This window comes from Perna viridis, chromosome 3, assembly GCF_037379345.1.
Source record: "Perna viridis isolate PV_CMFRI_1.1 ecotype Kerala chromosome 3, ASM3737934v1, whole genome shotgun sequence".
Lineage (NCBI taxonomy): Eukaryota > Metazoa > Mollusca > Bivalvia > Mytilida > Mytilidae > Perna > Perna viridis.
This window is the reverse complement of record NC_142447.1, coordinates 4742842-4989114: the sequence shown is the minus strand read 5'-3', so window position 1 is coordinate 4989114 and position 246273 is coordinate 4742842. Positions and strand designations below refer to the sequence as shown.

The 246273-nt window shown below is 32.6% G+C and overlaps 15 protein-coding genes and 1 pseudogene across 26 annotated transcripts; 5 read left to right on the top strand and 11 right to left on the bottom strand.

Moving 5' to 3' along the window:
- Window positions 1–8451: 8451 nt before the first annotated feature.
- LOC148620752 (uncharacterized) lies at window positions 8452–9940 on the bottom strand. Its single transcript, XM_088574518.1, has one exon. It carries the CDS (start codon window positions 9310–9312, stop codon window positions 8707–8709), a length of 606 nt encoding a protein of 201 aa, XP_088430644.1. The 5' UTR covers window positions 9313–9940; the 3' UTR covers window positions 8452–8706.
- A 35-nt stretch (window positions 9941–9975) lies between these two features.
- Window positions 9976–34131, top strand: LOC148620749 (uncharacterized). Of its 2 annotated transcripts, none has more exons than XM_088574516.1 (11): window positions 9976–10160; window positions 14968–15184; window positions 25945–26008; window positions 28220–29615; window positions 30054–30242; window positions 30652–30831; window positions 31256–31420; window positions 31763–32115; window positions 32629–32722; window positions 33048–33130; window positions 33756–34131. In XM_088574516.1, exons 6-11 carry the CDS (start codon window positions 30663–30665, stop codon window positions 33843–33845), a joined length of 954 nt encoding a protein of 317 aa, XP_088430642.1. In that variant the 5' UTR covers window positions 9976–10160; window positions 14968–15184; window positions 25945–26008; window positions 28220–29615; window positions 30054–30242; window positions 30652–30662; the 3' UTR covers window positions 33846–34131. The 2 variants fall into 2 exon arrangements, with proteins under 2 accessions (XP_088430642.1, XP_088430641.1); XM_088574515.1 differs by having other exon boundaries at window positions 14968–15193.
- On the bottom strand, window positions 10921–12925 carry LOC148620751 (uncharacterized). The gene is made up of 3 exons (XM_088573925.1): window positions 12405–12925; window positions 11754–11917; window positions 10921–11377 (listed from the first exon to the last, which is right to left on the bottom strand). Exons 1-3 carry the CDS (start codon window positions 12727–12729, stop codon window positions 11039–11041), a joined length of 828 nt encoding a protein of 275 aa, XP_088430051.1. The 5' UTR covers window positions 12730–12925; the 3' UTR covers window positions 10921–11038.
- Window positions 16308–20371, bottom strand: LOC148620750 (stromelysin-3-like). Its single transcript, XM_088574517.1, has 6 exons — window positions 20302–20371; window positions 19747–19872; window positions 18867–19046; window positions 17488–17630; window positions 16889–17040; window positions 16308–16404 (listed from the first exon to the last, which is right to left on the bottom strand). The coding sequence occupies exons 1-6, from the start codon at window positions 20369–20371 to the stop codon at window positions 16308–16310; spliced, it is 768 nt and encodes a 255-aa protein (XP_088430643.1).
- Window positions 34132–35175: 1044 nt separating the features above from the next.
- Window positions 35176–55210, bottom strand: LOC148620748 (ionotropic receptor coreceptor Ir25a-like). The gene is made up of 15 exons (XM_088574514.1): window positions 55079–55210; window positions 53277–53396; window positions 50062–50325; window positions 48355–48527; window positions 46895–46948; window positions 43316–43474; window positions 42740–42904; window positions 42024–42134; window positions 41473–41574; window positions 40194–40400; window positions 39315–39657; window positions 38873–39122; window positions 38264–38448; window positions 37402–37534; window positions 35176–36936 (listed from the first exon to the last, which is right to left on the bottom strand). Exons 1-15 carry the CDS (start codon window positions 55161–55163, stop codon window positions 36540–36542), a joined length of 2748 nt encoding a protein of 915 aa, XP_088430640.1. The 5' UTR covers window positions 55164–55210; the 3' UTR covers window positions 35176–36539.
- A 1123-nt stretch (window positions 55211–56333) lies between these two features.
- LOC148620747 (sphingolipid delta(4)-desaturase DES1 pseudogene) lies at window positions 56334–60253 on the top strand (annotated as a pseudogene). Its single transcript, XR_015920949.1, has 2 exons — window positions 56334–56478; window positions 58498–60253. The product of XR_015920949.1 is annotated as a sphingolipid delta(4)-desaturase DES1 pseudogene (transcript).
- A 1776-nt stretch (window positions 60254–62029) lies between these two features.
- On the bottom strand, window positions 62030–90719 carry LOC148620746 (nitric oxide-associated protein 1-like). The gene is made up of 8 exons (XM_088574499.1): window positions 89670–90719; window positions 87998–88126; window positions 85296–85475; window positions 84626–84840; window positions 83318–83449; window positions 82882–82998; window positions 75396–75516; window positions 62030–65050 (listed from the first exon to the last, which is right to left on the bottom strand). Exons 1-8 carry the CDS (start codon window positions 90631–90633, stop codon window positions 64875–64877), a joined length of 2034 nt encoding a protein of 677 aa, XP_088430625.1. The 5' UTR covers window positions 90634–90719; the 3' UTR covers window positions 62030–64874.
- On the top strand, window positions 90710–101715 carry LOC148620745 (N-acetyl-D-glucosamine kinase-like). Its single transcript, XM_088574511.1, has 10 exons — window positions 90710–90836; window positions 91727–91811; window positions 92450–92548; window positions 93553–93694; window positions 94687–94797; window positions 95185–95297; window positions 96257–96344; window positions 97491–97591; window positions 97882–97960; window positions 99589–101715. Exons 1-10 carry the CDS (start codon window positions 90802–90804, stop codon window positions 99759–99761), a joined length of 1026 nt encoding a protein of 341 aa, XP_088430637.1. The 5' UTR covers window positions 90710–90801; the 3' UTR covers window positions 99762–101715.
- A 1364-nt stretch (window positions 101716–103079) lies between these two features.
- On the bottom strand, window positions 103080–129118 carry LOC148620744 (FHF complex subunit HOOK interacting protein 2A-like). Of its 2 annotated transcripts, XM_088574497.1 has the most exons (18): window positions 128987–129118; window positions 127425–127647; window positions 126129–126207; window positions 124762–124931; window positions 123930–124034; window positions 123134–123256; window positions 122522–122608; window positions 121853–122049; window positions 121332–121603; window positions 120865–120974; window positions 119326–119497; window positions 118943–119051; window positions 116416–116506; window positions 115160–115300; window positions 113259–113399; window positions 111527–111630; window positions 110088–110117; window positions 103080–108472 (listed from the first exon to the last, which is right to left on the bottom strand). In XM_088574497.1, the coding sequence occupies exons 2-18, from the start codon at window positions 127479–127481 to the stop codon at window positions 108364–108366; spliced, it is 2097 nt and encodes a 698-aa protein (XP_088430623.1). In that variant the 5' UTR covers window positions 127482–127647; window positions 128987–129118; the 3' UTR covers window positions 103080–108363. The 2 variants fall into 2 exon arrangements, with proteins under 2 accessions (XP_088430623.1, XP_088430624.1); XM_088574498.1 differs by lacking the exon at window positions 110088–110117.
- LOC148620743 (alpha-(1,3)-fucosyltransferase 7-like) lies at window positions 128895–139828 on the bottom strand. 3 transcript variants are annotated; one of them, XM_088574509.1, is made up of 3 exons: window positions 139691–139828; window positions 129852–131004; window positions 128895–129340 (listed from the first exon to the last, which is right to left on the bottom strand). In XM_088574509.1, exons 2-3 carry the CDS (start codon window positions 130962–130964, stop codon window positions 129281–129283), a joined length of 1173 nt encoding a protein of 390 aa, XP_088430635.1. In that variant the 5' UTR covers window positions 130965–131004; window positions 139691–139828; the 3' UTR covers window positions 128895–129280. The 3 variants fall into 3 exon arrangements, with proteins under 3 accessions (XP_088430635.1, XP_088430636.1, XP_088430634.1); XM_088574510.1 differs by having other exon boundaries at window positions 139671–139800; XM_088574508.1 differs by lacking the exon at window positions 139691–139828 and adding an exon at window positions 136406–137549.
- Window positions 139656–146485, bottom strand: LOC148620742 (alpha-(1,3)-fucosyltransferase 7-like). 5 transcript variants are annotated; one of them, XM_088574504.1, is made up of 4 exons: window positions 146099–146470; window positions 143522–143653; window positions 140646–141795; window positions 139656–139886 (listed from the first exon to the last, which is right to left on the bottom strand). In XM_088574504.1, exons 3-4 carry the CDS (start codon window positions 141756–141758, stop codon window positions 139827–139829), a joined length of 1173 nt encoding a protein of 390 aa, XP_088430630.1. In that variant the 5' UTR covers window positions 141759–141795; window positions 143522–143653; window positions 146099–146470; the 3' UTR covers window positions 139656–139826. The 5 variants fall into 5 exon arrangements, with proteins under 5 accessions (XP_088430630.1, XP_088430631.1, XP_088430633.1 ...); XM_088574505.1 differs by having other exon boundaries at window positions 143531–143653; XM_088574507.1 differs by lacking the exon at window positions 143522–143653 and having other exon boundaries at window positions 140756–141795; window positions 146099–146485.
- A 2440-nt stretch (window positions 146486–148925) lies between these two features.
- On the bottom strand, window positions 148926–166891 carry LOC148620741 (tetratricopeptide repeat protein 38-like). 2 transcript variants are annotated; one of them, XM_088574501.1, is made up of 14 exons: window positions 166683–166891; window positions 163484–163561; window positions 162358–162439; window positions 161825–161996; window positions 160399–160572; window positions 158899–158974; window positions 157870–157989; window positions 157370–157429; window positions 156985–157023; window positions 156300–156381; window positions 151592–151757; window positions 150452–150614; window positions 149864–149937; window positions 148926–149153 (listed from the first exon to the last, which is right to left on the bottom strand). In XM_088574501.1, the coding sequence occupies exons 1-14, from the start codon at window positions 166710–166712 to the stop codon at window positions 149063–149065; spliced, it is 1407 nt and encodes a 468-aa protein (XP_088430627.1). In that variant the 5' UTR covers window positions 166713–166891; the 3' UTR covers window positions 148926–149062. The 2 variants fall into 2 exon arrangements, with proteins under 2 accessions (XP_088430627.1, XP_088430628.1); XM_088574502.1 differs by lacking the exon at window positions 166683–166891 and adding an exon at window positions 166506–166524.
- Window positions 166892–167185: 294 nt separating this feature from the next.
- Window positions 167186–174541, top strand: LOC148620740 (E3 ubiquitin-protein ligase DTX3L-like). The gene is made up of 4 exons (XM_088574512.1): window positions 167186–167338; window positions 170002–170371; window positions 171424–171641; window positions 172794–174541. The coding sequence occupies exons 2-4, from the start codon at window positions 170018–170020 to the stop codon at window positions 172912–172914; spliced, it is 693 nt and encodes a 230-aa protein (XP_088430638.1). The 5' UTR covers window positions 167186–167338; window positions 170002–170017; the 3' UTR covers window positions 172915–174541.
- A 2802-nt stretch (window positions 174542–177343) lies between these two features.
- On the bottom strand, window positions 177344–184350 carry LOC148620739 (uncharacterized). Its single transcript, XM_088574496.1, has 4 exons — window positions 184212–184350; window positions 180575–180629; window positions 178231–178332; window positions 177344–177527 (listed from the first exon to the last, which is right to left on the bottom strand). The coding sequence occupies exons 1-4, from the start codon at window positions 184344–184346 to the stop codon at window positions 177436–177438; spliced, it is 384 nt and encodes a 127-aa protein (XP_088430622.1). The 5' UTR covers window positions 184347–184350; the 3' UTR covers window positions 177344–177435.
- On the top strand, window positions 184330–208102 carry LOC148620738 (glycerol-3-phosphate acyltransferase 3-like). The gene is made up of 15 exons (XM_088574495.1): window positions 184330–184505; window positions 185623–185716; window positions 187359–187501; window positions 188030–188072; window positions 189315–189369; window positions 194459–194524; window positions 195162–195236; window positions 195847–195936; window positions 196811–196901; window positions 197727–197842; window positions 198635–198690; window positions 199492–199577; window positions 200794–200922; window positions 201265–201344; window positions 206611–208102. Exons 1-15 carry the CDS (start codon window positions 184362–184364, stop codon window positions 206696–206698), a joined length of 1356 nt encoding a protein of 451 aa, XP_088430621.1. The 5' UTR covers window positions 184330–184361; the 3' UTR covers window positions 206699–208102.
- Window positions 208103–223718: 15616 nt separating this feature from the next.
- Window positions 223719–235161, bottom strand: LOC148620737 (uncharacterized). 2 transcript variants are annotated; one of them, XM_088574494.1, is made up of 3 exons: window positions 234899–235161; window positions 228991–230941; window positions 223719–225769 (listed from the first exon to the last, which is right to left on the bottom strand). In XM_088574494.1, exons 2-3 carry the CDS (start codon window positions 230930–230932, stop codon window positions 225561–225563), a joined length of 2151 nt encoding a protein of 716 aa, XP_088430620.1. In that variant the 5' UTR covers window positions 230933–230941; window positions 234899–235161; the 3' UTR covers window positions 223719–225560. The 2 variants fall into 2 exon arrangements, with proteins under 2 accessions (XP_088430620.1, XP_088430619.1); XM_088574493.1 differs by lacking the exon at window positions 234899–235161 and adding an exon at window positions 234428–234744.
- Window positions 235162–246273: the final 11112 nt, after the last annotated feature.

The following is a 246273-nucleotide window of genomic DNA, read 5'->3' as shown; positions in this document are numbered from 1 at the left end:
TGTCCGCGTGTTTTAATGATAGAGCTGTAGGTGCTTCAAGGCCTTAAAAGTGCATGACGAGTGTTTCCTGGCCAGACATAATTGTTGAAATTTGGTGTTTATGTTAATGTACGTGTCTCTGGAACTAGGTGCCCAGAAACTAAGCGCTTTTACACGACACATGTGTGTCTGTGCGATAACTTGTAGGACTTGAGCTATCTAGCTAATCAACTGAGAAAAATGTAGCTAGTTGAGAGGGACGTGTATCTAAGGGCATGGTCTATTTTCAATGATTGTGACTTAAGTTTGATTTATTTTACAGACAGTTTCGACATGAGGATCTTTAAATTGAATTTCGAATTAAATATTTCGAAACTGGTGAAGGCCAACTAGTAGTTTGTAGTTCAATCATGCAGTATGTTGGATGTTTTGTATTAATTCATCTAGGTATTCCATGTAAACTGTCATCGAACCTGAATATTTCGGAAACTAGTAAACTGCATTCTACGATGCATCGCGAATTTTGTTGTGAGTATATTAAATGTCCTTCGTAATCAGAATGGGGAATTTAAAGATAAATCAAAGAGTTCAATATTAACCATTTACAACAATAAAGATACGTTTGAATTCGATTCCTGTACTTTCCTTTTATCCCTGATTTTATCCCATATTTTTGCAATTTTACGATTATTCGAGGAGTAAAAACTCAGCAATCGATATAAATTGATTCAGTATATGAGTACTTTAATTTTTTGTTAATTTGCCCAGCCACTGTCGGGTCTTCCAAAGTCGTCTTTTTAATCGCTCTTGATATACATGTGCACGTGTTTGTGTTTGTGTAGGGATTTAAAATAATCATTGGTAGTCAAAAGAAAACGACAACGATGTGCTCTCCAGGAATCTTCTTTGAAAATGTATTTTTCCTCAGAGAAGTTAAAGGTGAATCTGCACAATATATGCTATCATAGAAGTTTAAATCAGAACTATAATGCAAATTATAAAGGTTGACTGTACACAAAATCCCAGACGATAAGGGCGAATCGAGAGTAACAAGTCAAGTCGGCACCTGTCATTAAGGTTAACCCTGCAGGTACGAGGACACAATTAATTCCGTAGTGCATTTCAACAGACCCATCTTGACATATAAAAAAAATTCCACCGCTTCAAACTCATTCAAACTTCACCAACATGGAAACATGTATAAAAGCAGATTTCTATAAGAGTGCCAGAAAAATTCACCGTCATTTTTTTTATTTTTAGCAACTTTGCTTCGGAGACCCCGTAGACATGGAAAGTGACCACTGCCAAATGTCCTAAATTTTGACCTTCTTTCATAGGATCAAATCACAACGTCCACATAAAATTACAGAATGAAAAAAAAATCCCTTGTAAATTTCATCCTTGCTCTACATTTTTGCAGTTAATACTAAGCAATAAAGTTTACGACAGCAAAGAAAAAAATCAGGAAGAAACACACTAAAAGAAAAAAGGAACTATACAACGAAAAGTCAAGGGGAATTAATTGTGATCTCGTACCTGCACCTAAAAATAATAAAAACGGGGCCTGGTCAAATCGGCAACTTTAGACCTAGGACATTTTCACACAGATTGGACTAAGTCGGTGTAATGGTCACTGATACTTACATGTACTTACAAGAGTTAGAATGTATTATAGAATTGAAAGTAAGCGAGATTGTATACTGAACAAAAAAGTGAATCAACGAATTCGATAAACTCATATCAATCATGAAAAGCCTTGCAGTCATTCATAGCAGGGACTTAAACAGTGGCGGTTCCAGAGGGGTGCAGGGAGTTGACACACCCTTTTTTATTGGAAAATTTGTCATTTCATGTGAAAAATTTACAAAAAAAAGGCAAATAATGTCTTAGCACCCCCTTTTCTGCGGAAAATCACCTGCTATTCTTTTCAAAGTGTCTGAATTCGACCCTGCTGAAATACACTCCCGACATGTCCATGATGTAATTTCATGACTGAAAAAAACTTGCATGTTTAACCCTTTTAACAGCTACATGTATATAAAGCACTGGAAGTCAATGCAAATGACAAATAGTAAGAAAAAAGCAAGACTGAAAATTTTTTACGCTATTTTTTTTTCAGAAAAATTGCAAAATTTAATGCGATTTAATGATATTGAAGGAAGTTTCGCTAAAGGGCTTGTGTATTGTATGTCATCTATTCCAAATAAAGTTTGAATGTGATTATTGCCGAACAGTAGATGCTCTTAAACGAGTATAATACCATGAGAATATTCCAAAACCCTTGGCTATAATGATCTTTTTGATTCTGAAGATTTCATTATTTACTTGAAAGTAAATCATAGCATGCATTACAATAGACATTGGTCTTTTAACGTGTTCTGTAGTTTCGTCACCCTTTTTTACTTCTGTAACTCTGAAAGTTAAAAAACAAACGACCTTCGTTTCCGACGTTTTATTCAATCTGTTTCTTTCTCTTTTCGCGGGAAAGGCGGGTTTTGTTCCATTTGTCTCCCGAACTGCATGTATCAGGAATTCGGAAATGGCCGAGTTGTTCCAATTGAAAATCACGCAAAAGCTGTATTGAATATTGTTCAAGAAAAAAAGACTGCTAAGGAACTTCTTAGGTATTACCCCTTCCTATCAATTAAGTGGCAAAATGATAAATAGATAATTAAAATTATTTTTTTTTCAATTCCTTCCGCTTGTAAATAAAAAAGAAACTTTAAAATTCTATAATCCATTTCCTCGTCAATCTCATAGCTGTACAGAGGATAAAACAAAATAATAACTCGCCCCGTGTTTCCAGATATCTATCAGGACCACCTGATTTTAGCACCCTGTCTTGGTTCCGTATTTCAGATCGATGGACCAAGTTTTGACGGACGCCCCGCCCATCCGGCGCACTTGTATCTGTTTTTTTTTGTTTTTTTTTTTCTATTACTCTCAACACCCGATTATTCGCTCTAAAAATTAATTTTCTATATATGTGATATGATGAAATACTAAGAATAAGTCTTTGTGCCACAACCGGAAAAATCAGAAACACACACATTAAAAAACAACCGATCAGAAAAGATACTTTCACTCAAGGAATGCTTCTCTAATGGAAATAAATCATATTTAATCTCTCAATCACAGGATATGTTAGGAATTTTTGCAGTTTTTGGTAAATCCAATATTAACTTCCAATACCAAAACAATCATAGCGTTGTTGACATGAAAGAGCTAATCAAGGGAACCAAGATTCTAGTCGGGAATCAAAAGAATGTAATCCAGGGACAAAGACTAGACGTGGAAAACAGACAAACACAATAAAGAACATTAAGTAACTAAAATAATACATACAAAGTAAAATATACACAAAATATTATATCACATGACTGTCAATTATTAAAGGAACGACTTGTTTGGGAGTAACCTTAACGAAAGAATTCCATAGTTACTTCCAACCGATTATACTCAAGTCAAAGTGCTGAAGGACTGAGGCAACGTGAACCTACGATTAACGGAAATAATCGAAGTTAAGTGCTATATGGATCATTTGAAACATTCACTTATATATAAGAAATAAAGATTTTGTTAATGCTCAATAAAGTATGTATGTTTTATGTTTTGTTTGCCCTTCCTCAATTGTCTCTCATGTTTCCGGCCGCTACGTTCCATTTTTATCGACGAATTTCTTCAGATTTGATATATATTTGGTTTTCTTTTATCCCTCTAATTTAGCTTACAAAGTTGACTAGGTAGCACAGACAATTAAGACCAGAGGTAGATTAAAGTGACTGGCAGATATTTAAAGTAGTTCAGAACTGGAAAATTTGAGCGATTAAAATTTCCATAGTGAATGTTCGAACAATGAAACGCTTAACGCTTAATTTTTATAAGCTTGTAGGGACGAATCAAAGATTTCAAGTCAGAGATACATAAAAAAGAAATAATTCTCGAGTGTAGTTGAGCGTTATAAAATAAATGAACCTAGCAACCTTAATATTACTGTAGGATTTTTTTTTCAATTTTGACAAGATTCAAAGATCCGTGTTTTTCTACCCCAATAAACCTTCGTATAGGTACTATTGTTTCGTTTTTTGTTTTGCTGTTTGTTTTGTTAGGTTGTTTTTTTTGGTTTTTTTTGTTGTTTTTTGGGGTTTTTTTTTGTTTTGTTTTTGTGTTGTTTGGTTTTTTTTTCTATTATGTGGACGTCTTTTTTTGCGATTTCTTGTTTTTGAGGTTTTTTTGTTTGTTTTTTGTTTGTCTTTTTTGTTACTTGATGTATCAAACTTTTGAAATCAAACCCCGATGGATGTTAAACAAATCATAGCTTATATTCATTTTTCTATTTAACCATTCATAGACTACTCGTAAAATCGAAGATCAATCACAATAAAGGTATGCGTTTACATTCATTCATGATGGAAATGTCTGTCAATGAGATTACGTAACAATTTTATATTGACAGTAATGTGTCTATTTATCTATTGTGTTTACGGGAAAACAGGTGCTAAAATATTTGGTGCAGGAAGTTGAGAGGTTTTTTTTTAAGTGATGAGCGACTGCACAATTTTCGTGGCTGTACTTCAACCAATCGGATCAACAGTGCCCACAATTATGGCTTAAACCGAACTACTCCATACGTTGTCGGCATTGTGGTGGTTTGGCAAGAAAATTTATTTGTCTTTAAGAGTTTTGTGTCATTTTTATGTCTTGTGATCTCTTTATTGATGATTAAATGCATGTTACGTCTGCCCAACACTACCGGCAATCTTAGGATCTCCCTGAACTATTTCAACTTAGCATGCCATTTTAAAGTTCGCTTCCTTATGCACATACATGTATGGATACAAAATTTCATTATAATGTGAGCTCACACATGTTGACACGACATTGATCGTTTTCTCATTTCCTCCCCAAACCCATGAAAAAGCAAAGGCGTGTACATGTACCAAGTTCAATGATTTTTTTCCATTATTTCCAACTTCTATCCAAACCTAGACCGCTTGCTGTGTTGTGTTGAATGGACGGACGCATAATCCCAAGTCAGGGTATAGAGTTGACTCAAAAACCCTGACTTGGGAGGAAGGGACGGGCGATCAAACCGGTAATCCATTTTTGTAAAACGACTCAATAAATGTTCCTCCCCAAATCATTACATTTTATTCTCTAAACAACTTGTTGAATGGATTCGCGTTATCAATGGTGATAACAGAGGTACAGTTTGCAGGCGCGCGCATAGTTTTAAACGCGTTGGCGAGAAAAGGGAAAAAGATTTAAATAAATCAACAGAGTTTTTAAATGGGATGTTTGACAGTTGCAAGATATTCGAAATTACAACATAAATTCGCGTTTACTTCACTTTTACATAGTAATCTTTGACCGTATAACCCGATTTGTACGACTATTATATGTAGGGGGTCTTTAACTATCACTCTAGTAGATTGAAATTTACACAAATCATCGACTTTTATCAACCAAATATTTACATAAACATATAAATCCAGCAATAATGGCTTGAAATCCTATTTATTTAAACTAGCAGCGTGTCGATTCATAATGTATCCTTTTCAATTTTGCGTGTACTTTTAAAGGTAGCTTGCTTTCATGCACTTTCCACAAGGGCAGCTCGATTGTCGTTGTCCATGGTGTACTTTTAAATGTAGTTTGTTTTCATGCACTTTCCACAAGGGCAGCTCGATTGTCGTTGTCCATGGTGTACTTTTAAATGTAGTTTGCTCTCTTGCAAACTATACGCTATGACAGCAATGATCATCAGTGGTGGGTCAAAGAGAGGATGTCGTGTGTTAGAGTTTCATGTATATTATAAAACATTTAAACTAGCATTCCACTATTTTAAAAGGAACAATGTCGACTTCTCAGTAGTATATGGCAGTGGAAAAGTTTTCTTAGCAGATTTTGTGTTTCTGAAAACTTTACAGAGAATTAAAATTATTTCATTCTAAATATTTGTTGTCCAAAAAATTTCATGTTATGTGTAGCAAATTGTATGTCTTTCAAATTATTAAGAGGTTTCCATGTAAATATAAGGCAAACCGTAGCATATGGGTTTTCCTACTGAATTTTTTGTTCCAATGAAATGTTTATTATCAAATGTATGAACCAAAGTATAAAGTTGTTTAAATCGACAATGGATGGTTCAGAAAATGATCTTTAAAAAAGTTCCCTTAAAAGCAACCAAATTTTGCGCAAAATAAAGAGTTATCTCCTTTTTTTTTCAAAAAATGTCAATGCTTTCTATATATCGACAAAAAATACCAAAGCGCCAGCAGTAGGATGATTAAAATACATATACGTCAAAATCCAAAAACAGAGACGAACTACTTAAACTATATAGAAAACCAAATAAAAAAATACTACCCATAAAAAACTGAAGATAAAGGAAACAAGAAGTCACACAAAAAAACTAAAGCGCTATCAACATGAACTCCTACAAAATCATTGTAATTTAATTTCTCTGTAATCATTGCAGTTAATCAAAAAACAACACTTAACTTTCAGAAAAGATGCATTTGTGATATGAAATGGATGAAAATATTTTTAAAACTAAATTTGTCATATGCCACCCACTGCCTGGTTTTTGCATGGACACCCTCTTAATACGAATTTCAAGACATCTCTGATGTTTTTGCCAGAGGCACTTGTGCGCTACATTTTTTTAAACGAAAAAAATCTTCTCCTTGTGAATTGAAAGTAATCGGGTCAAACAGCCCGTTGAAATAAATATTTAAAATAATAATCAGCATCTCGAAAGACCAACGAAGAAAATACATGCAAATAGAGGTAGGCACAATAAACAAAGCGATGCAATCAAATACAAAGTCGGAGTAAACTGAAATTAAATGATAAGGTTGCACTCCACCAATAAGCTTGGGGCATAGATTGGGTTAAAGGAAAAAATATGTCTATTTGAGGGTACCATACCTACTCTGTGTTTGTTTGTTTGTTTTTTGGTTTTGTTTGGCTTTTTTTGGGGGGGTGGGGGTGTTTCCCTATTCATGACCATTTAGTTGGTATTTTTATGAAATGCCGCTAAGCTATCATTGATGAGATTAGCACTATTTAATTCGAAAAATCCTCCCATAAGTGTCCATATAAAAATATAAAAGTGATTTTACCCACCTACCTACCATATTTTTTTATGCAATGTAACCTTAAACAGACATGTATATTTTTTGTTGGCATAAAACATTTTAACACAGGATCATCCTTCTTTTCTAAAATCACCCGTCGAGATTTTGTGACAGAATAGTAATTTTACACAACTTATCTTTATTTATGGAATGCCATGACTGCCTTACGTTGAGATTTTGTTTATCATGTTATATTTTCTTCCTTTTTGTGTTGAAATGTATGCAGTTCACTGTTGTGAACCAAACTATAACCCGGTATCTTTTACACCGTTTTAGTTTTCCTTTACCAAAAAGAGGAGTATAAGACTTCAATGAAATGGGATGTTACCCATCTCTCAACCCCAATCCTGTCAGGGATCTGTGAACATTACAATTTTGGTATCCATGTGGTGTTTGTTGTCACAATGATATGTTACTGTTGACATATATATAGTGGGCGTATTTCTACCTTACAAAATGTTATGGGGTGCATATTTCGTAGTACATGAGTCAAAAACAGTACGTGTAGTTTTGTTTAATAAGGCTTTAACACACAATAAGATGATTGTGAAGCTAGAACACTTTGAGTTTTAAATCCATTATGAATATATGATAATGTGTTTGTTTGTTCGTTTGTTTGTTTTGATATGTTTTGTTTTCGATTCATTGTTTGTTGTGTGTCCTATTATTTTATTGTGTTGTTATGTCGCTCCGTTTCTAAATATCTGTTTTCCAAAATCGTTACACTAAAACTAGGCAATATTGTTAAAAAAATACATACAAAAACAACAATATCAGCAATTACAGCGATAAAAGATTTAAAAAAAAAAGACATTCAAATCAGGGGATAAAAACAGACAACAAATGTCTAAAAAAATAAAAAATAGAGCTTGGTTTAACGTTAAAAAGCGCGATTTTCAGGTTGTGAGTCCCAACTACTTGTCTTCTTTTCCTTGATACTGCTTCATCTCACTAACTTTTATTTCATTAGCTGAAAATTTCGTACAGTTATACTTCCAAATATTTAACAATTTAACGACCCACGCAAGGTTTTCATGACATATTTTCAATAGCTTTATTTTTAGTACCTTTGAGTTTTCGTGTCGCCATCTATTGCACAGTCGAAGCAATTATCCCTACTAATGCATTCAATCCATTAAAATTATCTAATGTTAGAATCAATTCGATTGAATTTTAAATATTGACATGAACTTTTAATTGCAGTGATACTGGTATTATCCATTTAATTAAAACTAAAGTCTCAGCGCAGCTCAGTGGTGTTTGACGTCTTTTTTCTAGTATCACGTGTTTGGCGTAATTAGGTAAACAATGGCAACAAAAATAATAATAATAAAAGAATCACGAGTTTATTTGTAAATGCATTTGAAACGCTTACCAAGTCACGTTGGCAAAAGAAATGAAAAACTACAAAATGTCAATATATATGTACAAAATAGCACCAGTTATCGTCTAAAACTGAAACGTACCGAGTCCTTTTATCACAGTAAAAAATCCACTTTCTGTTTCCAGAATGTACCCCGCAATATGGGATAAACTCAAGCTAAGTTACCATAAACTCAAAAATAAAGTGTTTGCATAGAATCACTTATAACACTCTATTACGGAACTTTTTCGGAGCAGGGCGTAAATACCGACAGTCCTTCAGTTCATCCCATTCATCATCTGTAATGGGACCTGCGGGAGGTCGATATACTGGATCTGGTTTTCCGAGAGGATATGTCTTCGTACTATATATGGATGGCAGGATTATTGGCGGGAGTTTTAACGGTCGTCTGAACTTCTCCGGCTCAGGACTGTACAATCCGAAAGAATTGTTTTCACTTTGACCAAAGTTTATGCCATCTTGTGATATTGCGGGGAAGAATGTCTTGCTTGTAAGAAGCGGTGAAGACTCAACAATATCACTTCTCGAACTCTGTCTTGAAACTTGTTTCTTCGGTTTCTCCAACGAAATAATTGTTCCAATATCTCCATTTGGCAGAACAATTGAGGCTTGAAGTCCATTTTCGCTTTGTGTCCTTTTTAAAACTGAAGATGTCTTTAAATCACTTTTCGACTCCATTGATACTAACCGTTTCAGTAGCCGCATCTTAAATTTCGAAGGAGGTAAATACACAATGTTCTCTTTGTTTTCTGTGTGGTTTTCATTCCCCAAAACCGCAACCGGAGAAAGCACTGGGTTAGAGGTCATGTTGAAGCACTTAAATAAGTTACGTATTATCGTCTCTTCTAAAATCAAGTGCTTTTTCAAGCTTAAGTGCTTTTGTATATCAATTGAACACAGATATTGCTAAAACAATCCACTGGTTAAAAATTTACTTCCTCGAAGCGCGTCGATATATATGCTCTATCTTTCTAGGTCGAATTGTTCTAGACGAAATTTATTGTTGCAATTTCCACGTCCTTGCAAAAATGTGTTTATAATCAAACCTTTATCAATGTGTAAAATCCAGATTTTATATGTAATCCATTCACCTTATTTATCGTAAATTAATGTTACAGCAACTCTAGATGGTGCTCCATTGTTGGTGGAACAAACGGGTACAATTATCAATTGTGAAAGTATTATAGCTTAATTTTCCAGCCTAGCCTTGTAACAATCCTTTTACCTATGTCAATATATTGTATTGTTAGGAGTTTATATATAACTATCCCAAGGACCGTCAGTGATTTTATCAATAAACCCAACGGTCTCTCACACTGAGTCCTTGTTTTAGAAACACAGGTGTCCGAATTAATTTTTCGTGTTCGAACTGGCTATACGCGATGTGATAATATCGGCCAATTTAACTTTATGACAATTTCATCAATTTAAACTTCATATAATTTTACGACTGTGCTTTTAAAATCTATATTTGATACACATTAAATCTATGAAGATATTGACAATTTCATTTAAAATTAAACCGCAAATTAATGTTCATGATTTCAAGCAAAAAATAGGATGTAAATGAACGTATTTATTTGTGATGATATATAGTCCTCTTACGCCCACAAGGACTCACTATCCCTCAGAAAATGGCCAATGACCATTTAAAGGTAAGTTGCGACGGTCTTTAGCATTTTATCGTTGTTTCTAAACCCTTTGCATGGTGTGGTTATTCGGAGTTCAATAGGATTTTTTTTCAGGTTATTTTCTCGGTGAGCAGCACAGTCTTTGAATTCGGCCCGTTATTTCACGGTCTGTCCCAAGAGTTGAGTGATAACTAGTTCTTTGACATTCGGTTTATAGTCCGTGTAATGGTTTTATGCCAGTTTAAATTTGGTCGTTGATCTTTTTTATTATGCCTTGTGTTTGTTGTTTCACATCTTTAGTTTTCTCATGGGCTATATTTCTATTTGTTTTCTGTTGCATATTTTATAGCATTTAAGACCAATGAGCATTATCAGGAGTAATAACGAGAATTGCACTAACATTATACCTGCAAGGTTTCTCTTGATATAAATACCCAAATGTGATGTCGAATAGTGTGTTTACGGTCTTAGCTTTTTTATATGTAGATACACATGTTCTACAGCTATAATTTAAACTATGCTTTTTCTTTATAAGGTGTCGGGTTCAATAAAATATGTTATTTGTGACATTGATCATCCAATGCGAATAAACAAAGATCTCTATAGACTCTTTTTGTCCAATGAACATTTGTTTACGTATTTTGTTTTGTTTTTGCCTTTTTTGTTTTGTTTGTTTGTTTGAGTTTTTTGTTACGACGTGAACCAGTATACAAAAGGCTGGTGTTTTGGGAATTTTATTGTAAAGTTACTCGTCGGGATCATCAAAACAATAAAGGATGGCACATTCTTAAAACAATTTTTCAAATTTTATTATACATTATTGAACATCAACAGCATGTCATTATACAAATTTGGCACATTAACAAAACATTGAGCACTAATGAAATCCTCTCACATATAACTTAAAATGAATGTCCCGACATCGAAGAACTTTTCTCCATGGATGACCCGAATGGTGATCCGAATGGTGACCCGTAGAATGCTAACGGTGAAGGGATTTGGCGCGTTGACAGGGGTGACATCTGCTGAGGTGTTGACGTCATCTTCTTTGGATCAAAGTATCCAGGCATTGTGAATAAATTAGCACCGCCAATGTTGTGTGGAGGAGGACAGGGCATTCCCATAGCAACCAGTTGTGCGATTTCTACACCACCTGTCGGTAACAGGAATGTTCTAGAATGATCCTCATCTCTCTGTTGTCTCTTTTCTTTCATTCTTCTATTCTGGAACCAAGTCTTGACCTGGAAATATTTCGTAAAAAGTTATTTAAGAAGTGACGTTTTCATTCTGCCCAAAATTAACAATACACTTTGGAACGTTTTTCCACTGCAAAACATTTCTATTCTGGTGAAATTTTTTGATTACTTTAAACTTATGTAATACATTTTAGTGATTGGTTCTCTGCTTTAGGTCATTTCAGGACATTACTAATTTCGTCTGTGCATTTGTTGCATTTCGCCATACCAGATCTTTTCTATTCAACGGAATAAAGGTCTCCCAAGTACGGAAGCCCATTAGGATCACTGTTTAATTTTTTTTTTTGTTTATGTTTTAAGTCACTGTTTCTGTTTTAATTATGGGAATTTTGAATTTCTGAATTATATGCATTGTACATACCTGCTGATCAGAGAGTTTTAACTTCTCAGCGAGGTGGCTGCGTTCGTTGGCTGGTAGGTATTTCTGTGTCAAGTATCGCTTCTCCAAAGCGCAAATCTGTTCATTAGTAAACGCTGTTCTGGCTTTCTTTCTTCTTCCAGCACTGTCTGACCCATCTTCTGAATCTAAAAGAAATTAAGTTACAATGTTACTAGTATATCAAAATACTTTGTCAACAGTATTATTTAGTGTTGAACTGAATGACTAAAATACTTAAGTCAGTTGCTGCCTGTTAAATCATATCTAATACTTCAAATTATACCATGCATTTGAAAGATTTTGCATTGGTTCTGCTTCGGTTTATATACAGAATATGATCATTGTTGCAAGTTAAGACAAGCTGTATTGGATCTATGAAATTTAAAGTTTGATCCAGATATACAAGTTGCGTACTTATGCTGCTGATGAGAGATTTCTCCCAATTGAAACAGGTGTATAGCACATCGAAATGTGCAATATTATTATGATTATAATTATGATTTGTATTTTCGTATTTATACCAATGCTTTATTTATAAGCTAAGATATTCTCTCCATTACATGTTCCTGATTCATTCTTTTGTTGTTTTTGTTGTTTTTTTTTTACAACGTATTTGAACAGCTAACTACGTACCTGACAAACAATTGCCAATCGATTCCGAACTTTCTTCACTGAACTTTGACCTGCTTGAACTGGTACTTTCGGTATCAGATACTTCAGAATGGTTCCTCTTACGTTTGGTCTGTGTTTTTGGAGTGCTCATCACTGGAGCAACAGTTGCTTGAAGTTTCACAGGTGTAAAATTATCCAGTATTTGTATTCTAGGTGCAAGACCGATTGGTGGCAAATTTGGAAAAGTGATCGATGTCTCAGAAAAACCGTCATCTCTACTACTTTTCGCTAAGTTTTCGATGGTGAATGCCATTTTCTTCGGCTTATTGCTTTCCAAAACCAACATTTTGACTTAGTGAATGAGTTCGCTATTGTAATCCGAGAATGCCACTGTTTGGTGAACTACCGATTTGTAGAATGAGTGAATTATGTCAAATCTGGTATATATACCCCCGCTAATTAATCTGATCAGTTTCGTAAACACCGTTTAGGTGAACTTGACACATTCTGGATTTCTATTCGTCCTTAATGAGAGGGGTGTTAATCTTTCCATTGTTACCCCCGGGAGGACATTCGGGTAGACTTATCTACTAAAGATATGTTGTTTTAACTAAATACCTAACTATAGATTAATTATCAGAACTGCATAACAATTATTTACAATTATAAGAATGTTTTCACAGTCTGGATTATCGTGACTGATAAGCCCACTCTATCACCTGTCGCCCCAAGCCCTCAGACAATAGTCCAATTAGCAATATTATCGTCACTTTTCTGTATCACATGTAAAATTTAATCAGTATTCTAATTTTTATTAGATTAACTTAATTTTATCTTTACAACAGTTTTGTTTGATGTTTTTGTAACGTTTGATTTTAATCATATTTTATACATTTTACCACAAAGGGCACTAATTTGATTTTGTTAGATTATGAAAATTTGCTAAAAGAGCAATAATGTTCCCATTTACGAAATAATTAACTTTAAAGCAAGAAAAAAAAATTACGATGCTTATCATCACAGAACAGTCATCTTCTTTAAAATTGTTCGTTTTTTTTCTGTCTCTTTGTTTTTCGCTTCCCTGTCATTTTTAAGAACTGCGACAAAAGACAAACTTTTTTTGTTTTTTTTTAAAGACTGCGACAGTAATCTGCTAAGGAAAAGATTTACATACATATAGCTCTTACATTCTAATATTGAAAAACAAATTCGTTCCCTGTTTAGGAAAACAATGGTCTTTATATTTATTGAATATAAAGGTCCTACAAGTTTATGTTCATATTCAGCTCACATTTACATCTGCAGGTTTTCAATAATTAAGAAAATGGTAAGTAAAAATCATGTAATAATTCACGTTTTATCAGAAAACAATATATCAAGTACAGATTTAAAAAATATCAAATTAGTATGTCGAGATTTTTAATTATTAATTATTTATGAGACAAGTTCCATAATTTTGCAATAGTGAAATGATGCCCTTAGTACTCAGACAGCTAATTGCAATCGCAGACATCTTGCGAGAGGTCCAATTGTTAATTTTAATTAACCCATGACACCTAATTAATGAATTAACTTGGCTTTAGATAACAATACAAAAACATAAATGTGCACTCTATGACTCGTTACTGATTTGCGTCAAAATCGTGACTTGGAATATCGGTTAAAAATGTTCATTAGATTGACGCGTAAATTGACATTTATGAACAGTTAGTGACAAATTAATTTTGTTTCCGGATAAGATTTTGTTATTGTAATCATTATGGGATAACAATTAAGTTTTTTTTATTCAAGATTAAAATGCAGAATTGCGAATGATGTTTATGCAGTTTTATACGAATTAAATTTGGGACTGTAAACTTCCGTATCTGCAATATATAGCCAGCAAACGAAACATTCTGACAAAAAAATACTTCAATAAAATTAAAACAAAATCACCCAAAACACCAAGTGCAATGAGTATTGTTTTGCCAATGTTACATTGATATAAGGTTTCCAAAGAAAAAATAAACGAAAATTCAGGTCTAATATACAATTCTAAGCAATCAAGCTACCATAAGCATCAACCAAAGTGTGGAACAGTTGACACTTGAAGAGGCCAAAATCAAGGATATTTTGACATATCAAAGAGTCTCATTATTGCCTTCAAATACTCGAGAAATCATCTTCATTGTGTTTCACACCTGAGTGATACCTACATAACCAGAGATTCGCATTCTGTTGGGGAGGGGAGGGGTGTTGAAGGACAACTCGTTCATATAATATAACAGAGATGATTTACACATCAAATGTTATAAGGATTTGATTGCCCGTTTAATGTCGCTTTCCATCTTTTTTTGTAGTTTTTATTTTCTTGGTTATTTTATGAGTGTTGGTTTTGCATAATTTTAGTAACTTTCGAAGTGGATCGGATTTAATGGTAAAAGGTGGTATCTTTTTCTGTTGCATTGTGTTCATGTTAATTTTTGTTGTCTTTACTTATATTGTTTTGCCATTTCGTCTGTATATTATTTTGTATTGCCCTTGTAGCACCCTTATGTGCCGGAGTTAGCAACTAAACTTGTCTAATCTATTTTTTATTATCTAGTCCTGTAACCAAGCTCAAACTAGTGAACAATAAGCCAGCGAACAATAAGCTAGATTCTGTATAACTGAGGAATAGCTAGCTTCCTCTAAGGCATCAACATTCAAGAGACCACTCAAAGTAACGTATCGATGGCGAAGACCCATAAGTGGCATTTGGCATGAAAATTGAATTTGTTCAAGTCACATGACCTCAACCATAGGATAAGTCTAGGAGCAGGGTAAGAAAAGTACGTGCTCAGAAGAACTGAAAATATGGAGGGTGGGTAGTATTTTCTAGTCTACACAAGAATGAGGATTAGATTAAACTATTTAATCCCATCAGTCAGGTATTAGCATCAAACAAGATTAACGATAGGACATTATTTAGCAGATTAATTAATCACGATTACTTTTAAAATTTATTTTGTTATTTCAGTTAGTCAAACAAGTTTAACATTAAGAACGAGGTGTGAATAGGCTATTCGAGTAGTCCTTACCTATTCTAACAAGGTTTATCAGGTCATTTCGCACAAAGTGGCGCTGAGTAAAGAATATTTTGTAAAGGTGACAAGTAGCTCTATCAGTAAGATAGCGCCTTTATCACAATCGTGTTTTGTAAACATTTTTAATTCGAATTTAGATATTTATCTTTAAGTTACGTAATAAAATTACATTAGAAAAAAATTCTAGTTTATTTAAGTATCAAACAAAAACACTTCTGACCAGTCGAAATAATACAGAGTTTATTTGCCATTATTTCACAAATATTCGGCTAATGAAAATAATCTTATCAGATACGGATTGTGAAATGTTTTCTTTTTAGCCTTTCCAAATTCTGCTGAACTACTAATCACCGGCTTTCTCCTCAGAACTTATGTTTTGTTTATAATTTGGTGTTTTTATTTTATTTTTTTAAAAAGGACCAGAGTACCAGATTGACCCGGGAGTAAGGTGGAGTGGGAGTGAGAGGGTCGAAAAGCAAGGTGGGAGAGAAACTGGGTGAAAGTTTGTGTGTGTGTGTTTTTTTTTCAACAAGTAAAAGGGGGTTGAACATAGGAGAGGAAAAGAGGACTTACTACCCTCTGTCCATCCCCGCTGTATAATCCAATACTTCATCTGTCTAGGCCATAATTTTTTTTTATTTTCCTATAGTAGAAATTTTGATTAATCGAATATTTTATTGGATTGATTGTGACGTCACAGTTTCTGAGAAAAGGAACAACACACGGTTAAAATAAGTATTTATTCTGTTTTATAAGTAAAACTACAGGAAGAAACATTCATAACGACGAAAGGAATTTACATTTTGCATTCAGGTTCATAGTTAAGAAATAAACCGGTATCAACAACAACCATTTTGGTTCAAGTCGTTGAACATACATCGTGCATCCAAGAAACCGGCATTGGTTTTGGATATCCCGGTAAAGCTTTCCGTCTTCTAGGATTAACTTTTGTGTATCTGAAATTTTACACAAATGAGCAAAATCTGCATGTTCATCTTTCAAATATATGGGGCTTTGTGTGGTGATAGGGAGGTTGATTCGTCTCATGTTCCAGGGCTTACACTATCAATACGTAGCTATAGCTATCAAGTGGTACTAGAAGGCTGCATATTACTACTGTGAACAAGTCCATGCATGTATCTCGGGTCTGCTGATGATTATATACGCGTCTGTCAAAAACTATGTCTTTAAAAATCTGCAGATTTAGGCATACTAGAAGATTATTTCCAAAACACACGGTACTAACATAGTAACCTAGTCAAAATCAAGGTATTTCAAAGTTTCTAAAAGTTTTCGAACTACAATCGTATGCATGCTTATTACATTTGGTTCACAATACGAATGGACCAGTTCATGATATTTATATACCCACCAGTATTCATGTAAGCGCACGTGATTGTATATGTTTCATTTGTTCAAACGGATCATGATTATACTTACTGAGAGTCTTTAAAGAAATAAATATAACCATCTTTCCAATAAGTAATGGCGTCTGGTGCATCCGGAACCCCTCTCCAGTATCTTTGTATGCGTAGTCTACTGCTCCTGACGACGTCATTCCGACCAAAGTTCCATTCCCAATAATAGTAATCCTGCATTAGACATTTTGATGAATATTTGATTCTGTGTGTTTGTGTGTGTGAGAGTTTTTTTTGTTGTGACTTACCTATGAAGCGGTAGTCTGCAAACGACTTGTTCACGATAGATGTACGAAAACTGATTTCCTAATTTTTGCGAAGTTAATACTGCTTTCACTTTTCGTTCAGTGGAGGTTATCATAGCTTAATGGTAGAGTAAGCAAGGAAGCAGAAGCCTGGGTTTTTGTCATTTCGTAAATCAACATTTCACAGTAGTTCATACAAAAATAATAGAATGTTGCATAAATATGATCTGTTGTTTCTCTGGTATAGTCATTGGTTGATTTTTCATATGGTCCCAACTTGACCACTTCTTGTTCAAAATCTCTCTACCGTTTATAATGAATCTTTTGACTTCATAAAAATTCCATATTTGAGATAAATAATTTCAATTATTCTTACATCGAATAAGTATAGCCTTTTCTGTCTGCCCCAGTTAGGCACAATTACGGCAGCTCTGGGGCGCCACGGCATGGAAGAGTCTGATGAAGTGACATCGGAAACAGAACGAAAATTGTCGAACTGACACTGCCATACTGTATTGCCTGAAAAAATACACCACGGTGTTAAATGTTTGTAACCCGTGTGGGTAAAACAACTTATTTCTGTGATCATCAATCTTCTTAGTAGATTTTTACTTTCAGTTAGCTACTTTTCCACGAACTTGATATGATATTTCCTTTTCTATCATGTCAACAAGAGAATAGAACCAGATAATTTCCTGAACAATAAATACTTTGAATAATAACAAGTTAAATACAATTCATACTAAAATGAAACTCTTCTTCACAGTGCAGTGCATTTTTCTTTTTCAAAATTTCTTACCCGATCGCAACTTGAAGACGGTATCATACTAAATCCTGCCAATATTGATACTACTTTACCCACAATTACAATATAATTGGAGAAGGGCGTTAATTTCTTCAAAAGGCCGCTACAAAAACCAGTGCATGTGATTTTCCACGAAATGAAAAAAAAAAACAAGTCTTGTTTCTAATCCCATGTAAGTTACAAAGCGGATGTTCCAAGGAATGCAGAGAACACTTACTTTTATCAGAGTAACTTGTCTGTTTTCATTTTCAATGCAATCTTACTGCGGTTTTTCTTAATTTCAACTATTTACCAAACTATACGACTGTGGACAACTACGACGACTTTTTATTCCGTATTGTCGACTTTTCTTTCATCTGTGGCATCTGCGTTCACAACTCATACGTTATGCCTTATGCCAAAGATTGCCGTTACTACGCAGACTTTTTGTTCTGCGCTAGACTTCTTACAATTAGGCTTCTGGAACAGGGTTATGTTGCTACAAGGTTAAAGTCATCACTACAGATGTTTTATGGTCGTCATCAGGAACTCATGGATCGTTATGGTATATCCATCTGCATCATGAGAACTGATTTTTTTTAACATGTCATAGTTGTCCTTTCACCTTCCGTCTATCATGGACTGGACTTTTTATGAGTAACTCGGCGGGTGTTTCTAGAAAAGCAGAGGACACCTACCCTACCGGTACACCTAGTTCTTGCTCCCAGTTTTTAGTGGAGTCCAAGTTGCTCATTTACTTTTGTTACTTTGTATGTATTATTTTGGTTATTTTATGTTCTTTGTTGTGTGTGTCTGTTTTCCATGTCTGGTCTTTACCCCTGGATTACATTCCTTTGAGTTCCGCTAGAATCTTGCAATTGGTTCCCTTGATAAATCTTTCGATTTCCCTTTTGAATAGCAAAACATTTGGTGATATTATGTTTGCTTATATTAATATAATGAAAAAATACCTCTGAAGAAATAGAGTTTCTTTAGGAATGACACATACTCTGCGGCATCAACTTCAGGAGGCACTCCAGGACAAATAGTAGACAGTGAATATGTCTTCAATGCGTTAGGTTTGCTGAATTCCGGTTGGTCTAGCGGTATAAATTGATTACTGCTTAAGATGTAACCATTCCATCTGATATCTGCAAACAGTTGAAACATGCGTGATATTTCTAAATATGGATGATATCACGATGCTAGTCTAAGACGGTAGCAAAGTTGCTGTCTTGATGGCATGACTACAGACCATATAATCGGATGCCCAGAAAGGGGTAAAATAAGTGTGTAAAGTTTTTTTTTCGAACACCATATGGGCAAATATCGGCATTTTTTCAGGAATAAACGTGTTTTTATACAGCATTTGTGGTTCCGTTCTGATACTAAATTTTGATCCTCTACTGTTTTCATTAAAATTTTGTATTCAAAAACATGAGTATTAGCATTTTAACTAATCATATGGCCTTATTTGACCAGATTTTTTTATGCATGTTGTGATTTTTTCTTTTATTTGCGATTCAGAGAAAAGACCTGACTGAACTATAAATAATTCCAATGACGGAGAAACGCGGGTTGTAAATTTTGCAAGTATTTTTCAATACTTATATTTATTTTTTGACATGATTGCCGATGTAAGCTATTTCGTTCAAATCTTTTATGACATCAAACATACCACTTTAAATAACTTAAGTCGTAAAATTTATAACATATTTATGTGGGAAATACACGAAGTATATGAATTTAATAGATTAATGTATATATGCTATTTATCAAGTCAAGATAGTTTCTGTCAATTTCAATGATGACACGACATAAAATAAATACAGTTATATTCAAAAACATTACCTACAACTACATCTCGAATGTTTTTACACAGTTCGGTAGATTTTAAAACATGATCTGGTTTGGGTTTTCCTCTCATCAACTTTCTAACATATGCTACGAAGTCATTCTGGTAACTTCCTCTACCACCTTAATGAGAAAATGATTTGATACAGTGTATATTGCATTTAATGAAGCATGGTCGACATGCTTTTAAAGACATGAATACCATTGAAATATTTTTTCTACCAAACCTTATGTAACATAGTAAGTGAGGGTTGCTCATTTACTTTTTTATATGTGCGCATTATTTTGATTTGATTCATTTTTTGTTGAGTTGTCTATTTTTCTTGTTTATAGTCATTATCCATGGACTATATTCAGTATTTTATTAACGTTCCCACCATTTCCCTTTCAAAACTTGACGGTTGCGCAGTTTCGAGATTTTTCTTACCGTATACCGGTATGGTAATTAAAATCTTGAAATAAGTCCATGTGCTTTCATGAATGAAGTGAGAAAACCGAAAGCGAGTCTCACATGTTGTACGCATTTTTTGTTTTTAATGTTAAATAACTTACCATATATTGCACTCGCATGCCGAATATCATTTGTTGTAAGCTCAACCCTAGAGTGAAAGAACGGGCTCATAACGTCTCCACGTCCATACGTGTGTCCTAGACCAATAGCATGGCCAATCTCGTGTATAGCGACCGGAAGAAGTGGAACGCCATCGACTCTTGTCCTGCTCCAAGGTTCTGCTTCGTCGAAATGAGTGTCTCCAGTCGTTGGGCTAAAGGCATGGGCCAAAGTATGACCTCAACCAAATATAAACATAGAGAAACATTTGTTTTTCAAACATTAAATTATTTTTTATGTTCATCATGACACAGAACTGAAACAATTAGAAAAAAGTGACACCCTCTTTGACCCGTAATAAGATAAATATATAACTATATGAAAAATGATGGTCACTATGATTTCAGGGGATCATTTAAAATAACCACGTGCCAATGAATTGATGTTTGTTTTTTACGTGCACGTTTCAGAATTTAAAAATTTTGCCTGACCCTTACAAAGACTGATAGTTAAGTTTCTTGCTGCCAAATGTTGTTAAAGGTGTACCTTTGCCATCGAAGGGATTGTTATCTCCATGGTCACCGTAAACAAACTGTATTTTTATCTGCGGATTCTTTGTGACGAAGCGGAACCTGAGGGAAATCTCGGCGGACCATGCTCCGAATGCTCTCTGAAATATTTTTCTGGAATTGAATGGTAAATGTTCAGCTTTACTTAAATTGAGTTCGAAAAAAAATTCTGCCATCAACGTCTACTTAAAAGTAATAAACGGTATAAATGTGCTATTTTCCAAAGCAACAAACTCAATTATTGTGCCAACTGAACAAAGTTATTTTTTTTTAATTTTAGAACACTGAAGAAGTTTTTTTTTTAATACTAGTAAACTTACATGTGTGAGAGTGCTACATGATTTTAATATTGTTTTTCTATGCTTAATTCGAAATTGGATAGTGCTAGATCAGTAGACAAATAACTGTCAATCATAGGAGTCATGCGAGGGTAATTAATGGGTCTGCTGATTATATTTTTAGTATGTTGTTAATAATGCTTCAGAGTATCAAACTTTACTTGAATGCTTCTTGCAACCTTTCTTCTATTGGCACAGAAATTCAATGGAAAGCATAAATAATGCATTCTTTTAAAGGGAGGTAAATCTGATTTTGCCTTCATATTTCATCAATCGGAACTACTCGGCCATTTCCGCTATACTAAAAAATAACCTCGGATGCAGAAAAGAGAATTTCTTCTTGAAAAAAATTGGTTAGATATCGCTAGAAATAAAGAACAATAACTCTGTCACGAATTTTGGCGCGAAGCGAGGAGCAATGGTAAAAATTCAATCAGAACACTTCAGCCTTTTTAGTTACAGGCACGAGACCACAATTAATTTCCAAGTGTATTTCAATATACACATTTGAGCAGATTAAAAAAAATTCCACCGGCGCAAACTGAATAAAACTTCTCTAGCCTAAAGATATGTACAAACTGGATTTTATACATAAATTGTAGAATATTTTACCATCATTTTCTGAAATTAATACATATAACCCGGAGATGGGGTAAACATGACGAATGAACCGAGTTATAAGTCCTAAATTTTAACCTTCTTCCACTGAACCTAATCACAACTTTTATTCATTATCGAGTAATGAAAAAAAATCCCAAGTAATTTTAACCTATTTTCTACCAATTAGAGGCAAAACTTCCACAAATAAGTTTCCAGTAAAAAATATGACAAAATGTGGAAGGTACCTACTACCAAAGTTGGAACTATATTCGTAATACAACGAAAACCAAGGGGAATCAATTGTGTTCTCGTACCTACACACAAGAAAAACCTCGGAGGATCTGTCGGGAATTAGACCGATCTATAATTTTAATATCGGATCGGTCAAATTCCGGACAGATTCTTTCGCCTTGTGCCTCCGATGTTTTTCATATGTGTAACTAGAAAGGTTGAGGAGTTCCCATTGCTCATTTCACATCAAATTATATACTTAACTAGATGACGGCGTCCTTTCTAAAAAAAATATCCCCCCTTTTCTATTAATTCATACATTTCCTTTAGGCGGTCAACAACAACATACAATTAAATGTTAAAAAGCAAAATTATGTGGGTGGTGCTTTTTTGTCTGTTTTATTTATTTTTTTAGTTTCTGTTCTAGTTTAACAGCTTTCAGAGGAATAAGAATATCAGATGACAAGAATATAATGTCAAGCTTACATTTGATGGTATTTGGATAGCTTTCTCGACCCTTTAAGTATACCCCATGTGACAACACGATCTTTCCATCCTGAAAGACATTAAGATTCTTCGGCAGTTGATTGAAAAATAATTTATGATGATTCGATGAACCTTGATGCCTGAAAATTCGACCTACGCAGTTCTTAAAGCGAAATCCTTTATAAGATGGGGGTTCTGAAATAACGAATGGACCAAGATCGAATAATTTGTCAGAAATGACGTTCGTAATTTGGATGTGATTTTTTTTAACTAACATGTATCTACACTAGCGTAGAGCAGGTGCTAAAAAAATCTCGCATATTCCACGGTAGTGCATTATCAACGGGATCGTTATTCAATAATAATTTAAATTCTCATCTGGGCCGGATATGCTATTTCCCTTCCACTAACTTGGTACTGTTGACTTTAATCGATTAGAAATTAAATTAAAAGGATTGTTTTCACGACCAAGTTAATCCTTGCATAACCTGGTCAATAAATAAAAACAAGCCCCAGTTGTCTTGAGTACAAATAGTCTCTCAAATATAAGCAAAGCTCAAAGTCACATTTTAAAGTTCTGTTTCAGATCTCATGTCATTTTTGTCGTATAAAATCTGCAATTTGTGAGGTCGAATTATGAAAAAACAAACATTTTAGATAAAATCTCACAAATCTTGTAAAACGACTGGAAATGAATTTACAGAAACTTAATTGACGCATTAGACGCGTTAAGTTCAATAGTCATCACAATTCTCGTTGGTAGGGGGGTGTATTTCGTTTGTTTCTTGGTCATTGCCTTTCTTACTGATTAATTTTGCATTAGTTGTAACTTTGAAAATTAAACTTGTTTTATATAACCCTTAAGTAAAATCATACGGCCAGACACCTTTATGGCTGAGCGGAAGCTTGCAAAAATAGCCATGCGGTTGCGGGAGGGGAAGTCCGGGGATTGTCTCCCATAATTTGTTGGATAATTGTATTAATTTTGTGCAAAACTTGGGCAAAATGAGCAGTTAGCCTGGAACTCCCTCGTTTACAAATCCCACCCTTTTATTAATTTCTGGTACAGCCCCTGCTTTAGTCTAGTGCTCAGTTTTCAATTAATTTTGATGAGTGTTGTTTCTGGGTAAATCATCAGCATAATGCGCGTAAACTCTTTAGACTTCAAATGAATTAATTCAACATTCATTATATTTCCTAAAACACTCAAAATTTTTATGACCATAAAAGTAAGATTGTTTTAAGAATTGCTATGTTTTGCTAAGTCCTAGATTTAAAAAAAATGCCTGATATGTCGGACTAGTCTGGACTAGCTCAGACCTTTTAAGAGTCTCCTATTAAGCGCCATTCCAGTTTCAGCACCACTGCGTCTCAAATCCTAGGACCAGAAACAAAGCCAACCAGCGTAACATTATAAATCACTCATTACGTATGTCAGGGCTGGATTTAGACACTTTGAAAAAGTGGAAGGGGGTACCAGCCATGATTTCTCAAAATAGGGGTGCCAGGACATCATTTGCTAGTTTTTGTAAATTTTACACATAAAGATGACAAATTTTAAAATAAAAAGGGGAGCACCACCCTGTTAACCCACTCTACGTCCGCCACTGTATGTTGCAGTGATTGTGTTTCATGGTCAGTAAGCACAATATTCTGCTTGAATGAGACGTTAAAAATCGCAGTGTTCTTTAACTTTCAGTTGAAAATCGAAATGAAATTGAAATGTGATGCACGCTGAACATAAGTCAGTACATGGGTTATTAAGTGTGCATCACATTTTTTTTTAAATTCTTTGTCTTCATTTATTGCTGAATATTGAACCTTCAAACGAAATAAAAGTATTAAATTGTACTCAATATTTAATCAGTACGTGACCTAAGTGCATTCATGGAGCCTAGTTTTGTCCTAGTCTCAAATATATATAAAAACATTTTTAAAAGCCACAAGTCTTTCGGTCAATTACACTAAGCCGGGGTCATCTGTTCTTGAACAACAACTATGGAATTCTCATATAAACGAAGCCTGTCGGGAGAAGTCAGTTTTGAAATATTCAGTATGGTAAAATGGCCTGTAGATACATACATGTAGTTATCGAATTACATGCACAGTAAATCTCCAATAAACTTACAGGCATACCCGGAAATGCTTCCACTTATGCAAGCGAATGTTTTTAAATAAAATAATAATACAGGCAAAATTGGCTGAAATAGAACTGAAATGAACTTAGTTTAAGAACACATATGCTAAGACTCGGTTATTTAGTAAACGGTTGGGGTCATTTTCTAATGCAGTCTGTGTGTGGTGAAATGAATACCTTTAGTAGACCTCCTTTTCCTGCCCTCCCTTGTATCCGGTAAACCACATCTCGGTTTCTTCATAAGTCGAATGGTCCTTTTGTTCAATTTGCCTGTGGTAGGGATATCATAGTGTTCCTGGAAGACCCTACAAATGATTTATTTAAATTATTACTGAATTTCTGAAATTATTTTAATACACTTAAAAAGGAAAAAAACATTTACTTATACAAAATAAAAGAAATGTATTATTTAAGTGTCAGTCCCTGTAAGAATCAGGCAGTGAGTGAAACATGGTATGAAAAAAAAAACATCATTTTGATAGTGTAATTTGACTAATTGCACCATCAGAGTCAAGGAAAACAGATAAGATTTTCCATATCATGCTGGACCTTTGATTTACAATTCGAAATGCACTGATAATGAACGTTTCAAGGGTTGATAACTGTCAAAAACCTCATTTTCTTACATTCTATTGAACAATTTCTGAGCAAAGCCAGTGATGCAGAGATCACATAAAGGTCTTTTCAAATATAGAAAACATCATTGAGTGAACGTATGTTGTCAGATTGGTGGGTTTTTGACATGCATGTTCCTGCTTTTTCTCATTTTGCCTCATTCTTACAAATACTTACACTTTATGTATCTAAATCATATTAATTATTTTGAATATTTAATCCATTCAAAAAAGAAGTAAATCTGCCTGTAAATCTCACTGGAATAGTCAACCATTTTTCTGCAATTTTGATATGGTAGTATAGACATGATATAGCTACATAACAGAAATTCACCCGGTCATTCACAGCTTGACCCTATTACTGGACATGTCATAAACGGCTGTGGTGTTTCCAAAGGCAAATGATGACACAAACTTTTTGGTTAAAAGGATTATTTTCATATAATTCGGTTTTTCGAGTTTTTCATTTATGTTTAGTTTCCTATGACAGTATATTTGATTGTGGTTGCTAAATTTTATTTGTAGTTTTGATGTTTACTTTCTTGGTTGTCTGCGTGTAATATTGGAATTTTAAAACTTCATTTCTTCTTTGCTTCCGTCATTGTTATATCGTTGTGACTGCATGATTCTGTATATATTTATAACCAAACGCCATATCCGTTTTTTACAGAACTAGACAATAAATTACTTAATGGCGGATCGCACTTCCCTTCTCGTTGGGACGGTTGACCGAGGTAGGTACCCGTATGCCTGTAGAAATACCTGTTAATTGCAGAAAAGTAAGAGTTTAAATAACATTCTGTGTAAGAATCAGGCAATGGGTAGCACATCATAATTCCCAGTGGAGAAGTATTTATTGTTTGACTCGGTGTAGAATTACGATTTTCCAGAAGTTACCCACTGATATATTCTAGGGCGCTGGACTTAGTGTCGGCGGTGTTGCCATAGATGTCACAGCGGTACGAGTTCGAGTCCCGCGGAGGGAACGACCAAAAGATGCAAATTTGACAGTTCTAACATCGTTGATAACGAAATTTCACTGTTTTTTTTTAACAAGGCGTAATTATGTTTCGTAAATTTGATTTTTTGATTCATTACTTTGAAGAGGGACGAAAGAGAAGTTTATTTTTGTAACAAAAACTTTAAGTTAAAATTTTCTTTTAATTATCAATATACTTTCGTCACAATAAAATATGATGATAATTCAAAATACATAGTTCTGTAATTAAAATTTTAACTAATCAAAGGACATTCATTCAATTTAGTAATGATCATGATTATGATGCTATAGCTTGCTTCGACAAAAAGCAATCTAATCTTTATATTGATTACATCATAAACGAATTCAGGGTTTATTCAGAGGGCAACGTTGTCATGATATCCGCACCTGCTACCCCCAAAAAATCGAATGTTATATAGTAATCGTTGTTGATGTGTCAGGGGCCGATCCAGAAGCAGAGGATTGTACAAATTTTTGCACAATATTAACACAATATCCGAAAAAGGGAACTCCTGGGACCCTCCCTTTGGATTCACCGTTATATTAATAAAACACTTACAGTTGCTCTTGAAAACTTAGAGGTGTTGACACTCTCAATATATATAGTTCCAAACAAAGCAAGAATCAGTAAACAAAGTAGTACAGATCTGAATAATAACATATCAATCTCAATATATTATATATTAAAGTCTTTCTTTCGGTCAAGAAGGGCAACGATGTTTGGCGGTTCAAATGCCAATAACACACAGCATGTTGAATTAAACCCTATTAAGTTGCATTATGAGTTCTGCAAATAAGAAGAATTGACAATATTTTGTTAAGGAATTTTCATTAAAATTTATATTGAGTTTATTCAATCAGTCTGAATACCAAAGGCGGTAGAGGGTGAACTTTTGGTTGCATACCAAATAATTTCTTTTGAAGATGTTAATTTATTTGCGAAATTATAAAGAATTAAGGTCAGAGTACTGCGATTTCTACGTGAAAATGTGTATTTCAAAGGTTTGACAATTGTCGGATCATCACTCTTGTGTGAAGCTTTTTTTCTGGAACAGGTGTTTTAAAAATGGACCGTTCAAAAAGATATATATTTCTTCAATTGAAATGTCTTACATTTCATTAAGTTTTCGGGTCAGATTTACATAAAAACTATAATGTTTTATGTCCAACTTGGATTTAAGCCAGAGAATTGTTCCACAGTATATCCAAGGCCGCTCGATGTTGACGTTTCTGCAGTTTGATTGTATATAGTGCATGTCCTGAATATTTTCGTCGTGGCTTTCTTTTTCTTTCGTATCGTTTCGGTGAAAAAGACCTTATACACAAATAGGTATGACGGTTAAATGAAAATTGAACTCGACCATTGTCTAACCCATAACCTTCCAGGATTTTGTAAACTTCGATTTCATTCATTTTCTACACGAAGAAGACAAAACAGTTTCGTAACTTTGAAAATGACCAATGATTATTGTTGGTGGCTATGAACCTTTTAAAAATCAGTTAAATAAATTTCAATGAGATAACAGTATGATAACAGAACCTTCAAAATCAAGAGTGGGTCCATGTGAGGGCGTATTTCAAAGAAAAAGTAACGTAGTCGGCTAAATATTGTATGGAATATGGCAATTTATCATATTCATTCATTAAACATCTCATTATCTGATTTCCTTTTGTACTGATTCTCTTCATCATGGACCCGCCTATGAAACTGTATTTTTTTCTTAAGTTCTTCTTCAATCTGTACAATTCATGTCTCAGATACAGCTTTAATGGCCATGACTTTGATTTTTCTCTTATAATAAAGTTACATGTTGTTGCTTTTAGTTGACATAAATCTGCTCTTTGTTGATCCCATCTGTATTTTTGTTGAAATTTTTAGATTTGAATATCTAGGAAAACTGTATATAAATGTCGATAAGATTGTTCAACCTGTTTTACTTTATAGGAACATGGAATCATTTTGTTATTGAGAGAGACCATTCGAAAATGTTGCCAACTTTTGATGAAGATGATGGGGGGGGGCGACATCAGATTTCGTGGTGTATGATGAACTGGAAAGAAATACATGTAGCATGTGCTAAACTTAGTAGGATTATCAAATACGTGACACTAATTCAATTTCAGGAAAAAAACAAACTTTCTGATTGGATAAAATGTTTTGTCCACTATATCATAGACCAAATATCGTAATATGACTTTGACGTCATCAACCTTTTTTATGATTTTATACTAACATTAAGTTATAAGGAATGACTGTTATATTTTTTTTCATTTGAAATAAGCCCAATGCCCGTGTTGCCTGCCTGAAAATAACTTGCCGTGCGGGGTTATTTTGTGTGTACCACGTGATTTAGTCTTTTTCTTCGTAGACCAAAAAATGTAACAATCATTCCTAAAATAATAATTACTAGAAAAGAATGGAAATTACCCTTTTATTTTATACATGTCAATTGAAGTTGCGAGAGTTGCTTACTGTAAGAAATAAAATTATCATCTGGCTTAAATAAGTGGAATCGATCCTTGACGAATGAGATAAACTCTTTGTACAGAACTGATCAAATGTTTCCAAGTATATCATGGTTGTTTAATCTGAAAAAAATATTGGAACTTCTAATTTTTCATTCATACTCATATTTATTTATATGTGTTTATGATCTTTTCAGATATTTTTAAAGCACATAAATTTAAATAATGTGTATATCTTTGGTATATCAAGCAAATAATCTATTGTGCCTTTTTAATGCAATATTCATCCGATTGCGTACAATACTTTGAAGATGACCTTTTGTTACGTGATTAAATAAACCAAACTCGGTAAGCGGTAAATTGACAGAAACATAACCAATTTTCATAAAATAAGTTTTTCACCATCGCAAGGTTAATTTTTCATTATGTAAGCAGCATACTTTGAAAAATGAGTGAAATTAATTAGTAATTTAAATTGTCAGATAATGAACAAAACACTTTGACCTGCAGCTACATGTACATGTATTATATCTTGTACAATATTATGTATATACAAATCAATAATAAACGCGAATAAACCATTCTGATGTTTTTAATGATAATATTGAAAAAAAAAACATTTTTTGAAGATTCTGACGTTGTGCCGAAAAAAATCCTTTAATGAAGGTATCAAGTTGCATAATGTCCATCTATGTACGTAATTATCGTAATGTTCATTTGTAATACACCATCGGAGAGTGGACAACCTTGTATACTGCCGCAATAAATATTAAAGTACAACTATTTACCGTGTCCCTTTTGACAATCGGTTATAGCGGTGAAATGAAGTTGCAACAGACAAAGGCGCAAGGACAAAAGCTAGCCGGACACATTAGGTAATTAAAATGGACCATATAGCATATAATTACATTATTACCTTTAATTATTGTTTATTCATTTGGTCCCTGGGAACTGGCAAGATAACATGAATTTTCCAAGCTTTATATTTTTACTTGGAATACTTTTTAAGAAATGTCGTTCGGATGATTATTATGAATTGAAAGGATATGGTATGTAACTTAATTTACATTTTTATATCAAAATGATATTATATGCACACACACACACATATATATATATATATATATATATATATAGTTTTAATTACAATAAAAATGAAATTGTACGTTGTGGATTTAAAAATCAAATCCATGAAAGTGATATGCATTTATTCATGATCACTTTTAGAGTAAAAATTGAATAAAATATGTTATTCTAACTTTGTTTGATTAATAGTTTATGTTATGAAATATCGTTTCTTATTTTTTTAAAAGATGACAATAAAGGAAAATGCAACAGAAGAGCTACCTTTGGAGGATTCAGTTATCTGCCATCTCCAGGAAAGTGCAATCAATTTTATCAGTGTGACGAAGATGGAGTAGCTCATTTACAAAGTTGTGCTGCTGGAACATTTTACAACGGAGAAGAATGTTCTCATGCTGACGATGTAGACTGTCCTTATGGTGAGTAGCAATAATTTCGATTCCATGAATTGAAAATGCACTGATTTGTGGTCACTGCACCATTATGCTTTGTATGTATATTCTCATTGTTCATGAATTTCCTGGTCTGTTCTGCGTACGCGTAGAAACCATGAAATCAAAACTCCCGATCGAAGTCATCTATTTAAAACCAGTTTATAGATGTTTGTAGTCAGAAATACATATGTTCTACAGAAACGCGCTTGGACTCGATAGGGACATTAAAAAAATATCAAAAATATTTTCATTTTCAATGACATTATTTCATGTTTAAAATATACTTAACTTTACCATTTTCTTTTAAGGTATGTAATTATTCACTTAAAATGTATCGTTTAGTGTGGGAAAATATAATAAGGCGAAAAGATTTGAAACATCTTTAAAATTGCAGATCCATGTCGAATGAAACCAGATGGATATCGGTATTCTGATGGTCAGAGTTGTTATGGTTATTTCATTTGTGTACATGGACGTTCAAAGTATCAAACATGCCCAAATGCATTCTTCTACAACGGTTTCAAGAAGACATGTCAACATGACCCAACCTGCTACAAGGACAACTTGATTCATCGTAAGTCACTTCTCTCAAAATTTGAATATAGGACAGGCCACTGCTTTTACCCTGACATACCGATTATCCGACCCTGCCATTTATCAGTTTGATTTCTAAACATGATGAATCATTCCCCAACATAATTTTTAATGTCAGCAAAAGTGTTCGATTTAGTTCGAACATCATGCAGACATCATAAAGGCCAATACACACCATTTAAGGTTAACGGAAGGGTCTTTCAACAATCTAGTATAATATAGCATTGATTATGAAAACACTTTTTTGCTGTTGAGACGTCAGTCTTTTATCCACTGCACACCAGATGTAGTATTGTTCGAAATTTTCAGTTCTTTGTTCACGTTTTCTTTTTAATGTAATGAATTTTTTTCACGATGAAGTCAAAACCAAAATCTGTATATTTTTCTTTAAATTGTACTTGTAGCATGCTCATTTGGAACAACATTCCCAAATCCAGGGAAACCCGATAGTTTTTACCTGTACGACGGTCATTATAAAATGACGTCAATGAAATGTCCACGTGGCCTATGGTATCGTCCCGATTTATGCACATGTGATTGGATAATTCCTGGAAAAATACTAGGTCACAGTAAGTATTTTACTCTTGATTACAAAAATGTTTTGCCTTGCCAATTTTTTTCCATTCATACTTTCTCTCAGTTTGGGGTTTCAGTTTATTAATAGGCTGTAAATATTTTTTATTTGTCTGTTTTCCTGGCGTTGTCTTCTTTATATTACATATATTTTATTTCTGTTCTTGTTATGGGTTTTTATCAATTAATTTAGATACAAGAAAAGAATACTCGTGCAAGCGATAACACTCTGGAATGTTCAATTGAATTCGTCTAATTCGTGAAGAAATACTGATTGCATTGGCATAAGTATATATTATTGAGTTATAGATATTGAATTAAATAAAAATCTTTTTCAGAGTGTTCACCAATGTTCCATTTTTCCTACAATGGTAATTTTCTGGAGAAAAACAATCGTGTACAGCAAGTCCCGAACACTAATGTCGGAATCTTCCGGAAAGCAGCCCTCTTCAATAAAGGCGGGAAAATCATAATATGGTCGATGAACAATGTTGACTTCGAAAGCGATTTTGAGCTAAGCTTTGAATTCATGGTAAAAACATTCAAGGGTGAAGTGGCCCTGGTGTCTAATGATGGTGGAAATGGCTACGGAGCAACATACAAAATAACCTACGTACCCTCTCTTGGAATTGTGAAAGGTTACATCATACAGAAAGATAAACGCATGCTTAAAATGCAAGTTTTCGACGTGGTAAGTTATTCACTATATATTGTGAAAGTACTGTTGTTCGTGGGGTGCCGATTTTCGTGGATTTCGCGGGTAAAGTAAACCACGACATTGATTCTAAACGAAAATGATTATTAACTTTAAAACGTATGACGGGATCAACAAAACCATGAATTCAAGGATCCATAAACTTGTGCTTTTCCCCAAAAGCATAAAAATTGATACCTACGATCAATAGTATTTTCACAGTAGGCGACATCCGTGGTGTTGGTAATTAATTTTCTGCTCTGTCACAATTTTTATGAAACACCAAAAAAAAATACAAACTGAAAACAAGTTTTATTACAAGAATTTTAGATATGGGGTGAAGACATCATATTTAAACTAACACTAACCGCTGATCGTTGGGGAAAACACAGCTTATAAAAAATATAACTCGTTTGCTGGTTATTATAACTTTGTTTGAGAATTCAATAAACTTATAAACGTTTTTTTGTCCAGCATATCAGATAATAATATAATCCTTATTTTCTCTAGAATCCACAAAAAGTGAATAAAGTAAGCTTTTCAAGACAGGATGAAAAATTGCTGCTCAAAGTGAACAAGATGCCACCAGCTGTTGTTCTCTCAGGTCAGTGCCACACGAAACATGTTGTCTCAGGGCAGATCTAGGTGGAGGATAAGTTGGAACCCCACTTTTTTACAAACGTGTTAACTTTGAATTATTTGAACAAAAATGAATCAACAATAACCTAGATTCCACTGTTTCACCTTGAACCTCCGTTCCAAAATCTTTGGCTTGTCTGGCTCGCTTTTTTTAGTTTATTTGCTAAGTAATCTGCTTAATTACTGTGTGTATTCACCATCATCATAAACGAATGATAAGTTCTCGACGATATCCAAATCCTTTTCTTTCTCATTAATCAAATTGCTTATGTTTTCTTTTTTTTTTTCAGATGATGGCATAGCCAAAAATGGAAATCCTTTAGTAATAGGAAAGGCAGGTGGCTGTCGTGATTTTAAAGGATTCATTGATGAGGTATGAAGTGATATTTTTAATGCCTTGAAAAAAATGTATGTTCAATAAATTCAGCATGTGTCGTGGTGATAACTAAGAAAGAGTAATCAAGGGAACCAAGGTTATAGTGGTAATCAAAAGAATGTAATCCAGGGACAAAGACCAGACATGGAAAACAGACGTACACAACAAAGAACATAAATAAAACCATACATACAAAGTAACAAAAACAAATGCGCAACTCGGACTCCACTAAGAAAGATATATTGACCTCTTTGCATTTGTTATTACTGATCAGAGAATTTTCCTAAGGAAAAGAAGACATTAACAAATATGATAACAATATTACCAAAGTCGTGAATTCATTGTATGAGGAAATTTTGCCACAAAAAACGAATAACACTGGGTGGTTTCTTTAGATAGCACGAGGGACTTTTAAAAAGCATGATAGAAGGAAACTACATAACGACAGATTATGAGTGAACAAAACAGATATTTTTTTACAGAAAAAAAAACTTTCAACTGCTTTTAAAAAATATATGATTTGATAAAGTCAATTGATCAGAAGCAATTATTAGTCCATATAATTACTAATAAAAGCTTTTAAATTTTGGTTAGTATTTAAACAACAAATTGTACATTTTAGGTCAAATTTTATCCCTGCATCCGAAAACGTAAAGAGTATGACTTGTTTGAATACAGCAGCAAGACGGATGACGACTACTATGATTCCTAGAGAAACGTTATGATAAGTGACGCTATTGACGGCTACTGTGATTTTTAAAGCGAGGAACGCTATGATGAGTGACACTATGATGACATATATGGCTTAGAGGGCACTCAATGACGATTTGAAGATTATAATGAGTCAAAGAGGAACGAACATACATAAGCACTTATACAGTAAAGTTTGAATGGTCGGAATGTGGTTGTTCTTCATGTTTTTCTCTTTCATTAGTATATATTTAAATTTGTTATTGTGTTGATATACGTTTTTGTATAAAATATAAACATTTTTTTTACTTTATTCATTACATAATCCATCTTGAGTTGTAAATCCCAGCGAGCTCCTGGTAGCAACAACTTATGGGAACATACAAGTATTTAACAGAAGCTAGAGAGAAAACACTATAGGTTTTATATATATATAAGCGTTAGTGTTAACATTTAGTACACAAGATTACAGAGTAACACCCCTGGCATAGTTAAACATTGGCATTCAGTTAATTAAGTTGGAGAGTTATCAAAGTTTAGGCCGTAGTATTTTTTTTTATTTTTAGTCTTACGACACTTCCTACCCTAATTTTTGGCAAATTAGAAAAATAAATTAAAATGTTTTTTTTTTTTGCTCCTCCGACCCAGTGTGTTTCTTGCAGAAAAATATGGTTTTAGTCGATTACAGCATTAAAAAATCTGAATTTATGCTATTTGTGACATAGTAAGTTATTGCACATTACTTTTCTAATTAAACCCTTGTCAAATTAAAAAAAAATTGTTTATAAAATCGTCATATTCTTAGTGAAGGTGAAATAAAAAAATATATATTTTCGATCTTCCCCAGGTTGGTTTTGGGGAAAAAAATCATCTGAAGTAGAATTTTTTCGTCCTCCTACCCAAGTGTTTCATCAAAACGTTTCGTAAAACCAAATATGTTTTAAATATGTCTTAATGCCTTTACCTACTCATTTCCATATCGTACTCGATTTAATTACGGGATCTATCTGAGCATATATAAATACTGACACTCTCGTGCAAAGAAAGTTAACCACGATTGAAAGTGAGCGTTAACACAAAAACCACTATTTCACATTTTTATATTTTCAAGGGTTTCACTGTATTTATTTTTCCAGTGAACTCCCGGTTATGAAGGGAAAAAAGGGAAATACCAGTACACCTGTGACCATTTGTTTCAAAAAGTTTAAGAGAAAACACTTTCAGTTTTATGGTTTAACATTTAGTACAAATATTAGTAGAGTGACACACCACGGCAAAGTTAAACATTGATACTTTTTCATGCAAATAAAGTTAACTAAAACTGAAAGTGAAAGTGATCAATAACATAAAACCACTATTTAATAGTATTTTATTGGTAAATTAAAAAGAATTTCATAAATAATAAAAAAAGTAACAATGATAAACAATTTAATGTATAAAAAAACATTCATTAAAAGATAACATACAAAACTAAAGGCTGATAATAGGAAAACCTAAATGCAGATAAAGGCTTAAAATACATAAACATATATATATGTAAGTGCTAAGTCTATCTAAAATAGAAAATTGCCTATGTTAGAGGTGATTTATGGTGTAGAAAAACCAATCGGACCAACGATGCTATTTCAATCAATGTCGGCTATGTTTACGAAACTTGGTCCTTTCAGCATAACATATCAAACAAAATCAAGAACCATACCTCTGGCAAAATGCCAATTTCATACACAATCTAGACAAGTTATACAAGTGCAAAAATCGAATGACAAACTAAGACTGATTAAATGTAACTGTTTCCGAATGAAAAATAAAAATGAACTGGGTGGGTTTTTGACATGCAAGAATTACATCCTCTATAACTTTCATAAAGTCTCTTCTTAAGTAGATAACAAAGAATAAACTCAATTAAATCGTACAAGTATCAAAATTATCGTGCTTTAAATTTAAGACTGATATGTGTACTACAATGAAATACCACCGGTATACAAGTAACAGTTACTAATTTATTTAAAATAATCCTGCTGTCTGTACAATGTACATCCACATGCAGTACTTTTTTGTATATAAGAAACAAAGATTTTTTTTACAATATCAACTTACTGATGAATTTTTGGTAGTTCGAATATATTTTCGAACGTATTTTGCTTAACATTTTGGATCGAGCAACATGGTGATGTTTTATCACTATTTGGACACCGGATGTAAAATTATACACAAAACCACGTGTAAGGATGACCTGAACTGGCGATTAAGCAAACAATAATTATAACTCCGGCAGTGCTAGAGGTTAGCTGACAGCTATTTTCTGACTTAATGCCACACTTACTCGAACTTCTTACGGTGTATGAGTACCGATAGTCACAAGACACGGACGGAATGACGTTAACAACGATAACAATGAAATTCATGGATTTGAATATAAAACTGACACTCTAATATCCCACATTTTATACGAATACTTTCTTGGTACTAAGTAAGACTAAGCATTGTCACATTAGCTATACCGATTATGTGACAAATGGTTGCCGATCATGTTCACAATAGAATTGATAAAAAACCAGCAAAGAACCATAATCTCATATGTATGTACATAAAGAGGCAAACGTTTCACCAGGAGTTGCAAATGCATTTTTACCTCAGTGCAGACTATAGTTAAGTCATTATAAAAATATGTTCAAAAAGTTCAACCAATATTTTGTTAAATTTGAAACTCAATGAACTACCCGCTTAACTCAAAGTGTACTCCATTGGATTTTATTTCATCTTCTGGCACAAAGTCAGGCGTGCTTGACCATATCGAAGACCCATTTCCATTAGACAAGTTTGTGGTTGCAGTCGGGCTGTTTTGTAACGTAACTTTTGATTGGTTCTTCTTCACTTTATACTTCATGCTCTCCTTCTGTGGTCGGTACTTGTACCAGTAGAACTCAAACGCCAAACAAATTAAAGAAAGCGCGGTACCGACAGCGATCACCAAGAAAACGCCACCGATGTTTTCTATGCTGATGCCGTCACTTTCATTTTCTAGGTCAGGACATTGTTTCTTTTTTATGTTGTTTGTCCACCATTTGTGCTTTAGTGTTTCAAGTTGACGTTGGTTCAACAGTTTAAGTATGCTGCAAATGTGTTAAAACATGATGCTGAATATTGAATATTTTGTGTAAAACTTGACCGATATGCAGTACATAAGTACCATTATTTTAGTTTCGTCTAATTTTTTATTATCTCAGTGGAATAGGTTATATATTATTCTACAAAAAATTTGTAATTTATTTCGTATTTTGAGTTACAGTTTATATCTTGATAAAAAGGGGGATCTTTTGGTGAATACACACTTTGAGTTTACAAATTTCTATTCACGTAAATGGTCGGATTAAACTAAATTTATTTGTGGAAGAGGATTTGAAGTTTTGTATTATGTTCAGAAGCATCTTCATAAACATTGCAATTAAGAGAGAATCGAAATGCAAAAATACAATGATTTGAAACCTTCGTTCACAAGACTAATGGTTTGAGTTGGAGTAATTTGAAAAAAGAACATAACGGAGTAACTTTTCAAACATGAACATATCAAGACTTACGCATTAGAGAGAACATTTCTCAAAGGTGAACCTTCTTGTACTGCGAAAGCGAATGGTTTTCTACTGAACTCCTCTCCAACTTCCCACAGCTGGCACTGTGTTAGGGTTTGGAACTTGTTTTCAGCCGCATCACCTACAATCAAGTTTGAAGATCATTAGAGTACTTGTTAGTCTCTTAAGATAACAAGGGTGACAATTGATCTGTCTGAACACTCATACTTAAGCCTAGAACAGATATTCACTTTAAACATTTACTAAAGTATATCTCTCATTTTTTAAATAGCACTCTTTCAATTTTAACAAAGTTTATGATAACTGACACGAATTTTCAAACACACAGAAATATAAAAAAGAAATAGCAAGTTAAAACCCCCATTCCCCTAAAAATACAACTTTATTTTATTCAATCTTTGAGTAAATTTGAGATCAAGTGAAGGTCGTTATGTGAGTGATCACTCAGATACAATTATCAAAGTTCTTAGAGAAAAAAGTTATAGAAATGACAAGATTTTTATGTGATGAAGACTTGGGGAACTTCAAGCAATGAAACCATATCGAAAAACAAAGAAAAAAAAACAATACATTTAAGGAACGGCTGTTGTATTTTTCGGTCTATGAAGAAATAACTTCAATCACATGGTGCACACTAAATAACATGCCTGCACCACGGGCATTGGTGTTATTTCAAATAGACCAAAAAATATAACAGTCATTCCTTATACTTTAATTTTAGTATCAAAATTTAACGAGTAAACCGTTGATGACATCGCAGGCATATGCAAAATGTGGTATATGAGATAATGCACAATTTTTTTTATCCAATCAGAAAGCGTGTTACTGATATTATTTATTTAGTACTTACCGATGTAGGCGAAATCTCCTGATATAACCCTGCCGATTGCTTCATCAAGTGAATTAGGGAAAGTTGTTTCATACATTGTATCCCAGAGCTTGGTGTATTTATTACTCACTGGGTAGTCCCATACTGCAAGCTTGGCCCTCTGTACAGCGTCCAGACTGTCATTCAAACTCATCTGCTTCCAAATACTTAGAAAATTTAAGTAAAAGGTATATTATTTCAACATTGGATTATAACGGAAAATCCATAATAACATTTTTATATGATAGATTACAGCGTGGATTATTTAATTTTGATTTGAGTATGGCATCAGTGTTTATCAAAATTAGTAGACGTCAGTAGGAATATCACACTAAAGACCGACATATGTTAGAAGGCTATCAAAACTTCAAAGTAAAATGAGAAAGAAATTCCTGAAATTATAGAACATATTCATTTTAATGAGAAACTGGATTTAATAACAAGCTTAATAGTTTATGTTCGGTTTTGGAAATGCCGTGAAACACCAAATACACATTAACTTTGCATCATTGAACAGAAAAGGTTAAATTCACCAATTAAAGATGAGTTTAAACATTTTTAAAATGTAATGAAAAAAATCAAGATATTTACGTGTAGAATTTCTTTTCTATTTCGGCCATTCGTTTGAAATAGACCAGTCCCGTACTGCCGTTCATTGGTGCATACTGGATCTTGTATTGTGACGACAGGTCGTCCAGTGATTTGATTGGTTCATCCATTCGAGACACTGTTAGGAATGCAGCCAAGTTGGCAGTGTATGTTGCAATGACGATGAACCCAAACAACCACCAAGTTGCTGCTATAAGTCTACCTGATAAAGCCCTTGGTGCTTCGCCTCCACCTGTTAGAACAATTTTCATAAGGTTGAATATCTCAAACATTTGTAAGTTTTGAACAATTATAATAAAACTTGCGTTGACACGCGATTTTCTGAATTGTACCATCAAAAAGAAAATTATTACATGATTTCTAAAATGATTTACTTTATCATACGCTCTTTGTAATGCTAAATATGATAAAAGATAAAAGGTACCTTGTGGTGTCAGTGACATCATACAGAACCATATCCCTTCCTTAAAAGTAAAAACACGTGGTTCTGGTCCCTGGCCGTCCCATAATGCCTTGTCGTTTTGGTAACTGTACGGACTAAACTTATCAAACGCCCACAGTAACCCACTGAACAGGAAAAACGCGGCAATAATGCAAAGCCAAACATAGTTATCAAGAACATCAATGAACTTGGAGAGACTATACTCAAATTTCGGTTTCTTCATCAGAATCGTCAGTCCAACGAGGTCATAGTAAGGAACTGTAAAATCCACAACGTTTTCACGCTCTGCCATAACGGATATTGGTCCCACTGCAATGTCTGCTTTCTGGAAAGGTTACAAATGCCAAAATTGATGACAACTGAATATGATATTAGTTGTATTTTTAAGAAGCAAAAGGGTACCTGATAGCTGCTAAATAGATCATTAGGTTAAAATTGGTGATAACGTTTTGTCTTAATCAAGATACATTGCGGCAGTGTGATATAAACATTAAACAAGAAAATTCCAAGTAATAGCGGCAGTTCTAAAACCAGGATAGCATTAAAACAATCTACATCTGCCATGTAATTATCTTTGATTATTATTGACAGTTATAACTATTTTTTAAAAGTAAATTGTTGATAGTTTAGTTTGATAAAATTTTAGAATTACAGCATTTTGGCTGTAGCCGACATAATAGAGTTCAAGATAAAGGGTATGTAGTTGAAGAAAGAAGCTACAATCATTTTTCTAGATAACCTTTAAGCTCTAAGGAAATCAAAATATATCAGCAAGGTATGGAAACACAAAATCACGCCGAGAATGCTCCAGACACCTCTATATATACAACCCTACAAACCTCGTCAAAATGTTAATTATACCTTGTCCATCAGGTGTTTAATAACACCATCCCAAGTCCCGTCATCTGACATAGCGCCAACAAGTCCGTCTGGAGATTCTTCAATATCATACTCAAAATCAGCTGTTTTCGCAATCAGGTCAAGTAAATCTAAACAGTAGCCGCTATAATCCTCACGACTCACGTTTTTCTTAGAATTATTGGTGAGTTTGATTACGAATGGTTCGTACTGTAAAAAATAAATGAATTGGTAGGTATATTTGGTAACAAATGGAAATGCTTTCAGTTAATGTTATTACGTTATAAAATGTTAGGAAGAAATATTTAATTTCAGAAAAGAATAAGCTATTATAATGTCTTGGGGGATAACCATGCTTCAGATTTTACAATGACCATCATCAGTTACTGCATGGTGAAGCAGGACAAATTTACCCTCCGGAGCTCCTGACGTCATTCCTGTTTTTTTTTGTGGGAGTTCATATCGCAAGTGCCTACGTTTTTTTGTGTGTGCTGTCATGTTTGCCTTATTTTTAATTTTTATATATGATTGTATTTTAAACTGTTGCCTATATTGCGTGTATAAGTCGTCTTTGTTTCATGTTTTCATATTTTTGGATATGTTCGATGTCTCTATATTGTCCTTTATTTTTATGCTTTTATATAAATATCGATATTCAGGCAAAAGCACTATCCCATGGTTAGTCAATTTACTGTATATAAGCAATTGTTGTATATGTTTCCTATCCTCGTTTGTCTACCCCGGACTTGACTTTTTATTAGCAACTCGGCGGGTGTTTCTAGAAAAGCAGAGGACGCTTACCCTACCGGTGCACCTGGTCCATGCTCCCAGATTTTAGTGGAGTCCGAGTTGCTCATTTACTTTTGTTACTTTGTATGTATGATTTTAGTTACTTTATGTTCTTTGTTGTGTATGTTTGTTTTCCATGTCTGTTCTTTGTCCCTGGATTACATTCTTTTGATTACCCTATAACCTTGGTTCCCTTGATTACTCTTTCAGTTATCGTATCGCAGGGGCTTGCTCTCACAATAAAATATATAGCCATTGTGATCCACATGCGCTTGTCTGACCTGTTTTCAGCTGGTTTTTTCCTCTATCTCTAATATTAATATAACTATATGGTAAAACAAGCTAAAACAGGTTGACCAGACATGCGTATCATGGCCAAATATGAGGCACATAAGGGAACACTATAAAAATAAGCGGGATTCGACGAAAAATACAGAGAAATCACAAATTGTCCCCAAGCGCCTGTGCTGTGATCATATTGATAAATTCATACCTTAGGAACGATTACTACTCTGTATTTCTTTGTGCCAATGTCTTTAGTTAGTTTTTTGCCTGGATGGACATTAATGCCCCCTATTTCATTCCAAGATCCAAGCTAAAAAAAATGATTCAAGGAAACCTAGATACGGTATGTATATACATCCACTCCTTCAAATTAAGTTGGAAAGCTTTTTTCTCACAATTAGTTACAAGATTTCGTGTCTATATTACATTTTGTATGGAGGATAGACACACTGTGTAGTGGGAATTAATTCAAACGAAATACAGATCTTATTAAAACAAATAAAATTAGATGTTTAATAAATTGATAAAATGAAAAAAAAAAAATTATTGCAGTAAAATTTAGCATATATGTTTCCATTCTAAACTTTATTAAAGTCTGAGAAAGTTTGCTTGTCCAAGTTCAATAATATTGACATAAATGAGCATGTTTTGTGCGTCAACGTACCGTTTGGTTATGCGCCACTACCTTAACAAAATCTCTATTTTGCGTTGTACATGCAGTACAAAACATTAAGGGGCACAATTAATGTGTAAACATACCTGCTCCCTATTCGAGTTGTCCAGTACAATACTATTTATAGTGAGTTGAACATTTTGCCTTAGCATGCCGTTTCTGTAGTCAATTTTACCATATACACCATTCCTATGGACCTTTTGGTGGAATGAAATGTGTAAACAATAATACAAAAAAAACACCCATTCAGAATACAAAATACCAATTAGCAATGTACGGCGTCTTTGCCAAATGAACACACAATAAATTTATCCCGGACGTGACATTTTATGAGCAACTCGGCTGTTCTATTTAAAGAAGCAGAGGACGCTTATCTAACCGGTACACCTGGTCCATGCGCCATCTTTTTTCAGTGGAGCCCGGGTTGCCAAATTATTTACCTTTGTATTTAGTGATGTTATTTTGGTTGCTTCATGTTCTTTGTAGGGTTTCTATTTTCCGTGTCTAGTCTTTGTGCTTGGAATACAAGTATATACGTTTAGTTTTTGCTCGAATTTAGGTTTCCTTTAAACTTCTTTCACATTTCCTCTTCTCATGCCTTCATTCTTTAAACAATCAAGAATTATTATTCCATATTTTCTCAACCCAAAGAGATATGAGTGCGGGTTTCTTGTATAACAAAACACGATCTTGTAGTTTCTTTTTGAATGCAAGTACATTAGTAGTTATGGCCGTTATGGGATAACAATAAAGAATTGATAATTCATAAAAATATATTAATGAGAAAATTATTGGCACTTACATATTTAAAAGCGTCAATAAGTTTCTTTGACTCTTCCACTCGTGAACCGTTTCTCTCTAGAGAGACGTTTTGACAATCTGGTACCACTACAGGAGTAACGTTCACTGATGTGGTCACGACGTCTTCAAGTATCATTCTAAAGTCGTACAGGAACGCCTCATCAACCTGAATAATTGGAAATACATTTCAGTACAGGATAGTAAAATTAACAAGTAGAGGACCAACGTTGTGTCTACGCGTCTTACATTAATTAGTAAGATACTAGCACGTGACTTTATAGTATAAAAATGACCGTATTTGGAGATATGAGAAAAATTCTGCAAATCACAGAAAGTATGAACCAACATGATTTAATCCCATCAGTACAAAAACTTACGATTTAGATTTAAAATATTAGTATAACGAACGAATTAGAAGGCTCCCACCGGATACACCGCTTTCATCCGGAGTCGGTTTAGAAGCGCTTAAAATTCCGTTTTTATTCAGTTGATTGTTTTTCATAGAAGTTCAAAAGCCTTTCAGAAGCGACACTTTGAAAAAGATCACCGGGCAGTAGACAGACGTCATAATACTTACATTAAAATCCTCTATCGCAAAATAATTTTCCTTGATTTTTTCGTTGACGAACTCGATGTACTTGACCTTGGTGGTGTGATTGTAGGAAGCGTTGCCAATGATATGTATGACCTTTGCTGTGTTGCCATGTTTACATTTTGAACAGGATAAATTTGGTACCTAAAACGAAGATAAGAATTTGACATTTTTGGTATTAGTTAAATGGTTAAAGCAAGGACTTTAACTCATTTAAAAACTCAGTGATTTAGCTGTGGTAAACTATTTCTTTCGGGTGCATTTGGATAGGTTAGGTCAAACGGCTGGTTTAAAATTCATCGGTAAGTTACCTCTCTTTATGCATGTATTATTATAAATTAAAATATATATACTGACACACTGACAAATTTCAATTTGCAGTGAAAAGTAAAGTGTAAAAAGAGTCGGTTTCGGGAGGTGATATGATTAAAATTTTGTTGACTTTGTTTTGTTTTGTTTTTTCCGTTAAAAACAGGCCCAGTTTCTCTCCGGGTAAATTTTGGCTTCATAAAATAAGTTTTTCCGACGCAGTCGGTATAGTTTCGCTTTTTACCCTTTCAGCTTCAAGACGCTCTTCCATGGAAACGCAAGTCACCTGATCGCAATTCTGTTTCCCCGATTGGCCAAATACTGATAACTTAAAGGCGTTCGAAAAAAAACTGTATCGAAAACTGAACTGAAATTGCGTGCCATGTATTATTTTCTGAATGAAATGTAGAAAATTGTAAGTAAAAAGAGCAAATTTTAACTGCGTCGGTTAGCTTTTTTTAAAGATAGTACTTGTATTTCATTACTGGCCTAGATATATTCCACTTTCCTCAAACGAGAACAAGGAGACATTGATTCTCTGTCAGAGTGGTTAAAGGCAATGAGGTCAAAGATTTAAGTAGGTCAATGAATGCCAAGGCTACATCGGTTTTCAAAGACCCAGATGTAGCAAAAACATTGTCTACTATACTTGGCAAGTATGTTGTCGTACCAGCAGACAAAGCCCAAAACAACATTGTGTTTGTCTACAAAACGTTTTACATCCAATGTTTATTATCAGAGGTAGACATAGAAAATAATAGCAGTGATAAGACCTATGCTGCTACCACATTCTCCAAAGAAGAGATTGTGGAAAAATCTATAAATCTGTGTTATCCTCTTTTGGTCTCTCTACCAATGACGATGATTGTGATTTACCGTCTATGTACAGGATTCCTAAACTCCATGAGAATCCATACAGACAACGTTTCATAGCTGGATCTGCAAAATGTACCACCAAACCTCTTTCAATACTTTTAACTTCTATACTCACAACTGTCAAAGAGGGTCTGCAGTCCTATCACAACACTTGTTACTCCCGTAGTGGTATTAATTCAATGTGGATTCTGAAAAATTCGAAAGATCTTTTGGAGACAATTAGTTCAAGACTATTATCTGAATATAATAGCATTAAAACCTATGATTTTTCAACACTGTATACTTCTATTCCCCATACTCAGTTAAAATCCCGACTTAAAAACATTATACATCGTTGTTTTTCCAAAAAAGATGGTACACCTAGATACAAATATATAGTTCTTGGTAGAGATTCTTCATACTTTGTCAGAAATAATTCCAAATCATCTTCCAAATATACGGAGGAAGATGTTTACAAAATGCTGGAATTTTTAATCGACAACATACTTGTCCAGTGTGGTGGATGTGTTTTTCAACAAACGGCCGGTATTCCAATAGGAACAAATTGTGCTCCTTTACTTGTTGACCTATTCCTTCACTCTTATGCGGCTGACTTCATAGCTGATCTGATCCGAAAGAAAGAATATCGTTTGGCTAGATCCTTTGATCTCAGTTTCCGCTATATAGATGACGTATTATCTTTAAACAATCCTAATTTCGGGGATTTGATACATCGCATCTACCCCAAAGAATTTGAGATAAAGGATACTACAGACACTGTGAAGTCAGCCTCGTATCTTGACCTACACTTAGAAATCGATGGTAAAGGAAAACTATTGACCAAACTTTACGACAAACGTGATGACTTTCCATTCAAAGTTGTCAACTTTCCTTTCATCTGTGGCAACATCCCTTCAGCACCTGCGTATTGAGTGTTCATATCACAACTCATACGTTATGCCAGAGCTTGCCGAAACTACGCAGACTTTTTGTATAGCGCCAGAACTCTAACAGATAGACTTCTGGAACAGGGTTATGTTGCTACAAGATCGAAGTCATCACTACAGAAGTTTTATGGTCGTCATCATGAACTCGTAGATCGTTATGGTGTATCCATCTGCACCATGAAAACTGATTTATTCAACGATCATAGTTTTCCTTTCCTCGTTTGTCTACCCCGGACTTGACTTTTTATTACCAACGGGTGTTTCTAGAAAAGCAGATGACGCTTAAGCTACCGGTGCACCTGGTCCATGCTCCCAGTTTTTAGTGGAGTCCGAGTCGCTCATTTGCTTTTGTTACTTTGTATTGTATGATTTTAGTTACTTTATGTTCTTTGTTGTGTATGTCTGTTTTCTATGTCTGGTCTTTGTCCCTGGATTGCATCCTTTTGATTACCGCTATAATCTTGGTTCCCTTGATTACTCTTCCATTGACCTCCAAATCATATCAAGTTACTAGTATTATAAACTTTTTATGATACGTTTCGTTTGAATGCTGCTTTAGATCATTCAAATACCCTATGTTAAAGCCGTTCATGCGAAAAAATAAACACGGGTGGCTGACATCTCCATTTGTCTTTACGCATATATGTCATACACATTCATTTCTTTCAAAAGTTATTTGAACGGTCACTGAAAAACCCGACAGTTTAATCCGTCACACGCTTTTTTCGAATTTTTTAATTGTGGGAAGATGTAATGATTGCTTTTATTGAAAAAAGGAACAAAACTAATTTTTTTAAGGAAACAATAAATATCTTTAAAGAAGGTATTCCCACGATGAAATGTTTGTAGAGCCCACGCTTCGAATGTAGAAGGTAGTAGATTCCGACTATTCTGATAGTCATAGGCTTAGATGTATTGTATCTTCTCTAAGAAAAATTTAACAGTACACGTACCCTTGCATATTTTAAATAATAACCGTGGTCATGCCTAGTGAAAGATAGAAGAACCACATGTATAACCCTATCTCCTCCGCAGACCTATAACTGCTTCCTGATTTATTAAATACAGGATGTGAACAAAAAAATCACAAGGCATGAGCGCTACTCATTACAAATCCGCAAAGCTGTTTCCGTTGTACCCGTGATAGTTTTACTTTGCATAAAGGGTTGGGTTTGACTAAGGTGTGCTCTGTAATAACGAATATACCCTCAGCGCTGGAGATTGGCAATAAATTAGCGAATGATACATCGTTTTTTAATAGTCCGGGAGTGGTAATACGATCTATGAGCCATCATCTGGTTCCCCGAAATACCAACACCTGTGTTTTATTGTTTTTCATAACACAGTATTACAAAATCTTTTTTTTTCCTAAAAGAGTACGTTGCGAAAAGTATAAACCACAGTTTAACGTGTAATATTTTATGATAATCTATCTTTCTGTTTTATTCTTTACCTTCGTAATAACAAACCAGTTAAAGTTTTCATCCATCAATTCCTGATTGCTTCCCTATAAAAAAAGATATACGACGAAGAATTATTAAAATAGATAAGGACCTATGTTCAAACAGATTTGTAATTTTATTTTAAATATAGTTAATGAAATCGGAACTCCTCAGCCTTCCTAGTCACAACCAAATGTTATTTTTTTTAGTGTAGCGGAAATGGCCGAGAAGTTCCGATTAATAGTTAAAGATCTCGAACAGGTTTGTTTCCGTCAAAACAAATGAAGAAAAATGTTTTCGCCTGCCTTTTAACTATTGGAGTCATGGTTAAAACAAATCAAAATAAACTAAAGTAATCATTTTTATTCAAATGTAACAGTTATGAAACAGCATGAATCTTTCTTAAATTACAGTGTATCTCTTTTTCATTCAGCTTAGAAGTGCATTAATGCCGATGGTAATTAGTACAGTAAAATTGAATAATAATTGTGTTGTATCAATGCATTGTTTATACATGCTTTTTAATATGATCATTATTATTGTGAATTCTTTACTGTTACTCTGGTTGAAAAAAAAATTGCATGTTTTATTTTATTTTAGTACTACTTGCAATTGGCTACTCGTTGAGACAGCTTACAGATATTAGCAACATTTAAGTTGGATTTGTATAGTCGTAATTTGAAGACATATGGTCGATAGAACATATATGGTGCGGTATCCGGGTCAAAAGTAAGCATGTAAGCATAGTTATGCTAAAATCAAATTTCCCATATGCTTAATTATTTGTGTATACATACGCTTAATTCGAGTTTGCCTATGCCAAAATATTTATGCATATGCATTATTTGAATTTTGCCTAAGCTTAATTATTTATGCACAGGTATGATTAGAATTTTGCATATGCTTGATTATTTATGCGTATGCAAAATTTGAATTTTCCCTATGCTACCTTATTTATGCATGGGCATAATTCGAATTATCCATTTCGCCAAAATAATTCATTAAAGCATATGCTATATTCGAATTAAGGATATGATTTAATACTTTACCATATGCAAAATTCTAAATATACCTATGGTTAAATATTTATGCATAGACATAAATCGAATTTTGTATATGCTAAAATATTAAAGCATATCCTTAATTCGAATAAATCATATGCTTAAATAATTAAGCATATACAGAATTCATTTTTTTGCAGATGCATAAATCCAATTTAGCATATGCGTAAATTGGCACTAGTATATAACCACTAATTAGTGGGACTGCATATAATAGTGGGAACAAGCCCCTGTGACCGAACCCTGTAAAATTCGAAACCATGTCTAAACCATATACTTTTTAATGTCATAGTATATCAGTTCAACTGTGTTATGAAACTTGAAAAATAGAGGATATACCTAAACGGAACCAATTTTAAAGCCAAAAAGGACCTCTGTTAGCCAGGTTTCACTGTATTTATTTTACATACCTCTTCCAGGACACTATCCGCATTGTTCTTATTACAGACTAGGATAAAGATCTTCGTACCAATTTCCTTCAGTTTATTCATCTGTTGAATCAATTTTTCACCTTCTGCGATCTCCTGGTAAAGGTGTTGTGCCGGTATGCCAGTTAGGATCCGTTTCGCAATGGCATGTAAGTCTGAAAAGAAATAATGTGGAACATCAAAATGGAGATTTAGCGAAGAAAAATGCTGAGCTTGGTCACCTTTGATGATCTGCTTATTAACGGGGTGTGGGGGACATTAAAGTGATTTGGAAAAAAAAACACTGGAGGGAATTCTTAAAGTTTTGGCTCGCGATTGAAACAATATTTGAAACTAAATTCAGAATTTAGATGTGAACGTAACACTTAAAGAAATTGTTTGATAGCAAATGTATTAACTGAATATGTGGTCTTTTGTATTACACACTGACCATAACTAAAAACAACTACCAAATGAGAGAATATTGATAAAATTTTCCTGAACATGTTTTATATAAGATCACATACATGTAATATGTCATGCTAAGATCCCATAATGTGTCTCCCAAAAGCCATTTTTTTAGGCGAATCCAGTGTTCAAATGGATTGAAATTTCAGATTATATCATTTACTCATTTCCAAACTTCCCAATACAAATGGAGGGGTCCCAAACCCGAAACACTGGTACCGCAACTGGTTTTAGTCAGACTTTATACGTTACAAAACTAAAAAAAAAAATGCGCTATACAGTTAGGGGACGCAAAAAAACCTTTCAGAGATATATCGTCTCAACATATAAAAAATCAGATTAAAGGTATTTAGACATGAACACTTCTAGTTGTCTTCTATCTTAGCGTGTATTGGAAAATTATGAGTGACATTCAGTGATAAAAATATTGAAACATAAAACTTTCATTTATTATAATTGCACTCGAATCGACGACAAAGTCTGTAATACCGTATAATTTGAATGGTCGTTATGGAGCCTATATGTTATTGCAAATTGATAATGAACATTGCAAAATGAGTAATTTAATTTTATCGAAGGGTTCGTTGTTCATAATATCAAACTTTTTTTTTTAAATTCCATTTGTTCTAATTTATCACCTATGTTTTAATAATGTTATGGAAGCAGCTGATACATGTACTTAATTCCATACTCTTTCTCGGAATCAGTGAGTTATAAATATGAATTATAACAAATCAAACATATTCACTTGATTTTGACTAAACGTTAATATTGCATATTTTCACATGGTAACTAAAAGACTGTCCATGTAGAAACCAGACAGTTCCTTTAATATGGATGGCACTTAAAAAAAATTATTCCACGGAAATTTTAGTTGCAATATATTGTTTATATCATATGTGTGTCAAATAGTAAACAGATTTTTTTTTTTAAAAAATCGACAATTGATGACTCAGAAAATGACTTTAAAATTTCCCTAAGAAAGCAACCAAATTTTATACAAAATGAAAATCTCCCTTTTTCAGTGAATTTCAATGCTTTCTATTTAACTTATTTCTCTTTAACATTGCAGTTAATGAAAAACCAACATTCAACTTTGAGAAAGGATTCATTTGCGATATGACATGCGTAGTAAACGCCAAACACACCAACGACCGAAACACAGATGAGCGGAAGACACCAACGAGAGGAACCGGTTCTAGCAAAAAGTCACATTTAAAAACTAAATTGTCAAATACTTACCGAACGAGTGATCATACAAAATGGCAATTTTTGTGAGATTTTCAAACCGAACAATATCGGGAATAATCTGAAACATCGTAGATCCGGGTGGTTCTACTGCCAAGTGTAAGTCCGGGTCAAAGTCCACTGGTTCAAGCGTTGAAGGGTCAACGACTGTAATGTACGGTAGACCAACCGTCCTAGCAAATGATCTGATCAGCGGCCCGACATTCTTGGCAGATATATCTATCAACCCATTGACGCCTATCTTCATTTGTTCACACACTGAAAAATATACATAAAAAAGGGTTATCATATGATTTTTATGAGAAGTAAAACATTCGCTTTGGTTTGAAGCGTAAAAAGCCATTTTTATGAAATAAAGCGGAAGGAATATGTGCCATGTTTAGACAAAACAAAATTTAAAGCGTCCAGAAGCTTCCAACAACCGTCCTTTTCTCCTTTAAGAAAGTTCCCACTTCTTTAATTTGGCATTAATATGTTGACTCTATCCATAAATTAGATAACTGCAAACGCGGATCGGAACATCTCGTATGATGCCCTGAGCCCTTGGAACATGATGAGTTCATGTTCAGATTTCAATAGGTCATGATTGTGTACTGTTGCTTAAACTTCATTTCATCGCTATATTGGCAGAAACAAATGAATGATATTTAAGCATTGACAGGGTAACCTTTGCACCTGGTCCATGCTCCCAGTATAGTGGAGTCCGAGTTGCTCATTTACTTTCGTTTCTTTGTGTGTATTATTTTGGTTATTCCATGTGTCTGTTTTCCCTATCTAGACTTTATTCCTGGATTGCAGTCTTTTGATTTCCGCTATAATATTTTTTCCCATTGATTACTCAAATTGTATGCATGTTACATCATAGAATTTCCTAAATAAAACAGTTGACGTTGATGTTTTTCATTTATGAGTGACATGCATCGTCATTGCACATGTTGCATATTAGCATTTATCTATACTGGACAGAAAGAAACACGTCAGTTCAACCATTTCTTTCAAGACTGTTATCAATTACTCATGCTCAATTCGTATAATTTGGACGCATGTACGTATCAGTTATCCTTCCATGGCCTTCATACCATGGAAATATAATTCCTTCCCGCGGTCTAGCGACAATAACAAAATAATTAAAAAATCTATTACCATATAAAACAAGAGGCTCTCAGAAGCCTGAATTGCTCACCTGCTTATGTTTTTCCTAAACAGGGCAATACCTCTAACAAGTTGTCCGACAATTTTGACTCAAAGAAGACTTTGGTATAGGACTTATCATATTGACCTTTTTATCAAGTAAAAGCTTCTTTTTATTCATCAGAATTTTCAAGATATTGGCTAAAAACTGCTAAAACACAACATTTTTTTTGCCTTTCAATGGCAATAAGTATAACACGGGTTCATCTGACAACTTTGATCTCCACACACTTTTGTAGGCCTTATCATAAGGATTATTTCAGCAATTGAAAGTTTTTTTCTATATATCTTAGTTTCAAGATATTGGCTGGAAACAGTAAAAAACAAACATCATTTTCGCCTTTTAAGCCAATGGCAAAAACCCCAACTAGGAGTCATGTGACAACTTTGACCGCATTAGTCGATTGTAGGCCTATAAATGAGGATCATTTCGGCAATTGGTAGAATCGCCTAATAATTCTGGAGATATATGCAAAAATCATCTGTCTGACCCCTATGTCCTATTTTTAGTAATGGCGGCCATGTTTTCCAACGGATTAAAAAAATCAGATATGCAGAACACACTAGGAGCAGTTTGTGCGGCAGACGATGCCGTATTTTTCCTGACTATTGATAAAATCAAAGCGTATTACAATATCACAAATATCTCCCCTTTGTTGTGGACATTATAAAAATGGAAAGAAACCGATTCGAAGACAAAATATAAGACATTTTTTAAAGTTATGCGAACAGCTTTTTTTTTAATCGGGACTTTTATTAACTATATTGACAAATTATTACATAACCCCAATGAAATTAAATATAAAATGTTCAATCAGTCTTTTTGTTAAAAGCCTTTTCATCCGTATTTCAATTATGTCACAAATCTGAATTTTTTCGACGTTGGACATTGGCTACTTTCTTGCTTACGGTTGTAAAATTTAACAACGAATAGTATTTTGACGAAAGTAAATTCACGCTTAAAGGACTGTATAAATATTCAGAATATGTTTATTCTAAAAAAATAACGAGTTTTATGGTCTAATAGTAGATAAATACGCACGTTTGTTGTGATGTCACGTTGTCTTTTTCCCGACATTTCTACACGTTGCGTGCTACCCACTCTTTATCAAAAGCTTTTTTCGTTAGCTTCGAGTGAACTAATAACTATGAAATTTTAAATTTTACATGTATAGATGCTGCAGATAGTTTATTTTAAAAATAATGGTACTTGGTTGAACATATATCTAAGCGCAGCATTTTGTCTCTGTCTAACCAAAATGTCACAACATCTAAAATTTGTATATTTTATTTATTCACGCGTACACCATACGAAATTTAAATAATGGTTTTGGGATATATGCGAAAAACTTCTGTCTGACCCTATGTTGTATTTTCAGTAACAACGGTCATGTTTTTCGACGGATCAATAAAACCCACGTCAGTTCTATGCAGAACACACTAAGGAACATTCATAACAAGTTTGTTTCTGATTGGTTTTATAGTTTCAAAGGAAAAGAGTTCTGAAAAATCGTCGATGACAGCGAGCGACGACGGACGCCAAGTGATGGCAATAGCTACCATACATTCTCAAATTCTAATAAAACAAATCAAATGATAATAAAAAATAATATCCATTTGTAATAAAAATGTTTGACAGTGCATACTTTAATGTACAAAAAAACTGTTAAAACTACAAAATCTAATACGAGATATTACATGTTACGTTATGCTAAGAATACCCCCAACACACACACACACACGGACAACCAAAAATTTGCATCGCAAATTTGACAGTTTTAACATCGTTGGGAATTTTTCAGACCTTTCTATAGGTTTATATATCTTCTCTGTATCAATTTGATCCGATGGAGCATTGTAGCGAATAGAGTCGAATATTGGTCTGAAAATTCCCAATGGTGTTAGAACTGTAAAATTTGCGATCCAAATGTATGTTCGTTCCCTCCGCGGTGGCTTGGAGTTATCTTAATTGTAGTTTTTTCGAGTATTGTAGAAGATAAAATGAACTGCATGGTTACCTTCATGGAGTGTCTGCACTGCACTTCCGTTCGATTCTATTAGTTTTATTCTGCCACCCCATTGAATGGTTTTACCGGCAAGTTGAATTTGCTTTAATTTTTCATCATCTATTACGGCAACTGAAAAAAAGGTTGTAAAATAATGTCACTGCTAGCGAGAGGTATAACGAGCGATAATTGTGTGGTTGAAGTCTTTTCATTTATCATACAGATCTTTGATGTTTCGTAGTGCAAGGCCGGGTGGGGGAGATTCCGGGGGTCGAACCACCCTTTTGTTGAAAATTTCATTAATTTTGTTGTATAATTGAACAAAAAATAGCCTGGAGCCCCTCTTTGCTCCAGCTGGTCCATAATTCTAGTTTTTGTTGAGTTCAGTTTGTCAACTTACAGTTAGTTTTCTCACTTCCGTTTTCCTAGTATAGACCTACTTTAGACAATCAAGTCCAGTTTTTGTTTGTTTGTTTGTTTTTGTTTTTTTTTACTAAGTGTAAAATGGTAAGATTGTGGTTAGGGGATAGGATAATATATTTACATGAAAAACGTCATTCTAAAGTTCAAATGTTTCAATGGTTCTTTGTTGTTGTGGATTGTTTGTATTTCTTGATTTATTTACTAGAACACGTGCGCTTTCTTGTTCTCATGCTTGTTTTCCTATTTCTCCTATTAAAAGGTTGAAAAGAAGTATCATTGAAATATTAAAAATTAATGAACGACGAGTTTACGCTCAGTTTAATCCTTGATTGAAGGGTCAATGACAATGACCTATATCTTCACTGTTTAAGAACTATTTTCTAACTTTCCAAAGTCCTCTTTTGCAAACTTGTCCCCTTTCTTGAACTTAAATAGCAAAATTGCTTTTGTACGTGGGAATATTTGCCTGGACGCACTTATTTTGGCACTTACATAACCTTTAAAAGGATTGGTGAAATATTCCTTTCTTTAATTTGATTACTGTTTTTAAAGAGCGTAGTATAGCAACATAATTGTAAATGACCTATATATGTTGTGACACTATCCGAATTTGGCATCATAGAGACGCTACATAAATTAGTGTTTGTATTTATATTCATTTATTTTGTTTAAAGGTGGCTTCAGTAATATGAAAGCGACATAATTGTCTTCGATATCAAATTGCTTTGAGCTCAGAATTTTCGTTATAGGCAATTCATATAGAAAACGTTAATAGACAACAAAGTATATAAAAGGCGTAATAGACAAATGCACACAAACGGAAAGGTAAAAAATAAATCAAATGTAAAAAACAAACAAACAAAATGAATTGTAATACAAAAAAAGTCATAAATAAAATGATAAAGTCATCTGATGGTGTATTCCATTCATTCTTTTCTTCAGTTCCTATCCGCGCCATCTTTGTTTGGTTTCCCTTACGCCAAAAAGAAATTTCGATTTGATGTCAAACCGAAGCATTTCAAACTGCATTAAGACTGCACCATATAACTGATGGAATACTGAATTCTAGCAATCTGATTGGCTGTTTTTTTTTCACCCAGTATCTTTAAGGAATTTTTAAAATATTTTCACATGAGAAAATAAAAATAAAAATGTCTTAGTTTTGATGAAACGGAAAGCGTCGACGCTTTCTCGAGTATTTTTTGACTGGTACTGAAATAGTTATAAGCAAGTATCATAGTCGCGAGATGCGTATGTAGTAAAAATACGTGTATCGCTGTTCTTATGTATGGAAAACCAAAATTTTACAATTCTGAACCTCATAAATACTGACACAAACGTCTATTTTGTATTCAAACAAATGACTAAAAATGTATCTACATATTTCTTACCGAACTGCTGTGACCTAATTCCTTTCAAAAGACAGGAGACGGAGAAAATTACGACTACCAGGACATGAAATTGACTAATCGCCATTTTGTTTTCATCGTTTGCAGGTAACTAATCGATGATGATGTTTAGTCAATGTTAATTGGAATTTTAAATTAGATTTTAGATAAATTATTGATAAATCTCCTTTAACAGAATCTGAAACACCTGTAAATCGATTGGATGTTTCAGCCTTTAGTCTTCCGGGATCTTGTGCCTGTACTCTTGAGGTCTTTGAGAGACTTTTTCTGAAAGGAATTTTATTTCATTTTTTACTATATACATTAAGTCTTAAATTTTTAATGCAGAAACAGGGGTCACTTCTCGTTCAACTGATGTAGTTACCGAACTATATTTTATTTGCGTATTCTAAATAAACTTATTGAGTTTCTTGCGTTGATACCTGTACAAGAGCAAATTATTTGCTTGTCTAATCAAAGATTCCGAAAACCTGCTTAATTGGAAGACCGTTCAAAAAGTTATAATAATGTAGTTTGTTTAAACTTTTTCGTAGAATATGTCATCCTAGCAAAATCTTTTCTTTTTCAAATTTCCATATCTGATTGTTCATAGTTTTTAGTATTAGCTGTTTTATGACAGAGTTTTTTTAATAAGTACATTAATTATAAAAACCCCCAAAAATATTGCCATAAAATAATCAAAATGTATAACCTCTCTTGCAGGAACAAAAAAAAATACTAGTTACTAAATAGAATCAAATATTTATAAACATACATTTTTACAGGGAAAAGATAAATTTCTTCGTCATCAGAGTCATGATAAGACTTAGTGTATCTTTTTTGTATCAAGTGAGTTGAAAAGTTGCTCGGCGCTTTTTTTTTTTAAAAAAAGTTTTATTCGAGAGCAATTAATGTCGACGTAAAGAGTCAAATTTTCGGGGGTTTTTCTCGATTGTGCTGATCTTGGAATTTACCACAGTGGTTGCTCTTTTTAATTGCTGACTGCCCATTTCGTATCATTTATTTAATATGTTTATTTTTATGTTGCTTGGTTACCTTTCCAGCTGTAAAACGAATACTTGCATTTGGTTTGGTTCTGAATCGATTAGAAATACATGGAAGCTGGTCAAACTGATGTGTACGAGTTTCCAATAATTACAAATTCAGTTATGAAATAGTATTGGAACATTGCTTTATTCCGATGACCCGTCACGAATATTAACCCAAATTTTCATTGGTTGTCGAAACAGCGCAGTTTTTACTGTAATACGGTCAAAAATTAGAACACTGTATGTAAGAGGTGTACATTTCAACAGAACAGTACAGAACTTTAAAGGGCCTGTATTACCCGATTAAAAGGTTGATGATCATTGACGGATTTTTCATTTAAAAAGTGTAAAAAGGTAAGAATTGTTATCTTTTTGCGTAAAATTGAAAAGTGATTTGAAGTCACATAGTTAATTTATCGTATTGCAATTTTAAGATGTTCCAAAGTTTACAGAATCCGACATTAGTAACTTATAGTTAATTAAAGTTCGCTTTTAACGAATTGAATTCAAGGGGTAGAAATATTATTGATAACATTATTTGGAAGTTCTGTCTTGAAAATTTGTTTTTTTTTTTTTGTGGTTTATTTGTGTGGAAAATTCAATTATCTGTCGGACGATACCAAATTTGACACGTTTTAGTCGAGCAACACATTAAAGATTGCAGAGTCGAATTTATGTGACTTTTAACGGAAAAATCGAAAATCTCATGTTCGCTTTGTTTGGATAAATTCTGACCACGGAAATCGCCAAAACTCATAAAAAGAACTCCAGAAGTATTAATTGTGATAATACTTAACAGAAAATACCAAATAAGCTATTGTTTTACTAAAGCATAAACATTCTAGAGGTTTTGACATGGAAAAATATGACAATTTAAGATATTTTTCGGTGGGGTAGTGGTATTTTTTTTTTTTTTTTGCCCCAAAATCCCAATTGTTACCGCAATTTTTTTGGTACCATTGTAAAGCTGAGACATTGGGCTACATACTGATACATATATGTATTAGTTTACTTCGTTTTGCAGAAAGAAGAAGTTCGAAGAATCAAAAAAATGTAAAAAAAAAAAATATTTTTCCTCAACGAGGTATAAAAAGTAGCCAAAAAATACAAAAATGCTTCTGTATATCAGTTTATTTTTTGGCGACAAAAAGAATCGTAAATGGGAGGTATAAGGGTACCTGAAAATCATGTTTAGGTTGATGAGTGGGGGTACACGTACTAATTTATAAAACGTTTTTCTATTGTGTACATTATTACACTGGAGCTCAGTGAAAGTCGATAAAGATTGGATTTGTTTAATAAAGATTTGTTGTTCAGTTGAATTTTATTTTAAATATTAATTTTTTTTCACTACAATTGGTCACCATACCACCAGTCAACTTTCCCCATATTCATATTCAATTTGACTGTATTCATCACCATCGGTATTAATGTTGAAGACGTAGAGCATTTCTAAGATTTATTTTCTTCTCGAGAGGGATGAGGAGGGCCGGGTTTTTTTTCAGCAGCAGCCGGAGTTAACATTTTTATTTGAAAATCTACATTCTTAAGTAATGGGAAAATATTGAATCACTATTTTGTCTCTGTTCCATGGCTGAGTTAAGAAAAGATTTATGCTCAAATTTTGAATATTCTTTTTTTAAATACACCCCACCCCGCACTTCAGTATAAAAATGGTCGGTGAATAACAATACCGGATGAATATAAGGCAGACTTTACTGTTCTCCCACACTTATTAGCATAATGAGAGAAAATTTAATGACATTGGAAAAAAGTGAAATTCTTAAGTATTGCAATATCATCGCGGGAACGTTGTACCTGGACAGTGGTTGTGCTTGATTTTGTCAGTTATTTTTCTCACCGATTTATGATTATTTTGTTATTAATTTCATTTTAAAGTTATTGTACGTGAAATATACTACTCTCGACTGGTGTTTTTAATTAAGCAGGAGGCTATTCAGTGATACACCGAATATTTTAATACTACAATTAAAGTTGTCATATATCCCTCTTTTAAAGTTATTTCTATGTTTAAGAAAAGCTGTATATAAAACATGGTAGTCGAGTTGTATTTTTGTTTCTTTTTTCAATATCTGTTTTTTGAAGCTTATTACAAAATAAGCTCCACCGACCAAGCTAACAACGAGGCATCCCTGTGAATAAATCAAAAACCTATCAAAATCGAACTGCGTGAACCTACAACACGAACAAAACGTAAGGTGGAAATCTATAAAACTTAAATTGAAAAGAACACTTGAGTGAGATACCTAATTTAATCGAGCAATACGCTTTTAGACAAGTTATACTGATTTTCCCCCTTAACTTCGAAGTTTGAATTTATCATAAGATGATACATTGTAATTGTTTTTCCAGTATGAAGTTCTTCGACAGATTTGCAAGTTTAGATTTTAGGCTGAATTCGCCGGAGGATGACTGGGTTTATCAAGAGGAACCTCATACCTCACGGAGACAGGAAATCCTGAAGAAATATCCAGAAATCAAAAAGTTAATGGGCTACGATCCCACAATTGCTTATATAGTGACCGCAGAGGTCATTGCTCAACTAGTTATATGTTACGCATTGCGAGATGCGAATTGGGCAACTATTTTAATTAGTTCTTACTGTTGTGGAGGAGTTCTAAACCATTCTTTGGGGAGTGCCATACATGAAATCGGCCATAATTTAGCCTTTGGACATGCACGCCCATGGGCCAATCGTTTCTTGAGCATATGGTGCAACATTCCGATTATCGTACCAATGGCAATAAGTTATCGGAAATACCACGCAGATCATCATCGATATTTAGGAGAGGAATACCAAGATGTCGATATTCCCACCCGACTCGAAGGTTACCTTTTTCGCCATCCTATAACAAAAATCATTTGGTTGATATTTCACCCATTCATCCACGCTTTGCGCCCATTCTACAAAAGTCCAAAACCTTTGACAGGATGGGAAATGATAAATAGTGCAATGCAAATGGCTTTCAACTTTCTTATAGTAAAATATTTTGGTGTTAAGTCATTTCTGTATCTCTTGAGCGGTACCTTTTTTGGATTGGGGTTACATCCGCTGGCTGGACATTTCATATCGGAACATTACTTATTCAACAAAGGTCAAGCCACACACTCCTATTACGGACCTTTGAACTTCGTTCTCTTTAATGTTGGGTATCACATAGAGCATCACGATTTTCCGTACATTCCTTACCACAGATTACCGGATGTAAAAAAAATAGCGGGAGAATATTATGACCACTTGCCATACCACACTTCTTGGGTGAAAGTGTTGTGGGATTTTATCTTTGACAAGAACATGGGACCGCACTCACGTGGAGTAGGGTATCCGAAGGAGGAAATGACACCAATTTCTAAAAATGGTCACTTACTGAAGAAAGAATCGTGAAAATGCGTTTTCTTGTAAAAAAAAATGGATAGCAGCCGGACTACTCGGCCTGTCTCGAATACTGCGCTATTTTCATTTAAAGGGAGTGAATGGCTTGTGGATATATGGTTCCGATCGGAAGTCAAATTTAATGTTGCTCGTGAGAGTATGTTTTTATGATGTTGTGATGTTCTTGCTTCATGTTTATATATTTTATTTATATTTATTTATTTATGGGTTCTTTCTACGTAAAGATCTAGGAGGAACACATACACATATAAAATGTCAATATAGTCATTATTTCAATTAATTAGTCACTGAAGTCCTGATAAGTTATTAGTTTGCACACTTCAAAATGCTTTTCTTTACTGCCTAAAATGTGAAAAAAGGGAGAAATTTATATATTTATTTTGCAACGAAGTATGCGTTTGCCTTGCCTGTACATGTTTTTGGGAAAAAAATCCCAATTTACATGAAAGAATACCCAAAAACTATTTTCACACATTTCCCCCACATATTTTAGTGAAAAGAATAAATATATAGAGAAATATATATGTATTTTATGCAATCATTTTTTAAAGTTACGTCCAATATCCATTAAAATGATAAAAAAAAGATATTGGCAATGTGTGCATCCTAGATCTTACTTAGGAAGGACCATGAACATTTATATGTATTAATTCCCTAATCCAAATTACCAACTTACATGTAAACTTACATCTTGTAAATACATATATTATTTTACGTTTCTTCTTATCAGTTACTTTTTTAATAGTTATTACTGATACCGATACAGGTTTATGTGCACTTGCATGGGTCTAGGCAGGGATCCAGAGAATTTAGAAAAGGGTGAGTCGAGGATATGATTTGCTCATTTGTGTCCACATTTTGCACAAAGTTAAGCCCTGTATGTTTACTGGGATCACAAATACATTTAGAAACCTCTGTAATGTCTGATAATATCTGTTGACACCCCAACCAAAATAATAAAAAAAACAACAACAACAAAGGTGGACATCAATATAATTATGACAAAAACAAATGGTCACAAAAGGTAACAAGCATCTTATTTCAATCTGCTACCCTTTCATATGGAACGCCATAACTGTCTTATCTTTATAAAAAGTACTGAATATAAAGAAAACAGCACCGCGTATAAATATAACTGACCAGATAAGACAGTTATGGCGTTCCACACTTTTAGATTGTATTTTAATAGAATTTAGTTGCTCTCGTTTATTAAATATTTACCTTTGTATTTTCATACAAATTGATTCGAAAAGAAAAAGAAAAAAATACGCATACGTTAGAGAAATAAAAAAAAAGAAGTAAAATAGAACACAAGAAAACAGAAATCAAGGAAAGTCATGATAAAATTAAATCAAAAGCTTATTGTCTTATCAAGACGCAAGAAAAAAAGCAGACAAAACGCAAGCAAAAACTACAAATAACAAAACAGAACTAAAATACAAAACAAATTAGACAAACAGGAAACTAAAAGTAAATGATCATTCCTTAACTATTGCATGGACTATGTGCATCGGTAGGGTTGCATCCTCCGACTTCCACAACCAGTGGTGTAGTAAAAGGAAAATATCATAAAGAAGGGGTTTTGGACGACAGCCCTCAAAGTTTGAGCATGCTTGCATGGTAAGAATTAGTCATTCTGGTAATAGATGTTACCTCTAAATTCAACTGGTTTACATTGTAAACTGTACAGAACAAGATCTAGAAAAAAATTATCACCAGATCAGATGGTCAGCAGAAATAACTTCCGTTTGTCGTCTAGTGGATATCAATTTCTAATTTGATTTAGACATTAATCTATTATTTGAAATCATTGAAGAAAGGGACCAACATTTTGACTTTAGTTGAATGTCCGTTGAAAATGAGGGTTCAGAAAAGAAAATTGACGAATTGGAAGTGACCTGTACGACTTATTACGCGATAGAAGCACCGATATGTTTATTTAATTTAAATTGATTTGGTGATAACCTCTGACTTAAAGGTCTACGCCCTTACAATGTTTGCATAATAGTATCGTAATGGAATTTAATATTGATATATGACGATGTTTTTGAAATATCAATTAGATTACAAAGAGCTTAGTCCAAACACTTTTAAACGGTATTCAGTAGTGGTTGGTTGTTTTTAAAATAGCTGTAAAATCTAGAGTCATTTTTAAAGTGGAAAAGGAAATGGTGACGACTAGAAAAAAAAATGTCTTAATGGTCGCAACAGAAGGTCATTCAACTGAGATCGAACTAGCAACAGTTCCTACCCTGAGATCAAAATGAATTTTCCGATATGAGGTTCTAAATGGAACATTTAATTCCGAGTTAAAATCTGTGAGAAAATCTCCTTAAATTAGTATTTTATCATGCACGAACTCGTATTCGCCAAGTTAGTCACGTGATTCTAGGTGGGAAGTGAAGTGTCACTGTGGGTCTTTGTAATATCAGTAACTGAACTAAATAGCGATATAAAACGGAGTTTTAAGTAAATATAATTGAAAACAGATTGTGAGAAGTCGATCTTTAATAAAAATTACAGTTGGATTTTGCCCACAAAAAAAAACGAACAAAACAAAACAAAACTAACAAACAAAAAACAAAAAACAAAACGTATGTCCCACATTCAAAAGTTCCAAGGGGTATGACTTCCACAAAATTCAATTGATAATAAATTCTGGATCGTACATTCCTGGTAAATAACACAACTAAATATCATGTCCTAACTACCTTCACAGTTTCATAAAATTAGGTGCAGTAGTTTGCTACGAATTGCACTCACAAAAGGGTGTTAGATTGGCAAACAAATGGACGGACGGACGGACGGACGGACAGGGCAAAACAATATGTCTCTCAACCAAAGTAAGGGGGAATAATTAGACCGATTTATTAATTTCCATGACTTTTTCAAACCCTTCGTATTTTCATTTTACGAATTGCTTTCACTGACTTTAATTCTGAAATCTGATTGGGTGATTAGAAAGATTATCCAAACGGGAAGTAGAATGGAGTATCATCAGATCCAACATGCAGATACTAAAGGAAACAAGAGACTCCCAGGAACCTGAATCGGTCACCTGGTTGAATTTTGTATTTCAAGGGCAATAAAATTTAACAAGAAGTTGTCCAACAATTTGGACTCAAAAAGACTTTGGTAGGACTTATCGTAAGGATCATTTCAGCAATTGAATGTCTCCATCTATCACAGTTCTCAAGATATTGGCTGAAAACTTTTAAAAAAACCTGTCATTTTTCCTCTTTCAAAGGCAATAACTCTTACTTGTCTTACAACTGTTAAGCCTGAAGAATTTTGTAGCGAAAAAACTAGTCTGACCCCTATGTTCTATTTTTAGTAACGGTAGCCATGCTTTTGACGGATCAAAAATCCCCACATCAGTTCTAAGCAGGATACCCCTAGGAATATTCGTACAAAGTTTGGTTTCAATTGGTAAAGTAGTGTCAGAGGAGAATATTTTTGAAAGAAATAACATTAAAAATAGCAAAAACGTTGAAAAAGGGCAATAACTACCAACATGGCATAACGGATTAAAACAAAAATACAACCGCAGATAAATCTAATCATGCTGAACACTTTTACCCTATGTCAGAATTTAGCTAAACCTAAAGGTTTTGGAGATTGTGCTAAGAACTACTGTCTGACCTCTATGTTCTAATTTTAGTAACAGCGGCCATGTTTTTCAACGGATCAAAAATTCCCACACCAGTTCTATGCAGGATACCCCAAAGAACATTCATACCAAGTTTGGTTCCAATTGGTCAAGTAGTATCAGAGGAGAAGAGTTTTGAAAAATTGTTAATGACGACGACAATGACGACGGATGCCAAGTGACGGCAATAGCTCACCTGGCTTTGGCTAGGTGAGCTAACAATTTGTAAATCTAACTAAACAGATTGGCGAAAAGTGATTTTTTTTTATAAAAGTACTTGTACAGAGGCGGATTCAGGATTTCTGGTTAAGGGGATGTTGATTGAATTTAATGCCAAGAGAAGTGAGGCTAAAGCAAACTTCTGAGGTAGAATTTTTTGAAAATTCAAAATTTAATATAATCCCCCCCCCAATAGTGCCCGAACTTCATATTGTTTCATAAAACACCAAAAAGATTAAAAGGAGTTGTGCTTACACTTGGTTGTATTGTACCAACTATTATTTGTCTATGTGTCCAAGATCACTATACCCCCTGAATTGTTGAAAATGGGGGAATATAAAAAAAAAACAAACAAACGAATCAGGTATAAATATATTATGAGTTTGTTTAAATGTCAGTCTCTGTAAGAATCAGGCAGTAGGTGAAACATAGTATGAAAAAAAAACCATTATTTTGACAGTGTAATTTATCTATTTGCACCATCAGAATCAAGGAAGACCTACAATATTTGCCATATCATGATGGACCATTCAGTTACAATTTCATTGAAATGCACTGAAAATTAACATTTCCAGGGCAGATAACTCAGTCAAAAAATAAAGAAAACATCCTTGTTTCTGATTTTTCCAGTTTTGCCTGATTCTTATACACACTTACACTTAAAAGAAATACACAAAGCATATTTCTACTTGATATCTATTGACTGTCAAAAACAAACTTTGTAAGAATGTACATATTATCAATGTTTCATTTCTTTTTTAAATATTATCATAAACCAATAACTTAAGTACTTTTCCGTCTAATAATCAGGCAAAATGTGTATAAGGTGTGGCACATGAAAGGAAAAAACACAGAGATTTTATTGCATTAACTAAGTATTTACACCTGATAACCTCCAGAAATAATCATCAAAGTATTTGAAAAATTTGCCTTTCTAAGATACTGATAGGTCAAATTAAGTTGAAATGCACTATGGAAAAATGGGAGGGGAAATTTTCCTGCACTTCCTCCTTATATAAGTAGTAAAAAAATATCTATGTCACTGATGCTTCAGGATAAATTTAAACAGCTTTTCAGTTGTTTTCTAGATGTATTGAATATACTTGGGGTAAAAAAGATCAAATTGAGAAATATGATGTGCCACCCATTGCCTGATTCTTACACATAGCAGTACTTAAGATCATCTTGTGTTTCTACTGCTCAATAAGACATGTACAACCACCAAATGTTGAAATGTCAGCAAAAGTATTTCACAACATCTCCTGAAATCCAACCTTTCCACTAAGCATCATTGAGTCTGCAGAAGTATTTCACAACATCTCCTGGAATCCAAACTATTCACTAAATATCATTGAGTCTGCAGAAGTATTTCACATCTTCAGGAATCCAAACTTTTCACTAAATATCATTGAGCTTACTACTGTTCGTGGGATGGCAAATTTATGCATTATAAAAACGTGTACATTATTATATCATCTTTGGGGGCTTAGTCCTATATTCTTGTTTTCCTCCAATTCTTTTCCCTCGAAAAGACTTTATGTGAGGCACGAGGGCTGGCTCACGTAGATACAATCCTCTTGCTCCTGGAGTGTAAGCTCGTAATTTGACGTCACCTATTTTTGTTTTAGCAACAGAAACCCAACCTATAATAGAAAAAATAGAAAATAAATTTAGACTTACTGCTGAGATCTGATAGGTCAAATTATTTTTTTTATCCCAAACCTTTATACATTAAGAGTCACATCACTGTAACCTCAAATATTTTGTTCTGTCTGCTAAGGTGACAGGTTGTAACTTTCTGGTTACTTTAAGATATAAATCGTTTATTTGAAATAAAAAGACTACATTTATAATTATTCACCATGTCATAGTTTTCTTTTCCTCATTCATCTACCCAGGACTTGAATTTTATGAGTAACTTGATGGGTGTTTCTAGAAAAGCAGAGGATGATAACCCTACCGGTGCACCTGGTCCATGTTCCTAGTTTTTAGTGGAGTCCGAGTTGCTCATTTGCTTTTGTTACTTTGTATGTATGATTTTAGTTACTTTATGTTCTTTGTTGTGTATGTCTGTTTTCCATGCCTGGTCTTTGTCTTATATCATATCAAACAAGTTTTGCCCACAGAAAATACATATACATATGTAGAAAGGAGAAGGTGCACTAACACTAGTTTTTAGGCCTATTGTTCTGCTGGAATTTAATCATCAACACAAGTGCACTGTATTTTCTACATAATTAATGTTTCATGAAATAAGCTAGTACTTCACAACAATGTGGTTAAATTTTCCACTTCTGATTTATTTTCATCCCCAATTTTAGTGTAACACATACATGAACAATAAACTATGTTATCAACCAAGCCTAATATTCAACTAGTGAATTATGCAAATTTCAAATTCACTACTCTGTTAAAAAAAAAGAAGGATTTCAGAGTGTTGTGAAATCTTTTCAAATCTTTCATGCTAGAACAATATGAATAGAAAAACCCTGAAGTACTGTAGTAACAAAAATTTCATAAAAACTTCTTAAATAATAATTTGCAATCATGAAAATAAAAGTGGGGGTCACAGACCAAAAAAGTATTAATGTTGTGAAATGGATAAAACCATAAAATCGGACAAAAATGACTAATTAAGTTTAAGGGGGTAATTTTAATATTTTCAGAACATACCCCTTTGTAAGATAGCTGAAAAATATCTTCGATTGAATAGAAATGATCTGCATGAAATATATTTTGAAGTAAAAAAATATTATATGGGATATCATCTAAAAATCCTCAGAACCTGCAGGAAAAAATCAGCATTAAAATTGATTAACAACAAACACAAGTTCCTGGGTACATCAAATGTTTTTTTAAAGTACAAAATATGGACTAAAAATAAAGCAATCTTACAAAACTAGTCAGGATAGTGTGTTTTGTATTACAAATTTTAAAAAATAGAGTAGGCAGGTAGGAATTTTATTTATTTCACTGTTTTTTTTTAACATTGAGTCTATAAGCAAAACATTCAGACTTTAAAATGCATATAAAAAAAAAACCTTTACACTTTTCTTTGCTGAAAAATAGAGTGGGTAGGGTAAAAGAAACTCATCTTTTTTTATTTGGCCTTAAAACATTTTTTTTTCTGTTATCTATACTGTATATACATGAACAGATAGATGGAATAAAGTACATCTTGATTTCAAATTTATTAAAGTCTTTGTACATCATTTAAGCATGTATTTGGACAAAAGTTTCTCTTTTTTATTTTGTCATTAGAATTGAACTGTTATGACCACCTTATACATGGACTTACTTAGATTACCATGTTATATAGATAGTTGGTTTAATCTTATTTCAAAATTAAAAAGACAATTTAAAATACCCAATTATAAAAGTTAATATGCCCTCACCATTAGGCCAAAAATAATAATATCCTTGTTTCCTGCATTCCCACTCACCCTAAACATTTTTTGTCTATTTTAAGCCCATTGTTATTAATGTCTAGATTGTTTTCTCATAAACTCAATGGAAAAAGTTTTTGAAAAAAGAAAAAAAATTTTTTTTACTTATTTAAAAGAGACGTAGACTGAGGCCTATGGTCAAGGTAGACATCTCTTTTCAATGTTCCATAAATTATGATGAGCTGCAACAATTGTTTTATTACTGGTTTTACATTTCTTCGTAGAACTTTTTATAATTTCCCACTTAGGTAGTGAGTTACTCTTCATTTTGATTTTTAATGAAAATATTTTGGTATGCATTTTATATGGTCAAGTCAAGTACATAAAGACAGTTTTTTTTAATATCTATTTGTTTTTGGGTGTCTGTTTAAAAAGTGCACAAATTTTGGCAAATACCTATAAACAGATATTTGACAAATTAATATCGATTCTGATTCTGATCATTTTGCCACAGAAAACAGTTTTACTGTGATTATAAACAGTCAATGTCAGCCGTGCAATCTTGTAATCAAAATGGCAAGCATGCAATATCACAGAATATGGGTGTGTTAGAAATACATTGTTTAAACGGAAACTATAAAACACAAAATTTAATAAATGTCTAGATTGTTTCTCCATTAACTCAATGGAAAATATTTTTGAAAAAGAAATAATTTCTCTTCTTACCTACCCTATTTTTTACTTGTTGGTAGCAGGAAACGAGACTTTTTTTTTTGGCCTTATACAAGTATTGATCTATATTATCAATTCAATAAAATGACAACATTTCCTATTTTTATTTTTCCGTATTTACCAACATGTAATACTCATGACATGTTTTTCCTCAATAGAATTTCTCATTAAATATTAAATTCTACATCAAACAAACCACAGAAAATTGAAATTTGATTTTATTGACAATTATATAGCTTGACCATTGTAATGTATTTCCCTACTGTAACTGGATCAAACAATAACCTTTGAAATGGTCCCATAAACATATAAAATTTTGTTATAAAAATTCACCAATTTATTGTGACATACTTTACGGAAAACATGATATTTACTGTTGATATATTGTAATGATTAAGAGCAAAATGGCTGATGTTTAACAAATTAGGGAAAATACTGTGGAACCCTGTACGAATTGGGCAGTGGGTGAAACATGGTATGAAAAACCCATCATTTGATAGTGTAATTTGACTAAAAGAAAATATTTGCCACATAATGTTGGTGCATTGAGTTATAGTTTCGTTGAAATGCACTAAAAAAAATGAACATAACAAAGGCAGATATCTCTGTCAAAACCTCATTTTATTAACATTTCTGAGCGAATCAAATGATGCAGAGTTCAAATAATGGTCTTCTCAAATAGAGAAAGCATCCTTGAGTAACATGATATTTACTGTTGATATATTGTAATGATTAAGAGCAAAATGGCTGATGTTTAACAAATTAGGGAAAATACTGTGGAACCCTGTACGAATTGGGCAGTGGGTGAAACATGGTATGAAAAACCCATCATTTGATAGTGTGATTTGACTAAAAGAAAATATTTGCCACATAATGTTGGTGCATTGAGTTATAGTTTCGTTGAAATGCACTAAAAAAATGAACATAACAAAGGCAGATATCTCTGTCAAAACCTCATTTTATTAACATTTCTGAGCAAATCAAATGATGCAGAGTTCAAATAATGGTCTTCTCAAATAGAGAAAGCATCCTTGAGTAACATTATATGGTCAGATTGGTGGGTTTCTGACATGTTTCTTAATTTTCCCATTTTTTCTGATTCTAACACTTACACTGAACACCTTTAAAGTTGTGTACTGCAGAATTTGTTTAATATAGGCTCAGGTGATTTAATGTTAAATTAAACAAGAGGCTCTCAAAGAGCCCGAATTGCTCACTTGGAAAACCATGCCCTATTAACTAAGTAGGTAAAGGTATCATGCTTTGTTACCATGTTAACAAAAAATTGCTGAAAAAGGGCATATTTTGATTAATGCTGTAAGTTAAAATGAGTACCTTTGGCAATGAAAAATATTTGAAAGGCCTTTGAGGTGTTTTTAGAATCTCTGGAAAAAATTTGGGCATAGGTCCCCCAATTACCTGTTATTCCTCCCGGTCTTGACGGGACATTATCCCAGTAAACTTTTGCTTAAAAAGAACATAAAATGAAGTTAAATCATGGCTATATAGTGGCCATGTTTTTTCACAGATTAAAAAAACACACATCAGATCTATGCAGAATACCCTAAGAAATATTCCTACTAAGTCAGAATATGGTTAAACCTTATGGTTTTTGAGATATATGCGAAAAACTGCTTCTACTTTTAATAACAGCAGCCATGTTTTTTAAAGGATCAAAAATACTCCAAACTGTTCTATGCAAAATACCCTATGGAACATTCATACCAAACTTGGTTCCAATTGGTCAAGTGGTGTCAGAGAAGATTTTTTAAAGAAATAACATCAAAATAGCAAAAAAAAAATGTCAACAGAGGACAATAACTCAAACCTGCCTTAACAGATTAAAATGAAAATTTGACCACAGATAGAACTCATCATGCTGAACACTTTCATCCCATGTCAAAACTTGGCTAGACCTAACAATTTGGAGACATACGAAAAACTATTGTCTAGCCCCCATGTTCTATTTCAGTAACAGTGGCCATGTTTTCCAACAGATCAAAAACCCATACCATTTCTATGCAGGATACCCCAACAAACATTCACACCAAGTTTTGTTCCAATTGGTCAAGTAGTGTCAGAGGAGAAGAGTTTTGAAAATTTTTTAATGATGAAGACAGATTCCAAGTGTAAAACTTAATGATCAGAAGATGGAAAAATGTCATTTTCACCTTTCAATGGCAATAACTCTAGCAAGGAGTTGTCCGATAACTTTGATTCAATGCAAACTTTTTTAGGCTTTGTAAAAAGAATCATTTCAGCAATTGAACGAATTAAGCTAAATATAACAGTTTGGTTCTAATTAGTCTGGTAGTTTCAGAGGAGATTTTTGAAAGAAATATATTAAAAAATAGAAAAAGGACAATAACTCCAAAATAGATAAACAGATTAAAACGAATATTTCACTAGAGATAGATCTCATCATGTTGAACACTTTTACCCTGTCAAAATTTGGCTTAACCTAACAATTTTGGAGATATATTTGAAAAACTTCTGCCTGACCCTTATGTTCTATTTGTAGTAACGACGGCAATGTTTTTCAATGGATCAAACATTGAAGCATAAACTTTGTGCAGGATACCCTAAAGAACAATCATGGTAAGTTTCATCCAAATCCATTCAATAGTTTCAGAGGAAAAGATATTTGAAAAATTGTTACCGACAACAGATGACTACGACGGAGGCTAAGTGACAGCAATAGCTCACATGACCTACGGCCAGACTAACTTAGAGACAATTTTTAGGGGTATGGCCCCCTTGACCCCTTATAACTCCAAAACAGAAAGAGATATCTGAAATCTCAATAAAAAAAATCCACAAGTAATCTAATAAAAAAAAAGACATTTTCAAAAATAGGCCAAAAATAAATAAAGAGCTGCGCTTAAAGCACATGATATGCCCGTTGCCCTTTAAACTTGTCCTCATGCTTTTAATGAATTTATATGATCAACTAGAAATACTGTGAGCCCTGTCAAGTACCCTCCCCCCAAAAAAAAGTAAATAAAAAAAAGCACAAAAAAATTGGCACTATCAAGGCTACCTCAAGTTTAGCTAAGTTTGTTGTCTAGATTTTTAACCCATACATTTCTGTCTTGTTTAAAACACACTTTTCTGACAAGGTTACCAAGTACCTTTTATATTTATAAGTTGATCATCATAACAAATGGTCAATTTTAAATGATTTATTGACGATTTAAACTTCTTTGACCGTTTCCAGCTTTTTTTTAAGAGTAAAACTTCATAACACGGAAACGTAAAATTTATACAAATCTGATGGGAGCTTACATCAATAGATATGAACAATTCACCAAAGTTTCATAAAAGTAGGTGAAAGCGTTTTAGAGTTATTGTCAGAAATCTTGAAAATCTCCCTTTTTTTAAGTAAAAAAATTTATAACACGAAAACAATAAATCTGAAATTTATAAAAATTGAAAGGGAACTTATGTCAATAGATATGAACAATTCACCAAAGTTTCATTAAAGTTGGTGAAAGTGTTTTTGAGTTATTGTCTTAAAACTTGAAAATCCCCCCTTTTTTTAAGGATAAAAAATTATGACATGGAAACTAAAAATCTGAAATTTATAAAAATCAGAACGGAGCTTACGTCAAAAGATATGAACAATTCACCGAAGTTTCATTAAAGTTGGTTAATGCTTTTTTGAGTTATTGTGCAAACAATGTTTTGTCAATCTTCATATGCTCTATTTTTGCATAACAGTTGTCCTTTCCATAATCAGATCTGTACTTTTGAGAAAATCATACCTTTATCTTCCACTAAAATCAACCAAATCGAACAAAATCAAGAATGATAACTCTTGCAAAGTGCTAATTTCATGTACAATCTATATAAATTTTATCTCAAAAGCACATCACCCAAACAAAAAAACTATGACTGGTTATTTGGTCTGTAACAGATTCTGATTTTTTGACATACATGAATCACCTCCTGTCTGATTTTTATAAAGACCGCTAATTAAGTACTGTTAAATACAATTTCATGGGTGGACTAGACTGTATGTGTTTACTTGATCAATAAAATCAATGCTATAATTGTTTGATATTGGTTAAAATAGAGAACTGATCAATGTCTAAATATGCTGACTGTGAAGTTCAGACATTTGGTATTGGTTAAAATAGAGAACTGATCAATGTCTAAATATGCTGACTGTGAAGTTCAGACATTTGGTATTGGTTAGTTGCAAGCAACTATGTTATAGCAGGTTATTTTCTTGGGTGTCAAATACTGTTATTTACTCCATGACTAAGGTTATTAAGTACTGTAAACAAATTAATTTTCGCAGATTCTGTCAAGTAAACATATTAGCGGATATAAATTTTTCATGGTTTCAAAAAAAATATTAGTGTTATATGGTGTTAAAAATCAATTTCGTGTCTACTGTACTTTACGGTTTTCTGTCCACCGTGAAAATAATTACGTTTACAGTATTTATGGTCCCTCAGATTACTGGAATGGAAATTGGCGACATTCCCAAACCTCATGAACATAGTGAAAATTAGAACCTTGCCTAAATTTCCTGCTATACAATAATTTTTGCTATATTCCTGAGGTTTGGGGAATCCCAATTAATAAAAGATTGCCAAATTTTTGTCCAGATATTCCTAATATAGTTTTTGTTCCATTAAATCTGAAGAAGCAAGATATAAAGGCAATGAAAATTTAATACCCTTATTCATTGAGCAAATCACAAAATTTGGCACCTGTGAAATTTATCCACTATATTGTAATAAATGACATGCCTCATTTTATGTTAACTACTTAACATGTATAACTAACTTGAATGAATACTTTCTACATAAATGACACACACACACACACACACACACACACAATGTTACACCATTTACTGATACATTTACCAATTTCATTCTTTTCAGCATAAAAAGGGAAACTAGTACTTTTTATTGGGTTAATCTTATAAACTATGAAATTCATCTAGAGGTTTAGAACCGGGGAAAAAATTAAGCATTCACAACATCATAATATACTGAAAACTTTCTTAAAAATCATAATTGTAATTCTGTAAAGACAATGTAAATTCACAATTCAGGCATTCATCAATTACATAAATGGCATATGACAAAAATATCTCTTTTTAAGGAGGTGCACAGTTCTACTATTCTAACACCCAATCATAAACACTATTTTTTTTTCCTCTATAGATATTAGGAATATACAATATAAGTCTTTATGAAATTATGATTGATTGATTGTTGGGGTTTAACGCTTGAGCAGCAATATTTCAGCTATATTCAAGCGATGGAAATTGTGAAGATTTTAGAAAAATTTATTTCCTCTAAAGGACTCACATTAGGTACAACAATACAATGCAAACAGCTTTATTCTTTACTAACCCCTAACTATTCAATAACACACTTTTTGATTAGATAAAAAAAACTTTGTCTATCATCTCATAAACCAAATATTGTAATATGACTTTGGCATCATCAGCCATTTTTTGATGATCTACCCATTAAAATTTTGATACTGAAATTAAAGTATAAGGAATGACTGTAATGTTTTTTTTCCTGTCTGTAGAGAAATGACCCCAATGCATGTGGTGCATGCTTGAAAATTACCACCTTCAAAAGTTATTTAGTGTGCACCATGTAAAAGATGTTATTTCTTCATAGATACAATATTATAACAATTCTATCCTTTTAAAAATCATATTACATGTAATATGCAATAATGATTAGGCAATTTTTTTAAATTGTCTTCATGTACCAATGACAGTCTACCATAATGGAGACATTCTCTTGAAAACTTAATGTCAACAGTAATGATTAAATATTTATTGCTGCAATGCCAACCTCTGATTGTTCCTTTGTCAAGAAAGAATATGATTGCAGAGGACTGAAGCATGAAGATAAATAATAGATCAATTCAAAAATACTCAAAAATGTAAAATTCAAAACATGCTTAACAGAATGCAGCTTGATACACCAGCAGAGATCAAACAGAAGGGGCAAATGTTGACACAAATTCAATCTAGATTGTGATTTGATAAGATTTTGACCAGAATGGAAATGATAAAACAAGAGGCTTCCAGAAGCCTGAATTGCTCACCTGCCTCAATATTTGGCCTTTCAAGTACAATAACTCTAACAATGAATTGTCTGACAATTTTGACTCAAAGATGACTTTGGTAGGACTTACCGTAAGGATCATTTCATCAATTGGAAGTTTCTTTTAATCTATTACAGTTTTCAAGATATTGGCTGAAAACTTCTAAAAACATAACTTTTCGCCTTTCAAGGGCAATAACTCTTAACAAGGAGTCGTCCACCAACTTTGATCTCCACATACTTTAGTAGGTCTTATTATATAGATTATTTTAGCAACTGAAAGTTTCTTTCTATCTATCATAGTTTTCAAGATATCGGCTGAAAACTTAAAAACAAACTCCATTTTCCATCTTTCAAGTGAAATCACTAACAAGGAGTCACCAGACAACTATGACCCTATGCAGACTTTTGTAAGTCTTATAATGAGGATCATTCCAACAATAGATAGCATTCAGCTAAACCTAGTGATTTTTGATATATATCGAAAAACTTCAGTCTGACCCTACGTTCTATTTCAAGTAACCATGACCATGATTTTTGACAGATTAAATATTTCCATGTCAGTTCTGAATACCTTAAGAAACCAATTATACCAAGTTTGGTTCTGATTGGTCAAGAAGTTTCAGAGGAAAAGATTTTTGAAACAAATAACATTAAAAATAGCAAAAAATGTCATCAAAAAAAGGCAATAACTCCAACATGGCTTAACAGATTAAAATAAAAATTGGACCACAGATAGATCTCATTATGCTGCACACTTTTCCCCTGTCAGAATTTTGCTAAACCTAACAGTTTTGAAATATATTTGAAAAAACTGTTACTCCTGTCTGACGCCTATGCTATATTTGTAGTAACGGCAGCCATATTAGTCGACAGATCAAAAATCCTCACATCAGTTCTATGCAGAACACCCTAAGGAATTTTCATAAAAAGTTTGGTTCTAATTGGTCTGATAGTGTCAGAGGAGGAGATTTTGGAATTGGTCTGGCAGTGTCAGAGGAGGAGATTTTAGAAAAAAATAACATTAAAAATAGCAGGAAAACATCAAAAAAGGGAGATAACTCTAACACAGCTAAGCAGATTTACACAAAAATTTGACCACTGATCGATTTTTTATGCATAACAGTTTTACCCCATAAAAATTGGCTAAACCTAATGATTTAGACATATATGTGAAAAATTTCTGTCTGACCTCTATGTTGTATTTTTAGAAACGGTGGTAATATTTTTCGACAGATCAAAAATTCCCAACATCAGTTCTATGCAGAACACCCTGTTTGGTTTTAAATGGTCTAGTAGTGTCACAGGAGAAGATTTTTGAAAAATTGTCGACAACTGTGCCAAGTGATAACAATGTAGGATTAAAATATAAACAAGGTCTTTTAAAGGACAGTGATTTTGTTGAAGTCTGAATCAAACCTTTGGCATACTGGTAAGTAAAGAAACAGAGAACACTGTTATGAAAAATTTCGTATTAAAATCATATGGAGACAGTCAAACAAGATGTTGAGTCTAAAATTAAATTCCATGATATGGCGTACCTACATAAATATATAGTGGCTGTGATAAGTAGTTTCAGAGAAACTGAAATGAAAAAAAACACTAACACGGACAGACAGACAGATGGATGGATAGACAAATGGAGGAATAAATTAACACCATGATCACTATATACCTCCTGCTAATATAACTCTTTAGTGACAATAATCAACATCTTTCAAAGAATAAAATTCATGAAAAAAAAGTTGTCTAATGATTGAAAAATCTTCTCGTAAACTAACCTAATGAAGACAACTGAATATCAGCTAAAGCTCTATCATCTCTCTCATGACCAGTTATTAAAAATTCTTTTCCAACTAGTGCAGGAATGGTTTCCATTCTTTCTTCATCTCCTTGGGGAACCTGCAAAATGCACAATGCAACCTTCTATTAATTATATTTATAAATTTGAACTTTGACCTGTGACCTTGAAAATTAAAATTATTCAAAATATGAATTGAGTAAATTATGCGCTAAACTTAGTCAAAAGCTATTTATTTATGTTGATTCTAAACTATTTATAGTAGCTACAGATGAGCAAATATAAGCATAACTACATGTATATACCTTTGCAGTCATGTAACAACCATTTTATCATAAGCTTAAATATTTTTATTTTTGATATTTTGTTTAAAATGTTATTGTAAACAGAAATTAACATGTGGCTTTTCATATTACCCCTGTTCATAGGCGATAAAAATTATAAAGAATATACTGCAGAATTCAAAATGATGGGACATTACTTTGTAAATGACACTGAAATACAATAGAAACTGTTGGATTTTCAATGTGGATTATCTCATAAGAGCAGACAGATTGGAATGAATAATTACACATTTCATCATATAGACCTATAAAGCAACTTAATGATAAAAATGAAAATGTGTAGCCTTCTTTTGGGCGTATCACATATTACAAAATCTGCTCAAATCTTAGCTGGAGTACTACTTAAGTACTCGCAAAATCTGCTTATAAAATCTGTGATAATACATTTTTAAAAATTGAATTTTTAACAAAAATATTATCAAACTGTGATTAAAACAAAATAAGCACATCTTCAAATTCAGGTGAGCACTATGTATTACTTGACCACAAAATCTGATTCCCAAAATACACGATTTTCAATATGCAAATATACAAAATTTCAATGCAACACCATGTTGTTTTCAAGATTTTGCTATAAGAGAAATAGTCAACAGACAGACAGACAGTGAAAACTAAAGAGCACCTACACCACTGAGACAAGGATTTAACTATTGACATCTCAAAATATGTGTAGCATTCTGTGGCTTAGTAGATCTCAAGGCTGTTCCAAAGTCATAACCTACGTTTGGTGAAAATTCACTGAAGGATATTGATACCAAGATATTCAGGGCAGATGGTTCCAGTCGGGGATCCTGGAGTTTAGAAACGGGTAGAGAATCCTGGAGTTCAGGAATGGTGTAAATAGAAAATTATGAAAGGAACATTTTGGAGTTAAAAATCAAGATTTCATACACAAAATTAATTTTCCCAATATCAAGGACGGCATGCACAGTGATCTGCCAAGGGCCATAAAGCATCACATTGCCCTGAAACTATAATTTTTTCCCAGGATACTATCTGAAAACAACTTCCAATAAGGTCCAATAAAAATGTATTATAATTTTTGAGATGCAAGACACTATACTGAAGGGCTACCAGGATACTAACTGTAAATCTTAGAACACTGTATAAATCATGCACTCCTTCCTTGGATAAAGGCCCGATTCTTTAACATTGACCTTTGACCTTGAATACAGTATTCTATTTTCCAGTATTGAGTTTGCTTAGACATCAAATAACACCCAAGAAGCTTAACTATGGTTATGTAATAACTGGAGCTTACATTCTCATATTTCATTGGATAAATGTGATGGCAACCATAAAATTCAAGGCTCTATTGGGAACATTTAGGTCCAGAATACTTTCAATCACTTTCATATATTAAATATTTGTAAATGGTTTACTTGTTGAACCAATTGAATAAATTATTGTAATATGAAACATAGTACACAGTTCACTACTGGTATATAAAATCTAAAACGATGGAAACACGTCTGCTGCCTTTTTTCCGACAAGAGGGTACTGAGTTTGCTTTGACATCACCTGACATTCGTGATGCTTAACTATGACAACATAATCATTGCAGGTTATGACCATTTTTTGAAAAATTGTAAACATGAACCAATTCAATTATTAACTGAAATATGTAACATAGCAGACTGTTCACCAAATAAAATCAAAATCAGATTTAGTATTTTAACATTTGAGAAATTGTGTTGGCTATATTTTTTAAGATAGTACTTGTTTACAAACATGGTATGACAAGGCAGATTATTAGTTCTTCTTTACCTTAAAAATCAGACAATCTAAATATACCAACCAAATAAAAATGGATGACTAGACAAATTCATTGTTTAAACATGTAGCAGCTGTGTAATTCAATAATTATGATGTCCCATGGAAAGAAATAAAATTGAAATAGAGATATGCTAGATTTATCAAAATGGCAGCTAACATTAATTTTCACACAGAAAACTTTCTAAGTTTACTATAAATTCATTAATTATTCGTTGATGTTTATTTAACAGTCCTTTTCAGGTCATAGCTTACATATATAATCTTTATTTTGGGTGTCAAAATTACTATTCATAAAAAAATATAAATTACTTTATATGTTGCTCTGCATTTATTTGACAAAGTTTCAAATTTTGATTGATATCTTCATCATAAAAAGCTTATCTTGCTACCGATTTATAATAATCTCATTGTTAAATTTTCAAATGGACTCAATGTATAATTTATCAAGTGAATAATCTTTAAAGTATAATTACATTAAATGAAATGAAATATGATTACAAATGGTAATTCATTTCTTTTTTTCTAACAAACACTTGATAAAAGCTCACAAAATGAAATCCCTGCTTACATGCAAAGCTATGGCTGTAGATCTTTGTCATATTTCTATCATTTTTGTTTATTCTAAAAACAACTACTGTGAAAGTACTATTGTTTTTGTGGAATACCAATTTTTGTGGTTATCATGGGTAGATCAAACCACAAAATTTGGTTCCCAATGAATAGTAGATTCCCATTGATGTGTATACTTCAAAACCACGATTTCAAGAATCCACAAAACTGTACTTCTTCCCTGATCCATGAAAATTGGTATTTATGAATTAAAGTACTTTCACAATAACATGGCAAAGAACAATTGCTTTCACAATAACATGGCAAAGAACAATTGAGCTGCAGTTAGAGTTATGTAACGTTACAAGTTTCAAGTGACACCTTTATCTTTGTTTTGAAATGCTTTTTGTATATTACCATTATAAATTAAAGAACCTTAGTGAGCGCCCTCACATACCCCACGCGTCCCCACGATGGATACTCAAGTAAATTGGTTTGTAAGAGAAATACATGTAGAAGGACCCCGATAAAACAGGAATAAGACTTTAGACCTTTATCCTCTAACTAAATTCTGTTACTCAGAATGATAGTTTCAAACTCCAGACAGTTTTAGTTAATCCAAAGTAAAAATCATCATAGTGGAATAAAACATACACTTGACCTGTAGCTTATCATGGCAAATTTATATACCAAAAATCATGTCATAATCTGGAAGCGTTTAGAAAAAAAAGTCCGAAAAACGGTTATTTCTGTGAATTTAGCTATGTTCAAGGCCCGTAATCTTGATAAAAATCATCACAGCGGAACGAAACATAAACTTGATGTGTAACATATCATGGTGAACCTATATACCAAAAATCATGTCAATATCTGCAAGTGTTCAGAAAAAAAGTTCAGTAAACTGTTTTTTTTTGTTGTGAATTTTGCTAAGTTCAAGGTCCGAAATTTCGGTAAAAATCATCGGAGCGGAACGAAAGTTAAACTTGACCTGTAACTTATCATGGTAAACTTATATACCATAAAATCATGTCAATATCTGAAAGCGTGTAGAAAAAAAGTCTGGAAAACTGATAACAGACTGACGAAGGGAATGATGGACGGGTCAAAAACATTATACCCTTCGCAACTTTGTTGCGTGAGATATAAAAAAACCCTTCTCTAGTATGACAAGTGCATACAGGACATATGTATAAGTCCCCAGGATCTCTCGGCCCAATTTCCGATGAATAGTTGGACATCAACTTTCCCTTAATGGACTCAATACCCAGACAGCTAAAAGCTGCATTAGCTGTCATTTTCGGAAATTTTCGTTTCTTATGAAATTGGAATTATTTCTACTAAATTGTATTTTTCTTGTATAATTTCATTTGATATCCACAAATAAAATGCATTATATACCTGAAATAGGTGTCTATATATTTGTTGTCTTGCAAGACAAAAAATCAACCTAAATAAGTTCGTATGCATGTGACTTCTGGTGACCTTAATCTGTGCATGTGTTGTTAAGGTCACTTCTTAAATAAAGATCTGATTGCAAAGCAAAAGTGGTTATTCAACGGCAAAGAAAACCGACGGACTCAAGCCGTAAAAGAAAAAAGTTTTAATACAACGCAAGGATCATTTTGGAATTTATGTACTGTGATGTAATGCGACTCAAACATGGTCATTATTTATTTGAAAGCTAATCAAGGAATAGATGAATTGAAATGAAAACAAGACAAGTGCTTTTCTGTGTATCTGTTATTGTTACATTTGTTTTTTTACCAAGGTCAAAGTACTTTTAACCCAGGTGAATGTCCTTTTGGCAATTTTCGGAAGTAATGGTGAAAAGTAATTAGATCAGACCTATCAATCTTCTTTGAGAGAACATTTGGCCAATTGAACAGACCATGTTTTGTACTAGTCCCACAAATAACTTTTACTGTGTAAGCTTGCAGAAGCAACAGCCTGCAGGTAGCCATGTCATCCCACTCTGACAAATTATTCTGACAAAGGGTCAGTCTATCACCTAAATGCTCTATTCTAGGCGGGGGGCAGTGTCAACCATTTTTAAAGTCTTTGGTGTGACTTAACCAGGGATTGAACCCATGACCTCTAGCACTCAAGGCAAGTATTCACCTGAGACAACTGAGATATGATGTTGTCATACTGCTACACTCTGAACCCTAGTTAACATGGGCAATATTCTTGGATTTCACTTTCAAGTTTCCCTGGGCATGTGCAAATTGAGGAATGGTTGTTCAAACTGTTCAATTTTCCCTTTTAGGCAAGTAGAAAACTTGAATTTCTGAAAGCATTGCGAAGTTTGGAGAGCAGAGTTTAATTGAGGGAAACCTTCATTTGGAGTTATCCCCATGAAACCGGACTTTGTTTAAAATCCTAGAACACTGATTAGGCCCAGTTTAACATGAACAAGGGTATGATGATGTTATACTGAAAAATTACCTATCATGAAATACTTTTTTTTTTTCACAATGACAGTGAAACCTGACTAAACTAAACCCTAAATAAAATAAAAACTTGTCCAAACCAGATATTTGTCACAGTCCTCCATATTAGCTTTATGTATTTTAAACCTGGGTAAACGAAACACCTGTCCAAACAGAACAAATTCAAACAGGGGTTCAGTAAAGACAGGTTTCACTGTAGATGATGAACAACAAATGCATGAAAATTAGTAAACAAAAGATCAAATTACAGTAAAACAATGAATAAATACAATACATACAAAATAAATGAAGGTTTCAAATATTAAGAGGCTGTCCATGTAAAAATCTGGCAGATCCTGTGATATGGGTAGCACAGGGTACATTTTATCCCACTGAATTTTTTGTTCCAATGTAATGTATATATCATATGTATGTCAAATTTTGTATGAGTGTGTTTTGTGATAAAAGGAAGGACAGGAGGGAGGTTGGCCACCCATATCACTATATGCCCCACTCAAACAGGGGGTACAATAAAAGTGGTCAAAGAACTTTGCAGTTAAATATAAGAAATATGAAAATCACAGCTGAAGAAAATGCTATTTAAGACCCCTTTTTGTCTTTTAATTCTTAAAAGATAAGGGCCATAACCATTTTAATCAATTCATATACTCCTTCTGTCGTGTGAAATATAGTGGTACAATTTCATTGGGATCCAAACACTTTTAATTAAGTTGCCGCCTGTAAACCAGAAGTGTGATGGCTTATAGCCCCTAATTTCTTCATGGATACGATAATCACAGAATCTTGTAATACAATAGCAAAGAGATGCATGTACTTATAAATAAGTTATTAAGTAGAGTTTTAAAATGCTTGCTTTTGATCGATATTCCTAACTATAAAGGGAAATAACTCTAAAATCAATCCAGTGGAATCAAGAATCAAGAAACAAATAATTGAATAGTACCCAAAAACAGCATGCTGTAAAAGAACTACTTTTCATGGGGTACCAATTTTCATGGTTTTTATGGGTTGACAAAACCAAGAAATTTAATTCCCAACAAACAAGATATTCCCATTGATGTGTATACTGAAAACTTCCAAACCACTAATTCTTCTAATGGTAACAAGGTATTATTTGAATTTGGAATTATTTTGGATTTAAGAAAATAAGTGAAAAAAAATATTTGTAAAACTTACCCCCACTTAGGGGTTTAGTCATGCTGTCATGACTAAGGGGGATGAGTAAGTTTCCCTGACTTTAGTTATCCTATTAACCCTACCCCTTAGACATGCCAGCATGACTAACCCTTAGTAAGGGTAAGTTTACAAATTTATTTTTGGTCTTTTTCTTAATTCCAAAGTAATTCCAAATTCAAACAATACCTTGTTTTGTGTTTCTTCCAAGATCCACGAAAATTGGTATCTAGGAATTATAGTACTTTCACAGTAATCCAATGATAATAACCAGACAGGGAAAATAGACACACACAACAAAGAACACCCCGGCTCCATTAAAAATTGAGATCACGGACCAAGTGCACTGGTTGAGTAGGTATCTTCTCTGCTTTCCTAGAAACATTAACCAAATTACTCATAAAAAATATCACATCCGGGGAGATGAAAGAAGAAAGAAAACCTTCACAGAGTGAACAAATAGTTGAGGTATGGAATTTATGTTACAATAATTATACTCATGCTATAGTTTTGAAACTTATTTTTGGCTCCATTCAGTGAATGTCGTTATCCAGAATATCCTGTATTGGCCTTTGTTCCAAAATCACAAAGAACCAAATGCTTATAGTGTTACAACTTTATGAAATGCATACTTTTGTTCCCTTTTTGGCCTCTTATTCCAAAACTGTAGGGCCACAATCCAAAAAATCAATACCAACCAGTATATAAGTCATTTGTACCAGTCTGTCTGACTGGTTTACGGTCTTATAATTGGGTCTATTTGATTATGTCACAGTTTTACAATTAAGTTTAGAATAAAGTGTACTTATATTGTGGTTTAGTATTTAAGTGTTAATTGTGATGGAAAATACCCAGACCAACCTTTCTTTTATAGTTTTAAACCTTGTTGTAGAATTTTATCTACATCTTTCAATTACATTGTAGTTTCCAAGTTATTGCACAAAAAATAAAGATGATGACATGGGGGACAACAGTAACATACAATAAATTCTGTACAATGCTTCAACCACTCAATAACCATACCTCTCCTCAGGGTACCATCATCATCTCTCACCATTCAGTTATTTTGAAGTTAACAGTTTAATGACTGTTTACAGGCATTGTAAAGGCAAGCAGTACCTTTAAATAGCAATGAATTCTTCACAATTTGACAGATGAAGTTATTTTCACTTACCTGAAGAACTTCTGAGCCATATAAATCTTCATAAAACTGGTCAGCTTCTTCTTTACTTCTGATGTAAACTCTTAAATTTGAGGTCATGTGTACAGTCAAGAATACTGGATTACCTCCCTTGAAATAATATATATATTTTAAGATTTCACAAGATACAGACCTCAAATTATGATATTATTCCTAAGTCCTCAATAATAAGTACTCAAAACAAGAGTGTATACATAATTTGTTCAGGAGAAAAAACTCAACAAATCAACATTAATTTAACCAAATGATGATAAAGACTTATATATATCTTATTTAAGGACATGAGATCAGAGTTATTTTCAGTGTTTAAGATTCTAAGAACTTTTGTGCTGTTTTTGTTCCTTTAATCAACATTTTTGTTTCACATTTTTCCCTAACAACAACTCAAACATAAGTTATTTATACCTACCTCAACATAATCTATCCTTCCCATTGCAGTAATAAACATGGTCTGATTTGGCTTCAGAAGGAAAACTCTTGGTGGAACAACTTCTTTTGGTAAAATACTCACCAACTCAGGTGGTGTCAGCAAATTAATAATCTATTTAAATAAACAATCTTATTTTAAGGAGGTAGACATAGGGTAAGGGACACCTACAAATCATTGGAACGTTTGTATTCAGCATTTTATATCAACCTCATGCAAGCATCAAAGTAACTTGGACTGATTTCATTCTATTTCAAATGAAAGCTTGATAGGCTTTGGTGAAATTGAATATAATACAAGCATATCACTGATATCAAGAGTTATGTCCCTTACCCTACATCTACCTCCTCAAATACTAAGTGTTTCAACTTATATAAACAAAAACATACAAAAAAAGCAAAATAAATAATAGACCCAAAATTATTAATATGGCAATGGTCAGTGGTCCATTTGCCTAATAGACAAACCCAAACCTGAAAGTTTGAACTTAAAAATCTTCAGATAAAAAGTATCATTATTTTCCACTTTCTCACTAATCTATTTATGAATATGAATTTAAGATAAAATTGTTATCAAATTCTTAACATTTCTTAAAAAAAAAACACCAAAATATCAATGCTTTTTCATATATGATACACAGTGATGATTTGTTGGCTGGGAGTCAGAATAATCAGTCCCAGTGGGTTGGCATGCCTACATATGGACTGTTGCTAGCACAATAAAAATCTGGATCTTTGTATGGGATTAGAAGAAAGTGGGGTTTGTGTGATTGATAAATCATTCTCATCTTAAAACAGATACAGGATGTGAAACAACAATCAATTCAATCAATCAATTTGATAGACAATATTTGTAACTATCATAACAAAATATTAGTTTTTGGACCAATAGACAAGTATAACCCTATCTAAGCAATTCTCCCTAGGTCATTATAGTACAGTGCTATTTTAACACTGTGCTATCAGTAAATAATTTTGGTTTGAATGTTCTATGGCCACAGCCTATAATTTTGGAGAAAAGTAAGGAGTGTGCTATGCCAGTAAGAACTGTGTATTTCAAATTCATGGCAGGGTATAATCTAAATTTCCATGATAAGGAGAAGTTATAGTAAATTATGTTTGAAATATAACAATATTGACATTTTTGTCAATGTAATCTATTACAAAAACTTCTCCCAGTCAAAACCAAATGGGAGAAGTGAACACAAACAAGGAGAAGTTTTGGTCCATTTTCCCTCTAGATGAGGCCCTGTATATGGAGAGAACACTACAGAAATAATTGAAGACATACTTGATCTTCACAAATAACTCCTGGTGTATCGAACAGCCATCGGTTGCTCTTCTGATAATCTTCATCATCAAAGTTAACTCCAGGTGGAAGATTCAACAAGTGTTCTCTCCCAATGTGTGAAACAATGGAGTCATGTTGCATTTCAAAAGTTGCCAAGCTATATTTTGGTGGAACAAATGCCTCATCCTCTTGAAAATCTGTTATTCCAAGATATCCTGTGGATTAAATAAGTTGTGAATACTACCATTGCTGTATAAAAAAGCAGACCTAGGAACCCCTAACCATCTATTAAATGTTAAAAAGGTCTCTCAATGGATGCTCCCATGGCCTCCTTTTCCTGTTTGAAACTTTTCGAGAAATTTTATTACATTTTACCATTGTGCACCTCCTATTTTAGATTTTAATCTGAATAAATTTGGAGGTTACATTTAAAATGATTTAAATCAAACTACCCAATTTATAGAGGTGAACAAGAAATGAGTCTCTATAGACCCTTTAGTGGTAAGTCAATGAAGCTGTCTAACATATACTTCCGTAAGGTAGGGATCTGGTTGAACAAAAGAATTTTCCTCACAGAAGTGTATATAGAGTATGCTCCATACATACTCATCAACTATACCACAGTTAGCATGAATGGGTCTATTGTACTAATTCAATACCCCTTTTTTACCTGTTAATGTAGCACTTTTCCATTTATTCCTGAGATTCTCTTTCTCTTGAACAATAGATTTTTGAAGGTTTCTTTCTTCCAATAGCATTGCTTTATCATTCTTTAATCTTGCTTCTCTCATCTGAACACGCCAAGATCTTGGATTGAGAATTGGAAACTTTAAGGTATTAATTGTAGTGCCTGCAAAAAATAAAGATATTAAACCACTCATCAGAAAACTCCTTGCTAAAATAAAGTATCATTAGTCAATTAACTACAAGTTCTCTCCTATAAATATTCTACATTCTATATCTATCTACTCCAACAAAGGTTTATGAATGTTGAGAAAATTTGATAATGTGGCAATCTTTATTAAACCAATTTAGAATGATTGTCTGGTGTATGAAAGGGCTCGTTATATAATAACTTAGCTTTCAAATCACTGTAACTCCAGATGTTAATTCGTTTTGATTCAATTTTTCCCATTACTCTCAATAGGTATTTATGACTGAAATATCAGGGAAAAAAGAAAAAAATGCAATTTTAAATTTCCTTAAATATGAAGTGACACAAGAAAAAAAGTATTTTCTTATTTTTGATTCATGTACTGACAGCTAACATTTTGCATGGTAAGGATCATAGAATTTGATGCTTTCATTTCTCTGTTGAGTACATGCTATATGAAACTTTTGAAAGATACAACAGATAATTTCTTCTTGAATTGTCTCCCTTGTTTAAGAACTTGTATAAAGAGCTGTAATAACAATCTTAGTCAGTGCTCCAGCTAGAAATTGAAAGGGGCAGGGTGCTGTTGAGCAGAGGGCACCTTTGTAGTCGGAAAAGGGCACTTTTTTTTGGTTCGCATGTTTACCATGTCAAGTTGTTTGTTTCATTTTCTATGTATGTAATTTTTTGTTTCTTTGTTTTCTTGTTTGAATTCTTCTTTCTGATAACTAGCTGCTGAACCCCACTTCTTATGGTTTATATGAACATTTTTTGATAGTTACTATATGCAAATATCAAAAAATTGTCATATTTACAATAAAAGCTACAGTTCTACAGCTATGACATTATGCTTTTTATTATGTGTCCACATTTTTGTAACTGTATATATGGTAGCAATAAAGATGTAAACATGTTTTGATTATTTATTATAATATGAAAACTATTTATATAATTTCAAAATTCATAGCATCACACACTACATTCATACTTCACAATCAGTGCTTACAGGCTCAAAATACACATATACACATTCACCCATACAAACAGCAGTTCATGAAAGTTACCAATATCGCTAACAACAAAATCTATCTCACATTCTTCAGAGAACAAACATCTGAAACACTCACACACTTTCACCATACAAACTGTAGAAATCTACCACCTCTCAAATACACACCAAAATATACAAAAAAGTACAAAAATAAGTTAAGGCTATTACATGTTTTGTCATTTGTTCACATCAAATAACAGTAATTTTTTACAGAACAAAGCTTAATTTCACAGTATTTTGATAACAACAATAAGTTCATGACATCTATCTATGAAAATTTGAATGTAGCACACTAGAAAATGTTCATTTGAATAAATGCTTTTAGCACAATGAGTTGATTCTTCTGTCTCTAACTGTGAAAAATCTGGTGACTGTGGGCTGAATGATGTCTGCAAACATAGTCTCATCACAGTTCAGTTTGATATTCAGGAGACGGTTTAGAGTGCTGTTCTTTAGACTGTTTCGGTGGCTGGTCTTGATGAGTTTGACTTGAGAGAATACCCTTTCTACTTCTGCTGTACTAAGAGGGAGAGTGGTGGCAATACTTATCAGTTTATATACCAATGGGTAGATTTCCTTCAGCCCTGTGGTTGGGTTATGCAGTAGTTGAAGTAGATGAGTCAGTAACTTGTCTTGTAGGTTAATGGTATTGAGTAGCTGTATGAAGTCTTGCCATTGGGTCTGCAGTTCTTCTGGGTCCACTGAAAAGTGTTCTTCAAGGCTGAACATCTCACTGAACCAAAAAAGTGATGGAAGGCCTTCTGGTGTACCACTAAGATCCAGGACTGAAAGCTGGTCAATGATGTCTGTGTCAACAAACCTGTCTTGGATATTGGTAATCAGTTAGGTGAGAAATGGTTCTTTGACTTTTGTGTTGAAGTCAGAACTTGGAGTAGTTGTCAATTGTATATCAGATGACATCTGGGAGTATTTCAGCTGCCAGGGTCCATCTTGGGTTCGTCTGGTTTCTAACATCTTGATGGTTTTGTCTACTGTTGATTTTACCATGCTGAGGTTAACATCTCTACGTTGGAAGACCAGTGATAAAGCGGATATGTGTGGTAGTGTATCTGCCAGCAACAAGAGTGATCTAAGTGTAGTTGGATCTTTAAGACTAATAGTGCTTACATGCGCTGCAAATAACATTTTTCTGGTACATGTATTAAGAAAAGTACAATGACAAATATTTTATGCAAAATTGAGCAGTCCATGTTTTGTACTATAACAGAACACTATACTGAATTTTTATTGTGCTACAATGTACATATAGCAATAACCTTCTGGCAGGTATATCACCCAATTCTGATGTATATTGGCTTAGTGCCAACTACTCATTACTCTATGACATCTCCATCTCCATCTATGGGACCCCCCCATCCTCATGGCAAACAAGCTTTCATGAGACCACAGAAGCAGACTGCTGTGCTTGAAGTAAATTATGCTATACCTGGCCAAACAGATACAGTTGCTCTGTGGACAATCTCTCTGGCTCTGGATTTACAGTAATCAGATTGTAGGAGGGCATTAAACAAAGTGGACTTTCCAGCATTTGTATTACCTAACAAATACACATTTCCTGAAAAAGAAAAGTTGTTACAGGAAAGGAAAGGAAAATACAGTGAAACTTCTCCAAACCGGACCCTCAGAAAACCGGTCTTCCCTTCAAACCAGCCATTTTAAAAAGTCCCAGCCGATATACCTTAAAACCTGTGTGTTTTGTCTTCAATAGACCGGCCACCCCCTAAGACCGTACATCGGCCTGTTTCTCAGAGTTTTAGTTACATATTTCAAATAAAAACAACCTCTCAATTCCGGCTGCCTAGTTATTGTTCACCTGTAATAAATGTGGCAACGAAACTGTAAATGATTACGTAATATTACGTAATTAATAATTCATTCTCTGACCAGTTTGCATTTCATCAGTGGACAGATGATAATTGATGAGGACAGTAGTTTAAACAACAAATTTAATCCAAACATTACATTTTGTCACTGATTGGCTGTTAATTGGTACGTGCACACGTCAGGCAACCGGAGTAATTTAATAATACAATCTTTACGATTTTTAACTGTCAATTAATGTGACCTGTGCCCAAGCCAAAACATCATAAGGGTGAAGTAATTAGACTTTGTTGATAGGTAATTTACGAAAACAATACAAATAATTAATTACCATCAATAGCCCTTTGATCTTTAATACACATTCTTTCAAACCATGAACATTATTTTGTTGGCAGTACTGTTTGTAAAATCAAATCATTTACAAATGATGCAAGCTTTGAAATGTAATAAAAGGCCAAAAGTTTTGAATTGGCATTAAACATGTCTCGACCAACAAACTGACATGGTGTAGGGTTATAGAACACAATAATGGAAAAAGCTCTTAGAGTACATTGTTATTTTTCACAAAACCGGCCATTTTTTTCTTGTCCCAGTGGTGGCCGGTTTGGAGAAGTTTCTCTGTACAAAACTCACATAAAAAAAAAAAAAAAAAAACATATTAAATGCACATGTACCTGAAGTAAGTCTGCATTCAAATACATGTCAAAGTATGCAAGCTATGAAGAGTAAAGTATAAGCTGATTTCAGTGTTAAAAATGTAGCTGAAAATAAAATGAGTACATATAGTTTTAAAATGTGAAAACATTTATATTCAATTTTCTAGGATTCCTATTTCCCATTACCTGGGGCAAGTGAAATTAGGGTCAGGGAAAGCTAGGTACTTAATTTCACTTTCCCAAGGCAAGTTGAAAACTTCATATGTTGTAAGGATTTGTTTTGTTAGGAAAGCAGTTATTGACTGTGGGAAAGATGATTTTATATGGATTTTTCTCGTGGAAACCTCAATTTCTGAAAATACCTAGAACACTGTATATTGTATGCTAACATCAGCATCATGCAAATTGGGGAATGTTGTCCTAAGGAGTATTTTAAATTTTAAGAGCTTGCTAGTGCAAGGAATAATAATTCCCTTATTCTCAAGCAGTATAAATCCTTACATAGGAAAGCTTAAAATTGTATTTTTTGCTGTAAATATGGAGCTTTGATATATGAGCTTGCACAATATCTTTCATGTTGTCCGGAATCATATCTTTTACTGTGAGAATGCTAAAAATTACCATAGTATTTCCACTGCACCATAAGATTTGATACTAGATCTTCAACTCCATATCCTGTCTTAGCACTAATTAGGCCACAATATTTTATATTACTCCCTCCTGGATTTAAACCAGCATTTTTGCATTCTTTCATTAACTCTTTCTTTATGCGCCTCAAATATCCCTCCTCATCCATTGGTATTGCATCTACTTTATTCCCCACAACAAACAATGGCCTGTTCTTTTTCTTGATTAGCTTAAATAAATTTGACATTAAACTATTTCTAATGTCTGTAACATCAACTATCAGTACAATGAGAGATGTTTCTTCATTTATTGTCTCTATGATTCTTCTGAACTCATCTTCCGTCGATCTCACATTGAGACAAATGTTGAAATTCTCCAACAAAGTACACCGTTGACAAAGACTTCTTTTTAATTGTTGATTGTTCAATGATGTGAACCTTTGACTTGGCATGTAACCAGGGATGGACTGATCTGTACAATGTAAACAGGCACCACAGCCTTGGCAAGGGATGTCACTCATTGGAATCCTAGGATCTGGTGTACCAATCATATTAATATCTACTTTTTTTGAACTTGCAGCCTGTCCTTTCAGTGTTGGTACTGCAATGACATCTTCAACATACGATTCAAGATCACCCTCAGCATATTTCAACGGATCTTGTTCTTCCAAGAGTTCTATATCAACGTCAAGATCCAAACTTTCAATATCAGCAAATGATTCAAAAGACTCTGACGACTTATTGACATTTTCTGATTTCAGTTTAAACCCCTTTTCACTTAAGAATAATTCAGTTATTGCAGACATAGGACTTGACTTAGGATGTTGCTTGCTCTCCGTCTTGGGAACACTTTGAGCCAAAGTACGAATGACACTGTATGAGGAATGGTTGTTGGAGACTAATGACTTTATAGCACTACAACTCGACTTTAATTTAAGCGCATATATCCTTCTTAACATTTTAGATTAAAAAACAAAATAAAAGCACGTTTGGTTTTTTCCCCCACCGACAGGATCCGTTCTAATCTCTCCAGACTTATCGTCTAAACGTTCAAAATGTAAACACCAAAACTCATTACGGAGTGGAAACGCCCATCTCTGGAATTTGTGTAAATTTGGTCTTACAATATGAGCGAAAACGAATTTTACGGAGGAATTGAGGGGTAAATCAACATAGTAGAAATGAAATTGATTGCACGATATTTCAGAATTATGACAAAAATCCTTGTGTCATCATGCAAGTTGTTTATGACACAAGACATCATGTTTTCAGACTTAGCTGGTCATTTCATTTTTTATTATTTTAACCACAATTCAATGAAGTTCAAGTAAATTTATATGCCAGAAACCACTTTTCGGGAATTATCTGTGGACCCATAGTAGACCATTATTTTTTTTATTTCTAGACCATTAACTTCAAGAGCATACAGTGACTTAAAATAACTTGTTGAAGTAACAGTAATAAATGAATTACAAAAATGTATAATATTATTACTTAAAAGACTAACATATACTGTTATGGAGTATAACTGGGTCTGTTTGCCCAGAATCTTGTTGGTCCTACATGTAGTACTTTTTAGTCATGACTGTTCACCCTACAATTGCCATGTATATGATTTGAGAAGAGAAAGAATATGCTATTCATTCAATAGGATTGTGAATAACCATGGCAGCAAGGAAGATACATATATATTTATAAAAAAAATTTAGAAAAAAAAATCTATGAAAAGGTTGAAAGCATATTGTGCTGGGAGGATAACCATAAATAGTGAAAATTGGCCAAACATTTTAATTTTATAAGTTTAATCATGGGTTTGTACTAGAATATACTTTCATGGTTTAATGTACATTACAACTTTTCATTCATATCCATGTACACTACGATAAAATAATATTATCTGCAAAGTATTATTAAAAATAAATTACTGAAGAGTCCAAAGAGGACACAATCAGAAACCCTCTCCTAAACTCTGTTTTCATTTGTGGGAAAGATATATACCTGTACATTTGTATAGTGCTAGAATTTAATAAAAAAAAAAGCCTTTTCTTACAGGGGAGCAACAAAGTCAAAGATGGTGCTCATTCGATCAGATGGAAAAATTGTGGCATGGGCAGATGGGCCATCAACGAATCAATGGGTGAGTACACAAGTTATCAAAGTAAACTGTTTGATATAGCATTTAATTTTAAATTTACTAATATTGTAAACTTGATTAGAAGTAATTATGTTAGCTATTGTAGAACATTTTGAAAGTAATAAAGTAAATTGTCATGAAATGTTTTTATACATTTTGTAGAACTGCATTAAAATAGTGTAAGTTATAATGAGGACTATACCCTCCATCCTTGTATATATTCAAATGCCTGACTATTGGTTTCTGTTGGATTTGTAACCTAGTTGTTAATCTATAAGTAGGCAAGACTCAAGAAAATTGAGTATAATGATTAAGAATATGTCATACAAATAGGTATGCAATTAGTTTATCAAAAATTAACATTGATAAAATGCAAGTCATTTAGAACAAGTTTTTCAGCAAAGTAGACTTAAACGTTTTATATTTTCATTCATTTTCGGAAGATGTCATAATGAAATTTCACATCATGAAAAGTAGTTTCCACGATTGTGGAGGCTATAATCACATGTATCAGATTATGCAACCCTTTGAATTTGTATAACCTAGGTTGCATTAAATGGCAGAAAAGAACCCATAATTTATAGGTTTTGACTAAATAAAAAAAAATTTTAAATTCTAGATAAATCTTTTTGTTATTGTAGCTCATAGGACAAGAGGAATGTTTAAAGCGAGTCAATGACATGACAGTAGAAGTGAAGAAAACAGCTGGTCTCCCTATGGATAAACCAATCAAATCATTGGTAAGTTAAATCTGTTGGTCTCCCTATGGATAAACCAATCAAATCATTGATAAGTTAAATCTGTTGGTCTCCCTATGGATAAACCAATTAAATCATTGGTCAGTTAAATCTGTTGGTCTCCCCATAGATAAACCAATCAAATCATTGGTAAGTTAAATCTGTTGATCTTCCCATGGATAAACCAATCAAATCATTGATAAATTAAATCTGTGGAAAAGAATTCCTTGCTCTCAGGTCCTTGTTGGTCTCTTTTTAACAATTTTATGTTCTGAATTAAAAAAATACAAAATAGATGCCCCCTCGATCATTGATGTTTATGAAAAATGGCCTGAAGAACAAAAAATTAATTCTGGAGGGCCATACTTAACTGTTCATTGACATTTTCAGTAACGTGGTCAAATTTTCTTACACAGTAACTCATTTTTAATCTTTAATTGTACTTGATATTTTATTTTCCAATACAGGAAAATCTCTCTGAACTTAACTGTGCAACTTGTCTGGTTTAGACAGGTGTTCAGTTAATCCAGGGCAAACATATTTGAAGGGTCTTAAAAAATATCTGGATTAGACATGTTTCACTGTATTCTTAAGTTCACACCAGTTTTAAATTTAAGTAGCACTCCAGCTAAGAATCATGCAAAATCTGATACATGGTTGGAAAGCCTACATATTTTTATTTTTGATATTTTGTTTAAAATGCTTTAGTAAACATAAATTAACATTTGGTTTTTCATATAACCTGTGCTCATAGGAGATAAAAATTGTATAGAATGCACTGTAAATGACACTCAAATACAATTGAATCTATTGGATTTTCAATGTTGATTTTCTCCTAAGAGCAGGCAGGTATGCATGAATAATTACACATTTCATAATATAGACCCATAAAACAACTTAATTACAAAAATAAATATATGTAGCCTTATTTGGGGTGTATCACATTTTTCAGATTTTGCATGATTCTTACAAAGACAGCTACTTAAATACTAAGAAATATTTTGCAGGGTTTATGTATGAGCGGGGCTGATCAGAAGGATGCCCAACAACAGTTGATAGATGGAATGAAATCTAAGTATCCAAATGCTAGCAAAGATGTTTCTGTATCAAGCGACACGACAGGTGCTATTGCAACAGCTACTGCATCAGGTAAATAGCCAGGTAGTAAGCTTTATAGCTAGTGGTGTATTAGTGTGTATTTTTGTGGGGGGGAGGAGGGGTTGCAGGTTTAACATTTCATGTTTTGTTGTATAGACGTGTAATATTATTTAGCTGACCGGTAATGTAATTTTTTTTATCCCAGAGTATATCATGCAGGACAAACTCTAAATTTTTGGGGTAGTACTTTGTGTGCTTTTATTTTCACATTCTAATGTTTATCCCTAGTATAGTGATAAATAAATCACTAGAAGAAACAGTTATACTTTTTACTTTAAAAAAAGCATGGTATTTGTTCAAATAAAAAAGAACTTTTTAATGTGATGAAAGATTTGAAATGATAAAAATGGTGTACACATCATTATTGTTTAATAAGAAAAATTGTTTCTGATTGGGTCTTTGTTGACAAATTGTCAAAATATATTTGAAGAGAAAAATTAGAACATTGGTGCTCTAACTACTGGTGTTTATCACTTAATGATTTAATTTCAGAAGTAACTCGCTTTTTGATTGGATAAAAAATTTTGTCCATCTTCTCATAGACCAAATTTCATTATGCAACATGATGTCATCAACTTTTTTAATGATTTACGTGTTGAATTTTGATACTAAAATTAAATTATAAGGAATAACTGTTATATTTTTTCAATCTATTTGAAATAACCTCAATGACCATGGTGCACACTTGAAAATAACTTGCTACGCAGGTTATTTTGTGTGCACCATGAGATTGAGGTTATTTCTTCAATTCAAAGACCAAAAAATATAACCTTCCTTAATTAGTACTTCTCATATTTTAGAAATACCTACTTTGAACTAACCTATTTATACAGATGATTTAATTTGGCTAATTTCACTTGCAAGAAAAATCACTAAAATAAATTGCTGCAAATAAGTCTAAACTAAAAGAATGTTAGACTCGAAATCATATGGCTGTGAAATTGTATGGAAATTAATTATAATTGGTTAACAATAAATTACAGGTGGAATTGTGTTAATATCAGGCACTGGCTCAAACTGTCAATTGAATAATGCCGATGGGAGTATGTATAGGTGTGGTGGATGGGGTCATCTCCTTGGTGATGAAGGGTCAGGTAAGTTGTTTACACATGTAAGAACTCTAATGGGAGTATGTGTAGGTGTGGTGGATGGGGTCATCTCCTTGTTGATGAAGGGTCATGCAAGTTGTTTATACATGTAATAACTTTGATCTGAGTAGATTGTATGTATAGGTGTGATTGGTGGGGACATTTCCTTGGTGATGAAGGGTCAAGTAAGTTCTTGATTCATATACTGGTATTAACTCTGATAGGAGTATGTATAGTTGGGTTGGATTGGTCATTTCTTTAGTGATGAAGGGTCAAATAAGTTATTATGAGATACTGTTATAGTTATATTTTTATCAATAAGCGATCGCATATACTGGTAAGTTCTATTTGTGCAATTGTTGATAAAAAGTTCTTTCTTCTACATTAATATAGCCTACTGGATCTCACAGAGAGCTATAAAGACAATATTCGACCATGAGGATAACTTGTATCCTTGTCCACATGATGTATCTTTTGTTTGGGAGACCATTAAGTCGTATTTTAAGGTAAGATTCTTGAGCTTTGCATTGTCGTAAACGGCGACTAAATAGTGCTCAGAACCCTAGGGGCTAGGGCACCCTGCCCACAGAGCAACTGGGTTGTGTGCCCCAGGTGGTGGAATGGGGCACCCCTGGCTTGTTACATGCTAGGGTTGTCAGGCTGTAATACAGAAAACCTGACTGCAACCCATAATGGTGCACGGTGTTGGGAAAGACGTCACGTTCCTGGCATGTTAAAGAACCTTGCTATGGTATTCGATCGGAGTAAGAACTTTTACTCTCCACCACTGGAGGCTAAATGCCCAACCCTCCCACCTCTTCCTATTTCCAGTGGCAATAAAAATTTGTCAACCCCATTATCCTTGTGTCCCATCCCTTTTTTCATTTCATCATCATTTCATGTTCATTTTATCATCCCTTTCATGTTCATCGCTTGAATATAGCTGATTTATTGCTGCTCGGGCGTTAAACCCCAATTTCTTTTCTTTTATGATACAAACTGATTTCTTATAAGTTTGACTGGTATTCTACTTTCAATTACATTTTTTTCCATATGATAAAAGTATTGTAATGATTATTTCTCATGCTAAAAAGTCAGATTTGTGATAATGAAGATAAAAAGGTTCTTTTTTGAGACAATTTTTCTCTATTTTGGTACAGAATTCAAATAGCTGTTTTTAAAGAGGATACTTTTTATGTATACCTGCTTGTCTGTCCATCTGTCATTCAGACTTTGGAAAACTCAAAAATACTCCCAACTATTTTCATGTAACTTTGGGGAACTGTGCATACCTCTTGGTGTAAACTTCACTAAGATTTTCTTAAATTTCTAATTTTTACTTTCCTCAATTATGGAACTTTTAACACTGACAAAGTGCAAAGCTGTTAATATCATGATGATGGTAAAGTTGTATACCCATTTATTACTAATAGCAACTATTGGATAATTTTCTGATCCTCTTCAGATTAAAGACAGGAACGAGATACTAGGAAACTTCTACACAAACTTTGACAAGTCTTTCATAGCAGGGATGTGTAAAGAATTGGCTAGAGGTTAGTGGTATGTATAGGCTAGTTACATGTATGTAGCTTAGCAGCTTCATAATCAAAGGAGGGAATAGTAACATATCCCCCAGTTTTTTTAAGGTAGGATAAAAGAAAGGGAATATTCAACAAATTTCATATATTCTAAGTGCAGTAAATTTTTAAGCTTGCCTATTTTCGCAGATTTGATCAAGTTAACATATTTTCAGATACACTTATTAGATTTCACTGTTTTGAAAAATGCAACATGTTTCATAGTACAAAAAAATCAATATTTCAGGTTTCATTTTTTGCACTTAATAGTCAATTTAAAAAATAGTGTAAATTAGTATACCTAAAAAGTTACTATGTTTACAGAAAGTGTATAAAAATTGTATAACAAGTTATTTTCTAGATGTATAAAAATTGTGATTTTGTGATATCTTTACTAAAAATTCAAATTTGTGATTTTTCTAATGCATTGAAATTTATAGTATAGTTATCTCCAAAGGAATCCTCCTCCTCTGAATGTTACAAACTCCTTTTTTATTTAGAATGAAATCCTGTGAGATCCAAATTTATTTTGTTTTTAAAAAACAACATCCTATAATTAAAACACAACCATAATTGCAACACATGAGAATCTTATGGTTTGCATTATACGATTATCGTATGAATCGAGCATGATATGATAATCATATTGTTTTAGTTTACAAATGAATATCGCATGATTGTCATACTTTGTTTTTCACTGTCAGTTGATTATTATATGTATCAATGCCAAAATTAATATATGAGAACCATATGCCTATCATATGTAAGTTACCATATGAATACAATATGAATTGAGCTCCATATGATTAACATGGTGGTACAATCTAAACTAAAATTAAACCTATCAGTTGTTTCATTCAGTCACTGAATGTAGGATCTAACAATACTTCATTCTACTTTCTGTTCAGATGACCTTTTCAGAATTATCAGGTTTCTCCCTTTCAAAATCATGAATTAGACTGATCCTACATGCATTGAAACAATTGGTAGGTCTTATTTCAATAAGATGGCATGGTGGTACATTTTGCTATGTATAGTATCACTTTCCTGGTTTCTGTGTGAATGTTACGTATGAGGAATTTATTGTCTCTTTTCTAGTTAAGCATCTGGTTTCTGTTTTAGGTGCAACTGAGAAGAACGATAGTTTGTGTAAGCAACTGTTTATTGATGCTGGAGAAATCTTAGGACGACACATTCTTGGTGTTGAACCTAAAATTGACCAGGTATGTGGTTTGTAGATTAATGGGTTTTATTTTGTTGTTGTTTTTTTTTTTCAAAAAATATGCCATTGTGTTTAGATGGGGGATGATTGTGAATGAGACAGTCTTCCGCCAAAAGCCAAGCAACAAACAATTAAACTTCTACGTGTATATATTGTGTAGTGTCTGTTTGTGAGAGAGATTGTTTTAGATAGGTACATGTATAATGTTAGAAGTTCATTGTTTGAAGAAATTAAATTATGTCTACGTGTAAATCATGCCAATTTATAAACATCAGGACACTATTTTTTTAGACCTTGCTGGATGGAGAGAATGGTCTGAATATTGTGTGTGTTGGATCTGTCTGGAAGAGCTGGAATCTACTGGAAAAAGGTATACTTTAATGGCACAATATAGTTACAGTGGAAGAAATAATTTTTGTGAGGTACCAATTTTGGTGTTTTTTTTTTGGTTTGGTCAATCAACAAAATTAAATTCTCAACAAAATGTGAAATTGCTGTTGAAAAATTAGAAGGTTTTATTCTGATTCTGCAATTCAAAACTCCATGATCTAATGAAATTCAACCAACCATGAGAATTGATACCAATGATTAAATTTCTTTACAATATTCTTTTCACTTTTATTTTTTCCCATTTAATATAGCTATCTATTCAAATGTTAACAATGAATGAAAAATATACGATAAAAAGCATTTACTGCATTTTGATATGATGACTTTTGTTTGGGGTTGTACATGTTGAGCTGAGGTCCAAATATAACATCCAATGATTTCACAAAAAATTGTCTGTGTAATTTGAGTGTATTTAAGTTATGACATAACAATGTTATTCCAAAGTTTCTATCAGTTTTACACCTACAGCGTTTTTTTTTAAATCAAACAACCCAGGTATATAATTTTTTATACTGTGAAAGGACTATTATTCATGGGGTACCAATATTCATGGTTTCCATGGGTAGGCAAAATGCGAAATTTGGTTCCCAACGAAAAAGAAGATTTCTGTAGATGTGTAAACTGAAAGCCTCAAAACCACAAATTCAAGAATCAACGAACTTGTGTTTCTTCCTGAATCCATGAAAATTGGTATCCACGAATTAAAGTACTTTCACGGCGTACGTTCACTCAGATGGAGGCCAGGGCATATGTACAGGAAATACAGGAAAAATTGCAACAATGTTTTATAACATATGGAAAGATATGTTTTGGACCAGTATGTAAATATATGACTTTGTGCACATAGAAACAAATGTCTTCCAAAATTATATGAAAATCATACTGTTTTCATACGTTGAGTAGCACTCCAGCTAAGAATCATGCAAAATGTGATTCATGGATGAAAAGCCTACATATTTTTATTTTTGATATTTTGTTTGAATTGCCATAGTAAATAGAAATTAACATATGGTTTTTCATATAACCTGTGTTCTTACGCGATAAAAATTATATAGAATGCACTGTAGATATCAAAAATAAGGGAGATAACTCTGTAAATGACACTCAAATACAATAGAATCTATTGGATTTTCATTGTTGATTATCTTCTACATGTAAGACAGATTGAAATGAATAATTATACATTTCATAATATAGACCTATAAAATATCTTAATAACAAAAATAAAAATATGTAGCTTTTTTTTTGGAGTGTATCACATTTTTCAGATTTCGCATGATTCTTTCAAAGACAAATACTTATGGGAAAAATATAATATGGTTTTTATTTACTTGTTTTTCATGAATTAAGTCCTAAATATATGAAAAACACATGTGAAACGTGTTTTCCATGTGTATTAAAAAAACAAATGTTGCATTTTTCCCTGTGACGTGTTAGTTTAACTTTTGTTGGTTTTTGTCCAACATTAAATTGAATTCAAAACAAAAATCGACATGAATTTTTGCTCCATGTTTTTCATAGAAACTGTTTTAATTTGATTTATGGATTAACATCAAATTAATCTCAAACTCATTAAATTTTACATCAGCAATTTTTTTTTTCTATCAGGTTTCACAAATGTTCTCAAAAACAACAGTAAAAGAGTAAAGAAGTTTTGTCTGTTGGACTTGAAACAATCAGCAGCTCTCGGTGCAGCCTGTCTTGCCGCGAAAGATGTTCAGTTCACATTACCAATGGACTATAGCGCCAATGCTACAGTTCTCCATAAAGCAGTGTTGTGATTGGGGACTAAGGATCTGTCAAAGAGCAATACAAACATTGTGAAATAAATAAGAGGGACCAGCTTAAATGAGAAAACTGTGGGACTAATTTATATATGTTTATAGTAGCTAGTTTTGTTACTTATAGAATATGTGCCAGTCCAGATATACATTTGTAGATTATTTTGCTAGTGCAATTCTTCTAGAACAGTGTAGGTATCTACAATCTAGATACTGATGCCTTGCACAACATAATTGTGGAGAGAAAATGACTTAGGTTTGACAACCTAAGAACAAATGAAGGTACATTGTATACAGAAACTTCAACAAGTTTGCAATTGATGCTGACATAAAATTGAGCCAATTCATTGTAGTCTGATAATGGATGCTGGTAAACATAAATAATTGAGAGAAATTACTGTCAAGGGATACAAAGTTCTCTTCCCAATTTTAAATGATGTTGTATCATTTAATTGAATACAGGTGCATATGGTGACATTGCATTGTATTCTGCTTTTTAGATATGTTTGGTGCTTTTTTTGTAATACTGCTAGATAAATGGATTTTATTTTGTTCATATCAAGAGCTCTTAGATTGCATTAGGTTTTCAAGGAGGAAGCAATAAAATCAAAATGCAAACAATTACATCTAGTCATTAGTTCAAGATGTGCATATTCAGAAAACAAAGAAATTTAGTAATTGGTGAAGGATTTTAAAAACAGAAAATATTGGTATTGAGGTTGTCTTAGGTTGTATTACTGCTTTCATTTCTGAAGGTCTATAACTATTAACAATTTTTCAGTGACTTCTTGCAAATTGATAAGTAAATACATGTCCTCTTTAAAAAGAAGAATAGTGTGATATCTTATTGACATGGCAGCAATATACATGATTGTAAACTCAGAATGATTGAGGACATTTTTAAAATACATTGAAGAGTGTCAAAACTGGTAGATTATTGTATAGTTTTTATTTGGATTTAGTATACACATGTCCACAATGAGTAGGAACTAGTATGATAGAAAAAAGAATGAATATGGTGAAATATTACAAATACACCCAGCATGTAACCTATGACTTTCAGAGATCACCAAAGGTCTTCAAGTAGTGTAAACACACCTTTAAGTAGGCTCTGACAGGCCCCGACATTAAAAGTAATAAAATCCACTGTAACAGAATGATGAAAATTCTTCAAAATCAAGCTAAAAAGTAACATAATGATACAAAGACGAGTTGAAAATAGTGATACTGATGTCAGAGTAGGTTACTGAGTGAATTAAATAGCTCTAGGTAGTAAACTGCCTTATATTATACTGATGTATTCTGTGGAAATGAAGCAAGACACACTGGTGTAATGAGGTACAGATTTCTACCTGGATGACTATTTAAATCACTAAGTGGCCTACCTGCCTTGTATTGAAATTGATGTCAACTCATTTTCAACTTGCTGTAAAATAGGTTTTATTGTAATGCAATGATAGAGTCTATCTCAATTTAGTAATTATGAAAGCTGATTAAAACAGCAAAACCCATCAAAACCCAACTTTTGTTATGATTGGATATGTCTGATGCAGGTAGTGTTCAGTTTACCTGTGTTTAAGATAGATTGAATATTATATGATGGGATTTCAAAAGGTGTTCTATATTTGTTGAATGTTTAGTAAAGACTATTGAGTGTTTGGTGGAACAATTTACTGTACTGCAAAGTGCTTCAACAAAATCTCCCAAGTCAGGTTTTAAGTTCAAACCTGAATTTGGAAGAACAGTCATTTGTTATAAGTAAAATATTGCTGAATATTACAAAACTATGAGTACAATAGTTTCTGAGTTAACAAGTAAGACATTGATGATTTTTTAAAATAAGTTGTTTAATTTTTCTATTGGTGTAATTTAAAATTGTTACATTTATACTAGTATTGAAACTTTGTTATAAATACTTTGTCCATGAGCTGTTCAATAAAAGATTTTCTGAAAATTCCTTGTTTTGTAGTTAATACCAGTAATTACTGGGAAATTCTCACAGATTGATTGATATGGTTCTAATGTCCAATGGCAGATATTTCATACATTTCAAGGCAAGAACAATTAACCAATCTAACATACCCTGCTTTGCATAAGTCAAACACCCTGAGCTGGATCTTTATTGTGCTTGTTAACAGCATCTACAGCCCACTGGTAGGCATGCCACCCCATTTGGACACCACTTGGACACATTATTCAGACTTTAAGCCAACTGGTCATTTCTCTATCCCCTTTAATACATTTTCATTGTGGAGAGGCAGTGACTACTAGTTTTTTAAGTACTTCTCTGTCTAAGAATCAGGCAAAATGTATATATGGCATGGCACAGGAAGAAAAAAAAAAGATTTCATTTCATTACACAAGTATTTATACCTTATAATGTTAAAAAATAACCACCAACGTGTTTGTAACATTTGCCTTTTTAAGATATTAAAAGGTCAAATTTATTTGAAATGAAGTATGGAAAAATAGCGGGAATATTCCCCCACTTTTTCCCTATATAAACAGGAAAAAAAAGTTCTACTTCATAGATGCTTCAGGATAAATTTAAATAGTTTATTTGTTGTTTTCTAGATGTAATGAATACATCTAAGGCAAAAAAGACCGAATTGAGAAATATTTCAAATTTTGTGCCAACCATTGCCTGATTCTTACACAGAATGGTACATTAGTATTTTGCGTGACTCGAACAGAGTTCAAATCCATGACTTCCAGTACTCAAGACAAACACACTACCACGAGATCATCAAAGTGGTGATATTCTAACTGAACTTTGATGGTAATTATAGTCACACTTCAGAGGTCAAAGAATGGAGTACATTTGTAATACAAAAATATGTTTTGTTGGATATTCCTTCCCCTCCCCAGAAAGAATTGCCCAATGTTCCAATTATTTTTTCAAGACTGCCTAAACTGAAGTAAATTCCATGGATGGAATACACTACCACACCTTCTAAAAATATGTTCCAACCAAACCTTGCAACATTACCCAAACTAAAAGATCTACATGTAATTACTAAAACCAATCAAAATATTTATTCCCATGACAACTACCTCAAGACAGAATGTATGCTACTGATAATTATTTTAATAATAATGTATATACTTAAAAAATTCAAGATATATTTTGTATTAAATTACTATCATCTCAAAGGTTCCAGTGGCTTAGACCCTGACTAATTTGAATTCCTGTGTCAGCTATATTTCTATATCCCCTACTGTACAAACAATTAAAAATTTAAATACAATGTAGTGACAAAACAAGTCATCATAAACCTGGTTGGTACCAGAGTCTATCAACAATAGAATAAAAACAGATTAGAAATCTTATGTTTATTCCTTTAACATACCTTAAAACATGATAAAACAATACTTAGTTGTTCTGAATGAGTATTATAGAAAATATGACTAGATTTCATCATCAGTCTGCTGGATTTCGATTATCATAATACTGATCAAGTTTCATGGAAATCTGTCAACACTAAACCTTGTAGGGTCTGACAAATAAAGAATATTACATCCAACTTATAATACCATACAGCACAGACTATAATAATAGTGCTGATTTCTATATTTGGTAACAATGACCTCCACCTTGGTTCTGAAGTGGATTATTTCATATCGTTTCAAATTGGTTATCCCCAAGCTACAGAAGTATTAACCATGATTAGAATTAAAAAGACTTTTGTATCAAACCAAAACTTGATAGTACTATGATTCAGAAACTGTTGCATCTATTTATTTTTCAATGTTGTGAAAATTTCGATAATTCTAATTCACATATAGTAAAAACTTGAGTACAAATCTTACTTATTGTGGTTACAAACCCAGTCAGATTTCCCAATAATAAAAGAAAATATTGAAGGTAATTTCTAATTTTACTGTTATTGTGACCTCAACTTAAAACCTCCTAATTGTGGCTTAGTACAATCTAATTAAAAAACACTCATCAATTGTTCCATTCAGTCACTGTATTTAGGCTGAATGGTACAATCAATGGGTCTAATTTTAGTAAGACTCGGTTTAGTAGAGACAGATTTTTATGATTTACACCATAACAACAACATTGCAGTGATTAATATTCAATGAGCACCAATAATGATTTCATTCACAGCGAAAACAATGGTAATATTCAGGGGATACAGTTGGTATCCTTTCGATTAAATACCAATATCTTATGGACTTGCTTAGGTAGTTGACTGAACAACAAGAAGGAGATATAAAATTCTATCAGACAATGGAATAGATATTGATAAAAATTAAATACATTTCTAAATTGTCCAGTCAACTATTTCAGGAAGTTCATCAAATCATTGTCATTTTATCAAGGGAAGGCTGAATGTATTACCTGAACAACATTATTGAATTCTCTGTAAAATATAATTCAATAGGAGACAGTAAATATAATGTTTACACAAAATTCAAAGCATCAGAATACTTTCATAATTAAGATAATAGCGATAAATAATCAAAAAAAATGCTAGATTTCATCATAGATGTAGATAGCAACTATTATTGAGAAGATAAATGAGTGTGGATAATATGTTGTACAGGTACTTAAAGGGCTATATATTTCTTTTATAAAGATGACCTGAATACAAAAATGGAACTTAATTTCATACTGCATTTTTACAATTTAACATGATTGAAAATACAATTTCAAGTGTAACTACTTATTATCACCAAGAAAAAAAGAATGGAAATATGGTACAGAAAATGGGAAATTAAAAATCGTGGAAAAAACAGTTATGGACTGTGAATGTGATAAAATTATAATATATATAGAGTGGTCAACTAAAACAACAGACTAGAACTAATAAAATAAGTGCACTATTGCACATTATTGAAAACAAAAACCCTCTAACAAATAAAATGTTATAAAAATAACGCTAACAAAAGCAGATAGTCAAGCATATCAACATCAATATAACAAATCAAAAAATAATATAGACATAGGGCAACATAATATTAAAAAGAAAATATGACATGTGTCCAGCTTTGACTGTACAGTGGGAAATTTTTGGTGAGATTCTAATTTTTCTCTATATTTGTCAGGTCTTAAAACATGATAAAACAATACTTAGTTGTTCTGAATGAGTATTATAGAAAATATGACTAGATTTCATCATCAGTCTGCTGGATTTCGATTATCATAATACTGATCAAGTTTCATGGAAATCTGTCAACACTAAACCTTGTAGGGTCTGACAAATAAAGAATATTACATCCAACTTATAATACCATACAGCACAGACTATAATAATAGTGCTGATTTCTATATTTGGTAACAATGACCTCCACCTTGGTTCTGAAGTGGATTATTTCATATCGTTTCAAATTGGTTATCCCCAAGCTACAGAAGTATTAACCATGATTAGAATTAAAAAGACTTTTGTATCAAACCAAAACTTGATAGTACTATGATTCAGAAACTGTTGCATCTATTTATTTTTCAATGTTGTGAAAATTTCGATAATTCTAATTCACATATAGTAAAAACTTGAGTACAAATCTTACTTATTGTGGTTACAAACCCAGTCAGATTTCCCAATAATAAAAGAAAATATTGAAGGTAATTTCTAATTTTACTGTTATTGTGACCTCAACTTAAAACCTCCTAATTGTGGCTTAGTACAATCTAATTAAAAAACACTCATCAATTGTTCCATTCAGTCACTGTATTTAGGCTGAATGGTACAATCAATGGGTCTAATTTTAGTAAGACTCGGTTTAGTAGAGACAGATTTTTATGATTTACACCATAACAACAACATTGCAGTGATTAATATTCAATGAGCACCAACAATGATTTCATTCACAGCGAAAACAATGGTAATATTCAGGGGATACAGTTGGTATCCTTTCGATTAAATACCAATATCTTATGGACTTGCTTAGGTAGTTGACTGAACAACAAGAAGGAGATATAAAATTCTATCAGACAATGGAATAGATATTGATAAAAATTAAATACATTTCTAAATTGTCCAGTCAACTATTTCAGGAAGTTCATCAAATCATTGTCATTTTATCAAGGGAAGGCTGAATGTATTACCTGAACAACATTATTGAATTCTCTGTAAAATATAATTCAATAGGAGACAGTAAATGTAATGTTTACACAAAATTCAAAGCATCAGAATACTTTCATAATTAAGATAATAGCGATAAATAATCAAGAAAAATGCTAGATTTCATCATAGATGTAGATAGCAACTATTATTGAGAAGATAAATGAGTGTGGATAATATGTTGTACAGGTACTTAAAGGGCTATATATTTCTTTTATAAAGATGACCTGAATACAAAAATGGAACTTAATTTCATACTGCATTTTTACAATTTGTCATGATTGAAAATACAATTTCAAGTGTAACTACTTATTATCTCCAAGAAAAAAAGAATGGAAATATCGTACAGAAAATGGGAAATTAAAAATTGTGGAAAAAACAGTTATGGACTGTGAATGTGATAAAATTATAATATATATAGAGTGGTCAACTAAAACTACAGACTAGAACTAATAAAATAAGTGCACTATTGCACATTATTGAAAACAAAAACCCTCTAACAAATAAAATGTTATAAAAATAATGCTAACAAAAGCAGATAGTCAAGCATATCAACATCAATATAACAAATCAAAAAATAATATAGACATAGGGCAACATAATATTAAAAAGAAAATATGACATGTGTCCAGCTTTGACTGTACAGTGGGAAATTTTTGGTGAGATTCTAATTTTTCTCTATATTTGTCAGGTCTTGGGAGATGCATAAATAAGAGTGTGCCAATGTTAAAGTCCAGATATTATACACATAATTTCCATTCCATTAAATCTGAAAAAGCAAAAACAAAGACTGCAAATTTTCTTTTAATATCTCTATTCAAGGAGTGAATTGCAAAATTAGGCACCAGCAAAAATTACCCACTATCAGATAATTAAATGTTTATAGTAAAACCTGTGAAAACCAAACCCTTTTCATAATGGATTTCTTTCAGTTTTGGGAGATGTTTGGTTAACAAAAGTTCAAAATACATTAAACTTACAGAAAAGGACATCAGCAGGATGTCTGGTTTACACATTTTTCTGGTTAATTCAGGGTTTGAAGTAGACAGGAAACACTGTACTTAAATTTCATGATAATTTTCATGATTATTGGTTTTCAAACATGTTTTAAGATTTCTAAGTTCATGTTTTGTTGAAAGTCACCATATGTTTAACATTGCAAAAACTTGCTTTGTAAATAAATACTGATCCTGAAATTATGAACATAATGAAAATAAATACACTATAAAAATGAGTACATTTACAGTGTTTGATATCTAAAGAAACAGAAACCAAAAAACACAGACATACAATCTGTTATAACTTACAGTGGAGCATAAAATGAGATACACAAACATCTTGATGCATTATTTCTCCTATTCTTAGCCAGCAATTAAAAATACATGTGACTTTATAACCACCTGGTGATGATTAAATTACCCTAATTTACAATTCTCAGTTTTCTAAATATTTCAATGGAGAAACTGATTCTCCTTCAGCCTATTCTTGAATTAAATTATTTCTCTACTCTCTCAGTAAAATCAAATTTTAAACAAACTCTTAAAGCTTGCATGTTAAAAATCTAGATTTTACCACTTCAGAGTCATGTGATGACACTTACATAGACTATAGATATGGCGTGGATAAATCTCTTAATAGTTCTTTTTAACAAACTTAAGGTGTACTAGCGTACTTGATTTGGATACCAAGTTCTTGGATGAACCTGCAAAGCCTTTGTAGGATGTAGAAACACAAAATTAAGTCTACGATAATACTACAATTTACATTGGACTGAATATTAAAAATTTACAGATGCTACAAATATTTAATATTTACACAGCTTATGCCTGGCACATCTAAATAAAAAAGCTTTTTCAATAAGGATTATTAAATAGGTCTACAGTTTTTACAATATTTCAAAGAAAAAATACACAAAAAATTCTAAATATTGTAAACTACAAACAAGGTTAAAGTATGGAAGACGATAAATGAGTGTTTACTAGGTCTACCTCCTAAAAATTGAATCTGATATGAAGGGACATCAGAAGAAGCCTGGTTTAAGGAGGTAGACCTAGGGTAAGAGACACAAATCTTACAAATCATTGGAACATTTGTATTCAGCATTTGACATCAATCAATCTAATGTAAGCATCAAATGGATTGATTTCATTCTGTTTCAAATGAAAGCTTGATAGGCTTTGGTGAAATTGAATATGATACAAACATATCAATGATTTCAAAAGTTACTTCCCTTACTCTAGGTCTACCTCCTTAAACAAATTTACTGTTTATTCAGAATTCAGTTCAGAAAGGTTTCATTGTACATATTGAAGGGAAATCAGGTTTTCAAACTCAATTACAAAGGGCTTCTCGTCAATAAACTGATCTGAAATAATATTAATCTCTCATCCCATGATGAACATCTTTCAAATGATAAATGAAGACTGACTGCAGAAATAGGGCCCTTACAACTTGGTAAGATAGAAGTGTTCATTGTTTCCCAGCGACTGACTGCAGAAATACAGCCCTTACAACCAGCTAGATAGAAATGTTCATTGTTTCCCAGCAACAGCGTGGTGTTGTACAAATATAATGGCAGCCATTTCCTTACAAAATTCTTCGAACACTATAATAGCCTCTAATCTGTTCTGTCCTTCAGGTCTAAAAATATTTAAATGGGTATTATAAATGTTAATTGTAAATAAACTATAATAGCATGCTCGACATATACTTCCATGAGGTAGGGTTTTGATAGAACTAAAGAATTTTCCTCGCAGTAGTGTGTATTGAGCATTTTCCATCCATGCTTATCGACTATCCGAGAGTCAACAACCATATTTTTTATTCTCTATAATTTCATGCAAAGGGGCAAAACTCAAAGAATCTTGCTTACTGCTAAATGTCAGAAGATAAAATTTGACTAAACTTGACTACAGAAAAGAACATGTATTCTTATATATCCATCATCACCTAGTATTTACTATCATTACTAACCAAGAAATAGTACAAATATATAAATGCATACAAAAGAAAAGAGCTAATAAGTGCACATGCTTTTACATGGATAATGTCAGAAAAACATGCTATGTTATAGAATGAAAAAAGATAGAAAAATGGGCAGTTCTGTACAGTTGTAGTATGGGTATATCAAAATAAACTGTTTAAGCGAAACATGAAGAAATATAAATTTATTAAAAATCGAAACCTGAATTTCATCTGAAGATGGTATTCCTTGTCCATCCTTAACAACAATAGCTTGGTGATAAAAATTTGTTTACTTTGCAAGTATACAATTTCAACAAATATATGCAAAGCCATATTATTTTTGTGGTTCTCAGGCCATTTTTCATGAACAACTAAAAGCCCTGAAAATAACCTTTTTATTGCTAAAAATGTGCTACAGGTGATGTTCTATTGTTTGATAGCCAGAAAAGGGATAGGGTAGGGGAATTTTTTTGTAACTTAATGTATATGGGGTTAAAAACTGACGATAAGGCACTCCAAAAAGAATTAGGGAGAGGCAATGAACCAAGATTATTTTCCTGATGGCCATATTTCTATCAACTTGCTTTGAAGTAGATATGTGCTTTGTGTTATTCCTGCACCATGTACTATGGCAAGCCAAGTGGACAAAAATCAATATTTTGTAATATTAGAAAATGAATTTTTTAATATTACAAAATTGTTTTTTTGATATTAGAAAAGACTTTTTAATATTAGAAATTCATTTTGTTATATTACAAATTCCAGATTTAGTAATATTATAAAATATCACACATTTTGTAATATTACAAACTGAATTTTTAATACTAGAAAATGAATTTGTAATATTAGAAAATCAGTCACATTTTTTAATATTACAAAATGATTTTCTAATATTAAAAAATGATTTTTAATATTAAAAACATGTTTTGTGATATAAGAAATCTAATTTATAATATAAAAAAATCATTTTTTAATATTAGAAAATGTTCATTTTTGTCCACTTTGGCTTGCCATAATGTACACTTATAGATATTTAGTGTTACTTAAGGTGTTTGCAAACTTGTGCTCTGAACTGTAGAGAGCTTAACTTTACCTCATCTATTGGTACAATTAATGTACAGTACATAACAATTCCCCTCTTGAGTAATGAGCATGCAAAGCAAATATCAGAAGAAAGTTAAAAGTGAAAGAGAGAAATGATACAGGGGAAACTAACACATGATTTTTATCACAACAATCATGCAGATAATTACTAGGGTTTTTTGTGGATTTCTTGGAGTGAGAGACTTACCTATCAATGTCATGCAAACTCTGTCTCAAACTAGTATGAATTCAAATTAATTAATATTATAAACATATAGAAACATGCCATGACAGGACTAGTATGAAATATATTTATAGATACTCTCAGAATTAAAACAAAGTTGGAGGACATAAAATAACATGCTATAAATTAATATTGACATTTATCATGTCCATGAACTCCATGCAAGTAAAGTATGCTTAAAAGAACATAATAACAGAACACAATAAAATGCATGTATAGTTTTTGAGTTATTAGTTTTCACTATTTTCAGGGTGGACAGAAAGCAGCAAAAAAACGTCCTTGCAAAATGGATTTAATACCATATAGCATTAATAATTTTTGAAACCGTGAAAATGATACCCATGATTATGTTTATGTGACAGAATCCGCAAAAAATAAGCAACCATAAAAATTAACACCTTTACAGTAATTTTGGAAGGCTTTGTCTTAACAAAATATTACAAATCATAAATACACTATGTAAAAAATGTAGGTATACACCATAAAAAGTTGTAAATTATTTAATAGGACTAGTTTCTTCATATTTTTGGATAGACGCAGCCTTTGTGTTGAACAAAATGGCGATTGTTTCGGGGGAAAATTCTTGAGAAAAAGTTGAGATGTCTGTAAAATTGGGTAAAATTTATGATGTAGTGAAAAAGACTGTCAAACGTCTCTGACATTGGTCATATGTTTATTATCACTTTTTTACGAAAGCAGTGGTCTTAACAGATTTGAAGCACATCATATTAGAACGTAAAATTTATCATAAGTTATGACATCATAATCCTATATTCTATTGTGACATCATAAATTAAGATAAACTTTACTCTTTTATATAAAATTGACACCTGTTATCTAGAAGCACCTGAATAAAGTTAAATCTACCTATTCAGTGTAGGTAATAAAATCTTTCTTTGGTCTCACTAACCACTTCTGGGTCAAATGGCCACCCGCTATGTAGTATCAAAAACACACTGAACCTCAACCTATGCATTGTAAGTGCATTATTTGTGTGTATTCTAATTAAAAGTAGTCAAAATTAAGTTGAGAATGTGTACTTAAAAACCATATATGCAATTTACTACAAAAGTGTATGAATATTGTTTACATGTGTGAGTAATTTGCCTCCATGCTGTCAGTTAGCAGAAAAGGTAAAATTGTGGATTTTCAGTATTATTTATTAAAGTAAATTTTGTGAAGAATTTCTACAATCATCGTACCATTAGCATAACCATTGTGAAAGCCTTATTTTCCCAGCTTTGCAATGGTATGCAACTTTAAGATGTCATTTGTCCTGGGAATTCACAGTGAAACTTTGAAAATTACTTTTTTAACTTGTAAAGTAATGGAAATGTTAGAAGTGGTTAGTGAGACCTTTGAAGTATGTAACTCAATTCACGAAAGTAGGAAATTAAATTTACCTGTGGAGAGTAGGTGAAAGTCCCAAGAGATTCTTTCTTGCCATGATCAGTTTATGCCCTAGACCTTGGTCAGCTCCAAACTGGTTCTTTATTTCATTGGCAACCTAAATTAAGAATAATATAATGATAATCAAACTCAAAGTTATCTCTACTAATACATTGATATAGACTGATTTTATTAATAATGGCCTTGTCTAAAGTAAGAGTAATCAAGGGAACCAAAATTCTAGAAGAAATCAAAAGAACACAATCCAGGGGCAAAGACCCGACATGGAAAACAGACAAACACAACAAAGAACATAAAATAACTAAAATAATAAGTACAAAAACAAAAGTAAATGAGCAACTCAGACTCCATTACATTTTGATCAAAGTAGTTACATTCTTCAAGATTGGCAGTATATGACATTCTCATTCTAGTTTTTATTGTAAAGCCTACCTATAAGAGGCCTAAAGATGATGTTAAGGAGGTAGACCTAGGGTGGGTCTAGGACATAAGCCCCCCGGACAAAAGTCCCCCATCTTATAATAAGCATAATGTTATGTATAGATTTCTTTTTTTTGGTGTATTTTTTTTTCTTTTGTTGTGTGTTCCTTTAATATTTGTACTGCATTTTTTTTGCTTGTGTATATTTTTTTTTAATTCTATTTAGAAATGAAAACAAAAAATTAAATGGTTTCAATTAAATATTTCCTGACTTCCATTTCAAACTAATTGACAATTGTTATCATAGTTAAGTAATCAATTATGAACATCATGAAAAGGTCAAAGATCAAAATACATTATAACTAATTGATTATACCATTCATTTAAACTTTAAAACTTAAACTAAAATAAAATTTCAAAAACGAAATAAATGCTTTTGTCCTGATCCCACCTAAGATAAGGGACACAACTCTTAAAAATCTCATTTAAGCATCAAAGTTACTTGGACTGATTTCATTCTGTTCCAAATGAAAAGTTGAGAAGCTTTGGGGAAATTGAATATGATACAAACACTTCACTGATTTCAGGAGTTATTTCCCTTACTCTAGGGATACCTCCTTAAATCATATGAAAAACAAAACATGCAATATATGGTTGTATGAACTACCTCAATATCTTTAAGATAGATGATGAAGTGTATTTTGTATTTATAGTTTTCCCTTGCCGAAGGTAGTGTTATGTACACTAAAAACCTGTGATCCTCCCAAAATTCAATTAACCCTTAACTCCTATAACAGAGTCCTCAGCCATCAACTACAGTATAACCTGTCTAAATGCCCACCTCTATTCAGTGACCTCCTGCCTTATCTGACCTTTCATAACCCTTCCAACAACTACAGGTATATTGCAATATGTTTTAACTGCATTTAAACTTCCAGCACTGAATTAGCTAAATTTAACTCTAATTGTTTGAGACTCCATTAAAATATTTCTAATTTAAACTTTATAGACTGCAGAAATGCAATATTCAACTGCAAAAAATGAAACATTCTGTTTCTTTAATTGTATCATATGGATCAATAATTTTGCTTGAGATTTTCTGTTGTGACAAAGGAGCCCAAGATTTTGATAGGAGTTACCATGGGAGCTAAAAATATTCTCAAGTATTTTTTAAGTTCTGTGGTGCTCCAATGGGCCTTGATTTCTCAAGTTTATTATGCATAAAACCCATATAAAAAAATGGTTGAAAAATACATAAGAACTTAAAAAACGAATTAGCAAACTGCCACTCCAATAAACAATTACCTTTTGTAGAATACTGAACAGTGACCTTATATTATCTTTACACCCTATATAGGGATCCATGAAGAACTCCTGTAAGTTTGGATGAGGTATCAATGCCATCTTGGAAATAACAGAGGTTAACTGAAGGTTTACAGTATAACTCTGAAAAATTTAATTAGATTGAAATAATAGAAGTCAACTGTAGGTTTACAAGTTATAATTCTAAAAAAATCAGTGAGATTCAAATTACAGAGGTCAACTGTTGATTTACACCTTAATTAAAAAATAAATAATAATGGAATTAGAATAAAAGAGGTCAGCAGTAATTTATACTGCATTGAGATTAGATTAACAGAGTAGATAAATACTGTAGCTTTAAAAGTTTTAATGTGATTCAAGTGACATAGATCATCTGTAGATCTGTAATATATTCATGGTTTCTGTGATCAATGTACTTTCCTGCAGTTTTCAATTGGAAATCTTTCCCAAAACTATATCATAATGTTACTGTGAAAATTTTACAGTTTGCAATATAACTTTGCAAGTATCAATGAGTGTTAACATCTAATTCAAAGGCAATAACAGTGTATTGACTAGAAATATAAAAACAATATACTGGTGAGGCTTAGAATTTGGTAAAACGTGTGGCAAAGCCTCACGTTTTTCCAATGCATGCCAAAATTTGTACAGTGAAACTTCTCCAAACCAGAACCTAAGAAAACCGGTCTTCCCTTCAAACCGGCCATTTTTAAAAGTCCCGGCCGATATACAAAAGACCAGCCACCCCTAAAACCACAGTTTTAGTTACATATTTCAAGTAAAAACAACCTCTCAATTCCAGCCACCCGGGTATTGTTCACCTGTAATAAATATGTCAACAAAACTGTAAATGATTACGTAATTTTACTTAATTAATAATTCATTCACTGACCAGTTTGCATTTCATCAGTGGACAGATGGTAATTAAAGGGAACAGTAGTTTAAACAACAAATTTGATCCAGACATCACATTTTTCATTGGTTGGGTGTTGGTGTGTACACACGTCAGGCAATTGGGGTCAATTAATAGTACATTCAATATTTAAACCGTCAATTAATGTGACTTGTACCCAAGCCAAAACAATAAAGGGGTGAAATTATTAGACTTTATTGATAGGTAATTTACAAAAACTATATAAATGATTGATTACCAATTACCATCAATAGCCCTTTGACCTTTAATACACATTCTTTCAAAACCATGAACATTATTTTGTAGTCAGTATCGTTTGTAAAATCAAATCATTTACAAATGATGCAAGCTTTGAAATGTAGTAAAAGGCCCAAAGTTTTGAATTGGTATTAAAAATGTTCCGACCAACAAACTGACAAGGTGTAGGGTCACAGAACGCATGAATGGAAACAACTCTTAGAATGCATTGCTATTTCTCACAAAACCGGCCATTTCCTTTTGTCCAAGTGGTGCCCAGTTTGGAGAAGTTTTACTGTATATGGTTTTTATTTCTAGCCAATATATTGTTATTGTCCTTTTACTGCAATCCTCAACATTTTTAAATCAAGTTTAATTTTTGTTCAACTTACTTCCCCACTATTGACCCCTGATAGTAATGCTATGATAAACAGGTTGTTCATGCAAGGGTAGGGAAAGTAGGCAAAGCCAAAGGGTTATATACTGTTAATGACAGTATATCATCAATAAATATACTGTCAATGCATTTTGGTTGCTCAAATAGAACGATTGCAGTATGAAATGTTAATTCTCCTGTTGAATCAATTTCTTCAGTACTAGTAAATCTCATGGGTTCCTTGTATATTTTGATTGAACATTGCCATTTTTTATCTATTGATTGGTTTCTAAAACATTTTAATGAATAAGCTGAATAATAATTGAGTCTGTTTGGAATTTCCATTTCCAATTATACCTGATCAAGCAATCTAACAAGCTTATCGAACACCATTCTCAGGAATGATCCCTCGTAGAACTTGTCTCTATGGTAACTGTCAAACACAACTGGATCTTTAGGCCAGGACCATGGATGGCACATTTCACACATATCACTGTACTGAAATAAAAAAAATTTGTAAACTCTAAGGTAAATATTGAAGAATGTAGAGTACACTTTTGCATTTTGAAATAGTTATAATATGGTAAACAAAAGTATAAAAAAATTTGAAATCTGGTTTCAGCTGTTCATTTTGTTGTTAATCTGTGTAAATTTCAAATCATTCTACCAAAATTTTTGTTCTCAATTAGGTTCTTTTAACCTGTGATGGCTTTCCTCAATTTAATACAAATCCATGTAGTAAGTTCTGCCAGTTGAATAGGAATTGAAAATTCTGACCTGTTACAAAGTACAATCTTATTTCAATCTCATTAGTAAGACGAACACAAAATCATATTCTGGTAATTCTAAAAATAGGAGGAAATGTTGTTAATTTATTACCGGTAAGTTATCATTGAAAAGTAGTAAATCTAACACCATAACAGAATGTAGAAGGGTCATCATACCAAACATGAATTAAAATCATTTAAATAGGGAAAAAATATATATATTCTATATAGGTTCCAATAAAACGCCTATTTTAACCCTTTAGGTCCGAAAGTCCAAATTAAATAAGAACCTTCCTTTAGTGGTTAGTAAAATCATATCAGAATTTCAGACTAATTGGTCATCCACAACTTAAGTTATTGTAAGGAAACGAAATGTCCCCTGACAATCATGTTAATGATGAAGACGACGACTGTGCCACAACATTATACCACCACAATTTTTTTGCGGTTATATAAAAAAATGTGTCAAAGAAGAAGGAAGTCCTGTCAGCTGTATGACCACTCTGTAAAATGAATTATATCAGCATAAAAAATAAGCAAGGTTAATGAAATTCAAGGCCAACTCTTGAGGTTCTTGACTTAAGTACGGTAAACATATTTATTTTTTGCAATGGAGTGTATGTAATAATAATGCAATGTAATATTAATTTTAACACTTTTGTAATCATCCTTTTTTTTAAACTTCGAAAATTAATTGGTTGACAGAAAGTGGGAAAATTAGCAACAACATGAATTAATACTTTAAATGATAATTCAGCTGACATACAAGGTGGATGCAGTACATTTCTAAACATCGGTAGATATTTATTGAATTTTTTATGACAAAATACTTCATCATCAACTAACCTGTTTGTGGGCATCTTTGAGGTACATATCATACCCACTATCAGCTGTTTGGTAACTGGATTTCAGATCCTCAGGGAGTAAAGAAAAATAACTGAAGCAAAAACAAAAATCAATGTTATAAAACAAACTTCTAAAATATATACATTATCAACGATGAATATCTGAAAAAACTTGGGTAACAATTCTTCTCTTAAGTTTTACACCTCTGTTGTTCTCAGTATGAGAACTAACATTTTAAATGCCAGTCTCTGTAAGAATCAGGCAGTGGGTGAAACATGGTATGAAAAACACTTATCATTTTGAAAGCTTAATTTGACTATTTGCACCATCAGAATAAAGAAAAGAATTTTGGTAAATTGAGTTTTTTTATTTCTATTTTTTATTTCATTTTTTTTTATTGAAATGCACTAAGGATGAACATTTCAAGGGGAGATAACTCTGTCAAAAAACATCATTTTTCTAACATTCTACTGAAATATGTTTCGATGCATATCCAGTAATGCTGAGATCAAATAATGGTTTTTTTTTTTAAATAGAGAAAGCATCCCTTAATAAAATTATAGTGTCAGATCGGTGGGGTTATGACATGCATGTTTCTGATTTTTCCCATTTGTCTGATTATCACAAAAACTTACACTTAAATACTGAAAACATATTGATGTTTGCTATTTTAGTGGTGGACAGAAAAGCTAGAAAAAAATAGTTCCAGCGATATTGATTTTAACACTATATAACTATATCATTTTTTGAAACTCGGAAATGTGATACCTGCAAATATGTTCACTTCACAGAATCTATGAAAATTAGCAACTGTGAAAATTAATACATTTACAGTGCATGGTATTTATGTGACTTTTTTTCACTATCAACCCTGAATCTTTTTTCTTGAATCGTTGAAATGGTAAATGACTAATTCAACATCCTGTGTAGCAGAAGATAAAAGAAAGAAGATACAAGTCTTTAAATGATATTGGTGACATACTTCATGGTTGAGAAGTATTGATTTGTATTATATGGCCAGCCAAAGTGGACAAAAATCAATATTTTGCAATATTAGAAAATAATTTTTCAATATTACAAAATCATTTTTTTAATATTAGAAAATATTTTTTTAATATATAAAATTCATTTTGTAATATTAAAAATTCATTTTCTAATATTACAAATTCCTGAAAATATCACACATTTAGTAATATTACAAATTAAATTTGTAATATTAGAAAATGAATTTGTAATATTAAAAAAATCACTTTGCAATATTGTACAATCAGTCACATTTTTTAATATTACAAAATGATTTTCTAATATTAAAAAATCGTGATTGAATACATTTTATAATATTAGAAATTATTAAAAAGGGTTTTGTCATATAAGAAATCCAATTTGTAATATTTGAAAATGAAATTGTAATATTAGAAAATAAATTTGTAATATTAAAAAATCATTTTCTAGTATTAAAAAACATACTTTTTTGATATAAGAAAATCAATTTCTATTATTAAAAAATCATTTTTTAATATTAGAAATTCAATTCAATTTTTAATATCAAAAAATCATTTTTTAATATTAAAAAAGGGTTTTGTAATATTAGAAATCAATTTTTTTATAAATATTAGAAATTCAACTGAATTTTTAATATCAAAAATGATTTTTTGATATTAAAAAATCATTTTTTAATATTAGAAAACACTTATTTTTGTCCACTTTGGCTTGCCATAGTATTACTTATCATACATGTACATACATAAAATTTTTCAACAACTATATATAGTAGTATTGTAAGTAGGGTACCAATTATCATGGTTTTCGTGGGTAGGCCAAACCACAAAATTTGGTCCAAATGAATAAGAGATTCCCATTGATGTGTATACTGAAAACTTCAAAACCACGAATTTAAGAATCCACAAACATGTGTTTCTTCCCTGATCCACAAAAATTGATATCCACAAATTAAAGTACTTTCACAGAAGTAACAGATTTGAATTTATCAGCTTTATCAACAAACTACTCATCCATTTTTACTTTCTTTTTCTTTTTGGTACTGCTCCTAAGGAAATCCCCGCCACATTTTCTGCACCCGTCCCAAGTCAGAAATTTCTGGCCTCTGTATGTCTTGTTTTGTTTGCACTTTCAGTTAACATTTATGTTTCTGGAGTTTATAGTAGCAACTATTTTGCTGTACCTGTGTATAATGTTTATGGGCCAGCTGCAGTCTGCCCTGTGGTGTAAGAGTTGCCTCGACCTTCAACGAAGACCAACTGGAGACCTTGAACTGACAATTTTCATCCCAGTGGGGTTGTTGTCATTTCAGCATACTCACCATATCTATTCTCATTATAATATCAATTTGCAACTGAAAAATTGCTTCCTTCCAGTATGTAAATTGGTCTGTATCATTTTTCCTGTGCTTCCAAGTGCACTTTATAGATTCATGACAGAAATTTCAAACAATTTTTGTATTATGTAGGTTTGAATTTCAGTCAAAGAGCACTTTTAATACATGTATATTTTAATTTGATAAACCAACCTATTTACAATTTTGTGGACCTCTATTCTACATCTGTTGGGTGATGATATGGTACTGGAAGACTCTGATGGTACTGGACTGAGCCTGTCAGTCTCATCAGGTGAGGATTCTAAAGTATAAAATTCTATCTTTAATTCAATATGCACCATCAAATTCAAATATTTATATTAACATGCTTTTTCTTCAGTATTAAAACCTAAAGTATGTTTAGGGAAAGGTGAAAGGTGGAAAAACAGTCAGTAGATTACAAAATTGTGATAGAGTATGTATAGAGTAATATAAAATATGGTTTTCTCTTCAAATATTTAAGAATGAAAGACAGATGTTTCATTTTTATAAATTTATTAATTTTGCAAAATATTCAACAAACCAATCTTCCTTACCATTTATAGGAGAATCCTTGTTTTCAGCTGTACTGGAATCATTTTCTTCTGGAATACAGTCTGATGGATAGTAGTCTCGACCAATCAGATTTCTCAGAACTAAGTTGTATATTATAAACTCATTGTCCTTTTGTAATAACATGTCAAACAGTTTTAAACTGGCTATACACAACTGAAAAGGAGTAGATACACCATAGAATTTGGAAATGTGAACTTGTACTCAGTTACATATATCATAATATGAAACTAGAAGGACTGTGAGCAATGCTTATTAACTTAATACACCCACTCCCTCATTTGCTAAGGAGTAATCAAGGGAACCAAGGTTATAGCGGTAATCAAAATAATGTAATCCAGGGACAAAGACCAGACATGGGAAACAGACATACATAACAAAGAACATATAGTAACTAAAATCATACATACAAAGTAACAAAAGCAAATGAGCAACTCAGACTCCACTAAAAACTGGGAGCATGGACCAGGTGCACCGGTAGGGTATGCATCCTCTGTTTTTCTAGAAACACCTGCAGAGTTGCTCATAAAAAAGTCAAGTCCGGGGTAGACAAATGAGGAAAGGAAAACTATGACCCGTTGAATAAATCAGTTTTCATGGTGCTGATGGATACACCATAACGATCCATAAGTTCATGATGACGACCATAAAACTTCTGTAGTGATGACTTCAATCTTGTAGCAACATAACCCTGTTCCAGAAGCCTATTTGTTAGAGTTCAAACGTGAGTCTGCACCTTTTGATCTCCAAACTGATTTGGATCAAAATCTAAAATAGGAAGTGCACAATGGGAATATGTAATAAAGACTCTGAGAAAGTCTCATTAAATTCCATTCAGTGGCATAGTAAGAGTAAAGGATAAGAGATAAGTACCCATCTATGTAATGAAGGAAGGAAAGAAGTATGGACGGAAAGGATGGACACTCCTATCACTACTCCTTGTTCTCTTGTCTATCTTTAGCAAATGATTTGGTTTTTCATTATTTTTTTTAGGCATTATAAAAGTTTTGCTTACAAACATTATCAATGAAATCTATATTCTCTGACAGTACATACTACCCTACAGCGGGAAATTTTGGCATATTTTATCGATCTGTCTAAAAGTATCAAAATAAATTTCGCAAAATATTAACTCAGTGCTTAAGTACTTAGTACACCACTAAGCATACACCAAATTAAGAAACCCCTATTTTTTGCCTTAAAATCGCCAAATTTTACACCCGCCATATATTATTATAGTGAACACATCTTGTTAAAAAATAATTCATTACATGTCTCTTTCCCTCTTTGATGGATGAATTATAGGTTGTTCTCCTGAAGAAAACAAAAATCTGTATACAAAGACAATTATGTCTTTCCCATGCATTTCCTATTATTGAGATTGTATTGTCAGGTATATGAATAGGTCCTAATGTAATGTACATTGCCTCATGAGATTATACCTCTCCTCTTTCCTCACAACCGCTATTAATAGGTAATGCTACCTCTAAATTAACAAGCCTTTTTTTAAAAAATACCCTTACCTCCTCTGACAGGTGATTACATCTCTCTATTAACCTTTTTCTGACACGACATGGATCTGTTCCTTCTGTTTCTGGTTGCATGTCATCTCCCAGTATAAATTTACAAAACTCTGAAATATCAATGATCAGTATACTTGTCATTATAACTACAGCTATTCAGCTGTTCTCTTGTTGAACAGCATAAAATAGATATAGAAACAAATAAATATGAGAAACAAGAGTGAGATAAGCCTAATAAATATGAAACAAATTTCTGAAAACAAAAGAAAAGAAAAGGAGCTTCCTTATAATGAAAGCCAACAATTAACTAAAAATATTTTAAAAAATCATGAAAAGTCATTAAAAAATAATAACTGTCTAGTCTAAAAAAAAAACTAAATTGCATTCCTATAAAAATATATTGTATGCCACCTAAGGCTCGTACTAATATAATATTTGTATCCATTTAAAATGCCATAAAATCCTACCTGCCAGCAGAGGTGGAGAACACACAGTCCGTAAACATCTAGTTAGGTATGTTGTTGACAGCACAGCCCCTGATTCTGAAGCCTGTAGCAGAGACGGCTCCATAATAACATCAAGGAATGTCTCACGGATGGACCTGGATAAAGCCTTGGCAACATAAGGGTTGGCAACACCGATCAGCTGATCACAGTAGTCTAACCAAGATAGGAAGGAGACTAGCAGTCGTTTTCCTACAAATGACTGTTGGTCTTCACTCTCTGTAATAACATCTAACCTACAACAAAAACAAAACTTAATAGGCCATTCAAAGTTAATTTCTTGGTTTAATTCATGAAAACTAAGGAGGGAGGAAGACATTTTAATGTCCAGTTCTTATGCTTCTTATTTGATTTTCAGTAGTTCTTTAGATTACGACAAAAAAAAGTTTTGTAAAATGTAAGATGCTCTTTTTCAGTTTTTTTTTCCAAGTAAAAAGATGTCCATATACATGTACTAAATATCCATATCATTTAAATGTTCATACCCCCATTTAGCCTCCACCATGTCAAGTTCACATGGATGAACATTTTCATGTGGAAGTTTAAGAAAAGATTCCACTAATCTTTGACTGAGCTGAGTACAAAACTCTGTATCGTTCACCATGGTAACAGCAGCATTTTGTTCTGGAAGACTTGCACATAACATCAATCCTTCACATGACTTGACAGCCACTCGACTGTCCTGAAAACAGATGCATGTACATGTGGTATATCAAAAATAGTGTGAATAAAGGTTAATCAGTATGTCTGATTTTTTGTGAAAAGGACTACAATTTCATAAACATGTTGAAAAGTGAAATTTTCTTTGAATTGTAAATTACAAACAAACAGATTGGCCTATTGTGTAGTTAAGGTCAGATTTAAGTAAAATCTCACATTTTTTATTTGAAATGAATGACACCCTGGCAACTTCAAAACAATGTAACATTTGTGACATCACAGTGGAAAAGTTACATTCAGTCAGTGACCGTATACCACTTGTAAATATACAGTCAATGCACTTTGACTGCTCAAACAGAACTGTTGCAGTATAAATGAAATTAGAGGACTAATTGCCCTCTACATAAAGTGATATTGTGAAGTAATATCTAACTAATACATGTACCACTATTACACACATTACTGACAAAATTGAAAATCAACAACATACTTACAGCACTGTTGGATAGTGTTAGTAATGATTGTACTAAGCTAAAGTCACTTTTTGGCACAGATTCAGTTGTGGTTTGGTCTTTTGGGACCTGCAATATAAAATGACCAGTTAATTAGATTATATCATACAGCACAACATATCTAAACCAAATCTCTTTCAGGTATGTGTTCAATTAAAACATGCCAAAAATGCATTAAAACTGACACAATTGGACTTGAAAATATATCTGGTTTAGTCAAGTTTTCAATTTCTTCTGGGTTTGGTTTAGACAGGTTTTATTGCAATTAGAATTTAAAAATGTTGAAATAGATCAAGTTTTTATGTATTCAGTACTTTAAAATAATTAATACTGTACAAAAAATCAGTGCATTTCATTTTTAAAAAATGTACCCAAGGAGTTAGACCTAGTGTAAAGGACATAACTCTTGAAATCAGTGTTATGTTTGTATCCTATTAAATCTCACCAAAGCCTATCAAGCTTGCATTTGAAATAGAATGAAATCAGAAGAGTTGTGTCCCTTACCCTAGGTCTACTTATATAATGAGAAAGTTATGCACAGTATTAACATTCAGACTTTTTGTCTCATCTCTAAGGGGCATATCCATGTCTCACCTCAATAAAGAAATTGACAAGATAAGGATCGGCTTTGACAAGAGAACACACAGTACACAGGAACTGGATTTCTTCTGTTTCAGATGGAGCAGCTTTCACTTCACCACAACTCTTAATTAATCTCTGTAAATAAAATTAAGTTCTGACCTGCATTTTGTGTTGAAAAGAGTTTAATGCAATGACTTCTGCTTGAACAAGAATGTTATTATTTCATATAAAATGTAATTCAACGTTTATATTCCATACAATTGCTTAACATGTAATTGTGAATCAAGCCTTCACATAAATTTCACTTGATCTTTTCACACAAAATTCTTGTTAAGCCAATTCTATGTGAAAATCACACAATTGTCTTGTTTAAAGTTCATGTGAATTTTGTGTGAAGATGAATTGTACAAACACAGTATTTGCCTGCATATGTGGTGGACTTAATTACACTTCATGAAGAATGCCTAAGTTAAACAGCCATCATTTCTACAATTTTTGTCCAACATAAATTTCTGACAGTATGTACAACTCCATATGGTTATATTACTTCCAACAAAGTTTCAGAACAATGCTGCAACCTGCTTAGAAAATACATGTACATGCAGTTTCGACAAACAGACAGGGTGAAACTTTGTTTTTGTTTTGTTTTTTTTTTTTGGGGGGGGGAGAGGGGGAGTATAATGAGACACAAAGCTGGCAGCTAACTACATTTTAATTTATTACCTATTAATATAAAATTTTCAGTAGAATATAGCATATGTGTACATTTTTATAGATTCTCTAAATAATGAATTTGATGACAACTTACGTGAACTGCTCTATGTACACATATGTTTGGCAACAAAGGTTGCTTTAATCTTGACAACAGCTTCGTAAAAAATATCAGCACCAACTGCTTCATACCAGGTGGGTGCTGCAAAAATATAGAAAATGAATCTAATGCAAATCTTCTTCTACAGTAATCAATCATTAACAGTTCTTGATAAAGTCTTATAAGTCAATCAAAGTGCTGTCAGCACTGGGTTTTTTTTTTTATTCTTGTGAAAATTGTAGCATTAACAAAATCTAAAAGATTACATGATGTGAAATAAAACTTTAATCATACATTTCCCATATTATTTAAACTCTTGATCCTAATATGTACATGTATAAACTGACTGTCAATCAATTACTGATTTCTGAAGTAAGAACTGTAATCAATAGAAAAACAGTATCTAAATTTCAAACACATTTACATATTTACAGGTTATAAAAGATGTATTGAATGATATAAAAGGAATTAAATTTGGACTATATTTTTGTATAGTGTTCAGAAACAGTAGGGCATGAACCAGCAACATAAGGTATTTTGTTAAATCAAAAAACCCAAAAACAAAGAATTGGAAATTCAAAAAAATTTGAAAGTGGTCTAAGAATTTTAAAATTTGTATTTAAACACAATAAATTTTTGTAAACATATTCCAAGCAGTACTTCTTATATATAGTAATACAAGTCTTCATGTAAACAGTCATAATTACATCATAATTTTCAGCAATTTTCACTGTACCAGTTTACAGACATGAAAAATCCATTATGAAAATAGCCATTTCTAATAATCATACTTCTCATTATGAAGTACATTTAGTACAAAGATACTCACATCTGTTCTTCCAAGTGAATACAGGGTTTCTAACAACTTGTGTTGAAGTAGATATTCCATACAAGGTCCTGTTTCCCCTTTTTCTGCACTTGACTCCTCCTCTTGCAGTAAAGTTATCATTTGGTCCAAATGTGATGATAAATTTGTTTGCTCAACTGTTATTTTGTCACCTGTAAATACCATGTTATATGTTTAGAAACAGCATATAAAAGGAGCCCTTTAAAATGAACTCTATTGATAATGGCCAAGTAAAAGTACATGTAATTTATACTATATATAAGAAAACATTTGTTTTTTATCCTCGACTTTGAATCTGTTAGGACCATAATCCCAATCCAATCAAATACATCACAGTGCTCAGCTTGATATGACTGCAGAGGTCAAGCCTGCAACAGTTGGGACGAGTATAGACACACTATTCAAGCTTGATACCACATTTCAATTTTGACTGCAATAAAATATTTAACAAAACTCATTGGATCAAAATTTGACCAGAATCAAAGAAGTTCCTTTTTGGCCCCTAATTTCTAAATGGTTCCAGTCACAAACATCAAAATCAGTCCTGGCCTTCCTTTTATGGTATTGTGCCTTGTGGTACAATTTCAAAGAGATTCATACACTCATACTCAAGTTATTTTCCCAACACTAAAATTTCTAGGAGCACTTCTCCTGTGGCATGGGCACTTCTCCTGTGGCAATCTTATAGTCAATCCACCCTACAACCTGCTTAACTCAAAGTGACCATGCTTACATGAGACCAGTGAGGGTGCATCCTATTGCATGGAAGCCAAATACATGTACATGTATCACAACAGCATGACCATAATATAAGACTGCAGAACATCATTTTGCCTTTAAACCATGACTTGTGTTAATTGTGCATGTAACAGTACACATAATTTTACTGAGTGTGTTGACTTATCCATGAATGTATCAATCAAAATCAATGAAATTGAGTTGTGTGACCATGGTTTTTGTAAACTTAGAATATCATGGCTGAAAAGTCTACAATTTCATTAATTTGATTAAACCCATTTAAGGCATTTTAAACTAAATGTACATTTTCGTACATGTAATTCATCAAAAAGCTCTTTTACAGCATAGAAATAAATGAAATACATGTACCGGTATGTCCCTTGATTAATCTGTTAATTTAAATGTACTAAAATCAAAATTACATTTAGTTCAGTGGCAGATCAAGAGAGGGGTTGCAGGCATTGGCAACCCCTTTTTATTGGAAATTTGTCAGTTTTAAGTGTAAAATAGAAAAAAAATGGCAAATAATGTCTAAGCACCCCCTTTTTCTGAGGAACCCTGGCTGGCACCCCTCCTTTTCAAAGTGTCTGTAGTTGTGTATGTACATGTACCTTTACTTTCCATGAAAAACTCTGTTACAGATTTCCAGTGATACTTGAATTCCTCCTGCAAAGTCAGTTGAGGAGTAAGCTGAAAAAATAAACAGGTGAAAATGGTATACATGTACTGGTCAAGAAGTGCACTTTAGTTCTTAACTGCAAGTAATTGTCACAATCATACAAATGTTTTCTTTCTTATCTCCTGTACAAAAAGCGCTTGCTCCAATGTCAAAATAGCCTATACAGACAATTATTTTGCATAAAAAAATTGGATTCAAGGATTGGTAACCAATGGTTAAAAATCCTGTCATGAGAATGATGCATTCTACATGTACATATGCACATTTTCATGTACTCACAGACTACTTAACTGGTCAGTGAGGCAAAAAGGTAAAAAAAAAGTCCACATTTACAAATACCATTTTATATCCATATGTCCACAGAACATATACTTAATGCACATTTAATAAAGGAAGAACTCCTTACTATGGTATTTAATGCTAAATAAGGTCATAGGTTGGAAGTACCGAGAACCTGAGTTCTGTCTAAGAGGAAGTCATGTCTTTCAGAGCTTCCCATACAAAGTGCAGTATTTTGCGTATCTTCTTCACTAAAAAGCATTTATTTTATGGTCTTCAATAATTATTTAAATTCAGATAATTTTTTTCTTGTCCAAAATGCCATTACTGGAGGCCTCTTGCCAGAAAAGGCCTAAATACGAACACTACATAGAACAATTCATGGAACAACCATTAAGTTGTTTCCAATGCAAGCAATGATTAAAATATTGGCTTACGGACATTTCTATGATTATGTTTGAATAAACTAGCTGTTATACAACTTTTTATGTCTCTCATGTTCCATATGAGTATGTAGGCACAATTAAAAAAATTCAGGAAAAGTTGGGTATGATGATGTACTTGCATGTATGTGCCTTTCTCCACTGTAATGGCACAATTCCATTTGATGTTCAAGAATCTTACCCACCTCGGAAAAAGTACAACTCCAATAGTATTATTCAAATCATAGCATATAAACATGCAGCTTTTCTAAGATTGAGAAGGATATCATTTTAGTTTTCCATTTTATGTGGACAGATATATCAGTTTGATGTGTGTTTGTATGTGTAAAATATTCCCACCATCCACTGACAACTGTTATAGGACCTAGGACGCCATTACAATTATGAAAAATGACAAACATGTACATTTTTCTTTACCTACAGTATAAATGCTGAACATAACTGTCATAAGCCATGATAAGGAATACGGAATTATCTTGCAATGAAGGATTTGTTTTAGTACGTACCGCCTCAACTGCTTGATGCAGGATATTTGAGAACTTAGAAAACATTCTCTTCTTCATTTGTAGAAATCAGGCCATACAATGGTATTCAAACAGGCTACATTTCCTTCTTTTTTTTTGGCTGCTGATGATGCTTCGAATTTCAACCGGATGTCAACTAAATGACATAAAACCCGGAAACCGGTAGGATCCGCGTCTGATTTTCCCCGGAAAATTGCGCGCAAGTCTAAGGATAAAAAAATTAATCTAGTAACTGACAATCAAAAGATAATTCATTTCTTAGATCTGTAAACTTCACAAACAGGTTGTGTATTAAAAGGAAGAATTTACTTGAACTGTGCAAGGAGTCAGAGAGTTATCAAGGTTATAGCGGTAATCAAAAGAATGTAATCCTGTGACAAAGACCAATCATGGAAAACAGACATACACAACAATGAACATAAGTAACTAAAATCATACATATACAGTAACATAAGCAAATGAGCAACTCGGACTCCACAAAAAAACTGAGACCATGGACCAGTAATCCCTTTTGGCCGCCCCAAATCAGAAAATAGCTTCGGACACTGAATCCCAAAAGGGATTACATGGAACAGGTGTACCGGTAGGGTAAGCGTCCTCTGCTTTTCTAGAAACACCCGTCGAGTTGCTCTTAAAAAGTCAAGTCCGGGGTAGACAAAAGAGAAAAGGAAAACTATGCCACGTTGAACAAATCAGTTTTCATGGCGCAGATGGATATCGTAACGATGGTAAATAGTATTCTAGCACTCCCTTTTTCCGAGGAACCCCGACTGGCACCCCTCCTTTTCAGAGTGTCTTGATCCTCCCATTTTTGTTATCCTTCACTCCTTAATAGAGTGTAATGTTGTCAAAACAGAGGATATTTGACCCTATCGACGCAACTGGCCCATACTTCAAGTTTTAAAGAAGCCCGATTCTACTGTTCGCAGAAATGTGTGTCTTGTTTTCTCGATTTCAGTCTTGCAAATACTCACTGGATAACACAGGGTCACAAACAACGCATATCTTAGATGATTTTTCGTACGTTTTCTTTTTTGTTTCTGCTTGTATTTATATCTCGATTTTGTTATCATGATTTGTTACTAGCCATTTGTGACTAACAGAAGCCGAAGGGGGGTACAGTTTTAGGTTCCATGTGTCCCTTCCTTTGTGTCTCTAGATTTTTTGTAATTTTTGATATTTGGTAGATGAATTAGTTTTAATAAAGTCCATTTTTTTCCTGTGGAATATCTTTTTGGCTAGGAGGTGATCCTTGATTTTTTATATTATTCATCAAATTAATCCAGTTGTCCGAGCCATTTTTTTTTTCGGAAGCCCTCTATTTTGTATTAAGATTTTGTCTTTATAACTGATTCATGTATCTATAATTACATATAGTCAAAGTGAGTTCGAACTTTGTACCTGAAAATTACACTTTTGTAGGTTATGGTCCCTGAATTGTAAAAGGAGAAATTCTTTTTTGTTCATTTTTTCTCGTTTTATTAGACTTAAATATTAAATGAAATTCAGAAAAAAAATGTTTTGCTTATCACAGATTTACTTACAACACATGTATTGTATCTTATTGCACGTATTAAGTTCAGTAGAGGATAAAAATGTTTAGCAAAAAATATTCCGAGGTTCCGTTCTCAATTCTCAAGTTTAGCACAAGTTGCACCCCTGCTGTGAAACTGATCGGATATATCTGCCAATTTGATGATGGTGATAATGCCACAGTTTTGGCCACTAGCGTTTCCATCTTATTCATATAAACGTGTGGTACACATGCGAGTCAGTTGGCGAACATTCCTGGTAGTAAATTAACCTTCATCTCCTTTTACCATACATAACGTCGCTTTTCATCTGTTGAATGCGTCAAATATTCTTCTTTCTATCCATCTCCCTGCCATTCCAAGTAACTGCCAATACACAATAATCATAAACAAACTTATCAGTTAAAATAAATTCATATGAAAATACAGTTATCTGAACAGCAGGTGTGGAAAAAAAAATCACCCGCTTTTTTATGCCGCCAACAATGCAAGTATGTTCGTAATTTTCAGTTGGTGTGTCTGCTGTGGAATCTCTTCGGTTATTTGCGTTAATATAAATATTCATTAGGTAACTTGTAATAAAATACATTAATATTTAATCAATGAAATTTTATAAATATATAACTTTATAATATAAAATGACTGAAAGCAATGGCGAAATCAGGGAACGGAATCCGAGGGGGTCAGAACCCAATTTTTGTTTAAAAATTTTGCTAATTTCATGCAGAATTCAGGCAGAAATGAGTAAATAATAGGCCAGATCCCCATTTCTAGATCTCTGGATCCTCTGGGTCCGCTGGATCTTTGACGAGACACCAGTCAGGCTGGCCGTTGCCTTATTTTTCTTGATAAATTTTGAAAGGGTTTAATTTCTTACACTGTATTTTGTACATGTATCCTTTGTGAACCAACCCATCAAGTCAGAGTACGTCTGTGCTTGGTATGGTCGATGAAGCTTTTCACAAAGTCTGCAATAAATGTCTGTACCAACTATTGCGTATTTGTTTCTCCATTCAAAATATTGCTGGAAGAGTGTTTCGTTTGTAGAAACTTTGTTTATGTATTCAGCGAAATCCACCGTAGAATTAAAATCGTAAAAGTTGATGAAAGAACCCGGAATAACCGTTGGACTCATCTGACCTTCGACCCAGTTAACAACTGGTATGATATCGCTTTCGCTTTGCAAGGTGCTCCAATACTTTTCTGTGACATAATGCCGACAATGAGAATTTTCGAACGCAAGCCAAAATTTATACTTGCTCATTTGGTTTTTCGGTAAGCAGTAGCCATCTTCCGCGGCACATTTTGTTCCACATCTGCCGTATACATCGACGCTGAGATGCTTCTTTATATCTTTAATAAGTTTAAATCTTCTTCCCGCGTCGTGACAATTGCTTATAACGGCAAAGGCCGTTTTATTCTTTCCAGCAAGTGACACCGGTGATAAATTCTTTTTCGGTTTTCTCGCTTTGTACTGCCCATATGTGTTCAGGATAGTGGAATAATTTCTATACGAAACTGTCCAATTGAACACCCCTTGCATCCATTTGTAGTTTTTCTTTACAAGAGCGGTTGGCTCCATAGTGAACATAATCCACGGTTGACGCCTAATGCGCATGCCTGGCATATCTTTAATGTCGACGTCGACGTCATGAAACATTATGGCGTCGCTAAATGCCAAATTTTCGCGATTGTTGGTTACAGTGCATTCGTATTTACAAGTTTTAAAGTTGCTTCTTATTGAGTTTGTCCAAATATTTATATGTTTGAAATATCCTGTCCACAACAAAAGTTGTTTTGCCTTACGAGACGAATCGTTATAAATATCATCAAATTTTCGAATGTAGTGTTCCTCTTTTACGTCATCACCGGGATCGACTATTCTTGGAACCAATGTGTACCGATAATCGAGAAATGATAAAAGGATTGTCAAGCCGAGGATGAAGGTAAAAGCCAGGTATTGTCGTACCCTTGGCGTGTCCACTGACATAGCATTAATTTAAAAGTCTTGCATTCGTCATTACATAAACCTGAAAAAGGAAAAAGAACCTTTAGGAAATTAGCATCAAAATCTTTGAAGTAACAAAAGACTTTAATTTTTTCATATATAACATCATAGATGGTTAATTATTACCATCTCCGTCAATACTATACTCTCGAGAGGGCTGTCTTCCACGTTGACGACTACAGTTTTGTTTTGTCAAGACATTGGTGCATGGTACACTTTAAAAGAGAGAGGAAAAAAGGTATCGTTGTATAAGTCATGGCAGTTGCAGACTTTTCCAGCGTTCTGGTTTTTATGTCCCAGCACACGAAGTGGCGAGGTATTATGCGATACTCTACGAAAATTTGTGTCCCGGTTCGTCCTCTGACTGTCCTTCGACGGTTTCCAGATGATTACATATCAATGAAACTTTGCTCAGTTGTTTAGTACCATAAAATACAGATATTAAAATTTTAATTTTCAGCAAAATTCAAAATGTAGCTTTTGAGTTAGGCCATTCTGAACATTTTGCCATCCCCTTATTTTCACCATTACGTGGTGTGGTATCACTTTATGTTCCACCAATGCCATATTTTTTCCTTGAAATTGCCGTTTGTTACACGGACTTTCTTTTTTGGTTATTCCTTTAGATTACTGCATAAATTTGTCAGTTCGGTAATTTAGTCATTACACTTTATATATGATTTAGTTTCACATGGTTGCGAATGGTAACTTTACCATACAACGACCACTTAAAAACCACGTGCACATATCACAATTATATATTAGTTATAGCTGTTCAAAAACCTATTACCATTCTGTGTAAGAATCAGACAACGGGTGGCACATCATTTTCCCCAATTTAGTCATTTTTGCCTAAAATATATTCAGTACATCTAGAAAACAACCAAAAAGCTATATTTGAGTTTTTCCTGAAGCATCTGTAACGTAGATATTTTTGACATTTAGGAAGAGTGCGGGAAAATTTTCCCGCCATTTTTCCATAGTACATTTCAACTGAATTTGATCTATCAATATCTTAAAAAGGCAAATTTTACAAACGCTTTGATGGTTGTTTCTGGTGGTTAGACGGAGAAGTACTTAAAACTGAACTATCAACATTGAAAGATGTTCACCAGAATATATCGAAATCAGTTGGTATGAGTACTCATGTGTCATGATATTTTAAAATTTTCAATTACAGATTATGGAACGCCTAAACTGTCTGATGAGATACACATTTGTTTACGTGTTGTCAATTTTATATTACTTGCTGTGGTTTTATAATTACATGTGGTCATTTTGTATTTACGTTATGTAAGAACATCTTTACATTATGTCGTTTTGTCTTTACGTTCTGCCATTTCGTCTTTACGTTCTGTCATTTCGTCTTTACGTTTTGTAATTTTGTCTTTACCTTCTGTCGTTTTATGATTACGTTATGTCAACATATATTTACGTTATGTGGATTTATCTTTACGTGCAGTGGTTTTCTTATAACGTGAGGTCGTTTCATCTTGAAGTTACGTCGATCTCTAAATACTTTATGTGCATTTTCTTTTCTTTACGTGCAGTGATTTCTTCTTTCTCATATTTTAGGCATTCATAATTTAAAAGATAGTTATTCTGTAAATTCTACTTTTTACGATTTTATAGTAATTGTAACCCTATAAAAAAAATCACACGCCTGAATTGTTCAGATATTTTGGGCAAATAACTATCTTTTAAATTATGAATGCCTAAAATATGAGTTTCACAGTGTCGGTATGCTGTGAATGAAAATTACGTTTGATACTGGGACCAATTTTCTAGGGGTAGGGGTAATATTTTTAACATTTTTTTGAGAATTCTTTCTTGAAAATTAGATTTGGTGGTTTATTAATGTAGAAAATTTAGTCACGCAATAACTTGTAGAGTCAAATTTATGCGAATTTTCGCGGGAGTCGAAATTCACATGATTTGGGAATTAAAAAAAAATATATTCTGACTACGAAAATCGCCACAGGTGTATCAATTGTGATAATATTGAACGTAAATAACAAATAAACTATTTTTTACTATAGAATAAACACTCCAGGGTGACTGGATAGACTACCCAAGTGTATTTCGTTCAGCATTTTTCTAATCGGCGCTGTGACGTCTATTTTGCCTTTTACGGACTGATTTGAAGTTTACACCGGATCGAAAAGTTCCGGGGACACACGTCATCATGAATGTTTTGACCACATCACGTAAAGAAGAAACAACATCACGTAAAGAAGAAATCACTGCACGTAAAGAAAAGAAGATGCACATAAAGTATTTTAGAGATCGACGTATCGTAAAGATGAAACGACCTCACGTTATAAGAAAACCACTGCACGTAAAGATAAATCCACATAACGAAAATATATGTTGACATAACGTAATCATAAAACGACAGAACATAAAGACAAAATTACAAAACGTAAAGACGAAATGACAGAACGTAAAGACGAAATGGCAGAACGTAAAGACAAAACGACATAATGTAAAGATGTTCCTACATAACGTAAATACAAAATGACCACATGTAATTATAAAACCTAAACAAGTAATATAAAATTGACAACACGTAAACAAATGTGTATCTCATCAGACAGTTTAGGCGTTCCATAACAGATCATTAGAAAACATTTTGCTACGCTGTCATTAAAGTATTAATGACGTCAAATATCTGTATTTGACAAACAAACAGTTTACATGTTTTATTTAACTTAAATAGTAAAAAGAAAAAGCTAGAAATGATACATAATGTCATCTCTTTGTACCACAAAGTGCCATATACCCAATGAAAAGTTAGGATGGATATTGGTGGTGATGACTGAAACAATTTAGGAATGAAGAGGCAAAATGCGTCACTTTTCCTGTGTCAAATGTTTAATCGCAATTCAACTTCAAAGCTATGTCAAGTTTGAATTACGTATCCATATTTGCCAAAACTTTTCAGGGTACAACCTCTGTGGTCGTATATATCAAGCTGCATGCGCCCTGCGAAACATTCCATTCCAGAATTTGTGGATGTGTAAATGAGGAACTTTCACAGATTTGTGAGTGAATGGTCCGATTTTACGCATCGCTAAATTCTGGAAAAATCATCGGTTTCATCCTATATTAAAATTCATGAAGTTCATGTTGTATCTTTATAATTGGAGCAGGGATCGGTAGACTATGTTTGTTTGTTTGTCTGTTGGGGTTTAACGTCCGAGCAGCAATATTTCAGCTATATTCAGACGAGGAATATAATAATACGCTACATGATGTATACCAATAAATTAATTAGTTACTTTGTTAGGTAGTCTCATAGATGTATACACTACGCAAGAGGTTAGAATTCAATTCTTCCTTCTCATGTTTTGTATGTATTTTATATGTCTGTTTGATATGTTATGTATGTTTTTTTTTTGGTAACAATCCAACTGTATGAATTTTATTTCAACAAAAAAATCTTGATTCTTGATACTTATGAAGTTCAGAAGTTTGAAAATATTTGTCTTTAATACAGCTCATTTGCATCTTTGTTCAATCCGTGTGAAAAGACATGATTAACTTGCACGTAATACTACAAGCCCAGTGAGTTCCACTTTTTACACTCGAGAGGAACATTAAATGGAACTCGATGTCATACGGTGTTTGTATGCGATATCCCACGCACAATAGTCGAAACAATGATCTGTTAACGTAAAACGTAAACCTTTTCAAATAAGGAGTTTAAAAACTATTTTCGATTCTTAGCTTTAACTTTAAATAACTGGCGCTGATTGAGTTAAAAATAGTAAAATGTCTTCGTGTTTGACAAGACGGATGTTTCTGTTGATACCTTCCTTCGCTACCCGTTCAAATACTTCTACACCTATTATCTTAATCCTATACTCAAGTATTGGCTTAACCTTATCTACAAAGTACCTGATATTCAAGTTTAAAGTTATCAGTTTCTTGTTATGATCACCATAGACTAAAACTCACAGGGGCTTGAGGTCATGAGGTATATCCATTAAGTGGGAAAGAATGTACTGAAATGTTAAAACTATTTTTATTTTACATTTTATTATCCATGGCCATATTCTAAAAAGCACAATATTTTCCGTATACAGATCTGTATTTTGGAGAAAACCAAATAATTCAGGAATGACTGTTATATGTTTTGGTCTATGAAGAAATGAGCTCAATCGCGTGGTACACTAAAAAACCTGAGTAGCAGCTTATTTTAAGTGTGTACCATGGTCACTGAGATTATTTCAAATAGATCGAAAAAATATAACTGTTTCTGAGTTATAAAAAGTGAACTATGTGGGTTTTTAACATGTCAGTCGGATATTTATAAAGACTGATACTTAATGCTGTACCATTTCTGGTAGGAATTTTTATATCTGATTCTCTGATTCATCGCTTTGACCCCAAAACTGAGGTGAACTTTATTTTTGTTATCACCAAAATGGAAAAGGAAGCAAGTCTAGATTTCAGGATCGGAAGTTCCACTTGGGCTCAAAAATATATGAATGATTGATTGTAACTGTTATATTCACAAAATAAAGAGCTTTTAAATGAAACCCAAACATAAATTGGTGATAAAATGGAAATTATATGGAGTGATTTGATATAATCTGATTGAGGATTCAATATTTTTGTTAATTATAAAAATCTGTTGACTCATAGTATTGGTCACACTCTTACACGGTGAACGAGTAGTTTAAAATAAATTATAGCCACTTCTCTGACCTATGAAACATGTGTATTATAAATGACCTATGAAGCATGTGTATTATAAAAAAAAAAAACATTATTAAACAATATTATTATTCTATAATCCGCCCTTGTGTTTATTAATTACCCCAGTAGTGCTAGAGGTTATCTGGCAAGCTTTTTTCTGACTTAGTGCCATCCTAACCGCTTACATTGTAGGAGTAAATTATAGTTATCCTTTAGTTTTCAAATTTTTCATTTGTATCAATCTTGCAAATTCATGTCAAGTAATAAATTGGAAAAAATTGTACCGCAAATACATATATTTTGGGGATTATTCATATACCAGATTACCGAGGCATTAATTATACATAAAATGAATAAATAATAATATATATAAAGTCTAAAGGAATCTGCCAACCAGCAGACTTAATGGGTATCGGATCGTCCAGTCATGACGATGCAGCACAAACAAAAATAATTATATAAGTTTAAAGGATTGTACGACGATACCGATAAAGATGTTAACACACTATAATAAAATATTTTCAGTCAACAAATGACCTTCAGTGCCTTAAATAAACTGAGTGTGTATGAAAGTAAATGGTCTGTGAACACAACTCACTACATAATCAGGTGAATACCAGTGATGTATAAAATTTTACTTCGGATAACAGATATCCTTCCTCAGCATAAAACTCATACAACTATATGAGTTATGTTGTCCTTAATTTCAAATTACTAACCTCGATAACATATTAGATCGGTTTTACTCCAAAATATGAGAAAAACAATCTGTGCAAAAATCTGCGCAATTTCAATCGAATTAAAATCGAATCTTAAATTACACTACCCTCAATGGCATATGTCTGATCGTGTATTTTAATCAGATTGTCTAAGTATAAGTCTCAAATGAAATCGACCCTCGGTTTCAATATATAGAACCTTTGTTTTGACATGCCAAACGCAACAAACCAGATTATCACTAGGTCACGGTTGGCTACAACTATACCATAATTATGAAAATACCCATTCAGGTTTAAAATACATTTAAATACATACATCATGTAAATGCAGAAACACGCTTATAAGCCAATGGTTATAAATTTGACTTGGATTCGAATCCATGAAATTTTTATCATCACTACACGACTCGGGGACATGGTGGTATCGATCTCCCTTCCTCCACGCTCTCAATTCAATATATATTACAAACAGTCCATTTTCATGGTTATTTTAGACTCGAGCATCAAACATATTGAACAAATTATTATCTGTTGATTATTTCATAATTTATAATGTGTAAAATTAGCGAATGAAATCAAATCCAGTTTTCTTTTTTGAGGATTTTTTGTTTGTCAGGTAATAATCCCAAAATAATTGTATTTAAGAAAAATGGCGAAACATTGGAATAAAATTCAGGTTAGAAAAGGACGAGAACCCAACAGGCCTTATTCTGTCTACTGAAATAATCAGAAACAAATCATTTATTCGGAAAACGAAGATGAAACAAATTGTGTTTATTTTAGATATGAAAAGAAAAGTTTTCAAAAGGGGGTAAATTCCAGTAGGTGCTATGTACAGAGCCTTATGTACCCTCATCCTTTGATCACATTACCTGCATAAAATCAAACGACCATGCACTCTTTTAAGACACGTCCTACATTTTTATTTTAACTAGACATGGTGCTGTAAATTCGTTATGGATATATAATTTTTTTCTTTATACATAGTTACTGACCGCTTGCATCAGCTTTGATCGAGGCACGAAGAAAAAAAAATAGTTTAGTTAAAAATATTCCACACACTAAGTAATTATAATGAGTGCACATTACATGTATTATATGTTGTGCGAATATCAAAGCAATCTTGAATGTGAATACATTTTGCATACATATTTAGCAATAAACTGTTAATTATTTTACAATTTAATTGTTTTACTGGAAAATAATTTTTTGGGGTAAATCCCCATCTGAATCCTACATTACTCCTCAAGTTTCAGGTGTATAAAAATCTATCCCTTTTGTAAATATATTTTATTCAATTCATAATGACTGTCTCCTCCATATAGTGAATGTCTACTCCATATCGTGACTGTCTCATCCATTACAGACTTGGTTACGCATAGAGTTACACGGTCATTTGAATGCTATATTTTCAGGTGACATTAGAAATGTCATTTCGCGCGATTTTTGCCAATTTTGAGATCTTGACTCTTGGATAAATATGCATTCAAGTTTGACTTTTATGTCATTTTTAATCGACATGCAACATATTTGTCCAATGTGATAAATATCGGCATTCAAATAAGAACTATGCCTCCTCAAGTTGCCGTTTTGTTCCCATTGACTTCATTTGTATTCGAGAAACGGCTTTTGTGAGCTCATCATAGATGAACTTATGAAGCAATGTATGTAACCTCGAAATTTAAGACAATATTCAAAGAATTCAATAGAAGTACCTGATATCTGCATTATTTGGCAAATTATTGCCATTTTGTTACTATTCGAGAATATTAAAAAAAAATACAGAAGCGTCAAAGCAATTCAGATACATCAAATTCCAAGTTCATTGCTTAAACATGAAACAGAGACGATTCAGACAACAGAATAATATACTTATATAATAGTTGTTGCTAAACTGGTCAATATCGTGATATTTAGACTACCCACAGGACAGTGGTATTGACTAAGACAGCGATAATGACCGAGCAGCAGCCTAAAAAGTATTTTTTTGTTTAGTTTGTAGGCTGTATATATATTAAATTTTTAGTACCAACTACATAATCAAATCCTGAAAAATAATATCGGTTTCCATGTGTTCGAAAAATTTACTGACTAGACAAATCACATTCAAAACTCTCATGAGGAATTGGCTGGAGGCAAATTTGCATACTTTAAACACCTGTCTAGCCTGTTTAAGTGAAAAAAAATTACAGATCATTCAATTAACATTTAATAAATGTGTCATGTATAAAATTTTTATTTGAGCTTTTAGGAGAAAAAATAGTGACAGCACATCATATAATTCGTTGTATCTCAGAAATGTTTTAAGTAAATGCAACATTGCTTTTTAAAATGGGTCTTTGCATTCATTTATCACAGAAAATCAACAACTTTCTTGAAGTTTTAAAATAAGAGATGCTTTTTCTGAAAAAAAAATATATATGTATACCTCTTCCTTAATAAGGAAACGTTAAAATTTGAATAACTAGAGGCTCAAGAGAGCCTGAATCGCTCACCTGGTTAACCATTTGCTTATTTGAAAAACTTGAGTAATGAGACAGGCTAAGTTAAAATCAACTAAATTGTCAAATGCAAGAAATGCTTTTTATAACATTTTCATGACCTGTACCAGAATTTTGCTAAAGGCAACCATTTCTTCTTTTTTTTCTTCTTCAAAAACCTGTCTTATGACCCCTAAGTTCCATTTTTAGTATAGACAGCCATATCTATTCACGGATAAAAAATCACAACTGTCATTTAGAGCACAGTACACTAAACTATTATGCTTATTTTCATTCAATGATCTTAAATGGTTTTAGTGAAGATTTTCAAAGTTGTACATGTGAAAAAAAAAAAAAAACAAAAAAAAAACTGTTTCAGGGGTCGTAACTCCTACATTAGTCAATGAATGGTTTTGAAAATTTTGGCATAGGTCCTTTTCATGATGCTTAACAATTTTAATCTATGCCAGAAACTTGCTAAAGAAAACGGTTTTTGAGTTATTTGAAAAAAACTGCAACCTAACCCCTTTATTCTATTTGTTAGTAACAGTGGCCATGTTTTTTTCATGGATCGAAAATCCCAAAGGTCATTTTGTGCAGAACACCATAAAAAACAATCATGCCAAGTTTAAAACCTATCAGTCCAGTAGTTTCAGAGGAGATTTTTTAAAATTTGTCCACGACGACAACGACGACGACGACGGAAGCCAAGTGATGGCATAAGCTCACTTTGCCTTCGGCCAGGTGAGCTAAAAATTAGTCTAGACAAATTTCCTGATGCATACATTTATTTCAATTATCTTACATAACTTCCACATTCCCATAACTAAAAAACATCTCCCTATCCTCTCCCTTCCCATCATGCGTACTATTTCCGGGAGTTTGGGCTGCCCTCACTAGACTGCTCTATCATGCTTCCTTCACTTCTATTGTCTATTCTTTCATCTATTAAACACATCAAATAGTTTTCTGTCTATCCACCTCCCTGCTATACCGAGTAACTGTAAATTACAAAAATATAAGATTTGGTTAGATAATGACACGTGTAAAGGGTAAAATCCAGGTATAATTTCAGGTAAAAAGGGGGGGTTCAGGTAGGTGTGGGCATTAATAGAACTAAAACAATTTTGGAGGTAAACTTTGTGAAAAATCAGAATTTCATGCACAAAAAATGTCCTTCTAATTTTAATGGGAGCGTCTGCCCGGCAAGCCCGCGCCTGGAATCTGGAATAACGTCATTCATTTAATTTGATCCTGTGTACTCATTTTTGTGGTGTACTTATTTTCACGGATTTCATGAAAAGTAATTAGCCGTGAAAATTAGTTCCCGCAAGTGCGCATTTGTCTGCGTTTAGCATGTTACTTTCAACTAACTTGCGAAAATATTTGAAAACCACCAATCGCAAAAACGAGTGCAATTGTATAGATAGAAAGCTTTGTATCCAAAGTGGCATGAAGTTAGGAAAATCTTTGATTATATTAACGTGTGTCTATAGAAAATAACCTTCTTAAAGGTTTAATAAATATTTCTTGAATATATTGACGCGTATTGATTTGTACGTCCGTCCTTCCGTCGCGTTCTATACTTGTTTTGTTCTGTGTTTGTTGGAGATTTGTGTCAAAATGACACTCAACTAATTCTAGAAACACATATAAACATAATATAAATGTAGTTTATAGTCCTGACCAGAATGCAAATGAGTCGATTGACCGGCATATTTTCGTGCTGAACTTTCAGGTTTTATTTCTTTAAAACTTACACTGTATTTAGTACATGTGTCCTCAGTGAACCACCCCATAAGATTGATGTAGGCCTGTGCTCGATACGGTTCATGAAGCTTTTTGCAAAGTTTGCAGTACACATCCTTACCATCTATATTATACTTGTTTCTCCATTGAAAGTATTGCTGGAAAAGCGTCTCATTTGTAGAAACATCATTAATGTATCTGGCAAAATCAGCTGTAGAATTAAAATCGTAAACATTTACATAAGAGCCCGGAATGACGGTTGGACTCATCTGACCTTCGACCCAGTTAACAATAGGTATGATATCACTTTTGCTTTGCACGGTGCTCCAATACTTTTCTGTGACGTAGTTGCGACAATGAGAATTTTCGAACGCAAGCCGAAATTTGTATTGGTTCATTTGTTGTGTGGGTAGACATGGTCCATTCTCTGCGGCACATTTTGTTCCACACCTGCCGTAGACATCGACACTGAGATACTTCTTTATATCTTTTATCAGTTTGAATCTTCTTCCCGCGTCGTGACAATTGCTTATAACGGCGAATATCGTTCGATTTTTTTCCGCAAGTGATACCGGGGTTAATTTCTGGATAGATTTTCTCGGTTTATACTGTCCGTAAGGATTCAGTATAGTAGAGTAATTTCTGTACGAAATCGTCCAATTAAATTTTCCTTTCATCCATCTGTAGTTTTTCTTTACAAGAGTTGATGGCTCCATGGTGAACATAATCCACGGCTGACGCTTTATGCGCATGCCTGGCAAATCTTTAATGTCAACATCAACGTCATGAAACATAATGGCGTCGCTTAATGCCAAATTTTCACGGGTGCTGGTTACCGTACATTCGTATTTGCAGTTTTTAAAATGGCTTCTTATGGATTTTGCCCATGTACTAGCATGATTGAAATATCCAGTCCACAATAAAAGCTGTTTTACTTTGCGGGACGAACCGTTGAAAACGTCATCAAATTTGCGAATGTAAAGTTCCTCTTTTACATCATTTGCAGGACCAACTATTCTTGGAATCAATGTATATCGATAATCGAGAAAACATAATAGAATTGTTAATCCGAGAAAGAAAGTAAAAGCCAGGTATGGTCGTACCTTTGGTGTGCTCATTGGCATAGCATTTACGTTGCCTCTCAAAAATCGTCGCCAGAATCTAAACAATAAAGTGTTAGAAAAAAATCAGTATGGAAGACAAATAGTAATCGAAAATATTAAATAGACTATTATTTTTTTGGCGCAATAATATGGTTTCCTGAATATAATGACCAGCTATGTTGTGTAAGGCTGATGGATAATCAAAATATCTAGGGGCTTGTCAGATATGATTAGCGAGACAGGTAGACTAGAGGGTAATATCTAACCAGTGCACCTGGAATTATGTCCCTTCTGTGGTATTAATTGTATTGTATTTTAGGCTTAATAAGCTTTTTTTTTCTCGGTTTTGTGACATTGCTTGTTTCTCACTAGTTACCTGTTATGTTTTTGGTTTTGATTTGTTTTGTTTTGTTTTGTTTTGTTTGTTTGTTTGTTTGTTTTTTTTTTTTTTTTTGGGGGGGGGGGGGTTACTGCTTCATCTTTGAATTTGTCCCATGACTTCACAGTTTTTATATCGTTGAAACTGGTTTTCCCTAAATTCACATAGAAAAATGAAGTTTATTTCATATAAGAGATAAAAGAACAATTTTATCGGTTAAACATGGTCATGGCATTTGCACTTATTTGCGTTAAGATGTCAAGATCACACGTTTAAGGCAAAATAATGCCAGGTACACACAAGTTACTACAGTTTAAGTCCAGGTACACTAATATATAATGCAGATCTCTCTTCGTCTGACGGATGCTGATCCTAATATTAGATTCTCATGCTGAATACTTAATTCTAATACTTTTATCAAGTTATTGTGGTTTATAGGAAAGTTTCATTAGATACTATTATATTGGATGAAATTGTCAATTTGAACTTCTGCCTACCTCAAACTGCCTTTATCGAATAATGTATATACATTTACGTTTTTTCTTAATGCACACCTATATATGACGCCTAAACTTCCTGTAAAATTTCATCAAAATCCCTTGAGTAGTTTATGATGACTTTTAGTAGAAACGCTGCGTTTGTAGACGTAGCTCAGACGTAATACACCCTAAAGATTGATATAAAACAAAGCAAACAAAAGCTTGAACTCGCCAATGTCTCTAATTGAGAGAAGAATCTGAAGTGCTAGTGCTAGTAATAAAAATCTTCAGAGATGTATCTAGATTTTCAGACTAAAGGGGCTTAAAGAAATAATCGAAAGCGGAGCAGGTTGCAGTTGTTTAGGTATAATTATAAAGCAAAATATCGTATTTTTCCCAAATTTAAGGGGTTTATTTCGGGTCGGTCCTTTTCAATCTGTTCTTTCCTGAACTAATTTGCTTTGGCCTCCAAAAAATCAAATCACTGTAGCATAGTTTCTTAATTCAACGAATAACACTGACCTGTCGCATTTTTTCCCTCGTACCAAACTTTGTTAGTTGTTTAGTGATAGTCATATCATTTGTGTATTTATAAATGGACTGTCTTTATCCGTTGTTTAAGATAATACATAGTTTTGTTTACTTTTAACGGTGGGGTACACGGTCTTGCCATAGTGATGAAGCTGGACTTTGTCCTGCTGAACGATTTATGAACGGGGTCTGGTCTTTTTGCTGGTATTATTATGTTCAAAGATTGTTTTCCCCAATATACATGTATTTACATGATCTATATTCGATTTATTTTGTATTACAAAAAATACCTAGTTGCCCCCTTACTTTCGTGAAGTCGGTTACTTTGGCTGCATTTGAAAGCATTAATCAAGTTTTGTAATTAAAGATTTGTTTCAGTTGAAAACATTGCTTACGAGACTAACACTATTGGAATCCATGTGCGTTTCCCATTTCAATTATTAACATTTCGCGTAAAATATCCTTCGAACCATAGCAATCAGTCAAAACCAAGTTATTTTCCATTACAGGTCGCTGGAATTGACTATCTAAAATAACAATAAATCATATTTCGTTGAAATACTTAACATTGCGCACGAATCTTTTGTAATCGAACTACTACCATAAGACATTATTGCATGTAATTGACATTTTGATAATACGCACTACGTGCACTGAGTACTTTACATTTTCAGTAAAGTGGCAATATATTATCTTGAAATCATGGTGTCTTCAAACGATTTTAACGAGAACCACATACAATCTATGGTTAACCTGGGTTTAAAGTGGAGATTGTTTGGATAAAACTTGAGTCATAAAATATATTGGTACATAATTTATCGTTATAACTCAGGGAAGGGGAGAACTTAGCCACAAGTTAAAGAAGAAAGTTTCAAAAAGAAACTAAAATAAAATGAAGAAAAAGGCAGCTTTACTCCTCGAGGGGCATTCAGAAAATATGAAGAATGATTATATTATCTTTGATGAAATACAGTGAACAACATTACAATATTATGACTCTCTTGTGATGAAAAATGTTACGCCCATCGCCAAGTCAGAACCAACAAGAGAATATCTTAACGGTATAATTAAACTAGATATCTCTATACAATTTGCGAATTGGTACATGATATCTATGATCTGCTAAGAGAATGTTTGTTGTTCATCATTGTGAAGGGTGAATTAATAAATTAAGTGGTTTTACCAGATAAAAATAAATTAAGACATTATTCTGAATAACATTTTTACAGTTTTTGAAATAGTTATAATTATTTCTGTATCATATAAAGACCATTCACATACAAAAAATAAGAAATGATTCTGAATAACACTTTTTTTTTTTACAATTTTTGATATAAGATTATCATTATTTCTGTGTCATTTAAAGACTATTCACACAAAAAAAATTTTCCATCTCCAATTTTACTTTGAGTTCGAAAACCTGCATATAATTAAGAATATAACTCTTCTCATTTCTTCAATCTGATTTTAATCAGATTGCGTATCCTAACAGCTGATTTTAATCAGATTGTCATTTATTTAACCTGGCTTTGTTAACTGATTGTCTGGTCTTTAACTCTTTTTGGTTCTAAATATTCTTTTGTACCAAAGTGTTTGTTGAATGAAAAATATGTAACTAGTTTTGCCTTTAAAGGGGCGGATCCAGGATTTTATGACAATGAGGCGTAATTACAGAGATTCGGTATAAATTGAAACCAGGTTATGACATGTTTAATGAATGAATGTGATAAATGGCCATATTCAATATAATATTTAGCTGATTACCATATATTTCTTTTCTTTGAAAAGGGGGGGGGGGTGCGTACGCCCATTATGCCCTCACCTGGACCAGTCCCTGCTTTATCACAATTAATTGTGATTTTTTTTATTATTAGCTTAATATTTATGAAAACTACTACAGTGATGATTATTGAAAGTTTTGCCTAATTTAAAAGCTCAATTTCCTGGTAAAGGTGCATGTGTTATGTTAGTCCAAATTTTCCCAGGCCCTGCAACCTGCAAACCTCCTCTTTTTTATTTGGATACTGAACCAACCCGACATATAGCAATATCCAAATAAAAAGACGATCGTTACAAGGTAAGAGGAAAATCGAATTATAATAAATGTATAGTGGTATGTCAATTTCTTACAAAATAAAATTTTAATAGCAAGTTTAAATATTACTAGATGAATGAATTTCTTTGTTGTCAGACACGAATATAATAAACCCCCATCAAACAAATAATTGTAATGTAAACAGTCTGTTTAACACGAGGAAACACAGTCATAAAGGTCATCAAGGGTCATAAAAGAGTGAATACTTAATACCGAGTTCATATGTCCAGATGCTCGATTTTGATTATATGAACTCATGATCGAGTTTATTCCACAAACTCATAATTTATAAGTCAGTCACGTACCAATACATTAAGAACAACTATTGAAATTTTTCTTTTCAAATTGTCCCGCTTGGCATACCAGTAATGGACGATTTTATATCCATGCTTCCTGTATTCCCAATTGAATTTCTAACTACTGTTAATTATTTTGGTCTGAAACGTTCGGTTTTCAAATTGTCAAATTCATGTGTAAAATCGGCATATTAATATTTTTTTATAATACAATGACACATGTCCTGTTACTAGTACAATAACTTCCCGATAGGCTGGCTAAATACGCATAAACGATTGTGCCATAAATTTAGAAGAAATTTTAATCTTGGTGTGGAATCATTGAATCAACCCCCCATTTCAATTAATTATTGTCAACTCATAGTTTAGAAACAACTTCCCCTTAAATTTTGGGGACATACATGTGGACCATAAATGCAAATTCACATTATTGAAGATTCGAACGCAAAACAGACGAAGTACCTGTCACACATTTCTTAACATAACACCGGTAACATTACAAAGCTGACTCAATGTTATGTTTGCCTAGTTTCCCTCAAATAAAAAACAAACTCAGTACAAGTGTTCTTGATAAAACAAACCTTTCTAGAATAGAATGTTAGCAACTAGAACGAATCCGGGTATATTTTCACGCAACCATTTATCCAATGTCCTGCATTTTGACCTTCTGTAGTGTTGATTGTTAATTCCAATCAATTCGACACTGTTGAGTACACAGACGTTAAACATTATATAGCATTTAAATATTTTGTATAGACAACCAATTTGTTATCAGATAATCTTTTTAACATCGTGCTTTCGTGGTTTAATTTTTTTTTGTTATTTGATCTAAATGATCCTAGTCACAATTAAATGTATGGAAAGCCAAAGTGGACAAAAATGAGCATTTTCTAATATTACTAATTAGATTTCTTATATCACAAAACACCTTTTTAATATTAAAAAATCATTTGTTAATATTTAAAATTCAATTGAATTTCGAAAATTAAAAAACTATTTTTGAATATTAGAAAATTATTTTCTAATATTAGAAAATGGATTTGTCGTATCCAATGACGACTTTGTAATATTAGAAAATCATTTTGTAATATTAAAAAATGTGACTGATTTTCTAATATTACAAATTCATTTTCTAATGAATTTGTAATATTAGAAAATATAAGTGTTTTCTTATATTAAAAAAATGATTTTTTAATATTACAAATTAGATTTCCAATATCACAAAACAGTATTTCTAATATTAGAAAATGGATTTGTCGTATTCAGTTGCGAGTTTTTTATAGTAGAAAATGATTTTATAATATTAAAAAAATGTGACTGATTTTCCAGTATTGCAAAGGGATTTTTTAATATTACAAATTCATTTTCTAATATTACAAAATGTGTGATATTTTATAATATTACTAAATCAGGAATTTGTAATAATAGAAAATGAATTTGTAATATTACAAAATGAATTTCTTTTATTAAAAAATCTTTTCTAACATTACAAAATCCTTTCTAATATTAAAAAAATGATTTTGTAATATTAAAAATTCATTTTCTAATATTACAAAATATAGATTTTTGTCCACCTTGGCTTGAAGAAAGCATCAGTCAAAAGAGAGCCTATTGCGTGGTATCGGGGTAAAAAAAAAATGAGCATTGACGCAAATGCTTAATTCGATTTATGCATGCTTAAACCGAATTTTGCATATACTAATATATTAAAGCATAAAATTAAAATTAAAAAAGCATTAAACTCGAATAAAGCAAAATGCTTAAATAATTAAGCATATATACGGAATTCGATTTTAGCTTTTACATAAATTGAATTTAGCATATGCATTTGACCCTGACACCGCACCACAAAAGCCACCAGAAGCATCAACGGACAATATACACAATAATCTTGTCTTAATTCATTGATTTTTCATATGGGTCATTTCAGAGCATGTTCCAACCACTCGCAGATTCTTACAGGGACTGACTCTTGCAACGGTTTAGGCGGGGTGCGAACGAGTTTCGACATACAGGTTACAGACCACCAATTCAACCAATGAGCATTTGGAACGTACGCAAAAAAAGTCCTACGCAGAAATTACCCCTGTTCCTCATAGTGCTGTGAAAAAAGTTCTCATCTTATTTAAAAAAATTAAACAGTTTCTGAAAGGAAAAACCTTTCTGTACATTTTATAGGTGCATTTTGCTTCTTGTGATGTGAAGCCTAATCTCCATAATGATTTTTAAATATACCCCTATCTTGTGAAAACACTGGGATTTCCCATGCTATTTATAGACCCTTCACTTCCGGTGACCAGTACTGCACTGCAAGTCTGCTAACCCCACATGCCATTCTGAGGATTATGAGCTGACATATGTAGAATCATGCTGATATATAGTCCTCTGCAGGTTGCAGTTAAGGTAAAGTCCAGAGAAGCCATTGAATATTGTGAAATTAGCATAGAAGCTTATGGAAAGTGGAATTAGTGGTTTTTAGCCTACACGTATCTCGTATCATCATGGAAAAATCATTCACCTGGTCAAATAACATTCCGGAAATGAAACCAGAAAGATTCCGAATTGATCACCTGAAAATGTCCTCGGCATCGTCTAGTAACAACTTGACAAACTATTCAAAAATTGTCATCAATGAACTGTAGTTTTTCCTGCACAAATTGTGCGTTTGGATTTTTCATCCACCGACATTCACGACTAATTCAATTTTATTTTATGGTACCAAAAACAAGGATTTTTATAGTAGTCTACTAACTGTACATAGGTGTAAAGTTTTTTTTTAAATCATAGATCCGTTCTCAAATTATCATCTAGAAAACCGTCAGGAACGGTCGGACGGACGGTCGGACGGATGTGCAATTTTTCGGATGGTACCACATGGTCTACTCTCATGAAAAATACCAAGACAACAAAGTAACCCGGACATGAATTTATTGCAAATCATTAATTTGACCTTGAGGTTAAAATTGACGATTGACCTTGTATAATTCAATGTCAATGGTCATCAACCATAGTACGCAAAGCATCGTCTTGATCTGATCTATCATCATGCTAAATATCATAAGCCTACACCAAAAGACAACAATGTTACAGTCCAGATATGAAACTATATTGCAAAATCATTAATTTGACCTTGAGGTCAAATTTCGAGGTCAAAGCCCATCAACCATGGTACGCGACACATCGTCTTGAGTGATGATCTACCCATTTGCCAAATATCATCAAAAGCACATACCAAAAGACAACAAAGACAGATCCTGGACACGGACAGAGTTTTTTGCTATTTGCTTATTTGGTAAGCACCGTAAAAAGAGCCACTGCTCACCTATCATCATACAATTGTATGTGAGTATAGGAAACATTAAAAGCCGTTAGACCGAACACTACTTCAGCAATGCTAAACAAGGAAAGCAATATCCGAGTATTATCTATTATGTATATGTACCTGTATATTATATTAAACATGTACATTGTATTTAATAATTACACAATTACATTGGAGTATTAATCAAACCGATATTAAAAGATAGCACCATTGTCAATTTATACTAAGTATTATGAGTGGCGATAAACTCTGCCATAAGTCTCTCTGACCAAGGATCTTTTTCCTTATCTACGCTTCGCTCGGCCAGCAACATCCTACAAGATAATTTATGTGAGAACTAGTCTATGATTATCTAAATTGCAAATGAAATTACAGTCTTAAATCTGAACATAGTCTTGAGTATAAGGTTTGTAAGTCTCGTTCTAGTTTCATATTTCTTTCTGGAATTTTCGATATAGAACGCACTGCAATCCGAATACCGATCTACATTTTATCGTTTACGTACGGGATCTCAAAACGCTGCATTACAATGCAAAATCTTCAATTTATTGCTTTTCTTAACACTTTTATAATGTAAAAATATATTTTTGTTATTTTTATCTGTATTTTGACTCCCATAGATTTTCATCTTTAATTCTGAACTCTGTAACTAAGTTTTCATGCATTTGAATGGTAGACCAGGAACCATTCTCGTGAAACCACGGAGTCAGGTGAAGAGACTTACATACCCTACAACTGGAAAACTAGTACCAACTACAACCCTTTTAACTTAATTCCACTATTACATTTAGGTACTTCTCAATGTCCAAATCGAACAGTTTTTACTGTAGATAGAAATAAATAGGCTTAAAGATGGGTGGATGGATAAATAGACCAACAGACAGAGTATATCCCCATATTTTGTTGACCGGTATAAAAAACAAAAAGTGTAAGAAAGCATAAGCATACAAGGAATAAAATCACAGATCACATATTTGATTCTATGAACCATAAATATTCAATGGAAACCATTATGTTTACAGACCTTCCCAGCTTATTATGTGCCTGCTTGTGAGACTTCAAAGCAGCATGTATTAGTAGCTGTTGGTAGACGTCTCTCTGCAACAAACAAGGAAAACAGATTTTAAAATTAAACTGGGTGCATCTTATGCTTATTTTTTTTTTCACTCAGACATTACGATTTTATTTAACTTGGATAATTTATGCTTAACGTCAATAGACCAGGTGGGGATTCATAGAGAGTGGAGGCGGTGTATGACCCCCATTTTTGCTCTTAAAATCCTACCCCTCCTCACAATTTTCATGCTTCGCTTCCCTTTGTTCGGCCTTCATTTATATTTACGCCCCTAACCTGAAATCCTGGATCCGCCTCTGATAGACCTTTATGTGAATCCAAAGAATTGCGCATTGGATGGGGTGTTAGCCAACAGAAGAAAAAATAGTAATATTAAAGCCCATCCCGGTGAATTATATTGCCTTTAAATTTGGCTTTATGGCTTCAAAACGTGAACACAAATTTTAGAATATTGCCGACTGGTTGACTTCAAGACAAAATAATGTATCGGTATGAATCGAAAATCTATGGCTAAGCAAGAAATAAAGGAAAACCAACCTGCGCTCGACTGCCTCCAACTCGAGCAATTTCATATCTTATAGGGTATAATAAATCAACGGCAGTACTGAAGTTTCCGTCTTCAAATGCAACAATTCCCTCACAGAGAGGGATTCCCACTTCTGCTACTATGTGCTTGTTGTCCCAATCTTCTGAGTCATCTCTTGAAATGAAGGAAATACCATTTAAAATTAAGATTAAAATGAATCGAGAGGTTTTTTTAAGTAACTGATTTTGTTAAGTGGTTGCATAAGCTCACTTAGTCCAAGTGAGCTAAAAGAGATATATTATAAATTTTAATGTTATAATTTTAAAGACATATCGTGCTAACTAACCATGCTTCTTCCTTCCGGAATGCTAGCCCAGCGAAGCTAGAAGGTGGCTGGTAAGCCATTTTTTGACTTGGTACCTTCGTTGTAGCAAGAGTAACAGAATTGCAGCCTCTTTCTTTTGCAGAAGTTTTGATACTGCCTGCACTTAGATTTTTTAAAAACATGTTCATCATACTGAAAGACCTACTGGAAATGTACTAGCATTTGTCAAAAATCAAATTTACTAAATCGATGAGGTAATCAACCGGCTTGATGGTTTTAAGATACGTTTACAAGAGGGCATGTAGTAGCCAAAGTCTTTGTGCAACAATGCATATACTGTGAAATCTGTCTAAACCGAACTCTGAATAATCTGAACAACTGTCAAAAACAGACACTTTTTTAAAGTATCTTTTTTATCAATTCCAAAATGTATTTTTGTATCTCGATTTTGCAAATCGAACAACCGTCTCAGTCGAACCAGTTTGAAGTCCAGCAGCAGTTCGGTTTAGACGGTGAACCACAGGGGCTTGCTCCTACTATCAAATTATGCAGCTCCATTAGTACACATATATTTTATAGCGGGAGCAAGCCCCTGCGAGTGAACGACTTCCCATGTTTTTTCTGTTTAATGCAACTTTAGAGTAATCGTATCTACTAGTTTTATTTCAATTGGGAGAGAAGTGAAATCTTTCAGGGAAAAGGAAGTTAGAAATTAGAAAGATAGTTATTTTTAATAGAATCTGTTAAATATCTTGAATTGACGGGAAAAGGGGGATAAACTCGGCGGCACCATCTCTACATGTATGAGATGACATTTTCTACATACCTCCCATACTGTTTCAGAGACTGTAATTGTGCGTTTCTCTTTTCTCTATCGTCGCTATGACAACTAGTAAACATAAGATTACCCTCAATAAAAATGGATCCATGTTCGTGTATGTATACATCGCATGTATCTTGGAGTATTTTCCAACGATCTCCAACATCCACGCCTATTAATAGAACAAAATCGCACTGTCAACAGCGGAACAAGGATGAAGTGAGGAGATTACTTACAAAAATGAAAATGGGGCAATAGGGTGATGAGAACTTACATGTAACTAGTATGAAAAAAAAGACTTTCAAAGAGTGAATGATAAGCAAACTAACATTTTTTTTCTAAAGATAAGCAGTCCATTCTCGATAGTAAGTGATGGTTCATTTCCCGGAACAAATCATCTGATTCAGAACTGCAGCACACAAAAAAAAATCAGAACAATGCAGCGTTTTTAACTTTAAAACTTTAAAAATGACATATCATAACACCCTTTATTTTTTCCTTTAAAATTTGAATACAGAATTAAGAAATGCTTTAAGAAATATAAGATTGTCGTATCACTATAGAGAAGTAAATAGCACTCTAGCTCCCATCAAAAGATGCAACCGAGTCTCGTCGCTCTATTCAACCACAGGGGTTTGCTCCCACTATCAAATATGAACTTGTATATAACCTATACAAGGGTGATCCAAGATTCGGGGGTGCCTCGCTACAACTCATTTTTTAAAAAATAAAATCGAATATATCACTATTTACGGGGCGCCGAATGGGACTCTTGTGGTTTTGTACTAAAAATTCAATTTTGTACAGACAAAAGTAAATTTTGTTCAACAAAAATGAATTCTAATTAACAAAATTTAGAACATACTACAAATTTTCAATTTTGTGTCACAAAATTGACTTTTGTGAGACAAAATTCAATTTTGTGAGATAAAAGTCTATTTCGTGTGACAAAATTCAATTCTGTGTCACAAAATTGACTTTTGTGAGACAAAATTCAATTTTGTGAGATAAAAGTCTATTTCGTGTGACAAAATTCAATTTTGTGAGACAAAATTGAATTTTGTCACGAAAGTCTATTTTGTATGCAAATTAGTTTACAGAATCATTTGGATATGCAAATGAATCCTCTCATCACGTTTTGTAAGAAGGTTTCTCGGTGGAAAAAGTAACAGGGTTCCGATTACTTCGAGCAACACAGGACGGTTAAGGTCGTTTTAAGTGAAATTTAAAAAAAAATCTTTAAAGTTGCATTCTACGGTAAAAGTGTTTTGAAATTACTAAAATTGCTATTATACGTTTTCTATAAGATTTGTATGATAAAACAGGTTTTAAAATACGCCATTTTTCTACTTTCGATTCACGTGATCACTTCCCGACAGCTTTTCAACTCAACTATAAAATGCTTTTGCCCGACCTGTTAATCGCAACGATATTTGTTAAAATTTGACAAGACAATTTATATTAATGTATTTGTCCCAAATTTTGTTGGAAAAAGCAATGAATCGTCAGATTAGCCAAAAAAATCATATTAGAAATATATTGTGCGGTGAAATTTGTTAATCTGTCGGCTAAAGATTATTTTGTACCACTATCCCTCACAATTTTTTGCAAGATACAGATAGATTCCTTATTTCATTAACGAAACTGTAAAGTGCGAAACGAAACGGAGAAAATTAATGTACGTGAATTGTAGCTGTATACACATATATGTACTTGAAATAAATCATTAGATGTATACAGCGATAAATATCCAAATAAGGATTAACCAAGATTAACGTATGTATATCTATGTATGTAAGGAGGTACTACTCTTATTCATGTCCATAGCAGAGTGAATGTCTTCTTCTTCTTCTTCTTCTCTTATAGTGTAAATACAATGTAGCACCCGGGACACAGCTAAAAGCCTCGTATTTACAACTTTAAAACCAAATTATGTACAGGTTAAAAACATGGCCTCTTGCTGTCTGTGTCTGGTGAGAGGCAGCTATGGTGTTGGTTAGCTGCCCCTTGAACGCCTCGATGGTACTGACATGTTTGACACTGTCTTTAAGGCTGTTCCAGTCCCTGATGGTTCTGGAAAGGACGAGAATTTGTAGGTATCTCGGTTGGTGTGCAATTGTTTACAGTTGCTGTTTCCCCCGAGTTCTGGCATCACCTCAGTGTTGTTAAGTAGATGCAGCTGGTATATCTATCATGTCATGGTCGATTTTAAACATCATGACTAGCATGGATCTTAGGCGGCGTTCTTCTAGGTTTCCCATTGTAGCTCTTTTACCACTGATGTAAGGAGTTCTGTCGAAGTAATTGCCATTGACGAATCTTGCTGCATTTCGTTGTACATTCTCTAGTGACTGTATGTGAGACTGTTAATAGGGATGGATTCCAAACAGTGATTGCATACTCAAATGTGGGTCTAATCATGGTTCTTGAATAGCCTTAAAGACAGTGCCAAAGATGCCAGTACCATCGAGGCGTTCAAAGGGCAGCTAACCAACACCATAGCAGCCTCTCACCAGACATAGACAGCAAGAGGCCATGTATTTGACCTATACATAATTTGGTTTTAAAGTTGTAAATACGAGGCTTTTAGCTGTGTCCCGGGTGCTACATTGAATTTACACTCTAAATGAGAAGAAGAAGAAGAGGGAGAAGAAGACATTCACTAAGAATAAGAGCAGTACATCCTTACACATATATATATAGCTAAAATTCACGTACATTAATTGTCTGTTTCATTTCGTTTCGCAATTTATAGATACCTGCTCAAATGATCCATCTTTAGATTCAAGATTAAGTGACATAGTGGGTTATACGATTACGATATCCGATATTTCTCTCACTTATGTGCTTTATTATAACCGTGCACATTCGTACCTTATCCACTGTATTGCAGTGAATGCTTTTGTAAAGTTTGTAAAACACGTGTACATGATGCTGCACATTTTGAATTCATTCGCATATCCAAAGGATTCTGTGAACAAACTTGCATACAAAATTGACTTTTGTAACACAAAATTATATTTTGTCTCACAGAATTGAATTTTGTCTCACAAAATTGAATTTTGTGACACAAAATTTATTTTGATTACAAAAAGATCACGCCCCGTACTGTATACTGCTCAGCAGTCACTTGATGAATCTAACGAATAAACACAGGTATCACAATCAAATACTTCTAATTAAATCAATTTAATTTAATTCGATTTAATTTGAAAAAAAAAATAGTTGAAGCGAGGCAAACCCAAATCTTGTATATGTTATATACAAGTGGGCTGCATATTTGATGGTCTAAACCTAATTTCATTTAGACCTATCAATTGTTGCATTCAGTCCCTACATGCAGTGACTGGATGGACACATTTGATAAACAGATCTAATTTTAATTAGATTGTTCAACTCTGTGGCCACATGTAACCCCATGCAGCGGGTGCAACTGGATATAACTGAAGATATGGAACACTGAACGACATGGTCACTATATTGAAGCATGATAGACTTCTGAAGTGGATTGTGGTCAAATATTTGACCCAACACAAGATTCTGATCAACAGCGAATTTGGCTGTAGCACCTTTGTCTGTATAAAACATTTGTAATAAGACTACAATAATGACGATAAGGAAAGTTTATTTTTTTTATGACGAGAAAGGAGGATAAGTAATTTAAAAGCTTAAAGAAAACTAATGTTCAAAGATGCATAACTATAATAAAAAACTACAGTTACTCAGAAAGATAGCATTAAAACCATTTTTAAATTGTTTACTAGTATCCCTTTTGTGCATTTTCTGATACATAATTCACAACACAAAACAGAAAACCATTCAAGCAATCATATAAGCCAACATGCACTACACCTAAGACTTTAAACAGACTACACAACCCATTCCCAAAAAGAAGACTACATGTTTAACCCGTCACATACCTTATGTCCCAAGCCAGGAACATGTAGTCCAGTTGTCGTTCTTTTTCTTCATGTTCATAGTTATTCGTTTTACTTTTTTTTATATTGATTTGGTTGGTTTTCTTCTTTTAAGAATAGTTTTACATCATTTGTTTTGGGACCTTTTACAGCTTGTGTTATGGTATGGGTTTTGCCCCTAAGCGTTGGGACTAGAATCTCTTATTTATCGATTCGAATCTTCCGTAAGAAACAATAAGTCTCATATTTTAAATTTCGCACTGATCGTTATAAATTCTTTTTAATGTTTAGAAGTGAATAAGGGTAACAACAAAATTACTGAACAGTTATCATATTACTAATCAAGCCAAGTCCAAAATAAATCTGGCCAATAGATATTACACCACCGGTGCAGCTGGTACCGCAATGGTTCTGACTTGGTAAAGGCACAGTGAAACAGTGATAAAATCATGCTACTATAATAATCGACATTTTTTTGGTGGAGGTATAAAAATGTTACGATTTTTTTTCTACTATGAATTATAGCTCATACAATGATGATGTTCTTGGACTGAGTTGGTCTTCTCTAGATTAAAAAAACGATCATCTGATGTTTTTTTTGTTTTTGTTTTTATAGATGGTTAACTATACAACTTATAATTAGGAAATTTCAACTTTCTATAATGCAGACAAAGATTGAAATACATTTATTTAAAATAAACTTAAAAAGTACTTTCTCATTTGTTCAGATAATTGTCATTTCATCATAAGAAGAGCGATTTCTCCCCTGAACATCATTATTGGATGCGCTGTAATACCTTCCATATGTAGCCTGTATAGGAGTGCAGCACCATCGGTTAGATTAAAGTCACTTTTGCTCTTCTTTGTTCTTGGTCCTATCTATACAACGCAAAATGCCTTATCATGCTTTTTAATTACGTGATTTTTCTTTCTCCTAATAACATGTAATGTATTTTAAAAGAATGTAAACCTTTCTTGTCCCGTCCTGTTATTTAACGGCGATTTGGATTGTTCTATGTTTATTGGTCTGAACAACCCAAATCTACGTTTGTTGGTCTGAACAACCCAAATCACCGTTAAATAACAGGATGGGAAAGATGCAGCAAAAGTCCACATAAGTGCATTTCGGCTTTTATAGTCCGAATTTCCTCTGACCCTGCAACCCTCCTTTTTTTTATTTGGATATTGATATGCCAAACCCGACATATCAATATCCAAATAAAAAAGAGGAGGGTTGCAGGGTCAGAGGAAATTCGGACTACGGGTTTTAGCGGTCGAATTATAATTTCCGCGAAAATATCCAATAATTATAGTTTCCCGAATATTGTCCTACTACATGATCCCAAAACTTGTTAAATAATCTTACATTGATTTGACTTGAAAGTTTTTTTGAGGTTACTTTTTCAATGGAAATAAATAAATTTCAAAGCGTAGCCGGACATTTAAAGTTAATATACGAAGGGTCGGGCATGAATAGCCTACCTGTTGGTCAAATATGCCGAGAGCCTCTTCAAATTCCCCCTAAAATATCAAAAATAGACTATTATCATTTTGAGTCAAGATGGAACCGATCATGTTTTCTAAAAAAATAAATTCTCAAATTTACCAGATTAGACAGCTGGAACTCTCAGGACATAAGACAGTCGGTATTTTTGTATGTTATCATGCAGTCAGTTCAAGCTTTGAGGAAGGGGGGTGAATATATACCAAAAAAAACAGGAGTAATATGATAATGTTACGCTTCCCCCTAATTTACGCCATTGATATAATTACTGCACCAAGTCCCTCTTTATTTTTTCGCATGCAAGTATGTGTAATCGTGCCCAAAAAAGTATAATAGAATGGACTTCTGTTATACATTCTTTACCTTTTCTGCATACAATAAGCTGATGTGCCAATAGTTGTGACAGGCAAAATGGTTAGATGGCTGTAAAAAGAATATGCATTAGCATTTGAATTTTTAACAATGCAATTTATTTTCCAAATAAGTACAAAGGGGCAGAAAAGTACGCATATGTGTCCATGTTTCTTCCATTTTGAACGAATGAAAAAAAATCACTGATCAATTTTGTTACCTTCCCACCTAATACACCTATAAAAATATTTTGTACAAAGTCTATAGATTTGAATCTTAGTCCAGAAATGCTTCAATCACTTTTCTGAAACTCAAATGACCAACACAGATATTTCTCTAAATTTTCATATTGGCTATTAAATATGACTGTGTGTTTATTTTTTTTATCAACAAGCAGCGAACTTCTCAAAATGTATTTCCCAGTAATAAGTATTTCGATCTTTTGTAGTTAAGCTATTTAAAAAAAAAACAAGAGCAAAATGACCACTAAAGGCAGGGATTCGCTCACTTACGCTCCAATCCTTTTCTGTTGAGTACATGAAGTCGATGCCTTTCTGGTGTTGGCCTCGCTCTAGATAGGTATGCGCTAGAGAGTGGGCTGCATACGTTTCATATGGGTCGAATTCGAGACACTGAAACGAAACATACCTGAACATGCATGATTCTTGCACAGAGTCGGAAAATATAAATCTGGATATCTAACTATTACAAAAAAGACACAAAGACTACAAAATAGTTGAGACGTTACTATAATCAAAGAAGTAGAAAGAATCGGAATACCAAACCTGATGTCTGGTGGTATACATAATACGAAGACTCACCGGGCAGAAGATACACCCATTCCCTGTTCGTAGTTTTTTAATAGATACCCTGTCATTTTCATTTTCTGTATTTTTTTATTTCTTGTTTCGTGTTATTCATTAATTTTCACTCCTGCCTTTTTATATTTGACACCCTTCTATTATAACACTTGGTTCATTCGCCGTCAACGATTACAACAAAAATATACTGCAGTACAAATGAGTACATGCAAAACGTCTTTAGGCTTCAAACCACTAATGTCACTTCCCATAGGCTCCAATGCTAATTTCACTAAGTTCAATGAATTATTGCGCTTCTACCTTAAATTAATATGAAGAAGACTATACATCATCTAAAAGTTGAATGTTCATACTAATAACTCTAAAAATATTGTGTGGGTTTTACTACCTTTCAGTGCGACACTACTCCTACAACACATTTAGCAAAAAATCGTATGGGAATTCCACTACATTTCACAAAAGGGGTCTCCATGCAGAACTCATAAAACTATTTAATTCAGTAAGTTACAGTTACCATTTTATGTTGAAATAAAGAAAATATAATTCCCTGCCAAACATAAGCTCACTTGCGCAGATTTGATGTGCACTTTTTCCACAGCAACATAACACAAGTGCAAGTGCATCAAAACTTGTATAGGACTATTGTTTTGCGCACGTTCTAAAAGCTAATTGGTTGAATTGGTGGTATGTAACCAAAATTTTAAAAGACAAAACTGTTACCTGTTTGGCTGTCTTTTCAGCTAGGTCAAAGTGGTTGTTTTCTTCCAAGTTGAATGCGTGCCACCCAAGAATTGTACTTGAATACAACAATTAATGAAATAATTACTGCATTTTATTCAGGTAGTAGTCCAACATAAAGCAAAAGATACAGTTTTACCGGACCTTATTCATTCAAATACATTATAACTAGCCATATACAAGTAAAGTACATATCGGAACCCGGATTTACAAACATATACCTTGGTTTATACTTGTAACAGCAAAACAAAGGCTTTCATATGCATGGTTGACTGGCGAAAACATAAAGCGGATGAAGTGTTGGTTTTATTATGAAAAATACTACTAAATACCAGCTCACACTCTTCATAAAATGGATGAAGTGGGGAAACGCTCTCAGACCCTAAAGGGGTCTAAGAGTAGACCACAGCTCCAACACAGCAGCCCAGCCGCTATAGTAGGACATCTTCGGTCAGGTATCTCGAATGCTGTGCTCCACGTTGGTTTTACAAAACCCAAATAATCGCGACCGTGAGATACCCGTAAAGGTATTCAAAGTCCTTCAAAACACCAAACCATCAGTATCAGAAACCAGTTTAGCCTGTAAAATTTTACTTGTAGTGCAACTTATTTCAACTATTCGGTTCCCCAAGTTTATACTTTCCACTTTTGCGTTTATTAGTATTTTTTCAAATTCTCTAAGAGCATTATGTCTGCTATATTATTCCTTCAAATTTGCTAAAGCAAAATTTATTTTTTATACATAAGTACTTCAATTACAGTGCCTCTATTGTCACCGAACTTAAACTCACACAACCGTCTCATTCAACCTTGAAAGCGGGAATTGTGGTCTTGAGGGTGATGGTTACACAAAGAACTACCGTTGCACGTCCTGTGTTTGAAATTGCAATTGTTTGACATAATTATAAATGTAAAATATCTTTAAATTTCGTTTACGTAGTAAGTAAAAACATTGGACTGATTCATATTCGTAGTATGCTCAGATTTTTCGTAATCTGAAGGTAATACCTGTTTTTAAGTACCAGTCCATATAAAATTCAGACACTACCTATGATAGATGTGATAGCTTTTGCGTTCTACATATGCGAATTTTAATGTAATGATAGCCCTGTGTGTATTAAGATCTGTATTTTTGAGAAAACTATTATAATATATTTTCATCTTCCAATCAAACCAAATGAAGAACGATAATTCTTGTACGGTGCCAATTTCATGCACAGCCTATTACTTTTATCATGAACGTGAAAAAACGGAATGACAAATAAACTAGTTATGTGGTCTGTAACTGTTTCTGAATCAGAAATAAAAGTGGATTAGGTGGCTTTTTGATATGCATGAATCACCCTACTCCTACAAAGTAAAAGGTTGGAATTCAGAAAATAGCTTGCCAGACAACCTCTAGCACTGCTGGTATACGCAGGTGTGTTAAACTCGGGTGTTTCACTACATCCCTTATTTTTTTTCTATCATAGGTATATATACCTGTATCCAGGCGTGTCTTTGGTATACCCTGTTAGAGTTCTAGTTGTAATATCTTTATTTTCAGCAGATTTACCAGTATTTATCAGCCCGAAGAAGGCCTGTCGTGACGCTAATAAATCTGTAGGATATTCAACTAAAATATCTTCCCATACTTGAATAGCAGAGTACCGCTTCCTGCAGAAATTGTTTTATTTAGGCCAAACAAATAATAGTCTTGTTTCCTGCTACCAGCAAAAAAAAGGTAGGTACGGAAGTTATTTTATTTTTCAAAAGCATTCTCCAATTTAATAATTCGACTATTATTTTAAAGTTCTAATTCTACATGGAACATCGAATCTATTAGGGATTTCGCGATAAAGTTCAATAAATTATGAGGAAATTATGAGATTTTAAGTAGCACTCCAGCTAAGGATCATGCAAAATGTGATTCATGGGTAAAAAGCCAACATATTTTCATTTTTGATATTTTGTTTGAAATGTCATAGTAACCAGAAATTAACATGTGGTTTTTCATATAACCCGTGCTCTTAGGAGATAAAAATTGTATAGAATGCACTGTAGATTTCAAAATTAAGGGAGATAACTCTGTAAATGACGCTCAAATACAATAGAATCTACTGGATTTTCAATGTTGATTATCTCCTAAGAGCAGGCAGATTTGAATGAATAATTACACATTTCATAGTATAGCCTTGGTTCCCTTAATTACTCATAGACCCATAAAACAACTTAATTACAAAAATAAAAATGTGTAGCCCATTTTAGGGTGTATCACATTTTTCAGATTTTGCATGATTCTTACAAGGACAGCTACTTAAAGACCAGTGTAATGTTGCTTGAGCCAAAATGGTCATGAAATGTTTAGGATAGGTATAAAAAATAGGGTAGGGTAGCAGGAAACAAACATAATATTTTTTGGCCTTAAATATGGAAGAAATTAAGTGAATTTAACTTATCATTAAACTAAAATATTTATAAAAACATACACCCATGTCTATAATGCTCAAAGAGTTTGTCAAAAGAGTAACAATGAGTTTCACAGATAACAACAATACGTTTACCCTTTTTAAGTTTTAGTGTTTAGTTTTGTTCCATATCTGGTTATTTTTTTATTTAGAAATTGTGTGAAAACTTTATTCTAAGCAAATTTGGAGACAATTAAATTGTACATGTATGGTCCTGGTATTAGTGTGAAAAATAACTATCTATTCACAGTCTTAACGTAACTTATGCCAAGCCCGAAATATTCATGCCCAGGCTAATCTAAATGTATGCCTAAAATAGCTAGCCTCAGGTTTGGCATAAATGTCGTTAAGGCTAAGCTTTTTTTTAGGCTGACTAAGCATTTTAGCGTGATGATGTTTCATCTGGAATATATTCGATGAGAACAGTACATATGATAACATCAAAAGTTGTCAATACTTACCCACGAGCAAATAAGTTAAGAGCTCTCAAATGCTTTAACTCTCGTTCATTCAGTTGAGATTTTTCTGCAAGCGAGTTGACTTGTTCTATTTCCTGTTGTATATCTGGATTGAGATGGAGCGGTTTTTCTGATCCACCAAGATTGAGATAATTTGAAAATATATGACCCATCACTAGAACAAAAAAATGACTTATTCAAATAAAAAAGGAGAGCAATTACTGCACACTATCGTAGCAATGTCTTTCTTGAGGTATCGTGTCTTTGTGTCATGATATTATTTCTTAGTTTGATTTTGAAGAATTGTCTTCGTTCTGTTACCGTGGATTTGATTACTTTTGTTGTAGAGGTCTTTCAGAGCTTACTTAAAGGTGTGTTGAAGACCTTTTGGAGATCATAGTACGAAGTTTCTCTGACCCTATTGGAAGTTCCTGTACAATTGTTTTTGTTTCATAGTTAGGTGAAGCGTTAGCTTAAATGTCAATGTCAACGACGATTGGACCAAGAAGTATAAATATGATTAGAAAATACTCCACCGAAAGCAGGATCTGCTTCCAACATGGCTTTCGTGCATTTATCCAGACCCCCAACGGTTGGTTCATCGTAAAATCCAGTTCCCTGTAAAATTATAGTTTATAATATTTCTGAATACATTCTAACTGAGGAAAATATGAAAGCTTATTCGGGTCATTTTTATGATAATAAATAAGTTACTAGTTATTTTTGTCGTTCCCACAAATTGTGAAGTAACGACATAATTAACTCGTGTATGTGACTTAACTCGTGAAAACGACTTCACAACTATAGGGAACGACTTCACAACTCGTGGGAACGACTAAAGAAACTCGTGGGAACCACTTCCAAACTCATGGGAACCACTTCACAACTCGTGGAATCGACATAAGTAACTTGTGGGAACGACATAAGAATCTCATGGGAACGACGTAAGAAACCTGTAGGAACGACATAAGTAACTCGTGGGAACGACATCAGAAACTCGTGGGAACCACTTCACTACTAGTGGGAACGACTTCACAAGTCGTGGGAACAACTTTTTTTTTCATGACAATAAAATGATCCAAATAAGCTTTCATAGCAAAATTTCGAATAACATTCGTTTTCATTCTTAGTTTATATCAAATTCAAATTTTGAAAGCTCACTAAAAATACCATGTACCCGGAATTTATATGGTCACAATTGAGTCCGAAATCTACGCTGTCAAAATATAAGAAGTCACATAGAAAACACTGTAGCGTAAAAATGGACGAATGAATGAACGGGTACCCTCAGGCCTGATAATCACTATATATACCTCCTCATTCTAAGTGGGGAATAGTTACTACTATTCTGGACCTGGTGCCACAATACTGGAAAAATATTTTAAAGAGGCAAGTACTGAAGTTTCATTGACTGGAAATGGACAAGAGTGTCGCATATTTTGCTTTCAACTGGGAATCGTTTCTCTTGCCTAATATTGCAACAACTTATACATTTTATCGACGATCGATTCTAAAAGCGTCCTGACAAAACAAATGATTTTCCCACTTTTCGAATCATTAGTTGATGGATAATTACACCATGAAGGCTTAAGGCTGTATTTTAGATACAAAAACATGTATTTACATCAGCTAGGTCAGTGTTGGACTGACAAAGCTTCTCACCTGAGAAACACATGCGTCAAAAAGTTTACACGCTTCATTGCTGCTAGTAGAAAGAGGTAGTCCAGCGTCAATCCAGGCCTAAAAAGGAAAACATGTGTGTATATACCTCATATCAACACGCATTTTCTGTGAAATACAATACATGTCGGAAGATTACATGTATCACCTATAAGAATTCTGGTTTTTTATCTATCATTGTGTAGCATGGAGTTTGTTCCAACTTCACCTTTTATTGTCCGCCTGATATAGCAATGTCCCTTATAGAATCTCGGGACAGCTTTTTAATGGTTAGAAAGTATTTGATGGGAGTGGGAGCTGATCAAAGGTTGGTCTTAAATGAAAATCATCCTGAGTAAAGACATATTTGAAGCAAACTACTTCAGGGTTCTATTTTCCTACCCTCGTATTTTTGATATTCATTAAAGATTTTTTATATCAATTTGTCGCGGATACATCTGAACAGAAAATGCTCCACAAGCTTTCAACGTGAATCTTGGGGAAATTACCTCTTGATCACAAAAGTGGATGGTCAGATTTAATCCACAAAAGACAGAACCGTGTACGACCAAGTTAAAACATCGAGAAATTAATGAATTTTATGTTAATGTAAATATTTGTTTCTGGTTTTGGCAGTCTGATTTAAAACAAGATCCTGAATATATTGAACGCACGGAGTGAAAATATCATTGGATTTTAGTTTTGAATTAGATTAAATGAATAAAAAATCAAAGTAATCTCATAGGGGTTTTAATATTATCAGCTAAACAACAAATGGTTTTTATGACTATAAGGTTACAGACCACCAATTCAACCAATGAGCATTTAGAACATACGCAAAAATAGTCCTACCCAGAAATTACCCCTGTTCCTCATAGTGCTGTGAAAACAGTTCTCATCTTATTTAAAAAAATTAAACAGTTTCTGAAAGGAAAAACATTTCTGTACAATTTATAGGTGCATTTTGCGTCTTGTGATGTGAAGCCTAATCTCCATAATGATTTCTATATATACCCCTATCTTGTGAAAACACTGGGATTTCCCATGCTATTTAAAGACCCTTCACTTCCGGTGACCAGTACTGCACTGCAAGTCTGCTAATCCCACATGCCATTCTGAGGATTGTGAGCTGACATATGTAGAATCATGCTGATATATAGTCCTCTGCAGGTTAAAGTTAAGGTAAAGTCCAGAGAAGCCATTGAATATTGTGAAATTAGCATAGAAGCCTATGGGAAGTGGAATTAGTGGTTTCTAGCCTTAAGCTGAAGCCATTCCAAAATAAAAAGTTTCTTGAAATAGCTTTAAACTACTTGAAGATCTTGTAAACTTTGCCATGAGAGGAATACACTATAAAAATCCTTCAAAATATGCATTTTTTTAAGTTATAGGTCCAAATTATGGAAAATTGGTCTTTTTGGCTGATTTTTATGTCCTATCTTATAGAAAGTGTAGAAAATTTAGTAAAAATATCAAACATTAAACTTTGAGGGCTATATTTACCTAAATATGGTGGTAATCAGCACTTGAAATCAAGTTTTGTGTAGATTTGAGCAAAAATTAGGTTAGAAATGAGGAAAAACTCACTTTCATTACTGCGGTTAAGGCCATATAAACATTCCCCAATGGCAACATAGAAAATCCATTATTGAGTACTTTTTTTGCTTTAGGTGCCCTTTACTGGTCATGTTTTAATGTGAAAACACTGTATTTACAAATTTAAAGCCAAAGATATCACCTTTTGTGAAAATTTGAAGATTTAGGATTTTTGACATGTGATCAAGAAAAAGGGGGAGGCATGTCAGAAATAAATTTTTAAAAATAGACCAATTTTTCAGAAAATGATTACTTTTAAAACTATCTCTTTATTAATATTGTTAAAAAACAAGTTGTGATTGATTTTTTTTATTTGAAAAGTCAGAAAAAGTTCTTTGCAAATATTTAATGCATTTAAGTATGGTAGAATATTGTCACTTTTTTGCTCGCGCAACTTGGTTACCCTATATTTAAAAATCAAATATTTAAAAAAGTGCTTGTCACATTTCACTGAAACTTTGCAAATGCATTCAGTGTGTGTGTAGGAAGATACCTGTATAGTTATTTATTTTTTCTAAGACAAAAAATGACTCTTTAGGTTACAGACCACCAATTCAACCAATGAGCATTTGGAACATACGCAAAAATAGTCCTACGCAGAAATTACCCCTGTTCCTCATAGTGCTGTGAAAAAAGTTCTCATCTTATTTAAAAAAATTAAACAGTTTCTGAAAGGAAAAACATTTCTGTACAATTTATAGGTGCATTTTGCGTCTTGTGATGTGAAGCCTAATCTCCATAATGATTTCTATATATACCCCTATCTTGTGAAAACACTGGGATTTCCCATGCTATTTAAAGACCCTTCACTTCCGGTGACCAGTACTGCACTGCAAGTCTGCTAATCCCACATGCCATTCTGAGGATTGTGAGCTGACATATGTAGAATCATGCTGATATATAGTCCTCTGCAGGTTAAAGTTAAGGTAAAGTCCAGAGAAGCCATTGAATATTGTGAAATTAGCATAGAAGCCTATGGGAAGTGGAATTAGTGGTTTCTAGCCTATAAGCATTTATTCTAAATTTCAATATATATTCCAGATGCAGATGTTAAGATTGGAAATGAGACAATTCATATTTTATGGCTATAAGTGACCGTATAAAAAGGGCAAAATTTTTGTGATAAAATTTTGAACTAATTTTCATATTCACTTGAGGAAAGCTTTTGTTTCTTTTTGTTTTGTTGATATTTGCACTTTTGGTTTATCAATTAAATTGTTGATTTTCATGCATTTTCTATTTAAAGCCATAAATATGTAATAATTATTAAATATCAGCCCTCGACTAAGTCTCGGACATGCTATGGGAGTATCGGGCTGATTCTATTAAGGGCAATATGGAAAATGCCATGTAATACTCTCTGTCCGCTCGAGCTAAATACTGGGAGATTTTGGACGATATCGATGTTACTATTCAATCATACATTTACATCATGTCATTTGTCATTTCCTATCAAAATGAAGGATTAATTGTAAATTTGCTTTGGCAGGTCGGATCCTTGTATTTAAATGCACGCGTAAATATAATTATAAATACATTTTTAAAATTACATTCAAACAGGATGTAAATTACATCATATCTTGAACTATATAAATAAAATACATACCTTGCAGTCCCGCCAATAAGTCCTTTTCATTTCTTATAATGTCGATTTCGTCAAGCAGAACTTGTCCCTGTTTTAGTTTAGAAGTGGACGTTCTCACATACTCAATGTATACATATATATACGGAGAAACGTTCGGGTCATAGATTACATATTTTGAATGATGAGCGCTGTCATTTCCGCAGCATGACGTCTATACTAAAAATGTTTATTAATGGGTATATTTATTTTTCATATATATTTAGCATTGATCAGTTATTGTCGAAAACATTTAACCAGGGATTTTATATTACACTCACTTAGTTAAAAGTTAAAAAGATACGTATTACAAATTAGAATTAGAAAAAAAAAATTTTTCTTTTAGGATGGAATTGGATCTATATATTATACAGTGCAAATAAATGATAAATAGAACAATTCTAATCCATTTACAGTAGTGCAAGTAGACCGACAATATTATGTTACAAGTGTCAGAACTCGGACTCGAAATGTTTACCGATTTTAGAAGCTAATCGTAATTTGGGTTCCGAATGTACCGTACCGAATGGACTGTTTACATTTGTTACTGTTGGTTGCGAAATAGGTTGCTGGAAAACCCCTGCGATTTTCATTCAGTTATTTACATTTATTTCGAGTCTTGTTGTTGTCAGTGTTTTCGGGTAAGTTAATCACAACTCACTGAGACCCAAGTTGTCATCTAAAGGCTTTCGCATAATCCAGCATGAATTGAAATTGCCTTATTGGTTTCAAGATTGTACTTTCGTTTTCAACAACACCGTGAATGACATGAACTAATGTTTGTACGACACGATGATGTAATGTAGACCTTTACTGTAACTCATTCCTTAACTTGGAAAAATTCGGACAGTAGCCTTGACAATGAGTTCTTGTTGGACAAGGCAGTCCCACTAGCAAAGTCACACTGCCTGGGGTAGCAAAAAATTCAGTGCCTCCTGTTATGCACGTCTCAAATTATTAAGTAACTTGAATGTCAGTTGATATAAAGCTGGTGTAAGAGGCCAGAGGACTTAAATTTCAAAGAATGCAAAAAGGTACAACATATGTAAGTAGGCAAGATTGCCATTGCCCAGACATCTGTGGAACTGCCTCTCCGACAGTCCTGACCAACAGTATTTGGGAAGGTCTGATAAAATTTCATGATTGTGTCAGAATAAATATTCAGTTAATTATTTATCCATAAGGTCACAATATACTGTTTAATTCCTCTCCATAACGATAAGTTCAGTTTCATGGTTTTATAAGTTTATTGAAACTTTATTCCAGTAAGAAAATATGTATTCAGTACAACAGATGTGACAAGAACTACTACACTGGTAACTTCCTCTTCCTCCCAATATTTATATGTAACAACGGTTGTGATTGGTCACAGATATTTTCATTAACAAATCATCAAGTTCAATAGTTTAGACAAATGTTACCTTAAATATGTTGTTCCACAAACGTGGCGGGCGATCCAAGTTGAAAACATTAACGAATTTGACCAGCATATTTTTTTGGGGTCCAAGAAAAACTTCTAAGCTGCTGGTCCTAATATTCGGTAATGTGTCAACAAGTTTCAGGATGTCTGATTGACTATGGGTATCTCAATCATCTCTTGACACAAGAGCCAGTGCCTTGTCTGGCGGTTTTCTAAAATTTGGATGGAAAAGAAATAACTGTTTCATAGCCCAAAATATTGCAAACCACACACATACAACATGCACTAGCCCAGCCTGCCACAAGGTGATTGAATTGGTCTACTAGTATCAAGTATGTTAATTTCTTAGAGGCTTCGAAACCAAGATTGTTTTAATGATTTTTCAATTGTGTGACATTTGAAACAACACTTTTTCTTTCATAATTTTTTTTTCATTTTGATGATAAATTCTAGTGTATATGCAAGTCAGTCACTTGATTATATTTTAAAGTATGCTGGTTTTCTCTTGATTGTGAGGGAGATAGAGGGATGTGGAGATTGCGTTATGATGTCTACGTTCTTAAGTCACATGACATCATAATGAATGAAATATGGGAAGTTCCAGGTAAACATCTTCCTAAATGTATGGACCATGATGCAATTTCTCAATATGGAGTTTCTCATTCAAAATCATTTTTCATAGCAATTATTTGATTTTGTGGATGTACATTTTTGTAAATGTTTAATATATTAAGACAAACTTGTATTTACAATTTACTTACATTCGAGTATTAATCCTTGAACAATTTTAAGTGATTTTTTTCTGCAAAATTTTGCCTTTGTTGCAAAAACCAAATTCAAACTGTCAGCCCATCCATCTCAAGCATGTAATTTATATGCACACATGGACATAGCAGTTGAATTCACATGCTCTCTTTAACTAGCATTTAGAAATATGTGTAATTGAACCACATTTAATTACATCCAACATAAATTACAAATTAATTGAACCACAACTTATTGGAATTAAAATAATGTATGTGTAGTTAATTTTAGATTAATTAGATTCCAGTATTAAGTAGAATTAGAGTAGGCTATGCCTAATTGATCACTTGACTTAGTTTGACTTCATTTTGTTTCTCTGTAAGTAGAATTGGACAAAAAAAACCAAAAAACTAATTGTTCACATTACAGTTGAAAATGTCCCCATAAAAATGTATTTTTCACAAAGAAAAAAATGGACCAATGAAATTTTGAATATAATTTAAAAAAATACTAAAATGAATTTTCAAAATTGTAACACCTATCACTGACATTGTCAATGTCATAAAATATAAAGCATGTGTAACCTATAATGTATAAGAGGACCAATTCATATTCCAGAGAAGCCCAATTGAAAGCAAAAAAAGTAAACAATTATTGAATATTAGTTAGTCTTTAACTTTGTATAAAATGCTTATTTCTTTAGTCAGACTCTAAATTTTTTTTATCACTTTTATTCTTCTTAGAATCTTGTCAGATATTTAACAAAAATCCATATTTACAGCTGTATCAAGTTTTGATGTGTCCAAACTGTTCAGGGTTTGACCTCTGCAGGTGTATCAAGCTGCCCCCTGTAAAGCATTTAGTCTTGCAGTATTAACAGCTTTTGGGTAGTTCATGCTCTATGAATAAAACCAGGCTTGGGGCAGTTTAATGCTTTATGAACTGCAAAGGATCTTTTAAACAAGCATTAATTTCCCCAAAACTGGTTATGGTAGCATAACTTGGTAAAGAACGATTAAAAACCCCAAATTGGTCCTTTATCAAAATGTAGTTTATGTGCAGTTTGAGATTACTTGAACTTTCTGAATATAATATATACATTCCAATTTCTTGTTTGTTAATTTTTTCCCCTTATTTCAGACATTACAACAAAAAAATGAATGAAGAACCAATGGAAGTTGATCAATGTGACCCTGCCACCTCTAAAAATATTCCACTAGAAAATAAAACTCTTTCAGAGGAGGAGAAGCGTTGCTCTATCTGTTTAGACGATTTTACAGACAAAAAAGTACTTGACAAATGTACTCACCCATTTTGCTCAGACTGTATAGATTCTCATTTTTCATACAAACCAACATGCCCTATTTGTGGGACTGTATATGGGAAAGTGACAGGAAATCAGCCTGATGGAACAATGCATATTTCTAGTTCCACAAAAAGACAAATACAAGGATACGAAGGGCATGGTTACATAACAGTATCTTATGATTTTCCTGATGGTACTCAAACTGTAAGTTATGTATGGAATATGGTATTCATAAATATAACTTTGTTTGGCATCAGAGATTTTCATGTATATCCTAATCTTTCCAGTGGGTAACTCAGTAAAGACTTTGCAGTGGAACAAGATTTAAAATTTACCAAAAATTGATCAAAATTATAACTAGAATTAGTTAGAAAGATGGGACCAAAGTACTTGTGGTCTCTTGATTAGCAAATTTTCAGTCTATTTAAAAACTTGTGTAGATTAAGAAAATTAACAAAAAAAAAGAACGGTGAAATGACATCCAAAAATAGACATACAGTTTATACAGCTTCAATATTACCATTGTATCTCAACATACCAAATATAAACTTAACAATTTTCAATCAACAGAACCAACTGGCTTAAAGTGACATTTACATACTGAACATAGAGCATTTCATGGGGTTTGCAAATATTCTTCCATGGGTACGAAATCATTCTGTTACTAAGAGTGGTATATTGTAAACATTAATTTACACATCTATTCTAATACCACAGGCCCTTTGGGCATGGATGTTCTGACTGCCCCCCCTTTTTTCTTTAGTACCAAAGTAAATTTTTATACTGAATTGTTGTATTGTGCATTCTCTTATTATATTTAAAGATTGGGCCCAGAAACTGGCAATAAAACTTGATTTAAGTAACTAATCAGACAGAAATAATGATTCTTGAGAAAAAAAAAGGGTTGGTTGGAACCATCCATGACCCAAGTACCTAATTGTACATAATTGTACAACAACCAGTGTTCTCCCCATATTTTTAAAATAGCACAGTGCTTACTGGCATAGCACAGCTTTTATGGCCTTCTTACAAAATTATAGTACAATGCCCATAGTGCATTCTAACTAAAATGAATTACCGATAGCACAGTGCTAAGAAATCATAGTGCTGCAAAGTACAGTGCTATAATGGGAGAACACTGTATGCCTGTTTATTATTGAATCATAAATGTTGTTTGATATTGCTCCTATTTGCCCATGATGGGTAATTTGGCGTAACAAAATATTTTGAACTTTGAACTTATACTGTATTTGTAGGAATTGCATCCGAAGCCTGGCAAGCCATACTATGGCACCAGCAGAACAGGATACTTGCCAAATAATGATAAAGGAAAAGTAGTAGCAAGACTTCTTAAAGTTGCATTTGATAGGAAGTTGGTATTTACTGTTGGGAGGTCAAGGACAACTGGTATGGATGATGTGGTAACTTGGAATGACATCCATCACAAAACTACTTTTGGTGGAGGACCTCAAAGGTGACATATTTTATCAATCTTTTTTGGTGACATTTTTTCAATCTTTTTTATCATATGATAAACACAAATTTTACTGTTATTGCTTTTTTTAAAATTTATTTTACCATTTAAAACAGTTTTAATGGGGGTATGTAGGACTCTATGTTTACATCTTTTAGGTGCAACTTCTCAGCCTCGTAAAGCATTTTGAGGAAATTATATAAGGTTTGGCATCATATATAGATATTTATTAAGTGATTATTTTTCAATGTCTGTAAAGGGAGATAATCCAACTTAAGGATTAAGGTCTCACTAACCACTTCCGGATCAAATGGCCACCCCCTATGTAGTGCCAAAAACACACTGAACCTAGATATATGCATTGTAAGTGCAGTATTTGTGTGTATTATGATTAAAAGTAGTCAAAATAAAGCTGAGAATGTGTACTTTAAAATTATATGTATAATTAACTACATAAGTGTATGAATATTGTTTACATTTGTGAGTAATTTGCCTCCATGCTGTCAGTTTGCAGAAAAGGTAAAAATGTGGATCTTCAGTATTATTTATTCAAGTAAATTTTGTGAAGAATTTCTTCAATCATTGTATCATTAGCATAACGATTTTGGAAGCCTTATTTTCCAAGCTTCGCAATGGTATGCAACTTTAAGATGTCATTTGTCCTGGGAATTCACAGTGAAACTTTGAAAATTACTTTTTTAACATGTAAAGTAATGGAAACGTTAGAAGTGGTTAGTGAGACCACGTTAAAACATAATTCAAGTCCACTTGGAACAAGGGAGGGGATTATAGTTGCTTTACTTAAATTTTGTCAGTAGGAGACAATGTACATGTATTACAAATGTACTATGCACCAGTGGCATATCCAAAGGGGGTGCAAGGGGTTGGCACCCCCTTTTTATTGGAAAATTTGTCATTTTCATGTGTAAAATTGACAAAAAATGGCAAATAATGTCCTAGCACTGCCTTTTTTTCTGAGGCTGGCACTCCTCCTTTTCAAACTGTATGGAAATGCCCCTATGAACAGTTCACTTATCATTTTTTTTAATAAGAAAATACTGTTTGTACCACTAATTAATTTCTGTTACTTTGACACATATAATCTGTCTTAGATTACATGACTTAGATGTATTTTTTGTCTACTATTTACAGTTTTGGTTACCCAGATCCTACTTATTTAGACAGAGTTCTAGAAGAATTAGCAGCAAAAGGTGTTACTGAAAAAGACTTGAGTGAGGCACCAGAAAGTGTAATCACAGGTGGACGCAGATGACATTTTGATTTGATTTAGAATATTTAATCTGATTACTGTGTCTTTCATTGTAAGAGACAAGCCAGAGATGCATTGTGATCAAATTGCTTGTGAATGGAGTTGTAACACAGTTGTGTTTATGCTGTCAAAATCAAGACAGAAAAGAGAAAAAAAAACATACGAGCTAGCCATTTTGTTATACATTGAGAGATTTTGTTATTGTTATTAAAATTAAAATAAGAACATTTACACCATACATGTAGGCAGTATTTTTTCTATTCATACATGTTACCTTGCATTAATTATATTTGATGATGACAACATAAATAATTTTTTGCCCTTTTGATTGGGTAAGTGATTGTAAAGGGCAAATATTTGAATGAAAAGTTTATAATATGATTTATGTTGTTTCGGGCCTCCAGGATACCAGGGGCTTTGCATTTGAGGAAATTGTGGAACTTTTGTTTTGTGATTTGATTAGAATTTGGAGTTTTGTTTGAATTTTCTCTAATAACTTGACCAAAATATTAACGTCCAAAGAATGATTAATTGTTTGTGAGTGAATCAGGCTGCATTTTTTAGTTGATAAATCTGGTAATAATAGTACCAATACTAAAATAAACACAAGTACATATACCTACCTGAGATTGCACACTATCAGTACTAGAATCTATTGGTATATTTTTCTGTCATAACACATAACATGAAATCAACATTGAGCTGTTAGTTTTCTGGTACTCGGGCAAAGCTAGAGGTTGGCTAGCAAGTTTTTTTTTCTGACTTGGTGCCATCCTAAGCCAAAAGTATGCAGGAACTGAATTCCAACATTTTAGGCAGAAGATTTTAGATGGATATTGACCTTTCATCTATCTACTGATAATTTTGAACATTATTCGCAATGAATTGTTGATGATTCGTGTTTCTGTAATTCTGGTGTATATTACCAGGCACTATACAGAAAGGAATGTTCATGCTTTACTATTTTGTACCTTTATGCTATGGTGTGTTTGATCTACACTGTCTTACAAAGAACAAAGGTATTGGAAATTGATTTGTATACATGTACATGATAGTTTTGTCATTAATCTTATCAAAACCTTTTTGAACTGATATTTTAATACAGAACTTAAGTTGTTTTATGAGATTGTATGATGTATTAATCTGGTTATGTTTTATTGTAATATTTTAATTTATTTTATTTAGTAATTATCAATTCTAATAGGACAATTACGATACTTTTTTACATTTTCGTGACTGATTATTGTAACCTTAGACCTGCCATATTTGTCCATACACTTTACGCTATGTCAGTTGAAATGGTCGCTCGTAAAACTTTGTTTTGTATTTTTTATAATGAAGGAAATGGGGAATTAAGTAGAACGATGTTAGATATGGCAATAGTTGTTTGCATCATAAGATCAGTGTTCACTCATAGATATGTTCAGTGTTTCATTCAGTGATGATTGTTATTGTTTGTTTTCATACATGATAGCACATGTGGCATGTGGCGAGTGCTACTGTGTGCATGTTTGAGTGATTTTTACGGAATATAATATAACTTTTCTAAAACATGACATGTAATATTTTTATTAAATATGATTTGATGTTCATTTTCGCTACTGAAATGAATTAAAACAGCTGATACACATTGGAATGTTATGTATGTTTGTTTACAAGATTAAGGTGGGCAGTACTTTACACACACACAAGCCACGCCCAGTAAGTTGTGTGCTGCTCATACAGCAATTGAAACTCAACCACAGTTGTGGTCTCAAAGCCTTTTAAGGATGTCATAGAAATATATTTTAAACCTGTCGATTTCTGAAATTTGAGTTACAGTGAAACCTGTCTGATACAGAAAAATAGGACCGAACATTTTTTTTGGTAAAGTAATGTGTGCTTGGTTTACATTCAAGAAGTTTAGAAACATATATCGGCAATAAATTACCGAAGCATCAGCAGTGGGATGATTCAAATGTGTCAAAATAAAAAAAAAACATGGCCTAAACATGAACACATGAAACAGAAGATACATGTACCAAATAAAAAAGATTACAAATAAAAACTGGAGATAAGGGGGACAAGATGTCACACAATAACTAAAGCACTAGCAATATGATCTACCACAAATAAACAGGAAGTGACATCAGGTGCTCCAAATTACCAAAGGGAAACACAGAAATAGCCATTCATTCCCCTTACTTTGGTGAAAGAAAAAAATTGGTTAATGGTTTTAGTTATGAACTACAATGTAGAGATACGCCAGATAGGCCTGTTCTAGTTTCAAAATGTATGTACAAGTAATTCATTCATGGGAAAATCGGTTTCTGTGCTTGCAAAATGCAAGAAAGTATTACTGTTTAAAAGGGCTACAATACAGGTGCTTCACTGTAAAAATATCAATTTCATGATAAGCTGGTTAATCTGTAGCATGTGACATTCTAAGGTTTTGCCTAGTGGCTGATATGTATGAAAAATATTGTTACTTATAAGGGTGTTTGTACCACTTTGTTATTAATGAAAAAAAAAATGTGATTTGCATAACAAATATTTTAAAAATCTTTTAGCTTAAATTATTTGAACATAAATTATGAAACCTTTTAGAACCAGTTGAAAGTTTCTTTCATTCCCAGACTTAGTGTATACCAAGACCATATTATTACATACAACTATGCTTTCATGTAGCACGAGAAATAAAAAATAAAATGAGGGATCTTTAACAATTTTTATACCATGATTTTCATGACAGAAAGAAACTTATGTTTTCAATATTTTTAGATTTTATTTTTCTTGGGGATATTACACTGAAAAAAATTACTGTATATTAAGTACTTAATCTAAATCTAAATTTACTTACTACATTGTACAAGTCACTCCTGATTTAATTATTTTTTTTAGAAAAGCACAAGGTTTAAAATATAAGAAGAAAGGTAGGAGTTGATTTTGTGGTTATGCCCCACAGATTTTGGAATAAGTGGACAAAAACAGTTTTAAGGATTAGACATTGCCCCTAACAGGACTAATTCCCTCTGCAGCCTATTGAACCCTGTACATTTGGGGACCAATGAGGACATACAATTCATACTGGACACAATTTTTATGTTGGATAGACTTAAGCACACCAAACGTGAAACAGTAATCAGTACTATTTTTTTACAACACCATTACAGAATATTACTTAATTCCTGACAATATGCACATCTCCATTTGGTAGTCTAACACTCCGTTGAGTTCATAACAATCTTGCACATTGTTAAGGAGGAGTTGTGGACAATGCACAAGTCCAAGTTTTGCTGAAAAACCCTTAAGTTTAACAGCAATCATTTCTACATTTTTTGTCCAAACATAAATTCCTGATAGTATGCACATTTCCATGTGGTTATATTACATACCACAAAGTTTCATAACAATGCTGCAAGCTGTGAAGAAAATAGTTCGGACAGACAGGGTGAAATCTATACACCCCCATAAACTTTGTAATAAATTGAAGAAATCCTATATGAGCCCTTATTTGTTTGGAATGTCGGCATCCTAAATTGTGTCGAAGCACTGATATTATTACAAGTACTGAATCAAAACCTAATAAAAATTAACAGCTCAGCCACAAGCATGATACATGGTTACACATGTCCCCATAGAAAGCAAACTGAACAAATCTCATAACTCTACAGGCTTTGAGATCATTATAACATATTAAATCTGTTAAGTTTGAAGCAAGTCAAAAAAGCATTCTCAAGATTTGATGTGACATGCAAATACCACCATTTTTAGACTGTTTGAAGTTCAATAACTCAGAAACAACATATCTAATTTTCACCAAAATGTACAGACCTGGAGGTCCATATCCCCTTCAAATGGAGTTTGATGTCTAACCCATATGTTGGATTACCTCCCCTTGAATTCCCATGACAATAATTATTTCTTAATGCACATCTATATGGGATGCTTACCCTTGTAAAATGACATCAAAATCCAATGAGTGGTTTAGGAGTGGCCCCTACAGGTTTTAAGATTATTTTCTTTTAGAGTCCTCCAACAATAATTATAATCATTTTTCTTCATGCACATCTACAAATCCTATTTAAAGTAAATTTATCCACACAATTGCAAAATCCTGACCATCCCTTATTTAAAATTAAGTCCATCAGAAACTCAGAAACTAAACATGAAGTTTTCTCAAAAAAGTATACAAACCATAAGACGATCAGAACAAACAGTTGCAAAAAGGTAAAAATATTGAACAATGTGCTCTCAAGATACGATACCACATATTTACAACAGACAGGCAGACAGACAGACAGACAGACTGACTGACATTTGTTTACCATTATATGACTTGTCTATGACCAAGGTGTAAAATAAACGCATCTCCCTGTAAAAATTTAGTTTCAATTGTAAACAAATTGACATTATATGAATGGATAATGGCAATAAAAAACAACACATCAGGTTCTTTCGTCACTCTCATTTACTCTTTCTTCTCATTACAAAATAAATCACAAAATCAAATGGTGTCTAGAGTTAACTAAGTGTCTTTATTTTTCAACCCTTCAAGTCTTTCAGTTCTGGGTGATCTCTGAAGTTAGGGTCATTGGGCCTTACCCCAGTTTCCTTAGCCAAATCAATAAGACTCTCTGGAAAAAAAACAAGAAGGAAGAATAAACAAAACAAAGTAATAATGGGTTTTCATTTTGTTAATCTGTGCTGAAGGACTGAATTCTAAATTTTTATTTTCTGACTTTTATGCTTATACCAATATATATAATTCAGGAACATTTTAAAATATGATTCAAGAGGTCAAATTTAAAACAGTCAATGATTGATGTAAAGCAAATTGAAAAAGTGTGGTTTGGAGTGACATTCCATGTAGAAATGATTATCCTATGTATAAATCATGGATACCTGCTTAACCTTTTATAAACCAAATACTAAGTTCCTGACCAAACTAATCTAGTTTCTCAAAAAAAAAAATCAAAAACAAAAAACAACTGCTCTGTGGGGTCTAGCCCTATACTCTTTCAACATTCTTCGTACACCATATTTTTCCAGGAGAGCAATTTAAACAGACAATTGTATTGAAAGTAGTACCACACTTTTTGATTGGCTATAAAATTGAAAGTATTTTTCTGTCAACCATATACTTCCATAGTAAATGACCTTGATAGAAAGACTTATAATGTAAAATACATGTACAGTTGTCTGGCATGGGAGATGAATTGAATTTTTTACTACCAATTTCTGTACCTATTAAGAGAAGATGAATAGAATTTTTTGAATATCAATAACTGCAGCTATTAATTGAAGAAATTATAAATTGTCCTAATATAATTTTCTTACGTGTTGCTTGTTCTGCAAATAACTGTTTGGCTCTAATCGCTTTCTTTTCTCTAATCTTATCTTCCCGCTCTAATATAACTGCTTCCTTTGCTGTTAATTTCTCTGTAAAAATAATCACATGGATTTTTAAAATGAAATAAATTTTAAAACAGATAAAAAAAAAAAAAAGAAAGAACTACAGTTTCTCATCTTAAATAATTTACTTCATTTATCTGAAAAGACATTTGTTATTTTTTATCAAACAAATAAAGCATGTCACCCAGTTGTTCTCAAACCAATTCAACAAAACTAAAGCTAATAAACTCATACCTAATCTTCCAACTTCACAAAAGCCAAATCTTTCTAGTTCAATTAAGGAGTGTAACTAATATCTAAGTATATTATCTGGTATAAAGAATTTTGGTTTAATTTGCGCAGAATAAACTGCGAAGCGGTTTATGTTATGCATAAATCACATCAAAGTTCTTTATACCAGATAATATATTCAGATATTACCTACACTACTTACAATTTTAATATTTTTGCAAAAATTTGATAAATTCTCATTAATTTATTCCAATACAAATGTCTTTTTATTTCAGACAGAATTATTTCATTGGGAAAAGAAGTCTGATTAAAAGGGACATGGTTTAAAGTTCATGACCTTGTTTATTGATTAGGTGATAGGAAAATTTTGTATCCAAGATAAAATAAAAACAACAGCATCTTTTCAAACAGTAATATCAAATTATTCACTGGTATAGAGTAACTGTAAATCATGCAAAACAAGACAAAAAATAAACAAACAAAATATAATGTTTTCAGAAGTACTGTGAAAGTACTTTACTTTGTGGATACCAATTTTCGTGGTTTAGGGAAGAAACACTAGTTCATGGATTCTTGAATATGTGGTTTTGAGGTTTTCAGTATACATATCAGTGGGATTCTCCTTTTTCGTTTGGAACCAAATTTCGTGTTTGGCCAAGCTGCAAAAACCACGAAAATTGGTACTCCACGAATAGTACTTTCTCAGTATTACTGATTTGCTACCAATTTTCTTTTGTCTAAATCTAATGGCTGCATTTTATATGTCAATGTTGTGAAACAGCTATCAACAAAAAATTAATGTTTTGTTCTAGGACTTTGATAAAGATTAACCAAACCATAGTTACATGCAGTATACCAGCATTGCCCATGGATCAGTCATTTTCTTTTTAATTTTAGTTAACCCAAAATCATGAATTTAAGTATCAAATGAAATGTCTTTTTATTCCTATAACCATGTTAGAGGACTAGTTTTAGGCCTATAACAATAATAGGATAAGTATGTAGATAAATGATTTTATTTTTAAAAAAAAATATAAATTATAGGTTTACTTAATGTGTAACCTACATATCAACAATTCAATGGTGGTTGAGCAGAAACGGTCATGTTAGTAAAGGTAAATAAAATAATTGGGCAAGCACGGTAGCAGAAAACAGATATTATTTTTTAGCCTTAGATTCCTACCCTTTGTACATATGTATATATTAGAAAAAAAATTCAACTAATACAAAGAACTCACTCTCAAAAACAGATGTACTTGTAAAGGAATAATACAATTTATGTGTGGGTATCTCTCATCCTTTATTTTAAGCTAATATTCTACACAAAGCATGGAAAGCTCAATACTCACTCAAAAGGTAAACTTAACAGTTGAATAAGCTCATTTTTAAGGGATATAGTAATGATTCACTCATACAGTTTATGTACATTTGTGTAATTTATATTCAATTACTGAATTTCAGTATCTTTATTTCCATTGTAACAAGGGACTCAGGCCAATTTGAACTGATTTTTAGGTGTGTTTGATGTGTAATATTTTTTCCACAGTAGCCAGATTTTAAAAGTGGAGGCTTGTGATCAAGCCAAAGTACTTTAACCCTGCCACATTTTTTGCACCTGTCCCAAGTCAGGAATTTCTGGCCTCTGCATGTCTTGTTTTGATTTCACCTTTAGTTTATTTTTTATGTTACTTGAGTACAAAGGGACAACTCTTTTGCTGTACCTGTATATAATGGTGTTTTAGGGCCAGCTGCAGCCTGCCCTGTGGTATCGATCATTGAAGACCAATAGGTGGCCATGGACTGATATTTTCATCCCAGTGCGATTGTAATTTCTTTGACATATACACCATACCTATTATGTTATAGTATAAATTTAGACCAGTAACCTGTAGATCACAGCATGGATCATACGTACTTCTCTAAAGTAGATACACACAACAAGAATGGATATGGTGTATATGTCAAAATAACAACAGGATGAAAAAATGTCAGGTCAAGAGTTATAAGTATGTATGACAGTCTCAAAGACACAACTTACTCATTCTCTGATGTCCATATATAACGCCAGCCACTAATGCTGTGTACCTTGCTGCCTATAAGTAGAAACAGGGAAGAATGAATTTTATAGAAAGCAACTTTAGTTAAGATTAATCAGTGATTGTGATCAATATTATTATTTTAGCCATGGGACAATGACCATTCTGCCATTACAATAAGACTTTTTCAGTTTTAAATGTCCATTCTTGTGAAATTTAAGGACAAATTTGATCAATGTCACTATGGAGACTAACTTAAATGCTTAGATCAGATAACATAGACAAATACTCAACACTTTGACAATCTTGTCAGATCTTAACTTTTGCCTTTGAACTTAACCCTAAAAAGTTTTTCTCATAAAATTGAGGAAGTTTATTTCTCTGATTTGGTGGCTAAAACCTCTTTTACAACCACCTCTGTGTAAATGTAAAGGTTACACAGGTGCTAATGAGCTTATTATTAAATTTTTCACTATACATCTCATTTCCTAGCAATGTGTTAGTAAGTGGAGGATATAATGTTACAACCACCTCAGTGTAAAGGTAACACAGGTGCTAATGAGCTTGTTAAGGTGGTCATGGGTACTAAGTTAACAATGTCCACAATTAGTCATGTAGTCAACTGTCATTTTTTAGTTTTGATTTTGCGAAAGTTAATAACTATTGTCCATGGTTTTATTGAAACTTTTCATTGTGATCATTCTTAATTTCCACATTTACTTTTTGACAGCCTGTGCTCCTTTTGAAATCATGATTAAATCATTTGATTTATTAGGAACCGAATGGAGCAGTAAGGGGGAAACAATTCACCATATGTACCGAAATTGTGTTATTTTTTGGGACGATTCAGTTCTTGGTACATCATGACCACAGGGCATAATTTAGGCGGCAAAATGGAGATTTAAGTCGCCAAGAAGTTTTTAAAACTAGTTAAAAGTCGCCAGCTTGTGTTCTTTTAACAGAAGTGAAGTCGCTGTGAAATTTGACCAAAGAGAGATAACTCTAGCCCTTCCAGGTAATTAACAACCAAAATGCAAAATGGCAGCAATTTTCATAACGAAGAGATAATTTGATTTGGAAGGAGTTCACTTAATTTTCATCAGTTCTATCCAATCCAGGAAATATTTCACTTGTTCTAGTGACTTGGATAAAGGATAAAACCAGCAGAACTTATTTGAAAGAAACATTCAACTTATTGAGTTCAAAATCAAAGGAAAACAATCACAAAAGGTAAGGTACATGTATAATTTGTGTTCCTTGATTACATATGTAATTTGATGACAATTGATTTATTTATTCAATGAGAGACTCTTACAGTGCTTTCAATGATTTTAAAAGACAATTAATAATTGGTAGGTTCAGCTTGGATAAGTTTTGTGTATGAGTGCATGTGGGTTTGAAGTGACACTTTGTTTTGATAAGGCAAAAATAAAGATAATTAAGCTAACTATTATCACTTATAAAAAAAATCAGGACTACCATAATAGACTACCATTATGGCATATCAAGATGCAGTCATTCCTTTATCAATTTAAATTACAACTATCAATTATTTGAAAATAATCCCACTAAACAATGTGTACATATGTATGTACACACGTTTGTACAGACTGATTTGTGCTTTGTGTCAATTACAATACATGTGTAATCATCATAATGTCAGAACAGAGATAATTTACAAAAAAAATTAGTTTTCTTTTTCAGGTAGAAACCACATGAAGGTCCAGACCATTTTTAGACTTTAAGAACATGTTATTATAAGAAACAAGTTCTCAATGACAATCTGATCACTTACTATATTCAATTAAAGTTACTTATTATACATGTACTTATTCATTTGGAAGTATAGAAATTGGAATTACAGTATTAAACATATCTTATTTGTTTATTATTTATTAGAATACATGTCCTTGAGATACAACTTCATATCAATGCAATAAAATATTCTAGTGGTGAAGTATAATTTCTCCCTATTCCAGACTCACTTCTCCCTATCACTCCTGGAAGGGAGAAGTCACTTATCCTATTCACTGAATCCTAGATTATGCCCTGCATGGCCGTCTATGATACTAACAATACAATGCTATTTTTAAATAAATTTATTGGCATTAATTAGTGTTATAGCAAGCATTATTTTATTGACCCAGAGTACAAAATAATATATTGCTTAAATGTTTTATTTCAAATGGAATGATGAATCAAATCCTTACTTTTTATTTCCTATCATGCATAAGGGCCTTGTTTTGTAAATAATGGCGGCGCCCATGAAGGACACATGTCTCTTAAAATATATTGTGATACATACTGTCAAACATATCCAATATTGCCATATGTATCGTTTGAGAAAAAAATGTATTTTTACACCCCTATGGAGCAGACACATTTTGAAAGAGTAAAGACTAGAATCTGATAGAATTTTAAATAATTTCAAAAAAAAAATTATTTTATGCTGCTGTTCAGTTACATAAGTAACAAGCTCCCCCTACTCAGTGACTCTTGTCTCACACATTCAATTTCACATGTAAAAACTTTAAGTTACCTCTCTTTGGTAAATTTATTGCCTCCTGGCTGTCAATCTATACATTATATGAGTGATTCCATTAAAATTAACTATGTGTATATTGTTGTATTGATGTTTTCTTTTCTAACCACATCTTATGTTTTTTTCTACATGATGTTCAGAATTGAACTTTGTAAAACAATTCATAATGTCAACATCACAAAGCCTCTTTTGTAAAAATGATAAGAACTTCTATAAAAAAAAACCTGCTTGCAAAGAATATGGTATCAGCATACAGAAAAAATTAACCTGGAATCAAACTAGGTAGGTTTCTGAAATGTGTGAAAAGCTTTTGAAAAGTGGTACTCCACAGTAGCTTCAGAGCAGTAGGGGATTTCCGCACAGTCTTCATCAGGTGATTTTTCCTTAGAGTTGTAACAAATTTTAATTGAATAGAGTCTAATTCTGTTTTCATTATACAGTGCAGGGGTCAAGATTAACTTTTTGAGGCCAGTATACCTGGGCTACAAAACTATAAACTCAATTAGCCCAGAAAAAAAAAGCTAGTAGCCAAGACTTTTTCAGACAAAATTTTGGTATGTAAAAATACTTGTTTGAGGGTATGAACTATTTGCTGTGGTGTTGGTTTCTTGTTTCTTTTAAACCCAGAAATAAAATTCCAAATTTAACGAAATACTGGATGCGGAAATTAATAAGCAATTCTAAATAAGAAACTGACATCGATTATGTATGATTTTCGTATTATTAGAACTGGTTACTGATAAAATTTAACTAGGGATGCTACATTTCCGAACGAATGATAACCAGAAAAACATAGGCTGCGAGGACATTGTTTCCATGATTTTAACTTATATTATGGCACATCCTTCTGACCCCTCAACCTGGCATATTAGTATCCAAGTAAAAAATACGAGAGTCACACGGTTAGAGGAAATTCGGACTATTTTGATTATGCAAAGCATTTATTTTCAATGTCAATCACACAAACCGGTGTGCATGCTGCAGGATAAATAAAACAATTGTCAATACGAAACATTATTTTAGGAATATCTGTCATGATACCTTAAATGAATGATAAAGTATTAGAATTAGAAATTAGGAACATAGCAAAAATATACCCGTATCAACGGAGACACATTTTTAGGAGCTGCAAGAGCTGTGGCCATCGTTATGTTCTCTAAGGCCGAAAGGTGACCTTGACTTTTCAAGCAAGCGCTAGGTCGGTCTTGATTAATCAGTGTCATCAGTGTCATTAAAAAGCTTATAAAATGGAACAACTGCTGATAACAACGATTACGATTTTATTTTTGCCTCTTGCTTCTATTTTATTTTTAGTTGTAGTTTTGGCTTCGTTAGGACAGTCTTTAGGTCTCAGAAAGAAATATGTAGAGTTTCTGTTGAAAGTTTTTGAGGTGCGTTATTCACTCATTCAGTGATTCACTATTCAGCCCTCAGGATATCATTACTGTACATGAATTCATGATACAGTTACACCTTCAACTACATGTACATGTATTTGTATAAAATGTGTATACTCATATAGGCTATTGCCAGGATAAGAATTGTTCTTATCTTATGCTCTTTGAAAAATCAGTTGTTAGAAAACAAACTTAATATTTGATAGGTGAAATCTTAAATGATCTGAAGAAACATAAGTTAATGCCCCCAATTAGTCTTGGACCAAATCTTAGTCTGTAGTTACATATGTTTTGTTGTGCAATCATGGATTCACAGGAGTTGGAGTAAATTCATGTGCCCAAAACCCCTGTTTTTCCATCTTACGGAATTATTTCTTTACCTTTAAAATTACAGATGTTAAAGTTGACTCAAAACTGAAAATTTTGCCCGCACAAGAATATTGTTAAAATGCACTACCAACCTCCCTAAATGGTATGTATGGACTTCTCTATCATTTGGAAGCCAAGTTAGGGCACTGGTGTCAATATCACAAAAAATTGTAAGTGTAAAGTTTATTTTAAGTGATGATCTTACAACAGAAAATAGCTTTGTGAAGCCATAACTTCCAATCAATTTTACACTTTAATACAACTCTTTGTGAAATTGATGGCAGTACAGTAGCATATAACTTCTGAATTCTTTGATTGATTCAGACTTTTTACATAAAAGCCAAATCAGCTGAGTTGTTTAGTTCTTACTATGAATATTGTACAAATGTAACCAATAAAACATGGAAAATGAGAATGAAATACATTGTCTTGTTTATAATGTACATGTAGATCAGCATGTATTCTACATGTATCTATCAGTACTTTTAAGTTTTATCAAAGCTTTTTTTTATTCAAGAAATAGTACAAAATACCAGGTGGTGAGATTTGCTTCTATTTGTTGGTGAGAAGTGCTCATTGGTTTAAATGACAAATGTGTGATAAAAGTTGGGGATCCTAGACTGAAAAGGATAAGATTGTTTCCCTTCTTTACCTAAAGATTCATTCTTTTTCATGAGGATATCAGTTTTAATAAATTTAAAATTAACAGTATTATTTGGTATGATTTGTCTTTTTACTGTAGTTTGGACAACACAAAATTGAACAGAAGCAACAGAAACTTGTGGAGGAGGAGTATGATGAGGAAGCTGAGGATAGTGGTGTTGAGGATGATGAGGGTAATTCTTGAACAGCTTAAAAAAAAGAATTGCATATCTGTTTTAAGAAATAATTCACACAGACACAAGCTAATGTTTGTTTTACCATGGACTGGCCTTTTACACTGATGCCAGCTGTTTTACTCTTATCTGCATGTAAATAGAGATGGAAATAACAACTTATAATATAAAACCTCGGTAAAATGATAAAAACCTGAGCCTGTGGATTATTTCATTTCTTATATGACACTTACACGTACATATAAGGAGAATACCTGTACATGTGTACATGTAGCATGTGTTAACAAAAAGTAGGAATACAAAATGTACTTTGTTACGATTATAATAACCAAATTTTGATCTTACATTTCCTATAATCCTTTTCAATTTATTCTGTACCACCAGAATAAATAACAAAACTGTTGTTGAGGTCAAATGTTATGGATTAATAATGAATTACATGAAAAAACACTATGAAATCAATTAATACTTGAATACAATTATACCTGTAATTACAGCCATTCCTGGTTTCGATACATATTTTTGGGTTTCAAATCTTTAAGGATAAAAAAACCTCATGTCACCAATTTATGTTTGGAACTTGTCTACTGTTTCTGAACACTACACAAAAGTATAGTCCAAATGTACTTCCTTTTATCTCATTCCAGTGTTCTAGGATTCCTATTTCCCATTACCTGGGGCATGTGAACTTTGGGTCAGGGAATGTTAGGTACTTAGTTACACTTTCCCGTGGCAAGTTGAAAATTTCATATGCTGTAAGGATTTGTTTTGTTAGGAAAGCAGTCATTGTCTGTGGGAAAGTTGATTTTATATGGATTTTTCCTGAGGAAACCTCAATTTCTGAAAAATTCTAGAACACTGTCATTCAATACATCTTTAATAACATGTAAATATGTTTCTGGTAATTATCAGCTCAATAATATTCTATTATTTCTGCAAATAAAATTAAGATCTAGTCTTCAAATCAACTGAAGGTTTGAGGGACTTCTTATTGGTCTTGAAAGATGTTTAGTTATAAATTAGCATTTGGGGAATGAAGTTCTTGCAGTGCTGTGTCTAGAAGCATTAGATGTGCTATTCATGTTCCATTTAATACAATTAACAGCCAATCACCATCCTATCATTGATATTTTATGATTCTTAAATCGGAAGTGAAGAGCAGTGATTTTATCTAAGTGAAATTGGTGGGTAAATTCAAATTGGTAAAAAGTGTCTAGTTTAAAAATCTTATTTTGCATGTTTTGATCAAGGAAATTATATTCTTAAGCTTATAAAGATTCCATTTGAGTATAATTTCAGTGTATGATAATAATCTGTTGAAATACTTTTGACTGTGATTGCAAATTAACTTTTTGACAGGTTTAAAAAAATTGGAAAAAGGTGAAATAGAAAATAAATTGTACATGTGTGTGAAGTTGGATACTGTTTGACTTTTTACTTCAAAAATCAGTAGTATTGATTGACATTGAGTTTATACATATTAGGAAAAACTGTTCTAAATAATATGGGAAATGTAAATTTATGATTATAGTATTATTCTACATCTGACATGTAATCTTTTAAAATTTATTCATGCTACAATTTTCACAAGAATCAAAAACCACCAGTGCTAACAGCACTTTGATAATTTTCTATTTATCAGGTAAACGAGTGATTAGAAGAGACATCTCAGTATCATTAGATGGGTTGAAGATACATACAGCAAGACAAGATCTACAACTTGGAGATTTAAAGAAGGAATTTCATATTTCAGATGTCATGTATTTTGCAAAATGTGGCATGGAGGTAAAAACTATTTTTTGTAGAATATCTTACAGGTCTTAGTGATTGTGCTACAACAAACCAGTACATCACAATAATTCCACCAGATTCATTTCAATGATTCCAATCCTATTCCTCATATTGCGCAACTGAAGTGAAGAATAGTGTAATGGCAAATCTCTTGTAGTAATACTAAGTATTTATATGTAGGATTCAATTTAGCTATGAGAAAACACTTCAGATTTACCAAATCAAAAAGGATAGTTGAGTGATTTGCTAAGGATATGAAAAACCTAGTCGATTAATAAGAATCTTAGAATTGTGATACATATTTTTCGTATGGCATTGGAATGCCTACACTCCTCAATCTCAGGAAGCCCTGGATTTATTTATCAGTAAATTGTTCCCTGCACATATAAATTAAATAATTCAGATTAGAAAAAAATATCACATAATACATGTAGCTCTTATAAAACTCTTTGAACAAGTAAACAAGTGGAATCACTGTTATAAAATTTTATCCTGATATTGTCTTTATTTGATCTTTTTTAGGCAGTCATTGAGGATGATGTCACCAAATGTTTTACAGCTGAAGGTAAAACTTAAAACCATCATCATTATAATTGATAATGTTATCATAATACCCTGTCTTCTTAAGGATAGAGGGTATACTGTTTTATCCTTGTCTGTACTCCCATGTTTCCATAACACTTTTTTCTGTCACAGTTTTCTCTGCAACTACTCATCACAGTGGCTTGAAATTTTAACACATTCTTCCTGTAGGTATGCCATATGGTGGGATATATTTTTGAAAAAAATCTACAAAAACTGACTGTTTACCAAGGACTTTAATGTTCCATGTATCATGATTGAAAGCGGGGTATCACTAGGGAGCCATTGTTCACAGTTTAAAACAAAACAGAAAAAATGTTAAGAAGACCATGATTTAGTGTTGATACATATGAGATGTTCATGTTGTGCTAAGTTCAAAATAGTACCAGTATATACATGTACATGTAGCTCAAGTATAGTTTTACTTTTTTCAATTTAAGTACAAACATTACATGTATCAACATTTAGTAAGCTTTTCTAAAGGGTGAGATAAAGTTGTACATTGTACAGAATATTTAAGAAGGTAATCAGTGGATTATAAAAAAAAAACCAAAATTTTAGCAATACATGTATCCCTACTTGAAGATGTTGCATTTGAAAATAGACTTGGTTGCATCAAACTCATTACAAAACAGTCTGATAACCAAAATGTGTCAGTTTTCCATTACATATTTAATTTTCTTAACTTCTAGGTTGTTCAAAAGCTTGTCTTAGACAGTCTTTTTGTATTGTACCTTAGATACATGTAAGCTGCAGGGTAATGTTACGTCCAGATTTCAATCACTACTTAAATGATTCTTTGGTTGCACTGGTAGCTTCACAAATGATCTGTGTCAATTTTTACTGAAGGACAGATTTATTTAGTTTGTCAAAATTTTCTTCCTATATCACCAGAAATGTATATTTGGGAATATACTTTGATTTAAAAAATTGTTACAATTTTTTTCACATGACTCTTTGTAAAACTGGCACCGGGTTGCTAAATTTGACTTACTTAGTGTAGTCTAAAACTTTTTAAACTTTTGCCTATTGTAAATGTGTATATTGAAGAAATGTGCTGGGAGACATATGATTGTGACACAGGTTCAAGCATGTTTTCTGTCTCATTTGTTTTGGTTTTACCATGGTTGCTTGTGTTCTTCAACACTAAAGATTTGCAACTAACATCCATAGATAAGTCAAGAATATAACATAAGTACATGTATATATTTTTCTCCTTCTTTAGAGCTCAAGTCATGGAATTTTTTAACAAGAACTACTCAAGGTCATCAATTCATCAGGTAAGATAACTCTAGTAACCCAAGTTTGTCTTTGATTCAGGTTGAATATGCTTTTTCCGTGAAAAAATATAATTCAAATAAGATTTACCTATTTTTTGATTCTGTCACTACAAAAAACCCAACTCTACTTTCTGTTTAGATGACCTTTCTGGTCATTCAATCAGAGTTCAGCTTTCATGATTGTGAAAGCTGTTCTTGAAGGGAGAAACCGGAGAATACTGAAAGATAGTAGGTCTAATTTTAACAAGATAGCTATGAAGACTGTGACAAATCATCATTACTTATTACACATGTGCATTATTATCCAAACTTTCGTAATACTGGTATGTATACAATATAAATTTCATTAATGGGAAAAGCCAAACTGTGCTATAGTTTCATTGTTTCTTTTTATTTAGTAGATGGAGGACCATTTGATAGATGAAATAATGATACACATTTAAAATACATGTAGTTATTTTCTTTTTAGCTCACCTGGCTGAAGGCCATGTGAGCTATTGCCATCTCTTGGTGTCCGTCATCATTGTCATCATTAACAATTTTTCAAAACTCTTCTCATCTGACACTACCTGACCAATTTGAACCAAACTTGGTATGAATGTTTCTTGGGGTATCTTGCATAGAACTGTTGAGGGGATTTTTGATCTGTCGAAAAACATGGCCGCTGTTACTAAAAATAGAACATAGGGTCAGACATTAGTTTTTCACACATATATCTCCAAAACCGTTAGATTTAGCTAAATTCTGACTGGGTAAAAGTGTTCAGCATGATGAGATGTATCTGTGGTTAAATTTTCATTTTAATCCGTTAAGCCATGTTGGAGTTACTGCCCATTTTCAACATTTTTTGCTATTTTTTATGTTATTTCTTTCAAGAATCTTCTTCTATGACACTACTTGACCAATTGAAACTAATCTTGGTATGAATGTTCCTTGGGGTATCCTGCATAGAACTGGTATGGAGTTTTTTGATTCGTCGAAAAACATTGCCACTGTTACTAAAATAGAACATAGGGGTCAGACAGTAGTTTTTAGCATATATCTCCAAAACCATTAGGTTTAGCCAAATTCTTTCAATAGCTAAAATGATCCTTATTTTTAGAACTACAAAAGTCTTCAGGCATTAAAGTTGTCAGATGCCTCCTTATAAGAGTTATTGCCCTTGACAGGGGAAAATGACAGGTTTTTTTTACAGTTTTCAGCCAGTGTCTTGAAAATGGTGATAGATTTAAACTTTCATTTGCTGAAATGATCCTTATGATTAGTCCTATCAAAGTTTTCTTGAGTCAAAATTGTTGGGCAACTTCTTGTTTAATTTATTGCCCTTGAAATTCAACCAGGTCAGTGATTCAGGCTCCTGGGAGCCTCTTGTTGTAAATCATGTGCAAATTTTATTTTTAATTACATCACATGCATAGTCTATACACTGACAAAGTATATAGAATTTAATGATTAAATAGGGTTTGCTGGGTATACTATAGCACACTGGTCCACAAGGCTAAGAGAAAAAAAAATTATCCCCATGCTAAAACCACTAGCCCTTACATGTTTTAGTCCATGCACATTAACAGATCCTGTATTTCAGATTAGTTGTGATGTAAATAGAATTAAAGGCTGAGCGAAGCAAGGGAAGAAAATTGTTGGGGTAGGATTGGCAAAAAGTCAAGATTTAATGCTAACAAATTATGTTTTCCCAATGTTAGGGAGGGTGCTTTATGACTTGGTACCTAATGTAGCAGTACATATAGTATTGGGTATTACCGTTATTTGTTAGCCAAGACAGGCTCTTAGCATAAAATTAATACAAAATTCATTTTGAAAGCTTAATTCAAATAAATTTCACATAAACTCAGTCGCAAATTTTAGTTGCTCAATTCAAGTAAAAAATTAGATTAATTTCACGTAAAACATGTGTAAAAATCACATGAAATATTTTTTGCCTGTGTATAATATCAAACCCAGTGTTTGTAATGTACAATTTGTTAGTTTGTTCACTTATTAATTCTGACCTTATTTTAAACATTAAAATGTTTAGGAACTTGAGGTAGGCATTGTTGTACACTGGGTTCTCTTTTTATTTATTTCCTTTTGGTACGCATTGCTACTAAAAAACTTTTTAAATTGCAAAAGAATTTTCTGTTGTTTGTCATTTAGATGCATGTTATGTATTGTTTGCATGGAAACCATAACTATTATACACTTGTATTTTTTTCTTATGAAATGGAATATTAATTAATGCAAATAAAATATTTATACTTTAGGAATTATATAGATAATATTGTCAGTATCTAAATCTAACCATGTAACTATTATTCTGTTTATCGGTAATCCATTTTTGCCATTTTAATGTACATTTTTGGTGGGCGACTTTCGTTGGGCAAAGACTGTAGTAGTGGGACTACACACTGTTGTTATGTGACATCTTTTTCAATAGAATGATCTCTGAAGAAAATGACCGATATACAATTACAATCACTCCCAATGTTTTGGTGAATATTTTTGATTATCTTGTCATGTACAAGAGATAGAGAAATATTCAACAACAAGCTTGAAGGAAAAAAGCACTGTTTATCAAAAAAAGAAATAATCAGATTAGAAAAAATCTCTTGTATTGCCATTTTCCCACTGCTCTTATTGTACTTGTATCCAAGTTTGTAAACTTCTTGACTTGAAGAAAAATAAAGACAAAATGGGTGATGTGAAGACAAGATCCAGAATTGTACATCTATGCAGGGCAGGGAAATTTCAGGCACCTGATATTATATAGATCAGTATTTTATGAGTCTTTGTACAGTGAAAGATCTATCATGTGTTACCCAAGGGTGTTTGAGATATCCCCTAATCATGTATGAAGATATCTAATGCTTGATCCTTTTTGCTCACTTTGAGTTTGTTAATCTATTAAATGTTTTGTTTTGAAGTGATCTATGGGGTCAGTGACCTATATATTACAGCTGATATTGGTGCATCAATGCGGTCAGGGACCTACATTTTACAGCTGATATTGGTGCATCAATGTCACCAGGGACTTAAATTTTATAGCTTATTTTGATGCATCAATGAATGCAACACATGTTAATGTCACCAATTATGCTTCATGCCTGATATTGAAATATCAGACATCCATTGATCAGATTTTTGAAATTTCTAACTCCTAATGTTATTGTGCCAATTGTTTATGGGAAAATTCACATGTTCTGTCTGGACCAGTTAGTGTGTTAAGGAAAGATTGCACAGCTAAACATAGGAATTTGTGATCTTGAATTGTCTCTCGGTTGAAAAATTCTGTTCCTTAAGTGCTAAAATACCAGTAGATAAGAAAAAACAACAAAAAAATCACAAAAACTCTTTACTTGTTCCTGAAGTTTGACATGGGCAATACATGTAGGCCAAATAGTTAAAGGTAGCTGTTATATTGTTGGTATAAAACTTACCAAATTTTTTAACATTTATGCTTAGCTTGGATAAAATCAGCAGGCTTATATATTTTTTACTGTTAAAAAAATCTCTTCATTTTTACATTATTCTAATAGCATGGGCATTTATCATTGAATTCCATTTTAGATCTAATGTTAAAATATTAAAACCTTCTGTGAAATGTGTGAATGGAAAAAAACAATGCTTATTACTGTAATCAAGTATTTTATGTAAAAGCTTAATGTATTTTTTGTGTTGCATAATACATTTTGTTTCACTGGTAATTGGAAAATAAAAAATAACCTATACATATATATGGTGGAAAATTATATTATGAAATTTTATAATAGGTTAATGCCAATATCAATATATATACATATATATATGTATGTCAGAAGCATGAAATGAAGTATTTTTGGGATTGATACCTCTGTATGAAGGTGTCAGCAATCTTAACACAAAGTAAGTTACTGGTTAGGACCATCTTAATGCTTCATTGTAACTTATTGCCCACAATGCAAGTGGTCATGGGTTCAACCACAGCCTAGTTTACTTAAGACTTTAAAATTGTTATTCACTGCTTCTGAGCTAAACATGCAGTGTATCAGAGATAGAGTGATGTCTGGTTGGCTTGGAATCGGAACAATGTGTCTAAATAAAGTCACATGCTTGTTCTCAGGCTATTTGTTCTGGGAGCTAGCACATTAAATGTAAGTACCATGCCTGTCCAATCTTATGCATTTTGAACCTGATTCGGGGATATTTTTCTTTGATCGATTGTTTTTTGCCTTTGATCTTCTTTGATCGATTGTTTTTTGCCTATGATCTTTTAAACTTTTGCCAAATCTAACACATTTGAGTCTTGTAAGCTTGGCAGCCCTGCAGTAACAAGCAGGGTCTGATAGATTGCGCAAATGTTCCCTTTCTGAAATACTTGAAATATCTGCTATATGATGTTAAACCACAGTCACGTATCAATCAATTAATTATTGTTAAGAATCATATAGATGGTGATATGTGTAAAATTATAATTTTATTTCATTGTTGAATAGCATTCAAAGCAGCTAGAAACTACTGTTGACACGAATATAAGCACTGAGGTTGTATAAAGAAGAGATAATTCAACTGACAAATAAGATGTAAAAGTGCCAGTAAAATTTTGTAGTGTTTTCGACAAACTTTCATGCATTTAAATCTTTCTATGTCTTCCTTGACCTGCAGTATTATAGGGAATGTTTCTGAGGTGTATTTAATGCATTTCAGCAATAAAGATTTCCCCATAAATATGTAGAAGTGTATCCCCATTACTGAAGGGCCTTCCTGACTCTTACACGGATCTGTTCTGAAGTATCAAATGCTGTTTAGTAAATTATCTTCAGTTACCATTGTTATTATTTAAGAAAACTCCAGTCACTCATGAAATCTCAAGTTACTATTGTTACAAATGAGGAAAACTGCTGTTACTATTGTTAAAATTAAGGGAAAATTATACTATCTCGTAACTATGGTTACAACTGAAAAAATTGAGGGAAAATCATACTATCTCGTAACTATTATTACAACTGATAAAATTGAGGGAAACTTCCATTACTATTGTTATGATTGTGGATTGTAATATTGTCAATTTCATAAATTGTTTGATTATTATGAACAAAAATTTTGTTTATTTCAGTGTGCGTTTGACTATTTTATGGTGTGTTGGATTTGTGTTTAGATATTGTTTTCTAGTCCCATTAAGGTAAGAAAAAACACCTTGTGTTTTGATAATGTATGGACCGCTGTTACCGATAGTACATGTAATCTAATATTTTTTTCTCAATTTCTTGTTGAGAAAAAAATTGTCCTTCACTTATGTATTTATTTGTTCTTGGATATTTGTAGATAAAATGTATTTGTAGTGTAAATGTATTGAGAAATCACTGCACATAAAAAATATATGACACTATATGTACTTTTGTGAAATGATTTTCTTTGTAATACTATTATCTTAGAATGAAATATTTGATGTGCCGAGGAATTAACAAACTAAAATCTTTTATTACAGTCATTCCTTATAATTAAATTTAAGCACTGAAATTCATTCAGTAAATTATTAAAAAAGTTTGATGACATCAGTCATTACAAAATTTGGTCATGTTAAACGAAATTTTTTATCCAATCAGAAACTGTTTTACTTCTGAAATTATATTTCTACAACCTTGATAATTCGAACTTCCAAAAATTCTTTCTAAAGACTTGAAATACAGTAATCAACTGCATGCAGTAAGAGATATTTTTTGTCATTTCTACAAAGAACATTCATTTTAATTGTATACTCATAGTAGTAAAATTTAAATACCTGCACATGGATTACTTTGTTTTGACTATTCTTGTAGGTTGATAATAATTTCTATAGGATTATTGTGGCTGATTATGTCTACTGCATTTATAGGATATTTACCAAGAAGTCAGTAAGTTAGATATATTAATAATAGTTGTCTATAATGACAATTATACATGTACTTATGAATTTTTCCTTCATTTTTGCTGGCTGAAAATTAGAAAATTTCAAAATTCAGCACAAAAGAGAGGAAAGTAAAAAATTTACCCAAAAGTAATGTCTGATTTCTTCCGTTTTGCTGCGTGTGGTCACTTGAGAAAATCAAAATTACTTATTTAACAAAGATTTTCTGTCCAATTATTTTTTTTCTTTGGACTTCATTGAAAAGTTTGAATTGCTTATTGAGATGATACTTAATAATTTGTATAAAACTTATACAAAAAGTTGTCACCATGAATATATTAGACAAGTTCAAAATCATCTGTAACTGACTGAGAGTGATCTCCTTCGGTAATTAGAAATTCTTCTCAATTTGTTTTGCAAGTGCTTTGATGTATTACATACTCAAATGATTCGAATAAAATGTATACCAAATGTAACAAGTTAAATGTCAGCAAATGTTCTTTTGATTGCATGAATGCCCTTTTCATTTTCAAAAACTAGAATGATCATGGAACACAATTTTTTTTAACCAATTTTGAAGCAACAGAAATCTAATGATGTTTTCTCATTTCTTCTAGATTTAAAAGGAGTTTGAATGAATATATCAGTTTAATGTCTCACAGAATTTTAGCTAGAGCAGTTTCAGCTTATGTTGTTTTTCATAACAAGTAAGTAACATCACTTACTGATACTGAATGACCTTCTTTTCATACCCTACCACACAAGGTGACAAGGTAATATGTGATACCCTGTGAAAATGTACTTGTCCCTTTGTCTGTCTGTCTGTTCCCCGACAGTTTCCAGATGATAACTTGTGTTGTTTTCAAATAAGGTCTATTTGAACATTTTGCCATTCCTATTTTTCACCATAATGTGGTAGGGTATCACTTAATGTTCCATTTATGCCCTACTTTTTGCTGAGTTAGACTTTTAAGACAAGTTCCTGATAGTGAAAAGTGAATACAACCCCAGTGGAATGAAAAATGTCAGCTCAAGGCCACCCATGGGTCTTCAATGAATGACAAGGAAATCAGTTGTCTGATACTGATGTTTAAATGATAGAGAAATTGTTGAAAGAGAGAATGTCTTAAAGAAACAAAAAGCCTTACTAAACTGAGAAAAAAAGCAGCCAAAGTCAAATTATACTGGTGTATGATACTGAACATTACATGCCAAAATATGAATCACATGCCGTATCAACCCAAGACTCCTATATCAACCCATGGGCTACTGGCACCAATTTTGACATGTCATATTCGTTATGTCTTATATTTTAAATATACTTCAAGTGTGTTCTGTGTAGGGATGTAGGGTATTTGATTTATTGGTCTGTAGATAAAAGGGTAAGCGATAGAGGGTAAACTTATAATGCATGTACAAAAAAGGTTTATTATAACCTAAATATACGATATGGTATAATAATAATTTTACAGTGGAAGCATTATTGTTCCTGAGAAACAAATTTTACTTTAAGAATTTTTAAAGTAAACTCTTTGTTTAAACTTGCGATGATATTTTATAAACCATTTTTTGTTGTTGCAGAGAAAACCGTACCAAACATGGAATAGTAGTAGCCAATCATACATCTCCCATTGATGTCATCTTGTTGTCATGTGACAATTGTTATGCTATGGTAAGTAGGTCATTGAATTTTGAAAAAAATTACTATTCAAGTTTTTTTTAAATTTTGAATATGCTCACTTTTTTCAAAACAGTTTTTTCCTGTCAGCAAGTATTAGTTTTTGCCTACATGTCTGTTTCTGTCTACTGAAAAAAAAGGTTTAATGTAAGTAATTACATTGTAATGACAAAAATAATGTTCAGAGAAGTAATTCTAAGATAGTATAGCCCATCTTTACTGCTTCTATTTATTTTAGCATCTGTTGATTGTTTATGACAAAATACCAGTTATGCTGGAAGTTCCAGTATCACGTGGACCATTCATACAATATATAATTATCTGTAGACTAATGCTGCAAGTAGTTTCTGGAATCAAGAAACAGTTCTGTATTTTTATTTAATACCTTAACAATGGCCATGATAATGTTACTTTTTATAAATCAAATTACTGTAAACCTTAGTTATTTATTATGAAAAAAAAAAGAAAATGTTTTGGCAGTACATGTATTACTAGCAGTATGTATCTTTATCTATATCCACAAATACTTATGTTGATTGACTCCATTCTATTTTGATTAACTCTCCATTCAATTTTGGTTGACTCCATTCTACTTTGATTGACTTCGACTCCATTCTATTTTGATTGACTCCATTCTACTTTGATTGACTTCGACTCCATTCTATTTTGATTGACTCTCCATTCTATTTTGGTTGACTTCATTCTATTTTCATAGAATCCTTTCTATTTTGATTGACTTCATTCTATTTTGATTGACTCCATTCAGTTTTGGTTAACTTCATTCTATTTTCATAGACTCCATTCTGTTTTAATCATTAGGTTGGACAAGCACAAGGTGGATTTTTGGGCATTATCCAGAGAGCTTTGTCCAGAGCTACCTCACATATCTGGTTTGAGAGGTCAGAGGTTAGAGACAGGCACATAGTCGCTAAGAGGTTTGTAGTCTTCATTTTTAAACATATTTTAAAACTGTTTACCAGGGGTGGTGTCTCAAATGTCACCATATGAGTACAAAAAGTCTTATCCTATTTGATTCATCATGTTTTTGTATTTTCCGTTTCTTGAGTTATGAGATGTAAACCCCATAAAGGAGACAGCACATTTTGTGATTTATTGTTTAGCTGGCCAGGACTTGAGGTCTTAATTGGGCTGAGTTATATCAAAAACTTTTTGAAATAAAATTTTGCTGTTGAACAGTCATAAAAAATGTTTTAGTGTTCCTTTGAGAGAAATGTAAACTCACAGGAACTGTTTTTGGTTAAAAATTAAGAGAAGTAAATTTCAAAGCACTCTATATCTAAGGCACTTGGCATTAATTAAACCATTGGTTAGATTTTGAAATCTTGAAAAAATTTAGGCATAAAAAATGAAATGTTTACTCTCTTATTATTGTTTTTTATACAAGTTTCAGCTTAGTATTGATTAAGTAAGGCATTCCAATCTGAAAAAGTTTTCTGATATGAAATACATTTATGTACTGTGAAAGTATTAATTTTTGTGCTGTACTAATTTTTTGCCTGATGGACTGAAAAGTGTGAAAAATAGTACACTTGGAATTAATTTTTAACACTTCATTAAGCTAACTATTTCTTGAAAACCGTGAAAAATTATACCCAAGAATATGTTTGCAATCTGTAAAAATTGATACATTTACAGTATTTAGCAGAAGTTTTGTCATAATTTAATAAGACATATGGTTAACATTGTTCTCTTTTTTTCTTCTTCAGGTTACGGGAGCATGTAGACGACAAACATAAATTACCAATATTGATATTTCCAGAAGGTAATATCATCTCGAATACATAGGGGTGAATTATATCTGAATTATTTTTATGTCACTTACAAGGCTTTACTAATTGTGTATGATAGTGATACTTCTCTCTTTCAAATTGCTATATCTGTCCGTATATGAACTTTATTTACATACAGATATATTGAAGAAGTAAAACAAAATCTATGATTTCAGCTAGATGTTCTGCTGCAAAATATAAACATAATTTGATTTCAAGCCCTTTCATTTGTCCATGTTAAAGATACACACCAAGGAATATTTCATAAGTTATTGTACAATACAGTGGTTTCCTATTAATGACAAAGCCCATTTGTCAGAAAAAAATTATGCAATTACCACTATTGAAATACCTAATGTTTTTAAGTGAAATACCCAATGTTTTCAATGTTTTAGTGAGATAATCTTTTCTCTTGTCTAATTTGATTCCTGCCATAGTGTATAGGCAAAGAACAGAAAAAATTTCTTAGGAAAATTGAAGTATTTCGCTCAAACGCTATGTTGTTTTACCCATTTAGGTACAGGTTTGAGCTAATTGTGAAAAAAATTTATGCAAATAAGAGGAATTTTTTATGTGGGAAATGTTTCTTTTTTGAGTTCTTATGGGATTGACCGGAATATGTAGTTAACAGGTATGTGATCACATGAAATCCACTGTATTGATAAATCCTATCATGTAAAAACATAAAGTACATGACAAGGAATGTACATTGTAACATACAACAACATGGTAAATGATAAATTGATACTCAAGGTCTACTAATCTGTGTCTTTCTTGTTTTTTGTTTATTTCAGGAACATGTATTAATAACACTTCAGTAATGATGTTTAAAAAAGGCAGTTTTGAGAATAGTGATAGAATATACCCTGTTGCTATAAAAGTATGTGCAATTTCTTTCATTTTCTCTGCTTGTACAAAAGACACTAGGTACTTATATTTTATATTTGTACATCACAAAACAATCAGTAAATGTTAGGCATCATTATTGTTAACAAATTTGTTATCCCTTGAAGACTATAGAGTTTGGATTATTCATCTCTCTGCCCCTCCTTCCATCCTTAATTTGTTTCTGCCATGTAACTCTTATTTGGGTCGATGGATTTTAATCAAACTTGAGCAGGTTGAAGCACATATAGATATTGGGGTCAGCAGGTCAAAGATCAAGGTACCCTTACTAGTGTTTGTTATGCGAAGAAAATTATGATTTAAATGAAAAATGTGCTGATAGAACCTCTAATGAAAAAAACCACATGATTATGAGTTCAGTAGTTCAAAGATTAAGGTCACTGTTACTGAAAATAATTTTTTGTCGAATGTGGGTACCTTAAACACTGCTCTTGTAACTCTTAATCACATTTATTTTATATAAAATTTAAAACATCTGATTTACAAGTTGAAAAGCTGAATGTAACCCTTGACATGAGTGGTTCTCTGTCGCCAAAACATTAATTAATATCAGATTGCACTTATGCTTTAAATACTTTACTTAAAACTAAGAAACCACTGTTCACATTTTATGCAGTACATGTATTGTAAAAGACCAAATTGTGGTGATAATTTCTGCTATGAAATAAAAAAATCCCACTTGTTAAATGTTTTTAACTGTAATTTTACATAGTGAAAATTCAAAAATTATTGCTTGCAGTAATTTTTGCAATTTTGAAAAAAAAAATCCCAACTTGTATTAAAAATTTTATTGCAAGTTTAAATTATTGTCAATCTAAGGAGGTAGTCATAGGGTAAGGTACATAACTCTTAAAATTAGTGATATGTTTGTATCATATTCAAATTCACCGAAGCCTATCAAGCTTTCTTTTGAAATAGAATGAAATCAGTACAAGTTACTTTGATGCTAACATGAGATTGATGTAAACTGCTAAATACAAACATTCCAATGATTTGTAAGAGTTGTGTCCCTTACCCTAGGTCTACCTCTTTTAAATCAGTCACATTTTTTGTAATCATTTCTGAATTTACTGACACCTTTTTTTGCAGTAATAAAAAAAAAATTGCAATTGTTTTTGACTTGACATCTTTAATTTTTTGTTACTTTGTATATAATCATGTTAATTAAATTATATATATTATATTTTCAGTACGATTTACGATTTGGTGATGCATTTTGGAACAGCAGTAAAATGGGCATGTTACAACATATATGGGAGATATTAACAAGCTGGGCATTAGTAGCTGATGTTTGGTATTTACCTCCTATGGATAAACAGGTATAAATTAATCTCAAAACATCTGCCACATAACGTAGAAAATCACTTCATAATATTGTGGACCTTAAATTACCTTTTTTATGTTTATACATTTCTAGAGTTATGTCCCTTTTTGCTTCAAAAATTTGGAATGGTACGGTATTTATTATCACCAGATCAACTTCCTTTGTTCAGCAATAGTATATAACAAACTGACAAATACAATATTTCATTGTTTGTTGGGGTTTAACGTCCGAGCAGCAATATTTGAGCTATATTCAGACAATACAATATTTCAAATATTTAGTTTAAATTTTATTGAGCTTTTAAAATTAAATATAGCTTTTTTGTTTTTTTATAAAGGAGAATGAAAATGCTATACAATTTGCAAGTAGAGTTAAAAAAGCCATAGTACGACAAGGAGGGTTTGCGGACTTGGATTGGTGAGTTACTGAATAAATTAAATCCCATTCTAATGCAACTTTCATGTTAACATTGAATGTCCTTGGATAAAATCATAAATTTTAAAGAATACATTCCATGATTGATCCCCTCAAAGTTTGTCCTCATGTGCAAATGTCATTTTAAACAGTTGCATTAGAATGAAGATAACTGTACTGTAAATGAAGATTTGTCCTTGTCAACATTGTTTTGATGGTCATGAATAATCGTTTACTGGCTCTGCTTACATATCACTTGATTGTCAATAGTCAAATCTACAACTGACACATCCAAGTCTATTAATACATAATACAATACAGTTTCTCTTAGTTGTAATCCAACGTTATTGTGTCATTGTGTTCCCCTTTCCATGTAAGACATTGTTTTTGTTTGGACTTTAACCTTCACTTTAGTTGTGCTCTTATACTTTGTGTGTTATTCATAGGGTTGGGATGAAAGCTCATAATTTGTATATATATAAGTGAGATAAGTTGTGCATTTATATTGTTTTTTAACGATTTTTTTATGGGTTCTGACTTTCAAACTAGAGACTCAAATGAGCTTGAATGCTCACCTGGCTTGATAAGCAACATTCTATTTTCGTTAAAGTGATCATGTTTCTTCCTTGGATAATAAAAATTCCTAACACTCACTCCTAATCATATCAATTTTCATTAAGTTCTGTCCAGTAGTTTTGGAGGAGAAAATTTTTCAAAGAAATGATATTAAAAACAGCAAAATACTTTGAGTTAAAGTGCTGTTAGCACTGGAGTTTTTTGATTCTAATGAAAATTGTAGCATGAACAAACTTTCATAGATAGCATGATGTATAATAAAACTGTAATCATACATTTGTGCTTCCCATATTATTTAGAACTGTTTTTTTCCCAAAATGTAGAAACTGAATGTTAATATTTACAACAGATTTCTGATACATAGTAAATTTACAAGTTTTGTTCCATTTCACCTTTTTCGCTAATGTTTAAACCTGTCCGAAAGTTAATTTGCATTTATCTTCAAGAACTATTTTAACTGAGTATTTATCCTACACTGTAATTATACTCATAAAAATCTATATCAGCTTATGAACATAAGATTTTGCAAAACCAGACCCTTTTTATCATTTTGAAATTTCCAGCCAATTTTACTTGGTTAAAATCACTCTTTTTGAAATTAAAGATTTAGACAAGGGAGATAATTTCATTATTTCAGCTCAGTTTTTCAATCATAAAATATTAATGTTAGGATGAAGATTTTGACTGATAAGTGTGTTAAGTAGCAGTCTTTCTAAAAATCATACAGAAGGTGATTCATGCATGTCAAAAACCCACCAACTTCAGTTTTATTTCTTGTTCAGACACAGTAACTGATCATGTAACCAGTCTTAGTTTTTCATTTGGTTGTTGCGCTTTTGAGATGAAAATTATATAGATTGTACATGACATTTGCACTTTGCAAGAGTTATCTTTCTTGATTTGGCTTCATTTGGTTGCTTTTAGTGGGAGATAAATGTATGATTTTCTAAAAAGTGCAAATCTGAATGCAGAAAAGGTTGTTGTTATGTGAAAGTATAGCATATGTAGACTAAAAACGCATTGTTTGTTAGGTGGCTTTTTCTTCACCATAATGCTGAACAATTTTACCCATCAGAAATGGTTTTGGAGATATATGCAAAAAATTTCTGTCAAACCCCAATGTTCAATTTTAGTAATTGTGACCATGTGACCAGATAAAAAATCCCCACATTTGTTCTATACAGACCACCCTAAGGAACATTCATACCAAGTTTGGTTTTAATTGGTCAAGTAGTGTCAGAGGAGAAGATTTTTGAAAGAAATAACATTAAGAATAGAGAAAAAACGTTAAAAAAAAGACATTAACTCCAACTTAATTGATTAAAACAAAAAATTGACCAGAAATAGGTCTCATCATGCACAAAATTTTTACCCCATCAGAATTTGGTTAAACCTATGGTTTTGGAGATATATGTGAAACACTTCTGTCTGACTTCTATGTTCTATTTTAGTAACCACAGCAATGTGTTTCCACAGATCAAAAATCTCCACTTCAGTTCTATGCAGAACACCCTAAGAAACTTCCATACCAAGTTTGGTTTTAATTTGTCAAGTAGTTTCAGAGGAGAAGAGTTATGAAAAATTGATGACAGACGACAATGACAACGGATTGCAACAGATGCAAAGTGATGGCATTAGCTCACATGGCCATTTTGGCCAGGTCAGCTTAAAAGGGGCAGGGACAATACTGTAGTTATAAATTTCTATTTATGCAGTGGACAGTAAGAAAACAATAAAATAGTACCCATAAAATTGATTTTTAAAACTATATGATGCTGATCATTTTTTGGAAGTGCAAAGTTGATGTCTGTGAATAAGTTCACTAGACAGAATCAGTGAAATATCAATACATTTACAGTAAATATTTTTGTATAAAAGGAAGTTGAAATGCGTTCATTTTATCCTAATATTACAGAACTATTCATTTACTTGGCAATAGTTTCTTAATTTGAAAATTAACGAGAAAAACCTACAACATGAATGAATGCACCTCTGAATTAGGTTTGAGTCATATCATTCCCTACTATATGTAGTGCTGAAGTGTTGTCAACCATTATAATTGCCCAGTATATGGCTGTCTGTTTCCCTATGATTTCCAGATGGGTACTTAATTGTAAGTATTTGTAAGAATCTGGCAAAATGGAATTATCAGAAGCATGCATGTCAATAACCCACCAATCTGACAATATAATTTCACTCAAAGATGCTTACCATTATGTGATCTCAGCATCACTTTGCTCCGAAAATTTTAAATAGAATGTTAGAAAAATGAAATGTTTTTTTCATAGTATTTCAAGGAAATAATAACTCAATTTACCAAGATGATATGAAAAATCTTGATTCTGATGTTACAAAATGTCAAATTACGCTTTAAAATTGTGTTTTTTTTTCATATCATGTTTTACAAACTGCCCGATTCTTACAGTGACTGAAACTTAAAAACTGATCAGAGTGTTTTTTACTTCAAACATTGAACTATTGTTTAGTTCTAAAAAATGTGTCAAGTTAGAATTTCAATGCAATCTCCCTTTTAGTTTTCTCTGTTTTGCTGTAGTAAACTTTGCTATCCCCTGTTATGGTTTTCAATTCAACATGAAGAATTTTAACCAACAATTTGATTTTAATTAGCATAGATTTATTGCTACACAGCATGGCAGAGTATCATTTGAGGTTCCATTAGATATCCATTTTTGTATGGTTGATTCAAAAATGACAATGACACTACAGTTTAGCAGGAAACAGTGTGGGATGGCTGGTCACAATAAAAATTAAGGAGGATTATTCTAAAATTTGCTTTATTAATCTGTGTTACATGATGTACAATCCACTTTGGTCTTTTCTGAAGCATTCTTATGCCAAAAAAAATATGTCTGTTTCCTGCTACCCACCTTACTTTAGTTTTTTGTGCCTACCCTTAACATTTTGTGGCTGTTTTGGCTCAAGCACCGTTAAAGTCAAGATTGTTTTCCCATTAACTCAATGTAATATGTTTTTGAATAAAAAATAATTTCACTACATCTTACCCTATTTTTTTCTTGCTGGTAGCAGGAAAAGAAAATGTTTTTTTGCCTTAGTGTATGATGAAAAAAAACATACACATGTATGTCAATTTTATCTATTTTTTTTTTGTTGCAAACTGGGAAAATTAAGTCAGTTTGATCAATAATTCAACAAATGAAGGATATGCAGCCAAATTTTAGCATGGGTAAACTTATGATTATGACAGCTGTTGCTAACAAAAATAACTATACAAAGTAGACAGAAAAATGCAAACATTTTAAAAGAAATGGTAAAATATCTTGGCTGTTATGACAAGAACTGTAACTGTTAGGTAAAAAATAGAGTCAAGTAGAGGGTTCCAATAGCCCAAAATATCAAAATTGCTATGAACAAAGGTTTAGATAGCCCAAAATATCAAAATTACTATGGACAAAGGTTTATATAGCCCAGAATATCAAAATTACTATGGACAATGGTTTAAATAGCTCAGAATATTAAAATTACTATAGACAAAGGTTTAAATAGCCCAGAATATCAAAATTCCTATTGACAAAGGTTCAAATAGCCAAAGAATATCAAAATTACTTTGGACAGAGGTTTGATTAGCCCAGAATATCAATATTACTATAGACAAAGGTTCAAATAGCCCAAAAGATCAAAATTCCTATGGATAAAGGTTTAAATAGCCCAGAATATCAAAATTCCTATCGACAAAGGTTCAAGTAGCCCAAAATATCAAAATTCCTATGGACAAAGGTTCAAATAGCCAAAGAATATCAAAATTACTTTGGACAAAGGTTTGATTAGCCCAGAATATCAAAATTACTATCGACAAAGGTTCAAATAGCCCAGAATATCAAAATTGCTATGGACGAAGGTTTGAATAGCCCAGAATATCAAAATTACTATCAACAAAGGTTCAAATAGCCCAAAATATCAAAATTACTATGGACAAAGCTTTGAATAGCCCAGAATATCAAAATTCGTATGGACAAAGGTTTGAATAGCCCAGAATTTCAAAATTCCTATGAACAAAGGTTAATATAGCTCAGAATATCAAAATTAGTATGGACAAAGGTTTATATAGCCCAGAATATCAAAATTCCTATAGACAAAGGTTTAAATAGCCCAGAATATCAAAATTCCTATGGACAAAGGTTTGAATAGCCCAGAATATCAAAATTACTATGGACAAAGGTTTGAATGGCCTAGAATATCAAAATTAGTATGGTATGGACAAAGGTTTAAATAGTCCAGAATATCAAAATTACTATAGACAATGGTTTAAATGGCCCAGAATATCAAAATTACTATAGACAAAGGTTTGAATAGCTCAGAATATCAAAATTATTATGGACAAAGGTTTGAATAGCTCAGAATATCAAAATTAGTATAGACAAAGGTTTAAATAGCCTAGAATATCAAAAGGTTTGAATTGCTATTTTGTCTGTAAATGATATCAAATCGCTGAAATTGGATCTTTTTTCATTCATAATTGCAGAATTTAGCTCTTGTAAAAAATAACCACTTTCATGGTTTTTCAGTGTGAAATACAATTAGAACCCTTTCTTGAAATATTTCATAGTATTGGGCCTGAAACTGGCCTCAATGATACTGCCTTTTAATTATATAAGTATTTTCCAAGGCATGTCTTTTTTTTCCTTTTCCTTAATTAAGAATGTATTCTTTACAGGGATGGTATGCTCAAAAGAAATAAAGTAAAGGAAGAATGGATTTCTAAACCACAAGAAGAATACAGCAAGCTACTTAAAGTAGAATGAATCTGTAGAATTGTTTATATATTTTGTATATGTGATATACATGTATTTCTATGTTGGCTAAAGGTGTGATGTGAAGGTTTTTGATTGCTGGACTATTTGTGTTTGATGATAACAGATTATTGGTGCATTGTTGAAAGTTTGATACTTGCCAGTTATTTTCCATCCATTGATGGAATTTTTTTGTTTGTATGATGCTAAAAGTAATATATGTTTTGATGTAAGAGGTACACCTCATGATAGACTGTGTTCTTAAAAATAATGATTTATTTTCAAGTAAATAATTTTTTACTGGTAATGGCTAATAGTATATTCTGAAATCAATTCCAATGATTTTGATTCAATTATGGAAATGCTTAATGTTAATTTTTATTTGATTGGTGATGGCAAGGAAAAGACGATTTGAAGAAAACTATAAAAAATGATAAAATTGCTATGCTCGTCTTTTTCCTAATGTTCTTTTAAAATTCAAAATAGGATGTGGGCTTAGAATTAAAGATTTAGACAAGGGAGATAATTTCATTATTTCAGCTCTTCTATTTAATCAACAGTAATATTTTTTTTTATATTTGACATGTTTTTTACAGTAATTACATGAAAGCTGAGATTTATTTGACCACCCTCTGGTCTGTGGTGGAATAAGGGCTAAATTACTGGAAGTCATCTGAATGTGATGATTGCTTAACCAACTTGCACAAAGTTTTGTACAATTGTGTAAACTGTTATTGCACAGATTCTTATACAAAAACATACTTAACAATTTTATTTCTTTTGGGTCTCAAAAACAAATGTCATGAAAATAATATAATAATATAATTACTCATATTATTGCCAAGCACAAGTAAATGTAACAAATGAGACCGTAGTAGCAAAAAAATAAACCATGTTAGTTTATAGAAATGGAAATGAGACCTCAGAAACCAAATGGCATTGTAGATGTTAAAATAAAGACAAGTGAGACTTTAGAAACAAATTGATTGGAGGAGGCATAAATGTCAGTAAAAGAGAAAAAGTACCAATGGAATTTAATAAGTTCAGATGTTTTTTGTTGTCAAATCTTTTTTTGTCAATGCAAAATTTGTTGTCAATTAAGATTTTATGGTGTGAAATTGGTTGTGTTTCAGTTTCTAATGGTTATTTAATAAATTAATCTGCTGAATAAACCATTTGAAACCATTGGTACAATGTGATTAGGAGAAGATGTAATACAATGAAACTAAACTTGGATCCAGTAGATAGCTAGCTTTCAAAATGGTTCACACTTGGCATAAAGTATGTAGGAATACAGGATTTACCCAAAATTCGTAATAATTTTGGTTACAGATGATACTCATTAAAGCAATAGAGGACCTTGTCTTACAATGACATTATCAAGCAATTGTAAGATACATTTTTTTTTTTTTTTTTTTAAAGAAATACAATCTTATTCTCATCCTAAATGAAACCTCAGAATTTCTCAGGATTTTTTTCCACATGAAAATGAAATTCATCTTTTCATTCTGGCATTTGGCTATGTTCTGTTCATGAAAAAGATGCAATTTCTCTACACTAATTTAGGAAATCTTGGCCTTTCAATAGGGACTTGTGTCAGAACCTATTACAAGCTTTCTGGATCCACTTCTGGTAATACTTTTCAAGGTGCTTAGTTATTTTTTTGTTATTTTATATTTTGTTGTACTATAACCAATGATTGTGTGGTAAATATATGTTTTTGTTTATTTGTGTATGCATAAACATATTTTTCATTTGAACCAGTGGACATTAACCAAATTTGGGTATAATTTATGTTTAGAACACAGTACCGGTAATAATTGACCAAAAGATCAAAGTTGAAATAATTTTGAGGTCAAAGGACAAAAGTTCAGTTATCTTTTAAACAACTCCTTTTTGTTAATAATTTATTATTGGTATTTTCACAATGATGAAAAATTCACTTTGGTTAAAAGAATGATATGCTGTAGGATAATTAACATGAATGCTGTTGCTGATTAGAAAAAAATATGTAATTACAAGAATATTTTTTAAGATTCATAGAAAACATGAATGTAAAGTTAAAGAAAATAATTGTGTTTCTAGTATTATTTTACTTATGTTCAATGATAATAGGTTAATTAAGAACAAATTTATGTAAGAATCAGGCAGTAACTAATATGAAAGTGATGTATGCATAAATGTATTTTTCATATGAACCAGTGGACATTAACCAAATTTGGGCATAATTTCAGTTTAGAACACAGTAATAAGTGAACAAAGGTAAAAACTGGACTGATTTTGAGGATTTATGTTTAGAATACAGTACCGGTAATAATTGACCAAAAGGTCAAAGTTGAAATAATTTTGAGGTCAAAGGTCAAAAGTTGGGTTATCTTTTTGTGAACTGTTAAACCACTTATTTTGTGAATAATTTATTATTGCTATATTCACAATGATGAAAAATTCTCTTTGATAAAAAGAAATTTATGCTGTAAGATAATTAACACAAATGCTGTTGCTGTTTACCAAAGTACTTGTTATTACAAGAATATTTTTACGATTCAAAGAAAGCATGAATTTATAATTAAAGGAAGTAATTGTTTTTCTAGTTTTTTTTCACTTACATTCAAAATTAAAGGATGCTTAAGAACAAATTAATATATGAATCAGGCAGGAACTAAAGTGAAAGTGATATATGAAAAAAAAAATGGTTTAACTTCTTATGTTTGGATTTTACATTTCAATGTGAAAATCAAGGATGGAAAAGACGCATTTTGAAAAATTGTACAGTGTAAGAATCAGGCAGTGTGTGGCACAAAATTTTTTTCCATTGACTCTTTTTTGAAATTAGTTTTTTAGCTATTGCCTTAAATACATTCAGCAAAGTATAGAAAACAACTGAAAAGCCATTTAAATTAATCCTGAAGCATCTGTGTCATAGATATTTTTTGACTGCTTATATAGGGAAATAGTGCGGGAAAATTTTCTCGCCATGTGGACACAGTGCTTTTCAACTAAACTTGACGAATCAATATCTCAAAAAGGCAAACTTTACAGACACTTTTATTGTTATTTCTGGGGGTAACGAGGTTAAAATATATGGATAATGCAATAAGAACTCTCATTTCTTTTCTTCATGTGCCACACCTTATATACATTTTGCCTGATTTTTAGACGAAGATTGGGCATTTTTTTTTTCACTAAAGAAAGATGAATAATATTATTTGTTGTCATGTGCGATTTCAGCAAGTAGGGTATCGTGACTTTGCATACTAATTACAGTATTAATTTTTAACAAGTCATAAAAAGAACCAAATACCAGTTGAATTTGCTAGAAGAGGGAAATCTCAGAACCCTTAGATTAGATTTCAGTGTTCTTTAAATCAGCAGAGTCTTGTTTGAGACTTCAAAATTTCACCCTTGGGTGTCTAAAATTTCTCAGTCTTACCCTTCAGTGTCTGAGATTTCTCAGTCTCAGTGGTGATATATTGCCACAATTTTATTATCACTGTGCACTTCATGACAAAAATTAAAAGTAAGGGTTATTTGTGACAAAATTAATATTTTAATTTCTACAATTTTTTTAAATACATGCTTCCCCTTTTTTTCCCCATTTAACAATTTTGAAAAATCGTGTGTTCTTGATACCATTTTAAGTTACTTTTTTACATGCAGCCAAGCATTTCTCATTACAACATGAAGGTGAGACCTCAACTGTTCATTTTATAAAATATTTATTTTAGTTATATACCCCAGAAGGAATATTACGAACTGTAAAATCTTTCATGCTTCTTTATTTTTATAGACTTTAATCTTTAATAGACAACTCAATACATTACAGCTGATTTTCTTATTCTTGTAGTTTTGACTGTACTTTCCTTGCCAGCTCAACCATAAAATCATATTAAGGGTATCTTGAAGGGACTAAAAAAGATTTATCAAAATATTTGTGAATCAATTTTCTCACTAAGACAAGCATATTCATATTTTTTTAGCCTTATCAATTTGATTAAAATCAGTCATTAGGATATACTACACTGCCTTGTTCGAGAGCTGATTTTAATCAGAATATAGCCATATATTCCCTTTTTTTACCCACATGGGAAATAAAACAGACATTAGTAATGTCACAATGAAACATTTTATGACATCCTTTGAATTTTAATCGTCTGAATATAGCTGAAATATTGCTGCTCGGACGTTAAACCCCTACAATCAATCAATCATTGAATTTTAAAGGAATTTCAGTAAGCAGAGCATTCTTAATTGGTGTAATAATCACAAAATTAATTCTACAACAGACAAAAAGAATCACACACTGCAAAAAAATGCAAGACTTGGAAATCTCCGACACCCTCTACTAAGATTTTGATGTTTGACTTGAAATCTTCCCCTTGGGTGTCTGAGATTTCTCTGTCTTGCATTCTATGCAGTGATAGATTCTCAGTATCCTGTTTTGTCATGTACTCTTAGGAAGCTATAGAACTACAAAAGGCAAAGAAAGAAATAAGTTTATTTTGGAATTTCCAGATGAACCTCTTTAATATCTTATTAGCAAGTTTTAAGGTCTTAAGTACATCTCCATCTAAGAATCATGCAAAATGTGTATAAAGTGTGGCAAATGAAAGAAAAAATGCAGAGATTTTATTGCATTATCCAAATATTTATACCCGATAACCTCCGGAAATAACCATCAAAAAGTGTTTGTAAAATTTGCCTTTTTAAGATATTGATAGGTCAAATTTAGTTGAAATGCACTATGGAAAAATGGCGGGTAAATATTCCCGCACTTTTTTCTTACATAACCAGTAAAAAAATATCTACTTCACACATGGTTCAGGAGAAATTTAAATAACTTTTCAGCTGTTTTCTAGATGTTTTTAATATATTCGAGGAAAAAAAGACCAAATTGTGAAATATGATGTGCCACCCATTGCCTGATTCTTACACAGAATGGTACTTAAGTACTAATCTGTGTAAGAATCAGGCAATGGGTGGCACATCTCAAGTAGGTCTTTTTTGTCTCAAATATATTAAATGCATCTAGAAAACATCTGAAATGCTTTTTTTAAATTTATCCTTGAGCATTTGTGACAAAGATATTTTTTACTGATTATATAGGGAAAAAGGACTGGACAATTTTTTCCATTGTGCATTTTTTCAATTGAATTTTGACCCAATCAATATATTAAAAAAAGGCAATCTTTACAAACGCTTTGCTGGTTATTTCTGGAGGTGATAAGGTATAAAGACTTAGGTAATGCAATAAAATCTCTGCATATTTTTTTCCATGTGCCACACCATACATAGATTTTGCCTGATTCTTAGACAGAAAAATACTTAAGTAACAGCTATACATAGATTATTCTATATTATTAAAAATATCTCTTTAGTTGGCGTAAGGAGTAACATGGGCGACTCTGAAAACAGAAGGAGTACTTTCGTTTGAAACTAGATTGTTATGCACTGTTTCCTATGATGAGAACCAAGAGTTATATACCCTTTCTGCTGATGAGAACCAAGAGTTATTTACCCTTTCCTTATGTTAATCTCAGCTGATTGCAATACTGGTTCTTAAATTGACTTATTTTATATATATTGTAATGTGGGATATTATTGGATAGACTTTGTTAATTTTGTGGGATTAGATTTCATAATGTATGTATGTTCTAGGGAAGCTGTTAAGTTTACAGTAAAAAACATTTTGTTACCTAAATATGTGTTCTACATTGTATCTTGCCATATAACCCATCCCAAGTTGTTTAAAATGCCTTGAGGTCCTGGAAAAAATGCAGTCAATAAGTTGGTAGTCTTGTCTATTTTTGCAAGACATACTGCAGGAGGTACACAGTAGGGTGGACTGGTGACAGGTCAGCTGACGTCAAAATCAATCTCCACTGAAGTGATATATTATTGTTTCATTACTTTGACATCTTTGCCACATTCTGCCTCCTTATGTAAAATGTACAGTAAAGCAGCTTTGTGGGTATGTAAAAATTTAAAAAGTTCTTTTGCCTTGTGACTTTTTTACCTCCTGGATAGAAGAGATATTAAGCTATCAGTGTGATGCATGGTAAATTAAGTAACAGTTATCAAGTCTTTGGGAATTCCTTCAGGTCCTCGTTTGTATGTACAGACAAGTATTGTTTCAGAAGTTGTCAGTACACGTTATGTGACACTCATCATGCAGAGGAGATTAAGTCAGAATACGACAAAATAGCACATCTGTTAACCTTTGGAACAGTTCAAGCGGGACATTGTCATTGACACTGTTTCATGTGGAATATTTTTAACTTGAAGGCATTTTTTTTATGTAAAACTTCAATTATTATTAGAATTTTTCACAGAAATTATAATAATTATAACCAAAAACCTTCCACAAATACATTTTTATGTGGGATATTCTAAATTGTTCATTGATTTTGTAGGAGTCTTCCCCTTAATGTGGGAAGGTTAACAGGCATGACAAAAGTGAATGAGAATAAGGATATGCATGTAATTATTATTTTTAAAAGTTTTTGTTAAGGATGTTCTCTGTTTATGTTCTGATATTTTCATCATATTTTTAGGCTGCTCTGGTTTATCCATTTCATAGCATTAATATTTTTACCCCATTTGTCTTTTCACAATTTCTTAAAACACTCTTAAATGTCTTATGGAACCTTCATTATATCTTTGATGTGTTTTTTAGATAAAACACCTATGGAAAATCTAAGGAAATCCTTTTTCCCATCAAAATGTTAAATGCTTGTATCTTAAAAACGAGCACACATTTTTTCTTCTTATTTTTTCTAGGGTAAAAAATTCACAGCCCTTTGAAATCCTAGTTGTTCTTAAATAGACCAGTACACATCCTTGATACAATGGGAAAGCTCAATCATATTTAATGATGCTAATACAAGCAGGCCTTGAGTCAGTAAATACCGGTATGGACAAACATTGGTTTCAAAAGTTTTCATTAGTTTACTGTAATTCCATCAAGGTCACACATCTACTTCCTATATCTGAAACAGAGAGCTATAAACAATTTGATGCTATGAATAATTTTTCATACTGGTATGGTGTCACTATAGAAAGTTATATTTGCACATCTTAAATAGAAGTAATAGGTATACAAATACTGTGAAAGTTCTATTGTTTGTGAGGTACCAATTTTTGTGGTTTTTGTGGGTAGGCTAAACCATGAAATTTGGTTCCCAACGAAAAGGAGAATTCCATTGATTTGTATATTGAAAACCCCAAAACCACGAATTCAAGAATCCACGAACTTGTGATTCTTCCCTAATCCATGAAAACTGGTATCCACGAATTAAGGTACTTTCACAGTAGACTGTTTACAAGTTTACTTCAGATATAATCAAACAAGTATTTTGTAGTTATTTTTAAAAAAAACTAATCATGCTTAGGGTGCATACCAAATTCAAATCTCCATAAAGGCTTTAAAAATAAAACTTGTGAAATATTTATAGACGATTGGAACAACATTCCTGCATTGTTTCACAAAATCAGATGACCTATGAAGGAATTCCTTAAAATGCTGATTTTTGTCCCTGCAACTATTTGGAAGAGGACAAAGAATTACTGATATCTTGTGTGTCCAATCACAATTGTGGATGCAACTCCTCAGTAACCGATTGACATATCTTGTTCAAATAAGGATTTTTAGTCACCATTTTTAGTTGATCATATTGCACCGCTTTTTTGCTTTAGGATTTGTAATCACAATCCTGGAAGGCCCATAGTTATTGTGTATATGAGACAGTCATTAAATGTCAATTATAAACCCATTAGTTCAACTATTATTAAAGCCTAAACTTAATCAGTATTCAAAAATACTGAATACTGGAGCAAATTTGAATAGAACAGTATGACTCAAAAAGTAAAAATGGGCTTGTGCTGAAAATCAATTAGGATCTATATTTTATAGTACTAAATAATTGTGCAAAGTCCGAAAAAAAACTAAGTTTTTTTTTAAACACCAAGGGAAGGACAGAAAAACAGACAGACAAATATGTATTAATTCCAAATGATGGAATCATATAATAATGTGACAGTGTGTTGTGGTCAATGAGGCATCTAAGATATTTTGTGTATTGCAGACCATTTGAATACATGTACAAATGTACCTTCGGCTGAATTTTACAGGAGTTATTGGACTTTTACACTTGAACTTTTTTCAGCAATGGCATAATGCTAAGAGTTGCTCCTTATTAGTTTTTTCCTAATATCACCTGGTATTTTAGATGTTTATAACGTGTACCATATAATACAATGAAAGAGTGAAATTTCAATCCCTGTAGAAAAATTCTTATTGTAGCATGTGAAAACAGAATTAAATCCAGGTAAATTCAATCCTAGTCCCACTCCCTCATACCTGTTAATTTATAGTATTTAGTTCCTGTCACAGCTGAACTTTTAATTTTATACAAATATTAATGTGTATAAATGCAGGTCAGTGCTAGAAGTCGTTTGAACAAACATAGGTAAAAATTTGTCAATTTATTCATAAAGGTGATGAAATTATCATTGGTTCCGAACCAGGAAATTCCTGTCCATGGTATTTCCACATTTGATTGGAGGATTAAGATTCTTCCTTGTCACATGTTTGTGTTGACATATTGATTATCTTGTCATTTTAAAGATACCTATAAAAAAATCTTGAATCCAGAAACATAAAAAGGTAAATATCAAATTCTAGAATTCTGTTTACCGTAACTCAATTACATAAAGACCTCCTCGTTTATAATGTGTTTCATGCACTTTATAGTAAATTCTTTGGCTTCAAAATTCTATACCCTACAATCTGACAAAATTGTTCAGGGAACTCAACAAAACTGTAGCCCCCTCCCCTCTTAATGTTTTGCATTGAAGCACATAAAACATAGATGGAGGTAAACATTACCAGAAATAATAGGCTACACATAAAAGTTCATGGATTCTAAATACAAGTTGTTTAATTATCCCTTTAAAATCCTTCACACTTTCCACTTACAAGAATTGTGAATGAATGAATATACAAGTTTTTACACAATTGCAAAACAAATTTTCAGACATAAATTGTCTGCTTGTTGAATACATTGACTTTAATTTAATTATGATAACTTGAGTAAATCTATCTTTTTGACATGGCAGAGGGCCCTGTAGTTTTTGGAAATTTTTGCCCCACTCCTTTTGAAAATAATGGAATAAAAGGGGGAAATATGTGTTCTCATTAGAACCTATAGAAACAGTTTATTGTTTATCTGATTCAGATGATTCAGATGTCAATATGTTCCTTTTGAAATTCTTTGAAAGTAACCATTTTGCAGTAAAAGGGGAACAAATTTGGGCCCCAAAAAATATCTTTTTTTTTACATTTTTGGTCTGATTTTAATTTTTTTTATTGGATTCCTTATGAAAATCAATATCTGCATTTTTCAATGAGGTTTTAGATATCTTTAATGGTTTTTGAGTTATATTAAAGGGGCCAAAAGGATGCAATACATAAAAAAAATCTTAATTTTTTGCCCATTGGATTCCTGATGAAAATCCCTGCCTGCATTTTCCCATCAAATTTAAATCACTTAGGTTTTTAGTTAGAGGGATAGATGGCAAAGGTCTTTGGTCAGCACTTTTATAGCTGAATTTTACTCCCCTTTATTTTTGGCCTTATTTCTATTTTTTTGTTTGTTTTATTGGATTCCTAATGAAAATCCCTGCCTGCATCTTTGGTTTTGAGTTATAAGGGGCAAAAAAAATTATATATTGTTTGGTCTGGTTTTGAAATTTATTATTTTTTTAATTGCTAATGAAAAGCCTTGTTTGTGTTTTCAATCTCTTATTGCATCCCAGTTAGAAGGGGTCACACCTAGAAATCGAATTGTACTATTTTGAATTTTTTTTATTGGATTCCTCATGAAAATCCCTGACTGCATTTTTCAAAGGCAAAGGTATTTGATTAACAACCTTAAACAACTTCTTTCACCTTTTATTCTTGAATTTCAAATGTGCTATATTTTGTCCAAAATAAACGAAGTCCCTAAACTTAAAAGTTGTCAAAAACAAATAATGTGTCCACAATTTCCCAAGGTCAACAGAGTTCAACATGCTGCACTCGGCAATACTATTAATTTGTCAGTGGCATAGTATTGCCAAGGACGCTACTCTCTCAAGTTGTCTATGATGTAGCTAGGTCATGGTCTTTAAAGTACATTTGCCCAGAGGCCTCTCCTGGTATATTCCTATAATTATGCAGTGTATAAATGACATCCTACCAACAGCTATGATCTCTCTTTAATTTGAAATAGCTACTTAATGTTAATGTTTTTGCCTCCTCTTTTTGAACCCCTCTTCCTTCTTTCCATACTTAACTGAAAGCCTAGGAAGCAAGCTTGATCCGAGTTATACATAAATTTTGAAGGAGTAAATCATTGTTATTTTCACTTCACCATCTTTTAAGCTTTGGTTTGTTATTCCAGCCTTACTTTAATATGGTAAACTTTCTTAATTGTGGTTTAACATCCTTACATTCCTGCATTTCAGGAGAGAATATTTGTTAAATTGTTCATATTCAGAAAAAAACTTTTTATTGCATTAGCTCGAAAAAATCAGGCATGACACCCAAGTCAACTCGAAATCAACTCATCTCTATCTACTTAATGCATATTTGGCTATTTCTAAGTACTATAACACCTTTTAAACAGAACTAACATTTTTTGTATGAACTCTCCTTAAAACTGATCAGTAGATTTGTATGTATCAACTCCCGAAACAGGCCAGTAGATGCATAAACAATAAATGTAATGGCTGGGCAAATATGGAAACATAACTAATTTAAGCCATCAAAGATTTTATTTGCTGGCAACACATGTATAAAAATGAAAAAAAAAAATGAAAAAAAAAATTAACAATGTATACCAACAATGGAGCAAGTATATGATTATCTATATAACTTCAAAAGGATTTCTGGTAAGTAACAAAGTCATCAAATAAATGATATGATTTCTACAAGGCCTTACATGAATAAACTCTAACTTAAGACAAATGAACACATATCTTTAAGTAGCTGTCTTTGAAAGAATCAAGCAAAAACTGGAAAATGTGATACACCCCAAAAAAGGCTACATATTTTTATTTTCTATAATTAAGTTGATTAATAGGTCTATATTATAAAATGTGTAATTATTCCTTCCAATCTGTCTGCTCTTAGAAGATAATCCACATTGAAAATCCAATAGATTCTATTGTATTTGAGTGTCATTTTCAGAGTTATCTCCCTTAATTTTGAAATTTACAGTGCATTCTATACAAATTTTAATCTCCTAAAAACATGAGTAACATAAAAAAAATTGAATGTTTATTCCTGTATGGCTATTCAAACAAAACATCAAAAATAAGTATATGTAGGCTTTTCACCCATGAATCAAATTTTGCATGATTCTTAGCTAGAGTGCTACTAAAATCTTTCAAATTCATATCCAATAGGATATAAAACCTGTTTCTGGTAACGTGATCAATCAAGCTCTTTTATTGTGCAAAAAAACAAAACTGAGTGCAAAAAGGTATTTATAGTTTTTTTCATGAGTATTTGCATAAACACAACAAAGAAAAACCCTATCCACTGATTTGCAGAGATGTTACCAGAAAGACAGATTTTTTTATACAGCCTTGAACAAAATCAAACAGAAAACAGAAACATGTGAACAAGTTCAGATGTCATACTGTTTAAGACAGCAATTTGATGTAGAATATAAAATATGTAAATAAAGGCATGATGATTCATTCCAGCAACTGTTCAAAGTAATAAAGACAATTAAGTTGAAAAAAATAATCAATTCAAGTGCATGAACTTTAAAGTGTCATTCTTTAAAATTGTGAAAACTTTTGTCACTGTACTCTTATAACATCATTTCATTCATAGCATTCTCATTTCATGGGTATTATAGCATTTTGATCATTATTGCTCGTAATTTGTGATGTATTTTCCATAAATATTTCAGCCTGCAGCATTTAATTCTCTAGTTTGCATTTAAAATATTGATAGTTGATATTTAAAAACCAGATGGAAAATGTATTCTCAATTCAACAGCCTAATAGATAGAATTTTCCTTTAATAATGACACTAACATTTTTTTTACCTGTATCATGGAAAATACGAATGTACATTATAAACCACTTAAATGCTTATTGTCAGGAGAATTCTAATGGTATGCTCTGGAAGTTAACAAGAGAAAAACTCTGGTCAATTTGACAGAAAGTCACAAGTGTAAAACTGGTCTTAGCTATGACATCTCAACTATTTTCTCTAATCATATATGATCTATTATCAGGTACAACTTCCTGAGAAATGGGTCAATGTATTTGAAATTTACAAATCCTGTGACCAATAATCAAATTGATTTTTTTTCTTGTCATTATGATTAGATACTGATCACAGTGAATTAATAGTTTATTTTAGGGAATAGAGGTTGCCTTCCCTTGGTTGAATGAACGTGGAACAGAGCTGGCCTTCTTGAATGACCAAGGAAGAGAGCTGGCCTTCCCTCGGATGAATGACTGGGGAACAGATCTGGCCTCCCCTTGGTTGAATGACCTGGGAACAGAGCTGTTCTTATCTTGGTTAAATGACCAGGGAAGAGAGCTAGACTTCCCTAAGTTAAATGACCAGGAACAGAGCTGGCCTTCCTTTGGTTAAATGATCAGGGAATAGAGTTGAACTTCCCTTGATTATAACGAGGGAACAGAGCTGGCCTTCCCTTGGTTGAAAGACTATTATCTGATGAAATATCTTAGGTAGTAAACTGGGCAATTAAAACGTGATTTAATTTTTTATCATTTTATAGGTATTTTAATCAAAGTTTGATAGAAAGTTGATATCTTCGTCAACTGTCAAGAGTAACTGTGAAGACTAACCTTATCCCCTAAATTTGCTCATATTATTTGCTGTAACAAAAAAAAATAGAGTTGGTGAACAACTCAGCCCTGTCTCAATTCACAACATTTTACATTATATTTTTGTCGTCCTTGCAATAATAATCTATTAAGCTTTATCTGTAGTAAAGGTAAGCCAAAGCATTCAGTAAGTACAAATTCTTTCAAGCATCCTAAAAATTACTAAATGCAATAAATGTACATTAGTTAGCAAAATATACCTGTTTGTACAAAATTAACATTCCCTGTTTAGACAATTTTTTTCCAACATTTTGAGCACTATAAATTGAACATACACATAGATACATAGATATATATATATTTTTGAATAAATGCGAATGAAATTTAATGCACAATGGTAACAAATACATAACATCCCTTACACAAAACAAAATCGAATAAGTACACCAAACTTCATCCAAGTTCTTTTTGCACTTTCAATAACTTCATCTATCTTTGTTTTACCTCTTTAGAAATTATATTCAGTTTCGTTTTCCTAACCATAAGATTTTCATTATAAATCATTTAAAGGTTATAGGATGTATTTGACAAAAGCCCTTTGTATCACAATTCTGAAAACCACATTACTTAATTCCCTAACTGTACCTGAATTGAGGATCTTTAACTATTGGATATTCAGGTCCTATCAAAAAATATCAAGGATAAAAAATTATTGATTGGGAATTATAATAATGGCAGTGCCACAACATTTCAAGACAGCAATCATATAAAAAGTGTTGCATCCCAAACCTCGCATGCAAAGCTCATCATTTTGCAATCAATATTTTACCAGTGTACAAATATTTACATACATGTACATATGTATCATACATACCACAGTGAAACCTAAATAATTCTTAACTCTTCGGGACCAAAAAACTTGTGTTTGATAGTGGTCTGAAGACCTAAGGAGATAGGATTCACTGTATATTCAAGCCTGTACAACTTAAGAGGGTGGCCATGCAAAAATCAGGCAGTGGCAAAAAGTTTCACCCATTTAACATCAAAAATGCATCCTTCCTCAAAGTTGAATGTTATTTTTTGATAGACTGCACTGATTAAAGATATATAAATTAGATAGAAAGCATTGAAATGTATTGAAAAAGGGAGACAACTCTTTAGTATGTGTAAAATTAGGTTGCTTTGTTGGGGAACTTTGATATACATACATTTTGTATGATATAAACATTACACTGGGGCAAAAAAATTTTTTTTTAAATGGACAGCTCTTAAAACCTACCATTTTTTAATTCCATGACAAATGTTATAGATATAGTCTATAACTATTCTTTATACAATCCTCTTTCCTCAAGGAAATCAAAAAGCTTAACAGAAATTATATGTAATACTGATTTCATTATACAGTACACAACATATAAAAAACTTTCTTTACATACTACTTGACAATTAAACATTTTGGCCAGAGTAATCGCAGCCAACTTTTTGACACAACACCCCAAAACAATTATTCAAATATATTACATTCAATAATGCAATTGCATTAGTTATTTCATCTTTTTACAATTCTCTTAGAATGATGTCTTCTAATTTAGAAGCAATTACACAAATTCTTATTTCTTCTTTCTACTCTTACCATCCAACTCATTGGGGTCACCATTTAAAAATTTGTCAGTAATTTAACTTTATGCCTACATACCAAAATGCATTTTGTCTGTTTGGTTACTAAATAAATTTTAAAACAAATACAAAAAAAAACAAACAAAAAAATAAAAAACAAAGAATAAAAATAATTTTACCTCCATTTCATTGATTGCTGTAGTGATAGAGTCAGAGAGAAGCCCTTATTTCCTTCATCGTGTAGAGTAAAAATTCAAATTACACGCAGAAAATAGTGCAGCTGTTAACATGATTAGGACGAAGCAAAACAAAAGCTTAGCAATAATTTCCGACTTTACAAAACAAACTTTAGTGATACCATCAAAAACAGGTATGTGCATTGTGATAGACTGCACCATCCTTTAAGTAATTCTGTACAAAATTTACGAACCCTGTAATATGAAATGACCTATATTCATGGATTTATAAAACAAACTTCAATTTGGCCAAATAACTGTCAAACAGAATTAAAACAGTAAAATCAATCCTTGAAAAAACCAAAAGGAAATCAGGCCTGGGTTTCATAAAAATATCAAACTGAGATTTACCTCAAATCTTCAATTTCAAGTGTTTTGATTGGTAAAAAATTGAAGAGGAAAACCTCAATATGCAGTCCTTTTTGAAACCAGGCAAAGGTCTGGTTTTACACCAGTGTTCTTGTTAATTACAGTAAATAGTTCATTTTTAGTCTACCAATGTTTGAATTTATGTATCCCACAAAAATTAAATAGTATACAAATCATCAATGTATATTGAATGTACATGTATAAATCTAGTCATTAAAATTTAATCACAAACTATATGAAATGCTTCATTGTGTAATTCAATATTACAAAACTAACTCTATCACATTGTCCAGTGTTCTAGAATTCCACATTCCTGTCACCCAAGGTAAGTGCATTTTCATGTGGGAGAGTTGCTCATTATAATTTATGTTCTGCTATCCCTATTGCAAAAAGAAAACTTGACCTTCTGAAATTTGTTTTGTTGGAAAAGGACCTTTTATTATGGGAAACTTAATGTTAATAGGGAGTTTTCCTGTGGAACCTAAATTTTTGTTAAAATCCTAGAACATAAGTTTTGTTCATCTCACAAGAAACAGTTTGTTTGTTTGTTTGTTTGTTGGGGTTTAACGTCCGAGCAGCAATATTTCAGCTATATTCAGACGATACAAGAAACAGAGAAACAGCTTTTGTTCAATGGCTCTATACACTATGAAAATGATTGTTACCTCTAACAAAATCACAGATTATCATAAATACTGCTTTTGTTTTTAGGAACACATTTTGATTTTACAGAAAATGAAATAGTTAACTTCATGGCAAGTTTACACTTGTCTTCACTTGATTGACAATTACCTGATGAAGTCTTAAGTATTCAACTGGGCAATTGATAAGGAGATGTAAAACTTTCTACTACTTCATATGTACTTGAATCTGTTTGATAGAAAGTTCAAACCACCTTGTCTGTTGTTCACTTAACTACTTAAAGAAGTTCATTCTATCAAAGCAAGACAAGAAAATCTCCATACCCTGAAGATAACCATTTTCCTTGCTGTAACCAAAGTTTTCAAAAGTTTATAGTTATTAAAAATAAAATTTTAGTTGTAAGTTATTTACTAGATAAGTATGTGCTAATAAGGCAAACAAAAATTTACAGATCCCTCAATGAGCCAATTTAAAAAAAAAGTTTTGTCCAGGGTTTAAAATGATTCTAACAAAAAGAATGCTGATTAAAGACAAATCATACATTAATAAATCAAACCGGGGCTAACCTAATTTTTTGGCAAACAAGCAATTCTGACTAGATATTTATCACATTACAAAAAAGACATTGGTTCATGCCACAGTTGGAATGTTATTTAGCTACATATGGTACATCTTTATCATTGAGCTAGTAAACAAGGAACTAATTTCTAGACTGAGCTTACACGTTCAGCACTGAACTCCACCTATAAAATGACATGTTGGGCAATCATCTTAGTTGATCTTCACTTGAAAGTTCTTAATATATTTTTGACTAATCTCTTCAACATAGAAACAGTAAGGATGTCTTTCCTGAATACTAAGTACAAATGTACCGGTACATGTTTAGATTAAAGTGGATTCAAGTGCCATCAAAGTGTCTACCTAAAAAAAAAACAAAAAAATCAAAATGTTCAAAGAAGGAAACAAATTATACTAAATGCGGACCGAAAATATTTCAGGTTGAAAAAAAAAAAAAAACAAAAAAAAAAAAAAAAAACACCAATTCATACATCTAAACATTTTTTTCCCATTTTACAGTGGTTTTAATTACTTCTCTACTCTCTATGGTAAAATAAAGATTTAAACATGCTTGCTAGAGCTTGCATGTTTCCAAATGTATCTACATCTACTGGTTATCTGCTCCAACAATCCCTAGGACTTATAAATGTTGTATTATTTTGGTGGATAAATGTAGGTGAATGTTTCCATTCACACCCTTCCCGAACTAAAAAAAATATTAGGATACAATAAAACTGATAATAACAAATTAACCAACAGCAGTGTACATTCTTTATAAACACTTTGGTAAGTAAGCAGTACAAAATGTAATACAAACACATTCGTAACAAAATAGTATAAACACAGAAGTACAAAAATATGCCAAAAATCAGTCAACCAATTAAACAAAGTACATATGTATACATGTTTACATGTACACGAAATATAACAGTGGTACAAAAGTACATTTACAATTGTTTTTGTACACCAAATTATCCTCTGTTACAACCTGTAAAAAATCAGTGAGACTGTTGCATTGTTGCGTGAAATGAGCTGTGCATCATACCTCATGATCCAAAGACGATTAATTATACATCACAACAATGCACTTATAAGGGCGTGCTCTATGTCAGTCTGGTCATCGGCTAACATCCAATCAGATTATTGAATTCAAACACACCAACAATTATAATTTACACATATACTGTAATTGTAAACAAATGACAAAATGTGTTTTAGGTTTAGGGATGTTGATTGTTGAACACAATCGCTCACCAGAGGGACTTGCAGCCGGACTAATATGTGATAGTGTGAGCAAGTCCCTGTGTGCTTACTATAAACAACCCATTAAAAAAATTAACAACCAGGCTGACAAACAATATACATATAGAATATAGAGTACAAAGCGGTAATTAAAAGTTCAAAACTATGTCATTTTTTAAAATAAGGAGATGTGGTATGATTGCCACTGAACCTTCCAACAGAGGCAGAGTAACGGACAAATAAACACACAGTTTTCAATGATGGGAAAATCCCATACCATAAAGTAAAGTTACCCAACATAACAAAAAATATTTGATTGAAAACATAAAGAACATTTAATACTTACAAAACAAGAAAAATGGGGAGGCCAAAAATACTTGGCAAAGAGGACTCAAAAACAATTGAACTTAATGAAATTGATCATCCCTGGAAAGAAATGAAATGAACAGCGATGGACAGGAAAAGAAATGCAGTCGCTCTGTTACCCCATGAAGTCAAAGTAACTCACAAACGTATCTCAATAAGTGAAGAAAAATGCTGCTCTGATTCCAATACATGTACATGTATCTTACATCTGTTAAACATGGAGACATTTCTCAGATACCAAAAAAAAAAAAAACCCAAAAATTAATTGTGTTTACCGTCACCCAACCGTCCTAATTTTTGGACCATACTCCATTGCTTTTCTGCTATTTTCATTAAGCTTGTCTCACCTTGAAAAGCTCAATGTATCAACATTAAACCTGTATAAAATACAGTTTTTATTTTTATATGAAAATTGTGTACGCCATGTTTATAAGTACTTATTGGTATCTTAATAAAACATTTGACTTCTTATTCAATGAAGTATTATTTCTTGAGATCCTTTCACAAACGATTGTGTTTTAAAATACATGTTTTGATTACCGCTTCAAAATCAATATTTCAAATTGTTTCTTAAACACTGTCTTTTGATTTTTAAAAGTTAATTTCCCTACCTTGAAATATATTTCATGATTTGTTTACAGTTATGTGTAGATTATAATTAGCTCATTAAATTCATCCATGGTGAGTTTAAACAGAGGAATCTGATTGGATGTTAGCTGATGACCAGACTGACATAGCATAGTTCCATTCATCTTGAGGTACGATGTCAGATTCCACATCTATGCAGCTCACTTTGCACAACAATGCAACGGTCACACTGAATTTTTACAGGTTGTAGTTGTCTGTACAAAGATTTGGTACAATTTGATACATGTAAAAACTACATGTAACTTGCTTGTACATGTTGTTCAAGTTCAAAGTTTAAAGTTAAATGTACAGAATGTACAGAAGATTTGTTACAATTGTACAATGTACTTAACTTGTAAAGTTCACTACAGATTTTTCTGCCAGTCGACTGTACAGTGGATTAAATATAAATACTGTTCACATATACTTGTGAGATCAGGAGACAACATAAGAACGTGTTCTCGCAACTCTTCCGTATTTCTTAAAATTAAGTCTTTTTCCTCCTCAGAAAGATAAAAAGAAAAGTCCTCTTTCTTCATGTATGCCCGTCTCCGCAAAGTGTTATGGGATTTGTCTGAAAAATAAAAGTAAAGTTTCACTGATTGACACAACTTTATTGCATATGCAACATTGTTGACCAAAAAAATCAATGAATTTCACACTTGTGTTATGTTAAATTTACATGTATAAATCAATCAGCTGATTCTTATAAAGAAGTGTAGCAGCATTGTGTAATAATGCCAAATGAATATTAAAACACTTACATTTCAAACCTGCACATGTACAATGAATGGAATTTAATTCTTTTTAGATGGGCCATTTTTAATGGTCTTCAAGATTTCAATGAACCATTTTTAAACATTTTTTTTGTAAATCAGACTTTTTCAGCAAGAATGTGATACATGGCACATATCACCCTCTAATCCCAATCACTGCATGGTATCAATCTTATCACCATGAGAGTTTACCCTTCAGTTACGATGACAACCGTACACATCATTCCTATTTTACTGTTTACAAACATAAACAAACATCTGCATTAAGGAACATTCAATGTATGGTAATACACCAAAAGAATACCATGCTGCCTATGTTATTAATTTTTTTAGGGTATTTTTATAGAGTCCTGTAAGGTCAATAAAAAAATCACTGTTGAAAGTTGGACCACTAATAGAAAACTGAAAGCTTATTTCCTGCTACTTTCCATTGAGACAATTATTTTATGCAAAAAAAAATCACTCATGCAAGTTAGACCATTAATAGAAAACTTACATGTAAAAGCTTATTTCTTGCCTCTTTTTAAAACTTTTTACGTAAAAAAAAATCACTCTTGAATGTTGGGCCACTAAAAGAAAATTTTTAAGGTTTTTCCTGTCTCTTTCCACCGAGACAAACATTTTAATTAAAAAAAAAAAATCACTATACATGTAACTGCTCTAAGACAAAACCTACATTCCAGTCACTGTACATGTATTTGATTTATCCTACATGTGGACATATTGGCAATAAATTTACACTAAAATTATGTATTTCCTTTCCTACATGTACCTTCTCATATGTGATTATTATGAATAACAAAAACATGTAAATTGAGAAAGGTAATATCTTACATTGCTAGTCATATGATCATGTATATATATGAACATGTACCACTGAAAGATCTACTGTACATGTAATAATGAAGTCAAATTGTAGGCAGTGATTGTGATTTGTGAGGAAATTGAAATCTATATTCAGTCCAATTGTTCTTCTTTTGTCATGACCGAAAATTCCTATCCTACGTGATTTGTATAATGTCATGTTACAGACAAAACATTTTTTTTTCAGCAGCGCCAGATATAATGTAGACTTTTGTCTGTATTAAAATGATTTAACTTTCAATACTACAGACTAACATATCTAATAATTGAAGATACACAGGTACATGTCTTTCAAATAAATCACATACATCAGGGGTGGATCCAGACACGTTGATAAGGAGAGGTGCCAGCTGGGGTTCCTTACAAAAAGGGGGTGCTAGGACATTATTTGCCATTTTTGTCAATTTTATACATGAAAATGACAAATTTTCCAAAAAAAAAGGGAGGTATCAACTGTTGAACCCCCTGCATCCCCTTCCATTGGATCCACCACTGTAGTTGATAATACATGTAACAGGAAGTGTTTACCTTAGATAAATCTAGGGTTTTCAATAATATAATAAATTCCACATACATAATGTACAATCATTCAACCAAAACATTCTCTTTCTGTTTACTTTTCATACATGTACATTGACTATTTTGTTAGATCATTCAATAAAATGCTTTGCAGGACACACCTTGATATAACCACACGTGGCATTCTGAAAAGCTGGGTATAGTAAGGAAACAACATTTTAACTTGATACAGTTAAACAACTTGAAAATCTGTAATAAGATGAGAGAAAAACAATATATTCAAAGTTTAATTGAGGAAATTATTAATTTCAGACTTCAAGTTCTGCCCTCATTATTAATAATTTCTGTAGTGGTTTAAATAAACTGATAGTAAAACTAGTTATGACAATATACATGTACACGCACTTCAGAGTATGAATTACTGTGATGACAGATATCTTCAAAATAAAAAAGTACAGGGTCGGCAGATACATTATACCAAATAATGGGCTCCCAGGAGCCTGAATCGCTCACCTTGTTAAATTTTGGCCTTTCAAGGGCAATACATTCAACTCTAACAAGGAGTTGATTGACAGAAAAAGAAAATTTTGAAATATCAAACCTCAAATCCTGAATTCTAAGGGTATCTTGAACAATTTTTCAATAATTTTTAAAAATTACAATTTTCTAAGGGGGGCCGGGGCCCCCCCAGATATTGGCTGAACTTTGCATTTTATGTATTCTTTTAACATTGGAATAAATTTATCATTTAAAAATCCTTTGAAAGTAAAAATATAAATTACATGTACACATGTACATGTATTTCAATTAAATATTAATCAGTGTAATTACTCATTTCATATCAATAACAAATTATATTAATTTTTATACACACAATTATGTGTTTTCAAGCAATAATTAAAAGTCGGTTTTTACATGTACCTTAGTGGTAAATTACTTTTTTTACTATCGTCTGTCCTGGTGGACAGGTAAATTTTACCTTGGACACTAGAATTCATTTATCAATTAGTGAGTTGTATATTACAAATAACAGAATCCATTTCAAAGGGTTCATACTTGGCATACCAGGCATTGGAGGTACATGTATGCCAGATATTTATCAGAGAATTAATGCATTAATCTGATTTTCCTTGCACCAGTACTATTTATGGCAGAGTGACACCTAGTACTGGTGCCAGGAAAATCAGATTAATGCATTAATTATCCAAATGTTGCACTGTCAATGTTACAGTACAGCTCGCAGCATAGTCTGATAAATAACTGGCATACCTCCAATACATGTACAGTACAACTCAAAGCATACATGTAGTCTGATAAATGTCTAAAATGTAGGTTACCATTGTCCGTTTACTCCTATTTTGAATATTTATTTCCACGGTAAGCTTTCCAAGGAAGGCAGAAAACTATTAAAATTTCAAACACTGTTCACTATTCAAGCACATGTACATTTATGTACTGGGCAAATATCCATTTTTGAATATGTCTCTACTTAAATTGCACTGTGTATTTTTCTCATAACTATGGTCACTGGCGAAATTGATAACATACATTGTACCTCATGCTAGGTACACTTACAACATATACACTATTTTTTCACATACACTCATGTAAGTAATACATTAGTACATTTAATTACCTTGATTGCACTGTAAATAGCACTGTAATACTTCAAACAATAACATAAGTAGTTCTTCTACGTTGGCCGGAGAATATCCTGTTAAAACATTAACAGCATTGTCCATTGATTCATCGTCAGACTGCGGAGTTGTTGGCGGTGTTGATATGTTAGATGGAGGAAAAGCTTTAAAGAAGCAACGGAAAACTTCCTGAAGTTTTACAGGAAAGTCATAACATGGAATGCTGTTTTCACACTGGCGTTCTAGCACATGCATCACTAGGTAAAATCTTAAAATGTTAGACTCTATCGTGCGAATGAACATTTTTTTCAGGTCCATTGAAGGCAGATAACAATAAGTTTTGCTCAGCTCAAGTGCAATGGACTTCGCAGCTGCATTGCAGTTTGAGCTCACTTCAACTGATATATACAGCAGTTTCTGAAGAAGAGGAAGAATTTCTGGCACTTCCTGCTGAAATGTTTGTTCATGATGAACAAGTGGTACTATGTAATTTACTATCAGCTCTTTCACATTTTGAAATCCACAATCATATGAAAGTGCTTTATATCCTGTCGTCTGGCGAACCTTTTTTGGATCACTTATATCTTTTGATGATAACTCGTGTTCAAAACACAATATGACCAATTGAAGAATGTAATTAACTTTGGTAACTAATAAGTTACATTGTTCATCAAATCTTTTCCCAAAGTTCAATCTCTCTAATGAGTCTTGCAAGTGCTTATAATCGATCTGAACTAATCCCGGATGTTTCCCATGAATATACAATAGGCAGTCAAATGTGTCCCTTAATAGTTCTTCAGATTTACTCTTAATCATTCCTTTTTCAATCACACTTTTTATTAGTTCAGAAGGTGGCCTGCATGTGAGTGAAAAACTTTTCAAGAACTGAACCCCATGTCTCATGAACCCCTGGTTCATTTCATCCTCCCAACAACCATCAACAGTGTTGATGTGGAAATCTGCAAATGCACCAATTAATGTTGATTCCACATCTAAGTCAATAGAACCAGACTTAACTTTGTTCCTCTGCCAAAAGCATTTTTTATGAACATCCTTTTTAACATTGAAATATGACGTTATTTTTCTATTTTCATAGTCATCCTTCCGAACTACAGTTCTGAATTTTTTAGTTCGTTTGACTTTTTTCCTGGTCTCAACTTGTTCAACATCTGAATCATCATTATCAGAATCTACTTTGTGAATTCTATCTAAAAAATGTCTCCCACTTCCTGACGGGGAGTTGACAATATCATCAAGAGATTTTGTGTCACTTTCGGAATCCTCATGACTTTCCTGCTTAACAAGGTCTTTAGCTACTTTCCCAAAATTCACAGACTTGATTTTATTTAAAAATGTAGTTATTTTGTCTTTGTTTTTAATTAACTTATCTAATGTGTCAATTTTCACACTTTTTTCATTTTCAGTTATGTCATCATCTTCCTTACTCAATAGATTGTCAACCCTTACAGGACTTTTTGGTGAATCAGACAATTTTCTTCGTTTACACAATGGAGAAGAGACAGGACTTGCAACCTCACTCATATCCTCATCAGTTTCATGATCAATATAATCATCATCATCATCCCCTGATTCAATAATGTGGACTTTAATGACTGTAACATTATCATCTGAAGTTGACCCACTAGATTTACAGGATTCTTCATCCCCCGACTCATCTGATGATAAATCAACAACAGGGGGAACATCCCTTATCTTTTGTAAACCCTCATCATCAGAAATAGCAATGACTTCTGAACTATTGTCATCTAAATCTGGTAATTCATATGCATCATCCTGGTCATTTTCTGACTCACTACTTATATAAGTGTACGTTGGTTCTTTGTTAGGATTTTTCTCTTTCTCTTTTTGCATTTCTGTTCTCATTCTTGACCATGTTTTCAGTTTCAGAGGCTTATTTGGTGGTGTCCTCACACAGCCCATGTTTTTCCTCTGCAAGATAAAAGATATGTTGAATGTAAATAGGAGTCATTGGGAGGGGGGCATGGCCTATTGGCCCTCAAAAAAGGAAAAAATGATGCAACATAATAGGAAGGCATGAGTCAATGGCCCATTTTGTGTTAAAATAACGTGTCATTCAAATTATTGGCCTATTATATAATCTGAAAATTCCCATTGCATGTAACAAGACAGAGTCATTGATCAAATATGAGGAAATTCAGAAGTTCTCTCTGAATTGTAAATAAGTGATTGGGATTACCATGTGCCATTATCACATTTCCTCTTAGAATAACGCATTGAGTAACTGATGTGCCGCGTCATGTGCACACATTAAGTTTCCATCATTGATGGTGGACTGTTGTCCACTAGTTGTGACAGTAAAAAAGGCATAAACGTGTCTTTTAACAATGTTTTTATTAGCTGCAGTCGGATGTTTTGATTGTCACTTTTTAGAGCGAATTTGAAGACCAAGGAATGAAACGGTACTTTATCGATATTTTAGATAACATATTCTTGATCACTTACGGGTTTGAAAGAACAATGAACATTGTTTTAAAGAATAGAAATAATTTGATAATATTAAAAAAAGCATGGACTAGCGGTTCCATTTAAAATTGAAAATGCTACTGTAGACATTTTTAAGCTCGACCCAAAACAGAAGAAATTATCATTTTCAAAGGCTAAAAAATATTAATGATGGTAATTACCAGAATCAAACTGCAATTGTCGTAGAAACTAACTTGGCAGCTGGACACAGTTATGAACCCCTATTGAAAATATTGATAATAGTCCCATTGGCAAAATTTTAATTCCAATCACTGGTAAATTGAATTGGTTAACTTTTTCCCTCCATTAGTACCGGTACATGTTTACAACACAGATTTGCCCACCCCTTTCTGACAAAGTAATAAGGTGGCCCCCAAATATGATAGTTTGAGATAAAAAAAATAGTAAGGTTAATTTTTTTGCAAAAAACTTATTTCATGGACAGAAACAATATTGCAGGTATCAATAAAATAAATTAAAATGTACTTTTCTTCAAGATGTTTCTTGGAAGGAGCATCCTTTTCATTACATCTACGTATTGAGTTTTCTTGTTTTTCAAAAAGGAAATGACCACACTGCCATGATAGATACAATAGATATGAAGTCATATAGTACAAGATGAAACAGAACCGAAAAAAAATCTGGACATTGAGAAGTTTTATGACAGTTTGCCAAATCTTAAGAAATCTGACAGCAATCGATGATCTTAACAATCTTGAGCTTAATGCCAAAATCATAACGGTAGACAACTTTGTACTACTGTACATGTCCATAAACATAATAGCACTTCATATGCATTTGTATCCATATATACATGTAATGTAACCGTGTTGATTTGTTAAGTACAATTTCACCTTTTGGCAATGGAATAAATAAATCTTTATTATAAGATTAAACACCATTCTTCCAGAAGTTATCGATGTGTAAAATCAGACCTTCACTCACAAAACAAATAAAAGTCTCAAGGAAATTTATGTCAGGTTTTGTGAGTGAATGGTCCGATTTTACACATCCATAAATTTTGGAAAAACTGTGTTTCATGCTTATAATTCCAATTCCTAACTACCTGAAATATATATACATTGTATAGTTCTTTTTTTCTCATTCAGTGAAATTGACACTGCAAATGACAACATTCAACCAACAACGTGACATGGTTGTCCAATATTTAAATTATTTACAGGCTACTGTATTCTTTCAAAAATGGTTGTTTTGAATATACATGCTGAAAATGAATGAAATAAAGCAGATAATACTGTTTTAAGCCTCTAACCAACTTCTGTTGAAGCCAGGCTAGTCATGTTATTTATGATATGTGCATGGAATTTACATTTGTGAAAACCGCCATTGCTGAAGTCGTAAAGGGTAAAACCAATCATAATGCACAAAAAAGGTATATGCTAATTAAATTAGAATTATAAACTGTTAACATGCCTGTTAACTAAATTCTCATGTGTAAATTTACTGATAATTCACAATGTATGTAAATTAAGTTAACTTGGTTATTATTCTTCTATTTAAAACGCCTTAAGGTTTCCCATTACAAGGTGTTAACCATGTTGAAGACTGCTCCAGTTGTTCAGGACAGTTCTTGCAGCATTTCTCTATAATCATTCAACCCAATTTCTATATGGGTCCCAATTCCCAAAACAGTAAAACATATTCAACAACAGGACAAACTATACTTTACGTCAGTTCAAGCCCATTTTGATTTAATCATAATTTTCTTCAGCTGTTCTTACATGGAGGCAGAGTTGTCTTTCATTTTATTTGTTATGCATTTCTCAGTTTATAAAAACCAAACATCAGTACTTATAATTGATATGCACAACCAAAAAGAATTTTATAATTCCTTAAGAGAAATTCCACTGTTATTACGTCAGTTTTGTTACTAAGTGCCAATGGTTGACAAAATACTGATAATTGTATTTTTTAATTTCTATGCTGACAAAATGTAATTTCTAACCAATTTGAAAATAAACAAATATTAAGTAGGAACAATAACATTCAGAAGAATTTTTAGCACAAAATAAGGCGATAAATCTGTATTTTCGTCAAACTACCAACAACCGAAAATCGTCTTGGTAACAAAATCACAGTCGGTTTGACAATGTAACATAGTGATCTGGATTTAAAATCTCATCGGATTTGAACAATTCACATTTTACAGAGCTGTTTTAAGATATGAATGAACAGGTTAGTTTACACATTTTAAATATTGGTAGGTGTCAATGAAACTGTACAGCAATTTTTAATTCAAATTTGAATATGTTATGAATGAGATGCTGAGTGTACTTATCCAGTATTGTGCAAGTGAGGTTTCAACCTTACAATAGTTTTTCTGATGCAGTCTGTATAGTTTGGCTCTTTACCCTTTGACCTTAAGGACGTTCTTCTATGGAAACACAAGTCACCAGATAGCAATTCTGTTTCCTGAGTGCCCAAATACTGATAACTTAGTGGCGTTCATAAAAACTACAGAAAATTTAAATTGCGTGCCATGTGTTATTTTCTTGAAAGAAATCAATGGTTTATAAATATTTTCTAACTCCTTGAAGAAATGTAGAAACTTAGAAGTAAAATTTTAATACGTCAGCTATGTTTTTTTTAAAGATAGTATTTGTTTCATATATCTGCCACCTAAGAAGCCTTGGGCTTATGTATTATTATGTATAGTATTTTTATCATGAGTCTTTTGTTTTACAATATTTATATAGTCACATGAGGGTCAAGTAAGAGATTATTTCCTAACAAACACAAGTACTGTATTTTAATGCCTAATAGGGAGCAATGTCAGTATACAAAATGTAAATTGGGGCAGATTATGCAATGACCTTTGAGCTTTCACAGCCCAACATCGTAATGCATTGCAACAATTTCCAATGCATTTGTACATTATCCCAAAGGATTATGCCAAAACTAGATATTAACCTTTTCAATATTTTCCTTGAGTACAAGTTTTAGATTTTTCTCGAATTCGGGATTAAGTTTTCCTAAGAAGTTTCGATCTGCACCCGAGCCCGAGAATTTTTTGTCATCTCTTCTACTCTGGTCGCTCACTGGTACACAAAAGTCGGTTTCGATGATTGGAACATCATTCTGCCCTTGATTTTCCTCGTCACTGATGCATATAACATCCTCCGACGAGCTAAGGTCAATAATGTTTTCCAAATTCGACATTTTCGTTTCTTCATGTTCTCGCCATGTTTTTCTTTTTCAGTAACGGGGGTTTCCCCGGGAAATCACACACTTCGGCCAATCAGATAGCGCCAAATCTATGGTCAATACAACACTTAACCAAGATCAGAATTGGTACCTAATGATTGAAAATATGACGAAATTGACAAAACTACGTCGAGAAATAAAATCAAAATTGTGCACATAATCAAACAAATTACAAACCTTTTAAGGTTATATTTCCATATTTCAGCTATGGACATATCTCTTCCGTTTTTTAATAAACGATTCTTGTAAACAGGTGCATTGCCTACACTGGTTAAGTTAAACGATTGTACCTGGTTTAGTTAGTCAAATCACTCTATTTTGCACTAAATTATAACTCCGTACACAAGAAGTGTTTCCAATTCGTTTTTTTTTTCTGCAATAAATTAAACAGAAAGACATACGATTAATGTACTTGACTCTTCAATTCAGTGCCTCGTTTCAGATTTTTACTGTGTCATCCGCTTATAGATGTCATACTACGTTTGGTCACGCGCTAATTTATGGAAATACTTAAAATCAACAATAACGATCAGCATTTCACTAAATTCACTCCAAGAAGCAAAATCACCGCTTGCAACATGCCAAAGCATGGAGACAAACACGTCAACCCGTCCTTTTTTTTAAAAATCAGTGAGTTTTTTTTTCTCAAATCTAAATGCGACACGTATGTATCAGGAAAATAAGTTATTCTAGATGGATATAGATATTGGAGATCTATTGATATGTAAACAAAACTGCCGCGTTTGTTTTTATCAATTCGTGTTATTATTATTTTTTTTAAATGAATAAAATGGACTTCAATTGTTAGAAGAGAGTTTTATTGATTGATTACAATTATATCAAATACTCTGTCTAAGAATCAGGCAAATGTATATAAGGTCTGGCTCATAAAGACAAAAACGCAGCTTTAATTGCATATCATCCAAGTAGTTATATCCCATAACCTCCAGAAATAAACCTCGAAAAGTTTGTAAAATTTTAAGATATTGATAGGTCAAATTTAGTTTAAATTCACTATGGAAAAATGGCGGGGAAAATTTCGCGCACATTTTTCTAGGCATGCTTCAAGATAGCTTTAACTAGCCTTTAGGTTGTTTTATAGATGGATTGAATATATTTTAGGCAGAAAAAAACAAAGTAAAGAAAAATGATGTGCCTCCCATTGCCCGATTCTTGAACAGAATCGATAGTACTTAAAATGATTGATGATGATAGTAACATCACATATTTGAAACGGAAATCTTGAACATTGAAATATATTTTAACTCAATAGTTAGACAATAATAATAGGGAGATGGCAGAACTCGGAATACGCACTGTGGTCATAAACATATTTCAAGAGTAGTGCTTACCTCGGAGAATATTATCGGTGAACCTGGTCAACAATTCCAGTTTTTGTTTGTTTGTTTGTTTGTTTATTTTGTTTTGGTATGTTTTAATTGTAATTGCCATTTCCTCCTCCCAACACAAGGAGAATTGTGACAATAAGCATCGTCGGTTATATTAACCGATTCTACATGTAGGAGAGCATTAACATTATTTTGTAATCTTGAAGGTCAGTTTATGTCCGAAAATGGTGAAACTTATTTTAGCACTAACATTATTTTTATAGCATGATGAAGACACAGTGTTTTTTGATTATGAATTTTCTGTATGAGGTGCGGATCACATGGGCGGATCCAGACACTTTGACAAGGATGGGTACCAGCCGGGGTTCCTCAGAAAGGGGGTTCTTGGGTATTGTTTGCCATATCTGGTAAATTTAACGTATGAAAATGACAAATATCCAAAAAAAAAAAGAGGGGTGCCAACCTCTGCACCCCCATTGGATCCGCCAGTGGATCAGTAAAAATTATCATTCTATTATATTTATGGAAGCCCTCAATTATTTCAGAACCCTCCGAATTCGAATTCAGGAGCTCCTCTTCCTAGATCTGTACTGTTCAGATCCAAAGAAATAAACAATTACTACATTTTCTTAATTAAAACTACTATACTCCACTATGTAGGTATGCAGCATATATACAATGGTAAAAAATCATGACAATATAAATTATAACCAAGTTCGTTCTACATCCCCCTTTTCTTGTAATGCATGATATCATTAACCAAGGGCATATTCTAAAATCTGGTCTGACTTTGATTTCGCCTGGTATCGATTTAGGCTCTGTCTGGCCTCAATTTTGGCTAAAATGGGATTGAAGGCTGACCTGGATATTTGGATATCCTAGCTTGGTAGGCTTTTCTCTTGCTCAGACCATTTGATCTTGATATTTTTTCTCTGCTATCGATGATGAAAACCTTATTAACACTTTGAAAAAAAAGTAAAAATAGACTGTACCTCAATGAGTCTGAAATATGTCCAATGTCATATATTATTGACCATTATATGAAAAATAAAACGCTTTGCTGGGTGGGTGCAAATTAGTGTACAGACTTTGGGTCCGTGTAATATGGCACATAAACTGCGTTCTGTGGCAATTTGTTCAGAAATCATGCTAGAAATTGTCAAACGATATCTTGGGACATATTTAATTGATAACTCATGGAGAATATAAAAAAAAATAACGAATTCTCTGTTCACTTTAACCTGTTAGCATTATCATTAAGTTAACCAATAATTAATGTGTCCACCTGCAATTGTAAGATCAAGTTCTGCATTTTTTGTAGTTTAAACATTAATTAATGTCATATGTAACGGCGATAATGAGAGATTAAAGACCTTTGACTTTTTTAAAAAATATATTTCAACAACAGACTTTCTCACACCCACTTAGTCGCAACTAAGATATCCACATGTAAAGGCATCCATAGATCTCTCTTACAAAGTTGAAAAAAACATAGCATCATTTTTTTTTTTTGCAGTCGTTTATCAGTTACCGTACGTCGACTCTCACTCATGAACAAGTCTAGAAACGGGGATAAATACGATTTTCAATTCAGACGGAAATAATGATTCTCTAGAAGAAAAAAACAACAAAAACATCCATACCCTAAGTGCCAGTATTCCTAATTGGCCTTCGTCGTGGATTTCAAGTGATTAGATGCATATACAACTCGTTATCTATTTTACATATATTTATCTTTCTATTTGTTAGTTACTGAAATACATTCAAATCTTTAAGATTAGCCAGAGAGTTAATTAGTTAGTCATATATAAACAAGAGACAACTGAGCATAAGTCAAGTCAATCTAGCAAAATTTTATCCTTAATCTAAACAAATTGCCACGGAAGATTTTTAAGTTTTAATTCTATAGCATTATGACCCACATGAACAAAGTAAAAAGTCTAACAAAATCTAATTTGTGGATATCTCAAAATAAGCGTTTCAAATTTCTTTGTAAATCATCATTGTAAAAGGAGATAACTCCGTAAAATGGTTGAAATACCACCAAAATTTGATACTAAATCATAATTATGCATCGTCCGATAGATGAAATATAGAAGTATTAGACATTTTAGCATTTGATCGGGGATCATGCATCTACATCATAAAACGTTTTCTTATAACCCAGATTTAGTAGCTATAAATGGTAAACCATGTCTCCATTTTTGAGACATTGAAGTTGAAATTTTTTTTTGAAAATGTGAGTAAATTTCCTACTTTTAAAAGATTCTTTAAGCAAAGTGAAAACTGTAGATAAATAGTCTGCAGATAATACATATTTTGTTTGTAAACAATACACATATATACATATATATTTTTTTAATATATATTCGCTGGAGATATTTTTGTTTTGAACCACCGCCGGTGGTGGTCAAAACAAAGGCCGAAAAAAAATCTCAGTATTTCACACGCCCCGTGCAGGTCCGGGTGTTAAAAGAATAGGCCTGCAGCAGCGCTAAGCTTGTCGTAAAAGGCGACGAAATAGTGCTCAGAAACCTAGCCGGGGGCTAGGCGCTCTGCCCACAGAGCAACTGGGATGTGTGCCCCAGGTGGTGGAATGGGGTACCCCTGGCGTGTTTCATGCTGGGGTTGTCAGGCTATAATACGGAAAACCTGACCGCAAACCATAGTGGTGCACCGTGTTGGGAAAGATGCCACGTTCCTCGCACGTTAAAGAACCCTGCTGTGGTATTCGATAGAAGTAGGAATCTTTGCGCTCCGCCACAGGAGGCTAAATTGCCCGACCTTACCCATCCCCCCTTTTTCCAGTGGCAATCAAAATTTGTCGACCCTATTATCCTTATGACCCATCCTTTATTCTTTTCATTTCATGTTCATTTTATTATCCATTTCATGTTCATTGTCTGAATATAGCTTAAATATTGCTGCTCGGACGTTAAACCCCAACAAACAAACAAACAAACAAACAAACAAACAAACTAACAAACAGTATTTCACACTATTTGAAATGGACCACTTGATCGATTCTAAAAAAAAAAAAATACGATGTCCTTTTCTATAGCTCCTGTGCTGAATACAGAAGCTAGAGGATTCTGGCAGAGGAATTTGGAAAAAATGAATAACAAGAATTCAAGTACCTGTCCATATAAAATTCAGACACTGTCCATATTAAAGTGATTCATGGTGAAGAAAAACCCACCGAACAAACAATGCTTTTTCAATCTACATATGCTATATTAATTCGTAATAGTTGTCCTTTCCATATTCAGATCTGTACTATTGAGAAAATCACACATTTATCTCCCTCTAAAATCAACCAAATCGAACAAAATCAAGGACGATAACTCTTGCAAAGTGCTGAATTTTATCTCAAACGCGCAATACCTAGGGGCGGATCCGGGATTTCATGAAGGGGAGGCGTAATTACGGTAATCAGTTTAAAAGAAAAGCAGATTATGGCATGTTTAATGAATGAATATGATAAATTGTCATTTTAATGCATTATTTAGCAGATTGCGATGGGTTTTTTTTCTTTGAAAAGGAGGGGGGCGTACACCCTATTACGTCCTCACCTGGACCCGCCCCTGACACGAAAATGAAAAAAAAATATTACAGGTTATGTGGTCTGTAACTGATTCTTAATTAGAAATAAAAGTTAATTCGGTGAGTTTTTCCTGTCTGAATTTTATAAAGACTGCTACATAGTTAGACACCGCTGAAATCATTCGAGTAGACCCTGTAGGTGTCATATCAGAACTACTTTGTCATTTACCTCCTGGTACATTTTTACAGTACAGTAAAATCATTCTTATAAAAATGACAAAAATGGGCCAAAAAATTGTAATAGTTGAAAACGACAAAATTATTAATGATAACCAAGATGTTTGTGATACTTTTAATACTTCTTTGTAAATATTGTAAATGAAATTGGTAAAGATGTTGTTTTTGGGGAGGAAAGTCACCCTAGCATAAATGGTTCTGTAAGATCAATTGACAAATTATTAATTGTGAAAACATTTTTCATTCTTTTTCCTCCCCGTGCAGGTCCGGGTGTTAAAAGAATAGACCTGCAGCAGCGCTAAGCTTGTCGTAAAAGGCGACGAAATAGTGCTCAGAAACCTAGCCGGGGGCTAGGCGCTCTGCCCACAGAGCAACTGGGATGTGTGCCCCAGGTGGTGGAATGGGGTACCCCTGGCGTGTTACATGCTAGGGTTGTCAGGCTATAATACGGAAAACCTGACCGCAAACCATAGTGGTGCACCGTGTTGGGAAAGATGCCACGTTCCTCGCACGTTAAAGAACACTGCTGTGGTATTCGATAAGAGTAGGAACCTTTGCGCTCCGCCACAGGAGGCTAAATTGCCCGACCTTACCCATCCCCCTTTTTCCAGTGGCAATCAAAATTTGTCGACCCTATTATCCTTGTGACCCATCTTTTTTTTTCATTTCATGTTTATTATATCATCCATTTCATGTTCATTGTCTGAATATAGCTGAAATATTGCTGCTCGGACGTTAAACCCCAACAAACAAACATTCTTTTTCCTGTCCTATTGGAAAAGGGCATGGGTATCAGACCACTTTGCTGAAGCTCCTTGAAGATTGGAAATCCGCACTTGATAAAAAAAAACAGTGTGTGGCAGCTATATTATTTGACCTTTCGAAAGCTTTTCATTCAAATTCAGTTAAAGTGCCCCAATACGAACAGAAAAGCGGCCGGACATTTTGAACATTGAAAACAACTCAATTGCTTTAATTTCAATAAAATAAAGTTTGAATTGCAAGAAAACGCATAAGATAGCTCTTGGTGGATTGATTTATGTTCCGTACGAAAGTTTAAACAAGCCCAGTGTATTTTGGTAGTGAATTACGGTACTTCTGGACACCCACGTTGAATAATAACAGTATCATCATACAATTATTCAAAGGATATCATTCGATAGATAAACAATAAATTCACAACACGAAACAAATAGTTTGTTAAAAAATTGTTATCATTTTTTTAAGATACTCGATATTTTATAACATCTAGTCAGAACAAAAAAAAATGAAACAAAATGAAATTGAAAACAAGTTATCTTTATTATTCTTTGGAAACATGATTAGCAAAAGATGAAGGCCAATTTAGCCACATATTTCTATTCGTACATCTTTTGATAGAAAACGATTGTACATTTAAATCCAATTGGAATGTTTATAATTAGCTTAACGGGAATGACCGTCTTTGTAACGTAATTCACTTATAACAGTGTAATATATATTCCATGGCTTTCTCGTGCTTTAATTGGATCAAATAACAAAATTGGAAGGTTAAACACGAAAAACAACTAATTGCAATATTTTGGCAAGTAATATTTAAAAAGAAATAAATCATATCTGTTAAGTTACACCACATGAAGAAATATCAAAGTCTTTAGTGGCATGTAATGAAATGATAATGGTACAATTGGTTCGATCAATTGTTTAACATATTGTAACACATATTTCTGGTATACTTTCAAAAGATAAGATGTTTGATCAACGAGTAATTTTCTACCACAAATTATTAAAATGTCAAAATTAAAATATACCGTAATTCACAGAAACAACTTTTCGCTGATAATGTAACGTCACTTGAAAGAGTAATCAAGAGAACCCAGATTTACGTTACAGTGTTGTGAATTACGTTACACCGTAATATATACCAAAGCTTAATTCATATGTCATACATAGCAATATACTATTGTCATAACATCTTACCTATACAATGTCATGTATTCTCCGTTTCTAAATTAAAATTAACTGAAAATCAATAATATCTAAATAATTGCACTTAACTGAAATTAAGGACACTGACGACAATTAAGAGGGAATCTTTACATCAGGAACACCTACATGTAAATACAATTGTTCCCGCGTCACAACTTCCTTTCTAAAGATGTCGTATGGTAGGCAATGTCACTGATAATGAATTATAGTTAATTTGTTCCGAGAACAGTGAACTTTTATCCGTTAAAAAGAAATTACCGTAACGCAATTCATTGTAACGTAATTCATGGACTTGTACTTTACCAAGAATATGAAAAAATACATATATAGCACATGAAAAATATGTTTAAGAGTCATTTATGACTGACATTGGTGTGTGTATAAAAAAGAATATGGAAAGTTTGCTACCACCATTAACAGATGCAAGACACCGTAACGTAATTCACAATTAAATGCACATTTGGAAAAAAGATAAAAATCATGTATTTTTTCAATAAAAACATTATAAAAATAAAATTGTAAGTTTATGGTATTTTTCCTCACATAGACATTACTTTGGTGTCAGTTACATTTGCATTACAGCTTCAGGAAAATTGTAACGTAATTCACTGTGTTTCATGGCATCCGTATTTTGTGGAAAAAAAAATTAAATCGTTTACGGTGTAAAAATAAGTGTTAAAATTATGTTTTCTAGCCATTTTTCTTCCTAGAAAATTTATTTGGCGTTCTTCATTGGGAGTATTTTATATTTTTCTATGTATTTTTTGGGGGAATCCTAATTTGCGACATAGGGTTTTTGTCGAATGAGTCTTAGATATTTATCGTTTTTCTTCCAGTGAACTGGATCAATGCCCAGTAAACTATGTTTTTACAATCTGGTGTAACCCTGATAGTAATTTGAACCCAAAACTATACCAGGAAATAGCTTTTTGTCTTTGAAAATAGCTTGTGACTACGAAAATTGGCTTTGGCGCGCTTTAACTGAATTTGAGTGTTTTGATTGTCTGCCACATGATATTCTTTTAAGTAAACTGTCTGCTTACCGCTTACCATCTAAATCTGTGAAATTACTGGAAAATTATTTAACAGTTCGTTAGCAGCAAATCAAACTTCAGGGAGTAGTCAGTGACTGTGCTGACATTACTAAGGATGTGCCTCAAGGTTTTATACTTAGCCCTTGCCTTTTAACATGTTTATAAATGATATATTTTGTTTTATTGAACAAGGTACTTTATAATTATACTGATTATAACACCTTGTCTTATGGTGATTATGACTTCGATAATTTAATGTCTGTTCTTTTAAAGGAAAGTACTGTATTGATAGAATAAAGATGGTTAAAAATAAACTGTATGCAGGCAAACCCTGAAAATTTTCAGTCTATTGCTATTGGTAATAAAACTCATGGTACGAAACCTGTTTTGAATATTGAGTCAGCTATAATAACCTGTGGAGCAACTGGGATGTGTGCCCCAGGTGGTGGAATGGGGTACCCCTGGCGTGTTACATGCTGGGGTTGTCAGGCTATAATACGGAAAACCTGACCGCAAACCATAGTGGTGCACCGTGTTGGGAAAGATGCCACGTTCCTCGCACGTTAAAGAACCTTGCTGTGGTATTCGATAGGAGTAGGAACCTTTGCGCTCCGCCACAGGAGGCTAAATTGCCCGACCTTTCCCATCCCCCTTTTTCCAGTGGCAATCAAAATTTGTCGACCCTATTATCCTTGTGACCCATCCTTTTTTTTTATTTCATGTTCATTTTATCATCCATTTCATGTTCATTGTCTGAATATAGCTGAAATATTGCTGCTCGGACGTTAAACCCCAACAAACAAACATAATAACCTGTGATGATGTTGTCAAATTACAGGGGATCGATATAGACTACCAATTGAATTTCAATCAATATATAAAAATACAAGTCGTAAGGCCTCACAGCAACTCAGTGTGCATTGGTTGCTTATTAAATAAACTTACCATATACCACACACTTATTCTTCCGAACTTTAATTTTTGTCCTGTGGCATGGCATTTTTGCACTAAAAGTAATACTTCTAAATTGGAAAAAAATACAAGAGATCGAGAGCCTTGTGGATATGAAAGCTATGAGAGTACATATAATGAGTTGTTAGATAGAGCTAACGTACCATTGCTTAAGATCAGAAGGATGCGTACAATGGCTATAGAGTGTTTTAAGATTTTAAACAAACTGTCGCCGTCATGTTAACATGATCTTGTTGTTTTTAGAAACTCAAATTATAGTTTTAGATATTCAAATATTATAGATATACCAATACGACGAACAACTACTTCTAGTAAGAACTCTTTTAAATATGATGAAGCTGTTTAATGGAATGACCTACCAGATGAATTTAGAAAAATATCAAATTTTAATAAATTTAAAAACGAAAATCTTGGGATGAAAAAAAAAAAACTGTCAATGCACGGCATTTGCTGACTCCATCTAGGTCATTTCAAGTATTTATATATACTTTTTTTTATTTTGCTTTAAAGGTTTTGTATTGTTTTTATCACCTCAGTTTTAGCTGCTTCTAGTACTAGTGCTATTTATTCATCTGATTTTTTTTTTGCTTTGTTTGCCAGGTCTTATATATCTCTTGTATTGATTTCTTTGAAAATATCAATAAACATTCTGATAATATTCTAAATAATAACTTCCATGCTTCAATATCAAATAAATTAACTAATATAATCAAAACCTTAAATAATCAAAAAACATTTAATAAAAATTTATATGAAGACCCATTCAGTAAAGATGAAATAATGAAAGCAGTAAAAACTGGAAAGTCGACAGCTAGTGATCTCATATAGAACGAAATGATAAAATGTGGAATAAATTATCTTATTGAGCCTGTATCAAAATTTTTAACATGATTTTAAAAAATAGTGAGTTTCCAAAAATATGGAATGAAAGCTACATTTTACTCATCCATAAGAAAGGGGACAAATCCAATCCATCAAAATACAGAGGAATTTCTCTGACATCCAATCTAGGTAAACTTTTTAATAAATTTCATTGGCCAGAATAATGACATTTATTAATGCTACAGATCATCTTTTTACATTAAAAACAATTGTTGAAAAATATAAATCAAATAATAAAAAAGTATATGCAGCTTTCATAGACTTAAGAAAGGCCTTCGATACAGTTTGGAGAGAAGGCCTGTTATATAAATTATGGAAAAATAACTTCCTTCTCAAATACTTAAAAAAAATTCTTTCAATGTATCAAGAGCCTACTTGTCGATTGAAGTTCAAACAAGGTTTAAGTAGGAAAAGAGTGAACCATTTGAACATCTCCACTTAAAATTTATAAAAAAAATCCCTGGTGTTCACAGCAAGGCAACAAATTCTGCATGCTTAGCAGAACTAAAAAGACAACCTCTCAAAGTCAAAATTATGGATCAAGTTATTAAATTCTGGGAACACATGATTAAATCCAATAACACCCTTGTAAATGAAATATATAAAAATATTCCACAAAATAATAAATGGTTAACAACAGTTCACAACTGGATAAAAAGAACTTGGTTTTAATTACATTTTAACTGATACACATCTACTTAAACATAATACATAACATATAAAGCAAAGAATCATTGATCAAAGTATTCAAAATCAACTCTGTACATTGAGAGATAATAAGAAACTTTCGGACTTCTGTTTTTTAATAAAATCTATAAGATTAACAAAAAACCATCTGATGTTGATACATGTAAATACAAATAAGACAGATCTATAATTTGCAAAAAACCGAATTAGTAACCACTCTCTTTCAATAGAGAGAGGACGATACAAAAACATTCCAGATAATGAACGCATTTGCAAATCATGTCAATTAAATCAAATTGAAGATGAACCCCATTTCTTTATACACTGTTCCGCCTACATTAACTATAGAAGTGATTTAATAACTTAAATTAAAAAAATTATATAAACCACTTCAACTCACGACCAGAAAACAACATAAGTTTGATTTTTAACTCTAACTCACTCCCAATACTCAAGGCAACCATTGATTACATCAACAACTGCCCAGCTTTCATTCAAAGTATGACTTTATAATTTAGCTGGTCACCGTCGTCCACAACATTATACATGTAAATGATAGGAATGTTTTGTTTGTGCAAATGTATGTGACCCCGTGCAGGTCCGGGTGTTAAAAGAATAGGCCGGCAGCAGCGCTATGCTTGTCGTAAAAGGCGACTAAATAGTGCTCAGAACCCTTGCTGGAGCAACTGGGATGTGTGCCCCAGGTGGTAGAATGGGGTACCCCTGGCGTGTTACATGCTGGGGTTGTCAGGCTATAATACGGAAAACCTGACCGCAAACCATAGTGGTGCACCGTGTTGGGAAAGATGCCACGTTCCTTGCACGTTAAAGAACCCTACTGTTGTATTCTCCCGGAGTAGCAACCATAGGGCTCCGCCAC

Excerpts from the sequence above, each read along its gene's own strand:
- LOC148620752 (XM_088574518.1), bottom strand. The coding sequence starts at position 9,312 with ATGACCTCTAACCCAGTGCTTTCTCCGGTTGCGGTTTTGGGGAATGAA.
- LOC148620751 (XM_088573925.1), bottom strand. The coding sequence starts at position 12,729 with ATGTTGGTTTTGGAAAGCAATAAGCCGAAGAAAATGGCATTCACCATC. Across the intron at positions 11,918-12,404 it reads GATTGGCAATTGTTTGTCAG|ATTCAGAAGATGGGTCAGAC; the intron begins GTACGTAGTTAG and ends AATTTCTTTTAG. Across the intron at positions 11,378-11,753 it reads TAAAACTCTCTGATCAGCAG|GTCAAGACTTGGTTCCAGAA; the intron begins GTATGTACAATG and ends AAATATTTCCAG.
- LOC148620750 (XM_088574517.1), bottom strand. The coding sequence starts at position 20,371 with ATGAGCCCGTTCTTTCACTCTAGGGTTGAGCTTACAACAAATGATATT. Across the intron at positions 19,047-19,746 it reads CATTCGAGATGTAGTTGTAG|ATATCAGATGGAATGGTTAC; the intron begins GTAATGTTTTTG and ends AACTGTTTGCAG. Across the intron at positions 17,631-18,866 it reads GAAACTCTATTTCTTCAGAG|GCAATACAGTATGGCAGTGT; the intron begins GTATTTTTTCAT and ends GTATTTTTTCAG.
- LOC148620749 (XM_088574516.1), top strand. The coding sequence starts at position 30,663 with ATGAAACCAGATGGATATCGGTATTCTGATGGTCAGAGTTGTTATGGT. Across the intron at positions 31,421-31,762 it reads TGGAAAAATACTAGGTCACA|AGTGTTCACCAATGTTCCAT; the intron begins GTAAGTATTTTA and ends AATCTTTTTCAG. Across the intron at positions 33,131-33,755 it reads TTAAAGGATTCATTGATGAG|GTCAAATTTTATCCCTGCAT; the intron begins GTATGAAGTGAT and ends TGTACATTTTAG.
- LOC148620748 (XM_088574514.1), bottom strand. The coding sequence starts at position 55,163 with ATGGCGATTAGTCAATTTCATGTCCTGGTAGTCGTAATTTTCTCCGTC. Across the intron at positions 40,401-41,472 it reads GAGTAGTAATCGTTCCTAAG|TACGAACCATTCGTAATCAA; the intron begins GTATGAATTTAT and ends TATTTTTTACAG. Across the intron at positions 39,658-40,193 it reads TTAAACACCTGATGGACAAG|AAAGCAGACATTGCAGTGGG; the intron begins GTATAATTAACA and ends TAACCTTTCCAG.
- LOC148620746 (XM_088574499.1), bottom strand. The coding sequence starts at position 90,633 with ATGTTAAGAAGGATATATGCGCTTAAATTAAAGTCGAGTTGTAGTGCT. Across the intron at positions 85,476-87,997 it reads AACTGTATCTGTTTGGCCAG|GCACTACAATTAATACCTTA; the intron begins GTATAGCATAAT and ends TATTTTTTGCAG. Across the intron at positions 82,999-83,317 it reads GAAGGATAGATTATGTTGAG|GGAGGTAATCCAGTATTCTT; the intron begins GTAGGTATAAAT and ends TATTATTTCAAG.
- LOC148620745 (XM_088574511.1), top strand. The coding sequence starts at position 90,802 with ATGAGCGAAAACGAATTTTACGGAGGAATTGAGGG. Across the intron at positions 96,345-97,490 it reads GTGTAAAGAATTGGCTAGAG|GTGCAACTGAGAAGAACGAT; the intron begins GTTAGTGGTATG and ends TTTCTGTTTTAG. Across the intron at positions 97,961-99,588 it reads CTGGAATCTACTGGAAAAAG|GTTTCACAAATGTTCTCAAA; the intron begins GTATACTTTAAT and ends TTTTTCTATCAG.
- LOC148620744 (XM_088574497.1), bottom strand. The coding sequence starts at position 127,481 with ATGAAGAAGAGAATGTTTTCTAAGTTCTCAAATATCCTGCATCAAGCA. Across the intron at positions 124,932-126,128 it reads GTTTTTCATGGAAAGTAAAG|GTGACAAAATAACAGTTGAG; the intron begins GTACATGTACAT and ends TGGTATTTACAG. Across the intron at positions 111,631-113,258 it reads TGTTCAGTATTCTACAAAAG|GTTGCCAATGAAATAAAGAA; the intron begins GTAATTGTTTAT and ends TTCTTAATTTAG.
- LOC148620743 (XM_088574509.1), bottom strand. The coding sequence starts at position 130,964 with ATGTCAGTGGACACGCCAAGGGTACGACAATACCTGGCTTTTACCTTC. Across the intron at positions 129,341-129,851 it reads ATACATGTACAAAATACAGT|TTACTTGGAATGGCAGGGAG; the intron begins GTAAGAAATTAA and ends GTGTATTGGCAG.
- LOC148620742 (XM_088574504.1), bottom strand. The coding sequence starts at position 141,758 with ATGCCAATGAGCACACCAAAGGTACGACCATACCTGGCTTTTACTTTC. Across the intron at positions 139,887-140,645 it reads ACACATGTACTAAATACAGT|TTACTCGGTATAGCAGGGAG; the intron begins GTAAGTTTTAAA and ends TGTAATTTACAG.
- LOC148620741 (XM_088574501.1), bottom strand. The coding sequence starts at position 166,712 with ATGAAAAGGACTTATTGGCGGGACTGCAAG. Across the intron at positions 161,997-162,357 it reads GGAAGCAGATCCTGCTTTCG|TGATGGGTCATATATTTTCA; the intron begins GTGGAGTATTTT and ends TTTTTGTTCTAG. Across the intron at positions 149,154-149,863 it reads GCACATAATAAGCTGGGAAG|GATGTTGCTGGCCGAGCGAA; the intron begins GTCTGTAAACAT and ends ATTATCTTGTAG.
- LOC148620740 (XM_088574512.1), top strand. The coding sequence starts at position 170,018 with ATGAATGAAGAACCAATGGAAGTTGATCAATGTGACCCTGCCACCTCT. Across the intron at positions 170,372-171,423 it reads TTCCTGATGGTACTCAAACT|GAATTGCATCCGAAGCCTGG; the intron begins GTAAGTTATGTA and ends CTGTATTTGTAG. Across the intron at positions 171,642-172,793 it reads TTTGGTGGAGGACCTCAAAG|TTTTGGTTACCCAGATCCTA; the intron begins GTGACATATTTT and ends TACTATTTACAG.
- LOC148620739 (XM_088574496.1), bottom strand. The coding sequence starts at position 184,346 with ATGACACTGATGACACTGATTAATCAAGACCGACCTAGCGCTTGCTTG. Across the intron at positions 180,630-184,211 it reads ATGTGTCTCCGTTGATACGG|GCAGCAAGGTACACAGCATT; the intron begins GTATATTTTTGC and ends TTCTACTTATAG. Across the intron at positions 178,333-180,574 it reads ATATGGACATCAGAGAATGA|AGAAATTAACAGCAAAGGAA; the intron begins GTAAGTTGTGTC and ends TTATTTTTACAG.
- LOC148620738 (XM_088574495.1), top strand. The coding sequence starts at position 184,362 with ATGGAACAACTGCTGATAACAACGATTACGATTTTATTTTTGCCTCTT. Across the intron at positions 187,502-188,029 it reads TTGCAAAATGTGGCATGGAG|GCAGTCATTGAGGATGATGT; the intron begins GTAAAAACTATT and ends GATCTTTTTTAG. Across the intron at positions 196,902-197,726 it reads GTGACAATTGTTATGCTATG|GTTGGACAAGCACAAGGTGG; the intron begins GTAAGTAGGTCA and ends TTTAATCATTAG.
- LOC148620737 (XM_088574493.1), bottom strand. The coding sequence starts at position 234,676 with ATGTCGAATTTGGAAAACATTATTGACCTTAGCTCGTCGGAGGATGTT. Across the intron at positions 230,942-234,427 it reads TCAAGGAAAATATTGAAAAG|AGGAAAAACATGGGCTGTGT; the intron begins GTTAATATCTAG and ends TTTATCTTGCAG. Across the intron at positions 225,770-228,990 it reads CTATTTACAGTGCAATCAAG|ACAAATCCCATAACACTTTG; the intron begins GTAATTAAATGT and ends TTTATTTTTCAG.